This window comes from Artibeus jamaicensis, unplaced genomic scaffold (genome assembly GCF_021234435.1).
Source record: "Artibeus jamaicensis isolate MK-2021 breed Jamaican fruit bat unplaced genomic scaffold, CSHL_Jam_final contig_466, whole genome shotgun sequence".
Taxonomy (NCBI): domain Eukaryota; kingdom Metazoa; phylum Chordata; class Mammalia; order Chiroptera; family Phyllostomidae; genus Artibeus; species Artibeus jamaicensis.
Window position 1 is genome coordinate 17,548,195 of NW_026521844.1, and position 272,556 is coordinate 17,820,750.

At 37.4% G+C, this 272,556-nt stretch overlaps 1 long non-coding RNA gene and 1 pseudogene across 1 annotated transcript; one reads left to right on the top strand and one right to left on the bottom strand.

The window, feature by feature from the left end:
• Positions 1-9,883: 9,883 nt before the first annotated feature.
• LOC119047000 (glyceraldehyde-3-phosphate dehydrogenase-like) lies at positions 9,884-10,877 on the top strand (annotated as a pseudogene).
• Positions 10,878-67,399: 56,522 nt separating this feature from the next.
• LOC128627754 (uncharacterized) lies at positions 67,400-243,494 on the bottom strand. Its single transcript, XR_008392051.1, has 3 exons — positions 243,404-243,494; positions 207,407-207,543; positions 67,400-67,523 (listed from the first exon to the last, which is right to left on the bottom strand). It is a non-coding gene; the product is annotated as an uncharacterized LOC128627754 (long non-coding RNA).
• Between the last annotated feature and the right edge of the window lie 29,062 nt (positions 243,495-272,556).

The window sequence follows — 272,556 nt, forward strand, 5'->3', positions numbered from 1 at the left end:
CTACCAAACCCAATAAGCAATGACAGCAATTGAATCTCTATGGGCACTTTATTCAGATGGCCAGCAATCTGAGAAGATGGAGGGTTCATACCCTAACAGATCATCTTCATCATCTTTCCAGGTCAGACTTTTTATATCACGGAATAAACAAGGTGCGGTGAGGGCTTTGAGGTTCAGGGAGAATTGGGTGAAAGAAGCTGAAACATTCCTTTCTTGGGCAGTTAGCTGTTCCCAGGGGCCGGTGATCAGCCCTCTGTCCCTGGAAGACAAAGGCTCTGATGCCTCTACTTGTCCCCAGGCAGTAATCTTTAGCAGTGCCCCAGGCAGTCAGCTATTTTCCCAGGAGCCAGGAAAGGCCTTATCTGTAGTTTCGGAAACAAAAGATTTAATATATACATTACTTGCTAGACTTACAACTTTTTACCTTAAACTAAAATTTTCCAACCCTTGAGTCTCCTATCAAACTGATGGCTTCAATTCTTTGCTATGTTACTGTGCAGTCAGAAATGACAATGACTGTAAAATTTACTCCACTGCCCAGTGGTACATAAACTTTTTTTTGGACATCAATTATATTTTCCAATTTGAGAAACATTAAAATTAAAAGTAAATTGAATATTTTGGAATTGAAAAAATATAGCCCATAACTTGTGGGTAATTTAATAAAACCACATTCCCCAACTGTTCTATGTGCTTAATCTATTGGACATATATGGCAGTTTTTCTGATGAACCCCGGTCATTGTTATATACTGACTGACAGAGTTGGACCTCTAATTTTCTGCTCTATTACAAGTATAGACCTCCCAATGAAATCACTAGACATCACTACAGCAGTTCCCCTCACCCGTCCATTCCCTGGCCAGTTCCAGTTACCCACAGTCAACAACTGCCTGAAAATACAAATACTAAAATGTAAATAATAAATATAAAATGTCAGGAATAAACAATTTTTCAGTTTTAAATTGCGCACCTTTATGAATAATGTGTTGAAATCTTGAGCTGTCTCACCATCCTGCTTGGTATGTAAATCGTCCCTTTGTCCACTGTACCCATACGATATGCACTTTCTGCCTGTTAAGCTCTTGGTGGCCTGTCTTGGTTATCAGACAAGTTATCAGAGAGAGAGAGAGAAACGTCATATTACATAAATATTATTATAGTATAGTATTGTAATTGTCTTATTTTAGTGTTAGTTATTATTATCAATCTCTTATGGTACCTAATTAATAAATTAAACTTTATCATAGTCTGTATGTATAGGGGAAAACAGTGTATATATATAGGATTCAATACAATCCTGGTTTCAAGCTTCCAGTGAGGGTCTGGAAGCATATCCCCTGTGGAAAAGGTGGAGCTGCTGTGTGGGGACCTCACGGAGCAACGGGAGACACAGAGTCGGGGCTGTTTCTTGTCCCTGTAAGTGCTTTCCATAAATCAGAAGTATGCAAAAACAGATAGAATATGTAAAATGTCCAATTAACTAAACTTCCTCTCACTGATATCAATTCTCCAACTTAACTCAAGGTCTAAGTATAAATACAAGGGATAAATAAAAGTGAATCCGAACATTTTGAGAATAGGTACACAGAGTCTGTGGGTGCCACCAGCGTTAAAATAAATCAAAAAGTAAATATTAAGAGAAATCCAGTTTAGAGAAAGATGGTAAATCCAAATTCAGATATGCTGTTTTGAGGTCACATAATTTTATCAAAAAATGTTTACATAGGTTATTTAGAGACAGGATAGATTCCGTGGTTAAAATAGACTATTGGTAATTATTGTCACTATTTGGAAAGGAATAGAGTCAGGAATTGAAGCTACAAGTTATTAAAAATAGTACTAAAAATTAAACTGTGTTCAAACTTAGCACATTTTACAAATGTAGTCATAAATTTCTCTGTTGAACACAAGTTCCTTGTATCTGTGTAATGTGTTTAGGACCAACCAGCTGTGTGCTGGCAGTTTAGACTACACTATAGTGAGCTTCTAATACCTCAGCACTGTCCTCACCTACCAGTTTTAATCCACCTGGAATCCTGCAATCTAATCTGCTTCTCATCTCGGCAGCTTCTGACTACATGACTTCTCTTCCTATTTATGACCTTGCTTCTGCCCAGACTGTAGCTTTTAGATTCCCTCTTATAGCCTTGTTTTCCACAGAATCTGTAATGAGTTACTTTTTTTCTGTGCGATAGAGCCTTCAGCAGCCCTGAGTAAAGACTGATACATCAGAACCAATTCTTGGGACCTATCTCATCACAGCTCTCTATGAGTATTGCTGCTTCTATTGTAGGATGGATCACTCCCGTGACCCACATCTACTCAATAAGAGACCATTATTTCCTAGACAGAATAGAATAATATTGGGGGTTAAAAGAAAATTTTAAATAAATTAGAGAAACCTCTAAGCTAAAAATAACTTGTTCTTAAAATTTTGAATATTTTCCTAACAGTTTCTAGAGTATATATCCCATAAGTAAAAAAATGTCCCCAAATTTTTAAGGATTATAGAATATATATATATATAATTTGCTACCATGTTATCATAAAATCAACAAAATGCATGAATATATATATCTTGATATATATATATATATCAAGATGGCTAAGATTATTTAGATATATTGATTCAGTAAAATAACTATATATTAACAGTTATAAAAAGTATGTGCAGAGAAAATTCAATACAAATCTAAATAATATTAATTGCTTAGATTTCAAATTATTAGAACAAAACAAGTTTGCTTTTTATGAAAGAATTAACTTTATTTTGAAATGTATACTATAAGTGATGAACAACCCCAAAGATTTCAAACAATACCCTTGATTACAATAGTTTGAATCCTTGGCTTTCTAACTAAAAATCGCAAAATAAAATCTTTAGTAAAGAAAATTCCTTTTATTTTTGAAACATATTGCATAAATTGCTTATACAATATAAATTTAATAGCCATAAATTTTCATTTTATTTGCAGTGACATTTATAGGAAATGCAAAGGTATGTTGAGAAAAGTTTGGCTCAAAGTTAGGATGAGTAGAAGAAAAAATAAGGTTGAAAATTTTGCTCTGATGTCAAAATCCAGAGGTTAGCACAGGCTCAGATAAACTGATTTCTGTAACTAGTATCACCCAGCACTAGTGTCCAAGTGTCCAGATGAATCCTAAAGTTACACATGCTCATTCTGAGCTGTTAGAGCCCCCCTCACAGACCATGGAAAATTCAGAGATAATAGGCCTTTTGCTGGGAACTTTAGACACATACCTGCCATTACAAAGAAACCTGCCACATACCTGCCAAACAGAAACACATATTTCCTAATATTTTCTCATAGTTATTTAGCATGAGGTCTGGAATCACTTGATTACTTCTTAATTGAGTCAACCTTGAAGTGCTCTTATTGGATGACCACAGTGCAAAATAGGAAAACGTCTACCTTCCTTCTCTTCTGATTTGTTTCTCCCCGGCCCAAAATAGAATACAAAATTTTGCTGCATTTTTAAATAATAAATTATTAGCTGATTACTGTAGTTTGGAAAAAAGGGGGAATACATACATGTGAAGTCATTCCTTCCTTCCTTCCTTCCTTCCTTCCTTCCTTCCTTCCTTCCTTCCTTTCTTTCCTTTTTCTTTCTTTCTCTTTCTTTCTCTTTCTTTCTTTCTTTTTCTTCCTTCCTTCCTTCCTTCCTTCCTTCCTTCCTTCCTTCCTTCCTTCCTTCCTTCCTTCCTTCCTTCCTTCCTTCCTTCTTTCTTTCTTTCTTTCTTTCTTTCTTTCTTTCTTTCTTTCTTTCTTTCTTTCTTTCTTTCTTTCTTTCTTTCTTTTTGTCCTGAGGAATAGCCTCAAGGCCTTACATTCTCTTTCTGACCCAGCCCATCTATCAGCACCCTGGGATGCGGAACTGGCTCTGTCATTTATTCCACTTCATCAGGAAATATTCTCTCTTTTGAGCCCATGAGGGGTATTCACATCAAGGCCAGAACCTGATCCAGGAGGGTGGAGTATTGTTTTTTTTTTTCTTTTAGACTTTATCTGAAATTCTTCTTAATCTAAAATGTAACTGGGAACCACCTTTAGTAGTAATTTGGCTCAGTCAACATATTTATCCACTGTAGACAGTAAATGATAAAACATATCCAAACAAACATTAAGTGAGGGCATGGGAATGGCATCGATGTGACATTAGCAATCACTCAGATGACTGGTTTAGGTTGCACAGCTCCTTTGTCGGTCTGATATTAGGTAGCCCATCCACAAAAAAAAATTTGGAAGAATGAGGGCTGGAGCATGTTCTTCCAAACCAGCCAAGTCATGAGGCACATGGAAACAATACTGGGTTTCAGGTCTCTCTAGTGTCTATGGGTTAAGCCATAAATGATGGTTTGACACAACAGTGACATATATATGATATTTGACATTATTACACATGTATAAAATCAATCACTTGAATGGTCTTCAACTTTTATCTTGGGGGAAGGGCCTATAGCCCTGAACAAAGAAAAGAAAATTTCAATTTATATGAAAAGTTTGTAAAAGAATTGTATCAGAAATAGACCTATGGGAGTAGATATAATTATAGCAGGCCAATGAGAGTGAGACAGAATGCTTATCAGAGAGAACAACAGAGGCAAAGAGGCTTATACTTAGGAAATAACCATCTAGCCCTCCACAATGTTTAAGAATGGCTTGCCAAGTACAGCCAATATTCCAGAAGTATATCTAATAACTGCCTAATTTCCTCAATAAGATTATGGGGATAATAACATTAACATTACCACCACGTCACAAATGAAGAATTAGAACACAAGCATTTGCCTCAAGGAGCACAACTAATAAACACAGGAGTTGTCATTAGAACTGAGACAGAGTGATTGTCAAGCCCATTTTCTTAACCACTATGTATACTATCTACTGAGCAAATAGGACTTAAACCAGCTAAGTAGATTAAGGCTTCCTCTGCTGAAGAATTTATACAGGTACTTCTCCTGTGTGAGTTTCTCTGAACTGAATTGGAAAGAAGGTGATTGAATAATTAAGGAGCAGGACTGGCATGACTCCACCAGCTTTTCCTCGTAACGTTACTGCAACTGGGAAGAAGCACCTTACACGGTGGAAACACGCTACGGAGTTGACAGTGTAGGAGCTCACACCTGCTCGATGTGCAGCGGTGGATGCTCAGCTGGCATTCTTTCTTCCCTTTCCCACCAGAGGTTGTCACACACTAGCACTCGCTTTGGTTGTACAATGCATTGATTCTTGTCTGATCTTACATGCTCTCCAGGATTTTCCCAGGGATGACATGGTTTATTTTGTCAGTTTTGATTAACCAGTTTGTTAGGTTTGGTTTTCACAAAATATTACTATGGTCATTTTGAAGATTTTTTTCAGTTCCTGAAGGAAATAGGAACAGTTTGGCTACTGCTGGTCTGGTATTATTTACTCCCTACTTCATGTATCTCAGTCCCATTCACGCCCAGTTGAACAATTGCCTTTATAACACAATTTTTGAAAATGTGAATTTTCTTATTGATATCGCTGTTGTACAATAGCAAACTTAAAACTCAGTATACAATGTGGAAGCCTTAATGGTTTCTAAGCAGGTGTTACAGTACAAATCATGAGTTAGAATGATGAGATGCTTTGCCAGGGGGAAGAAGAAATGGAGAAAAATGAGTCAAATATGCCTGCATTTGGAACTCATGTGTCTTATGAGACAAATAACTAAACCAAATGACTAAAATAACCAAATGACTAAAATGTAAGGACAAATGGAATAAAAGTAATATTTTAATTGACCGTGTGTGTATTTTAAGAAATACACATAATTCTCCTCTCATGAAATTTAGTTGTCTGTAACAAATTCAAATGTCACACTGTTTTCCAAAAAGCTCACAGTCTAACTCAAGAAATGATTTATAAGAAACAATTAAAATCAGCCTTTTAATAAATTAGCTTTTCCCATATGTACCTTTGTTTCTCTGTGTTCTTGAAAAGGCAGCACCTACTGCTATGAATAAAAAATTACGTGCAGTGCCTACTATAAAATGCTTCATGGTTACACTAACATACGGCTGTGTTGCCATGGAATTTCACTCTTAGCAATAAAACAAAGTGTACTAAAATTGTACTTAAGGCCCATCCACTTATTAGAAATCTATTTTCTACTGATATTTATTTTCACTAATATATCTCAATAATCAAAATTGTAATTAATTCAACAGTTGGAGATCAAATACCAATTCTAAGGTATTTTCTCTTAGGCATAGAGCTTTGAAAATTGAAATTAATTACCTAGTTATATCAGCAACAAATCAAAGACAAAATTTTACATTATCAGAAGGGAACCTTCACTGTTAAGATCTAATTATTAATCTATTTTCTAATGTAAAAAGCAAACCTATTTATGTAGAAATGTCCTTTTGATAGCTTTTCAATGGCACTGATAAATTATGGATTAGCCTGAACTCACCTTCCTTAGATCAACAAATGTCTAGAAATCTTCCAAATGCAATAATCAATTGGAATATGTGTGAACAGCTTGACATTATCTTTTGACAAATGCTTTTGTTCTCTCCTGTGTCACTGTGAAGTATGAAACTTCAGTTTGTCTATGGCAGACATTTCCTGTGAGGTAAGAACAGACTGCAGCATTAATGCATTATCCAAGTTTATGTTGAATTCTGTCCCTTAATTCTTAACCAAATGAGTACATTTGGTAAAGTTGATTTTATTTTCCAAGGCAGAAATAGTTAAGTTGCTCTGACAAATCTCAGCTAAAAGTATGGAGTAAAAGTTTAATAAACAATGTGAATAGATAAATGTGTGGGTAGTTTTTCTATATGAAGAAAAATTTTATTTACCAATTGACAATTCAATCACACTCATGCTCATTGAGGTCTTTTAATGTTTGTGGTTCTTTTCACTATATCCAAAATTTTATTTATATTGAGAAAGCCTATTGAGTTGCTTTACCACCTTTTTTCATTTTTCCCACTGCCTTTAATATTATTTCATTCCATAGTTTTATTTAGGTTCATGAAAGAGGCTTATAGTATTATAACAATATTACATACCTCACATTCAATGTAGGTGACTACGTTGCCCAAAATGAAAAAGCTGGTATGTGTGTTGGGTTACAGCAGTACGCTTGGAAATACCACACCAAAAGATAGTCCAGGGATGACCCTTAGTTAGAAAATATGGCTCTGCCATTTAAAAAAAAGTGGAATAGCCCCAGGGATCCACCCACTGTGGAAAAACAGAGCTAATCTGACAAAGGGTTGTTTCCAGAAAATCGACTTTGAAGCATTTGTTCCATGTGCGACAGTGCAGACTTGTCTGGGTCTCTTGGCTGCCAGTGAAATGTTTTTAAAACAACTGATAAATAACCAGTCACCTGCCTGTTATACCCCTTTATTTTAAACAGAACTTAACTCTCTACAACAATAGACTCCCACTTTTAATGCATATTAAATACATAGGGAACTTTATAAATATATCTTGGTCTAGAAGTCATCAAAAACCAATTAAATCAAAATCTCAGGAGTTGGAGCAGAATTTGGTGTTTTGTTAAGAGCTGTCTATGGCTGAGAATCGTTGCCTAAGACGTGTGGTCACATGCATCCTCTTCTCCTGGTCTTAGTCGCTTCACCAAATTGCTGCACTGCTCCAGTGGGACGCCCATGGCCAGCCTGCATCGACTGTTGCTTGAAGCCCACAGCTCCACCACCACCCCATCGTGACCAGCTGCTCGGAAATGATGCAACCATACACACTTGTTAAATTCAAGGATGGAGAATTTAGTGGAAAAATAAAAACATACTCACAGCATAGGAGGACTAAAAATAAATCATTTTGAAATGAAAAAAGCAAACAAATTCTGACGAGTCCATGCATAGTGTTGTAAAGAAGAGCAGAAATCAGCCTTATTAAGGCAGCATTCACTGCAGAGAAGAGAAGCCAAAGTCTTTACCCAATTGTGAGAAAGGCTGCCTCTGATCCACACACCCATATAAAATAATTCCTGGAGAGGAAGAAGCTATTTAACACAAGTCTTTATGAAGACAGATAGTGATTGACAGTGACTGATTGTGTTCACTGAGATGAAGGTAATATAGGGTCTGCTCTAAGTAAGCACACACAACCAACACATGGGATACAGTTTTGCTATTAACTGTTAGTTTCTCTTCCCTAATTGGTGAATGCCTGAACCTCATGAAAGCAAAGTATTTGCTTCTCATGGGCCAAGACTTAGTTTAGAGGTGACTAGAAATAGCAATCCCAGAGTTTTGGGCTGAGAAGCATTGTTGAAGCGAACTGGAGCCCAGCAGGAATGAAATGCCCTGTTCTATCTCACTGCTTGCTCTGGTGTAGGAGACTGCATGCTGGCACACTCACAATGTGCTTCCTAACCCTGCCTCAGCCATGTGTGGATAAGTAACACCTGTGCCCCTGACTTTGTCCTTCTGGATTGCCCTACCTTAACCACTTTATCGGGTTCCACATAATTTATTGGTGCTTTTTCTGCATTCAAGAGTTGTGATATTGTACACCAGGGATCCCCAAACCCCAGGCCATAGACCTACACAGAAGCTTCACCTAAATTTACAACCGCTCCCCATCACTTGCATTACCTCCTGAGCTCCACCTCTTGTCAGATCAGCAGTGGAATTAGATTCTCATAGAAATGAGAACCCTACTGTGAACTGCACACAATAAATGTAATGCACCTGGAACCATCCTGAAACCGTGCCACCCCCACGTAGTCCATGGAAGAATTTCCTTCCTTGAAAGCTCTCCCTAGTGCCAAAATTTGGGGGACCACTGCTATACACCATTGACTAGGAGCAGTCATTTCCTCGTGTCTTAATCTTTCATGATAATTGCAGAATCTCTTAGTTTCTCCTTACTACTAAGATTTTGAACTTTAGGTATAGTCCTTAATGGACAGGTTTTTATTTTGCAGGAAAAGGTATGGACTATAGTGGGGGTTAAGTTCGAAGGATTTCTGATTTTAATTTTAAAGACTGAAAGAGTTTTTCTTTTTCAAATATATTCAGGAAAATGCCTGCCATCATATGTTCTATTTCCCAAAAATATTTTTTTTGTTTTTTCTTTTTCAAGGTGCTATCTCTCTCTTTCTCTCTCTATTCAGTGCTGACCTGCTATGGTAGGAAGGAAATTCTATTCTTCTCTGGGTCTGAGTGAGGAAAAAACAACCTCCAGTTCAAGACCAAGGGACGAACATGCCTCCAGCAGAAGCCGTGGGCCCTGGGCAACTTAGTGTCTGAAACAAAGAAGAGCTTCACTGTTCATGCTTTCACACCCACTTTTACTCAGAGTGCACTAAAATTATTGTGGAAATCATGACCTAAATTCCTCCAACATGTTTATTCAGCTATTTCATAAGTAGTAGTTTCATACAATAAAATTTTCTGCCAGGATTAGCATATTGTTCAGCACCATACATCAAATCTATGAGACAGAAAAACTGATTAAAAACATACTAAAATGGTTGAGTTTCATAAAACTCTTGTAAATTCAGTATAGAAACCTAAAATGAGACACCAGAGCATACTTATTTGGAATTTAAATATTCTGTATACCTTTTCCTATAAAAATTTTTGTCTAATGTTCTTAGACTCATGCAAATATACTGCCCAAGTACAGAATTTCAAGTGTCCCATATTTTGCCTAAAATTCAAAGAGTTTTAAATAAATTTATGATGTGGAATGAAGTCTATCTGGATTAAGATGTTATAATTACATAAATATTTTAAAGATGTGAATTTATTTTAAAAATGGACAAAAACGGGGCTCTCTGCTCCTCCTGTTTGACAGACAGTGTGTCTTCCTGCTCAGTGCTGGCTGCAACCCTGACACATGATGGTGAAGGTTGGAGGGAACAGATTTGGCCATATCAGGTGCCTGTCACCAGGGCTACTTTTAAGTCTGGCAAAGTGGATATTGTCACTTTGAATGATCCCATTTGCTGACTTAAAGTACATGATCCACAATGTTCTAGTATGGTGCTACTCATGGCAAGTTCAAAGGCACAGTCAAGGCTGAGAACAGAAAACTTGTTGTCCGTCGAAGATCCAGCTCCATCTTTCAGGTGCAAGATCCCACCAACATAAAATGGGGTGAGGCTGGCACTAAACATGTTGTGGAGTCCACTGGTGTCTTCACTATCAAGGAGAAGACTGGGGCTTACCTGAAGTCTGGAGTCAAATAGGTCATCATCTCCGCCCCCTCTGTTAATGCCCCCATGTTTGTGATGGGTGTGAACCTTGACAAGTATGGCAACTCCCTGAAGATTGTCAGCAATGCCTCCTGCACCACCAAGTCCTTTTCCTCGCTGACCAAAGTCATACACGACAACTTTGACATGGTAGAGGGACTCATGACCACAGTCCATGCCATCAGTGTCACCCAGAAGACCGTGGTTGGCTCCTCTAGGAAGCTGTGGTGTGATAGCCAAGGGGCTATCATTCCTGCTTCTACTGGCACTGCCAGGGCTGTGGGCAAGGTCATCCTTGAATTGAACAGGAAGCTCCCTGGCATGGCCTTCCCTATCCCCACCCCCAATGTGTCAGTTGTGGATCTAACCTGCCACTTGGAAAAATCTGCCAAATACAATGACATCAAGAAAGTAGTGAAGCAGGCACCAGAAAGACCCCTCAAGGGCATCCTGGGCTATACTGAGGACAAGGTTGTCTCCTGCTACATTAACAGTAACACCTACTCTTTCACCTTTGATGCTGAGGCTGGGATTGCCTTGAATAATCACTTTGCCAAGCTCATTTCTTGGTGGGACAATGAATTTGACTATAGCAACAGGGTGGTGGATCTTATGATTCAAACAGCCTCAAAGGAATAAGAGCACTGTGAACCACCCATCCCAGCTACAGGAAGATATCTCTTCCTGAGCTACTGGGGAGTCCTTGCCCCAGATCAATTCCCCAACACACTGAGAATCTTCTGACCACCACAGTTTTCATCCCAGATCCCCTGAAGAAGGGGAGGGACATAGAAAGCCTTGTATAAAGTTTACTGTACAGAGCAAATAAATAAATACATACATACATAAAAATAGAAAAAATGTGACTATTTTTCAAGGAAAAAGAATACAATTAAATAATTTTAGAAATGAGAAAAGAGTCCATAACTATAGATTAAATGGAGTTTTAAAAAAGATATAATAAAATATTAAAAGCAAACTTGTGCCAATAAACTTGAAAAATTAGATTAAAAGATGAATTCCTGTTAAATTATAACTTACCAAAATAGATTCAAGAAGGAAGAGAAAACTTGATTTAACTGAGGATCATTTGTTAAAAAATGTATTTTTCATGAATTTCCATTTAATGAAAGACAGCATTAAGAGAAAAAAGACTATGTCTAACCACCTTATTGTATATCTGAAACTAATATAATATTGTATATCAACTGTAATTGAGAAAAAGAGAGAAAAAGACAAGCCATTGAAAAGGCAAAAGAATGAAAAGGCAAGCCACAGAATAGATGGTACTTGTACAAATATAACCATGTGGACCTCAAACTCTAAACATACATGTGTATACACATATGTGTACGTGTATGTATGTGTGCATAGTTATATATTCCTACAATTTTTGAGGGCTAAAAAAGTTCCTGATAGAAATAGGAAAATATTTGAATAAGTATTTCACAAAAATGATACCCAAATGGTCAATAAACATATCTGTAAATGCTTCATGAATACATTTTAAGTGTTCATTTTTGCTAGCCAAGAAGGAAATGCCAGTTAAAACTTCAGTGAGATAGCACTACACTCACTGAGATAGCTGAAATTAAAAGACTGCCAATACCAAGTCTTGCCTGGGTTGTGAAGCAAATGAAATCCATATACCACTGACGGGACTGAAAATTGATTCAACTGCTACAGAATGCCGGCAGGATCCACTAAAGGCACCCTACATATCCTTTGTGACTCAGCAATTCTACCCCTGGACATATGTCCACTGGAGCTTGTGTGTGTGGTGTGTGTTCATGTAATGAGCATGAAAATACAAAAGTTCATCACGGAGTGTTTGTAATAACCAAGTACTAGAACAACTCAAATATTCATCAAAAATAAAAGGGATGCATAAATTATAATACATTTATATGACAGAATGCTATATAATAATGAGAATGAACTGTCATTCATGCTGTAACATGGATGAGTCTCATAAATGCAACATTGAAAATAAAACTAACACAAGGAGTACATTCGGCAGGGATTCATTTTTGTTAAGTTCAAAATTCGTCTACAGTGTTTAAGGAAAAATCTTCAACTCTGAGCATGCACACATAAGTGTGTAGGAAAAACAATTCCTGTGTTCTGGAGTTTTACACAACCTATTCTGGACTTGTTGAAATCAAGCTACCAGTTACCACCACACTTGATAGTGGCCACCCACAGAGAGTATATAGTATGTCTTTGTAAGGCACCACACACCTGAATTCAAAAGTTGCCTAACTTTGTATGCTTTCTCCTTTCAAACCTATATCAAACTCTTTCCATTTACACACAAGGACAAACTGAATTTGTACTTCAATTGTACTGTTCTTCTATACCAGGCAAGCAAAAAATTCAGGGTTATTTTTAGATTGTTATTTAGTATCCTTATTTCTTATCACTCAGTGGTAGAAGTCAGGGTCCTGGGAACATTTACAAGGAAGATACAAGGTATGCTCTGAGGTGCTGGTAATATATTTCTCTATCTGTGGTGGTTACATAGCTGGCTTAATTCTGTTCAAGTTCTTTGAGCTCAGTTTTTGTGATCTTAATATGTGTTATCATTTAGCAAAATTTATTTTAACAAATTCAAAATTGTGTAACAGTTACAAATCTTTAAAAAAAAACTACCCTTCAAAACCACACTAAATTTTAGGGAACAGATACTCCTAACCTTGTTCTACAGAACAGCAATATAAAGACTATGACCCTATTCATTTTTTTAGACTAGTATAACCTCTCAGCAAAAACTAGACTGTGGAAGAAAAGAAAGTCATAGGCAGATCTCACATATGACTATGACACCAAAAACCTTTTTGAAAATCCAAATTTAGCCAAGAAATGAACAAACAAGAAACACAGAGGTATCAGAGAATCAAACACACTAACAGTAAATAAAATTCATATAGCCAAAATTAGAATTCAGGTTCAGAACATTTCATAGGTAGATCCTGTGTTGCCTCATATAATTTAGATTTTCATGCTGATAATTTTAGAATCTTGGAAATATCTAAAGGTACATGTATATGTTGCATAATACCTCTTTAGGAAAAGAACTGACTCCTCCATTACCCAATTAACCACTTTCCTAAAAAGAAATAATAATAAAAAGCATGGAGGGAGCAGTGCAAGTTTGGGTTGTGCTCTGTTTTATCTACAGCATTCACGTACTTCTCAAGAACTGTTTCTGCAAGGCTGGAGGCTCCAAAACAGAGGAAATACATGCTTATGCCTAGACAAGCAGTTCTCAGAATGTGACCCCCCGACCAGAAGCATCTGGACCATCTGGAAACTTATTAGAAATGAATATTTTCGGGCCCCAAGTAAGACGTACTATATCAAGACCTCTGGCAGTGAGGCCCAACCAGTCCTCCACATGATTTTATTGTATTTTAGTGTTTAAGAACTGCTGTCTTAGGGTAATAATCTCTGTTACAGTCATGCTGTCTATCAGCTGCCACATCCTCTCTCTGATTAGTCCAGGAGAAAAAACTACCATGAAGGAAGAAAGTATTGAAAGGAAGATACCAAAGCAAGATAATTTCTAAACAGAAATGGTGAGAACTATATCAGTTTACATTCCCGACAGCAGTGAATGAGTGTTTCTTTTTCTCCACAACCTCTTCAACACTTACTACAATCAAACCACAGCTCTCAAATGTCTCCTATCTCAAACAATTCAGTTCTCAAACAAGTTGTTCATGGAAAAAATGTTTTAGTTTCCAGACAAATCTTCCATTCTCGACCCGACAATACTTTCAAACTGATACCTGTATAATAAGTCACATGTCTTTCAGGCAACAAACAAAGATTTGGTCTGAAAAGTTGCTTGTTGTGCAATCTTTTGGAATGAATTAAGTTAAAGAACTGATGTTCTACAGTACTTGTTCTGTTGATAATAGCCATCCTAACAGGTGTGAAGTAGTAACTTCTTATAGTTTTGATTTGCCTTTTCCTAATATCTAGTGAACTTGGGAATCTTTTAAATATATCTGTTGGCCATTATTTGTATGTCTCCTTCGAAGAAGTTTCTGTTCAGGCCCTCTGCCCATGTTTACACTGGATTGTTTGTTTAGTGTTGAGTTGTATGAGTTCTTTAGGTATTTTGGATATTAATCCCTTGTCAGAGCTGTTGGTTGCAAATACCCTCTCCTATTCAACTGGTTGCCTTTCATTTTGTTGGCAGTTTCTTCCACTGTGCAGAAGGTTTTTAGTCTTATATAATTCCATTCATTTATTTTGCCTTTACTTCTCTTTCCATTGGGGTCAAATTTATAAAATCTCCTCTAATGCCAAGATCCATAAGTTCAGTATCTATACATTCTTCTACACAATTTGTTGTTTCCGGTATTATATTAGGTTTTTGTTCCATTTTTGAATGACTTTTGTACATGGAGACAAACTGTAGTCTAGTTTAATTTTTTTCCATGTGGCTTTTCTATATTCCCAGAACCTTTTATCAAAAAGAATTTCTTTCTTGATTGTGTGTTTTTGGCTCTTATGTAAAAAATTATTTGCATATACACGTGTGGTTTTACTTCTGGGCCCTCAATTCTGTTCCATTAGTCTTCATGTTTTTCTACCAATACCGTGTTGTTTTAATTATTGTTGCTCTATAGTATAATTTGAAGTCAGGTAGTGGGATACTTCTGGCTTTATTTTTTTCTTCTGAGGATTGTTTGGCTATTCAGGGTATTTTGTGGCTCCATACAAATCTGATTTTTTTGTTCTATTTCTTTAAAAAGTGTCATTTGGATTTTGATGAGAATTGTCTTAAATATGTATATTAGTTTGGGTACTATGGACATTTTAACTATGTTGATTCTTTCAATTCATGAACACAGAATACCTTTCCATTTTATTGTACCTTTTCAATCTCCTTTAATAATGATTTAGTAAAGATTCTTTGCATCCTTTGTTAAGTTTATTCCTAGGTATTTTATTCTTTCCATTGTAATTGTAAATGAAATTTTAAAAATTTTCTCTTTTGAAATTTATAGAAATATAAATAGAAATTTATAGAAATATATAGAAATGCAGTGGTTCTTTGTGCATTGATTTGGTGTCCTGCAACTTTACTATATTTGTTTATTGTTTCTAATATTTTTGGTGGTCATTAGGGTTTTCTACATAAAGAATCATGTCATATGAAAAAAGTGACACTGTTACTTCTTTGCTGCCAGTTTGGATGCTTTTAATTTATTTCTCTTGCATGATTGCTCTTGCTAGGATTTCCAGCACTATGTTGAATAAGAAAATGAACTTCTTTGTCGTGCTCATGACTTTAGAGAAAAATATTTCATTTTCACCATTAAGTATGATACAAACTAAGGGTTTGTCATGCATAGACTTTGTTATGTTGAGGTACTTTCCTTTTATACAGATTTTATTGAGTGGGGTTTTTTGTTTTTTTTATTTTATTTTATTTATTTATCTTTAGAGGGGAAGGGAAGGAGAGAGGGAGAGAAACATCAATGTATGGTTGCCTTTTGTGCGTCCCCTGCTGGGAACTGGCCTGCAGGGAACCGGCCTGCAACCCCGGTCTGTGCTCTGACTGGGATTCAAACCGCGATTGTCTGGTTCACAGGCCCGCGCTCAATCCACTGAGCTACACCAGCCAGGGCCTTGAGTGTTTTCATTATAAATGGATTTTGTATATTATCAAATGTTTTTTTCTGAATATCTTGATAAGATCACATGATTTTTACCCTTGTTTTGTTAATCTGGTTTATAACATTGATCAATTTGTATGTGTAGGACTATACTTATGCCCCTTGAATGAACCTCACTTGATTGTAATGTAATTTTTAAATATTTGTTGTATGCGACTTGTTGGCATTTTACTTAGAATTTTTGCATCTGTGTTTGTCAGAGATATTGGACTGTAGCTTTATTTTTTGTGTTATCCTTGTCTGGTTTTAGTGTCAGGGTTAAATTGTCCTCTTAAAATGTGTTAAGATGGTCTCTTTTTCAATTTTTTGGAAGAGTAAAAAGAATGTGTTTCAGATGTTCTTTGAAGGTTTGGTAGAATTCATTGATGAAGCCTTCTGGTCCTAGACTTCCTTTTTGGGGGAAGATTTTTACGGTTGTTTCAATTTCTTCACTGTTGAAGGTCTATTTAGATTTTTCTAATTCTTCATGATTCAGTCTAGGAAGGTTATATGGTTCTAGGATATTATCTATTTCATCAAGATCATTGAATTCAATGGCATATAGTTTTTCATATTATTCTAGTATTATTCTTAGTATTTCTGTAATGTCTGTGGTAACTTCTTTTTCATTTGGGGTTTTTATTTTCTCTTTTTTCCTCAATAAGTCCAGTGAAGGGGTTATTATTTTTTTAAGTTTTTTTTAAAGAACCAACTCTATGTTGCATTAATTTTTTGTATAGTATTTTTCTCTTTTTTATTCTATTCTGCTATAACTTTTATTATTATTATTTTCCTTCTGCTGACCTTGGGCTGTTTTTTTTTTAGTCTTTGAGATAGGCCTGTAATGACATAAACGTCCCTCTTATTACTGCTGTCACTGCATCTCAGAGACTTTCATGTGTTGTACTCACATTCTCATTTGTCTCTATAGCTCTTTTGATCTCATTTTTTGTTTCTTCCTTGACATAGTCATTTTTCAGTAGTATTTTGTTTAATAGCTACATATTTGTGGGTTGCTTTTACTTCCTTTTTTCAGTTTATTTCTATTTTCAAAGCATTGTGGTCAGAGGATAGACTTAGTATGATTTTGATCTTCTTAAATTTGCTGAGGTTAGTGTTATGACCCAACATATGGTCTATACTTGAAATGCTCCACATTTGCAAAAGAAGTGTGAATGATGTGATGTTTGGGGATGAAAGGTTCTATAAATGTCAATTGTATCCTTTTGTTCTAATGTGTCATTCAAGGTTACTTTTCTTTCTTAATTTTCTGTTTGAACAATCTATCTGAAGTTGTCAGTGGAGTATTTATGTCCCCTGCTATGTTTGTGTATTCGTTACTTTCTCCCTTTAGTTCTGTTACTAGCTGTTTTAATATGTTTGTGCTCCCTGATTAGGTGAATATATAGTGAAAAGAATTGTGTCTTCTTTTATATTTTTTTATTTATTGTTATAGATAGAAAAATGGAGAGAGAAAAGAGAGGTAGAGAAAAATCAATGTGAAAGAGAAATATCAATTGCTTGCCTCTCATAGCTCCCTGACCAGGGACTGAATCCACAAACCCAGTCATGTGCCCTGCTTGTGAATTGAACTAAAAGTTTTCACTTTGCAGGATGACACCCAACCAACTGAGCCACACTGGTCAGGGCAGACAAGTGTTATGCTTTTTTATGTAGTGTCCTTTTTATCATTAAAAAGTGTCCATCTTTGGTCATGGCTCAGTTGGTTGGACCATGATCCCATACACCAAAAGTTTCTGAGTTCTATATCCCTCGTTAGGGCATACACCTAGGTTTCGGGTTTACCCTTGGTTGGGGGTGTACGCAAAAGACGACCAGTTGATGTTACTCTCTCATCCCCTCTCTCTCTCACTCTCCCCCCTCCCATCTATATCTATCTATCGATCTATCTATCATTCTATCTCCCTTCCTTCTTCTCTATAATCAATAAAATCATACCCTCTAGTGAGTATTTAAAAAATGTCCATCTTTGTCTATTGTAACCTTTGTTATACTGAAATCTATTTAGTCAGCTGTAAGTATGGCTACATCTGCTTTTCTGTAGATCCTATTTGCTTGGAGAATCATTTTTTATCCTTTTACTTTGAATCTTCTTTGTCTTTGCATCTTAGATATGGCTTCCGAAGGCAGCAAATAGTTGAGTTCTGTTTTTTGATCCAATCTGCGACTCCATGCTTTTTATTGGTGAATTCAGTCAATTTACATTTAGGGCAATTACTGCTGTCTGAGGATTTTCCATGGTCATTTTATCTTTGTTTTTTGGTAGTACTGTGCCTACATTGGTTCTTTTTCTCTGTGTTTCTGTCTGTTGCTTTTGTACGGTGGTGATCCATAATTTTATCCTTTTTTTAAAGTTATACATCTCAGTTTTAAGGTTTTTTGTGTATGGTTACTATTAGGTTTATGAAAAAGAGTTTTATATTTACAGTAGTCTTCTTGCTTTTGAATGCATCTGATCGTCATCCTCCTTTGCAAATTCAGAACTGTATGCCCTCCCCTTTTATGTCTTTGTTGTCACAAATTACTTCTATTTCTGCTGTAAGTTTGTTGGTAATCTTACTCATAGTTTTGTGACTTTTTGTTCTTTGTTTCTAGAATAACCCCCTTGAGTATTTCTTACAATGGATATCTTCTTTCCTCAGCTTCTATATGTCTGGAAAAATTTTTACTTCTCCTCCATATCTAAAGAATAGCTTTATGAGCATATTGTTTTTGGCCAGTAATATCTTTCTTTCAGTAGTTTGAATACTTGGTTCCACTTTCTTCTGGCTTGCGTTGTTTCTGCTGAGAAGTCCAATAATAACATTCTTCTTTTTCTTGGCTGCCTCGAGTTCTTTCTTTGTCCTTAATTTTTAATATATAATCTTTATTATATTTTTCCATTACCATTTAGTTCCTTTATACACCCTGCCCCCAAAAGTCACCACCCTGTCATTAACTTTGACAGTTTTAATGCATCGTGCCTTAAAGTAGGCATTTTTGGGTTAAGGCAACTACATGTTCTGTTTTCTTCTTGGATTTAAGGATCTAGGTCTTTCCAAAGGTTTGGGAAGTTCTCATCATCTATTTGTTTGTATAGCCTTCCCATACCCTTCTCCCTCTCTTCTTTTGGTATTTCTATTATTTTTATATTGTTTTTTTTCTGATGAGTCAGATAATTTTTGGAGGTTTTTTTTTCATTTTTTATGCTCAAGTATCTCTCTTCTTTTCTCTGTGTCATTTTTAGATTTTTATTTTTGACATTACTAATTCTTTTCACCATCTGGTCAGCTCTATTTTTTATGCTCTCTAGATCATTCTTGATCACTTTTATTGAATTTATCAACTACAAAATTTCTGTTTGCTTTTTAAATTTATTTATTTATTTATTTATAGAGATGGGGAAAGGAAGGAGAAAGAGTGGGAGAGAAACATCAATGTGTAGTTGCTTCTCATGTGCCCCCCCCTGGGGACGTGGCCTGCAACCCAGGCATGTGCCCTGACTGGGAATCGAACCACGACCCTTTGATTCACAGGACCATGCTCAATCCACCGAGCTACACCAGCCAGGGCTGTTTGCTTTTTTTTTAAGTTTCAATATTTTTGGTACAGTACTCATTTTCTTCATTGCTTTAGTTGCTGAGTTCATTAACCTGACTACCTATGATTTCTTGTATCTTGTTGAGGTGTTTTTTTTTTAAATGGCAGTCTTGAATTTTCTGTCATTTAAATTGCACATTTTCGTGTTTTTCAGTTAGATACTGAAGATTTTTTTTATTTTCTTTTTTAGCTGACTCATTACCTTGGTTGTGCAAGATATTTCATGGATTCTTTCTTTGCCTAGGCATGTATGCATTCCTAGAGGTTGAGGTTCTATGCCTGGTCCAGTCACATATGGGAAGCAGCTGATCAATGTTTTTATTTTACATCAATGTTTCTACATCTCTTTCCCACTCTTAAAAAAGAAAAAGAAAATTGTCCTCAGGGTGCAAATTAAAAAAAATACTCTATAGTTCATCCTTAAACAATGTTGGGGTTTGGGATACCAATGCCCTGCTCAGTCATCCCTAGAACTTAAACTACTTATAGCCTAAAATTGACTAGAAGCCTTTCTGATTACATATGAGTAGGGAACCCCCCAAATGGAATTTATTTATAAAAAACTGTGTACTTATCCTTACATATTTAAACTTCAGTCACCTTCAAAGCACTCTCCATTTGATGCAATACATCAATTAAAATTTTTTCCACTACTCAAAACAGTTTTTGAACTCATTGATTTTGATGTCTTTTTATGTTTCTGCCATTTTCTGTTTTCACCTCTTCCACATCAGCAAAATGTTTCCCTTTGAGCCACCTTCTCTTTTTTATTCAGGAAAACAAAAGAAAGTGGGGCAAGATCAGGTGAATAGGGAGAGTGGGGCATGGGTATCATGCCATTTCTGGTCAAAAACTATTGAACATTCTGCATGGTATGGGCAGGTGCATTCATAAGTCACCCAGCATAGAGTGGACAAAGGTGTTGAAATAGTTTTCACTGAAGCTAAACACAACTTCTCACAACAATGCCAGCAGCCGTGTTGACACAGATGAGTTCCTAGAACACTCTCCTAGCAGGGGAAGCCTGGGCTGTAAGGGACACACCCTCCAGAAGATAATTCTGATTTTGGGGGGTTATTTGCATCATATACTGTACTGTCACAAAAAAGTAACCTATAAAAATATCATTAAGAAAATCAGAAGAAAAAACTACCTTTATAATACTGTATGTATTTATTGAAAAAAAGTGTGTATAAGTGCACTTTGAACAATTCAAACCATATTGTTCAAGAGTCTACTGTATTCTGTTTGCTTCACCCACATCATCAATGGAACAGAAGATCCACAGTACTCAAGACTCTTCCCAAACATATTCTTTCTCCTCACTTTATTTAAAGTGAGTATTGAGCTAAGGTTACCAATTAATTTCCAGCCTTTACTTTAGAAGTCTCACATCTTCCCTTAGAGAATCGTGACCTATTTTTTCAAAATCCAGCAGAAATGAAAACAGAAGAAATTAGTTTACTATTGTATTTTGAGAACATACAAACATTTGCTCTTTTATACTTGAGAAATTTATCTTTGGAATTTTTATTTAAAAAAAACTTCCTAATAAGAATATCTAACCACTTATGTCATAATAATCAACATTTTTCAAATTTAATGTTATCTATTTTTTCTATCTGGGTTATAAAATTCATGTAGTTTAGTTAAAAACAGAAAAAACATATATTTAGTTACTAAATAAAACAAATTATAGGAGACTTTATAAAATAAAATAGATGGCTAGTGTCACATGTTGCTTTGCTTGAAGATAAATAACCATCCTATTAAACCACCATGTCTTGGACTTTAACTCTTCACTCCAAGTTCCCAGGACCCTACATGCATCTCAGAAGGCTTTTGCACTTCCTCTACTGCTGTAAGTACAGAAAGCTTCAGTGCTAAGTGCTGGTTTTTAACTAAAGTATTCTCATATGTGCCTAATTCTTAGCCTTTAATTACAATGGTTGGTCCATACACTGGCACAATATTCATTAGAAATATTATACTAGGTAAAGCAAAAATACAAAAATGCAAAAAAATGTTATTTGTACACTTTCTATTGGTCAATTGAGTAATAATATTTCTATTTCCCTGGTAGTTATGTAAACAATGTCTCTCTCACATAATAATGTTCTTACTCAGAAAAGACTCAGCTGACCCACATGCCTAAGAGACATGAAGACACCTAATTAGCCCTCCTAATGCTGCAGTTCAAGGCGTCTCTGTGTTCTTTTCTGTAGAGAAGTCATATTATTTCAAATTAGTCTTTCACTCTCCAGTAAAGTCCAACTTGAAATTTTACTGTAAAGATCTTTTGAAGGGGAATTTGAATTGAATCTTCTGTCCTTGGCTTATTAGCATTTAAAATATACAATGAAGTAACAGAATGAACTGTTAAATAATACTTTTTTATCCATTTGGTATTCTCACATCCTAATCAGTTCAATCCTCTGATGGTAGAAAACTTTAAAATACTATTATTTTTAGAAAATACCACTTGCTAAATTGCAGTAGTGCATGGATTGGGAATAATTCATTCATCATAACTTTATTCATATTTCCTATTTCGAACAATCACATACTTTGGGTCAGAAAAAAACCGAAAAGATAAATATTTTCAAAAATTAAAATTACGTCTGTAACACAAATGCAAAGGCACCCACACCCACACTTTGTGGCTCGCCTACCTCTTTGGCTGAAGCATACCTAACATTCTCTCTTTGAATTTTAAACATCAGCTTCTGCAGCCCAATTCGAGACACATTAAGGTCTCTGTTTGACTTCATCCACGCCGTGGCTTCAGTTAGTCTCTTTCATCTATATCTACAGTCCAGATGCTTCATCTGGGTTTCATGCAAACGTATGCAATAACAAATGTGCTTTCACTGAAGCTTTCCAGCAACCTCAAGTGCATCATTCCCAAAGCTAAACTGCTGCTGTAGCCACACTAAGCCAGTCTTCCTCAAAGATTCTCCATCTCGAAAGACACTTTGCCCTCAGTTAGGGTTGCTATAACAAATGCTATAGACAAGGTGTCTTAAATAACAAACATTTATTTCTCAGAATTACAGAGACTTGGAAGTCCAAGGTCAAGATGCTGGAAGATTAAAGACCCTCTTCCTGGCTGGTTGATGGCTGCTTTCTTGCTATATACTTACCTGACAAACAGAAATATTTGTATTGTATCTCTTATAAGGGAATTAATTCTGTTCATGAGGCCTCTACCCTGTGATCTAATTACCTCCCAAAGGCCCCATCTCCTGATACAATAACATTGGCAATTAGGCTTTAACATATGAATTTGTGGGGTTGGGGGGACACAAGTTCAGTCCATAGCTAATTTGGAGTAATCATTTATACCTCCCCCCTGTCTGGGTAGTTTCTCTGCGTGACAAGTTAATTCTTTCAGGTTGATTGTCCCCACTGAAACTGGGACCACCAACAGCCCCTATACTCATATCCTGTGTTTTAAGAGTAGAGATAAAAGGGTTTCTCTTTGCTAGTTCTAGTTTTACAGATTTAGGAAAAGTCCTCCGATTACCCAACTTGATGTGTATACGCACTGCAATGATGAAATTGAGTTACTATGAATAAATTCAAATTACTGTGGCCAAGGAGGCAGGTCATCCAAAAACTACTAAGAGCATAGGCCAGAGCAGAGAATGGGGGAAAAAAGAAGCAGATTTTCCTGGGACAGGGAAGTTTTTCAGTGGGAAGAGAGAACTGAGTAGCGTAAATATGTCCACTGGAAAAATTATTATGAGCCTGGCAACTACCTCAATGTGCATCAACTGTGCCTACAGATATAGTTGTATCTGTGCTTACAAGTAATAAGTACTACCCCTTTAGGACTTAACTGTAAATAAGATATTCTATACACTAATTAGACAAAGGTCTCCAACCAGGTGCAAATCCTTCTGCCATGCACTGCTATATTCCCAGTGACTTAAGAATGTAGCATTTTAAAAAAGATTTTATTTACTTTTAGAGAGAGGGGAAGGGAGGGAGAAAAAGAGGGAGAGAAACATCAATGTATGGTCATTTCCCATGTGGCCCCCACTAGGAACATGGCCCACAACCCAGGCATATGCCCTGACTGGGAATTGAATTAACAACTCTGTGTTTCACAGCCCATGCTGAATCCACCGAGCTACACCAACAAGGGCAAAATTATTAAGTATCAAATAAACATATGACTCAACTCAATGAATAAATCTAAGACATGGTATTACAGTAACAAAGAGGTAGTATGAATTTATAAGAAAGTATTTTAACTCTTCACCCAACCTACTTTATATTTTGATTTTATATTCAGATATAATATGTAACAAAAACAAACTTTAATTCAATTAATTCAATCTCTTACTAGTTATATGGATTTAAATGTTACTTAACTTCTCTATGATCCAAGTTCTTCATCTTTACACAAAAATTAATATTAGAATTCATGTTATAGATCCTTGTAACAAGTAAACTTGATATTAAGTGACATGTAGTTTTCAACCAGTAAATGTTTACTTTCATTATAGTCACCAGATCCGAGTGTCTACTAGGTGTTTTTACAATCTTAAATACAATAATGGCATTAATATGTCTCCACCCACATGTATTTGTTTTTTTAATCTTATTGAACTTATTCGGGTAATATTAGTTAATAAAATTATATAGGTTTTTGGAGTACAATACTATAATGTCACCTCTGCATTGTATTGTGTGTTAACCACCCCAAGTGAAGTCTCCATCCATCACCATGTATCCACTCTTTATCGTCTTCTACTTGCCTCTACCCCACTTTCCCTCTGGTTATCACCATACTGTTGTCTGTATCTATTAGTTTTTTTTCTTCTTTCCTTAATTCCTTCACCTTTTTCACCCAGATTCCCAACCCCCTTCTCATTTCACATCTGTTAATGTGCTCTCTGTATCTATGGGTCTGTCTCTATTTTATTAGTCTATATTGTTCATTAGATTCCACATATCAGTGAAATCATATGGTGCTGGTCTTTCTCTGATTGGCTTATTTCACTCAGCATAATAATCTCCAGGTCCATCCATGCTGTTGGAAAAGATAAGATTGTCTCCTTTTTTATATCTGAGTAGTATTCTATTTTGTAAATGTACTGCATTTTTAATCTACCCATCTACTGATGGGTACTTGGGCAGCTCCAAAACTTGGCTATTGTAAATCTGCAATGAACCTAGGAGTGCATATATTCTTCCAAATTAGTGTTTTAGTTTCTTTAGATATAGTCCTGGAAGTAGAACCACTAGGTCAAGAAGTAGTTCCATTTTTAACTTTTTGAGGAAACTTCATTCTGTTTTCCATAATGGCTGCGCCAGTCTGCATTCCTACCAACAATACATTAAAATTCCTTTTTTCTTCACATTGTTGTTAACACTTGTTGATTTATTGATGATAGCCCTTTTGATAGGTGTGAGGTGATACATACCTCTTTGTGGAAATGAGAAATTTTCATTTCTCTGATGATTAGTGATGTTGAGCATCTTTTCTTATGTCTATTGGCCATCTGTATGTCCTGTTTGGAGATATAATGACTCAATACATGTTGTTGGGAAAAATTGGACAATACATGCAAAAAAGAAAGAAAGAAAAAGAAGAAAGAAAGAAAGAAAGAAAGAAAGAAAGAAAGAAAGAAAGAAAGAAAGAAAGAAAGAAAGAAAGAAAGAAAGAAAGGAAGGAAGGAAGGAAGGAAGGAAGGAAGGAAGGAAGGAAGGAAGAAAGAAAGAAAGAAAGAAAGAAAGAAAGAAAGAAAGAAAGAAAGAAAGAAAGAAAGAAAGAAAGAAAGAAACTACACCACCTTTTTACACCATACAAAAGAATAAACTCAAAGTGCTTAAAGACCTCAGTGTTAGACTGGAAACCATAAAAATCTTAGGTAAAAGCATAGGCAATAATATCTCGGACATTTCTCATCACCTGCATTTATTCTACATTGCCAGTGTTTTTGTTATGTTCTAAGATATCAACAATCTTTTGAAAGAATCTTAGTCTCATCTTTTTTAAAAAGTTCTCCATAAATAAAGACAAGCAAAACATTTTTTCCTCTATTCAAAGTGGAAATTGAAAGTGGGAAGCCATCAAAACGTTTCTTAAATAAAGCACAGATTACTTTGTCTTACTAGTGTCATTTCCTTCCTTATGACTTTAGATGGATCATTCATTATTAACTGGAGCTCTCTTTGGAAGGTGGAAGAAAACTATTGGTAATGGAGAGAAGAAAATAGGCATAGACTTCCATTTATAACAGTGAGATGTAACAAAACTTCAGCATGGATTTCCAAAATTGTTCCAATACAACCAAGTGTACAAATACAATTAGCCTATGTATAATCATCACTTACTACTTTGTATAATAATCATAACACAACTCTCGCCAAATTAATATGTCCTCATTCCTGGACATGTAATTTATCATAAACGATAAGGTTAATTAGTAGTCTCCCATTTGGACATGTGATTTTATGAACCAATCAGTGACATTTTTCAAGCCTAAAAAAATAACCCTGAGAAATGTATTTTTCCCCTTATTGCTTTCAGGGAAGAAAACAAAACAAAATAAACTACCCAGAACTTTTTTTCTTTGAAAAAAGAAATAGGTTGGTAAACATAGGTATAATTGTAAAAGAAAGAAACATATATAAAATGTGTAATTAATTTGTGATTTTGTAATTAGTGTTTTTGTAACATTTTCCAACTAAAGAACATATAAAAATGGAGACTTACAGGGTTAGAAATTTATTCAAGTTAACTGTTTTTTGAACTATCATTTTCAGAATCTAAAAGTGGCTTTAGGGATCAACTTACAATGCTACCATCTGGTCTTGTTATGATTTGCCTCTACCAAAGACTATATTGTTTTATATGAAAGTATAATCTTGTCAGAAAATGAGTTACAAAATGTTAATTTCTGATTTACCTCCCATCTTATTATGTGATGTTATCTCTAAGCCAAGTTTATAACTAAGAAATGACTTCATGAAATGAAATCTTGCCTTGTTGAATTACTACTTTATAAGCATTAAAAGGAAAGCAGATTGTGTTTTTTTTGAAATTTTTAAGAATAATAATTCTATATATTTCTTTGGAAACATGAAAAGCATTCTTATCTACCCTATCTAAATATGTACTTACTTCTTATTGCAACATCCCCAAGTTCATAATCTTAACATAATGTTTATTCTTGTTTTTTAGAGACTGTAGTTCTGCCCTCTGACAAAGTCATTCGTGAATCCATCTGTTCTTCCATTTAGTCAGCAATACAATTTTTGGAATCAGGACTACTATGTACCAGGTATAAATATGGTCATTGATGAAGAAACACACCTTGGGCCCAGTCCCCACAGGTATTTATTTGTGCACTTAGCCTGTCTTCACCATTTAGTTCTTAACTCAAATGTCATTTTTTTCCGAGATACTCAATTGGTTACTATATCAAAGGTAACATATTTTTAGTCTGTCATATTAACCCTGCCTTACTGATTTTACTAAGCAAATCACCATCAGAATGTACAATGTTCATTTGTTTGTATATATAAACATTGTTCATATACCTGAATTACAGCATAAGTTCCATGAGAGCAAGTTGCCTTCCTATGTTATTTATTGCTGGGTCTTTCATATCTTAAAAATAATAGCATATAGTGGGGACAATAAATATCTGGTGAATAAGTTCCAGTTTGGGAGATAGGCACTTATCAAATAATAATATATATAATAATGCAAGTTCAAACATAAGTGGTTGAAAGATTTGAACATATTTTTGCATGTGCTGTAGGAGGACTTGACTTTGTCTAGCCTTAAGAAAGGCTATGCTAGTTAAGTCATGACTGAGCTCAGGGCTTCAGATAAGTTAAATTCCACTAGGTAAAAAGAGAAACATATATGTCTCTGAGCTTGGACAATGCACAAAGACATTTCTAATTCTTGTAAGGACCAGTGAGGCTGGAATGAATAGTAATAAATGGGAGGTAGGAGTAAATTCTCTCAGTGAGTTTTTCCCCACTTTTTGTTACCATGACCAAGAATAAGAAACCCATTTTAAGTAAGGTATCAGTACACATACACACATAAGGTCTGTCCAAAAGGTATCCAGACATGAAACGCGAAAAATAGAAATATTTATTGAGGGAGATACGAAATACAAGAAACATTGTATATAGGATGATAACACCTCAGTCCCCTGCCCATAGCTGCGGCCTTCTGAACCATCTGAACAGTTTTCAGGGAGGAATGTCCAAGTTTAACACAAAATTTGATGCAGATCTGCTCTACTTATTCAGTCATTTTAAATGTGATGGCCACACAGTACACATGCTCACTTTAGGGTGACTACTGCCTCCACTGACTAGTACAGTGAAATTGTCACTGTTCACACATGTGTATTCCAGTTCATTCTCCTTGGCTTCCAGGTTACATTGATATTGTGCAATATATATGTTTAACATATATATACATAATCCAATATATATATATATGTTATATATTATATAATATATATTATTATTTACTAAATAATTTTATGACCCATGAATTTCTCACTTGCTTAGTTTGCCATCAAAGGATACTTGCACTTATCCTCTGAGGCCAAGGCAACTTGTTGAGATACGCATTTTTAAAGATCACTTTGTTACAGTGTATAAACTAAGTTAGAATATATATTTCTGGAGACTGGTAAACACTTGACAAAAAAGATAATGGCAACAGTGATCAGAGGTTAGTAAAGCAATAGCACAAGAGGAGAACAAATTTGATAAATGTTAAGGAGATAAAATTATCTAGATAGAGTCACCTTTTGTATATGAGGAAGGGAAGGTATCAAGGACAGCTCATGAATTTCCATCCTGCACACTTGAATGATGCGCCATTCAGCAATGCTAAAAACTGTGGAAGAAGACCGAGAATAGTAGGTAAAAATAATGTTCTATTTTTCTCTGTTGAAATTGAGGTATATTTAAGATATCCAAGGGTTGATTTTGTATAAACAGTTGGATATATAGGTGTACAGTTCAAAGGCAAAGCCTGGACTGAGAATCTAGACTATTGAGTTATCTAAAATTAAAATTGCAGATGTGGATGATGTTACATAGAGAAGTTAATCAAGAGAGGAGAGAGTCAAGGACAGAGACATACGAAATCTCAACATTTGAAATGTAAATGCTAAGTGGAGAAAGAGGTGCTTTTAAAACAGAATGAAGAGTGACTACAGAATAAGAAGAAACACACACACACACACACACACACAAGAATTAGTGTCATGGAAGCCAAGGAAAGAACTTATTTCAAGAAAAGAATGTTCAGTTCTATATTTACTGAGAATTTATAGCCTGGTTGATTAATTTGTATTATCTCTAATGTTGCTGTTATCGTTTGGTGGTGTTAAGGGGACAAGGTTAGTATTTATGAATGTTGACTTCATACTTTATTCTTTCCACATCCTTCTTGATTCACTTCATTTCTTATGCACTTTGATAACATTCTCCATTATTATAACCATTTTCTTACCAATTTCTTTAACTTTCCTGACGTTACACATTCCTAAAGAATCTTCAGTGTTGGACAAATTCATATTATATTTCTTTGCTCCCAGGTAATACTGGGGAAAATCAACAACCATTCAAATTATTGCCTTTATAAATTCATGGATAATATCTGTTGACCTTAAAATGCTAAACAGCAACTCTTTCTTTTGCTCCACTCAAGCATGTATCCAATTTTCTATAGAAACTGTGTTAAAACTTTAACATTTTATACTAATACCATCACTTGCCCTTCTCAATCTCAGAAATTGACTCTTCTTCTTGAACTAAAGGGAAAACACCAGTAAATCATGAAATCATTGAACAGAAAATTGTTCAATATCCTATCAAGAATGTTATAAACAACTCCTAGAGACAGTAGATAATAAGATTTAAAGGTACAGTCTTTGGATCCAGACAGCTGGTGACTTTTGGCAAATTACTCAGACTTTCTATGCTTCAGCTTTTGATTGTAAAATGGGCACAATCCTAAAATCTCACCTAAAAGGAGATTATATTACCGAGTGATCTAGTGCAGTGGTTCTCAAACTTGAGCAAGTGTGAGAATCACCCAGAAGCCTTGTAATAATAAAACTGGAGCCCAATTTCCAGAATTTGCTAATTTTGCTAATCGATGCTAATTTTGCAGCACAGCATTAGGAAGGACATTAGGAGATTAAGGAAGAAAAGTAAGAAAGATTATACTTTAGAAGCTGCTGACCATGTAAGAAACACTTAGAAACATGATAAAAAGCACTTAAAAACTCATGTCATTTACATGTGCCATTTTCTTCCTTTAACAGTGGGAAAATTCTCCTGTGTGTAGCTGATCTGTTAGCTTATTCTCTAGGACCCATGACTTTCTGCTTTCTCAGGCAATTTGATCAATTCCTTGTAACTTCTTTATCCTTTTATTCTCCTTCTCAACATTGCTAAGAAAAATGTCCAAACCTGAAGATAATTTTTTTATGAAATCTTATTTGAGCCAAAGAGAGGGTAGCCCTGGAAGCAAGATCTCAACAAACTGAGATAAAATACTGCTGAGAATAACAGTTTGCAGTTTCTTTTATGTGCTTGAGATTAAGGAAGAAAAGTAAGAAAGATTACATGAAGGCGCAAGAAAACAAGGCAGGGATTAAATTACTGGATAGTTCAACACTTGGAGGTGGCCACTCAGGGATACTATTACAGATGCTCTTTAGAGGATGGTATTAGGAAGGGGTATGAAACTGGACATTTCAAAAGTGTGTTAACCTAGATGCACAGGAATAAAGGAGGTTTGCTTAGGGCAAGAATAAACCTTTCACTAAAAGATTATATGTCTGGGGTGTGACTGTCCACTGTGAACTGTCCACTTAGATTTTTACTGTCAGATCACCCTGTGAGATTACTGTCCATAGAGCAGATTTTTGTCCACAACACATTTCTTTCATTTGAATTAATAAACTATAATTTAAGCATGTTTGTTCTACACTAAAAAAATTACTATCAATATCATTGTTTCCTTCAACAACCACCCTAGTCTTCTTCCCCCTACTGAGCCAAACATCTCAAAAGCATTCTAGTCACTCATTTTTCTAGTTTTTCAACTCTTACTGGTGTAACTGAACATAGGAATGGCTGCCTGACTCAAATAAAGCCAAACTCACGAGACAGGTGCTGGTGAAAAGCAAAGTGGTTTATTCAAATGCCAGCAATCTGAGAAGATGGGGGACTCGTCTCAAAATATCTCTCAACATCTTAGTGCAGGCAAAGGTTTTTTATAAGTAGTGAGAGATAAACAGAATGAAGAGCCCAGGAGAGGGGGTTAAAAATCTCCCCATGTGCAGAACAGCACAGTACATTCCAATAAAGAATACAAAACTGGTCAAGCAACGGTCTGGTGTGCATCATCCTGGTTTTATATTATCCTGTCTTTACTGTTGAAGGTCAGCAAGCCTCCCAGAGTGGGGATGACTGAATGTCAGAGTCTGTATTTTTTTAAGTTAGTTCCCAGGATTATTATGCAAAAATATGTTTATTTATAAGCTACATACTAGTCAGAGTCAGCACTTACAGAAACAATGTCAAAATAATGGTGGTGTTACAATTTCCCATTGTTACAATAGTTCCACAGCCAACTGCATTCTCATTTATTTTCACTCTGCTCCCCTGAGTGAAAAAATATCAGCACTCCCATCACTGTAGCTAAAGACAATAGATGTTTATCTCCTCTGGAAGCAGTTGGCATTGCTGACCATGCCTTCCTCCCTGGAACATCATCTCTCTTCTCATCTAAAATCCACACTATTCCAGACTTTCTCCTAGAGTTCAGCCACTACTTTTCCATATATTTAACATTTCTTCTTTATGTACTTCTCTTGTAAATCCTGGTTTGTTTAGTTCCATTTATTTGTTTGCTCCTTTGATTTAAATCTCACTCAGGGATTTTTTATGTTCTGATGCTTCACTTACTCTGAGAAAATGCCATTGAGGAATTATTATTGATTTGAAAGTATAATCTATTATATTAAATAAGAAAAATAGATCAAAATTAGTAGGTAGAAATAAAATACCTGAAGTCAGTGCCTTCAAAGAAATAAATGTCATTAAATTCTTGTGGAGAAACAAGTGAAGATATATAGAACATTTATGTTATTTTGGATATTGTTCACAGAAGAACTTACAAATCCATAGAGAATTTTTATGAGTTTATTTGAGGCAATCTGATGACATGCAGGAAGCAAGATCTCAAATGCTCTGAGAATAAAATGACAGTTTTGCAGTTTCTCTTTATGCAGTTGGAATTAAGATGGGAACCTAAGCAAGATTACAGGAGGGTGAGAGAAAGCAATGTAGTGACTGGATTATAGGATAGTGAACGAGATAATGTGCTCCCTTGAGGGCTGTTATACCTCTCAGGGGTCTGGAAAAATGGATTGCTTCTGACATTTCAAAGTTGTGTTAATGTAGATTTACAAGAACAATGTACAAGGCTAATTTAAGGGGAAAATAAAGATTTTATAGTCCTGGGGTGTGACTACCCACCAGGACCTGCGCAGTTAGAAATGTCTGAGCAGACCACTCTGTGAAGTTATTTTTGGGCACTGATTTATTACAGAACCTTTGTTGTTCACACCATAGAGAAGAGATGAGATGAGCCGTAGAAATCTGCAAGGGGGTCTCCGCTCAATACTCACCACACCCTGGACTGTGAAGTAGAAACTATCCTTTATGCTAATAATGTATAATGGACCAAAAAAACGCCCCACATCACCAAAGTAATAACTATCAGATGTGAAGAAACTCAAGGTCTAGTTACCTTTGCCTTGAAAGGACACAGGAGAAGTAGGGTTTAGGTCGTGTAAAAATGAGTTAAATGGAACAGAAACACTTAGGAGTTTCCAGAGACTGTATATTTATTGCCTCTGACAAACATTGTTTTTAACCAGTGACAACAAATCATATAGTTGCACATTAGCCTTGTTTCTTTCATTCTCCCAGTAAACATTGCTACCTGGGAGAACCTGGGACTGCAAAATAGCACAAATTCATTGATTGCTAGGTGATTGCCTCCATTGAGGGTTATCTGTTGCTTTATTTCTTTGCGGAGGTCCCGTTAGGGAGGTTAGGGCCCGCTGCTCATTCATAGCACCATCCCGCATGGTTGCATACTGGCATAGCTAACTGACTGCTAGATAACTCTGCTTGACTATTTCAGCTACTTCAGAATCAACATTTATAAAGCTGAACTCACCATCTTTCCCTACATATTTTTTAACATTTTTCCTATCTTAGTGACTAGAAACTCTCCCAACCCAGTTGTCTGTGACAGAAAATCAGTTACAATTTTTCTTTCTTTTATTTCCCTCAGTCTCCTCATTATTGATCATTATCATACTCTATTGGGTCTAACGCCTATACATTTTTTTCATCCAGCTACTATTTCCAATTTACTTGTTCAGGCCATCTTCATCCTTCCTATAAAAATAAGTATTAGGTTATACTATCCTTTGTGGACTAACCTAAGCTAAAGTGGTTCTGATTAATGTTTAGGTTCTTTTTGGTAGACAATAGATGTTAAAATCTTTTAGATACCAAGGATTAATGCCCCCTTATCATTTTCTATTAACTTTTAATAAGAATAAATGTCAAGTAGAATTCTGACAAATCTACAGACATTTATTAGACAGATCATCTTTGGTAAAATTTCATTATTGCCTCTAGTTGATATCAGGAAGTCAGGAAATCCTCCTACAGCAATGCCTGCATGAAAGACTAATTAGAGTTCGAACTTCAGGTACCACCCTTAAGATATAGGATTCAGACATCGAAAAATTTTTATAACTTATTCAGACAATGTTAGACAATGTCTAAACTTTTCTAACTGTTCTACATACCTTGCATATCTTTAATTTAACCAGCGATAATTTCTTTCTGCTATTCATTATGCTAATTAACATGCCTCCAGTTACAATAATAAACACTATTTTTGACATGTAGTATGTATGCATTTAGCAAAGAATTGGTTGTTAGTAGAGACAGAGTTAGAGAATTGCTTTTGATACCTTCCCTGGAGTGTCCTCCTTCCTGATGGGACTATTCAGCCCCCAGTGTTCTAACTGCTATCATGAGAACCTGTTGGCTGTTGAACACTCATTCTCCTTCGGTTCCACAGGTGAATTGGCTCAGCTACTGCCCAAGCTGTGTGACCATCTGACACCAATGACATGCACCATAAAGAAAGTATTCTCAAGCTTCACTTCCCTCTGTCACCCCAGACACAATGCTTCGGGTCGCACGGAAATGTTGTGAAATAATTGTTTTTATAATGCTTCTTTAACACCCTCAACCTCCCAGAGAGCTCGGACCAGCTTTTTGTATGTGCCCTGTTTTTCCTTTGAGTGGCTGTTTATCCCATGGTCATTCAGGCTGCTTATGTTGCCAAATAAAGACACTCTTCCCCAGCTGCGGAAAGAGCACGTTGTCACATTTACCTGTGAAATAAGAAGTAATGTGACTTAAGAATTATGTGTAAACATCCATGGCCAGGTGTCTCAGTTGGTTGGAGTGTTGTCATGCACACAAACATGTTGTGCATTTGACTCCCAGTCAGGGCACATACTTAGATTGCAGGTTGGATACTCAGTTGGGGCACACACAGGAGGCAACTTACTGATGTTTCTCTGTCACACTAATGGTTCTTTCTCTTTCCCTTTCACTCTCTCTCTCTCTCTCTCTCTTCCCCTCTTTGCCTCTCTCCATAATTAATGTGCATGTTCTCGGGTGAGGATTAAAAAAACAAGAAGAATGTGTAAACAAATATTCAGATCTACCATTAAAAAAAGAAAACTAGGTTTTGGAATACCGTATCATTGCCAAAGAGCTGAAAATATATTTTTTCATTGCTTATGAAAAAGTTGGAGCCAGGAGGGAAAAATGTCTATCAAGTAGGGCCCGCATTCTGAGTGGCAGCCCAGAACATCAGAGGAGGCACATTTGGAAACATAGCACAGGAACACAGAAGAAATAGCATCGGCTTGAGCAGGGGCAGATTCATGGTGAAAATTATGATGCTTAAACTTTGGTGTTCTTCCGTATCTGGGAATGCAGGATGGTACTGGTTGTTGTGAAGGTTTCCAGGTAGAGAGAGACACCTGGGAGACAATTAGGAAGCAATTCTGGTAAATGACCTTGAGAGATCTCAGATGAAATGGATCTGAATCTCCAAAGCTCCAGCAATTGTTCACTTTAAATATTTACTCTGGAAACTGATAGTAAACTTGTACTTGATTTTTTTTCTAAGAGAACCATCATCTCAAATTATATTATGTTTATGCCTCGCAGAACTTGGATATGCCTTGAGCATGAATAATGACCCCATTTCTCTTCCATAGACAAAACACTGAAGAAGATTTTTTTTCATGCTTTGGGTTCTGATTACTAATATTTCCACTTCCAGCATGGAGCTCATGGTCCAGGTGTAAAAGCACCACAATTAGCTAGTATTTCTCCAAAATACTTAGGTAGTATTTGATAGTTTTGTCCAACAAATTGGTATTTGTTGACAAAAGTTAATACTAAGATAAAACTAATTTGTCAACTTACTTGAGCTAGTGGATGTTTTCTTCTTGCAATAAGCCCTAACAATGTCACTAAAAAAACAATTATTTAAAAATTGTATTTATATAAGTGATGAAATGTAAAATGAGCTCCATGGATGATAAATACCCAGTGGCTACTAAGCTTTACATTGTATAAACAAAAATTGAACTGTTGCTTTGCAAAATTAAAAGTAAAGTTTTAGTGTAGATGCTGAATGTAAATACACTTAAGTCTCCTCAATGAAAGAAGGTCATTAGTCCTAGAATGAGATAGAAACACACTTATGCGTTTATGTACCTGTGAGCAAAAGAGGGAATGAGTTTATTTCCATGCACAATTAGACCTATATGCTAGATATTTATTTAAGTGTTAAGATTATTGTCTTTTGGGAAAAACAAATAGAGGTACTATAAACATAAAAAAAAAAGTTTTAATTATAAGAAGTTTTATGAAATGCTTTATGGAATACATAAACACAGATACCACTGGATTTTCCATGTCATGAAAAATACAAAATAGAGACAGATGAACATTATAAGATACAAAGGCAAGGATCAGTTGTGACTTTGCACACTTTAAAATGAAATTAAAGAAATGTGTTTGTTTGAAAGTAGTTCTAAACAAGAAAGTCCCTGATTTTAAAAAGTAATAATAATGATTATAATTCTACAGTGTTTTATTGGAGCATAATTAACATCAGTAGGTGTCACGAGCACATGTTCCTGACATTTGGCATAGTCAGCTGGATCTGGTGTAATCAGCATTTAAATTGGATTTAAACTAAATTTTAAGCTATGGGTTTGTATTTAGGGTGCTCTCTATATTTGGCGTAGCCCTCTAGCTGTTGGTGGCTTGCTCTAATCTTCTTATCTGAAGGCTCCCACAGTTTGTAGCTTTTTAACCCTGTAAGGTCTGACAGCCAGCTGAGTCAATTGCTCTAATTCAAATGCACAATCAATTCAAGTTCATATTCAAATTTGAACTCTAAACTTTCTTTAGCTCTGAAACTTTGCTCATGTTATACTCATGACATTTGGCAAAGTTGGCACCAATGGATATGACAGTGGCTAGCACAGCAGATCTATAATAAGGCTGAAAGGAAAGAAGCTGAACTGTTAAAAAACTTGTCCAAGTATAGCTGTTTAAGGTGGCAAATTAAATTAGCATACACTGCAAAATTATATAAGACAGCTACCAAACTTTTGTGAAAATGTTAGCCCTGCAAAAGAAACTTAAAAAAGGCCTGACTCTTAAGAGGAGATGGAAAACTGTCATGCCAGTGAAAGATCCTTGGCATGAGACTAAGGTATAAGTTCATAAGAAAGTGCCCAAATACACCATTGAGGATGTATGGATAGACCTCACCGTTCTAAGAAATTTGGAACCACTCACTAATAGAGAAAAAAAAAGAAGTGCCAGAACTGCTTCTGAAGACCTTGTCCCAGGTAGATGCTGCTGGTATAAAGGCAAGAATTAAGCACACAGAATTATACAGAGAAGCAAGTCAGCTGACAATGTTGTTACTTTTGATGATGACCTTAAACCTAAAAATCCTTATCCAGAGGATCTAGGAGAATATGACAACCCATGGGATGACTTATATGCTGCCAGACCAGTAGTTCTAAGAAAGCAAATAATAGGTTATAATCATAGACAAGGAAAAGCACAATACACAGAGGAAGGTGGAGAATATACCAGGCAGGAACTGCAGAATATGACCATAGATTTTCAGCAAAAGGACAGAACAGAGGTAGATTGGCTAGGTATGACTTGGGACAAAGGAGCCAATACTATTTTAATCACAGGAACAGAAATGAGACACATTTGAGACATTTTGGAACAACATGTAGTTAACACAGCATTCCTGGAGCTAACACGCAGCGGGCCAGATCCAACGTTCATACTCTGGGACGGGATAGCGCGGGCACTTAGAGCAGCGCGCCCCGCAGCTGCACCACAGCGTATGGAGATCACATGAAATGGACAGACCTGAAGTGGGCAGTAACATCACTAGAAAATCGGCAATCTTGTCTCTGGTCTATGACAGGACAAGAATAAATATGTCTTTGCAGGTGCAAGCAGCACTGGGCATGAAAAAGGCAATTCTTAGAGGAGCACTGCCTACCTTAAAATTGCCGTATGTGCAGGCTATGGCTCAGGCCAGAACGGCTGAAGACACACTGAACACGTTCAGGGTGTCATTAGAGTTCAGTGACCAACCCAGAAACTCTTTTAATGCCAAGGTACAATAAAGAGGTAAATGTACAGCACAAAGATTCAATCCTCCCCGGAGAAACTACAGGCAAGGAGTGGGTAGGACAGATCTTGTTAACATGTAGAGAAATTGTCTACATGTAGAGAAATGTTAGCATGTAGAGAAATTGTCCGGCTTCTTTTTGAAGTACTCACAGCAGCCCGGCCTCTCGCTGTTAACACTCCAGTAACCTTTTTGTCTCATAGCAGTGTTGGGCTGGACAAAAATTTGTCCCCAAGAAGAGGCAGGAGTAACACTGAGCCAGAAGGTCCTGACATGGAAGTAGTGTATCCAGAGTAAGGTGTGACTGTCAATGGACAACCGGGCTTCCTCACAGAGGAAAGTCGCCAAGCAGGACAGGCTTGCCAGAAATAACTCCCAGGGAGGAATAAATCTATGTCCCCCTGGGGAGATGAGGCCCCTCCTGGTCTGATTCTCTGTCTAATTTCTGGTGTATGGGTGGCTCTTTGATCACAAAGTGAACAGCAATAGTTTTCAGGGCCGCAGATCACGAGATCCTGAGACTGACTACTGAGTCCAAATCAGCACAGCATGCTGAACTCATAGCAGTTTGTCGGCAGTGAGACACTCATTGAATACATGGAGGGGTGGTAATTATTTGTAGTTGAAATTATGTGTAATTACTATTGCATTAAGCTATTCTTCCCCACGAAATACAGAAAAATAGGAAAATAATATTAGTGTTTTAACTGAAATTTTTGAATGTAACTCCATTAATATAAAAGTACTTGATAAAAATGTAACCTATGTAAGCTATATAAGTTATGGAAGCTATGTAACCTAAAATTTCTTGATGATACATTTGTAAATGCACAAGGCTCCATGGTGTACCAAGGCAAAATTATTATAGGTTAGGCAAGATTTGAGAGTACAGAAAATAATCTGTGTTACAAAAGTTGCCTAATATATTAATAATGCCTCTACAAACACCTTGAGATGCCTTCTGAACAATTCAATTTTCTTATAATTCCTCTATTAGTCTTAATCCTATACAAGTGGACCTTTAGCCATATTATATACAAAAGTGTAAACATATTATTATGTGTTGATATTTGTTGTTAAAACTTGTAAGAATATTTTTTCAGTCTCTGGGTTGCATAGTTCAGTGGATTGACCGTGGGCTGCAAACCAAAGGGTTGCTGGTTTGATTCCCAGTCAGGGCACATGCATGTGTTGTGGGCCAGGTCCCCAGTGGGGGCCACATGAGAGGCAACCACACACTGATGTTTCTCTTCTACTCTTTCTCCTTCCCTTCCCTACTCTGAAAATAAATAAATGAAATCTTTTTAAAATAAAGATTATTTTTTCAGTGAGAGGAAATCTTTATCATAGTAGGAATCAAGGAGCAGAATGCGAGCAGGAAAAATAAAATGGCATTGGTTTGGTCAAGATAGCATAAAGTGTATAAAACAAAGTGGAGTCAGTCATGGCAACCAAGATGGCTAGTAGTCAGACAGATGCTTTGGTTCAAGAGGAAAACTACCTATGTCAGAGCAGACACATTTGGCAAGAAGTCACACTTGAGATACCTACACATGTGATTAGAACAGCTGTATCTGCAGAGAGGACCACCCATAGGTAGGCTCCTGGCCAAATTCTCCACTTGCCATCAGTGGAACCCAGACACTTACCAAGAGACCCAGAAGGGTGGAATACATCACTCTCAAGGGTATAACTGAGGCAGGTTCCAGACCACTGCTGAGACAGCCGAGCTCCACACACCAGGCTGCTGCTCCATGCCACACGGTTCTCCTTCGGCATCCACTGCTGGGGGCTCTGCCCTGCTGGACTGAGGGCTTCCTTTGCCCTGCTCCCCACCTGGCTCTGTAAATCCTTCCATGCAAGATGCTGACAGCTCCCTTGCCCGCTGAGCTGTCTCCCAGACCTGCAGACTGAGACTCTGGCACTCCGGTTCATTATTTCCTGCGGATTGCTATATGTGTTATATTTCTTTTAAAACTATTAGAGTGTGACTAGAATATTAATATATGTTGATGTTCTACTTTGAGTGAACCTGCATTCAATCAAAGCTGAGTGAATAGTATAGTTACTCTTTCTGACTTGTCTATTCCTTGGTGCCAGGCTTCTCAGCAGACAGGGAGCTGAGCAGTTACCTGGGTGACTTATAGGAAAGACTATATCATGAATGTATGCTCATGATAGTAGAAAAATAAACTAAACTTTAACCTTGCAAAGAAAGCAACAAGGGACTATAGAACAGTCCAAACAAATAAGAAAATACCAGATTTATTTTGTGTAGCCAAGAATGACATGTATTAGTAATTATCTTTCTTGATTTAAATGATCACATGTCCAGGATATCAAAGCAAAATGCAAATATCATTTCCAGTGTTTTAACTGTGATAGGTGTCTTCGCTGAAAGCAGTACAGAGCACAGCTATTTCTCAGTAGGACTGCCATAATGTGCCAGCCCCTGTCCATCACTGGGATGAAGTCTGTCTTAAAAAGAAACTTTAAAATACATTAATTGGAATGTATAACATAGTAACATCTTCATGTTGCCTGAGAGATTTCACTTCTGTTCTCTCCAGTCTAACTTTATAAGAAAACTTATGCAAGACAGAGATACTGGTTGTTGATAAATCATAAGATGTAAGCTCTTATCTTCATTCACTTTTCCAATTAATAACTGAATTATACTTTCTCTGGACCAAATGCTCACATTCACATCCATCTGGATTGCACACAGCCTGGTGCACTCTCTCTAGAGCATTGGATTTAAAATATATACGAGGAAATGATTATATAGCAGTATCTAACACTTACTTTTAAAGTGCCATATTGCCAAGAATCTTTTTCCTAATACCTGCATACACTGTATGAAAATCCATCACATTCCTGAGGAATCCATATCATCAACCTGATGCCATCAAAGGCAGGAGGAAAAAAGCTTACCTGCCCCAATATCACTTAAGTTTTGTTAAGTTCTGTTCTGCCTTTGTTTAGTACTTTTTCTCCAGTTAGACACAGTGGGGTGAAAAATTCAGCTCCATCCTGATTTCAAAATAGGAGCATTTACTTATTTTGCTGAAGAGAGTAACAAAGTTATTTCTTTCCCACACATCCACTGGAAATAGAGCTCGTGTTTATTTGGCTTGTATATTGAAATATAATTCACATCTGCCAGTACGTGTTCACCTGTTAAACCACATGCTCATCATCTGCACAGGAAACTGGCCAGGAGATATTAGAGGAGAGTCAAAGTTTTTCCTTTATATAATTTATCTTAACATGGTCCAGTTCTATCAGCTATCCTACCTTATTATTCTTTAATAAACTTATTTTAGAGCAGTTTTAGATTTACAGAAAAATTTCTGAGTGTGAAGAGATAGTAGATCCATTTCCCCTCCCTTACATTATATCAGATTAATACATTATAATTGATGAGCCTTTGTCAATGCTTTATCATTAATAAAGTACCTAGTTTACTCAGATTTTTGTAGGGTTGTGTTTGTTTTTACCGAATGTCGTTTTTCTTTTTGGAACCCTATGCAGGATACCAAATTATATGTAATCATCAAGCCTTTTTAGGCTCCTTTCGGCTGTGACAGCTTCTCCAACTTCCCTTATTTTGATGACATTTGCAAGCTTAAAGTACCAGTCCATTATTTGATAGAATGTTCCTTAACCAGGAATTGTCTGATTTTCTAAAAATAATCAGACAGGGGTTATGTGTGTGGGGGGAGGAAGGTCGCACAAGGAAAGTTCCATCGCCATCACGTCCTATCAGGGCTCAGTACTATCAATATGTCACAGTCACAGTGGATAGTCAACTGTGGCTATCGACTGTATCAGAACACGTCACAGCCGACCCTGGTTGTCTGGCTAAGGCCCTACATTAATTTCTTTTTTACAACATTCCCATTCTTGGTTGTATCAGTTATTATTGTTAGTAATAGCAAAGCTTAATCTGCTCAGTTAGTTTTGCTCTATTCTTTGAGGTCTTAAATTTAATCAGTTGTTTTTCAAATATTTGAAGTAATATTCAAAAGATAATTTCTTTTGAGCATTTAAAAAAAATAACCTGGACACTTGGACACTTTAGGATTGTCAGGATCATCCTCACTGGTTTCTCCCTGTGTGTACATACATGTTTTCTTCTTTATGAAAAAAAAATAACTTAAGTAGATGTATACAACAAACTCTCCACTTGTGTTAAAGTAGTGATTGTAAAATTAATTAAATAAAAGGTACAAAAAAAGCCAAATAAGATTTTTAAGAAATAATAATAATCATGAAGTAGGAAAAAACTTTAAAAAGACCTATGTTTGAGTCAACCAAAATAAAGTAATTATAACTTTATTTAAATGTTAAAAACTTCTGAAAACCGAAAAAATGCTACAAGCAAAATTATAAATCAAATGACAAACTGAGAGAAAATATTTATAATATGTATGTAAATATTAATAACTGTAACATTTAAAAATATTTCTATACATAAAAAGAAAAAATACAATCTCAAAAAAATAAAAGATAATATATTCAAAGACAATTATCAGATGGTAAAATATAAATGCCCAACACAGATATGTTAAAATGTTTATTTGTTATATGAAAAATATAAATTAGACTCATAATGAGATATCATTTGAACCATCAGGTTGGCAAATGTAAATATCAAGTGGAGAAATTGTTATTCTAAAACACCTTTTGTAAAAATATAAATAAATAACAGCTGTATATTTTGATCTCAAGTTTTTTTCTTTTATATTACTTTTTACATTGCTTATTATTTCTATTTTATTTTCTTTGTGACTAAATGTTACTTATGAGTTTTTTTTTGTGTGAGGAGAATTAACGTAAGCTTTTATTTTATTTTTTTTAATATTAAATTTTATTTAGTTACTTTTCAAGTACATTTTTTTAATCTATTTCTCCCATCCCACCCCACCCCCCCGCCTGGTCTCCCCCCTCCCTCCCATTCCCCCCACCCCAGTCCTCATCTCTGTGTCTTTCATACTTGTTCCTCAAAATCCCTCCCCCTTTTTCCCCTTAAGTTCCTTTCCCTCTCCCCTCTGGTCGCTGCCCACTTGTTCTCTATTTCAGTGTCTTTGTTTTTATTCTGTTTGCTTGTTTGTTTTATTGTTTAGCTTCCTGTCGAAGGTGAGATCATATGGTACTTGTCCTTCAATGCCTGGCCTATCTCACTCAGCATAATGCTTTCCAGTTCCATCCATGTTGTTGCAAAGGGTAGTAGCTCCTTCTTTCTCTCTGCTGCATAGAATTCCATTGTGTATATGTACCACAATTTTTTGATCCATTCATTTACTGATGGGCACCTAGGTTGCTTCCAACTCTTGGCTATTGTAAATTGTGCTGCTATGAACATTGTGGTGCATAGGTTCTTTGAAATTGGTGTTTTAGGATTCTTGGGGTATAATCCTAGCAGTGGAATTGCTGGGTCAAAAGGCAGGTCAATTTTTTATTTTTCTGAGAAAATTCCATACTGTTTTCCATAATGGTTGTACCAGTCTGCAATCCCACCAACAGTGAACTAAGGTCCCCTTTTCCCCACACCCTCTCCAACATTTGTTGTTTGTTGCTTTGTCTATTATAGCCATCCTGACTGGTGTAGTGGTATCTCATTGTGGTTTTAATTTGCATCTCTCTGATAGCTAACGATATTGAGCATCTCTTCATGTGTCTCTGGATATTCTGTATGTCCTCTTTAGAGAAGTGTCTGTTCAAGTCCTTAGAACAAACACTTCAAAAATTTATATGGAATCATAAATGAGCCTGAATAGCAGCTGCTCTTTTGAGAAAGAAGAACAAAGTAGGAGGGATCACAATACCTGATATCAAACTGTATTACAAGGCCACTATAATCAAAACAGCCTGGTACTGGCATAAAAACAGGCACATAGACCAATGGAACAGAACAGAGAGCCCAGAAATTAACCCAACCCTCTACAGTCAATTAATATTCGACAAAGGGGGCAGTAACATCAAATGGAGTAAAGATAGCCTCTTCAGCAAATGGTGTTGGGAGAACTGGACAGCTACGTGCAAAAAAATGAAACTTGAGCACCAACTTACACCATACACCAAAATAAATTCAAGGTGGATAAAAGACTTAAATATACGCCATGACACCATTAAAGTCCTAGAGGAGAACATTGGCAAGAAAATCTCAGATATTCCACGCAGCAACATTTTTACAGATATGTCCCCTAGAGCAAGGAATATAAAGGAAAGAATAAACAAATGGGATCTCATCAAAATAAAAAGCTTCTGCATGGCTAAAGAAAACAGTATTAAATTAGCAAGACAACCAACTGTATGGGAAAACATATTTGCCAATGATACCTCAGACAAAGGTTTAATCTCCAAAATATACAAAGAACTTACACGACTCCACTCTAGGAAGACATCAAATCCAATTAAAAAATGGGAAAAGTACTTATGAGTTTTTGTTCATTTTAAATTAGGTAAGGTTTCTAATGCTTCATTTTAGAAGGGTCAGCTTTTAATAATTTATTTTTTATTTTTTATTGTGAGTATATATATATTAGATTACATGTTAGATACACATAATATCCTTTCTCATGGTGTATAAACATTTTTGTATATCTTTCTATTTATATTGATCTTAAATATGTATACATTTATAATCGTTTATTGAACATGTCATTGAGGTGTTCTATGTTTTTATCACAAAGTCAACAAAACAGAAAAAACCCCAAAAACAACTGAGAAAGAGGAAAAAAGAAAAGGGGGGGGAGGAAAGGGGGAATGAGGGAGGTGGAGCAAGGGGGAGGCTGGGATGGGAAAAATAGACAAAAAACTGTACTTGAAAAATAACTAAATAAAATTAAAAAAAAATAAAAATAAAAATAAATACATTTTGCTTAAGAAATATATTTAAATCCCATTTATTTTTAACTCTTCTTGCATTATTAATTGTTTTTTGCTTTGAGTATAATGAGCTGCTATTTAGCTTGGTGAACAGAGTTTTTGATTTAAATATTTTCTCTTTTAATTGAGACTTTTCTGTTAAGTTTTGCTTCTCAGTATTTTTATCACCACTAACTTAATTCTCCATCCTCTTTTGTATTAATATTTCCACTTTTGTTCTGCTTCCTTTGCCTGGTCTTTTTCTGACTTTCACATTTATGGGAATTTTGTTATTTAGAATTAGCTGTACATATTGCAAGGTTCGTTGCTCACCAGAGTTTTCTTTCTACTTTACCAGAGTCCCCTGCTCTAATTCATTTGTCTTACAGTCTTTTCTCTAATATTTTACTCAAAGGTAGTTCTTGCTGATATATCCTCAGAATCCTTGTATAGCCTCAATTATCTTCCTTCTAGCCCAATGACTCCAAAACTAGTAATCATACTTTTGTGAATTATACCATAGAAATAAAGACAAAAAAGCGTGAAGATAAATGTTTAAGGATGTTTACTATGGAATTGTTTATGAAGAGGGGGAAGTAAGTGGGGCATAAATTATATAAAATGGTAGAAAATTTGGTGAATAATACATTATATTTATACTATAAAATATTACTCTGAATTTAAAAAATAAGCTAAAGCTCTACTGATTAAATTGAAAACATTCCAAATATACATGGATTAAATTTCAAAAGCCAGAGAAAGAGAAATAGCACAACTTTATATTAGTATGAAATAAAAATATTTTTGTATATCTGTGTATTTGGTGATTCAATGATTAGAAAAATAGAGACAAATATAGAAAGAACATAAACTAAACTATTTACATTGTTTAGGTGGAGTGAAAAGAATTTGGGTGGAAGAAGAAATGATTAAGTAAATTAATAAAGAAATAAAAGTTGTTATGATAAAAGCATTTGTGATATGATCACTAATGTGTACATGTTCATGTTTGTGTGTATGTGTCATTATGTAGGTCTCTGCAAGTTTGTACACGAACAAAAGGAAAGCCACCAAAATGTTCATGATGGCTTCCGCAGGGTGCTCAGATTTTGGGAGACCTGCACTCTCTTCCTCATAATGGGGTATTTTGTCTGATGTGTAAAATGAACATAATGTATGTTCATTTAACTAGCACAGTAAAGCTGATTTTATTTTTATTAAAAATAAAAGAAAAATACTTGTATCTATTATATATATATTAATAGTTGTATCTCCTATACATATTGTACATATATATACATTATTGTTTTTAAATTATGTGAAAACCCCTGAGAAGTATAAAATAAATGACAATAATGGCCCATCCATAAGGATGTAGTTCCAGTTAAAAACTGGGAGGCTGGAGTAGTTTGTACAGTATCACATTCACAAAGTTAGATATCCATTCCATGTGCATGTATTTGCCTTTCATATTTTATGAATTTATTCGTTTACTCAAGCATTGCTAATAATAGTTATATTTATTCCTAATGTTTTTATAAGCATAATTATTCTGCTTTAAAATATTCCCTTTTAAATATTCTAAAATTACCTCTTTCAATATCCTAGCTACACTCTTCATAAAGTAGTTTAGAATTCTGTTATTATAAATTCATACAGGCTGTTAATATGCACAATTTTGCATATCTTTGTTCTCATTTTCCAGAATTATGGCTATTTGATTCTGTATCTATAAATCCAGCTCTATTATGCTTCTCTCTGGGTGGCAAAATCCTAGAATACTTGGAAAAATTGATAAATTTCGAATAAAAAGCCACTTGGTGTCATTAGATTGGCATGACCAAGGGAAAAGTAATAGACATGAAGCAGAGATGTAACAGGAAATCAAATTACAAGTGATTTTTTTAGGTAGTTTTTAGGCCTTTGGTGTTTGCTTGATTAGAATGAGGAGTTGTCAGTGTTTTATGTGCAACTGTGATGTGATCTGACATAGATTTTAAAGGATTACTTGTGTGTGCAATAGAAATGTTTTGGGCAAAGACGGAAGCAGGGAGCCTATGAGGTCATGGGGACAATCAAGTGAGAGGAAATGGTGACTCCCAGGCATAACAACAAAGGAAAGAACTAGAAGTGCTCTGGATAGAACCTGGATTCCTGACAGACTGAATCTGTAAAATGAGAAAGGAAAGAAAGCTTTTGGCTTATGCCACTGAGACAGGAAAACTGCAGGCAAAACAATTTTTGGTGGACAGTAGCAAATCAGAATTTTAGTTTGCAATAGATTGCATTTGAAAATTTTGAATTTTGTGCACAAGTGTTTTTCATAACTGCAAGAATTCCTAGACACTCTGAGCTTTTTAATGGTAGTTTGGAATCTGGTTTAATACATCAGAAATCAGCTGGAGGAATTATTAGGCCCGTTTCGGAGTGGCCACGCACAGTTGCTTTTCATTGTTCTGTGGTGGCCACGAAAAATTACCACACATACCTTATCATCTCATGATAAAGCTATAAAAAATTTCACTTTTTCAACATTTTTCTAATTTTTCACAGTTGTCTGCAACAAAAATCTCACTCTTATTATAATAAGAATATATTTTATAATATTTTTAAATCACACCAGATTTGTAGTGTCACTTACATAACTTCTGTCTCATCTTACTTTTCACTGATGTCTCCTCTCATACGTATGAAAAGAATGGCCACCATGACCTGCTCTTTTGGAAAAACATTCCCATAAACATAATTTCTAATTTTTAAATGTTTTTAGGTTGTTTCAAGGTAAAAGCAACCAGACCCTTCTGGAGATGATCAGTATTTTCTAAACATTGCCAGAAAAAAAATGCAGTCCTGGAAACAAGATGAAAGATTGTCCTCATCCAGAATCAACACTGCTGTCGTCAGAGACACAACTTCAGAAATCTACAGGCAGTGAAACATTAGCCTTCTTGGAGGCTCTGATTCATCAGGGTCAGTCTGATGCTGTGCTCAATAGAGAGCTGATGGAGTGAGTCCCTTTGTCATGGCCCATACATTTCAAGGGGATTCACTTCCCATTAACCTAAACTCATTGGCATCTGAATGACTGACAAGAACAGTAACAATTCTTCAAACCAGAGATTATCCTTTGAATAATAAAAATTTTTAGTATTATTTTCTAATTTATCATGGCTCAAGACATCTTTACTGCTGCAGAGTGTTGTTAATTCTTAGCAACAAAAGGGATACCAATAGTGCAGTACTTACTGATAATTACTTTTTATTGCACACACATTAATTGACAGAAACTATGGTAAATACTTTTTTTATTTTACTTAACCTTAAAACTTCTTTATAGGTCAGAATTTTTATTCCAACATTTTGGAAATAAATAAAATAAGGCATGGAGAAGAAAGTAATGATAGACCGGGAACCAAACCAAATCTATCTGTTTCTAAACCAAATATTCTTAAATACCACAGAATGCTATCCACTGTTTATTGTGCTGAACTTGATGCTATTTAATCATATATATATATATATATATATATATATATATATATATCCATATTCATTTTACAAATTTAAAATCTTGGCCTTGAGGAGATTAAAATTATGAGATGGTTAGTTGCAAGACCAGTATTTAAACACAGAATGGCCTGACCCCAGTGTCTATGTTCTTTTTACTTTGTTATGTAGTTTGGTATCAGCAGGACTCTCCAAGATTTTAAGAGATGATCTTATAAAATAAATTCTTAAGAAATGTGATAAAAATCAAAGCTAAATCCCCCCCTAGGAAATGGAGAGACTCCTGGTTTACAAGCTGGCCATCAATATCACCATCAAAATGTTAGTGATGTTAACACATTAAAACCAAATGAGTAGCTCTTGTGGCAGCCAAGTCCTGATGATGTTAGCACATGGTTTTGGTTATTATCAGTTGGCACTATGAGCTGTTTAATCATTCAACAAGTTCTTCATGCTCTGACTCACTGCTCACCATGCAACATTCTGGTTTTAATTGGGTTAGCCATATGGCTTTCCTATGGAAACACTACCTTCTCTAGTCTCTCTGACAATTATACTTCTAGTTATTTTTAAAGATTTTATTTATTCTTAGAGAAAGGAAGGGAGAGATAAATAAAGGGAGAGAAACATCAATGTATATTTGCTTCTTGTGCACCCCTTACTAGGGACCTGTTCTGCAACCCAAGCATGTGCCCCGATCTGAGAATTGAACCAGTAACCATTTGGTTCATAGGCACTCAATCCACTGAGCCACACCAGCCAGGGCTATACTTCTTATTTTAATTTTCTAGGCAACCTGCTAAAAAGAGAACTTTCCTTGTGAATTTGGAAACTTAAGTCTCCTAGAGTCAGTAATTGAGTAGTCAACTTTTGGAGATGTACTCTAGTGATCTGACTCAATAATACAGAGATGTTACTAAGATAATGTCACCTGTGAATCACTTTAAGGAAGCCACCCCTCAGGCATACTGTTTGTGACCCTATTATCTCATGGTGATCCTAAAACTATAGCAAAGACAAATTACTGACCCATGATTGATCACTGTAGATATTCATACACGAGAGAACATATTTCCCATTTAATTTCTCTAACCAAAACCCATTTCAGTTCAAAATTGGTATAATACTCACAAAGCAATAAATGTAATGAATCAAATAAACAAAATTAGAGATAAAAGTCACATGATCATATCAATAGATGCTGAAAAAGTATTCAATAAAATCTACCACACATTTATAATAAAACTCTCTAAAGTGTTAATAGGATTATACTTCAACATAATGAAGGCCATATATGAAAAACCTACAGCCAACAACATACTCACTGGGGAAACACTAAAAGCACTTCCCTTATGATCAGGAACAATATAGGAATGTCTTCTTTTATTGCTCTTATTAAACATTACTGGAAGTCTTAGGCACAATGATCAGACAAGGAGGAGAAAGTAAAGGCATCCAAGTTGAAAACAAGGAAATAAAATTGCCATTATTTGCAGATAGTATGGTATTGTACATAGAAAATTCTAAAGACTCCACAAAAGGCTACTAGATTTAATAAATAAATCTGACAAAGTAGCAGAATAGAAAATTAATATTCAAAAATGGATGGCATTTTTATACACCAATAATGGAGTATCAGAAAAAGAAACAGAAAACAATCCCATTTGCTATTGCAAGAGCAACAAAAATAAGGTACCTAGGAATTAATTTAACCAAAGATGTAAAAGACCTTACTTGGAAAATTATAGGACACTGAAAAAAGAAATTTAGGAAGATACAAATTAGTGGAAGCATATACCATGTTCATGGACTGGAAGAATTAACATTATTAAAATGTTCATACTACCCAAAGCAAACAATACGTTCAATGCAATTCCTATTAAAATACCAATGGCATATTTCACAGATCTAGAACAAGTATTTCAAAACTTTAATTGGAAACAAAAAGCCCCCGAATAGCCTCAGCAATCTTGAGAAAGAAGAACAAAGTTGGAGATAACCATAATACCTGATCTCAAACTATACTACAAAACCACTGTAATTAAAACATCCTGATACTGGCATGAGAACAGGTATATAGATCAATGAGAGAGAACAAAGAGACCAACAATAAACCCACACTTCTATGGTCAATTAATATTTGACAAAGGAGGCGAGAGCATACAATTCAGTAAAGACAGTTTCCTCAATAAATGGTGTTGGAAAAGTTAGACAGGTGCAAGCAAAAAAAGAAAAGAAAAGGAAGGAAGGAACTAGACCAGTAAGTTATATCATACACAAAAATAAACTCAAAATGTAAGACTCAAATGTAAGTTGCAAAACCATAAAAATTCTAGAAGAAAAGATAGGCAGTAAAATTGCAGATACCTTGTATAGAAATATTTTTGCTAATATATCTCCTAAGGCAAGAAAAATAGAAAGGGAAGTAAATGAACGGAACTACATCAAATTAAAAAGATTCTGCACAGCAAAAGAAACCATCAACAAAACGGAAAGGGAACCAACTGACTCATGCACCGGCTCACGGGCATCATGGATGAGATATGAGACAAATTCACATGGACTACCTAGTCCTGTGGAGGAAAAGGGACAGCCTGGCCACTGTCTCAAGAAGAGAGTCCCCTGACCCTTGCCTAGACAGGCTTTTATTGTGTTTAATTTGGGCAGGAATACAGGTATAGCTTATTAATCATTGTCAGGCAGTAAGGATCAAACCGTAGATAGCATACAAAGAACTATTAGGGCTTCTTCTGAGTCAGGGTCTACCAGCTAAAAGGCTACAAAACTTTGGAAAACAAACTCATTTCCTGCTTGGACCTTTATCAATTAACTAAGAGCATTCTTACCAAAGCAGGCTTTACAGGATTTTACATATCCTTTCTCAGGCCTGATCACCCAGGGAGCCCGCCCTTTTCAGCACAGGCTACACGACCCTCTGTCATTGTTTCAGGCTTAACTTAAGTCAGAGAGAGGAGGCAGATAACCAAGAAATTAGGAGAAATAAGGACTCAGGCTTCTTCAAAGCCAAAGGGCAAGGGTCCATCACCCCCTTTCTCCATAGCCTCCCAAGTCCTTCCCTGGGGCCTCCACATGATTGTGACTGTCTTAGGTCATTCCTCCCTTGGGGAATCTTACCCGTCATTCGCTAACTGATCAAGCATTGGGGGCCAGCTATGAAAAAGGAGCAGAAGTGGTGCTCCTGCCAGGGAGATAAGCTTTGTCTCCTTAGTGGCTTATGGTCTGAAGGTCACTCACTCAGCCTTAGCCATGGTGGGGTTACAGCTACTGAAACCAGGCAGGGCAGTTCCCAACAATCAAGTATATGGGAGAACATATTTACCAGTGATACATCTAATAAGGAGTTAATTTCCAAAATATGTAAAGAACTCATGCAACTCAACACCAAGAAGACAAACAATCCAATTTAAAAAATGGAAAAAAAGACCTGAATGGATACTTCTCCAAAGAGGACATACAGATGGCCAATAGACACATGAAAAAATTCTCAACTTCACTAATCATCAGAGAAATGCAAATTAAAAACACAATGAGATATCACCTTATACCTGCCAAAATAGTTAGCATCAGTAAATCAATAAACAAGTGCTGGTGAGGATGCAGAGAAAAAGGAACCCTAGTGCATTGCTGGTGGGAATGCAGACTGATGCAGCCACTGTGAAAAACAGCAGGGAGTTTTCTCAAAAAAATTTAAACCAGAAATGCCTTCTGATCCAGCAATTTCACTTCTGGAAATATATCCTAAGAATCCCGAAACAGCAATTTGAAAGAATATATGAACTCCTATGTTCATTGCAATGTTATATACAATCGCCAAGATCTGAAAACAGCACAAGTGCCCATCAATAGATGGATGGATAAAAACGCTGTGGTACATTTACACAGTAGCATACTACGTAGTCATAAAAAAAAAGAAGAAAATCTTACCTTTGTGACAGCGCGGATGGACCTGGAGATTATTATGCTAAGTGAAATAAGCTAGTCAGTGAAAGATAAATGCCATATGATCTCATTTATATGTTGAATCTCATTGAACAAGGTGAACTGATGAACAAATTAGAAACAGATACATGGAACAGACTGGGGGAAGGGACAGATACATGTCAGAGGGGAAGGGACAAGGAGTCACTGAATAAATGAAGGAGAAGGGATTAGCCAGAGAACATATAGACATGGGTATGTTGATGTCCTTAGGAAAGTGGGGGGCAAAGGCTGGGTGGAGGTGGACAAAGGTGGGGGGAATAGAGATATCTGTAATAGTGTGAACAATAAAAATAATGTTAAAAAGATTGTTTCAGTGTTATAATGCCACTAAACAAATGCTACATTTAGATCCTCAAAAATAAGTTTCATTCTAGTTATTCACATCTGAATATTTATGATAAATGTACATGGTCTGCTATAATTCATAAGCCATTACTCTTCTTTATATTAATTACTGAGTTAAATATATTTCTCTACATCATGATATGTGTTGTCTATTTGGTACCAGCTATGGGAGATATTACTATTTTTTCCTCTTTTGTTCTGAAAACTGAAAAAAATAAGCATTTTTTGGCCACTGTAGCCATTTTTACAATAAAACACAACTGTATGTATTTTTCCGTAGATCAGGTTCAAGCGCAAGGCATTCTATTTCTCAGAACTGGGTTTAAAAGGAATGCAAAACTCCATGCCCACTTTTTCAAAACTGTCAAATAAGAAAGACTTAAACTTCAATCAAAAGAAGTATCATTCACTATCATTCTTCAGTGAAATAATTTTACTCTATACTTACTGGAGTTTCCTTTATAAACCAGGCAAATGTTAATTTGAAGCTCCACTAAGTGTTTTGAATAGGAATTTGACAACCTCATATTTCTGAAGCACATTTATTAATACATTGAATATTTTCCCACTAACTAAACTTATACTTACAGAAAGGTAACATTCAAACTGGAATAATCTGGAAAAAGAAATTCACTGGAATATCTAAGAGTACTATCTACTTTCTTGAGCTTCCTTTTTAAAAATTTTCACTAGAATGAGGTCTTACATATTAATGGGAATATACCAAATTCAGCATCAAGTCTTATATGCAATTGTCCAATGCAGCCATTGTAACTTCAGAAATACTGAAGAAGAACTCCTACAGAAGAACTGAAGAAGGCCAAACCTATGCTTTTTAAGGATAATTGTAACTATGTTAAGCTCACTTTCTATCAAGTCACCACATGTCATTATAACAGGTGAAATTTTTACTAGGTAAAAAATAAGGAGAAAAAGAGATGTGGTATAGGTATAGGAAATCTTGAAGAAAAGATAAAGCACAATTGCCTAAAAATTATAAACCACTCCTCTCCCCCTGCAAACTTTAAAATAGGCATATGTCATGGAAAACAATGGACATGAGAAATAATAAAATTACAAGACCTATAATGCAGAGTGAATCATAGAGCAGAACTAATTTGGTCAATGCAGGCACTCCTGCCCTGAACACTCAGGTCTGAGCCGTTCTGTGGGCACAGGCATTCATGCTGTTCTTCTGTATTTAATAGAGTTCTTTGTCATTAAATTCAAACACTTTTTCATTTTGTAAAGGTTAGTATTTTTGAAAAAAAGCCTCCACACTTGGTCTTTCCTCACCTCAGGCGCTGAGAAAGTTTGTCATGGCCATGTCAAAATGTTGCTTAAGGAAAATGAATGGTGGATGAGGTTCCTCACCCCCTCCCAAGTGTAAGAGAAGTCCCAGTACTGAGCAGTGCATGAAGTGGTACATTCAGTCTAAAAGGAAACAACTCACTCCTCAGACAAAGCATGGTTTTGAAAGAGTGCAGACACTGTTTCTGCCCATTTCTTAGGGCTTTCACATATGGACTCTAATTAGCTCACTCAGGAAAGGCTTCCTGTTGCCTTTACATTTGAGACCCTTCAGCATCCCCTGAAAACTCGGCAGTTTGCCAACGCCTCCCCTGCAGTCGGACCTGCTGTCTGACCTGGCTCCAAGGACCTCATCAGCCCAGTGGATGGTGACTGGTGTGCTCTATTAGCACACTCCAAAACACACCCGCTTTGACAGCCACATCATATTTCTGACTCCTGGTGACCTTATCCTCAGGTGAAACTTCCAGATTCTTATTAGTGGGAATCACCGCTAAACCAGTGAAAGCCATTTTTATCTACTTTGTGGGAAAACAAAACAAAACAAAACAAAACTGTGAACAGCTCATTGTCCATCAGTGTCATTAGCGCTTTAAAACTCAAACCACCCTGAATGATGAAAGTGGAGGAGGTGCTATTTACAGCAAGCAGCACCATGAATTCCCAGGACAGTTCTTAGGTACAAATGAAGCTACAGTTTCACTGGGTTTTGCCTGGGTGCCAATAATAACATGAACCATTACGGCTAGAGTAAGCTGCTCCCTGAGGTGAGAGACCTGCCCAAAGGAAGTTTCCGCTGTTATTATACAGTTGACTACCATTTAGCACATAAGCACACAGAACAAAATGCGGAACACACAAAGCCAGAATCTTTTATTCTTTTAGCTTTTGTTCAAAAAGTTTTTAAAGCAAAAGCAGAAAAGATAGACCTGGCATGTTTCAGTGAGACAGAAATTTAAAAAATGTTTGTGTATTAAGACATTAAAATTGAAATTATCATTTTCTGGCATTATGTCACTTTCATGCCATCAAGGTGTTTGGATTATTTGTGTAAATGGAAAAGGGAAAAGATAGAAATTCACTGGGTAGTGATTGGTAATTTGTATTCAATATTCACACGTTCATTTCACCCTTGGTTTGGCCCAGATCCTTCTCTGCTTTGTTCATAAATTGGGCAGTCTAAAACAATGATTATATGCTTATGAAAAAGTTTAAAGGATAAAACTTATTTGAGGTACAGCAAATCAGATATACAAGGTCTGTTGGGAAAAAGTCGAGCCATTGTTAACATAACAAGAACAGTCCATGCAGCACCAATGTAACCTGGCAGCTGAGGAGAGTGGACTGGAATGTGCATATGTGAACAATGATGACTTCATTGTACTAGTTAGTGAGGGTGGTAGATGTCATTGAGTGAGCATGTGTACTGTGTGGCTGTCACATTCAAAATGACTGAGCAAGTAGAGCAACAGATCTGCATCAAATTTTGTGTGAAGCTTGAATATTCCTCCGTAGAAACTATTTAGATGATTCAGAATGCTGCAGCTATAGGCAACTGGTGATTGGCAGCTGCATCATGACAGGGTGCTCACTCATGCATACTGTCTCTTGTGAAGTGTTTTGGCAAAACATCCGGTCACCCAGGTCACTCAGCAGTCCCCTACATCCCAGATTTGGTGCCCTCTGACTTCTGGCTTTTCCCAAAACTAAAATCACCTTTGAAAGGGAAGAGATTTCAGGCTATTGATGAGCTTCAGAAAACTACAGAGGGACAGCTGATGGCAATTCCAACAAAAGATTCTGCAGTGTTTTGAACAGTGGGAGAAACAGTGGGAGAACTGGGTGAGGTCCCAATGTGCCCACTTTGTACAGGACTGAGGCATCATTGTCCTGTAAATAATGTTTCTTGTATCTTGTATCTTCTTCAATAAATATCTCTATTTTTCCATACTTTATAGCCAGACCTATATATCTTTTATTATTAATTGAAGAACCTTTTGTAATCTAAAGCTCTATAAATCTGAAGAAAAAAGAGCTATGTGCTTTGTTATTGCTGAAATTCTAGAGTTCCAGAAATTATTTTCTAAATGCGAAAAAAATTAATTAAAATTAAATCGACACAAAATTACAGTGTCAGGAAAGTATGAAGCAACCCAAGGATTCTCTATCTATGAAATTTGCCAGAGCAATAATCATTTGGTCTATCATTTCCATCTCATGTTTCCCACGCAGCACCTGACGCAAACCCCTTCTTATGAGGTGCACCAACAACCCTTCATTATAAACACAGGATGATCCAAAAGTATATTTATCCCTTAGAAACAGTGTTACAAGTGGTCAGGTTTCTTGGCAATCACACAAAAAATTTTTACACAGGTAGCCAAATACTATTATGTTTTCCAAATTTAACATAAATTCACATAAAATTCCAGGAGTAAGACTAAATGAAGCCAAAATACTGATATTCAATAGTAATTTTAACAATGCAGGTTTAATCCTTCTGCTGGCCAAGAAGTTTGATGAGAAGAGTAGATAAAATGGCACACCTCTGGATAATCATGCCATCCTGCAGCTTTCAGTGGTGTTAAAATTAGCGGCACTGCTGTTATTATATATAATATCACTTCACATATTAGCATATTGCAGCCCATCTTCCAGACTATTATTGTATTCTAAATATCATTAAGTGCATTTTGGTTTTGGTATCTTTCTTTTCTTGCAGGGGGAGAGGAAAAGGGAGAAGTTTACTAGGTTTCAGCCAATGAATCGTGTGATATAAAGAAAAAGAAACCTAAAAAGAAATTGTAAAATACCAAGACAATTTTTTGGACATTCCTGGGGAAAATAAGAGAGAAAAAGAAGAGAACAAGATAAATAACTGCAGACAAACAACTAGTCCTTGTGAGCCCACCTGCCACAAGCTGACCCCATTTTTTCTCCTGTTGATGTCCCCTCATGAACTCAGGTTCAGTTTCTGAAAAGCTATTCCATACCAAACCAACATACCAAAAAATGATTACAAACTTAATGGAGCAAAAATAAAAACAAATATATATATTCACAGACATGCAATATAATCACCTTGAAACACAATACAAACGATACTATGATTTTTAAATATGGATTAAACTAGCTTAGCTTAGTCTTCTTCAAATAAATTAGCAAGGACTGACTGATTGATGACCTGCTAGATGTTGGGCATTGTTTTAGGCATTTGGGATACATTAGTGGACAAAAATGATACCTCTCTTATTTAGTTATTTAGTTACTTATTTTAATTGCATTTGTTTTCAATTATAGACTATATTTCATATTATTTTGTATTAGTTTTAGGTGTACAACTTAGTGGTTAGACAATCATGTACTTTAAAAAGTGTGCCCTTCAATATTTCTAGTACCCCATAAACAATAAATAATTATTACAATTTTATTGACTACGTCCCCTGTGCTGCACTTGACATCCCTATGACTATTTTGTAACTACCAATTTATGCTTCTTAATCTCTTCTCCTTTTCACCTAGTCCCCCAGCTCCACCTCCCCTCTGATAACTATTATCTGATGTCTTTACCTATGAGTCTATTTCTATTTAGATTGTTTATTTTGCTCCTTTGATTCTACATGTAAGTGAAATTATATGGTATTTGTCTGTCTTCAACTGACTTATTTCACTTAGCCTAATACCCTTTATACTCATTCATGCTGTCACAAATGGTAAGATTTCATTATTTTCTTTGGCTGAGTAAAATCCCATTGCATGTATGTCCACTACTTTTTTATCCACTCATCTATTGATGGAGTCTTAAGGTGCTTTCAAACCTTGGCTATTGCAAATAACACTGAAATAAACATAGGGTTGTATATATTCTTTCAATTTAGTGTTTTGGGTTTCTTTGACTATACATCCAGAAGTGAGATCACTGGGTCACAGTGCAGTTCTATTTTTAATTTTTTGAGGAGTCCTCATACTGTTTTCCATAGTGGCTGCACCAATCTGCTTTCCCACCAATAGCACACCTGGGTCCCCTTTTCTGTACATCTTCACCAACACTTGTTTGTTGATTTATTGATGATAGCCATTCTGACAGGCACAAGGTGATATCTCATGGTGATTTTAATTTGCATTTCTCTGATTACTAGTGATGTTCAACATCTTTTATATATCTGTTTGCCATCTGTATGTCCTCTCTGGAGAAGAGGCTATTCAGATTCTCTTCTGATTTTTTAATTGGATTGTTATTGTTGTTATTTTGGTGTTGATTTGTATGAATTCTTTATAAATTCTGAATATTAATTTATCAGATGTATTATCAACAAATATCTTCTTTAATTCAGTATATAGTCTTTTCGTTTTGTTTTGTTGATGGTTTCCTTTGCTGTACAAAATATTTTTAGTTTTAGATAATTTAGTTTTAGTTGTTTCAGAATTGTTTAATTTTGTTTTTCCCCTTACCCAAGAAGAAACAGCAGAAAAAAGAAATACTTCTAAAAGAAATGTTTGAGATTTTACTGTCTATGATTTCTGCTAGGATTTCTATGGTCTGAGTCTTACATGTAAGTCTTTAATCCATTTTGAATTTATTCTTCCATTTTATATAAGAATGCACTCTAGTTTTATTTTATTGCATTTACCTGTCCAATTTTCCAACACCATTTATTGAAGAGACTACCTTCACCACATTGTATGTTGTTGCTTCTTTTGTTAAATATTAATTGTCCATGATGGGTTTATTTATGGCTTCTCTGTTCTCTTTTATTGATCTGTGTGTCTTTTTATGCCAGTGCCATGCTCTTTTGAATACTAAAGCATTGCAGTATAGTTTTACATCAGGTAGTATGATACTTCTAATTTTGTTCTTCTTTCTCATGGTTGCTGTGGATCTTTGGGGTCTTTTGTAGTTCCACAAAAACTTCTGTATTTTTGGTTCTAATTCTGTGAAATATGCTAGTGGTATTTTGAATAGAATTGCACTGGATTTATAGATTGCTTTGGGTAATGTGGACATTTTAATAATGTTCAAAAATAACATCCCTTCAGGGAGACCTTTTTGGTGATCCCACATTTTCAACGAGGTGTTCACTGCTAAGCTCCTGTAAAGAAGGTCTACATGACTGCTTAGTACCAAGCAGTATTTTTTCCTTCTTTGAGAATATAGTTTTTACAGGGTACTGACTTCCCCATAAGCCCTGTTTCATCAGATTTAAATATTATATAAATCACAAATTTTGCCTTCTTTGTCAATGATCTAAATAAATTTTCTTAAAGTGTCTTTTTCTATAGTTGTATTTTAAGTTTCCCCCTAAATACTGATTCTGGGCCAACAATTTATCTTCTGGAAATAACCACATCATATTTTATTGATTCAAGCACTTATTCTAAATTCTGTTGCTTGATTTAGACTTTAAACTACAGAAGTACATGTATTTTCTGGACAGATTCTTATAAAGTTGCATGTTTCCACCTTATTTTTCAGCCAATGCATTTTTGTTAACTTTATATTTTCTTTATCCTTTAAATATTTTCCATAGTTTCAAAAAATTATACTCATACTCAAATGAGACAGCTTGGACTTGAAGTTAGTTTATTCACTTTTGTTCCAGCCTCTATTTCCGAAGTAAGATTTTTCTTCATTTTTGTATTGATTTGCCATCCTGTGCATCATATCTACTTTTATAAGACACAGAATGGAGGAGTTTTATTTCATAAAACTGAGGAAAATATAGAAGTTAAGGGTTATGTAAAAGACAAACACCTGTTCAAAATGCAATAACACACTCAGCTAACTGACTCACCAGTGCCATCAGCCAGCTTAACTGCATCTGCAGTGGGCGGCTAGTGAGCCCTTGGTGCTGCTGGCATTCGGCCTGAGCTAGGAGGGCAGGAGAAGAGAGATGGTTTTTTAGTGATCCCATCATTTGAGAATATTTGTATGTAAAATAAAACACTAACTACTGCAGTGGTATTAACTGCTATCAGAACTGAAAGGTGTGGTAAGCATAGATGCAAAATAAAGAGAGAGGTTGGGGGACATTTGGAAATATGATTTTATACCTAGAGCCTGACCAACTGACTGCATGTCATATACAGCCAGTATATACCTTTGTCATATACAATTCGTAATTACCACTTTTCGGCTGGAGGCACACAAACTCAGGACAGTTCATACAACCTGCCATATAAGTCAAAGAATGCTTACTACTGATTATTTCCACTATTTCTGAAATGCATTTGGAACTTCTGATTGTGGTGATTCAAATTTGCAAAAGGAATGTGTTCATTAAGAGCATGTTACTTGGGGAGACAGGGCGGGGGGACTGAGATGGGAGAAATAGACAAAAAAACTGTACTTGAAAAATAACTAAATAAAAATTTTTAAAAAGAGCATATTACTATATTTATTTTTATCAGTATCATGTGTGTGGTTTGCACTTAAAGGCAACATATTTTGCATGTTTATAAGGTACTTGCTGTAATGACAAAGGCTGCTTTCTTTTTATTTCCTATCTTTCTTCTTCTTCTCTCTCTCGCTTTGTTTTTCATTTCTTATAAATGCCTCAGTCTCTCAGGAGAAAGTCATTCAGCAATACCTACTACATAATTGGAATTGACCTGGATGTTTCACCTTAAAGGTGCTTTTGCTGTTGTGTGTTCTAAAATGCTAGCATTAGTTTGCAAAAGAGATGTCCAGAGCCTTTCAACATGATTGAAGTTCGAAATATTGTCATTATCTTATCCCACAGAAATCCATTTATCTTACCTGGAAGGTGTCAGGATATTAGAAACGTATAAATTCAAAAGGAAAAATGCTTACTTGAGCAAAACACACTTTTTTGATTTCAGTAAAAGATCAGGAAACTTATACAATATAGGGAATTCAGTTCAAATTTATTGTCCCAAATAAAAGAAACCTCTGCATTGTAATACAACTTTTTCTAAATATCAGTGAAAATTCTGGAATTATTTTAATTTGAAGATAATAGGATCAGTTTGAAATACCCAAAAATAAAAGTGGAAATAACCTAAGAAATAGTTTTCCAAAATCCAAAAAGATGAAAACGTTTACAATTAAGTATAACTTAGATATAGTTATATTACTAATACTTTGCCACCCATATTTTAGGAAGGCCAAGCTACTGCATCTCTACTTCAAACGTGAACTCGAAAGACAAGCTTTAAATAATGCATGGTACTCAAAGCAGGCTCTCCTCTGACTTGCTTCTTAGCTCGGTTTTGCCAATTCTGGTTTCCTTGACTCTGATCTGTCAGTTCTAAACCCTGTCATCACCTTAGTCCTAACTTCCCTCCCCTAACTCCCTTGCTCGGTTTGGTAGTTAGCACTCTAAATGATTCTCTTTTTAGGAATTATTGTTTTAAATAATCATTTATGATTTTAACAACTGATACAGCACAACCCCTGACCTACCAGAACAGACACTGCTCATAAACATTGGCCAGTTTCATGCTGGTACATACCTGCTCCAGAGTGCCCTCACTCCTTCATATTTGGGTCTAATCTCTCCAGTGGGGGTATTGTTTTCCTTCCTTCCTTGCCTTAGCATTTGCCTTTGCTATGCTGAGCCCCTGGTGCAGATCCCAAGCACACAACACTTAAGCCCCATCCATGGTCAGGTCATTTCTATCCAAATTAACTCTCCCTGTCCTTTTTAAACCCAGGGAAAGAAAGTTAGTTTTATGAGCTTACTTATTCAAATGCCTCCTAGATAATTGTCTTTCAACTTAAGACTGTCTTTCAGTCTCTCTTGAGCAGATGTGCAACAGCTGAAATGCCAAAAGCTGTTCTTGGGCATTACACATTCTTAGTGCATACCAGTATCAGATGCAAAACGCACACACAGGTAAGATGCTTATAAGAACAAGCATTTCTTATGCCAGAAAGTATAACCAAAGTACTTAATTACATATTATCTCATTAAATCCTTATACAAATTCTGCGGGTAGGCTCTGTTGTAGACAGAGGTGCTTGCAGTCTAGTCCCAAGAGGTGATTTTAGCCCCATATGTCGGCCATCATATAAATGACATCAGAACAATGGTGCCAGTCTGGGAGAAGAGAGGTCTTGACCAGCATCAAAATGCTGTTTTTGCAGTCTCTCAGAGTTCCTCTATTTCTTGGTCAAACAGCTCTCTTGTGCAGATTCCCAGAGCACAGATTGTGGTCAGATCTTTTAGGGGCTGGAGTAGATCACACTAAAATTGACAAGGAAGCCAAACACATACCTAATAGAGCTCTGGAAGCAGTTGTGAGCTGACCAATGCTTCTTTTGGCGCCAAAAGAAGAAACTGGCGGGGAAATCCGGAGGTGCACACTGAGAAGCCCATCCAGTCCAGCTGGAAGATCATCGGGCTGTGTCAACATCCTGAAGTGAAGGGGGAAATAGCCTTTGGACTTTTGACTATGGAGGAGGCCAAGGAACAGGTCTACAGGGGATGGGAGGGGACCAGAGGCTGCATGTCAAATTCACTATCCATTGATCCTCTGCAAACGCTCAACAAGTTTTGGCTCTCTAAGATAAAGGAGAGGAGTGTACCCTCTTACATGCAAACCCTAAGAAAATTCTGGGGCCTGAGGTCTCTATTGATGGTTATGGGGGACATGGTGTGAGGGTGAAGGCTGTACAGCTCTCTTTGGGTGTGGATGTTTGCCCCTTACGAGTACACTGTTTATGTAACCCCCATTCCTGGGTATATCCTGGATGTTGATGTGCTCTGGGAACTGTGACTACACATGACCACAGGAGAGTTTTGCCTGAAGGAATGAGAGGTAAAAGCCATTCTGCAGGAACAGGTTGACCACTCCCCTTTTTAACTGCCACTCCCATGATGGGAGAGTTGGGAAAGGTAGGGATAATTAGGGTCACCCATAGTCCTTTTAACTCTCTTGTGTGGCCAGTGAAAAAGCTGGATGGTACACGGAGAATGACTGTTGATTACTGGGAGCTCAGTAAGGTCATTCCTCCACTACACACATCAGTCCCTTCTGTGTTGGACTTGATGGACCAGTGAACTAATGAACTGGAAACTTACCACTTTGTAGCTGGTCTAGCAAATGCCTTTTTCTCCATCAGCATTGCTCCAGAGCATCAAGATGTTTGCCTTCACATGGGAAGGCGGACAGTGGACCATTACAGTGCTCCCTCAAGGGTACTTGCATAGTCTGACTACCTGTCATGGGCTTGTGGCAGAGGACTTGGCAAAGTGGCCACAGCCTCCAGAAGTATGCCTGCTCCATTATGACCTGATGACATTTTGCTAACCAGTGATTCTCCTACAGAGTTAGAAAAAGCAGTGCCACGAGTGCTGTTTCACCTGAAGTCATATGGCTGGGCACTCAGCAAAACCAAGGGCCTGGATTGTCTGTCAAATTCTTGGGGGTTGTCTGGTAAGAAAAATGTCATCCCTGATCAGTGGTAGGTAAAATTGAGGCATATCCAACCCCTACCGCTGTGAAACAGCGTCAGACATTTTTGGGTCACTGGAGAGAATTTGTGCCCTTTTTTGCACAGATCTTTCATCCCTCGTATTCTTTGGTGAAAAAGGGAGTGAACTGGGACTTGACCTTGACCTTGAAACAAGTGGTCCGAGGAGCGATGTGCATCATTAAGTGCTCCCAGGCCTTGCATGCTCCGGATCCTGCTAGACCCTGTGAGCTAGATGGGCATGTGGCACAAGAAGTGTTTGGATGGGGTTTGTGACAGCAGTCAGAACGGCCAAGTCAACCCTTGGGTTTCTGGTCTCAACTATGGAAGGAAGCAGAGGTACAGTTTGCTTGATTGGAAAGCAACTGGCTGCAGTATGTGCTGCCCTGTTGGCCACAGAGACTACAACAGCAACTGCCCTCACAACCGTAAGGACCACGTATTCCATTCCAGGGTGGGTCTGGGACTGGATGGTCAAACCTTGTAGTGGGACAGCTCAGATGCCCACTAAGCTGGCTAAGTGGGGGGCTTATCTGCAACAAATGAGTACTCTGTCCCTTACAGGCTGAGCTACAGGAAGTGCTAGGTCCTGTCACTTATGTAGATGGGAAATCTACTGCTTCTGTCCCTAGAGAAAAAAATGGAGGCTAGCCCCTTCCATGAAAGTCAGGTACCTATTCCCTCAGATGCATGGTTCACTGAAGGGTACAGCAGGGGCTAGCCTGCTGTGTGGCCTGTTGTAGCAATTCAATCAGAGAAAGACACAATCTGCTATGACACTGGCATAAGTCAGAGTAACTAGTGGACAGAACTGCATGCCATGTGGCTCATGGCTGTCAGTGAAGCACTGCCACTGACTATTTGCACAGATACTTGGGCGATATGCCAGGGGCAAACATTGTGGATCTCTACATGGCATGCAAATAAATGGATGATTATGCATAGGTCCTTACAGGGACAGGACTTATAGCAACACCTCTGAGAATTAAGCAACCAGAAGCAAATCACTGCATATCATGTGAACGAGCATTTACCCTTGCTTCTCTTGGAATGATGAGGCTGATATCCTATCCAAGGAGAACTGCCTAGAAATGGTACGTTCCTGTTCCTCAGGAAGGGGAGTAGCTCAGTGCTACACCCTTGCCTTGCCTTACATGCTAGGCAAAAGACCATGTGGTCCATCATCAAAACTTGGGGATTACCCATCATAGGTACAAGAAGCTTGTGAGACCTGTGTTGTACCTTCTCGTACCTTATCATAGGTACAAGAAGCTTGTGAGACCTGTGTTGTCTGCTTGCAAAACCATCCCCCAAAGCCTGTGGGAACTACTGGGCAGGTGGTATGGGGACAGGTACCACTGACCTGGTGGCAGGTGGACTACCTAGTCCAGAGGGATATAAGTATGCTGTCACAGGTGTGGACATGGCTACTAGACTTTTAGCTGCTTATCCCACACAGCACCCAGATTGGGAAATAGTAATTGCTGTGCTGGAGCAATTATGTGCTGCTTATGGGGGACCGATAATCATTGAAAGTGATCAGGGACACATCTTATTGGGGCCTTGGTACAACAATGGGCTCAAGATCTCAGATTGCCTGGAAATTTCATGTGGCCTATCAACCTCACGCTGCTGGAATTATTGAACAGCACGATGGTTTCTTAAAACAGGGCCTGAGAGCCATGGCTGCCACCCCTATACTGGGGGGTTGGATGAATCGCTTATGGACTGTCCTCTGGACTCTGAATGAGAGGAGTTGGAGGGGGCGCCCAGCTCCAGTGGAAGCACTGCTTCACCAGACTGCTGCTCCAATTTAGCTGCAGGTACAGACTAAGGATGCTTTGCTGAAACCAGGCATGGGAAAACAGGGGAATATTCTCTTGCCTGTTCTTGAGGGCCTAGAGCAAGGGAAAACAGCCACTTGGTTGTGGCCTTGAGAAATAAAAGCCACCCACATGCTTTGGGTGGCTCCTGTTGCCCCTTGGGGACAAGGGTTGGAGAGGAACTTGCAAATAGTGCCCTAGGGGATTGGGACATAACCCCCATCCTAAAGGTGATTATTCAGGGCCAGCAGACCACGACATACATCTTCATGACAACTTTTTGATTTTCCTGTGACCCATTATGAGTTCTCCACTGTTATTACAAGAAGATACTGAGCTCTGAGTTGAGGTGTGAAAGGTATGTTATCTGTATCCAGGAAGGCCCCCTCTGCCAGCCACTGTCTTACTGGCTGACCAGAATCTTGCTTGCATATTGCCTGAGGGTTGTGAGTTACCCTTATTGGCCCCTATAACTGCTGTGTTTTTCTGCATTTAGGGTATAGAATAACACCTTAGTGGACTGGGAACATACTTATGCCTCAGTGGCTAACCAGTCAGGGTGCTGGGTCTACACTGAAATCTCCCTGAGCACATCAGCTAGCCTCCCATGGTGCATCTCTTCTGCTTCTGTCTCAAATTGGACTTGGCTTCAAAACCAGTGGAATATCCCTTGTGGAATTCAACCTGGACTAACATTTATGTTGTGGTAAAGCAGCAATATGACCGGCCCAGCCATTAGGCAACTACTCTGTATAGAATGGCTCAGGGTGCTCACAGTCAAAGCCATGGAGCTAGCTGGACCAGCCTCCCTTAGCATTGAGAACCCTGAAGGACAAGCCTAGGTGGGCTGGACTCTGACAGATCTGTGTCAGAGTCAAATTTTAAAGCATTTCTGGAAGGTGTGGAATGATGAATGGGCTGTAGTTCCCACTGAAGCCCTCTGGGTATGGGCTCACATGGGTGGTCTTACTTGCTGGGAAATTGGACCAGCTGCTGTACCTAGGGGTAGCCTTATTGCCAGTGTTTAGGCTGTGTGCTGTTGCATCCTGTACTGCTGTTGTAGTTTATGTGTGTAGGGCTCTGCCCTCCTGGCTAAAGGAACCTTTGTGGAAGATATCCTGGCATAGACTGTGTGATGAGGAACCCAGAATGGGTGGATTGTAGGATAAATGGAGGCAGTCTGGGGTCCTTACCCAGACATCTGGGGAACTAATATAAGCTGTGTTCTCACAGCCTTGAGACTGGGTCTGATAAACAGCTCCCATAACATTGAGTTGGCCTGAGTGAGCAGAATCTCACTGTGTTATACAATGTTTTCTGGCTTTTTGCTGGCTTTGTCTGTAGTTAGTATATAAGGGAGTTAGGGGTGTCCTGCTGGGGGACAGGTGACATGTAAAGGGACTCGCCGATGGACACCCAGGAAAACACACAGCTTGCAGCATGAGTGGCTCACCCACTCTTGAATAAAGTAATGTCAAGCATCTCCAGGTCTCCATGACTTTTATTCCATCTGCCCAAATCCAGCGTGAACCTGCAAGGCCTTGACAGGCTGCAAGACATACTGACGAATGCATTTTTAAAGATTATAACAACATAGACTAGAAACAAATGTAGATTTTAAGGGACACAGTGAAACACTGGGTAAAAATTGAAATGAAAATGCATTTGTAAACATGCCATACATTGCTATTTTGGAAAGTCTCAACTTTTTTTTATTTGACATGTTAATTTACAGTTAAATATACATAAATACCAGAGATACTTAAAAACTGCTTTCTATTGTAAAAAAAAATCTGCTGAAAGTTCATGGATTTTACTTTTTATGACTACTTTTCTTGTTTCTAAGTGTAAATACTACTTTTTTTAAGAGAAACATTCTCTTTTGAATACATGGAATACAACAATGACAGTATAGTTCATTCAGAGCTAGGTCACAAAAAACAGGCCCATTTTACTGGGGATGTCATGTACCAGTTATTGAATTCCCACTTCTATTTCAACTGACATCTTTGAAAATCAAAAATAAAGGGACTGGAGCAAGGGAAAAAGGAGAAATTTTTAAGATAAAACAGAAATACCTGATAGTATTCAAGGCTGTCTAGCCACAGTGAATAATCTATTTCACAGCAAAGCATTACTGACAATCACTGTGAGGCAGTTGTGCCTTCTCTACTGAATCTGATTGATGATGTGAGACTCCCCACCTACGTTGGAGATGTCTTGAGAATTAATAGATAATAGACAGAATGAGCACCATATGTTAGCAACATAAAAATAAATTAAAGGGTGTGTTCTACAAAATGTAAACAATGACCAGTGAAGAGAAGAGGCAGCATATGGGGAAGATCAAGATTAGCACAAAGATATGGAGAGAGAGAGCAGTGTTGGGAAGGCAGAACAAGTAACAAGCTTGAATAGTTTCACTCATTCCTGCTTACCCATTTGAAAGAGCTGAGTCAGATTTTGGAGCAGGTGTTCTTAACCCAGGGAATCCTCGAGGGGAATTCATGAGAGATTCAAGGAACATTAAAACCACCAAATGTGAAGGTAAATACTGAATACATTTGTGCCTTTTTCTAGGGAGATGAACACAATTTTAATTAGGTATTTTTCAAAGATTAAGATTTATTGAATTTAAATTGCACAATCTATTATAGTGTGATATCAGGCTCAAGGGAAGCATAACGATTATGGCAATAGCATGTGAAGAGACCCAACACCCAGGGTCAGCTGCACTGCCGGAAGGGGTGAGGTTATACACCTCATCTTACCAGATGATATCTCAGCTGTCTTTCAAGGCCCAAACCAAACAGCACTATCTCTTCATAAACTCCCTGTACAAGTTCACAGTAACTGGAAGAAAAGCACATACATGCAAATAATAATAATAACATAACAACAAAAATAACATGCCAATATACAGGGAACCCCCAAAACATGTAGTTTATTTATTAAAATTGTGTATTTATTTCTACATGTTTAAACTTTTGTCACCTTCAAAGTTCTCTCCACTTAACGCAATACACCTATTGAGACGTTTTTTCCACTGCTCAAAACAAGTTTTGAACTCATCAATTTTGATGCCATGTAGCACTTCTGTCATTTTTGTTTCACTTCTTTCACATCAGAAAAGTGTTTCCCTTTGAGAATTTTTTTCATCCAGGAAAGCAAACAAAAAAAATTACTTGGGGTGAGATGGGTAAATAGGGAGGTGGGGCATGGCAATCATGTCGTTTAGTCGAAAAACTATTGAGCATTCCGCACAGTGTGGGCAGGTATGCTGATAAATTACCCATCATGAAATGGACAAATGCATTAAAAGAGTCTTCCAAAAAATTTGCCGAAGCTGAATCAAGCCTCTCACAACAATGCCAGCTGGTACACTGATACAGGTGGATTCCTAGAACACTCCTGTAGTGGAGAAAGTTTGTACCACAAGGGGCAAGCCCTCTGGAAGACAATTCTGGGGGTTTTTTAGCCCCCTTCATGTATATACAGGGTACAGCAGAAGCAAGGCCTGCCTGAGTGCAGTTAGTAGGGTAATCATATGGGTGTAATAAGTTACAGTTTTACTTTGAACATTTCACCTTAAATGTCATATGGTATGCTTGAGTATGATGTTGTCACATTATAGAATTAGGGTACATGCTTATGATTTTGTAATAAAAGATTTTGTAGTAAAAATGAAGTTTACCAAAAGAGTAGGTTACTGAAGAAATTGGAACACTTGTGTACTGTTAGTGGAAATGTAAAAAGGTGTTGCCATTATGGAAAAATATATATTGACTCCTCAAAAAAATAAAAAATAGTGTTGTAATAAGATCTAGCAATTCTACTTCTGGATATATGCCCAGAAGAATTAAAAGCAGAGTTTCTAAGAGAGTTTTGTACAACCATGTTCACTGAAACATTATTCACAATAGCCAAAATGTGGCTATTATCTATATGGTTGAATAATATTCAGCCTTAAAAAGGAAGGAAATGCTGGCATATGCTATAACATGGATGAACTTTGAGGATATTATACTAAGTAAAATAAACTAGTCACGAAGATGAATACTGTACGGTTCCACTTATACAAGGTACCCAGAGTAGTTAAACATAGGGTTAGAAGATGAACAGTAGAATGCTGGTTGCTACCAGCTGGGAGATGTGGTAATTCGGAGCTGTTCAATGGGTATAGAGTTTCGATTTTGTAAGATGAAAAGAGTTTTGGAAATTGGTTGCACAGTAATTCAAATACACTGAGTACTGTAAACTGTATACTTTTAAATGGTCAAGATGGCAATTTTTATGATATGTAAATATTACCACAATTAAATTTTTAAACGAATCAAGAATATCATTACTTCTATATCTATTGACCTGAAGGGATGTTCATAATATATTACTAAGTGATATAAGCAGGTAACAAAATAATGTGCCTCACAATTCTACTTTTTGAAAATAAACATAACAATATTTTTAAATGTGGTTGTACAAATTCATATAATAACAAAGGAAAGTATGTACACATCAAGTTATTAGATTATTCCAAGCAGGCAGTGATACTTGATTAACTTTCTCTTGTATGTCTGTTTTGTATGTCTGGTTTTGTTTTTTACTTCTACAATAAACAGTTACTTCAATAATTAGAAAAATAGTAAAAAAGTGACAAAGTGTGATAAGAACTCAGGAAACTGTGGACACCAAAGTCAGTGTGAGATGAAGAGAGGAGGAAGTCTCTGGGCCCAGGTGGCCTTTCTGAAAGGTCTCACAGCCAAGATCATATACGGCGAGGTCATGAATGCGCAGTGGCTGAAGGGTGACGGTCCAAACCCAGAATAAACTAAAGGACATGCTTAACAAAGACGACACCTGTTGTTGTTAAAATAACTCATATGTGTCAGTTGTTCCCTCTCAATCTCATGAAGTTTGTGAGTAATATTACATTGGTATGCAACTATAACTAACATATTAATAATGTAGAATAGGATTAATAATTTTAAGGATATAACCCCTTAACTGTGCCTTTACAGGTAACAATATATCATGAACACTCATTCAGGACAGCAGATAAAAATATAACTGGTATTTTTAAGAATTCATAAATGTTTTTAAATCTTATTTATATATAAAAGAAATAAAATTAAGTGAACCAAGCATTTAATTCAATAAGTTAAAAAGGAGCAAAATTAAGGAAAACAAAAGAGAAAACTTTATAACATTAAACATTTATGAAATTGATAAATAAATCTGAAATGTTGGGGATTTAACCAGCATAAAGAAGGACTTCACAAAATTCTATCTAAAAGCATTTAAAATTCAAGTGATAAAAGATTTTGTAGAATATCACAAATTTCTGAAATTGATTCCATAGGAGAGAGGAAACTAAAATAAATCAATTGCCATGCAAGAAACTGAGAAACATAACTAAGTGAAAAAGTAAGTGCCCAGAAACACAAAGATTATTAAAAATGAGAAGATTCATGTGGAGAGATGTGAGTAACCAAGGATCCCTATTTCTAGCATTTGACATTTGTTTAGTTGTGAGGTAGCCATTGACACAGAAAAAGGCATTTGTAAGCCTAAGGATGTGTTTAGATGGAATGGCAACAGAGGAAAGTTGTTCTCCCCCTTCCACTAACCATCTAAACCAATCCTACTAGGCTGGCTCAGTACAGTTCTTGAGTAGCTTCCTGTCCCACTCTGCGAGAAAAGTCCTAGGAAGCCCCCTACTGGTGGAGGTGTACTAAGTACCATGTGACCCTATTACAGATTGAACTCTGGATGAACATCTGACTGAAGGACAGCTAACATTATATAATCCAATTGATGGTCTACAAATGTTTACTGGTTAATCATTGACACTTTGGGAATTTTACCAGTAGCAAAAGAAAAAGCAGTTGTTTAACGAGTCACAGAAGCAGCAGCAGATCCATGCAACCCAGTCATGTTAACGGCTGAATAGTATTAATGGCACAGAAAGGTAGGGAGCCCCAAGTCCAGCTGCTGGGAGGCGAGATGAATATTACCTGAAGTGGCTCTGGATCTTTATATCTTTTCAGTAATTATTTCCCAAAACCTCAGATTCACTAGGATTCCTGTTTCTCTGATGAGGCCCAGTGGATTGGGTTTTCTTAGTTTCCTACCCACCTAATAGCTGGAATAGGTGGAATTTCCACATTTGTCATTTCCACCTCCATCCAGGGGTGTCCAACCTGCAGCTTGTGGGCCACATGCAGCCTGGAATGGCTATGAATTTACAATTTACATAAAATTGTAAGTGTACTTAAAACATTATGAGATTTTTTTGTGATTGAGCACCCAATGTGTTTAATGTGTGGCCCAGACACACCAAAAGTTTGGACACCCCTGACTGACAGTAAATCTCGCCCTGCTTCCTCCCACCATGCACACAGTTGATAAAGTTTCTGTTCTGGCCTCTAGTATAAGAAACAAACCATCCTCAGAAAACATTTTGAATCCTGTGCTGGTTGGTGGCTTGATTTACCACTTTGGAAAGATTAAAGGAATTGGTCTTTTTCTAATGCAGAAAAGGCTTTGGAGAAATTTATTAATTGAACTCAAGAGTATAATGGATTCTTACGCAGGTGGTACTGGCCAACTGTTCTCCATCTCGCCTAAGAGCAGAACAAAGGGAAATGGTGTTAAATTGCAAAATTAGGCATTTTGTCCATTAAATAAATCATCTAGTCGTCACTCTCTCATCTTCTACTCTCTGTCCAAATTGCTAACCTTTTCAGCTAAGTGTTCATTACTAGGCATTTCATTTTCAATTCCACTTATTCCTAAATAGTAGGATCTAGGCAGCCCTGTCCTTTGATTTATGGATATAAAGTGTTCTGCTCAAGTCCTCAAAACAACTTATATGAAGACTCATTGCTTGTCAGAAGCACTACGCTGAGCAGTAGAATGAGGGCAAATGCTGACACACTTTTCACTTCTGATCAGTGAGCCCCTGATGCCAAAGAACACTGAGGCACACAATTATCAGCATCATTTTGTCTCTGTCCCTCCCAGGAGCATCGTCACAGGACACTTGGCTATTGATTCTAGGGCAGCCCTGGCAGTTAGAAATTTTAGTATTACAGGAGGGTTTTAATTCTATGAAGGGAAGCTAATGAAAGTATGCATTTGAGGCTAGCCTTGAAGCTAAGAAACAAAGGGAGGAGACACCAAGGGAATCTGTCTGTGGATAGTAGGTTGTGCTTAGCAGGAGTGGGGCAAAAAAAACAATAGTCAAGACTTGTTAGTGACATCAAGTTGAGACGTGCTGAACATTTGAATATTTACTTCCCCAATATCTGTCCCTCTAGATACCAACAAAGCAGCTTTCTTTATGACATTGAGGAAATTGTCTGCCAATGTGCCCAGAGCAATCAAACAAGAAAGATCACGGTGTGTTCCACCAAGAAGCACCTAACAGCAAAATTAGTTTTAAAAGTGCACACTAGTATTTTAAAATGTGTTTATGTAGAAAGAAAAGTGCATAAAATATTTTGGAGAGCTGACCCAGTCTACAATGGCGTCCAAGGCCTCAAGTTAGGGTACAAGTGCCACCCTCCCACAATGCTCTGATTTTCCCCATCTGATTGTCCTCTAGGATAAAAACTGTGCTCGGTGAAGAGACATCAGCTGGCCAGGAGCCCTGATGCCAGATATTCGCCTACCCATGACTCAGAGCAGCAGAATATATTTGTGGCTTTTACAAGGCACACAATGTCAGCATCACAGTAACACCCAATTCATTTGGCTTTGATTTTGCCATCTTTCCAGACTGTGAAGAGCAAAACAGTCATATAGATTTATGGCTGTGCCATGGCTCTTGAGGGTAAATGAGTGCATTCCCTGAAAGAGGAATAACACACAAAGAAGATAACAGTGTTTATGTGAGGAGGCAGCTTTCCTCATAGGACTTAAATTTTATCATGACTACATGAATTGGGGCTTAGTAATTTGACACAAAGTTTTGAGGGTGAGAGCACCAGGTTGAAAAGAGGACCAGAAAAAGGACTTAAACTCATCTTTCTCACACTATTTATAATTATTTTACTGACAATTAAATAAGAAAGTAATTTAAAATTTGTTTTTATTATTTAAATTTTGATAACTATCCCTTCAAGACACATAACATACACACAATACATCTAATTTTATATGTGCATACATGTAATATATACATATCACATATGCATGCATATATGAAATCATTATTAGTATATTGCTTTAACTTTTTAAATCGATATTTTACCCTACTCTCTACAACAGATCTATATATATGAACAAGATCTATAGTACAAGGTAGCATAAAGTATTAACTTAGAAAGTCAAAATAAAGCAATAAATAAGATTGCACAAAACACAGGTAGATACCTATCTCATTTTTTGTATCATAACTCCCACTCATTGCCTGCTGTAGTAAATGCCAGTGGAAGCATCAGAAGATATGAAAGAGCATCTTGGACTCCCCAGTCTGAAATTCAGGTGGCAGAAAAACTGGACCCACATCCAACACTTGAAATATACTCAGGCCAGGAGCTGAATAGAGCAACATGCTGCATACCCTGTCTTACTCTGAAACTGCTTTGGAAACTTAGCAAACATTTCTTGTCCAACTTTCCTATAGTTTTAAATCACAGATAACTGTTTCAGGACTTATATAAGAAATGCCCATGTTTCTGTGACATTGGCTTTGAGAGCTCATAAATTATTCCTCAGAGCTTTTAAGGGCGACAGGTTGTAAATTTGCTTACTTTGTCCTACACTCCCCTCCAGCCTCATAGCAACTTTCTCAGTCTGGCAAATTGTCTTTCTCCAGCCATTAGAGTTGTCAGGCAGGCCAAGGGGGTTGAGGAGGACTGGAAGCCTAATTATCCCAGTGGCCGAACTTCTAAAATCCTGGAGTTCAATAAGAATGGATATAAATCAAGAAATTCTATTTGTTTATGTAGAAAATGCCATTGTACCATCCAGAAGTATGTTTAATGGGATAGTTAAATATCTTTGGAAAAAATGAGCTTGATTACTGCAATAGTGGACATGGCTAAGAGCTCGTCTTTTTGTGGTTTTAGATATGTAAAATGCACTTTCTGTACATAGGAACAGAAATCTGCTGACAGATAAACTCTTATGAAAGGAAGGTTCTATCAAATAGTTAAGTCTCTTTGAGGATACTGAGTGATCCATATGATAACTATTACAATTATAAACATTTGTCAAGATGGTTGAAAACTCTTATCATAAAAAGCTTGATTGTAGCAGTGGGCTCTGCCACAGAGATTGTGTATAAGGGCCTACTTCATACATGCATGAAAAGGAAGAATGGATCTTGTGCTAAATGCAAAAGTCTAGAAAAACTTTATTTGTGATTTAAGCACTCTGAGGAAGGACCCGGCTTAGACTCAGGCTTTGAGGCCCAGGCAGACTCCTCATTATTAAAGGCTCACAGGATTAATAATACATCTATGGTGCTGGAAAAAAAATGGTAACAGAATCTGACATTGTTTCCAACTGCTGACACTATAGATTGGAGGGGTTTGAGAAAAGCTCAACATATCTGGATGTTATTACCATTATAATGTGACACATTAATTACTGCTATTAATTATATTGTAAACAGCTTCACATTTATTTTCACATTTAGTGATTCAGGAAACCAAATGAGTTTCTAAGCCCAGTTTTAAGTTAAATTGTTACAAACACTCATATAAGAAATGCCCAAGCAATTCCCTTATTTATTTGAATTCAACTCCAAATCACAATTTAAAACCCCTTGGAAGCTATGGAAATGGCCATATAGCAGTTGTGTTGGAAGTGGATTTTTAAAATGGCCAAATGATTTGACCTTCCAAATGCTTCCTTGAGCTTAAAAAAAAGAGTAGCAAAACAATAGAATCATACAGATTTAATGAAGTGCTTATATTTTTAAAAAAAACAATATCATTTGATAGTACACATTATCTGTGGAGAGAACTGATGATTTTAACAGGCAAACATACAGTTTCAGAAGCTATGAAAGGATGGTTCTTTTACTAAAAAACATTGGAGGTTTCTCAGAGATCTATAATTTTAACTTTCAGAGGCTGAAGGAAGTAGATAATTGAAAGAACATTGATGTCACTTCAGCACACATCCAAGTTCACTTAATGGGAGGTTATGGCAGCTCTCCATATCTGTTTCTTACTCAGAGACAAATCATTATCCTGCCATCCATTCCTGAGTTACTATATTTTCAAAATTTCTCAATGATGAAATATGATGGAAGATGCTTCATGTGATTTTGTCTTGAAAAAGTAAGTAGTTACTGAAGAAACAAATGGGAGATTTTTACAGTTGGCTCTAAAAAAAAATTCAGGCTTGAAGGCTCTGGAAGGATGGGTACAAGTTCTCCCCTCTTCCTGAAGAACACTTTCATTTAAAATATCATCCGAACCATCTCTCCAGCAATACCTTTTTATTGCCTTATATTCTCTTATTACCTTGGTACATTGCACTATATTCGTACTGTTGTTGTTAGTCTTAGTTTCCTTATTTATGTGACTAACTTATCTCCAAGTTCATTGAATCCTGAAATTTTCCACTTTGAAAATCATACAAGTGCACCCCACACTGGTGTAAGTGGAGGGGTTTGTTTGGGCTGCCCTGAGAACTGGGGATCTCCTGCTCCCCTTACTTGTGGACCACCCACGTAGCACAAGTGAAAGTTCTGTAGTAGAATGTGGGCTCATTGAAAGCAGGTGATCATCTCCACATCCACAACTCCTGACACAGTGTCTTCAATAAATATATGCACAGAAAACAAACAATTTCTTACTTTGGATTACAAAGCCTTTCACAGCCCTTATTCTAAACCAAGGTCTGCATTATCTCCAGCTACTTGTCCCACTTATATCTTACCTTGGAATTTTCATAAGTATCCAAATATAGGGGGTTTATGTCCTCATCTTACAGTTACTAACTTGGTACATGGTGAACATTCAACACAATTTCTGAGTAAGGTGTCTTCAACAGAGCAATGCCAGAATGCTGCTCTCACAGAAACAACTTCACAATCCTCCTACATGCACTATCAATGACCCAACAGTTAGCCCAGATTCCTCTCTCTCCTGCCCCACATCCAGTCAAGTGCTAAAGTGGATTTCCCCAATCCATCCATTTCTGTCCATTTCTGGGGTCACCAAACCACACCGGGCTCTCATCATCTCTCACTTAGACAACTTCCATACCCTCTTAATCCATCTCAAAGCATTCACCTGTTTCTCTTCACACATCAGCCTAAATGAGACTTCAAAAACAAATATGATAGCCTAACCTAAAATCTGCCAATCTCTGATCAGTGTTCTTAGAATTCAGAAATAAATTATTTTAGTATTTCTTTTTAGAAAAAAATTTATTGAATTTATTGTGGTAACATTGGTTAATAGACTTATAAAGTTTTCAAGTGTGCATTCTATAATACATGATCAGTGTGATGCATCATGTGTTCATTATCCAAAGTCAAGTTTTTGTCCATCATCACCGATCTCTACTTTACCCTCTCCTACCTCACCTACCTTCCTTTCCCCCTGGTAATCACCTTACTCTTATTAGTGTCTTTGAAGGTTTTTATTGCTGTTTTTGTTGCTGTTTTTGCTTAAGCTCTTCACCTTTTTCGCCCAGTCCCCAAACTCCCTCCCCTCTGACAGCTCTCATTCTATTCCTTGTATCTATGAATCTGTTTCTGTTTTGTTTGTTTGTTTGTTTGTTTGTTTTGCTCAATAGACTTCACATATAAGTGAAATCATATGGTATTTGTTGAGAAATAAATTCTTAACCTCTTCCACGTTGGTCCTGTGCGATCTGCTGCCATACTGTTTTCTATTACTTCCCTAAATGCAAGGAGTTCACCTTCACTTCGGGACATTGGCAAATGCTCTTTGTTTAAATACAGATAAAGGGTCAAAATCTCAACAGGAATTTAACAAACACTTACTGGGTTTCTGACTAATGTTTTGCTCTGCCCTGGGCTCTGGAAGTCCAAGGATAAACAAAACAGATATTGTGCCTGTTTTCATGTAGGCTATACTGCAAGATTTCATTTGGCTACAAGTAACTAAACACATTACTCTAGTTTAAATATGTAGCAAATATTTTCCTCAAGTACAAGGAGTACAGGGGAGGTGAGCTTTGGATTAATACAGAACATCAGCTAAACAACGTCATCAGTGACTAAGGCTCTTGCCGTGTTTTTACTGCTCCTTAATGCAGAAGCTTGGTGTCTTGATTCCTATCATTCTTGGCCACAAGGTAACTATCTTTAAGACTCTAAGGCAGGGTCAAGGGGAATAAAAAGGAGTCATATTTCTTACAAGGAAAGTAAAATCTCTGCAAGAAATATTCACTTTCCTTTTATAACTCATTTGCCCGATTACTGCCACATTACATTTCTGTGCTATAGCGGAGGCTGGGATATTGAATTTCATTAGCTGGGCAATTGGCACACTGAGTAAAATCAAGTTTCTGTTATTAAAAAAAGGGAAGGATAGATACAGAGTCTCCTACCTGAAATGCACAGGCTGGGGGAGGGAGGTAAACACTGTGGTGAGCAGAAGAGTTGTGCACTGAAGATGTCTACATCTTACTTGCCAGCACGTGTAAATATGTTACTTACATGACAAGAGGGAATTAAGGCAGAAGATAGAATTAATGTTGTGAACCAGCTGACTTTAATACAAGATTATGCTGGATTATCTGGGTGGACTGAATGTAATCACAAAGGTCTTTAAATGTGGAAAAGACAAGTAGAGAGACAGCAGTGAGAGAAGGACTTGGCCTGATATGGCTTTGAAAATGGAAGGGGAACAGCCCCAAGCCAAGGAAAGCAGGCAGCTCTAGAGTGGAAAAGTCTAGGAAATGGATTCTCCCCTAGAACTTGCAAAAAAGAAATGCATTGTGCTAACATCTTAATTTTAGCTCAGGAGATTCATGTCCGATGAACTTCTGATCTACAGAACTAATAGTTCTTGAATTGTCTTAAGCCACTATGTGATAATTTGTCAAAGCTGCAAGAGAAAACTACTACAGATACCAAACAAAATAATCACTTCAATGATGGCTTAACTACGACTCCCATGACTGCTATAAGCAGAGTGCTGTAAACTATGTTAACTGGAGTACACAATGTATACTGGGAATAAACGTCAAATTCCTACACTTAAAGCTTAAGAACCTTCAAAATGTGGACTTCCCATTCCTCTCCTTTCCAACCTCTCCTTGAATTCTCACTGTCTTCCATTGTATCCAACCACCATTTTCTAAGTTAAACCCTTAATATTCACAATACCACCCAACACAAGCTAAGATCTTAATGAATTAACTCATTAATTATCAGTAAGTGAACTTATTAATTAACTATTAATGACTTAGCTTAGTAATGGACATCTAAATAGTTAATACTTATATATGTGAGTCTGAAACATAAGATACAGATTAGTAACTTGTAAGTGTTCAGGCATTAGTTATTCTGATAGAATTAAGAAAGACTTGAGAGATTAGAGAAAACAGAAAAAGAGGAGGGTCAAAAACTGAATCTTGGGAAGTATCAACATTCAAAACTTCACACAGGTCAGAATGGCCATCATAAACAAAAAATAAACAAGTGCTGGCAAGGTTGTGGAGAAAACGGAACCCTAGTACACTGTTTGCAAGAATGCAGATTAGTGCAGATACTATGGAAAACAGTATGGAATTTCCTCAAAAAATTAAAAATGAAACTGCTTTTTGACCCAGAAATTTCACTGCTGGAATTATACCCTAAGAATCTTGAAACACCAATTCAAAAGAACCTATGCACCCCAATGTTCATAGCAGCACTATTTACAAAAGCCAAGTGTTGAAAACAGCCTAAATGCCCATCAGTAAATGAGTGGATCAAAAAACTGTAATACATTTTCACAATGGAATACTACACAGCAGAAAGAAAGAACTCCTACCCCTTGTGCCAGCATGGATGTATCTGGAGAGTATTATGCTAAATGAAATAAGCCAGGCAGTGAAAAACAAATATCATATGACCTCACCTATAAATAGAACCTAATCAGCAAAATGAACAAATGAGCAAAATAAACCAGAGACATGGAAACAAAGAACAAACTCACAATAACCAGACGGGAAAGAGGAAGGGGGTTATGGGGGAAAGAAAAGGAAGGATCAAGTCAAGGTACATGAATAAAAGACCCAATAACAAAGAAAATAGAGGAACCAGGAAGATTGAATGTGGGAGGTGGGAGTGGGCAGGACAGGGGAGAGTAATGGGGAGGGAAATGGGGACAATTGTAATTGAACAATAAAAAATAAATAAATATCACACACACACACACACACACACACACACACACTGTATTTTTTGGACCATAAGATGAACCTAGGTTTTAGAGAAGGAAAATAGGGAAAAAATTGGAAGGAAAAAAATATGGTAAAACATTTAATAACATAATATTTCACCAATGTAAATGTAAACAGAACTCAACAGCAGCATTAACAACCATTATTCATCCCAAATTTGTGGTGGGGAACATGCGTTTTATAGTCCAAAAAATATGGTAACATGAAAAAAACTAGGCAGAGGTGGTTCTACATGTAGTGTTATCATAAAAAGATGGGTATTTCATTAAAAATCAAGATTTAAGAAGTGTAGATGATGTTATTGGACTACTGGGGAACACAACACACACAAAGAGCCTGGGAAGAAATTGATCACAATATTAAGAGGCTGTGCTTGGATAATGTGTACATTAGTCACACTATATCGTGGCAAGAAAAAATATTATTTTGTTCTTTCTGTATTTCAATTTTATGGACTAAAATGTAGTCATATTTTTAAAGATAACAATAATGTTTCAGATTTACTTTTAAGTGATTTAAAGAGTTTCTTCTTGTAATGTCCAAAGAAAAGATCTCCCCTCTTTTTATCTTGAGAGAGAGCCCTTTTCACCTGACCCGTGACAATGGCTTCTCCCCTGCTCCTTGCCCACAGCAATCCTCTCTGTTTTACACTCGCACATTCAGGTACAAATCCCCTTTAGTACCTGGACTCAAGTCAGCACTCCTATTTCAGAAGGCATTGAAAACTGGCATTCACAAATCTAATGTTCTTCCTAATCCACTCAGTAAAAGTCAATTTAGGTCAGGCCTTGACAAGCCGCCCAAGGGCATTTACATTTAAAAACTGGGTTGAAGAACTGCATTTGCATATCGCCAGCCAGTCCCCTACTGCTGGAGAGGTTTGCCTGCTGTTTACATTGGCAGCACCAATGCTGGCCATCAACCCCTAGCCGTGAGGCACTCCAGGGACCAGCCAACCAATTTAAGGGTGAAAGAAAGAGAAAACAACCAAACCTATTCAGCTGTGAATTCAGAGGATCAGTATAAACTAAAATAAGTGTGGACACATTGTAAAGGCCATAGATTCATAGACAATAACCTTAACAAAATGGTCATATGAAAGTCCCATGCACAAGATGTCATGATGATTAAAATGAATGTGAAAGTCATTTTTAACTAAAGATTGTGCCTTGGATGCAGTAAATAAAAAATTATTTTTACCTTTCTCTACCATTTTCTGTCTTACTTTCATATGGTAAGGATTAATTGTAATTTCCTTGTTATGTTGTAGGCCTTCAGAATCTCTTACCCCATTATGACATCTATAACACACAACATTGTGTGACATGAGATGGATGTGTCCTGAATAAATTAAACTTGATTGAAGTGTTTATTCCATTTTATGTAGAAGTGTGCTTGAGTTTCATTTTAGAATGTGCTGTGTTTTTAACTAACTAGTATAAAGTTGTCTGAAATAATCTGGGAGAGAAAGCCAAGTCTGAAGTTTTTGTTATATATTCAAAGAGTTGAGATTAATTGAGGTTTGTGGAAACCATGAACTTAAAATATCTGAGGCTAGATATGTTTCTGGGATTAAACACTATGGTGTAAATAACTAACAATACTAATGCTCTATTAGGTGACAGTTATGCTATGGTTGGATAAGAAGAGTAGGACCTTCCTCTACCTATAACTTCGTTGTGTAAAACCTCTGATCTCTGTGGGGTCCCCTGACTCTCCAGTGTCGTGATGGTAAGATTCTGCCCTATTCTCCCCTCCCAGCACCACCCACACCGCTTTATTAGCTTGATACTTTGTTTTTCACTGACATATAAAGTCTTGCTGTTGTTCTCAGTCAAAGCAGTAACTTTCAAAAATGAATCACCAACTGTGTCGTGCTTCTTTGTCATTTGTTATGAGTCATAGTGTGTTCCCTCAAAATCTGTATATTGAAGCCATACACCCAGTATCTCAAATATGACTTTATTTGGAAATAGAGTCATTGCAGATGCAATTAAGATGGGTATTAAGGTGGACCTTAACCAATATGACTTATTCTTATAAAAAGAGGAAATTTGAACAGAGACAGACATGACTAGAGAGGAAAAGATGTAAAACTACATGTAAAGAATCTGACAGAAATCCTTTCCTCACACTGTTACAGAACAGACACACAGGGGCCTGGACTCCAAAGGATGGTATACTAACACCTTCCAGACCACCTACTGGGCTCACCTGTCCCCTGCCAATCAGAAAGACATCTCTTAATACCAGAGGTTTGTGAAAAGAAAAATAAATGTTTATTTAAGGCTATACAGACTTAAAGTAGTGACCTAACATCTTCATTAAAATATCGAAGTCCTTTAGGATACCCACAGATGCACACCGCACTCCCTTCTCTCCCTGCCCTAATTCAGGGTACCGTAACTCAGGAAAAGAGCAAAAGTCCAGGATCCAGCCTCCTGCCACTATCTGCTGTGTCGCTGTCCAGGAAGGATCTGTAATTAATTCAAAGCCACGTGGCACCTTCTCACAGTCTACTGGAAAGAGTTCTTTGTACCCATTTTTCCAGGCAAAGTCTCTCCTGCTTCCCAGGCCAAAGGGAGCATCCCAAATCTGTGCGGGTCTCTTCTACCAGAGGTGCAGGGGTCTGCACTCTGGCTAAGCCTCACGGTTATCCCTTCTTCCACCAGAGCTAAGAGGGGGTCCTCTCTCTGCCAAAAGCACGTGGCTCTCTCTCCTTCACATGGCTGCTGTGTATGGGTTTAAATCTCTGTGCCAATCTTTTTCTGTACCCCCATTTCCAATTCCTCCCACAATCAGTTACACCTGCCAGCATTCCTATATTATTTCAAGTTTACTGGGCTGCCATCATGAGTCTGAGTAGGTATGGTCTCATGTCCTGGAGCTAATCTTCTCCAAGCTCCCATGCAGGCACTGTAACTTGGGGGACCTTCCCCCCAGTTCCATCTTGGGGGGAGAAATGACTTCCATTCCCCTGGCTCCAAGCCTGGCTACAGCTATTTGACATATCCAAGTGACCCGCCAAAGGGTATAGGTATGTTAGATGACCAGGCCATGGATTAGCTGCAAGGTTGTGATTGCGCAAAACAGACCTGCATGTTCCTGCTCCATGTGTCCCTTCCCCCAACTTACAGCTGTGGGGGAAGGTGTGAGGACATCTTACATGTCTCTCCAATATTTCCTATACACCTGAGTTCTGGACCCATTCCAAATCCCTTTTTGGGGCCCCCCTCTTAGCTGTACCCTGTATCAACACCACCTTGGAAGGAGCCCACCCTGCTGAAACCTTGATCATGAATTTCTAGCCTCCATAACTGAGAGAGTAAAATTCTGTTAAGTTATCCAGTTTGTGTGCTTTGTTATGGCTTATAGGGCTTCTTGTGGCAGCCCTAACAAGCTAATGCACCATTTTTAAGCATAATTCAATTTCCTAATTACATTTAGAATTCTAGAACTTCACTCAAGCCACATTACACCAATATTCAAGGCATTTTACCAAATCAAAGGTTTTTAAAAAAATATGCTCCTATAGCAATATCTCTTCCTCTCCTCCATTCTTCTCCCTGATTCCTCAAGTCTTATCTGAAATGTGAACGTCTGAACATTTTTCACATCCTTTTTTTTGAGACAGCATCCATAACTGATCGCTTTAACATGAGTGTTAATCACTTACTGAGTCTCAGCTTCCTCATTTGCAAAATGCATTCAAAATGATCACACAGCAGTATTTTGAGGATTAGACAAAAATAACATATTTGGAAGTATGAAATTTGTAACTGATATTTCTGTGTCATTTGCAACAGCATTTTTGATGATTCACAGAATTGTAGTCATTGTTCTTGTCACCACAAACTCCAGGTGAAAGTCTCAGGAATACAAGATAAAAACTCTCAAATCTTTATCCTATGTCATCACTGATGCTCAAGGATCATCAGCAAATAAATACGGTTGGTATTATTTTGTTCTTATTTGAAAACTTGTACATAATCATGGTAAAGTTCACCTTTGTATCCTGACCTCATACAACCAGGAAAGGTTTCTGTGCAGTTTCTCCTTATCAACTTGACATTTAATTACCCAGAGAAACTTAATGTCATCTTGTGAACTTGAAAATTTTACTGTGCCCTTCATCTTCCTGATCACCTATAAAAGCCTTCAGTGAGGCTGGTCCTGGTAGTAAACCCCTGAAGTAGAACCTCCAAGCCTGAGAGCTGAGAATGGGCTGTAGATGTGCTGAGGACCAGGTGGCTCAGAGGCAACCTTGTCCACGTGCGTCAATGGACAGTGACAACATAATCATTTTCTATTGGTGTTGTGTAAGAAAAGTTAGGAAGTAACACCTTAAAGAGAGCTTTTGTTAAGATCATTTTATTGATAAAAGGACTTGTGTATTGCCTCACCTTTTTTCCCATCAATAAACTGGGTGTCTACTCACGAAACCATATTTTCCTGAACTTCTAGGCAATTTGTTGAGTGGGTATTTGTGTGTGTGTGTTTTCTATTGTCTGCTGTTAGTGGACTTCATCATAGACTATTTTCAGATGTGTTGCACTCATGAGAACTGAGAGTCACAGGAAAGATGAAATTCACTATGCTGTGCAGAATCAATCAAATGAATGAATGAATGAATGAATGAATGAATGAAAAGAAATGAAGGTTGAAGAGCTTATATGAGGTATCACTGTCAGAGCTCAAGATACAAAAACATTTATTTTCATCATGTGAAACTAGATAGCTATGGGACCTGTATACATTCAGAAGCCTGTAAATGTTACCTTTGTTGTACATTTGTAGAATATTTCTTATGCCATTACAAAAGGTCACCTTGATTAATGAGTATTTTCTTTCACCTTGGCCTGGCCAAGGCAAAGCTTTCTAAAAAGATAAAGAGTTCCTGAGTGGATGAGAACTCTTTCCTAAGAAGACCACGAAAGAAAAAAAAATGTTGGATGTGGGAAGAGTGATTTGCTGGGAGGATATAAATTCTGAGAATAAAACTGAAGGGGGAGCAAACACAGGCAAGGCTCGGGCAAATCCCATAGCCTAGACAGAAGAGTAGCTAGCTTATTCAATGGCTTGAAACCTACATTCCCATATGGAGGGGTCACTTACTACATGGTTCAGTAAACAAGGAGAAAAATAAAAGAGTAACAGTGACAGAAAAAGAAAAATATGAAAGAACAAAATGAAAGCAAGAGAGAAAGTAAGAGATGATAAAAGAAAACCCTAAGCAAGTCAATCTAATTTATGTGTTATAGTAACATCTGTTGCTAAGTGAACACAGCTTCTATATATGCCTGTGGCAAAACTCTGTTTGAAATTTTAAAAAAATTCTGTGTATGTGTATATACATACACACACATGTAGGTATGTGTGCACACACAGAGAACACCCTCGGTATTTGGGACAGATATCTATTCTGTGTATAGAGAAAACAAGAATTATTGGAAAGCCAATTATTTATATACATTGCACTGTTATTATGTTTTCCCATTGTGTCATAAGTGAACAATTCAAGCATAAGACCTGCCTGGGGTAAGGTCCAAGGGAAAGGAGACTGAAGAGAAAAGGAAGTGTTGAGTAACTTGTGAAATGATGTCCCTGTCCTATGAGACTGGCCAATGTCCCAAGATGAATTGTTCACTAATTGTCTTTGTGGGACTCTGTGATTTCTTCTCTGCCACCTCCTATTATTCTACTAGTAATGTGAGGGATACCTGAATAATTTTCACTGTTGAAACGAAGAGTCAGTCAGGACTTTGCTGGATTACATGACCTCAGAATTGTTTTGGGTGGTTCTCTTCCAAAGTGACTCGAAGCAGGCTCCCTCCAGTTGGGTGGACTAGGAGGTCCTGTAAGACTCCTTCCACTTGGCATAAGATGTGGAAAGAATTTGTTCTCCTCCCAGTCCACTAAAAGAGAGAACACACAGCTGTCCAGCACTGCTCCCTGTGAAGGAAGTCTCCCTCAGTCACTCCCTACCTGTATGCTTTCTCGACTGGAGGGGAGTGATCAATAATACGACAGAATCAATTTAACCATCTCTTAGCACATCCGGTTAAGTGGTCTAGCACCCTTCTTTGAAACATTTGGGATACTTGACACCTATTGCATTACTCCTGCCAAAATTCAATCAATAACAATTGCATTTATATGTTGCTCAACTTTAAATTGTCATATTTGAGGTTAAATATGGTCTCTATAGGTAATTTCCTGTTTTGATATAATAAATGTCATCGCATCAATTTTCCCCTTTATCTTACTATTTCCATCCAATTTTGTCAGAATGAAACTTGTTAGGCAGATCTTTTTCACCAACGAGAAACTGAGTAACCCAAGAGCCCTGGCTGGTGTGGCTCAGCAGATTGAGTGCCAGCCTGCAAACCAAAGGATCACTGGTTCAATTCCCAGTCAGGGCACAAGTCTGGAATATGCACCAGGTCCCCAGTGGGGTTTGTGTAAGAGGAAATCACACATTGATGTTTCTCTTTTTCCCTTTCTCCCTCCCTTCCTCTCTCTCTAAAAATAAATAAATATAATCTTTATTTTAAAAAGTAACCCAAGAAAAACATATATAATAAATATTTTCTGTTACCTGAAATGGTGGTTCTTCAAACAAATTGAAAAACACTTACCTCACTACATGTCCTCAAAATTACAAGCTTCCAAGGTATCTTTTACTATTAAACATGAGAACAAATTAATACTTATTGACCAACTTGTAAGGATAACTATATGCACTAGAGAGAAACACATTTTTCTATTACTTACAAACGAGATGTGACTTTTCTGAGTGACCGAACCCTGTTTAGAGAAGCCTCATGATAAGTCAGATGTAGGTGCTGTTATTATGATTCCACTTAATTATTACTGTCGCAGCTGATGTCTTGTGACTTTTACCTAAGTTGAATACCTTCAAAAATTGTCTTCACTCCTATGATTTTTCATAACTTTAATTTTACTATTTTTGCTAAAATTGCAGGTATAAACACGTTACCTGTTTTCTCTTCTTTGACTTCTTTTGCAAGTGAATTTTCATGTTTATTTCTGGTCCTCTAATTCCTGTAGAGTCTGTGCTCCATGTGTATGGAGACCTAAGACGCATTTCAGTACAGTTCTCTCTATCCCCCTTTGTGCCTGTCCAGCCTTTACATTATGGAAACACTCAATACATGCACATTAAATTAACTAAGGAAGGCTATGGCTTTTGAATGCTGAATTCCCAATGTTTGCATTATTCTGTTTAGCTGTAATATCACTTTTTGAGTTAATTCAAATCAGTGTATCAAAATAGCTGGAAAAAGCCACCTTTCACTTTCTGGAAGAGTGACATAGATTATGTTTAACTTTAGAAGCAGTTCTTTGATTTATGTTTCTGACTTTTTAATTCCTGGCAAAAATGAGATCCTTTAGATATATTCATCTTAGCCTAATACCAACAAGAGAATTTGCCTAATGCTTCAGCTCAAAGAAAATGGGAGTCTTATGTGGAGAACAGTATGTTCCTCTAATGAGTCCCTTTGTCACTGCAGCATATGCAAAAAGTTGAATTATCATAGCAGAATGCCAAGAAAAGTAAGATTGTATCACAGCTTCCACAAGATAAACTATTTCAAAATATGAAGAAATTTAAAAAGCAAATAATACATTGTTAAGTTCCAAAAGTTTATATCATACTTATAATAATTTGTATGTTCATTTAAAATCAAACTGCAGATTTTTCCAGAATGAATAACCACAACTTAGAAATAGAAAGATTTTTATTAAAAAGACTAATTAAAAATAAGATAATTTGGCCCTGGCTGGTGTAGCTCAGTGGATTGAGCACGGGCCTGCGAACCAGACAATCGTGGTTCGATTCCCAGTCAGGGCACATGCCCGGGTTGCAGGCCAGTTCCCTGCAGGCCAGTTCCCATCAGGGGATGCATGAAAGGCAACCATACATTGATGTTTCTCTCCCTCTCTCCTTCCCTTCCCCTCTAAAGATAAATAAATAAAATCTTTTAAAAAAATAAGATAATTTATTGATGGTAACTAGTTATTTATTTATTTAGTTCTCTTTTTTGCTCGATCCTTTCATTCCCCAACTACCTTCCCAGAGCTGCTATGTTTTTTTTCTTCTGGAACTCAGAGGAGAGTTAGTCAAATTATTTTATTTGTATGGCTTTTAATAGAATTTACTGAGTCGATGACTATATATTCAAGAATCAATGAGAGTGTTTGATGATGTAGACCTCAAACATCATTTTCTGTGCAAAAACTTCAGGAACTTTTGTCATTTCTTACAGAACATCTGTGTTAAATGAGAATGAGCTCCAAAAGGGAAAAAAAATTTAAAAACTTCAAACAAGTTCATAAATGGATGATTTTATAATTGGCAAATGCTTTGCAGGACTAGGAGAAATTTGTTACATTTACACAGAGACAGGGTATCAAAAAGATTAATGTATGAATGTTGTTGTCTTTATTATCTAAGCCACACCTGCTATTGTCAGTAAGTGGAGTTTTACTAAGACAAGGCAGGAGTGTTTGGAAATAAGGAATATAGATTATGCCGAGAAGTTTCAATATCAAATTTAGTTAGAGGAGATCAAGATGAGATAAACAATGTCACATAAAAGAAACAGAAATCCTTTCAGGCCTATAAACCCTATTATAACCAAAATGAAGTCATGAGCATATTCAAAAAAGATGCATGTCAGTCAAAATGGAGTTGGTATAGAAAATGAGAATTTGCAGGCAAGTATCCAACCAAAGAAAAAATGAAGTCTACTACCTTGGAGTACACAAGAAAGATCAACAAAAAATTCTGTCTCTATTCTAATTCTATGATCATAAAGAAATCCACATTACAATTTGACGCCCCTGAATGAGCTGGTTCTGCTATCATCAACATCACTGTCCATTAATAGTTACTTTGCTTATTACAAGCAAAGCAACTGGTATTCAGAAGTTATGCACCAATTTAAAGGACCCTAGTGAATTATTAGTACAATATCTATTTCTTATGAAGCCTCTTGCAAGCTGGACAGCAGCCTTCTCCTGGCTTTTAAAAACTTTTCAATGTATATTGGGGAAAAAATAGCCTTTTAGACATTTAAATGTCTATATCAGTATTCTAGTCTAGTCTATCAAATCCCACAAGTTATCTACCTAAAGTGAGAGTAATCATAATCAATTAATCATTCTAGTACTCCAAATCAAGTTTAAGTATTATTTTATAGCTCTTCTGAGAACTATCATACACCATTTTAGTTGAAGTATAATTAACATATAACATTATATCAATTTCAAATATAGAATACGATGGTTTGATATTGATATATATTGCAAAATGATCATCACAATAATCTAGCTAACATTTGTCATTATACAGTTACAATTTTTTTCTTGTGATAATGAAAATTTTGAAGATCTATTCTCTTAACACCTTTCAAATATGCAATGCAGTATTATTTGTGGCAGACTCTGGCCAGCAGAGTCCACCTGTTGTGACTGAAGACAAGAATAAATGCACAGGTGACAACAGTCCTGTGGAGAAAAAGGGAACGGCAGGGCCACTCTCTCAAGGGGAGAGTGCCTGTGGATGCCTCGGCCACTCCCTCAAGAGGGGAGCGCCCCGACTCTTACCTAGACAGGCTTTTATTGTTTTTCTGGGGTCTTACATCAGAGAAAGATTTATTATCTATTACACAGAATAATATTGTCAACATTTTAGGTGCAAACAAGGAAATGAAAATAACATGCAGAGGGGAGTGGCAATGAACCGATTATCTCTGTCCTTAGACAAATTCACACAAGCTTTGTATATTACCTTGAAGATAGACAATACACATTTGTTGTTTTAGACCAGGGTGATGGAGTTTTAGAAAGAACAAGCCATAACAATACGTATGCATTTTCTAGGCCTGATTTCCATGGGAAAACTCGGTTTGAAGGTCTGGCTCCTGCCCACCACCTCGCTTCTGTAGGTTTTTCATACAGAGCTGAGTCACATTTGCTGGATTAAAACAAACCAGTCCCCTACAATTATTCATTATAGTCATCATGTTACACATCAAGTCCCCATTTTTATTTTATAAATGAAAGCTTCAATTTTAAAACCCTTTCATTCATTTTTAGAATTATAAAATTGGTATCACATGAAAACAATAGAAACTTTATAATTTATCAGCTTATTTGTGAATGTTTTATATTGACAGACTAAAAAATTGCCAAAAGCAACTCAAATTCAGGCGTCCATTTGGTTGACTTTAGCAAGCAGAGTGTATGTGCAGACTCTGTGCGTGTTGTCAACAGCACATGTGTAAAATATGAGCATTGTTAGAGTTTACTGTGTCTCAGAATATAAGTTTGTAAAAGGTGAGGATAATGTCAAGTATGTCTTACACACACACACACACACACACACACACACACACAAGCTCAGAAAAGATGTTCATGAAGTAGAAAATTAATTACTGGCAGTAAAATTTTGTACTCAGATTTAAAAAACTTTGGAGAAACTTAATGTTCAATTTTATAACACTTGTCATAACAAAATATGAGACAACATAATTGAAGAGTAAAAGCTGTCCAATACTTGAACATTTTAAGCTTCTGTTCTGTTCATACAAATTGTATATATTAATAAAGAATATTGAAATTCTGGAATAGTTTTTAAAAATTAGATACTTAAAGTGACTCTGATTATGTATAAGTCAGGATAGACTGGGCTGTGGTAAAATAACAAACCAGCTCAAAGGCTCAGGCCAAATTCTGTTGCCATATATTCATTGCAAGCTGGTCAGACTTCTGCTCAACATAACTGCCTCCCTTGGTCAATGGCCCTGGCTGATGCAGCAGCATCTGCGGATGGCAAGGCAGAAAAAAGGAAAGAGTGAAACACCTATTGAGGGGGGAAGGAAACTCTACCCTGTACACAGACAGGAAGAAAAATAACATAATTTTTAACAGCTCTCATGACTATGAATGGCAATAATAACATGGACAATCCCATGTCACAATTTCAACAACACACACAGAAAAAACATGTTAAACTGAATAGGAAAAACCTAGAAAACCAGAAGGACCATTAGTGTTTAAGCAGAGATAAAATGTGAGCAATGTCTTTCTTGCTATAAAACAGCTTACAGAGTTAAAATATTTTACTAGGTAAAAATAGAAGAGTAAAGAACAAAACAAAACAAGGATTATATGTGTGACAAGGACAGCCAAGTTTAAGGCTATCTATAGTCTCTGTGCAGGATTACATGGTGATTCTTTAAATCAATAACATAGACCTTCTGGAATACCAAGACAGGGACTAGCTACACAGTTTTCCTCTTTCATCTTATTCCTTAACACATGAAATACCAACATTCTTCTCCAAGTAAAACCCTCTCCTAAGGTGGAACTCACATAGTGTGCAACCACCTAGGGCCTCAAGCATGTACCATATTTTCGGACAATAAGACACACCTAGGTTTTAGAGAAAAAATATTTTGAAGCAAAAATGTGGTAAAATATTTAATAACATAAGTAACATAATATTTCACCAATGTAAATGTAAATAGAACTCAATAGCAACATTAACAACCATTATTTCTCCCAAACTTGGGGGGAAAGGTGCATCTTGTAGTCTGAAAAATACAGTTATATCATAGGTCCCCAACAAAACCACTGCCAGTTTGATCCTTCCGGCTAAAAACATCAGGTGTTTTGACTCCTATTCTGATTCCTGCCAGAACAAAAACTATACATGGTTTATAGGTGGCATCTCAACACACTTTATTTCTGTCTTACCAATTTTCTAGGAGAAAAAAAAGCAAGTAATCAAACATAATTTCTAGACAAAGAGACATTCAGTAAAAAAAACTTCCAGGTGTTATATATTCTCCCTCATACTAACATGTAGCCCATCTTGGGGAAGTAGCACACGAACTTTGATGTACCTAGCTAGAATTATAGACAGTACTCAGCTTCCTAGAAGAAAAAAATGATATTTGTTACATGATAGAGTTAAGTTTCAAATTCCACCAATATTGTTCAAGGATCTCCTTTAATGTAATCCAGGTAAATACAATCAGTTATAAGAAAAAGGCCTTAGAAATATTCAGTATGATTAACAAAAGGTAATGTTGCTATTGTCCATAAACACCTGGAAGGTTCAGTAAATAGAACTTATCACTGAATTTTCAAAAAAGACACACAATAAAAGCATAAAATACATGCTCTGAGTTCTTGCTAACTTTGTAGGGCACATATTTCTAACAGAACTACTGGGTGAAAAGCATGCATACACACATTCTACCCAGTAGTGTTCCAGGGTAGTGGCAGCAACATATACTCCTTCTAGCAATGTATGACTTTCCATGACTCTACATCTTGGTATTTGTATATATACAATGGTCAAGAAGAATACTCAGCAATATGGTAGAACAAATTCTATGGTGGCCGTTTTGTCTCAGCCCTGGTTAGTGGTTCCATGGTTTTGTTATGTTGCGTGGTCAAAAGTATTTGGCAGATGTGATTAAGGCTACTATCAGTTGACCTAAAAAATAAGGAAATTATCTAGGCCATCCTGAACTAACTGCACAAGTCATTTAAAAGCAGATCATTTTCTCTAAGAGGTTGCACAAGGAGAATTCAGAGTCAAGGCATAAGAAGGATTCCACAAAAGAATACTGTTGCTGGCTCTGAAGATGGAAGGGACATTGGGAAAAGGAACTAAGAGTGGCCCCTGACAAGCCAGCATGGAAATGGGGACCTTGGTCCTACAAAGTCAAGGATCTGAACTCTGCCAACAATCAGAATGAGCTTGAAAGCAAATTCTTTCCTAGAACCTCCAGAGACCAGAGTGGCTAATACCTTGGTGGGGGCCTTGTGAGATGCTTAGCAAAGAAGTTCATCAGTATTGATGATCTATGGAATTGACCTAATAAATGAGTGTTGTTTTAAGCTGCTAAGTTTGTGGTAATTTGTTATTGGGCAATAGAAAATGAATACACAGTCTTTGACTGACCAGGTAGTACAAGACTGTACTGCAGCTGTTCAAGGCCAGGAAGGCTCACAAAGGATTTGGGCAGACAGAATAAAATTCATGGAGCCATCAGGATGTCTGACATGCCATTATGCTGAAGTGGGCAATCCACACATGCACCACAAGCTGCATGTTGCGCCCGATTCCTTTGTATACAAAGTGCACACAAGGCCGGCAGTACACCAATATCTGAACTTCTGGTTATATAACCAACCTTGATTCTGTGCATGAGGACCCTTACTCAAGGCCGCACGGATACTACCAAGCCACAGTCATCTGGGCACCCAGGTAAGGGAGGGAGCTTGTCTGACTCCATTTTCCCTACAAGGACCCACCTGAACTAGCCAGCTCTACTCAGTGCTAGTTGAGTGTTGTCACGGGAATGTGGGTTCACTCCATGTTTCATTTTTATGAGATGTTGGGAATGAATATTTTTACATTAAATTTTCTATTTTTAGTTAGTAAGTAATTAAAACAGAAAAGCAAAGGAGTTACTCTACAGGCTAAATAAATAGCATCTGAGAACATATAGTTTGAAACTCTGGCCTAGCTGATCACTAGTCACTTTCAATTTTAAAGTCATAAATCTACTAAATGAATGTTATAAAGTCTTTTCTTTTTTGATTCAAATAACAGATATTTTAAATATGATAATATTCTAAAAAGCTTCTAATTTTTTCAAATGAAAGATTTATGATTATTAATGCACTATTTTTTTACTTTTTTGAAAGATCTTTTTATGCAAAGAATTACAGGAATTGCTATTTATGTTGAAAATTTGTTACAGTAAACCACCAGGCAAATACTTAAAAAAAAATAAATATGTTGATATATGGCCTTTTTCTTTTAATAGAAATGTAAAAATAATGTGTACCAAGAAGCAATAGCTATATTTTTCTTCTCATCCACACAGATTGTAGCTAAGACTATGACCTCGAGCAAAGTGTATAAATTTGGGCAAGTTGTTTAACCTCTCTGTGTCTAAATTTCAAGATGAATAAAATGAACTTACAGTAATGTTAATGGGAGAAACCTGGTTCTTAGCATGTGAAGAGTTACAGATCAGCAAACCTATTAGCATGCAGCTGGGGTTTATTGGTAATCCATTCCCATGGAAGAGAATAGGCCTAACTAAAGTGGGGGGAGGGGTGGAGAAGGGCATAGGTTCTGGGTAAAGCAGGCCAGTGAAAATAAGGGATGGCAAGTCTCTTTGGTCCTTTGTTCTGAGGACTTATATTGTTGGCAGGTTGGGAGGAAAAAAAGTTACATGTTGATTAACGGGTAAATGTGGTGTCAGCTTTCCTTGGGGAATGTGACTACCCAATCTTAGGTGTGTATGGGCATCTCTTAACCTGAATCCTTATCTTGCCCCAGACTCCATTTGTTCATCTTGTTGTAAAACAGATATGTGACAGGAGGCAGCTAATTAAAGTTGGGGCAGTTACCAAAGTTATTTATGGGCTCTTTCTTTAAGTACTAGGAACTCTCTCCTAAAACAGATAATGACCAGAGGTAGGCAATTAACCAAAGCTGTTTTATGGGCTTCTTCCTTTGGTAACTGTGAATGTTCTCCTGCCTTCCAGGCTTTGTGTTGAAAGCAGAGTTTTCAAAACTCTTTCCTTTCTAGACAATGGAAACAGTACATAGGACTTCAAGGATTCCCCTTCTCTCATGCTAACACAGTGTTTCTTGTGATGTTGGAACACCCGGCGATAGTATAAGACTAGGCTCAGGACTGCTGAGTGAGTGGGAGAGACAGTCTCCCTCCTCCTCCCTGCCTTGGTTTGTTATTCATTCTACCTAAGTGCTAAAAGGCGTTTCCTGGCAACCAGGATGCTAGACACTGGCCAGTGAACAGCAATGCAGTCTCAGAGTTCTTCCTATGTTGTCTCCTGCCTTAGTAATAAGCAACTAATAGGGATTCTGTAGGGATTATGTGAGTCAATATTTTGAACCACTTAAATGTTGACCAGAATATATATGTTTAACCAATGATAATGATTTGCAAACAGAGGCAAGAGAGTTTTACAGTATGGAGAAGATCCTGCCTTAGCCAGAGGTATGTAGTACCTCCATGTTGCTTCTATATTCCTTTCCATACTCCTATACCTTTTCAGTCCTCTTGTCTTCTTTGGTTCAGTTTGATTTTTTAATCTAACTTATCCAACTGATCGACATTTCTTAACCCCATGACGCACCTTCCTTCTTATCTAATGCCACAATCTGGATACCAAGGGTCCTGTTTCCCTTTGTTTTTCCACCCTAAAAGTCACACTTATCAATAAAGCTCCCACAAAACATCCCAGATCCTGCAGAGACTTGACTGCTTGTTTCCACAGTAAATGTTTAAACTTCAGGCAAAATAGCTTGTGTTATAATCATTTACGTACTGGTCTGTCTCAGTTGTAGAAGATACATGCCTTACAAATATATTTCATTTGTGTTTTCACAGAGCTTAGTATGACTTCTATGTGTTGGAGATAAATAAATGTTCATTGAATTGAATAAAAAATGTTTAAAACAAACGGAGACTATTTAACAATGAGTACATATAAAATATTTAATACTTCTATATCATAAATTTAAGTAGGATTTGGCCTACTTGTTTTTAGAATTTTTGTGTTTGTTTTGTTGTGTGTATGTTTATTTAGCTATTTGGCATTTTAGGCTTAAAAGCAAAACAACTACCAGGATGAGAAGTCTATCAAGAATCATTCCAAACAACATTGTTATGCTCGTATCCTCTTAAATTTAGGAAAGTAACGAATGCTTAAGTGAGGTGGACTTCTATCACAACACAATAGCCTAGAGCTTCATTCATAACACTCACTTAGCTCTTTGACAATAGAAAGAGCCCAAAGGGAAAACTTTGCAACAATTAAAGAAGAGGAAGTATACTCATTTATTTAAGAGCATAGTAACCATTATAATGCAAAATACTAGCTTTATTGACAGCTGCTTAAACTAGGAAGGGTTTTCTTTTGCATGGGGTAGATCCACTCCCTGGGTAGAAACCCAAATGCTAGATTAAAAAAATAAATAAACTTCTAAGAAAAGGAAGAATTTAAGTAAGAACTTTTTTCCACCCCTGCCAAAGGCAAATCCATCAATCATCGTTTAACTTGGGGTTCTAACATACCATTTCATTCAGCCAACAGACTGCTACTAAACTTCTGCCTCTCTGCAAAGTAGTCACATGGCAGAATAGTCTTACATGGGTGAATTTTCTCAGTCTGAGTTTTCCTACAAATTCTCTTTGTTATCTACTCACTGTAGATGCTGAAAATACTAGACGTTTCCCATGCCTTACTTCCAGATAGGCTATGGATTTATAAAGCACTGCTGGTCAAAGGAGCATTGTTTCAAGTCTGCTGGGGTTTCTGGGGAAGTTTTTTTATCCCCAACAAGAAGGCATCTTTCTGACTATGGATGTGTTGTGTGAGGAAATGCCCATTGCCCAGAGGCTATTTTATAACCACAAGATGACACACCTAAAAACTAAAGACAAATCATTAAAAAGAGAAGACGAAGACAGAGGAACATAAAAACAATCTGGTTCTTAATAGCACTGAAGATTAGCAGACATTTGATCTTTTCCAAAATGTCCAGGAGACATTTGGTCCACAGCAAAATGTCCTGGAAATTTGGTCCTATCAAAATGTCCATGAGCAGCTCTGGCAGGTGTGGTTTGATTGGTCGGAGTGTTGTCCCTTGCACCAAAAGTTCAGAGGTTTGATTCCTGGTCAGGGCACATGCCTGGACTTCAGGTTCCTACTCGGGGCACATAGAGGAGGCATCAATCGATATTTCTCTCTCACATTGATGTCTCTCTCTTTTTTCTATCCTCTCTCTCTAAAACTGACACATTTATCCTTTGGAGAGGGTAAAAAAATTAATGCCTATGAGCATATTTGGTCTACACCAAATGGTTGCTAATATTTGGTCCTGTCCAAAACATCCCTGGGTTCAAACAATCCATAACATTTATTTATACTTTGGTTTATAGGATTAATACAGAACAAATACTATGTTTTATTGGTTTAGTTACTGTGTTGCAACTTTATTGAAATAATAACCCATCCTGCCTCAGTGGCCCACCTCAGTGACAACAGCACAGCGGTGAGGCAGATGGATTGGGGTCCAAATCTCGCAAAAGTGTGGGATTTATTTTGACTATATGGACCTAATGTCTCCAAGGACATGCTGAACAGAGCCAAATTTCCAAAATTTGTAGTGTGGACCAAGCGTCTCCACGGGTGTTTTGGACAAAACCAAATGCCCTACAAGGATGCTGCTATGTCAGAGATTAAAACCCAAGACCTGCCAACCATGAACTTCTCTTTATGTTAGATCATAAACCCCTATTGTTTAAGTCACCTTTAAGTTTAGTGTTACTTTACTTGCAGCTGAAAACATTCTAACAAACAGGTAACTGTTTCCATGTGGTCTAGATTTTGTAATAAGAATACCAAGGAAGTCCAAAGTGTTTCCTGAATAATATAGTATTCAACATAATCAAAACAGACTTAGGCTTGCATTTCTCAATTGGTGCGCATGTGTGCGTGTTTCCATAAAGTTCCAGTGAACACTAAGTTTTAGCTATAACAAAATAATGATTTAAAGGACACTTTAAACTAAAATTATGTGACCATCTTTATAAACTAGTGGTAATTGTTCAGTTAAACGTGCATCCCTTGCTAATCCCAGACCTCCCCAGTAATTTATATTGCTAATACTGTCTGCGTGAGAAGGACTGTATCAGCTTCCAAACAAAATAGAAAGACGTTTAAGCTTGAAATCTTTCAACTGTTTTAAGACAAAGAAATTAAAGAAGTTTCTGTTTGATAACTTAATTAATGTGTACTGCTCAGGTAAGGTCTATATGCCCTAAGGAGTTATCCGGCCAACCTGGAATTATATAAGGACCTTTTATATAAAGAGTTGTGTATTTGCACTCCTTTTTTTTTACTTCAGATGAGTTAGCAAGATTTCTAATCCAAACACTCATATCTGAGGCAGATACCATTTACCTGTACCATTTACCATAAACACAAGTACACAGACCAGGGAAAACATTACATAAATAAAAGAGAAATTCTTTTTTTTTTAGATTTTATTTATTTATCTTTAGAGGGAAAGGGAAGGAGAAAAGGAGAGAAATATCAGTGTATGGTTGCCTCTTGTGTGTCCCCTGCTGAGAACTGGCCTGCAACCCAGGCATGTGCCCTGACTGGGAATCAAACCGCAATTGTTTGGTTCACAGGCCCGCGCTCAATCCACTGAGTTACACCAGCCAGGGCCCTAGAAATTCTTTAAGATAAAAAATAAGTATTATTAAAAATTGCTGTTTGAATAATTTATCTATTAATAGACCTTATTTTAGTCTTTTTATTATGAAAATTATATAGCTGGTTATGGTAGAATGGGGCAACCTGTGGTGAGTTGCGTATCACAGAGTGAGTGAAATGTGTGGAGTCTACTCTTTTTGCAGAAGGGATGGGCAGTGAAAGCTTTCATCTTCCTTATTTGATAAAAGTTTTTCAGTTAAAACACCTGTGATTATACATGAGAGAAACCTCAATGCAGTTAACCTGAGCTTTAAAAAGATTCTTTTCTCAGGTACTTAAGAGGCTGGAGCAAGCTCTTGTTCAGTTTGATTCAAGAACATAATCAATATTGTCTGGGCTTAGCTTCTCTGTTCAGTCTGGTCTCGGGCTCCTTATGTGTAGCATTCCTTGCTCTAGACTTGTCCCCATTACTAAAAAGATCAGGAGATTTACTGATTATAGGCATTCTGACAAGTGTGAGATGATATCTCATGGAGGTTTTAATTTGCATTTCTCTGATGATTAGTGACGTTGAGCATCTTTTTATATGTCTATTGGCCATCTGTATGTCCTCTTTAGAGAAGTGTCTATTCAGGTCCTTTGCCCATTTTTAATTGGGTTGTTATTTTTGTTGTTGTTGTTGTTGTGCATATGTTGAGTTTTCAAGTACTTTATAAATTTGGATATTAACCCTTTATCAGATGTATCAGTGAATATGTTCTTTCATTCTGTGGGGTGTCTTTTTATTTTGTTTATATTTTCCTTTGCTGTGCAAAATCCTTTTAGTTTGATGTAGTCCCACTTGTTTACTTTTTTCTTTTGTTTCTCTTGCCTTGGAAGATATATCTAATAAAAACTTCTATGAGTAATATCTGAGATTTTGTTGCCTGTATTTTCTTCTAGAATTCTTATGGTTTTGGTTCTAACATTTCAGTCTTTGATCCATTTTGAATTTATTCTTGTGTGTGGTATAAGAAGGTAGTCTAGTTTCATTTTCCCGTACATATCTGCCCAATTTTCCCAATGCCATTTATTGAATAAACTATCTTTAGCCCATTGTATATGCTTGCTACAAGTGCTGGCAAGGATGTGGAGAAAGGGGAACTCTTTTGCACTGTTGGTAGGAATGCAGACTGGTTCAGCCATTGTAGAAAGCAGTGTGGCAATACTTCAGAAAAATTAAAGATAGTTCTGCCTTTTGACCCAGCAACCCTACTTCTGGGAATGTATCCAAAGGAACCCAAAACACTAACCAGAAAAAACATAAGCACCCTGTGTTCATTGCAGCATTATTTACAATAGCCAAGATATGGGAGCAGTCCAAGCGTCCATCAATAAATGAGAGGTTAAAATAACTATGGGACATTTACATAATGGAATTCTACTCAGTCATAAAAAAGAAGAAAATTTTACCCTTTGCAACAGTATGGACAGACCTGGAGAACATTATGCTAAATGTAATAAGCCAGTCAGAGAAAGACAAATACCATATGATTTTACTCATATATGGAATCAAATGAAAATACTTAACTAACAAGCAAAACAGAGACAGACTCATAGGTGGAGAGCAGATGACAGCTAGTAGGGGAGGGAAGGTAGGGGGTAGAAGGACTGAGCAAAAAAGGAAAAGGACTCATGGACAACAGTGGGGTGATTGATGGGTGAGGGGATCATAGGGGGACTAAAAGGTAATGGGAAAGAATACAATAAAGATTAAAGTAAAAAAATAAAAAAAAAAAAGAGCAGGAAAGAAGACTTGCCTTTTGGTGCCCAGAAAAAGTCTCCTTGCATTTAATTTCCTTGGACTGAGTCGCTGTCCATCCCCGAATCACGGTGACCAGAGTAACACTGTTCCAATGAGCCAGGAGCTAGAAGTAGAAATTTCTGCACCAAACTATATAGACTGAGAATAAAAGAGGGCATTGATCACCAGAAAAAAATTGCGATTTCATTACCAAACAGAGAGAATATGGTTGTGGATAGCAAAGACAAAGATGTCCACTCTCATCTCCTCTTTTTTAACTAGAGTCAAAATAAAGCCAAACTAACATACATTCTTTAGATGTATTTAATTGTGAAGTAACAAAAATCACTTTGTTTAAGGTAGATTAAAATTGCTCGATTCTTAATTGTTTTGCTATAAAATGCAAAATATAGCTTGTACGTAGTAGTTAATATATTTATTTTCTTTTAGTCAAACAACAAATTGATGTGGTGACGACAACGAATTAATGCCCTCAGCACTGCAAAGGTATATTTCATAGAAACAGAGAAAAAGGATATGATTACGGATACCAAATTAACATAACTGGGCTGGGGAACACTTAAATTACATAAAGTGGCGCTGACCAGTGGAATAGGTGACTTAACAATGTAAAATTATGTGATCTTGCTATGGAAGAAGTCGGCGATAAAGAAAACTCGAAAGAAGATGGAGGCTTGAATTAGAATCCTTATAGAATTTTAGGATTTAATTATATGAGGTCAGAAGATAATCTGGGTGAAAGGGACAATAGTCACCCCCTCCAAAATAAACAACAACAACAGCAATAAAAAATCCAAAAAGTGAATACAATGTTTTCAGTGAGACAACAAGATGTCTATTTTATAAGAACAGAAGGAAGAACAAGTTAGACATGAAGCTGTATGTCAGGAATGCGGTCCTTAAAACCAGATAAAAAAGGATTGGCAAAATAAGGAAACAATGTAGGTGATAGAATTACACAAACTGGAGGTCAAATCCCAGCTCTGCCATTTACTAGGTATGTGACCTATGGCCAGCTACTGAACCTCTCTGTGACTCAGTTGCTTTATCTGTTAAGGGACGTTAAGAAAACCCATTTGAAACTATTGTGAGGATTAAAGGAGTCAATGCACTTGCATTTAGCCCAGTCTCTGGAAAGAATGAAAAAGGGGAAGACAAGGTGACCTGAAATATCTAAACAACACTTACACAATTTGGTAAGTGACCAGTTAAGTGGTAAAAGGTCTTTCAGCAGAGTAGTGAAAAGCATATACTTGGTGCTTTGAAAGTATGAACAACATTGCTTAATGTTAGCATCTGCCATTTATTAACTGTGTGACCATGAGAGCTGTGTATCCACTCCAAACCTCCATTTTTTCACCTGTAAGAGGGTCATTCACAACAGAGGCTGCACAGTGTTGATGTGTGAAGTGGAAGAGATCCTGCTTGAGAAATGCTGAGCACAGTGTCATTTGGTAAGTGTTCGGCTCACGCTGCATGTTCTCATTAACTCTATAGGGAGAGGAGTCTGAGGACTCTCAGAGATTTAGATTGAATGCATGAAAAAGTCAGAGGCCTCAGGAGGAAAATTGATCTTAATGCTGCAGAGATTGGGCTCTGCTTTGAATGTGTTGGGTGGTTTGTGGTACAAAAGAATCTCCACCCAGAAAAGCCATGAGGGCACTGAATAAATGGAAGTTCATTAACTTAGGGGGGGCCAAGAGGCAAACAAGAGAATAGCTCTGGGGAAGCAAAGATGATGCTGCTGAAATAATATAATAGGCTCCCTAGAGAAGAAAGCAAGGAGATTAGAGAGAAGAGGCCTGCACCTTTCCCCTGCTAGAGGTTGAAGAGGAGACATGCCAAGAAAAAAGAACAGAGAAGGTTCTGCAAGAGGGTTCCAAGATTTATTTATAGGAACACATAATTTGAATACATTAAGCTATGTTTAAAATTGTGTTTGTTGTTGGTCTTTTATCTCACTGAAAGAATATAATACCATGTAATTAGCTGGAAAGTTTAATAAAATGATTTTAATTTATATAAAGTATTCTGTGATCACTTTTCTTCCAAATAAATTATGCAGGAGACATGTTCCTTAAGCAGTACATTGGATTTAGAAAATTATAGAGAATAATATGATACATATGTTGTGTCATTTAATACCATAACAAAAATGGAATTCATTCTCCTTGGAATCTAGCAATTATTCTGTACTATTTGCTAAAGAGCACTTCTGTCCACATAGTTTCTCAAGCCATGAACTTAGTAGAATCTGCATTCTTTTTTCTCAGCAATGCAACCCAAGACACACATGCTCACAATCAATCACCAAGACTCATTGCTACTACAGCTGAATTATCTATCAGAACCATTCACATTTCTGCATTCCCACCACCTCTGACTGAATCCAAGCCCAGCTGCCATGTCCCTTGTCAGGACCACAGCATGGCATACAAATCAGCATTGCTACTTCCATTCTTGTTCTCCAATCCTTCTCCATGCTGCTAGCTAGAGACATCGTGCAAAAATACAAATATAATCATAAACATTCAGTACTGAACACCCAGCAGTTGCTTCCCCTAGGGCTTAGGTGAAATAAAATCTTTTTGGCACAGTGTTTGTGGTGCTTCAGATCTGGCTCCATCTACTTCTAAACCTCCAACTTCTACCTCTCCCTGATTGGCACTGTGCCCCAGTCACACTGGACTTTTTCCAGTTTGTGACACATCCTTAATCATCGCCATCACCTCCAGGCCTTAGAAACACCTAAGACAACTGTAACTATTCCACTTGGGTGTGCTTCAAGTACAAGCTTAAATTTTCCTTTCTCCAGAAAACCCTAACCCCCAAATCAGAATAGGTCTCCAACACTATCGATTGTTTTACATTTTTACTTCAAGGTACCAGTTGCACTCATAGTTACTTGCTATTTTCTGTCTTTCTCATTAAGCTGCATGTTCCTTGAATGCTGAGACCATGTCATCTTTGTTTGTAGCCAACACTACAATAATAAACATCAGAATCTATTAAATGAAAGAAACACGATATTTATGGGGCAAATGGAATTTTGGGAAGAATGTTATTAAACTAAATGGTAGTAAACATTTATATTATTGCTGAGTACTTCTATTTATTATTTCAGCTATTTCTTCATAGTGCCCGTTTACATGAAATAATATGATATATACAAGGTCCAGCAGAAGAAAGGCTTGCTTGAGTGTTATTGGTAGGGTAATAATACGAGTATAATAATTTATAGTTTTAATTGGAACATTTCACCTAAAATGTCATATGGTATGCTTGAGTGTGATATTGTTGTTACAGAATGATGTGCTTATTATTTTGCAATAAAAATTTGTAATAAAAAAGTGGTGTTATTTGTGCCAGACCCTACATATTACAAAATGTAAACTAAAAGCCTTTTAAATATATTCACTTTAAATCAGATAATAAATGTATTGTTTAGATAGGAGATATGTGATTTTAAGATTGTGATTTCATATGCATATTGGCTTAATAACTATTTAAATGATTTTAGAAATATGCAAAACTTTCCACAAATACATCCTCTCTGTTCTAATTTCCTGGCAAAAAGAAACCTGGTAGATTTTACTCTGGATTCTTTCCCAAAATTTTCTCTAAAGTCCAAATACTCTCTTTACACTAAATTAATATGACTTTTTCCCTATAGAACTGACTACTTAAGAGGAGATATAAACTATATTTCCACTTATGTTAGAAAAACAGAAATGGCAGGGAAATGTCACAAATGAAAATGATACTTTATTATCAGATAAGAGCAAAATTGTATGATATGGCAAGTTTGAAGCTCAGAAATATAGGGATTTCCAAGGAAATACTTACCCCAGATATTCAAAGGTCATTTTAAGTCAATCTTAAAATAATGGAGTCTAAATTATTAAATAGAATCTGTCTGAGACACTCAGAATTAGACCATAAGCCACTTAAATGTTTAATGCCATTGGGCTCTGCGAACTAATTCTCCCAAACTCCAGGGACAAGTTCCATTCTAACCCAGTTCTAAAAATAAGATGCCAGAGACAGACTTAGAATATTTTATTTCATTTTAGATTATTAATTGACTTGATTCTTGTCCTTGTGTGCAGTGAGGGCAGTGGGATACAGGTTATCATGGTACTTTAAAAAGGTACTTTAAAGTTAAAATTATGACTTTTAAGGCAATCAAGGGAAAGTGTTTCTTTCTTTGGAACATTTACTTTAAAAACCATGGCTCAGTAAACTTTTGTGGCAGAGTTAAAAGAGAAAGGGGGGTTCACCACTGCACTTCATCTACTGACCATTGCCTCCATGGGCCAGGCCCAAACTTCCTGGCCACCTGGGTCTTCCAGTCATGGAAGTCTTTCCAGTTGAGACTAGAGTAAAAATTCAAATGTAAATCTAAACACTCATAACAGTGTTAGAAGTCACTCAAATTCAGACAATAGGAAACCTGTACAATCTTCATCCCATGGCTCTGAACTCAGGGAAGAGATCAAAGTCCTACCTTTGCTCATTGGGAACAAGACAGATAAATGGAAGAGTGATTATTCATGTTTATACTTTCAAACAGCCTTCTCAGATGGATGCAGATGTCACTGTTTCTTCTTATCAGCCTGAGGCCCTAGCACCAAAGCCTCCACATTTCCTGGATGTGATGCAAAGATTACAGTGTTTTAGTTTTGCCTTAACTCTGCCTGCTGAGGATGCAGACCTCATCATTTCTTCATCCCACTTTTCCACTTACCTCCACCCACTTTCTTCTATCTAGGAGAAACTATACCTCTCTTCTCAAGAAAAAGAAGTCCTCTAGCCTTACTTGGTTCAGCTGGCAATTTTGCATGAATGCTAAATACTGGTTTCATAATTGCTGCAGTAATTTTAGAAATATATAAAACTGGCACCTACTTCCAAAATGGGGAGTGTGCTGTCCTTACTAGATCAGAGATTTAAGAAAACTATCTTCTTGCATGGGAGAAACTTTTCTGACCAAAACCACCAACCACTCCCTTATTCTGGGCTTTCAGCTTGTTTACAATTTGACACTGATGACCAATACCTTCCTCTTGGAATTTTTCCCCCTTTTTTCTCCATCACCACACATTCTCCTAGTTCTCCTTTGATCTCAAATACTAGTGAACTACTTATTTTTAGTCACATGTGAAGGTGCTTTGCTTTTTGTCTAGCCCTTAAATGACCCTGAAGCATCACACTGGCTTGTTCTCTCTTTTTATTCACCACACTGTCCCTCTCCATATGCTGTCAATTACCTAGAATAGCTCAAGATTTCCCCAACTCTATTTCTAGCTCAGGCTTTCTTCTGGGGCTCCATGCTTATATACCTAACTGTCTGTTTAATATTTCTGCTACAACTGCACTGCATGGAATTCAATCTCAACATAATTGAAAACAAAAATGTCCCCTTTTCTGCATTCCCCATCTTATAAATAGTACCACTTTCCACCATCAAGTATTGTAGCTAACAGGGTCTTTTCTCTTTTTTTAATCAATCACATTGATTCTTTTTTGTTTTAATAATTTTTAAAAGAATTTATTTATTTATTTTTAGACAGAGGGAAAGGGAGAGTGAGAGAAACATCAATGTGTTGTTGCCTCTCCCATTCCCTCTACTTGGGACCTGGCCCATAATCCAAGCATGTGCCCTGACTGGGAATTGAACCCGCAACCCTTTGGTTGTCAGACTGGCGTTCTATCTACTAAGCCACACCAACCAAGGGGCCCAATGATTCTTTAATGTCCTTTGTAATTTTTCCTCCTCTGTTTTTTTCCTTGTATTTCATAAGAGTATGACTTCATGGTCTCATGACAACATACTCTTAAATGGCCTCTCTGCTCATTTCTTCTGCCTCTAACCAAATCATTAAAATAATATTTTAAAACATAAATTTAAATATATTACCACCAGTTTAAGGCCATTTGGGGATTCCTCTTAGTCCAGTGATTCTCAAACTTTAGCATGCGCCAACTACCTGGAAGACCCGTTGAATCACAGATTGTTGGGCCTCACCCTCAGAATTTCTGAATCAGTAAGTTTGGGGTGGGCTTCAGAATGGGCATTGCTAATAAGTTCCCAGGTGGTGCTGTTGATGCCAGAGAGAAGCCACACTTTGAGAACCACTGGCTATATTTTGCTAAGTGAAATAAGCCTGTTGGTGAAAGACGAATACCATAAGATCTCACCTAAGATCTCACCCATAAGAAGAATATAATGAACAAAACAAACTAACAAGCAAAATAGAACCAGAATCATGGAAACATGGAATAGATTAACAGTGGCCAGAGGAGAGGGGGCAGGGAATAATGTGGAAAAAAGGGGAAGGGACTAGTCAAAGAGCATATATGAATGACCCATGGACATGGACAATAATGTGGGGACTGACTATAGGAACAGTAGGTGGATTGGGTGGAGGAGGGCAAAGGGGGAAAAATTGGGACAACTGTAATAGAATAACAATAAAATAAATTAATAAAAATGTAAGTATTTCAAATTATTCAAAACAAAAGAGAACCACTGGTTCACTCTCAGTATACATTTCAAACTCCATAGCATGGTGTACGGGGATTTGGCAACCCATCTCTACAGTTATATCTCCTTATCACCATTATCTAAATCTGAATGATAAATGGGTGTTAAGAAGCATGAAAGTGTTCCACTGTTTATGCTTTTTAAAAATAAAAATATTTTATTGATTATGCTACTACAGTTGTCCTATATTTTTCTCTTTTATTCCCCTCCATCTTGTATCATCTCTCCCACCAGCATTCCCCCACCTTAGTACATGTCCGTGGGTCATACATATAAGTTCTTTGACTTCTTCATTTCCCATACTATTCTTACCCTCTCCCTATTTTGTACCTATCATTTATGCTTCTTATTCCCTGTACCTTTTCCCCTACTCTCTCCTTTCCCCCTCCCTGCTAATAACTTTCCATGTGATCTCCATTTCTGTGAATCTGTTCCTGTTCTAGTTGCTTGCTTAATTCATTTTTGTTTTTTTTTTAGGTTCAGTTGTTGATAGTTGTGAGTTTGTTGTCATTTTACTGTTCATAGTTTTGATCTTCTTTTTCTTAGATAAGTCCCCTCAACATTTAATACAATAAAGGCTTGGTGATGATGAACTCCTTTAACTTGACCTTATCAGGGAAGCACTTGATCTGCCCTTCCATTCTAAATGAAAGCTTTGCTGCATAAAGTAATCTTGGATGTAGGTCCTTGCCTTTCATGACTTGGAATACCTCTTTCCAGCCCCTTCTTGCCTATAAGATTTCCTTTGAGAAATCAGCTTATAGTCCTATGTGAACTCTTTTGCAGGTAACTATCTTCTTTTCTCTTGCTGCTTTTAAGATTCTGTCCTTATTTTTAATCTTGAGCAATCTAATTATGATGTGCCTTGGTGTCTTCCTCCTTGGGTCCAACCTCTCTGGGACTCTCTGAGACTTCCTGGAAGTCTATTTCCTTTGCCAGGTTGGGGAAGTTCTCCTTCATTATTTTTTCAAATAAGTTTTCCATTTCTTGCTCTTCATCTTCTTCTTTTTCCACTCCTATGATTTGGATGTTGGAATATTTAAAGTTGTCCTGGAGGTTCCTAAGTCTCTCTTCATTTTTTTTTTTGTATTCTTGTTTCTCCCTTCTGTCCTGGGTGAACTTTCATTTCTTCCTGCTGCTCCAAAGCCTTGATTTGAGTTCTAGTTTCCTTCTCATCACTCTTGGTTTCCTGTACATTTTCCTTTATTTCACTTTGCATAACATTTACTTCTTCCTCTATTTTGCAACCATTCTCAACCATTTCTGTGAGCATCCTACCAGTGTTTTAAACTCTGCATCTGATATGTTGACTATCTCTTCATCACTTAGTTATATTTTTCTGGAGCTTTGACCTGTTCTTTCATTTGGGCCATATTTTTGTCTTGGCATGCCTGTTAGGTAGTAAGGGACAGAGCCTTAGGTATTCACCAGGGCAGGGCAACCTATGTTGCTGTGGTGTGGTGCTGTATGTGGGGGAGGGGTCTTAGAAAAATGATGCCAGTCACTCAGCTCTCTGTCAGCTTTCAGTCACTTCCCCTGCCACCCACAAGCAAATTGGGCCCTTCTGATGCTAGTTCCAGGGTGGGTGGTTTTGTGTATGTTCTAGTTTCCTGTGGATCTCTCCAACAAACTCCTGTGAGGCTAGGAGTTTCTCCTGCCTCTGCAGTCCCCAAAGGTTTTTTGGTCAGAGGTTATGAGGCTTTATTTCCCCACAGTGGAATTGTGGGTTGCGCAGTCTGTCTCCCTCCCCAGTTGTCCCTCTGGGTTTATCTGTACACAAAGCTGGGATCACCCTGTCTGCCAGCCACTGCTTCACACGTTCCCCCAGACACCACCTTGCTGCAAGTCCTCTCCTCCAAGGCTTCCTATCTCCACCCTTCCTACAAGTCTGGATAAATGTTTCTTCTTTAACTCCTTGGTTGTCAGACTTTCATGCAGTTCAATTTTCTGGCAGTTCTGGTTATTTTTTGTTTTTAAATTTGTTGTTATCCTTCTCTTGGTCGTGTGAGGAGGCAAAGTGTATCTACCTACACCTCCATCTTGACTGGAGTCCCCTGCTTTTTGCCTCTCTGCCTTTGTTTAGACATTTCTGCTTTCTCTTATTCCTTTCCTTTCACTTGCTATTATTAATATCCACTTATCATTCAAGGTCCAGCTCAAGAATCACCATCTCACTGAAGCATTTTCCAAAACTGTCTCCTTTTCCCCACCACACACAGGGAAAATGGCTACTGCTACTTCCTTCCATGGACCTTATTTATGAGCTGAACCTATTCTTATCACAGAACATGTATTACTTTATCATACTATGCCTGTATTCCCCCTTCCCCCTTAAACTCTAAGGTGTTAACGGAAGATTATATATATATAGTCTTCAGTATATATGTATGTAATTTTCAGTATGAGGCAGAATATCTATAATATGCTAGAAATTCCACATTTGATTGCTGAATAAAAATAGATGAATATATGAGTTAAACAATTTTAAAAGCCTACTGTACCATGCCACATATATTACTCTATACCTTTGTGTAAGGAAAACTTATAATTTGGAAAAAAAAAGTTCTAAGGGTGTTGTACATTTTTAGTATAAGATAAAATGTGGAGAAGAGAAACAGAGCAAATTAAACATTTTTCTTTCTTTTACTTAATGAATATAGACACTGCAGATAATTTGGCTAATGGAATATTAGGCCATACATCTAACTACATAATAACTACACAAGGATAAAGAGACACCAGTAATTGTACAGTATTTTTGGCTACATTGAATAAGTACAGCATCAGTTTATGATGCATGCACTATGCTTTAAAATTAAAGAATCTAGGCCACCTTTACAATGAAGGGAAAGCATTCACTTTAAATATGACATACAGTGGGTGGAATAATTGGTCCTAACTATAAATTATTGAATGACCAAACAAAACAAAAAACTTTTATACTTCTACTTGATCAGAGATATAAATCCCTGCATGTTTTGTGACACATGACCCAATGTTTTGAATAGTTTATTTATATATTCCTTATTTTTTAAATATAACACAAAATATAATAGCCAATAATTATAGCATAAAATATTGTGTTAATATGTTAGATGATTCAAAGGAGAAGTCGACATCTTTCCCAGCCTATGTGTGAACACAGCACTATTGATATTTTGGGTAAGATAGTTTATCGTGTAGGATAGTCCAATGCATCCCAATATACGTAGGATTCCTGTTACTCTTCTGCTAAAATACAAGTAGCATGCCCTAGTTAATGCAACCAAATGCTTGCAGACATTCTCAAGCACTTCCTAAAGGTAATATCAGCTGCAGTTGAGATGGACTGTACTAAAGATACCCTAACAAAGAGGACTTTTGTGATGACTTGTGACACTCTCACTCTCTGACTGCCCCACTCCAGTCTGAAGGAAAGAAGTGAAGAAGAAATACTTCCATTTTTATTTGCTATGGTTGACATAAGTTATTTATACAACTCACTGATTTACAAGCTTATATATGAGTGGTAATGGTACTATGTAGTAATTAGTCACCAGAGAAATAAAATGTTTTTTGTACTGTCAGCTATTATAAATTCAACAATAATTGTTATGTGATCTGGACTCTATCAGTAGAAAACAAACACAACAAAATGTTTAATTCTATGGACATGTATCGATATTCATACACCATGATTTATAAGGAACTAGATTACATTTATTTATTATAATCAAAGTAGACAAGGTAAATAGATTTAGGCCATGCTTCCTGGGTTTGGTTTTTCATTGTATAATAGAACATTTATTTCTGTCAGTTTACTCACATGTGATTAGAACGTGACTTGTTTACTTCTCCAAATAAAATATGTTAATAAATCAGAATGCCAATTTTTTTAGTTATAGTGGGACCTAGAATTTTTAAATTCTAACAATTCTTTTGTTATTTTTTAGAAAACCAAACATTTGTGTCATTTTGGGGGGCAGTTTAGTAAGCCCAAGTCATAATTAAAAGTCTGTGTGTCCATCTTCACTGTTTCTATCCTTCACATTGTCTAGGCTGCTACAAGTGTGCCTTGATCTGGCTCCTTGCATCCTGTTAGCCCATCTCCACCTATACTTAACTAGTTAGCCTCATCATGGGTATCTTAAAAAAATCACCCCCTGCTTAAATCACTCCAATGACATCCCATTGCTCTGAGGATGAAAGATCATAAGGATATATTTTCAAAAAATAAAAGCTCACAGACTTAGTAACAAGCAGATCAGGACTAAAAACTTCTAAGAGAAATTCTTCAAACTGAACAAAAATAATAACAAATAAAATCTAAAGCAGTGCAAAGACATAAATAACACACTGATGGTAGGCAAAGCACATCTATGTTTCTCTATTTAAAAAGAACTGAATTTTTAAAGCAAAAATAACATTACATTTTGGACTTTATACATTTGTAGAAGAAAACTATAGGATAAAGGGGGGAAAGGAATTATATATTTTAAAGATTCTTTTAATATGTATAATGTGGTACATATTAACTCCAATTATATTGTATTTTATTTCCTATAGAAACCAATGAAAACAAAGTATAGGGATATATAACTAAAAAAAAACTGATATAAAAATTAAACTAAAATAATAAAACAATGTTGGAATAATGAAAAAGGAAGCAGAAAATAAAAAATATATATCAAAAAAACAAATGAAAAATAAAAACCGAATAGCAAGATTATATTTAAATGAAATTATACCAATAGTTACACTAAGTATAAATGGACTAAAAAATTTTAAGGCAAAACTTGTCAGATTGAATAAAAAGAGTAAAGTATATTATCACCTACCACATACAAAAACACAGATTAAAAATAAAATTAAAACTATATGAACTACCCAAACAATAACTATAAGAGAAATACAATGGCTATAGAAATATGAAACAAGATAGATCTCAAGAACGATGTATTATGAACCAAGATCAAATATATTTTTAAAAAATAGGACAATTCATCAGAAATAGTTAAATTCACTTTAACTATTCTAAAAATGATTTGATTATTAACAAGACTTCGAAATACATAAGACAAAATAGAAGCAAACTAAAGGGAGAAATACACAAATCAAAATAAACAATAATAGATATACAAAAACTCCTCTCATTAACTTATAGAAAAAAATCAATAGAGCTTTAAAAGAGTTGGACAATACTATCAACTACATAGACATAATTGACATTTATAAAAAATCAGTGGTAGCATTTATGGTAAAATAAGCTTTCTTTAAACAAATATGAACAGTTTGTTGGATAAATTATGTTGTGCAATAAAACACCACAATAAATTTCAAAAGGTAAAAATATTGGATAGAATGCACTTTTACCAAAATGAAATTAAATAAGCAATCAATAACAATAAATATCTGACTGATCAAATATTGAAAAATTAAATAGCACACTTATGAAAAGTGGACCATGGAAGAAACAAAAACAAATAGAAAATATTTTAACTGAATAATAATAAAAATCAGCAAGAATCATGTGATGCAGCTAAAGCAGAGGCAAATGTACTTTAAATTCTTGTAGTAAAAGACTGACTAAAAATTGATGATCTAAGTTTTCATCTTAAAAAGCTAGTAAAAATAATTATGAAGTAATAATAAAAATTTGAACGCAAAATAAATGAAATATAAAACTAATCATTAAGTATAATAAGAAAATGGCCCCCCACAGATGTCTATGCCCTGATTCCTGCAACTTGTGCTGATGTTACCTTATAAAGCAAAAGGCACTTTGCAGGTGTGATTAAAGTTACAGATATTAAAATAAGAAGATTATTCTGGTTTATCCAGGTGAGCCCAACTAATCACATGAATATTTAAAAGCAGAGAGTATTCTTTGACTGGAATTAGAGATGTGACAAAGAGGAAGTTAAAGAATTCCACATGTCATTACTGATTTAAAATAAAGAAAGGATTTGCAAGGAATTCAGATGCCCTTAGAAGCCAAGGGAGGTTCCGGCAACAAGCAGCAAGGAAACACAGGACCGCAGCTGTATAGCAACAAAGACCTACTGATGCTAATAACCTGAATGAGCTTGAGAGTGGGTTCTTGCCCAGGACCACCAGAAAGGAGCATGGTCCTAGTTTTGTCCTTGTGAGACCAAGCTAAGAACCTGCTGAGCCATGCTGTGCTCAAATTCTGACACAAGGAAACTGTGGGAAAATGAACAGGTGTGGTTTAAGATCATCTGTTTGCCATCATTTGTTATGGCAACAATAGAAAACTAATACAATTAACAAACACAAAAGTTGATTTTTCAATAGATGAATACAATCAACCACACCTAATAATGCATTTGTCAATTTATTTATAAAATCCCTATAAATAAATAATACATATGACATTTAATATGTAAATATGTAATAAATTTTATATATGCATATCGTATATCCTTACACTCATGAAAGAAATTCAATTTGTACTTTAAAATATTCCAATAAGGAAACTCTAAGCTGAGATCATTTTACTGGTTAAGTATAGTGAACATTTGAGAAAGAAATAATACTCTTATTTGAACTGTTTCAGAAAATGAAGAATGAAATACGATTTTTTAACTCATTTCAGGAGACAAGCATCAACATAAAACCAGAGGCTGACAGAAGTAAATCCAAGAAAATGAATTATTTTGTATACAGTTTTAAAAATTCATGGCCCTGGCTGGTGTAGCTCAGTGGATTGAGCACAGGCCTATGAACCAGAAGATCGAGGTTCAACTCCCAGTCAGGGCACATGCCTTGGTTGCTGGCCAGTTCCCAGTGGGGGACACACGAGAGGCAACCATACATTGAAATTTCTCTTCCTCTCTCCCTCCCTTCCCCTCTAAAGATAAATAAATTTTAAAAATCTTTTTAAAAATCTTAAGAAAATGTTCGCAAACAATATTCACAAATATGAAAAAAAAAGGTACGCAATGACCAGGTGAGATTTCTTAAAGAAAGGGAAGACAGTTTAACATTAAAAATTCAATAAGTAATTTACCATATTACAAGAGTTTTAAGAAAAGTCATCTTCATAGGTGCAGGAAAAACGTTTGGAAAAATGTCATCATCCATTTATGATGATTTATTTACTCACAGGCAATTTTGAATAAAGGAGAACTTCCTAAAATTGATGAAGAGCATCAGTGAATAACCTACATGTAACATCATACTTATTTAGTTAATAATTGAATATTCTACCCTAAGACAGAGAAAAACACCAGGATATCTACTCTCACCACTTCTATTTAATCTTGTACTAGAGCTTCAGCCTGTTTTCATTCAGAAACAGCATTATAAAAACTTTCAAATAATCAAAGAAAAATCTCATCACTAATAAATTGATTTAATAAGGTTATATAATATGAAAAGTCAATATACAAAAATTATATTTCTATATGCTAACATCAGTTAAAATTAAATTAAGCAAACATTATCATTCACAACAGAATTAGAAACAAACTGCTAGAAGTAAATTTAACAAAAACCAATTAGATATCTGCACCAAGAACTAAAAAACATTGCTGAAATAAATTTAAAGATAAAGAATCCTAACATATTATAGATCAGAGGAACAATACTAAGATGTCATTTCTACAGACATCACAGATATACAAAGGATCATACTAGAAGATTATATGCCACTAAATTCAGTAACTTGGAAGAAATGCATAAGTTCTTAGAAATATATAACCTTCCAAGACTGAATCATGAAATTAGAAAATCTATAGACTAATCATCAGTGAGGAAATTGGAACAACTATCAGAAACTTCCCCCAAAATAAATGTCCCAGACTAGATGGCTTCACTAATGACTTCTACCAAATATTCAAAGATTTGATACCTACTCTTCTCAAACTTTACCCAAAAACTGAAGAGGAAGCAACACTTCTCAAGATATGGCATAAAGCCAACATAGCCCTGACTGACACCAAAGTTGGCAAAGATAACACACATACACAAAAAAACTGAAGACCAATATCTTTGATGAATACAGATGCAAAAATCCTAAACAAAATGCTACAAATTGAATACAACAATACATTAACAAAATAATAAATCATGATTAAGCAAGGTTCTTTCAGCACAAGGATGGTTCAACACAGGCAAATTGATCAATGTAATATACCACATTAACAGAACCAAGGATAAAAATCATGTGATCTTTTCAAAAAATGCAGAAAAAGCATTTAATAACATACAACTTCCATTTGTAATTAAAGCACTCAGAAAAATCGGTATAGAAAGAAAGTTATCTCAAGATAATGAAGGCCATATATGACAAACCCTCAGCTACTATCATACTCTCGTGAAAAATTTAAAGCTTTTCCTCTAAAATCAGGAACAAAATATGATGTCCATTTCACCACTCTTATTCAACACAGCACTGGAAATCCTAGCCAGAGAGATCAGGGAAGAGAAAGAAATAAAATCCAAATTGGGAATGAAAAAGTAAAAGTGTTACTTTTTGAAGATGACATGATTGTTTATATAGAAAACCCTAAAGACTCTACCAAAAAAACTATTAGACATAATAAATACAATACAATACAGTTGCAGGATATACAAATTAATGTACAAAAGTGCAACTTCATTCCTATGAACTAGCAATGAAATTACAGAAATAAAAAGGCAAAAATAATTTATTTTGCAATTGCAACAAAAAGAATAAAATACCTAGGAATAAACCTAACGAAGGATGTGAAGGACTTTTAACAAAGCATTATTAAAAGAAATGAAAAAGACACAATGAAATGGAAGATATTTCATGTTCATAAACTAAAAGAATCAAGATAGCTAAAATGTTCATATTACCTAAAGCGATCTATAGATTTAATGCAATCCCCATCAAAATTCCAATGTCATTTTTTAAAGAAGTAAAATGAAAAATCATTAGATTTGTATAAAACCACAAAAAGACCACAAATAGCCAAAGCAATCTTCAAGAGGAAAAAAATAAATAAAGACAAAGCTGGAAGTATCACAATTCCTGACTTCAAATTTTACTACCGAGCAATGGAAATCAAAGCAGCATGGTACTGGCAGAAAAACAGACATGTAGACCAATGGAACAGAATTGAGAGCTCAGAAATAAAACCACATGTATATGGGAAATAATTTTTGACAAAGGAGCCAAAAACACACACTGGAGAAAAGAAAGCCTCTTCAATAAATGGTGCTGGGAAAATAGGGAAGCCAAATGTAAAAGTATGAAGCTAGACTACAATTTGTTTCCATGTACAAAAATAAACTTATGATTAAATGAAAAATGAAATGCAATTAATAAATGGGTAAAAATGTAAACAGATACTTCACAATTTAAAGTATATAAATGTTCAATAAGCACATGAAAAAACAGTGAACATCTTAAATCATTGGAAAAATATAAACTATATTAACACCAAATTTACAGTGGTTACTTTACACACTATGAATATCAAATATTGGCAAAGATGTGAAACAAGTAGAATTCTACAACATTCAAGTGGGAATGTAATATGATTCAACCAATATGAAAAATTATAATTTCTTATCATTTTAAACACATACATAACATGTAACTCAGCAATTCCAATTCTAAAAAACACTTGTAAAAGAATGCTCATAGCAGCTTTATTCATAATAGTAAAAAACTAAAGACAGTCCAAAAATCAATCAATAGGAGACTGGAGAAACAAACTGTGGTATATATATTCGACAGAATGTTACTCAGCAATAAGAAAGAATAAATTAATGGCACAGGCAATAATAGCATACATGAATCTTGAAAACAGATACTATACAAAAGAAGTCAGACCAAAAAATTTTTATATTTTATGATTTATACCTATAAGATATAGCCATGGATGCCTATGAGAGCAAGGATTGACTAGAAGTCAGGAAAGAATTTTCTGGAGTATTGGAAATGTTTTATGTGTTGGTTGGAATGGTGATTACATGGACATAGGTATCTGTCAGAACTCATTAAATTATATACTTAAGATCTGTACATAATAAGAAATCTACCTCCACCAAAAAAGGTAGGATTGAGGACTTATTCAGTAAAATGCAGTAGAACTGAGAGACAAGATTTAAAGTCTGTTTGAAAATAAAGATAATAAAGATCATAAACTTTTAGCTGTACCCTAAAAGTAATGAATCAAGGAATACAGGTGTAAGTTTCACTGTGCTTAATTAGTATATTAACATTTGAGTTGAATCTTCAAATAAAATATAGTAACCTGTTAGAATGTTTACATTCTTGTAAACATTATAACTGGCATCCCATGGTTTATGAATTAATGTATCAGTCAACAAATAATGCAGAGTATTTCCTTGAATCAGTTTACTAGTCTATAAGAGTTTGGGATAAGATACGACAATAACCCTCAAAACTAAAATGTCAAAGTCTATCAGTGTTTTGTGAATTTTCTCCCCTAATGAATATATTTATAAAGCTTAAATAAATCTGCTGATCCTAGTTTTGATGCATCCACATAAGTCTGGGCAAATGACAGTGTCACACTCTAATCTATAAAATATAATTCATGTTTTAAGGTGCTATTGCACAGCTTATCTTGCAAATAGTCTTGCTGAGATGCTTTATGACATTCCGCTAATGAAACATAGGTCATGAAAAGTGAGCTGCATAGCCTTACATACTTCAGTGTGGAAGTACTCAAGGTCTGCTATTTCTTAATATTGCAGGTTAGAAAACCTAAGAGAAATGTATAAGGTACTACGACTAGCCTTTTGATCTGTAAAAGGAAATTTTTAGTTGTTTCTTTGGAATACATGAAAGAGGGAAAAATAGCTGCACCTGAAGTAATTATGCAAACAGATTATTTTAATACATAAATGGCTGGCATCCTGGGTAAAAAGCCCAAAATCGAGCACTAATGATAAGAGTCAAAGCTAAATGAACTTTCGCTGTGGCTGGGAGGAGCTGAAGCATCCGCAGTTGCAATAATTGATTATAATCAAAGTCTTTGTTTTTCTCTTTAAAATTTTTTCTCTTAATTTATAACCTCGTCTTTTAGCCTGAGACAGCACTGGAGAACATTACCAATTCTTGGCAAATATATGAGAGTGAACAAACACCTGAAATAAATGGGAGAGTGGGTAGGGAAGACTGAAGGAAGGTACCCTGGTGTGACTGGGAGAATGGCGAGAATAATGAGAATGGCGGAGCCACAAAAAGAAACCACCACCATTGGCAGGAGGGACACCGGGGATGGTAACAAATTCTAGAGGAAGGTCTTTGCACAGAATCAAGCAGAAAATCCTGACATTAGAGACATAACCCCAGTCCTCAGAGACATTACATCAACAAGTGTCTTTTCTTTGTGTTGTCAGGCTGAGAATATTGGGGGAAATTTTCATAGGTGTCACCAGATGTTCTAGCTTCACAATGAGAAAATCACCTTAGCTGACAGATCTTCCTCAAAACTCGGTCTGTATCAGCAAAATGAAGTGGTGGTGGATAATCACCTAACAATGTGGAGAACAGGTGGGCGGGCCTGAGTTCTATCCTGAGGATGTCTTTCTCACCTGCACCATTATCACTGAAGCATCTTCTAGATTAATTATTCATCTGTGAGGATGCCATTCGGACCCCAGGACTGATATGAAGGCAACATTGTTCCAGAAATAAAAATGTCATTTCCCAAAAGTTCTGCTATATAAAATTTCTACTTATTAAAAAATTAAAATACTTTCAAATGAACTAACTGCATCACCATCACTAACCTCCATATTACTGTTCTAGTTTGTAAAAGAAAGAATTCTTCCATTCTGAATTGTCAAAGACCTCTGGAGTCTGCATGGTATTTCATGATTATTTTTCTTCACAAGAAAACTTAAAAAAGATAACAGCAGAATACAAAATAAATGATATGTTCAACCCGCTGAATAAAACAAACCTCATCTCTTTCCCTAGGTATTTGCAAATGCAATACTAGGAAAACAAGGAAAGCAGTTGTGCTGGTGAACAAAGGTGTTCCAAACTGGCATTTCCCAGGCAGAGCTGTGGGGACCTGTAAGTACTACCAACCCTCAAAGTATTCATCAAAACCATGATGGCGCTCACTACACATTCCTTCACATGTCTGCTAAATATATAAAGTTAATCTCATTTTTATTGCATGGTATTACAGGGTGGCAGAACTTTGGGGAAGGTATAAAAATTGTTCCCAGACTCTGCTAGAGACAAGGTTTTTCTTTCCTACCCCAGAAACTCATGTATGGCCAAATTTCAGTTTGGATATTTGCAAACCGTCAAAAGTAGTAATTTCATCCTTTGAACTCTAGGCTCACACTCTCCTTTAAATCATGAAGATACTAATTTTCTTTTGGATAAGAGCGAGAAAATTAAATAGTGTTATGGTCCCTCAAAAGTGATAACTACTCTTCAGGAGAGATGCCAGCTTCTGTCTTCTTTGAGCAAACAGGTTACATATTTGGGGATTAATTTTTCTAATTTGAAAAGCAGTATCATTGGAAATAAGTGGATTTTTTCCAGGTAGGTCTGGAGATGCTAGTCCTGTTTGGTGTGGAAAATACAAGTGCTCTGTCAGAATTTTGAAAAGCGGTTGCCACTTATAAGACCTGTGTTACAGGGGACAAAGGGGAGCACTTTTCACCCAAAAGCTGGAGACTACACACTCCCATATCTTACCACATCGTAACCAGGATTTCTTCTGCAAGTTAGTACAATCTCTATCCAGTGGTCAGCAGGGAGGAAGCTGCTCAACACTCAGCAGCAGAGGGGAAGGTGGACTTTGTAAATCTTACATGGGCAAATTACAAAAGGCTATTTAGAAAGAATGCAGATGAAAGAAGCCACGGTATTTACAAAGTGAAATATTAATCAGTAAAGTTTTGTTATCGGTAAAAGGGTCATGCTATGTTTCTAGGCAATATTCATCTCTTTGTTAGTTGAGATTTCAATGTTTACAATACATGACATAAAATTTAGCTGATTTTGGAAGACACTTACCTCTTTAGTGATTCTTTAAGTATATTGGGTCCAAGTTCAAAGAATTGTAAACAATGCCTCTTAACCTTGAAGAGTGTGTTAGCAAGCTAAAGGCTGTCTATAAACCGTGCTTAATTCTGGACTTCCCACACATGTTTGACCATGCAAACCATAACATGTACTTGCTTTCCATGTAAATATCTTCTTAGGACAGTATTTGGGAAACATTGACCTCAAATGATTTCCATAATCTGATATATTCTGAAAAGATGTTAAATTTGAGGAAATTTGGACTTGTAGTCTTCCAAATTAGTGCAAAAGTTACTGAACAATATTTCAATGATTCCTTATAGTTTACATATTTCTTCTCTCAAAGATGTTTTAATTGTCTTTGCAACTTCATGCAATTGGTTTTATTTTACAATTTAGTTTACCGTTCCAACTTGACAGCAGGAAACTATAACACTCCAGACTTCTGCAAATTATTTCAGTGGAAAATCATCTGACATCAAAACAATAGTCATAGCTGTTCAGTTTGCAATATCTTCTTTGACTAGAGCCACATTACCCTTCTATGTCCCCAAGATGTTAATTCCTTGAAAATTGCCATCCCAAATTCCCTTGCTTCCACATAGACTTGTTCAGTAATTACCCATATGTTCCAAATTGCACTTGCTTCTCTTACTCTCTCAAGATCGTAAAACTGTTGTATTATGAAAAGAACGCTGCTTAGACACTCCTATGTTCCAGTCCTTACTCTGTGAGCTATGAACTTGAGGATCTTGCACATTACTTTTGGTAATTTCATTTACTCCTCTTGAAACAGGAATGATGACATCTATACCTCCACTCCCAGGGACACCAATGTCTTAATATAGCATAGAGACATCATTCAATAAAATTTATTTTCCTTCACCTTTTTCTCACTCTCCATCTTACATGATTATCAGAAATAAAAACAACTAAAAATAAAGATTACATTGATATTTACTTTTATGAAACTGTTATCTTGAGAAAACAGTGGTGAAGATCCTAAGAAGAAGGAAGAGCCATCACCTCAGCAGCCCTTACGGTAGAATGTAATCTTTGTTACAGGACAAAAGCCATGTTCTCCAGAGCTCTGCAGGGTTTGTGTGTGTACAATGAGTACAGAGCTCACAATGATTCCCATTTCTCAGAGAGGCCTTGGGACTATACTTAGAAAGGAGTTGGTAAATAGAGAACCAAAAATTCACACCACTTCTTCAGGAGTCGGAAAAAATTGTGGTTTGTCCATCTTCATCTCTCAATTGCTGCCAGTTCAGGGTATTGCCTTTCTGTGCCCCAAGGAGCAGTGGGGTGGCCACCACTGAAGTGAGTGGTGGCTCCTGGTGGTGCTGTAATAGGGTAAAAGCATGTGGACTGGAATGGATGTACGACAAACTCCCTTCTTCCTAAATAACCAATAGGTTAATTACTCTTCCCAGGAGAGGGTCTTAATAACCAAAATAGACTTTTAAAGAATGATCCAAGGAGACTAATTTTTTATGAGAGATACCATAGGACAGGTATAATTTTTTTACTATTATTGTATACATATTGCATTTTTAAGAATAAACTATTTATTTTAAAAATTTATGTGGCATAGCACTGAATATTAGATGTCAGCGAAGTGAAACTATATGTATTATTTATCTCAGACTTATTTGTCACCAAAGCCAATTTTGAAGTAAAAGATTCATAGTTGTTTCTTTTCATGTTGCGTAGAAAGAAACTTTCCCAAAGTGATGGGTGGCTTAGTGTGGAGGCAGGGCAGCCATGACTGTTTTTGTTAATGTATGGTTTGTCTGGCAAAGACTTTTAAACATTTAAAAGGAATGTTCATGAATTTTCAAATGCTATGTTTGCTGTAGCAAACACTCAGAGTAATCATTACCTACGGTTGTGATTCCACCATCCCCCCTGCTATTCCTGTGTGCTTCTATTATGTTTGACAGCTGTTCTGCATTTTAAGCCTCCCTGACAGTAATTATGTACCCGTGAGCAGCAACCGTTAAGCCTGGGTGCATTTAGTTCCTATCTGGTCCCACTTACACGATCATGAAGCACCTCAGGAGGTAACATAAAGTCAAGCATTGTGACAATATAAAACAAAAAATTTAAATGAAACAAGGTAAAGGTTATTTTCAATGAAAGAAAATGAAACATCTTTTTATGAAGGTTATTTTTAATATAATTAGTTGCTTTAGAACAAATTATTTGAAAATAATTTATGAAATTTCCATTAGAATAGATATACATATACATATATATATATATATATACATGCTAAGCAAAACTTTTGTAAGATTTTCTAAATCTTCTGAATCTTTTTCCTTAAATATTTAAACATTTTAACAATATTGTGTCAAAACAAAGCTACTACTTAATAATTTCACATAGTTTTTTGTTTTGCCTCGTTTTTGTTTTCTGTAGGGTCTCAGAGTGCCTATTATCCCATTTAAAATTCCATCTAAAATGTCCTTTATAAGAGTATGTTTAGGAATATACCATGATTAATGTCAAATTGCACCTAAATTATATACATTCTGATTGAAATGTGCAAATAAAGCCAGAAGCTTAATATGTTTAAACTATTTTGCAATGTATTCAGCAGGCATATTATGTGTGTGTATATTTCAGCTTACATTTTTAAGAGCTGGACAAAGCTGATAAAGCTAGAAAACATAACTGATGCTTGTAATGATCATCCTAACTTTTTACTATATATTTTAATGCAATAGTTTTATTAAAATTCTTAAGAAAACCACAAAGTATTTATTAATCCATCAAATTTCAAATTAACTTAGGGAGTTAAGAGGATACATATGATAAATTTACATAAAACAAATACCACATGATCTCACCTTTAACAAGAACCTAAACAACAACACAATCAAAGAAGCAAAATATAACCAAAGACACTGAAATAGAGAACAGGCGGACAGTGTCCAGAGGGGAGAGGGGAGGGGATTTCAGGGGCAAAAGGGAAGGGTTTACAGGAACAAGTATAGAGGACATATGGACAAAAACTAGTGGGGGTGGAAATGGGAAGGTGGGAGGGCTGGGTGGGTGGGTGGGGATGGAAGTAAAAGACAGAAAACTGTACTTGAACGACAATTAAAATTTAAAAAATAAATTTAAAAATTCTTCTTCTAAAAGTATTAGACCTAAAAGTCAAGCGTCAAATAAGATGGCAGATATAAATTATTTATCACAGCTTAAGTTAACAATTCAAAATTTAATGGATAAAAAATATTGCCTGCTTTTTTAAAATAAAAATTTCCATTAAAACAGTTCTGCCAAATAAAAATGCAGTGAAAAGTATGGAAATAATCATGACTAAGATCAGCTATGTCTAGCTTCCAAAAATGTAAGCTCAAAAATGTCTGACTCTATAATAAACTCTATATTACATATAATTCAGATTTCAATGAGAGAGTCAAAATATGCATACATAGTATTTTTTAGATATTAGGATTATAAAGATGCAGCTTTGGAAAAAGAAAGATGGAAAATAAAAATTTGGTATTTGGCCATTCAAAATTGTGGAGAAATGTGTATGTGTTGGGGTGTGTGTGTGTGTGTGTGTGTGTGTGTGTGTGTGTGTGTGTATGGCAGCCTGTCAAGGCCAGGCAGGTTCACTCAGGATTCAGGCAGATGGAAGAAAATGCATGACACCATTGGAATGTCTGACCAGCCTTTATTCAAGGGTGGGTGAGCCATGATTGCCACAAGCCATGTGTTAAGCAGCAGGGAGGCCCCAAGTCCCTTATATACTAAATGTGTACAAAGCTACCAGGGCGCCACAACGTTGTATAACACAGTGTGCTTTTGTGCATGAGGACCCACGCAAGTTTATTGGAATACAGTTTACTGAAACCAGTGTAAAGGCGATGGGAACACTGCTTATCTTAGCTGCCCAGACATCTGGGTGAGGGAGCCTGACTGCCTCTGTTTACTGTACAATATGTATATAGTATGTCCTGAAAAAGTCCAGCCATTGTTAACATAATAAGAACTGTTTGCATGACATTGATGTAACATGACAGCCATGGAGAGTAGACTGCAATATGCATACATGAACAATAACTACTTCACTATACAAGTCAGTGGGGGTTGTAGACACTGTTGAGTGAGCATGTGTACTGTGTGGCCGTCTAATTCAAAATGACTGAGTGACGAGAGCAATGAATCTACATCAAATTTTGCATTTCCTCCATGAAAACTACTCAGAGGATTCAGAAGACCACAGCTACAGGCAACTGTTGATTGGCAGCTTTATCATGACAATGTGCTCAGCCATGCATCACCACGTGCAGAGTTTTTTTGTGAAACATCAAACCACCCAGGTGACTCAGCCATTCTACAGCCCAGATTTTGTGCCCTGAGACATGTGGCTTTCCCAAAACTAAAAATCACCTTTGAAAGGAAAGAGATTTCAGACCATCAGTGAGATTCAAGAAATGTGACAGGGCAGCAGATGGCAACTGGGAGAACTGTATGAGGTCCCAAGGTGCCTACTTTGAAGGGGACTGAGGTGTCATTGTCCTGTGTACAATGTTTCTTGTATCTTGTATTTTCTTTAATAAACGTCTCTATTATATTACATGGCTAGATACCTTCTGGACAGTCTCTCTCTCTCCCCCTCTCTAATATATATATTACAGTAATATATATTACAGTAATATTGTAATATATATCTATTACAATTAGTGGTCAGGTAACTAAATGAAGACAAACTGCTTCCTTTGCCAGTTCCATTGTACAGGAATCACCTGAACTTGGCAAAGACTCTTTTTTCGATTCAGTAAAATAAGAAAATATATTATCCAGTCAGGATATTGCAACATATATATAAATCTTAGCTTTCCATACAAAAATTCTCATTATTTACCTGGCACCTTTGTAACCATAACAGTGGAATTTTTTTTTCTGCAAGACTTCTCAGTGGCTTAGGGAATAGGCTGAATGGAAACTAATGAGAGAACTAAAGTGGAATCAGATCATAGCAATCATTTTTAAATTATTTTCTAATGGGAGCCAACACTTTACCTACAAAAAACTTATTTTTCACCTATGTTGATGATCTTCTGTATCAACAATCCCTACCACCCTTCACTATAGGTACATATATTTATAACTCTTCTAAAATTACATTATGGTTGGCCTGTGCTTCCTTTTAGACATGACCACTACTATTTCCTTAGTCCCATTGTCTTGTCATTGTGATTTCAATTTCATGAGTAATCTTTTATAGCTGACAGTCATAATTGAAACCACTGTAAGTTATGAGTTATAATGCTACGAGTTGGAGGATTCACTCTTGGAAACCTACTTTACACCAAAAAATACTGAAACTGACTACCAACATGAACAGAGGAAAAAATAGTTTAGAAAAATAAAATTTATAAATATTTTTAAAGTATGTAAAACAATTGCAGCACAATGAAATCCAGGCTCAGGATAATTTCTCTTTCCTTTCCTTTTCTTTTTTTTTAAAGATTTTATTTATTTATCTTTAGAGGGGAAGGAAAGAAGAGAAGCAGAGAAACATCAACGTATGGTTGCCTCTCCTGTGTCCCCTGCTGGGAACTGACCCTGCAACCCAGGCATGTGCCCTGACTGGGAATCGAACCGCAATATTCTGGTTCGCAGGCCTGAGTGCAATTCACTGAGCTATACCAGCCAGGGCTGCTTCCTTTCCTTTCCTTTCCTTTCCTTTCCTTTCCTTTCCTTTCCTTTCCTTTCCTTTCCTTTCCTTTCCTTTCCTTTCCTTTCCTTTCCTTTCCTTTCCTTTCCTTTCCTTTCCTTTCCTTTCCTTTCCTTTCCTTTCCTTTCCTTTCCTTTCCTTTCCTTTCCTTTCCTTTCCTTTCCTTTCCTTTCCTTTCCTTTCCTTTCCTTTCCTTTCCTTTCCTTTCCTTTCCTTTCCTTTCCTTTCCTTTCCTTTCCTTTCCTTTCCTTTCCTTTCCTTTCCTTTCCTTTCCTTTCCTTTCCTTTCCTTTCCTTTCCTTTCCTTTCCTTTCTTTTTAAAATCTCCCTGCAGAAATTATCACACTTTTTCTTACTCCAATATCTATTCAAATATAGGACCACTTTTTAAAAATCTATTTTAAAATTTCTATTGCCGACTTCTGTTGAGGATATTCATTAAAACAGCAGAAAATTTCTGAAAGCACTACTACAGAATTAGTGTTACCAGTGTCCTTTGTATTATAAGAGTAAATTTTCCAGCAGGAGTCACTGAGGGGATGGCTATGGCCATTACTTGGGAGAGGGAGACAGTTGCACTGAACAGCCCTCAAAATTAATATTCACAAGTCAGATAACCTCAAATCTGAAAATGTGGTTTCAAAATGGTAGAAAGAAAAGGAAAGGACCAGTTGAAGAACAGATATGAATGACCCATGGACATGGACAACATGGACAACATGTGGGGATTGACTGAGGGAGCAGGGGGTGGGATAGGTGAAGGAAGGCAAAGGAGGAAAAATGAGGACAAATGTAATAACAACGATGATTAAAAATAAAATAAAATATACTTCATGATCCACTGGATTCCATATCAGATCTCCTCCAATGATACTATGGCCAGGACTTCCAAACTGGTTAAAGTGTTAACTTTCTCTAAAATGTTTCACCAAATCCAAGGAGAGTTCCACTCAGTAAGGGTGAATTAGGAGTCTCTATGTTTCTCACTGTGGCCCCGAGGATTGCCTCACTCAGCTATTCCAAAAGCACATCTCTGGGGAGGAAACAGCACCAGCCAGGTTGCAGGACAGCCTGGTCCCTTCAGACTCACTAACAGGCATGGAAGGGGAGCAGGAGGCAGGATGAGGGCCACATACCCTGCTCTGGCCTGGTGGCAATCTGCTCAGGCTCTCATGTGTGCAGAGCAGAGCTCTCTCACCCCTCATTTTTCAGATGGGCACTGTAGGATTCCTTGTGGGGGAGGAAGAAGTTCCATTTGAAGGCAAGCATTTAATCCTAGTCTGGGATTAAAACCACACCCAGCCCCTCCTCGGAAAATATGTGTGGGAGTCACAGAGAGACATGTGCTCAATAACAAGCTCAGTTCCACTCACCTAGTATCTACTCTAGCAAAAAAGTGAAATTGCCGTTTTTTGAGAGTTGCAAAGATTTTGTCACTTATGCATTGTAATTTGTTTGTAGCATTTTATTAGAGGTTTTAATTTGTCCTTTTTCCAACAACAACGATACAATCAGCTATGTTTTTTAAACATAAATGTTCATAAAATATCTTTATTTAAAGCTCTATATTTAGTAATCCAATAGAAAGAAAGGATACTAAAAATACGTTTTGTTTTCTTTAATTTCAGAATGGAAGCTCTTACTTTCCATAAAGTACCACAAACCATGTAGCAATATCTTGTACCTTAAATCTTGTACTTTTAGTCTCTTAACCAGGCTTTTAGAGAAGTAATGGATCAGAATGTCGAGTCTTAAATCAGTAAAACACATTTCATGGTAAATTCAGAAAGAAAGCACTGAGTGGAACAGATGTACGCTCTTGAAGGACCATTTATTACACCAGTCCTATTAATAAGAAGAACGTAGCTTCTCTTTCTTCATAATGTTTTGATCATTTTTTTTGCTACACATAATACCACAAGTTAGTAGTTTACAAGAAAATTTGTTCCAGGACAGTCGTCTTGGGATTCCTGTAATGCAGTGAACTCTATTCTCTGGAAGAGAAAGAAATTGCCATAAGAGGGAACAATACCTAATTTCTATTATGGGTTGTTGTTTTCTTTTGCATTCAGTGGAGGAAAAGAAGGAATAAAGGGGTCACCTTTCAAAAATTTATTGGGATACTAAAGACTAAAAATAACAAAATCTCCCAAAATGGGAGATCAAACCCAGTCCAAGATGGTGAAAGTAGGTATAATTTTATTAAATTGAATAAATAAATTCTAAACATGAAACATAGTGAAAGATGATATCATGGTCTTAAAAGACCTTTCAAACGAAGGCAGACAAATAATAAAAAGTAAGGATATATATTTATATATAAATATGGTGTAGTATTTATTAAATTTTTTACAAAAATTCTCAATCTTACTTTTACATATACATTCATAGGCACAGATGAAAGAGGAATCAGGTTAATGGAAGAAAGGCTTTCACAAACAATATTAAGTGTGATTATGTATTTTCCCATTATGTCTCCCATCCCAACTCTTTTAAAAGGGCAAAACAGAGAGACAAACCATTTCTAGAAAACAGGGCCCTGGGGGAAAATCTCACTCTGCATGCTTCCTTTCCCCTTTGTCTCAATCATTCAATCAGTAAATACTTATTGATTATACACTGTGAACCAGGCAAGCCTCAAGACTGACGATATAGTAATGAGCATAATATAGTTCCTTCCTTCAAGGAAACTATTATCTGGGGGGAAGAGAAATCCATAGACCATTTCAATACAGCACACTAAATCCCCCCTCTTTGTACTGTACTCTGTGATAGCAAGTCAAAATGCTGGCATGGACCAGAACTAGAACAGACACGAAGGTCTTCATGAGAAGGGAAAATAGGTTTAGCCCAAATGTTGTAATTTCATACATCTTTTCAGATCAGGAATTGGAATAAGATATTTAAAAACTTTGTGCCTTCTCTCTATGCCTACATTCTTCAAGTTCATCCCCATATTCCTCCAAATATATGCCCAAGGGCAGTTGCCCTAATTTTTTGTTTTTCAGAAAACTCTCCAAAAATAAACAGATAAAAATCATTCTGGGGGAAAAAAATCCATGTGTGCAGAGCGCCTGCCAGACCGTGTCTTCCGGGTGCTCCTGCCTCCTGACACCAATATTATGAGCTATTCAAATGGATGTTTACTGACAAATTAAGATAAGTAGATATCTTAATAAGATATCAGATACCAAGGCAAGATACAAGACCAATAAATGAATTTTTAAGGGAAATTGGCAAGTAAAACGTAACACCATGTTTTACTTACCTCCAAATTGAGAACAGGAAAGAATCAAGTGAGAATATTTTGGGGGGTTGGATTTATAAGAAAGATTTGTATGGCCAGAGGAATTCTACAGAAACCATTTTGGAATTCCAAAGGGCAGGAGAGAGGACTTTTATCGAACTCAAGTCAAAAGGACAGAGGTTCAAAGGGACCACAACATTAAGTAAAGGCAACCCAGTAAACTTGTGTCTGCCTTCCATATAGGACTTAGGAAGCAGGAGAGATGGGCCAGAGAGCTGCCTTGATGGTGCAGAGAATAAGGCTTGCTTCTGTATTGGAACTGGTGTGGCCTCTAAGGATTTTATGGGCAAAGAGCACACACTTGTGTCTAGTTGATCAAATGTGGGGCCTATGAAAGAAAAAAACTAACCAAAATTGCTGCAGAGGACTGCCCTCAGAGAAAACCACCTGGGAAGTCAAGGACTCCAAAAGATAGAATCTGGGTAGAGAAGACCTCTGAAACTCTGGAACTTCAAAGGGCCAACTGAAAAAGCTGTCACATCAGGAGAAGCAGCATCAGGTCTACCTACCCAGGGGGGGGCCTCTGGGAACACACCTCCATTAATTAGACACTTTGAACATCCTACAAAAAATTAAGACACTTCTTTCAGTAAAAGTAGAAATGCGTAAAAATCTCATGTTACACATGGCTTACAGTTCACATAGGAGTGACTATAGATTCAAAATCTACAGGGTCAAGTTCTAAATGCACTTCTAACCACTGTAGAATTTAGGAGAGATTGCTTGGGTTATTTTAGCCCCTATTTTCTCATGGTGCCTACTACAAAGTGTTTTGAGTACTACATGTAAGAAAGCACTGTATGTGAAGTACTCCACACTTCTTTTTAAAGATTTCATTTATTTATTTTTAGAGATAGCAGAAGGGAGGGAGAAAGAGAGGGAGAGATACCTCAATGCATGGTTGCCTCTCGAATGCCCCCTACTGGGGACCTGGCCCACAACCCAGGCATGTGCTCTGACTGGAAAACCAACCAGCGACCCTTTGGTTTTCAGGCCAGCACTCAATCCACTGAGCCACGCCAGCCAGGGCTCTGTATACTTTTAAATCCCGTGTTTACATTAATTATTATTAAAGTTTCTGGTTTACACATATTTTCACTTTTGGGGGAAGGACTACCTTTATATTATAGAGTATTTTCATTAAGACTTACAGCTTATACAAGGATAACCTAATGTACCATCTTTGAAATCTTCATCACAATTAACTGAGATTTTGAACTTAAGAAATGAGGAAGAAAAGGCAGCACTGTAAATGTAAGCCTCTCTGCTGCTGCTTCTCCTCAACACAGCTTCTGCTCCTCTCCGGCCAGTGCAGTGAGAAAACAAAGGACGCACATCACCAGAAAGAGCCAGTGCAGCAGGTTTACCCACTGTGGGCACTGGCTCCTCAAGAGCAGACCTCCAACTAGACTCCCGGGTTCAAAGCAGACAAGCATTCAGTTTCGAACTGCAAAAAAAAAGCCCTCTCCCTCTCTTTTCTACTGCCCTGAAGCTACTGAAGACCAGAATCTGCAGAAATTTAGGAGGTAAAGACCCACCATTCCACCAAGCTGGCATCACTGAGGGGGACAGAGTAGTCTTTGCCAATGTGTAGCTCTACGGGGGTTGATGGGGAGCAACTAGCTATCATCCTACATTTTAAAACTGCAGTGTCTCTAAGCAGAGCATAGGATAAAGGGAGAAAAAAGTTAAAAATAATTTTTAAAAGCCAAAGGAATGAATACAAGTCTCCTCATATTTCAAGAAAATATCTTGATGTTTGAGATACAGTTTGGGGAAAAATAAAATGATTTAGATTCAAATTATTCTGTTGCATAAGAAAATATTCTGTAGCTTCTGGAGTTAAAAAAATTTTTTTAAAGAACAAAAGCTAAAGACATGAGGTTGCTTATACACAGCAAATGCTAACTTGGGACCATTAAGTAAAATTGTATTAAACTAGTTTCTCCCGCACTTTATTGTACAGTACTCAGAAATATAATATCCCGAAAGGTAAATACCAAGTAATATATCAGATTGTAAGCACAATGCAGATTTATGACTATCACTGATAAGTTTGGAAAACAGGGAATGTTACCACTTAGTGTATTATTGTATTCAAGGAACCACCTCCATACACAACTGGTTTCTCAGCTTTGGAGGATGAGTACACAATTTTTTTAAAGAGCAACTAATCAACAATTTAAGAAAAAGGTACACATAATATCTAGCAGTTTCTGTCTTTTGTATCAAAGAAGGTTACATGAAAGTGATAAATCCAGTCTGCAGCTGCTATGCTAATAAAGTACATGCACATGCATTTCTGTTACAATTACATTTACCCAGATGAGATCAATTATCTCAAGAGCTAAAGGGCATTTCTTCATATCCCTAAAAAAATTACCCAGAGTAAATTACGCTTTCAGCAAATTCCCAAATGTATTCAGTATGCGCCAGGACGGCATTCAGATTGCAGTCCTTCAGAAGGGCAGCGTCTGGACCCTGACGTGACCGTGCCTCCCTGACAGAGAAGGAGCCACGGCTCTTACTGTGCGGGAGTCAGTGTGGGATTCTCTCTCGTGACTTCGGTGATCAGTATTGAAAGGGAAAGATATGTTTGACCCAACATATTTTTCACAGCCATACCCAGAAGCCTGAGAAAAACACCATAGTTTTTTTCTTTAATTTTTTAAAATAATAATACTGTGTAATCATAATGATGTCTTCGTGTGTGTGTGTGTGTGTGTGTGTGTGTGTGTGTAGATCACAATCCAGGATGAAAAATATACAACCTAGCAAATTCTTGATTATCTTGTTTTACTGTAGGAAAATCCGAATAACAACCATCATAAAAGTAGTCCCAGAATGTAGAAATTGAGATTCCACTTGGCAGGCATCTGTGATTAAAGCAGCTATAAAAGATGAAGTAGCAAGAGCAATGAACTGGGTCAGAGCACCAGCCTGGTCACCCAGGAGGCCCTGACCCACTTGTGCAGTTTTGTGCTTGGAGCCGCTGCTGGCTGACCTGGAATCCGCGGAGGCCAGGGGAGGTCATTTCAAAAGTCTTCCTAGTTCTAAAATCGTATGTTTGGGTAGAGAAGATGTTAAGTTACATTATAACTCGCAAAAGTAGCAACGACTATATCCTCCAAAAATTACAACTTTTAAGATTAATGTTTTCACTCCACATAACTCACCTCCAAACACAAAAAATATGTACAGAAAAAAATCTTTCTCTATATATGAAGCTATATACATGAGTGCAGTTTTAAAATCACATTGATTCTGCGCAGTAATGTTATAGATATGCATATATAAGTTATTATGTCTATAACTATGTCTATTTTACACATAACTTTTCCATGCAGTTGGTGCATGCGTTCAGTCCTCCTAGAGGTGAACTTGGAGTTGGATGTTAAATTGAATACATGTTGATATAATCAATAATAGATGGCTTCTAGCCATATATTTCATGTTACAGTATATAGTGTCCAACATAGTGATCCATGACTATTTCAAAAGCATTCTCTATTCAGGACTGATAATACCTCCCAGGACCAACCATCTGATTATAAGTTATAAACATGGAATATTTAATGTCAAAGCTGCATGCATTTAAATGTAAAGCACAATCAGAATAACTAAAGGCATCAGCCCTCTTAATTTGCAGTACTGGTAGGAACTATAAATTCAGAGGAGAGTAATCAATTTACCAAGGAAATAATGTTGATCTCTTAGCCTTATATCATATTCTCCCTGGAATTATTATTATACTGCCATCCATCAGAGAGAGAAATACAGTGTATGAGGCAGCAGAAACCATCAACAATTCTTAAACAGAAGCAATCTTTGCATATAGTTTTCTAGAAATAATGTACTGAACAGGTTTCGAACAGTAAAAAAGGACCAAGTCACCATAATGTGTGTTTCCTAATCCAGGATGTGAATTGTTTCCTTTTGTACTGTACCTCTCACCTCCATGTATGACAGGGAAAAAGAAAGGTTAGCTGGGACACTCCATAAATTACTATAAAATATATCATTTCTTATCATCATGAAACTATCCTGTGGCCATATCACCCTCCCCTCCAATGCTAAGATCATCAATGATCTGAAGTGTCAAGTTCATCATTTTCTAATTCTGACAGATACTGTACTTTGTGCATGTGAGACATTTGCTCGGCTAGAGGAAGTCAGCAGCACTGGGAAATATCAGAAAAAAGCATTAGGGTTTCACAGTCTTCCCAGGAAAAGCAGGAGAGGAATCAGCCTTGTTTACCCCTCTTGAAGAACCTGTCCTGTGAGCACATCTCTGAGTGATGGCTTTCAAGGTGTTCTTCTATATGTTCCAATATGTATCATCTTTAGCAGGAATCTGGAGACTTTGTCTCTCAAAAGTACTTACGGCCTTTTAAAAACTTGTATTGATCTTTAAGAAAACCAAGGCAATACTCAAAAACAAATTTAATGGTCAGAAAATAGTCTACATCTTAGACTCTGCCACAAGTCTTGTTTATTGAAAAGACAAAAAGTCTAAGAACTTATAAAGTCACTTCTGAGCACATGACTTGAAGATGAAGTCAGAAAAAACATAACTTAATGTTTACACTTAGCTATGTTCCAGGAAGATATAAAAGTTGGTGGATAATTCTGTAGCCAGCAAAAAACATAGAGTCACTTTACCTTGAATTCATCAGGAATAGGCCAAATAACCTCATATAATGAAGGGTTGGAATGGAATAAGGATGCATCTGATTGGATTTTTACTAAGTCAGCTGATTGCCAGTTTTCAATATAGCAAATCCAGTTAAAGTGAGAGGAGAGGGAGAATTTTGTTTTGACAAGAATTTTTCCATTCAGTGGCTCAGTAAACCAGAACCTAGGATGATGTGCTAAATTAAATTTATGGTTTATAAAAGCTAGGGGAAGCCAGAATTCTACAAAACTCATGGCTACCTGAAGAAATATTATTCCTCAGTATATATTGTTTCTAAGTGTATATCTGAAAGGGAAGCACTAAATGTTATCTGTCATTATCCAAGCCATCACAAAAGGGCTCCCTAAAAGCAATTAAGGAATGAGAACATTCTCTTTGGGTTTAAAATTCAAGCTCTCTTTTTTATCTTCCTTGTTCCAGCTGTTTTTTGTCATTATTTATTAATGAAATTTGTAAAGGAATAGAGAGAGCTAGCAGTAAGGGTTTCAGTTCAGGTTTAAGGGATTGCTAAGGAACTTGCCTTTAGCTTATACTGATTCCAGTATCAAGTTTCTAGAGGATATTTCCATGTGTGTGTACTACTAATAAATAGTTCAGCATACTCACAACCTAACTCATTATCTTCCTGAGACACAGACCTTCTTTCCAACTTAACACAAGACTGTCAGCATCATGTGTCTTCTAACCCAGTAACATTGGGATTTCCTGTCTGCTTCTATTACTAATAATTCTCAATAAGTGTCACTAATAATTTGCCTTAAATGTCTCTTAGTCATATTCCTACCACAAACTCCTTGTCTTTAATGTCTTCCTTACCACATTCCCAGGTGAACCAAGTACAAAGTCACTGTCACAACATTTATTGCATCAGAAGCTTTTCTGTTCTTGTTCAATTTATGCTATGGATGACCAACAGGCTCTTGAACTTGCACTAGTTCTTTGCTGGTTTTGAATTAAGTTAAATCTCACTTGGTTTTGATGGTGCTTTATAGTATGCATTGACCCTGCCTATCAAAGAAAAAAGTGTCCTCTCATATCTTTGTGCTCTAAACAAAATCTTGATTCAAGGAGAAGACTCATCATGGTATAACCACATACCTATTGGCAGCTGTGCTTCCACTCTTTCCAATCCCCACCCTGGAAGGCTCAACTTTTTCTACTCTGCCAGGCTACCCCCAATTCACCTTCTGCTCTCGCCTGAGTCTCCTTACCTCCATCACGTCTTCTTAGACTCTTGTAACTTCCTAGAGTCTCTTTTTTTACTGGGACCCTGCTGCACGTACAATTTATACTTTCTCACTTCAAACTTTATAAGCTGTATCCTTACTCTAATCATTTGCTATATATAGTCATCAGTATGAACAAGCTGTTTAATAGATGCTTAAATGGTTAATCTCAGCACCAGAAGTGCTCCAGCATACAATAATATGGAAGCACAGGTATAAATAAAAATTTTGAAACAACTGAAACAAAGAACACTGTCATTTTTTTCCATTATATTTTGACTACCTAGTATGTGTTGGAAAAGCACTTGTTAGATGGTCATCTCTAAATAGTGTATCTTATTTAATACTAAAAACACTTTTGTAAGTATATAATTGATTATATTCATTTGACAGCAAAGAAACTGATTTGGGGAGGACTATCTGACTTATCCAAGGCCATCCATCTGGTAGACGGTAGAACCAAGATTCATCTCTGGGTTTTTCTAACGAACTCTAGTGTCATATCCTTGTCCAGTAAACTAGAGTTAAAGTCATTAGAACTTCAGAATAGAGAAAATGTATAAAATTAGACCTTGAAACACTTGTATCTATTAGGCTTTTTGTGTGTGAAAGGAGGCTAGCCATGATCTTTCCTAGGTACACATTTCACCTTGTTTGCCACTCAAAGACATTTGCCTATATAAGAAAGCATGGTTCTCCAGCATCCCACTGATGAATACCCCTCTAGGAGAACAGCAGCACCTGCTTGGAGAACTACGTATGTATTAAAGTAGCCTTTTGATATTTATAAACCAGTGCCCTTTCAAAGATACACATGAGATATGTAGACCTGAAAGGATACTATAGTGAAAGGGTGGCCCACGAAGTGCATTCCTCAGTCCTGCAAAAGTTTCTCACAGAACTCAATGGCTACTTATCCTGAGGGCACAGATGAGGCACTGAAGGACTCTATAATGAAGCAACTTCAACATTTTCCTTTAAAAAAATAAAAGAACAGAGACTTCCAGTCAGGACAGAGGTGTAGGTAAGCATGCTTTGCCTCCTCACGCAACTACAAAAAATACAGCCACACCTCAAAACAAATAACACACAGAACCATCAGAAAATCAAGCGATATAGAAGTCAACAGGTTGGAGGGGCAGAGACACAGAGGTGGGTGGAGAGCCTCAGAGACCCAGTGTGGCATGGAGAGGGATGGGATGGGCAGGCCCCACATTCATGTGTGCGGGATAAAAAAGATCCCCTAGGTCCCAGTCCCAGGCAAGACCACACAGCCAAGGGTTGCAGTGACAGGAAGATAAATACACAAGATTTCTGACTATAAAATGCTGTGGAGGTTGGGGTAGTGGAAGAAACTGCCAGATTTTCAGGAAACTCCACTTAAAGGACCAACAAAGACTTAGAACTTTCACAAACCCACCGTCTCTGGGATTCAGCACCAGGACAACAGCTGGAAGGGCACCAGTCACACATGGGGTTTAAGTGAAATACCTGTTGGGAAAAACTCCAGAAGCCAGGAAGCAACACTGTCCCCTTTCCAAGCCCTCCCCTCACCCAAAGCCACAAAGAGGTAAACTGAGTGGCTCTGCCCTAACCATTACCTAAGGCCCTGCCCCATGCAATTTACAGGTGCCTTTTCTGTAATAGGCCACACTACTAAGACAGGGAGTCAAAGAAGCTCTACCTAAAATACAGAGCAAACACAAGGATGCTGCCAAATTGAGGAGACAAAGAAATATGGCCCAAATGAAAGAACAGAATAAGACACCAGAGAAAGAACTGAACAAAATGGAGGTAAAAAAAAAAAAACAATCTAGTTTTAATTTGCAGAGTTCAAAACACTCATTATCATGATGCTCAAAGAACTCTTTGGGTACAACAACATAAAAAAGATCCAGGGAGGAACAAAAGTTACAATAAGTGAAATAAAGAAAAATCTAAAGGGAACTAGCAATGGAGGGAATGACTCAATATTCTAATAAACAATTTGAAGCATAAGTAAGAAATAGGCATTCTACCAGAACAACAAAAGTAAATAAAGTTTTTTTTAAAAGAAGGATAGTATAAAGAGCCTCTGGGACATCTCCAAATGTACCAACATCCAAATCTTAGGGATGCCTGAAGAAGAAGAGAAATAACAAGAAATCGAAAACATATTTAAAGAAATAATGAAAGAAAAATTTCCTAATTTAGTGAAGAAAATAAACACAAGTCCAGGAAGCATGGAGAGTCTCAAACAAGTTGGACCCAAAGAAGACCACACAAAGACATATAATTAAAATGCAAAAGGTTTAAGATAGAAAGAGAATCTCAAAAGTGGCAAGAGAAAAGTAGAGAGTTACCTACAAAAGAGTTCCCAGAAGACTGTCTGCTGATTTCTCAAAAAAAAAACTTTTTAGGCAAAAAGGGACTGGCAAGAAGTATTCAAAGTGATTAAAGCAAAGAACTACAATCTAGATTACTCTATCATTTAGAATGGAAGGACGGATAAAGCACTTCCCAGACAAGATAAAGCTAATGAAGCTCAATATCACCAAGCCATTATTACATGAAATGTTAAAGGACTTTTTTAAGAAAAAGAAGATCAAAACCATGAATGTTAAAATGGCAACAAATTCACAACTATCAACAACTGAACCTAAAAAAACACTAAGAAAACAATCAGAATGGGAATAGGATCATAGATATGGAGATAATTTGGAGGGCTATCAGCCAGGAGAGGGAAGGGTGATAATGGAGGAAAAGATGCAGAGATTAAGAAGCATAATTGGTATGTACAAATAGAGATGGAAATGGGAAATGGAGAAGCCAAAGAACTTATATGCACAACCCATGGACATGAACTAAGAGGAGGGATTGCTGGAGGGTATGGGAGTACTAGGCAGAGGAGGGCAAAGGGAAAACAGTTGGGACAACTGTAATAGCATAATCCATAAAAAATATATTTTAAAAAAGTAGTACATGGGGAAAACAGTTTTCTTTCCAATTGAAGATTCCTGATACCTTTTGATAGGAGTATAAGGAATCTCTACTTACCATAGTATAAACAATACAGATTTCCTCAAGCTTTGTATTGTCTATCCTGAACTCACAGAGGTTATGAGGATGGGGAAGGTAGTGCAAAGAGATGCTGGAGGGCTAGGTAAATGAAAAACTTGGAAGGGTAGAGACAAGGGAATCTGTGGCCCTTTGCTCCCTGGCTGAGCAGTCTGGAATTTCTTTGACAGGCAACCAGGAGGCCCTAAATTTGTTGTGCAGGAGGATGACATTATCCTAAGGGGATGCCACAAAATCTTCCAGAGTCATGAGTAAAAATAAATAATTTGTCTTAACAGTTGAATAGCAAATTTGACTGAAAACTTTAATTTCAAAAGCATCAGATTTAACACTATCTATTTGGCCTTAAGCAACACACTTTAATAAAATGCTAGTATTCAGATTTTCCCTCCTAAACACACACACAAGAAATGATAAAGCCTGTCTCTCATTCTGTACGGGTATTGTGAAAAAGTGAAATAAGATATGTGAGCAAATAACAAATTTTGTAAGTAAGACTCTATAAAAAGGCAAGTATTTTGAACTACATTTTTTATTGTGTGTGAATGAAAAAACACACAGTCAAATCAGTGCAACAAAATCTCAAACTTTTAGAAAGATTGTGATTCCCTATCCTTGACATCAAAAGACAATCAGAGAAGGTACATGGCTTCTCACAGTTAGGAAGATCTTCTTTATATTCGGTCAGATCATTCAATTCTACATTTGTTAATCATTTTTTACTATTGTTCAAATACAGTTGTCTCTATTTCCCCACCACCACTCTCCCCAACCCCACCCACTGCTACCTCCCACACTCCTGCTTTGGCTTTGTCCCTGGCTCCTTTTTACATGTTATTTGATGACACATTCCCTTCTTTCCCCTATTATTTTCCTCCCCCCTCACTTCTGGTTACTGTCAGTTTCTTCTTCAACGTCTCTGGTTATATTTTGGTTTCTTGTTTGTTTTGCTGATTAGGTTCCACTTATAGGTGAGATCCCTCATATGGTATTTCCCTTTCACTGCCTGACTTACTTCACTTAGTGTAATACTGCCCAGTTCCATCTATGCTGCCCCAAAGGGTAGGAGCTCCTTCTTCCTTTCCTCTGCTTAGTGATCCATTGTGTAAATGTACCAGAGTTTTTTGATCCACTCATTTACTGATGGACACCTAGGCTGCTTCCTGCACTTGGCTATTGTAACCTGTGCTGCTATGAATATTGGTGTGCATAGGTTCTTTCGAATTAGTGTTTCAGAATTCTTAGGGTATAATCCCAGCAGTGGAGTTGCTGGGTCAAAAGGCAGTTCCACTTTTAGTCTTTTGAGGAAATTCCATACTGTTTTCCCAGCTGCTGCAGCGGTCTGCATTCCCACCAGCAATGCACTATAGTTCCCTTTTCTCCACAACCTCATCAGCACTTATTATTTGTTGATTTGTTTATGATGGCCATTCTGACTGGTGTGAAGTGCTTTCTCATTGTGATTTAAATTTGCATCTCTCTGATGGCTAATGAGGCTGAACATCCTTTCGTATGTCTCTGAGCCATCTGAATGTCTTTGGAGAAGTGTCTGCTCAATTTCTTTGCCCAGTTTTTAATTTGATTGTTTGTCTTTCTGGAGTGGAGTCATGTGAGTTCTTTATATATTTTGGAAATCAAACCCTTGTCCAAGATATCATTGGCAATTATATTTTCCCATATAGTTGGTTCCCCTTCCAGTTTGTAATGTTTTCCTTAGCCATGCAGAAGCTTCTTATTTTGACGAAGTCCCATTTGTTTATACTTCCCTTTATGTTCCTTGTTCTAGGGTGACACATCTGTGAAAATATTGGTATGTGGAATATCAGAGATTTTTCTGCCTATGTTCTCTTCTAGGAATTTTACAGTATCATAGCTTATATTTAAGTCTTTTATCCATCTTGAGTTTATTTTTGTATATGGTGTAAGTTGGTGGTTGAGTTTCACTTTTTTGCATGTAGCTGTCCAGATGTTCCAATATCATCTGCTAAAGAAGCTATTTTTTTACTCTATTTTATGCTTCTGCCCACTTTGTTGAATATTAATTGACCATAGAGACTTGGTTTATTTCTGGGTTCTCTATTCTGTTCCATTGATCTAGGTGTCTGTTCTTATGCCAGTACCAGACTGTTTGATTACCGTGGCCTTGAAATATAGTTGGATGTCAGGTATGGTGATCTCTCCTACTTTCTCTTCTTTCTCAAAATTGTTGCAGCTCTTCTGGGTCATTTATGGTTCCATATAAATTTTTGAAATGTTTATTCTGTATCTATAAAACATGTCATTGGTATTTTAATGGAAATTGCATTGAATCTATAAATTGCTTTGGGTAGTGTGGTCATTTTGATTATGTTAATTCTTTCAATCCATGAACATGGTATATGCTTCCATTTATTTGTGTCTTCTTTAAGAATTTTATATTTCTTATGCATTTTCCACTTTCTCACTTTTGTCAAGTTGCAAACACCTATGATCAAAATAAAAGCTCTCCTATTATTGAACATTTTTTTAATGTCTTCGTACTCTATACTCTACATTATTCTGGTCTCATACAACATTTTACTGACTTTAAAATTTGATAACTACAAAGTTAGGAAATTTTTTCTAGTTCCCTGATCATTATTTAAAAAGAGAAAATTGGTTATATCTCTAAAACATGTATATTTTGATTAAATTAAGATAAAATATGTTGTTTATTCTAATTAATAATAATGAACACAATTGATGTATTCCCTAGTAATTTTTCTGCAACCTCTAAATATGTTAGTATTCCCTGTGGATTCTTCAGAGTTCAGTGATGAAAGAAGGGGGACAACATTGAAGGGCAAGAGACTCTCAGCTGAATCCAGTGGTGTGTCCTGTAGAGGTCTCGTGCCTGCCAGAGCAAATCCTTAGTCAGGATGCAGCACAGAATCTGTAGAAAGCTTCGCCTGATTTTCAACCAAACTTCTAATTTTCTTGTGCCTAAGGAATAATGTGTCTGAGTCTTTTTCAGGTTTTGATATCTCAGGAAAAATTATTGTGTCCTTCTGTCTTTAGCTTTAAATTTTGAATTTCTTGTCCAACAGTGTGTCTGTTATTTTGTTCTAAACTTCTGTCTTCTGTGCTTCACAGCACACTTCATGTTGCTCTCCATTTTTAATATCAATAACTGCTTTGATGTTAAAATAAGAGCATCATCAATCCCTGTTCAGAATCAGGGAGTCTGAGCTCCATCAATCACTCTTCCCAAGCACAGGGTGGAATAAGGTCCCATTACTGCTCTAAATAAGGGGCCAGGTCTTCCCTACATTTTCCTAGAATGTATCAGTGCCCTGGAATCTGCTGAGAATTGGTGCCCAAGGAGGTACAGGGCCAAGTCTTACAGTGTAGAATGTTCATGAAAATAGGCCCAATTGTCTTGCTTCCTCACCTTAACCTAGCTCTTGATTTTGCAGTTTTCCCACCAGCCATCGTTTGTTTGCCCACCCACTGTGTCTAAGCTGGCCTTCTGAGTCACTTTGGGCAATATAGAACAGAACGTGGTAGAACTGACTGTGTCAGATATGAGTCTGAACCTCAGGAAACCGTGTGCACTTTCAGTCTTTCTGATTCCTGCCACTATCAGATTTAACACCATCTATTTGATGTCGGGCAAGATACTCAAACCATGAGAGATGTTCACTTTGGTGAGGGACAGAAAATCCAAGGGTTAGTATTTCAGTCCCACTAAACTACAGGGAGCTTGAATGATGCCTCTGAAGACTTTTCTTCCCAGACCTTGTTCAGCTACAATTGACTGTTAAACAAGGGTGCCAACCTCTCCTTGGAGTAGGAAAACTCTGTGTAACTTTTGACTTCCCCAGAAGTTAATTGCTAACAGCCAAGTGCAGATCAGAAGCCTTACCAATAACATAAACAGTTTATCAACATGTATCTTATATGTTATATGTACTATATTTTACAAAAAGTAAGCTAAAAATGAATATGTTAAGAAAATCATAAAGGAGAAAATATATATTTACAGTATTTATTTTTAAAAAAATCATGTATCAGTAGACCTACCAGTTCAAAGCCATGTTGTTCAAGGATCACCTGTAGTTTTTGGACTTCTTTTCTGTCTTAGACACTATCTCAAAAAGAGCTCTCAGGATCGATCCCAAGGCTCTCTTAGTTAATCCCTCCTTCTTATGAACTCTTTTTAGATTACTCTTTTTTTTCCCCTTGACAAAGCTGTTGTTTCTTTTACCTTCTCAGGTCTATCCTTTTTTAGGTCTTTCATAGGAGGAATCAATGGCCCAGTAACCTCTGCTCCCAAATCACTAAAAACCAAAAGGGCAGATATTGGAGTTCTAGCTAGTACAACAACAATAGAAAAAAACAAAGAATAAAGATTTTATATTGAAAGACATAATGTTCACATTCTACCATTTGGTATTAAAAGTTATCCCCCTGAGAATATGTCAGATAACTCTAATAAGACATCACCAAAGTCAGCCTTCTTTATTTTGCTTGGTAGACACTTGTCTTGAATATTGCTCACCACATTTCTTCAGCATAAAGCTGCACCACACAGAGCACATTAAATTTTTACTGTGATCCTGTGATACTTGGATTATACTTCTGCATTCTTACCTTTTATACCATAATTATAAATTTAAGTTTATTTATTCCTTTATGGTATATAAACACATGAATTTTCATTCATTTAGACATCCTTGCTGTTAACATAGTACCTAGACTACATAGGAACACATTACATTTTTGTTGAATGGATATGTGTGTAAAGAAGTATTTAGCTTCTGGTGATGACCTTTGTCAAATTTTTCATGTTCTAATTAACCCATTTATTTTATGTTTTTTTGATTGTCCCTCCATTTTTGCCTTCCATAATATTGTACTTTATTTTCTCCATAATTTCTCACAATTTGATTTTTTGTTTTTTTTCCTATGTACTTTCAGTTAGACTTAGTTTACTATTCCTTTCTTTTTAATCATCCCTATTAGGTCATGAACAAAAGAATAACAATATCAATAAATGTTTTATAAAAACACTACTTTGATATTTATGCCATAAGACTTTGTGGATCCTTTATAGTTAGATTCACATTGTGAATCTTGAAAAAGATAACATAGTATGTACAATTTCCCAAGTATATTAATAAGATAACTTCTATTATAGAATATCTCATAAAACATTCTGAGTTACACAGCTCTGGACTATACATCTTAACAGTTGTCCTAAAGTTAGGTTCGGGACCCACACAGCAGTGACTTCCATAACATAAACGCATGTCCAGCATGTTTCTGTGCACCCCTGGCATCTTGGTGGGGAACAGTGAACTCTCCAGTTTCAGAGACTGGGGAATGAGTAGAGTTGAAAAACATAACTCAGATAGTTGAAAAATGTAATTTATAAGCAAATTTAATTCTTATTAAAGGCTTTTTATTTTCTTTAAAATTTCACACACACACAGATAGACACACAAAATCAGGGACCATATAAGAAGTTTGATCATTGAACTACTAGAAAATTCCCAGATGTTTTGCAGAAATGGAGGTACTTTGCATCCTTTCTTCCCTAATTTATAATAATTAGTTCTTGGCAAATTTTGACTTTTCATCCTTCCTTGAAAAATGTTGTGTTCAGGGGTTTTGTGTTTGTTTTGTTTAGTTGGTTGAATGAATGAATTAATGAATGATAGCAATTTTATACTAACATCAGAGATAAAGCAGAGACCTATAACTCACTTCTATATTTGCTGACATAGATATACAAAATGAAAACTCAGTCTCTAAGATAGTTTATATCTGTGAAAGCAAGTGTCATAGACTAAATTGCATTCCCCCTGCAAATTCACACCTCAGAATGTGACTGTATTTGAAGATAAGACCCTTAGAGAAATAATTCAGGTTAAATGATGTCGTAAGGTGGATCCTAATCAATATGACTGTTGACTTTATAAGAAAAAGAACAGACACCAGGGACAGGCGCACACACACACACACACACACACACACACGGCCACGTGAGCATATAGAAAGAAGGCAGCCATCTGCAAGCTTGGGATAAAGTCCTCAAGAGAAATCAAAACTGTTAATACCTCAATCTTGGCCTTTCAATCTCCAGAACTGAGAAAATGAATGGCAGTTCTTTAAGCCACCTGGCCTGTGGTGTTTCGCTGTGGCAGGCTAATACAACGACTAACCAACCAATTGTCCAAACATCCAGGTAACCATTTATACTTTTTGCCTTTTACTTAGACATTGGTAAGAATACAGAAGCTAGAATGAGACTGCAGGTTTTAAGACCAGACTATTACTAAATATATGACCTTGAGTAAGCTGTTTAAAATCTTCAAGTGCCATCAGTAAGAGGGACTGATCGGAAACACTACTTCTTAGTGCTGTTATGAAGAATAAATAAGATAATGAATGTAAATGTTTACTAAGCACAGGTCCCCAGAGCATACAACAAGGACTTAATACATATTACCTATTATTACTATAGTTATTAGTATGACTTAATAAAACCAGAAAATTCAATTCCCCTGTAGATTCCTATCTTTATAAGGCTTTTGAAATACAAAGAGACAGAGAGTCCAGACATTAGACAGCTTATTCCTTCTGTTGTGAGGCTTGGAGGACATTATTAGAATAAATTTATAAAAGTTTGGAACTCTTCTGATTAATAGTAGTGACTGGGCAGCAGGTGACTTTTTCTAAGCCTTTTATTAAAGTTAGCTTATTATCTTTGCAGTCATAAACTAACAAATAGAGGTAAAAATTATTTGTAAGCTTCTATAACAAAATAGCTTGGTAACATTTTGCAAACAGGCTCAGTACATTCTGCTCAACTCTATGACACCCTTCAAAAAAGAGCTCTGTGGTAGCTTACCCATACATTTCCCATTCTGTTACCTGATTGCCACTCTCAGTGAAGACAAAAGGGTCAATATCTGGACAATGGCTGGAATCTGAAATACCAGGATTCTGGGAACAACTGTGAGACTACAGGAATACAAAATGAGGAACAGAGAGAGAATCTGTTTGTAACAAAGCTTTCCCAGGCACCCTGGACTTCAGAGCAGGGCAAGTCTAGTGCTAGGTAATTTGAGTTTCAAATCAATGTCCTAATTTACATAAAAGAAACAAAACAGAAAAAACAAGAGAATGTAAATTTAAAGGGTAAAATTGTACAGCAGCTCATTTATTTAAGTAAGACCACTTACTGGATTTATTTTGGAGACAATCGATTTGCTCAATTTTCACCAATTGCTTAAGAAACTCCATTTGCAATTACATCGACCACCATCCTGGGCCTGCCCCTGCTGTATCATGAATCCCTAATTTTAGAGTTTTGAATTTGAATTTAAACAGTATGGTCCAAATTACCAAACACCATTTATGAGCTGTGTGGCATTGGACAAGTCATTTAATTCCTCCAACACTCAATGTACTCACCTATAAAATAGACATGAATATTGTACCGTCATAATAATAGTAACCTAAGATTGTCTCAGTCATGTTATGTTTTGAGTACACTGATTATATAAAACATATTTAATAAACATTAGGGATTACTATTGTCAATGTAAGAAACATTCAAACTTGTAGAGAATTTTTATGAGTTTATTTGAGCCAACCTAATGACAATTGCTGGGAAGTAAAACCTCAACAAGCTGAGAAAATGCCCCAGAAAATAATAGTTTTGCACCTTATTATATACATCACAATCAAAGCAGAAAATTTAAGGGGGTTCCACGCAGTCCACTGGTGATAGATTAGAGAGACAGAAGAAAGCAAAGTGAGGGAACCCCTGGGATTGTGTAGGAGGTACAATGATAGGCATGTTGACACTGGTGGGTGCAGGAGAGTTAAGTAATAGTTAACTACAGGATAGTTAAGTAATTAAGTAATTGTTGACTTGAGCAACAGTCAACAATTAACAGGATAATTATGACAATGAGGAGAATTGTGGTCTCTGCTCTGGGGCAGTGACTGGTGACTGATTTGAGGGGTCCAGAGAAAAGGAAATTATTTTGCTATTATAAAGGCATGTTTATCAGGTATGTTATTTTGGATGCAAAAAGACAACAGACAGGCTTGCTTAAGGTGAGGACTGACCTTTGTTAGAAAAAAAATACTGCCTTAAGACATGAGCACCTCCACCAACTGCTTTTACTTAAAAAGTTTTCATTTCTACCACCAGTGGGTTTCATGTAAATTCCTTAAGCTTGCTCCTTTGATTGGAATGTATAAAATGATGTGCAAAACTGCCATTTTCTGGAGCATTTTCTCAGAATGTTGAGTTTTTGCTTCCCTGAAACTGTTATCAGTTTGCATCAAATAAACTCACAAAAATTCTCTACATGTTTGATGTTTCTTATGTTGACAAAAGAAAGTTATCTCTGATAATCTTTCACAAGCAAAATCTTCAATTCATATTCAAGGTAGTTAAGGTGGGGGGCAGAAGTTTCTTTCTAGTCTGTGGTTATAATTGCCTTTAGCTCAAAACAATCTGTATACCACAGAGATACATCTTGGGGGGAGTGGTTCTAGACCCCCACACAACCAAGGGGATTTAGATTTTTAATAAATTATTTATCGTATCATTCTTCATTATGTCTCTTTCTCTGAATTAAATGCCTCATTTCCATTGGCCCATGCTAATATAGAGTTAAAATACCTGCTATCATTTTTCCTGCTGACATATATTAATCCTCCTGCTAATGAATGTGCTATATGGTCCTGCCTTAATTGTCAGAATCTATGGGAACTGACAGCAACTATTTCTGAGGACTCTCATTAATTTTCAAGAACTGTACCACAACAGTAGCATTTTGCCAATAATTTACTCCTATGGGACAGAAATGACCTTTACACCCAAGGGTCCCAGTGTCACCCAAATCCTCCAATGCTGTTCTGGAACAGCTGTGGGGTTCAATTACCCACCACCAAGAAGCATGACTCCCAGTGTAAGAGTTTGGTGAAAAAAGAAAAGGGGTTGTTTATTTAAAGGTTATACAGATTTAGAATAAACGGTAAATTTTGCCATTAAGTCCCACTCCCATTAATAGCACCCCAAAACACAAAGTCCTGCCCTCCTTTGCCAAACCAGGTGAGTTTCAAAGTATGCCAGGCAGAAGTACCATCTTTCAGAAAAGCAGAAGTCTGCAGACCAGCACTACTGGTCACGGTTTGGCTCCAAGCATCTCCCTGGAATCTGGGTGGCCAGACAGATCTTGCACAGATCTGTCTTCTCCAGGCTGACTCAGATTTGAGCATTTGGACAGGTACCCCCACTGCTATACCATCAGCTCCAGTGATTCACCGGACTCCTGACTTTCAGACCTTCTCTCTCTTACTCCAGACCGTGGCTCTTTTTCCTCTATCAAGACAGACTACATTTCTTATACTCTAGACCTCCAGGCAGACCCCCTTCTCTTTCAGCCTGCCCTCCTTTCAATGTTCCACCTGGAACTTCTGTGTGATCTCATATCCAGTCCTTCCTATGGTATGTGAGTGTCCACCTTTTACCTTCTTTTCGCTGCCACCTGTAGTCAGGGCAAAGGTCCCCAGTGACACACAGACATCTGGAGTAGGCATCTGCCCCCTAGTTCTCACACAGGCATTATATCCTGGCTATGTCACAAGTCTCTGAGTGTTCCCACAGGAACACATTTGCCCTAAGCAGCTGCCCTCTTACCTTCAGGAAGGCACAGCTATTAACTCGCCATTGTTATGCAATGCATCTCAAATGCCATATCATGCATTTCTCCCTTTTCTCTTTCCCCTCCCCTCAATCAAGGGGATATACTTTGCACCCCATCACACCAGTTCTTCAAATAGCCTTGTCCCCATTCTTAAGAGCTGGACATCTTCTCAAATTAACCAAGAATTTACTTATTCTATGTTTGAACTGAAACAAATGTTTTATCTTGATAGCTTTCTTTCTTTTTTTTTTTCATTTGGAAGATGATTTTTATTTCCTTGCTTCCTTAGAAAAGAACTGACACTTTAAGTTCCTCTGCATTTGCCAACCATTACTGTTACATAGCATTTATGTTACTGGTGAAAGAGCCCATACTCTTAGCCCACCCCCTCTCAGTGAGCTGAGGTGCCTGATTGCTTGGCAGACTGTGCCAAGCTGCAGGGATGTGAGGGTGCCCCTCTATGGATGGAACATGGAGCCCACTGTTTCAGAGACTGAGGCTCAGTTGATCACTGCAGAGGACTGTCCAGCTGTCACAGGTGGGCACAGGTAACCAGGTTCTTAATGATTGAGGACAAAGAATTGAACTGAACATATGGAGTTTATAGCATAAAGAAAGAGAGAAGATTTTTTTAGCAATAGTACACTCCACAGAACATGGGAGCAGATGAACTCTGAGCAGAGGTTGATCCTGTGGGCTGGAGGGATTCTATTCTTATAGGGCAGAAGCTTCCTAGCTAGTTTTTGGCGGGCTTCTATTGCACATGTACAAGTAGTTGCATTTCAAAGCTACTGTGCATGCAGTCTCCCATAATTTTTCTTGATTGGCCACTGGAGAAGGAGGTCCCACAATGTTAATTTATTATAATGCTATTACAATGAAGCAGGGGTCATATAGCATCTTCTGCACAGGTGCATTCCTGAGTCACCATGATTCAGCACTTTTCCGGGAAGCAGAAACAACCAACCAGTCTTAGATGGTCTTTGTCTTGTATGGATGTCCTTTATCTTAGCCCTGGGGGGCCTCTGGAGTTTCCTCCTGACTGTCTCCTGCCTCACAGCTGCCCAGCCTCTCAGCCACACAACGACCCAGCCCAGATGTGGCAGGAATGTTGGTGGAAACCAGGAGCTGAAAGAAGGAAAGAACTGCCCCCACTGGGAGTGGGGGTTGGGCCCAGCTGCAATGGAGCATTTGCCTGGGGTTGGCAGAGCTGCCACAACATGCACTGAGGTCCCAAGGGCAGGGAAAGCAGACAGCCTCAGGCACAGTGGTCATAAGAGTTCTGCTCCCCCACACCGGCCAGGGTAGTGTGAAGCAGAAGTTCTTACACTGAACATGCAAAAAGCCCTTCCCTCAGGCACAGACTGGGGTTAGGACCAGGGAAAGGCAGGCACCTGTTCCATAGAAGTAAATATGGCAGCAAGGGGAGGCGCTGGACAAAGATGGACCGTCTAGACTGGGGAAAGAAGTTTCAGAAGTTGATCCACCTGAAACATGAGAAAGTACCTGATCCCTCCCACATCTAAGCTAATACAGTCCCAGGGGAACAATGCAATGCTCTTTTGCCCACCTGATAAATGTACTGGCTGGTGCATTCACTCAAACTTTTAGACCTAGCAGCCACGTGGCCCATGTCTGCACAGGTCTCACATGCAGTTTCCAGGAGCGAGGCTGAAACGAACAGCAGCCAGGAACAAGCTAAGCTACAGGTATGACCACTTAGCAGCTGCCTGAGGACTCCAAAGATCTGTATCGGACATTAGAACTCTGGACACAACCTTTTGTTTTGGTCTTGGTGAAAGAAAAATGGCCTTTGGGACAAAAGTCCAACATTCTTCCTGATTGCACAACATCTGAATAAAACCCCCTTCCTTTTGCACCAGCAACTGCTTCGCAAGTTTGCTTTTTGTGGTGCAAGGCAGACAAACCCCCTCTTTGTTCTGTAACCCTTATACTTCTAAACACTAGGTAACAAATTCACCACAGTCTAATTATTTAAAAACTCATAACTGGTTATTTCAGGTTGTATAATTTCATAATACATTTCAATATTTCAAATAGCATGACTGATGCTGGTGGATTCAATATATGAAAACTTTCATGCAATTAAAATTGATCCTGCTATCACAGTGTTGGCTTTGTGCTTGCTATTAACTGTCTACATTTTCTGATGACTTAGTGGGTTTTGAATCTTGACATCATTTTTTATTACAGAAAATTATCTCCCTCTTGCTATAATATCCTTATTTTATTTTTTCTTTAATTCATGCCTTAGCTGATGTTCTAATCAACTTTACACTTCTTAAAAGTTATTTCCCACTGTCAACAGCTTCAGGATCAAGTACCATTCTTCAAACCATTAGAGTCTAAGGTAGGCAGTAGATCAGGTAACAACAGAACCCAAGCAGCAACCTCGCAGACACACAGGTGGCCAGGAGAGACTGTGTCAGGGATACTTAGAAAAGGCAGCAGCCTTTGCTCCCAGTGCAAGTGGGTAGGCAGAATACCCTGATTCCCAGTCTCCTGGCCCTGGAAATTCTCTTGTACATGCTTCAAAGCCTTGAGAGTCTGCGCTAAATTTTAATTAAGTAAAAATTTCATCAATCCAGCAAGCCTCTAGGCCAATGGGATGAGTCTTTCTGAACAGCCTGGAAAGAAATGCCTGTTGGTATCTCAGTAACAGAAACAAAAGCATTTTTCTTTTGGGTGGGAAGGGTTCCTATGGGGGGTGACTTTACACACATTCCGTGTGCCACGGATGAAAGTATGCGTGACAGGACAGAGACATGATGTGATCTGCTTGGGGAAGAGAGGTGGCCAGTTTCCCAGAAAAAAAAGGCCTTGAGCAGTGGTCAGTTTCTCAGGGGAAAAAAGTTTTGAGCCCCTTCCTCCAAAGGCTTTGATTGGGTTGTAATACACAGGAATACAGGGTGGCAAGGATCAAACAATAGATAATATTTCAAAGGAATCTGAGGGCTTAGTCTGAGTCAGAGTCTGTCAGGAACAGAGTTTTAGGGTTTCCTGCTCAAACCCTTAACATATGAATGAAAGTACTCTTAGCAGAGTAGATTTCACAGGTTTGTCAGTAAGTCTTTGTGATGCCAGATTTTTCCCCAGGACACCGCTCTAACAAGGCAAGGAGCTGTACCTCTCCCGGACAGGTATTCAGGCTTAAAGGGACTAGAGCCAGGAAGCACTTCTCCGAGAGGACATGGGGACTCAGGCCTTATCAAAGCTGGGGGGTGAGAGTCCATCGCTCTTTGTTGCAGCCCCCTGAGTTCTTCCATGATGGCCTCTCAAATAATCATGTCTGGCCTAGGTTGCCCCTCCTCTGAGGGGTCGTACCTGTCAGTGACTTCCAACCGTTCTTTGGGGGCAGGGAGGAAATTGAGGCAGAGTTTGCTACCAGAGACAAGCTTTGTCTCCTGCTGCTCGCATTCCAGAGGTCACTGACTCATCTTTAACCACAGGGGGGTGGGAGTTACAATTCCTGAAACCAGACAGAGCGGTCCATAACAGGTTCCTATGTTATTAAGTAGATTTTCACCAGAACAGTTGACAAACTAAAACTATTCCAATGAAATTCAACAAAAAAACTTACTGATTTGGAATCTGAGGCTTTTTGTTTCAGTTTCTGAGAAGGTGTTGCCTAAGATACAGGATATGCTTTGCAAAAGAAAATAAGACTGCCTTCCGTAAACTAACTGAGAACAGAAAAAAGACACAATATTTTACTGTGACAATCCTTATAATGTTAAGTGAAACTGGAATGAAAACTGGCAGGAGAATGTCAGACTGTGTTGAAAACACCTGACTTTGAGGTTTCCTCCTGATGGGAGGCTGTTGCCTCAAGCTACCTCTTCTAAATGAGAGGCTCGGAACAATCTCTAGAACAGCATGAGTGGAGAAAAAACCAAGAATGTTAAAATGGAATCTGTGCTAAAGAAACAAAGAAAACAGGATCGATGCTCTTTAAGAGGCCAGTAGAGCAGGCCGAATAGGGTCAAGGAGACCTGAGCCCTAACCCACCCCAAGAGTATTCAGTGCATATAAATTACTGATATTAAGAACAGCCTCTCAGCACACCCACTGGCTTCTCTGCGTATTTATTGACTAAAACACAGGCAGACTTTTTAGATTAATAAACTAGCCCTTCTCTCTCTTTAGTCCTACAATGTCGTTACTTATAGAATCATGGTAAAATGATCCTAGATTTATCATGAGAAACTAAGCAGTTTAGAGTTTAGAATGTAGGTCTAATTTGCCTTGTACTTCCTAGTGATGTGTTTTCCCTGATCCCTCAGCTGTCATTCTGATTAACTGACATAGAACTAGCCATTTCCCCTACACAGAATCACATGCTAACTTAACACCCAGTAACATACCCTTACACAGGATGACTGATTGGTGTGTTTTGTACTTCATGTGATACAGGCTGGGATTCGGAGATGCTTATGTGGTCCAAAGGCCTTATTCACATAGCTGACCATCACCTGGGAGTTTAGTTGGGGCTGACAGTTAGGGAAGCCCTAATTTTCTTCCACGTGGACCTGGCCACCTGGTCACTCAGGGTTCACCATGGCATGGTGCTGTGTTACCAAAAGAAAGGACTCGAAAGCCCAGTTCTATAGCAGCCCTGGCCCCAGAAAATGTGTAACACCACCTATGCCACATCCTGTTGACCAGAGCACTAAGAGGGCCACCCCAGGGTTATAAGGAGAACTAAACTTGACCTTCAGATGGAGGGCTGTACCGAGACAGAAGGACTGCTGGAATCCATCTTTGAGGACTACCACACAGACTTAATTTCTGAACAGACTAAGAACAAGTAAAAAGAAAAAAAAAAGCTTTTGAGAATTGTCCTTCACTGTGAATACAAATTCTGCAAATTCCAAATTAATACAACAAACCTAGTCTTCAGTGGAACATTTCTATTTTGTGTTGAATAGTTTTTTTTTATTTAGTTCTTAGAACTAAAAGCATTGTCCATTTTATTTAATTATATTATTTTGAGGTAAATAAAACATTTAAAGCATTACTAAGTAAAATGTAAAATTATTATTCTTTGTTATTGCTACTTTTTCACCAATAATTATTTGACAGAAATGATTTTTTGGAATTTATGATGAAAATAAACTTAAAATAAATCTTTAAAGGCAACAGAATTTGCCTAAATAGCTGACTTTAAGAGAGAAACATACATTACTGTAGCTACTAAATGGTTACCAAAAATAACAGCTAAATATTTAGCATTTTAGTCACACTTTGAGACTGAAAAAAAACCTCTGAGCTAACATAATACAGTTTAAATTTTTTTTGAAAAAGATAATGATGAAGAAGAAATACCAAGTCAAATTGAGCTGATAAAAAAGAAGCCAAAATTGGTAAGACATAGCATTTCAGAGAAAATCTTGCTGTCAAATAAAATTTAAATAATTATTTAATTATCCATTAGATGATCACTGATTTATTTACCCAAACTGAAATGTGGATATAACATATGTCAAATCCCAAGTCTGTTTAATTAAAGATGCCCAGAAATCTACCTAAGAATTAAAAGAATTCAGAACCATTTGTTTTGTTCATTAGTATTACAGTCTGACACTGCACATCTCCAACTGGAAGGAAGCTAAAAACCCATGAACCAAGGCACCAGACAGAAACACATGGCTCTTTGCAACAACCAAAGACTGTAGGTGGCGAAAATCCATTTGAGGGCCTCCTTACAGCTAGATGAGAAAAAGCATCATGTGTTTACTTTTAGGCATTTCAGTAAAAAGTTTTAGATTTACTTATATCACAGAGGAAAAGGTATTGCCTTTATTCATGATGTGTGGGCATGTTATAAAGACTAGAAGAAATTCTCTTAGTCCATTTCTTTAGAAAGGGTTGGTGGCTCAGAGGAAAAAATCTTTTAGGAGTTTTTAAATATTTAGTATCTCACGGCCAGTTTGCAGTGTGAGAAAAACTTATGGTCCTTTATTGGCAAATATTTCAGAGCTTGTCTTAACTTGTATGGAATTTTTAAAAAATGTTTAATATTTCTAAATTACAGAGCTAGATTAAACAGAAGCTTGGGGCAATAAGGTAATTCTTTTTCAGCAAAATTAAAAAACTAATATTAAAATTTCAAAATTGGATTTTTCACAGCTAGATAAAAATATGTTTTTATTGGGGTTTTAATTCATTATCTTTTAGTTAATATTTATTGGCTGTCCATTGGACATGAATTATTTTGATTAAAAAATTTGGGTGAATCAAATAATTATGGGGCTTCTGTTATTAACAGTGAGTAATTTGGTAGATAGACATAGATATTAGGCAAAAATAAAATTCTGCATCACATTATCTTGGGAGCATCTGTATTATATGAAGATGGAGATAGAAATTATTATACTAAGGTAATTATAGAAATATATTTTAGAAACCTCTGGAAGACTTACTTCAGATTTTGAACCACAATTATTATTAATCTCAAGAAGTTAGATCACTAATAAAATAATGTGTATTGCCTGGAAAGTAAAGCATATCATTTATTTATTTTTGATTCTCTATACATATATGAGCATATTACATTATTATTATGTAATCACCCCCTATCAGAAAGGATCATCCAAAAATCTGGTGATAAAAGGCACCCCCTATGAGAAAGGTCTAAGTTATAATGCATTTTTAGAAATGAGGTATTTGGTTCTGTAAATTCAGTAATGGCAGGAGTGGCTGCAGCAGGGGTCCTGTAGCCAGAGTGTCTGGGCTCAGATCCTTCTGCTGTGTAACAGCTGCATTCTGGCAGGCCTTTGGCAACTTAATTACATTAGCCATGGCTCAGACTTTTCATCTTAAAGTAGAGACATCCCATATTTTATCTAAGATGCTTTTGACTGTAAAACACACCATTACTTTAAGTTCTACTACAAAAGAAAAATCACCCAAAGCAGGGAGTTGAAACAAAAACTCTGAAAATAGTAAATGCACCAGAGGCTATGACCTCAATGTGAGAGAAATGAGAAGAGACCTGACACACAGCCAGGGGACCAGAAAACTTGCCTGCCACCCCTTGGCCCAGAGTAAAGAGGGTGAGAATGTGTGGACTGGAAGCCAGTGCCCTTTTTGCTCACCACTGAGTCCACACTATCAATACAGTCTGAAAAAAACTCAAAGAGAAACTCAACCGAACGTGGCCTTATGGCGGCCATGCTCCAGGTGACTAGCAGAAGTAAACCAATTATCTCTGGAGGACTTGATGAAAATCTAGGCTGAAGCCACTCTGGGTCAACATTAAGTATAATACTGATTTCAGAGATGTTACAGTGGAAAGAAGTGTGTGACAGGTTGACTGCAAATATGCTGGATTTCTTCCTTTCCCTGAATTTACGCTCTTTGCAACATGACTTTGCAACTCCTCCCATCAAGAAATCGACTTCCCTATACTTGAATCTCTGCTTGTCCTGTGATTCCTTTGGTTCAATATAATGTGACAGATATTATGATGTGCCCTTTTCAAACCTAGAATTAAGAAACCTTGCACACTCCCACTTGGTGCCTGATCTCTGCCACTTCCAGGAAAATAAACCCTTGCTAGCTGGCTGGGAAGCTGAGATGTCATGTGAAATAAAGCCCGTTCATCCTAATCAAGGTCTTTCTATGTCACTCAGACCCCGGCCTACCAACCAGCTGACTGTGCATGCAAGAACAAACTCATCTGAGATCCCATGAGCACAGCCAGACAACAAAACTACCCCATAGGCTCATAAACTAGTATAAATGTTTATTGGGTGGAGGGATTGATCAAAGAAGATACACAAAAAAAGAAAAACCTCACAGACACAGACAACAGTGTGGTGTGTGGTAACTGGCAGGCTAAGAGGGCAGTTGGGAGAGGTGGAGGAGGGGATACAGGGGATAAATGGTGATGGATGGAGACTTGGCTTGAGGTGGCGAACACACAACACAGTGTACCAGTGATGTGTTTTGGAATTGTCCACCTGAAATCTATAAAAATTTGTTAACCAGTGTCACCCCGATAAATTCAATGAAAAGAGAGAAAGGAATAGATATTTATTAGTTTAGGACATTATATTTTAGGCAGTTTTATTATACACCAATAGCTAACTGAATAAGATATATCTTGAAATCAGCGAAATACAGTAATGGTATCCACATTATGGAGCTATGGTAAGGAATTGATTTAATACTGTAAGCACTTAGAATAATGCTCCATACATGACAACGCTAGAGAAATCCTACCTAAATTATTTATGGAGGTGTCAATATTCAACAGACTCTTGTTTTCAACTTTATTTATATATAAAAATGGGAGTTCTAATTGAAGAATGATATGAAGATCAAATGCAAGTAGAAATATTTTATAATATACTAAATGCAATGTGATTGTAACTGTTAGGTAGCAGGTAGGAATGAGCAGCCAGAGGGGCAATAAAGGAGGGCCCTGGCCATTACAGTCTAACAAAGAACTTAATACAGGAAGCAAAAAGGAGACTCATCTCACCAATTGACTCAGCAGTCCTGAGCTTGGTTTTGTTAAAGTTGCCAGGTGCCCCAGGCATTACAAGAGAAATAGCACAGGAAGAGAGGAATCCTTGAACTCTGTGCTGAGAAAGGGAGCTTTTGTAACAATTTCACCAACTAAGATGAAGAGCCTTTACTAAATGGGAAAGAAAGCCTTTGTAGTTGTACATTGTTTCCAAAGAAAGAAGGAAGGGGAGCTGGAAGCAAGCTGAGGTATATAACCCCCCAAACTCCAATAGTCGGCATACTTAGATTAGCTAAGTACCCAATTGTAGCCTTGGCTCAAGTGTGTACAATGAACTTACTAACTTACTAACAAATTTCCTAACAGCTTTATTTTCTTTATATGTGCACCATTTAGACTAGCTAGGTGCCAGCTTGCATCTTTGTGTTCGTGTGTGTTTCATAAATAAACTGGCCATCTCATTTCCTCTATGCTTGTGGTCTCTTGCTTGAATTCATCTCTTAAGGTGAGACAAGAACCAATAAGGTGGAGAAGGGGGGCCTCTGACCTGGGCCTCTCTCTCCCCACTGTAACATAACTACAGTTACACATAAACAAATAGCTAAAATGCAATGACGGATGTGCCCAAAGAGGTATAAATATGTATTAAGTTAATACAAAAAATGATGAGTTTTGTTTGGGAGACCCAGGAATGGCTTTATAGAGTAAGAGGCATTTTAGTCAAGCACAGGAAAATAGTAAAGAATCAGTAAGGTAAGGGGTTATTTATTGTAAAGCAGAGAGTAGGAGGCATCCCAGGTTAAAGATGCTGCGTATGCAAAGATTCAAGATCTGAGAGTGTCTGTCATATGGCAGCCTTGCCTGTCTGACATGACTAGAGCCTACAGTCTGAGAAAAATAGACATGAAAACAGGAAGATAGGTTAAAAAGCTAATCATGTATCTGGTTAAGCTAAAATGGCTTTTCTATTTTAGCAATAGATGCCACCAGAGGTTTCAGAAAATGCGAGTAATATGACAAAATATGTATCTTAGAAATATCATTTTGGTAAGTAATACAGAGGGATGATTGGAGGGAGGAAAGTGAACACAATCGTCTACCTGAAAACTGATCGGGGCCTTATTGAAGATCTGATAAACTTAACTGGAGGTGTATTTAAAAGACACATTTGAAGATGGCTAAAGTTCCTGAGCTCACTGCACTCACATAAACAACTGCATGTAATTCCTCTAAATGTCTTTTGAAGCTCAAGTAGCTCACTGTCCATGATAACACAGCCAAGGATGAAAATTTAAGTCTGCTGGGCCCCACAGTCTACAACATTTTACCTTGTGCCTTGCTTACCAATTTACAGAACAAGGAAAATAAAAACCAAATATACCAAAACCCTGATGTAATTTTTTATAATTATTCGTTCAGTCTACCCATTGATACCAAATAAAAGCCCTAATGAAACATAAACAGTTTAACTTGAATTAATTTATTAAATTATCATAGAAATGAGCCATTTAGAATGGATCATAGTCGAGTGAGACTTTACTGAGTGAGGTTAAAAATATCACTAGTCAGGTGTGATGCCACATTAGGGATTGCCAAATAGTCCAAAAATTTTTGAGTAGACTAAGGTCAGAGAAGGGAAACTTCTGAAAGGAAAAAGTGGGCCAAAAGTGATGAGGTATCTAGATGACAGACTGCAGAATAATCCTTGAGGAATGCTTGGCCCAGAAAAGGAAAAGAGAGTGCACACAATCCTCAAAGTGTATGAAGAGATGCCATCAGTTTAGTGGGGTAGTGTCATAGGAAGATGCTGCAGAATTTGGAACTAAGAATAAAGGTTAAAAGTAAGATGAAGCACAGCTTTGAACTTACTCAAGTAAGTATTTTCTATTATCTAGAGCTATTCATCTAGGAAATGAGCTTAATCATGGGATATTATCGCTAACAAAAATATTTAAGTATTATTCATTCAAAATATTAATTGAGCAACCAAAATTTGCCAAGCTCCACTATAAGCATTCAAAAACAAGTATGAACAAAATTGTGTATCAGAAATGACTATAGGAAGGAATTCTGCATTATTTTATTTAATAGACTCTTATATAATACTGACCATGTGCTAGACATAGACAGCTATTTGAAAATCTTAGCAAATAATAACTTAATACTCAAAACAACCTTACAAATGGAGAAACTGAGGCAAAAGACAGTAATCTGCCCAAAAGCAAGCTCACAGGTAGTAAGAGTCAGCACTGGGGTTCAAATTCAGGTGGCTTAGCTCCAGGTCTGTGCTCTTGGCCATGGTGACTGCTGCTTTCACCCGCCCCACTGGGTGGAGCTGGGAGCCCAGACTGATAAGATGTGTCCACTGTCTCACTCGGAGGCAGCTCTGAGCACACCCATAAAAGTGGTAGAAGATACTGAAGCCATTTTTGGTCAGTTTCAACATGTTCCCAGTGACCAAACTTGATCAGGTTTTATCGTTTACATTTTCTTTAAATATAAAAACACACAGCCAAAAAACACTAATGTATAACCCAAATCTGGAGTGTTTTTCCCATTTAACTAACTCCTTTGCTGTAAGGAACTCTGGGCATCTATGGGAGAGAAAGTTTGGAATTGATTTTGTTATGCAAAATTTATTTTTTTAATCTGTTCAAATTTAGGAATTATTTCTTCTGAGTATGAGAAGGGGAGAATGCGAATAGGGTCGGAAAGGTGGATTTTACATTTTAGAAATTTGTGCTATTTGTTTTTTATAAGCATCCTTATTTTCTTAATTAGAAATTTACAGCAGCAGTCCCCAACCTTTTTGGCACCAAGGCCCTGTTTTGTGGAAAACCATTTTCACGGACGGGGTTGGGGGATAGTTTTGGGATGATGCAAGCACATTTATTGTGCACTTTATTTCTATTATTATTACATTGCAATATATAGTGAAATAATTATACAACTCATCATAATGCAGAATCATTGGGAACCCTGAGACTGTTTTCCTTCAACTAGACAGTCCCAGCTGGGGGTGATGGCAGACAGTGACACCCAAAGTGTGTTGCTTGTGTCCACTCTATTCCATGACCTCATTTTGGTTGCTATCACTAAAGAAAACCCTGCTTCACAAAGATGGGGTGTTGCAGATGGAAGCAGGTTTCTCAGTGTTTTTATCTCAGGATTTTCCACCTTGACTTTAATCCAGATTGTATGAAGATTTGAAGTTGTCCCAAACATATTTTTAAGGCCACCATCATTTGCGATATCAAGCAGTTGATCCTCTTCCAGAACTGACCATGTCAATTTACCTGTCTTATTTACAGATGGGTCATGTAACCATTCCTTCCAAGTCAGGGGGTCTTTTGTGGTTGGGAAGTAATGCTCAAACTCTTCTGAAAGCTGAGATAGGTGATCATGTACCAGCTTGGAGAAAGAAGGTCTTGCCTCAGTCTCTTTCAAAATCTCTGCTAATGTTTGAAATATGTCAAAAATCCCAATGTTCACTTATCATTCCCATAAATCCAGTTCGGCTTTGAATGCAGCCACTTTATCTGCTGAGTCAAGCACAGTTGTCATTCTCCCCCGAAGTGACAGGTTGAGTTAATTGAGCAGTTTGAATGGGTCACACAAGTAAGCAAGTCTTGTGACCCATTCTGTGTCACTGAAATGTGCTGCCAGTGGTGACTGTTTTTCTCAAAGAAATAGCTGGAGCAGCACTTGTAACTCAAAAACTCTGGCCAGCGGTCCACCTTTAGAAAGCCCTCTCACTTTGTAGAAGAGAAGACGTGACTGCTGTGCATCCCTCTCCTCAAAGAGCTGCATGAATAGATGAGAGTTAAGGGCATGTACTTTAATATGGTTGATCATTTTAACTACATCCTGCAAAATGTTGGTAGGTTCAAGTGACATTTTATGGTTAACCAGCATTTCTCTATGGATGACGCAGTAAGTAGACTCACATTCAGAAGTGACCCCTTCGACCCCTTTCTGGTTTCTAGTGAAACCAGAAAGTGGTGATGGCAGCTGCTCCATCCGTGCAGATACCGACACAAAATGATCAGTTCAGTTTTCCTGGTATGTAATCATTCAGAGACTTGAATAATTCTGCAGCTGTGGTTTGGGTTGACAACAAAAGTGCACATAACATATTCTCATGCACATCCTCTTGAAAAATATGTTGCACAAAAACAATAATTGTTTCCTTATTGTCAGTGTCAGTAGACTCTCAACCTGGACAGCACACCACAGTGACTCATTAGTCCTTTCTAACAATTGTGACTCATTATCCTCTGCTATTTCATCAATTTGTCTATGGTGCGAGCCAAAAAGGGAAGACATGCCACCTTTTGAACTATAGCCTCTCCTAAAAATTCACAACAAATGTCCCTAGCAGCAGGCAGGATCAACTATTAACCAATAGTAAAGTGCTCCTTAGCAGTGTGGTCAGCCACTAAGAATGATGATCTCAGTGCAGACACATTTGATGAAGTAGTGGCCTTCAATAATTGCTTCTCTTCTTTGTGTTTATGTTTTTTTCTTGAAAAACTCCAAAGGTTTGTGGTCTAATGCAGGGTGCTTGTTCTCCATGTGGTGAAGCAGTTTTGAAGGCTTTGTTGGACAGTTGAACATCACATGTTATACAAAGCAGGCTTGGGGAATGTGAATTACCCATTGCAATGAACCTATCATTTAAGTAGAACTCCTGGTATTTTCTTTTGAATGCAGTTTCCCTCTTGTTGGCAGTGTGAGAGTCTTCTGCTGTCTTGTCACCGGGTCTTCCTCTCTTTTCAAAGAAGCTCTCCAGCAACATTTGTTTTGTACTCACTTTGCCTAGGGTTAGCTTGTGGGCTCACCAAGACTCTGACTGAGACAAGAGTGCAGTGGGGGAACGAGGTGCAGATGGAAGTGGTAAATAAAATAATGGGTGGGCCATGTGCAGACTAAAATAAGTTGGATTCTGACCTACTGCCTCCAGATGTAGCTGTACAGCTGAAGTGCATCAACTCATTTGCCACTATGAAGCCTGCCGCCAGATGCAGCTCCAGTGTCACTTGCCACTCACTGATAGGGCCTTGCTATGAGTCTTTGAGCAATTGACTTATTATAGTCTCTGTGCAGTCACACCTCTCTGCTAACGATGATCTGTATTTGCAGCTGCTCCCCAGCATAGCATCACTGCCTCAGCTCCACCTCAGATCATTAGGCATTAGCTTCTCATAAGGAACGTGCAACATACACCCCCTAGCGCGAGCAGTTCACAGTAGGGTTGGTGCTCCTTTGAGAATCCAGTGCCTCTGCTGATCTGACAGGAGATGGAGCTCAGGCTGTAATGTGAGGGATGGGGAGCAGCTGTAAATACAGATAAAGCTTCGTTAACTCGCCAGCTGCTTACCTCATGCTGTGTGCCCTGGTTCCAAACAGGCCACGGATTGGTACCGGTCTGTGGCCTGGGGGGTTAGGGACCCCTGATTTATAGGAAACGTGTGTGTGAAATATATTATAAAATAATAAGAAGAATGTCTCTCATTTTCTGCTCATCTAAAAATGAAAGCAAAAATTTGGAATTATGAATGAAATTTATAAGATTGCCTCTATTTCAAATAATCAGAGAATGTTGGAGCTAGTAGCATAAAAATCACCTATCATATAACTACCTTAATTTATAGATGAGGAAATTGAAGGCAAGGACATTTGTGAAACTTGGATAGTGTCAGAAAGCAACATGGAACCCTGGGAAAATTCATTTAACCTTTCTTAGTCCTATTTTCCACATGTGTAAAATAGTGGTAACAATCATATGAACATAAAGCCTGTCCAGTCAGCTGAGAGCTGGCTGAAGGCAAGGAACAGGAGTGGCCTGCAGGAAAGATTGCAAACCACCTGGGGCCGTGATGAGGCAGTGCTGGTCCCCTGGGTGGGGCTGTCTTGCCCTGGTAAATGAACACAGGATCTCCTGCCTCTGGGGCAAGTTAGTGGCAGGAGGAAGTTCTTATACTAGGCATTGCAAATCTAGAAAGAAAACTGGATATGAGGGAAAAGCCATCCTCACCTGTTCTGTTACCAGACTGGGGGTGCGCCCACAGTAAGACAGGCACATGCACAATAGAAGTTAAACCGCAGCAGGGGAAGGTGCCAGGCAAAGGTGTCAGTCTAGCCAGGGCTAGTAGGGATTGGCTGGGAGGTGGGCCCACCCAAAGCCTGCAAAAATTTAAGAAGTTAATTGGTCATTCTGAGAAAGCACCTGGTTCATCCCAAACCCAAAACTAATATAAACCTAAGGGGAACTATTTTAGAGGAAAGTTCTCATTGTCCTTCTCACCTTTACTCCAATTTACAATGCCTTCTTATACTCCTATCAGAACCAGAAAAGGAGAAAGGTGCAAATGTTAGAAGCAGTTCTATGTAAATAATTTGCAAATACTAGATTATATACTAATTTATAATTATATCCTAATTGATAGTAAAAATAAAAGTTAACAATTTTTCATCATGGCCAAACATATTCATGCCATACGTGACTTTCACATGCAATATACATATAATCAGGCCAGTGGAATGAAGAGTCAGATAAGACCAATAGAAAGAGAAAAGTCTTTGTTAAATGGAGAGGAAATGGCACGTGATGGGTTGCACAATGAACTGGGAATGAGGTGTCCTTACAAAAACTTCATTTCTTGCCCACATCACTCAAGGACATTATGTACTGAAACCCAGCTGATCCTATGCAAACACTATGATGCTGTATGAAGACTGCTTAAGTTTTTCCACAGACCTGATTATAGCAAAAGACCGCATTAGAAGAAAAATTTGGTAGCAGAAGTAATAATTTAAAAAAGCAAATAAAAGACTGCGAATTTATCTTGGAAGAAAAGACACCCACTACTGGAAGAGTGTCGGTGAGAATTTTCTGCTCACTTTGTCTCACTCGTGTCCTACCTGGCACACCCTGCACCATGCCTTATAGTAGTAGGAAGCTCGTCTTTACTCACCTTAACCAACAGCACGCTCCTTCAGATGTTCTGGTGCTAAGATCTACTTTAATCTTAGCAGTTGAAAATAGGCACCTTTAACTTACTTCATACATCAGTGAGTCTCCCATTTCATATAGCTACTAAAACCCTTGATAAAGTACTAATAAGAGATGCCAGTGTGAACACCAAAAATTTCAAACCAGGCTACATTTGCCGTGTGTTCCATAAAGCCCCATGGATTCATCAGAACCAAGGAAATCTGAAAATATGAAGTCACACTCTTGCATTCTGACATTATAAGATATATTGCCTCTCATTCACTTCTGTGGTACTTTAAAAATTTAGTCTATAAAAATTTCATGGCATCTTCAAAGCATTAAAGTGTAGGTAATGGAATGAAATGACTTGAAATGAAAAAAACTTATGGAGATTATGATGGTGGCCCAACCAAAACGTACAGCAAAGAACTAAGAACCAAAGGAAAACATTTGGGAAAACACTGTTGAAAAGTTGCTTTAAGCAGCTCTTTAAAAACTGTATTACGGCAATGATTGGACAATCTATTACACACTGGGCAGGTCTGGTAGGCAAGGCCACGCACGGCAAAGAAAGGGTACAGGATTCTTTGCAGGGTGGAAATAAGGATTTGCAGGACCTCATTGTTTATAAGGAGCATGTTAACTTCTTAATCAAGGCGGGGATCACCTGGTACAGGAGTTCCCAGTAGGGCCATCTGGAGCAAAGCGTGGACAGGCAGAAAGCTTGTAGCTAAGGGAGCTAAGTGTTCAGTGCTAGAGCTGGGCAGATTTGGTGCTGAGTGGAAGAGGAATAAGAAGGCTGTGAGGGAATTGTCGACAGGGGAAAAAGAGAACTGAGTGAAGCCATCTGGCTACCGACCAGGCTAGAACAGAAAAGAGTTCAGTTGCTTTGCTTGTAAACTCTCTTGACCCCTATCTGAACAGTAACCACAGGAACCACAGCATCAAATGAAAGTGGTTTATTTGATAGGAAGTAGAATCCCAAACCCCAGTGTCCCTAAGGTTTATGTGGCTCCCAGATCCTATCAAAGCCTGTGTTTGTTTCATGTGTGTTGACTGTAGGGCGGCCAGTACTCATTTTGAAAGAGGCAGGTGAAAGGTCATGGTACATTACTATTGAAACTTCTAGACACTTTCATTTTTTTCTCAGACACAGTTTCTTTTGATGACACTCTAATATCAGTTTCTCAGAGAAAAACCTTTGCTTGCTCAGAAAAATCCCACTGCCTTTGTTTTAAAGCGTCACTTAAAAACAAGGACAGAATGCATATAACTTTGAATTTTCAATCTGTCATCTATTTTAAATGTACTTTGCTAAATGAATTAACCTCTTTGGCTCTGGAGACAGAGAATGAAAGTAATACAAGTTGGTGTAGAAGTCTGTTCTTTCCATTGAAATCTGTTCTTTCATTCTAATGAATATCTCAAAAACAAAGTAATTTCAAGCCAATATAAACAGAGCAAGCAAACAAAAAAAATCTTCATTCTTTTCAAATTATCTAACACTTTGTTGCAAATCATCAAGAAGAACAGAAGAGTTACTCTTTTTTATTTTTAAACCCACTTATAAAGTGGTGGGCAAAAGTAGGTTTACAGTTCTGAGTATGCTGAACAGTTTGTTCTTTTATTATTGATTAATTATTGTATTATTTTCTATACGAACACCTGGAAACCTACCTTTGCCCACCCCTGCTGGTTATTGATAATATTTCTCCCTGACTTACGACTGCATACCAGAACATGGAAAAGTTTTAAAACACTAAAAGTACTTTGTTTTGCAGAGGTGGTGAAATGTCATCTTTCTCACTTCATTCTGCATCCATCTGGCAACACAGTGACCCCAAAAAGTATGTGACAATTCTGCTGTGCAACAATTGTTATGAACTCACTAAAACTATCTGACTCTGAGTAAAAGGTTCAGCTCTTACACCTAAAGCACAAGAAAACTTCTGAGACCTGTACTCTAGAACAAGGGCAAAGGACAACAGGAGCCTGATTTGGCTTAATTCTCTGAAAAGTGCCTAATCTCATTTCAACAAGGAGTAAGTGGGTGCTCTACAGGTGAGTATTTGAAATACTGCTACCAGGTTTCTAAAAGAGAATCATAAAATTTCGGAGCTAGGAAATACATTAGAAAAGCAACCTCCTGGTTTGGTAGAAGAACATGGTAAAAGCTCAGAAAGCTGCATTGACCTGTGCTCAGCCGAGAGTGGGACTGGGCACTATGAAACTGGTACTCAGCTGAGAGGGGGCAGATCTCATCCTAAATCTCTGGTTTCCTGATGGTCATACAGTGCACCAGACACTTGCTTATTTCACAGGGAGCACATACTGAGAGGTCAGCTCCTGGTAGAAATCAGGACAGGTGCTGAGCTACCTGAGCTTCCCAAGAGTGAGCCACCCTGGGAAGATTCCAAGCTCACCAAACAAAAGGTAAAGAAGATGATGGTTCCCTGCCCCCCCGCCCCGCCCAGGGAATCATGTCTCTAATGAGAGCCTGTGCCCAGTACAAGGAGCACAAATACCTCATTCACCAGTCCAAACAGTAGAATGATCATGAAATCAATGCTCTTGAGGTTGTGTCATTGAAGAAATAATGCTGCTTATCCCCCGTAGGTGCTTAGGTCTTGCTATGTCAGCAACAGTTCTCTAGGCCACAGATTACTGGCATAGAGTTACCCACTCACGTGGACATTGTCTGACTTATTCAGCAAGTGTCTGTTGAGCCAAATGTCACAAAAGATGCTGGAACAAACCCATCTGCCCTCAAGGGACTGTCACTGTGCAAACCATTTGATGATTTTTCTGTGCTGCTCTCCAAGATCTACTCAAGGGTTAAAAAACACACTGATACAACAAAAACTAGCTATGTACATGAAAAGACTGGGAACACCAGCAAGTTGTTTTTTTATGGAAAGTTGCTTAATTATAGCAAAACATGTGAAAGTAAAATCTTAATAAATCAAACATTACGACTTTGAAAAAATCAGTTAAAAGAGCACAAGTGCTTTCAGGACACAGCACGCAGTATATTTAGCACACAATGATGAGAAATGGAAGTAAAATACCAATTTCTGAAGTTTTTCTTCTGATCTAAATTAGAGCTCTGGCTTGCAGATGACCCAGCTATGGTGTTGTACATGTCTTGTTTCTTGCCCATTTTATGTTTTAGATTAATTAAGTAGACAATCTATTTTTCTGAGCTTTATTTCTTAACATCTAATTTCTTAAACCTCTGAAATCTGGCTACCTTTCCATCGATCCACTGATTCAGTAAAGTGGCCCAGTTCCAATGTCCCCGTTCAGTTCTTAATTGCTTCAAAGTTTTTGCTAAATGGAATACATCTGAGTGTGCCATTATTTCTAAAATTACTTTCTCTCTCTCATCATTTTCTCTTCTTAGCTTGTCATCAATTCAGACTACCCATTCCAAATACCTTTCTTTTCTTACATTCACTTTTTAATTTAGCTCTGTACTCCATATTCTTTTAAAAGCATTTAAACTGTCTTACAAAGTAAACATAATATCGAATGGAGCAACAAGGAATGAAATATAGTTTTAACTATACTTATGCTTGAACCAAAGACAAGTAGGTGTATCATGCTTTACCGGAAGAGTGTGGTAGTTTAAGTTGGGCACTGGATAGAGCTGCACAGTTTCTGCCAGTTGAAACACAATGGGGAACAGGTTGAACTGCATTCTCATCATCATATGACAAACAAAAGTACACACATTTGTCTCTGCAGTTTGTGCTACTTATGGGAACAAAACCGATGCAGAGGTTTATGCCATAATACCTTGTAGAAAGTACACCAGGTAAACATCACTTCAATTATAGGATTATAAAATTATATGATTACAAAAACCCCATTCAGACCACCTTTTGTAAAAGCAGCAAGCATAAAGCTGAAGTAAAATTTAATGAAAGCATTTGGGAGGGAAGGTAAGACAAGGTAGTCCAGAGCTTCACATTCTCAAGATCGAAATTAAGCTGGGAGATTATTTGAAATAGTGAATGAGTGAACATAACTATTAGAGTCTCTCAAATACCAGATTTTTTAGGTAATTCTGGCTGCAGCTAGGTTTTGTCAGATTATGACTAAACCCACAAAGCTGCAGTGCAAACATTCTGGCTTGTCAGAATGAAATCTCCTTAGTCAAGACTCATCACTTTTGTCAACCACCAAGAAAGTTGTGCCCTGAGGTAGAGATATGAGCCTAAGAGCAACTGTTTCCTTATAAATGGCCTTGGAGATGTCTGGGCAAAGACGGTCTGCATTTTCTACCTGGAGGAAAGGACTTTCCCTGTGAAAGTTTCTTTTTAAAGCCTGAATGATTAGTTTCTTTTCTTTTCTTTTGTGATAGCTTATGCTCATCCATGGAAGAACCTCAGTGTAAGGTCTCTTAAAGATTAAATATTAAGAATGCCACTATCCCAAAGATCCCATTATTGTGAGCTGAAAAATTCACTCAAACTATTCTTTGCTATTTGAATAGTGGCGAGAGTCCAACAGATTATTTCAATTTATATTTAATTGATGCCAACTTGTTCCTTAATGTAGTAACTAGCTAATAGTCTATATCTTAAGATCCTTCCAGATTACCCAGTAAAATGACAGTAAAATGATCATTCAAAAACTGTGAGAAGATTTTTGTCTTGTGTGTACTATGCCAAAGCATAGTAGGGTCTCACCTGTTAGTGAAAAATATGAGTTCTAATATCTGTATTCACGTTTATCTCAGCAGTTACATTTTAACTTTTACTGGGATCTAGCAGGACTTGAAATTCTTCAGGTGATGTGCTATGGTAAAAGATTTTGAACTTAGACTTTGAACAATTAGGTTTAAATTGGAAAATCTATTAGAAACAATAGATCTTTTAAAAATAAAGCAACTAATCAGTTCGACAGGTACAGAAACATTTTTAAAATCATTCACTAAGCCTTCTGTTTTCACAAATAAGACATCAAGAACTCGGGAAAAAGGAAATAGTAAATAACTATGAAGCACGATAAAGAATATCTGAAACCTCTAGTAAGCAGCATACTAAATAATGGGGTTATTATTCTCAATGTCACTGAAGACTCCCAGTTTCTCCATTAAAATCAGTAACAAGATACAAATGTTCCAATTACCTGTGTTACTTATTATTCTAGGATCAATAAAATGTCTAACAATAGGGGGTTGTTTAAAAATAGATATGTGTGTATATGTAAAATAATCATTGAAATGATGTTGCAGATAATTTAAAAGAAAGTACCTGCATGACTTTTTGATGGCTCACTGTATTCAACTTAAACGAGTACCATCATTTGTGTTATTGACAATTGGAAGACATTTCTAGAACTTAGAAAGTTAATGATAATGAAATATCATTAACTGAAATGAAATGATAATGAAATAAAACACAGCAACTTTAACAAGGATTTTTTGAGTAGTATGGTACTTTTACCTTACTCAGTTTTCTAAGATAAGCATGAATTACTTCTATTTTTATGATATGATTATATTTTATTTAAGAAAAGATGGATAAAAAACAACACCTACATATGTGTGCATGTTTGTATAAACAAAGAATATATAGAAGAGTGCTGTAAACTGCTCTGCCTGGTTCTAGGAATTATATCTCCTGGTTAAGGGCGAGGGATGACCTTTGGAATGCGAGCCACAGGAGACAAAGCTGGTCTCTGGTAGCAAACTCTGCCTCAGTTTCCTCCCTGCCCCCAAAGCTTGGTCGGAAGTCAATGATGGGTAAGACCCCTCACAGTAGGGGACAACCTAAGCCAGACTTGATCACTTGGGAGGCCATCATGGAAGGACTTGGGGGGCTGCAACAAAGAGCAATGAACTCTCGCCCCCCGGCTTTGAGGCCCCATGTTCTCTGGGAGAAGTGCTTCCTGGTTCTAATCCCCTTAAGCCTGAATACTTGATGGGGAGAGGTGCAGCTCCTTGCCTTGCTAGAGCATGTCCTGGGGAAAAATCTGGCACCACAAAGACTTCCTGATAAACCTGTAAAATTTGCTCTGCTAAGAGTGCTCTCATTCATATGTTAAGGGTTTGAGCAGAAAACCCTAAAACTCTGTTCCTGACAGACTCACTCATACTAAGCTCTCAGATTTCTTTGAAATGTTATCTACTGTTTGATCCTTGCCACCCTGTATTCCTGTTTACTACAACCCAATAAAAGTCCCTAGAGGAGGGGGCTCAAGGCCTTTTTCCCCTGAGAAACTGCTCATGGCCTTTTTCCTTTGGGAAAATAGCCACTTCTCCTCCCCAAGCAGATCACATCATGTCTCAGTCATATTTACTCTCATCTGTGGTGGCTGGGGGGACTTGCGAGGAAAGTCGCCCCCACAGAAGAGTATGTATTAAGCTGTTAATATGGATTATGTTCTGGGTTGGTGGCATGTGAGTATGTAGGCCAGGGGCTGAAATCTTTATATTATTTGACTAGTTATAAGCACATATGTTGCTTTTGTAATTAAAAAACTCAATAAATAAATTAATTTAAAGAACTAGTATAAATAAATAGAAGAAAAATAATGACACACATATTTGCCAAATAATATATTGGTTATCTAAAAGTATTAATAGTACAAATAATGATAAAATTACAAACATACCACCAGGAAATAGCAAAATTCTATTGGAAAGAATGCAAAAGTTATAAGCAAATCAAGTAATTAAATATATATATATATCACTAAAGCATATAAAAACAGTTTACTGTACTTATTTCAAAAATATAAATCAAAAGTAGTCAACATTTTGTCAGGTTAGCAAAAGTTCACAGAAACACAAGTTGTTATATAATTATGAACAATTGTAGTTGTTATATAATTATGAACAATTGTCTTATATGCTACTACTATGAAAACATAAACTATGATATAAAAATAATATTCTGGCAATACGCACATAAAATTATGTTTCTTACTATTCAAAAGAGTAAGTAGTCCCACTCACAGAAATCTGCTGTAAAGGAATTTGAAGAGATCAAAAGAAAATGTAAGTTAAAAATAATTGCCCTAGCCGGGTGCCTCAGTTGGTTAGAGCATTATCCTGTACACCCAAATACTGTGGCTTGATTCCTGGTAAGGGCACAGACCTAGGTTGTGGGTTCGATCCTGGTCAGGGTACCTATGTGAGACAACCGTTAATGTTCCTCTCTCCCTCTCTCCCTTTTCTCTCTAAAATCAATAAACACATCCTTAGGTGAGGATTAAAAAAATTTAAACAAAAATTAAAAATAATAAATATAATACATGGTAGCATTATTTATAATGGAAATAATTTAAAGTCCAACAATAGAAGACTGGAATACTAAGTATAATGTATTTAAATTATAAAATATTACTCTACATGTGGCAGAGTTCTCTTCATAAAAAGAAATCAAGAAGTAATTGTGTTGATGATGCCTAAATTGCCCCATGCCTAAATTGTATTATCTAAACATTTTCGAGTTTTACAGTCCAGGCAAGCATCTGGCAACTGGACCAACATTTCATTTATCATGACTCATTGATTTAATACTAAATTACCAGACAGAAGCTACTCAAGTTTTGCAGTTCTTACGCACATGTAAGACTGTGCAGCACTGACTACTACAATGAGCCCAGCAAGGACACTCTGACTGCACAAGAAACCAGTAACCCTACGACTCGGCGACTAGCTCATGCAGCCTGGGCAGATTTTCACAAAATGTGTAACATCACATGAAGAACTTCATTCTCTGGCATTTGAAAATATTCCTGTTGACTATTATTTTCTCAATGTGCAAAATCCACTTTTGTTCAGCAAACATTTATCATTTATCATTATCAATGCATTAACACTAAATAATAACATTGTCCTCATTCCTGAGTTGCTTACCATTTTGTAGAAAATAACTGCTTACATATTTTTGATGTTTATATAAATACTTAATACTAAAATATCTTAGAGAGACATAAGGAGGTAACAAGAAATGCTTTGGTTCGACCAACTCAACTTTCTCCTTTGCTCTTTATTTAAATCTATTAGGTTAACATGTATACAGTGTCTGAAGTCCATGCAGCACTAAAGACTTTTTATCTTCGCATAAAGGCTAATAAAATGCCAAATCTAGTTTAACAAAAAGTGGACCATAAAGGATTTATTCATCTTCATTTTTATTTTCTAAAACAAAGCATGCAGACTGAGTTAACTAGCCTCATTTTGTTTTGGCCTGCAGTCATCTTTGCAGACCCCTCTCTTACTTTGTTTTAATGTCTTCCTTTCCCTTTTGACCCCATCTCTAACCCCATCATCTTCATTAGTCACCCACTATAATATATTTAATTTATGTCCTTAAATGCATCCCCTGAAATATATAGTATTCTTATGTGACATTTAATTTACATGAGTTAAATTGTACTGCAAGTTCTTATACTTCTTTTTTAACACTCAGTACTAAATTTTAGAGTATATCCATGCATTGTATCTAATTTGTGATGATTTTGTTCCAGACACTCACATCAAAGTCCATGTACCTACACTACATTTGTCTTATCTATACCCCTGATGAGTGTGTGTAAGTTGCCCTCGACCTTTGTTCCTTTGAGAAAGGCTACAGTGAACATTTTTCTATATGTCCCTTCATGGACTAGCAAAAGGTTTTCCTGACAGATATTCCTTTGGAGAGCATTGAGAACATATGGTTAAGCATATTAGTTTGTCCAATTACTGATAGACTGCTCTTTAGAATGATGACAACAATTTGCCATCTTACCACTGGAGCAGGAAATGTCTCACTCCTTCCCATTTTCTCAAACATGTGATATTATCCAACTTCTAATTTTGCAGATATAGTGGGATAAAGAGAAATTCATTGTTATGATTTAATTTTTCTGAATGTTGAGGTTACTGTGAAGTTGAACATTTCTTTACATAGTTAGGCATTTGGGTTAGTCATTTGAGATCCTGAGTGAGTCTCACACACTGAGAACACGCCTGCCAAGACCTGCCTCCTATCTTCCACCTCCGAGACCAAGAGCTCTTGTTCAGAAGACCAACGTATTCAGAATTGCATAGACCTTCCTTTAGTCTTTGGTGTCTTTATTCCAAAGCCAATCTCTCAACATGTCCCTCACATTTTAGCTGTATTTGAATCCTGGGTCCTTTCAGAACACATTTACATCCCCTGCAGTTCCCATCAGTAAAGACTTATTTCTCCCCAATCCTTGAATCCTATGCAGTGTTGAAGCAGGTGTAGGGCAGGGGCGTCAAACTTGTTTTTACCAGGAGCCACATCAGCCTTGCAGTGGCCTTCGAAGGGCTGAATGTAATTTTAGGACTGTAACTACTTAAATGTAACTACTCCTTAATAGTTAAGTGAAAGGTTGGCACTCTGGCTGGGTAGAAAGAAGGTGCCAGGCTGGATAAAACAAGGTGGAGGGCCAGATTCGGCTTGCGGGCCTTGTGTTTGCCACCCATGGTGGAGGGGTTTTCTCTGGCACTGGTTGCTGGCTCCAGTATATTCTCTTCCATTTCTCTGAAATCCAACCTTTCTGAATCCCTGGCTATCATAGTTCATCAGACACCACTGCTCATGATGGTTGTCTCTGTCCATGCCTGTCTCACTCCCAGAGATGATGGGTTAACACTTTCTCTCCAACCTCTTCTCCATTTTCTCTCAAATGGGCCCTGCATTTTACTTTGCTGAGAAAACAAAACTAGAACTTCCTCACCTTTTCCATATCTACCCAGCACCTATGAGCACACATTTGGCTTTACAAGCCATGAAGCAGATGAGCTCTCCAAGCTGGTGTCAAAGGTCAGGTGTTCCAACATGCGCTAGATGCCACCTCTTCCTCAATCTGCAAGATAATTGCTCTAGCAAGTCTCTCTTTCTATAACCTGCATTAATTAATTATCTTCCCCTCTTTAGGGATAATTCCTCAATATACACGCATGCCATTATTTATTCAAAGCTAACTGTTTTAAAAAACTTACCTACATCACTTCTGTCTCCAGTCACTGACCTATTTCTCTATTTCCACTTAGAAAAATTCATTGAAAAAGTTGTCTATACTTGCCATCTCTGATTATTCTTCCTTCATTCCCCCTCTGCCCATTCCAAGTAGACGTGTTCTACTGTTACCATTTCTAGTTAACTAGTCACTGATAAAAAGGAGGAGCAAAGGGAATTAGACATTGAGCCTAATAAGTGGGGGAGCATGTGCCTGTTTGCTTCACCAGGAAGCTACAGCTTCACACCCCAGGTGGTCACAGCATTGCTCTGCCAAGAAGATCAACACTCCTCAATCCTCCCTTCCCCGCTCCAGTGCCAGATCGTTGGGGCATGCAGCGGGAGGTGCCTGACCAAAGAGGTCTGTCCGTCTAGCCTGGAGAAAGAAGGGATTGGGTGGGAGGTGAACCCATCAAATGCTGCAAAAGCTTCGGAAGTTGATTGCATACTTTGAAAAAGCACCTGGTTTGTCCCAAACCCAAGCTACTATAAATGAAGGGAAACAAGGAAGCTTACTCTTTCTCAATCTCTCTCTCTCTCCTCTCTCTCTGTCATGCGTTTGCCATGTACATTTGTGAGTTCTCTCTCACCTGGGAGCACACAGCCACGTGGGTCTAGCAGCTACTGGGGCTCAGGAAAGACTGTGGGCTCCAAAAGACTAAGCTTTTAATATGAAGCGGAATCTCTGGACACTGGTTTTAGTTTTGGCCTTGTGAAAGACATGGCTAGACTTTTTCCACAGCGAGACAGACAAAGAGGAGACCCAGGGGCAACCTTCCACACTAATAAGCCATCTTGCCATATCACGGTTTCCCATGTGTGAGTCCTTGGAATGCTCTCCTCACCACCAGCAACACTGCCACCACCCAGAGGGCTTCTCTTGTCAAGGCCACATTGGCCCTAAGTTGCCAAACGTAATGGCCAATTTTTAGTCCTTATCTTATTTGAACTATTAGCAACATTGTGCACAGTTGAGCATTTCTTCTTAAAATGACTTGCTTCAATTTGATTCCAGGACACAGTTCTGTTGGGTTTTCTTATTTTGATACACCTTCAAATACACCTTTGATACAGTTTTGTAGCTGGGAGTGTTTTGTTTTGATTTTTTCACTACTTGTCACTTGATATTTATAAATTTTATTTTTCAATTAGAGTTGAAATCAATATTACTTTGTATTAGTTTTACATGTACAACATAGTGATTAGATAATTAAAAGATTTCAGCCCTCGCTGGTGTAGCTCAGTGGATTGAGCATGGACTGCGAACCAAAGGGTTGCCAGTTCGATTCCCGGTCAGGGCATATGCCTGGGTTGCAGGCCAGGTCCCCAGTGGGGGCCATGTAGGAGACAACCACACACTGATGTTTCTCTAACTCTCTCCCTCCCTTTCCCTGTCTAAAAATAAATGAAATCTTAAAAATAAATCCAGTACCCACCTGGCACCAAGCACAGTTATTACAATATTGTTGACTGTATTTCCTAAGCTGTACTTTATATCCTAATGACTACCAATTTTGTAACTACCAATTTGTACTTCTTAACCTTTCACTTTTTAAATTCAGCCCTTTAATACCCATCTTATCTGATAACCATCCATTTATTCTTTGATGTGATGAGTGTGTTTTGTTTGTTTATTTCTTTTGTTCTTGACATTTCATATATAAGTGAATTTACATGGTGTTTGTCTTTATCTGACATATTTCACTTAGAATGATCCCCTTTTGTTCCATTCATGTTGCCCCAAATGGTAAGTTTTCATTCTTTGGTGTCTGAGAAATATTTCAATGTATATATGTACCACCTCTTCTGTATCTGTTGATAGGCACTTGAGTCACTTTCATATAACTTGTAAATAACAATACAATGAACATAGGGGTGAATATGTCTTCTCTGATTAGTGTTTTTGGTTTCTTTGGATATATATCCAGAAATGGAATTATGGGTCATAGATGGATCTATTTTTAATTTTTTGAAGAACTGCTATACTGTTTTCTGTAGTGGTTGAACCAATTTTTATTCCCTCCAAGAGTGCACAGGGGTTCAGATGGTAGTTTTTAAGTAACATCTCTGAAACACTGCAGTTACCTAATTTTGTTGAGCCTCAGTTTGTCATTTACCTTGCATAGTTATTATAAGGATTCAATAAAATTATATATAAATATAGTTATATAGATCTAGATCTATATATAGAGACATATCAAACATTAAGCTTGGAACACAGACATTTAATTAATGGGAGATATTACCATTAGTAGCAGCAAACATGATATCATAAAACAATTAGAATTCACAGTTAAGAAATAATGAAGATATGTATAGTAATTCCCAGTCATCTTTTCCTAGGACTGAATAAAAATAAAAGGTCACAAGTTTATTCTTTTAAAAATATGCCAATAAAATAAAGACTAATTTTATTTCTTATATAAAAATTTCTTGGTTTAGAACTTAAATGTAGTCAGGAAATTCAAATGTTATATGTTACAAATGTTACCTTAAATAGAAAAGTGTAAGAACACATTTTAAAAACACCACCATATTCTCGTACCAAAATATAAGCCAAAAATATGCAGGAAAGTGACATATGTTTTTAAACTTATAATATCCATTATAAACTCTGAGAGTTTGGACTAGGCAAAGATTGTGTTATTAGGAAAATATCATTAGTCACAATGGTGTAGTGTATGGTGCAGTTATAAGCAACCCTAAAACTCCAATGGCTTACAGCATAGGTTTATGAGCTTTTTTCCTAACCCATGTCACTTCTTGTCACACATGTGGCTCTGCCAAAAGTGTTCTGTGTAGGACCTAGGCTGATGGAGCAGTCACTGTCTGGAGTAGCGCCCCTCCCTCCAATGGGGGAAGATGTAGCAAGGCACACAGTGGCTCTTAAAACTGTCCCCTGGAAAGACACACACAACTTCCTTCGCATATCAAAGGCCAAAACAAAGCACTTAACTACACATAACTGCAATTGGGGGTAGCCATGCAACACTTCCACATGCTTGAAAGGGGAGAGAGAGCTAGAATATTTGTGAACGGCCCTGAGAGCTACCTCCCTTGAATTCAACATTCAGAATTCAGTACCAAGGTCCTTTGACTACTTGGTTGTAAAGAATCCCTTAACCTCAATAGCCCTTATGAAACAGGCAGGTAAAACTTCCTCTGGAATTTCAAGATGTCTCATGCTTTATGTAGCAAATCCGAACTTAGATCTGCAAAAGGAAAAGGTTCCTTTAAAGCATGAAGACTTGTTGATACAAGTACTGAACCAGGACTTGGTATTCCTTTCTAGTCTTTACTGCTGCTGCCTTCTGTGGCCTAAGGCAAGTTGTTTAATGACACCAACCTTCAAGAAAATAAGGAAAGGTAATGACTGACTGACAGTAGCACAGTTCCAAGTAGAGTAAGAAAGTGGTTGAGATTAATAATGAAATCTTCCTATCACATGGAAGTCTGAACTACTTGTGGTTTACACTAAAGAAGGAAAATACTGACATGTAAAACGCTTCAAATCCTATGTGATGGACGGACTGTATTGCAAAGAGTTGTGACACATGAGCATGTCACATTCCCCTCTGTTTCACACTGGTGGGAACGGAAAACCCACAGGTTTAAATCTGACTCCGAATTTTCCCTGTAGTAATATAGGCATTATCAGGAACTAGCTACATAATATTAAAATGTTCATGTATCCCAATATGAACCTTTGCATTGCCTAGTGAAGAGATTCATGAGAAGAGTGTAGAAGTCATTTCTCTAGATACAAGCTATGACATCCTGGAAGCAGACACTTGGAATAACTTGTGATGCTTTAAGTGATTGCAGCTCAAACGCTACCAGATCAAAATATTGGAACAATTATAAATTTTTTAAACAAAACATTTCAAAACACAGGCATTATGCAGCACACTATAAATTATGTAATTTGTGTTCCTTGTTTTCTGTTCCCTTTATTCAAATTAAATAATTAGTAAATATTTTTCAATATAACATACAGACATAGAAACATACAGGACAAATTTAAACAATTTTCCACTTTCAAATTGTTTAAAATTTATTTTCTTTTATTTTTAGAGAGAGAGGAAGGGAGGGAGAAAATCATTGATGTAAGAAAGAAACATCAATATACTCTCCCTGACCTGGGACCAAACCCACAACCCAGGCATGTGCCCTGACCAGGAATTGAACCAGAGACCTTTAGCTTTGCAGGATGGTGTGCAACCAAGCCACACCAGGCAGGGCCAATTCCAAATTTGTGTTTTTAAAGTTACGGTGATATCTTTTAAAATATTTTAGCAGTAGACTGTCTGGTCAATGGTATGCTGATGTAAACACCTGACAGACACTGTGAAGTGCCTTCTCTGCAGGTGCCCATGTCACGCCCCCACCAGAGTGAGAGGGCCTGCCGCCCTTCCGCGCAGCAGCGTGTGCCCGTCTGACACGTTCACATCACCTCGTTTGTCAATGCATTTTTCTTGGTTAGCAGTGTAAGTTGACACATTTTCACTGCATTGGACTTCAGAGAACTAGCATTCATCTTTGCAGACATGTTTTTCAACTGTGTAATTTGTATTTTTGTTATTAACTTGTACAAATAGTTTTAATATTCTGGATAACAACTTTTGTCTGAGCAATATGTTTTAAATATTCTTCCAGTGTAATGTAAGGTTTCGACTTTATATTTAGTGCATTTTCTCATGCAGAAGTTTAAATATTCATGTATCCAATCTGCAGCCTTTGTGTCTTGCTTAGAGTTACCCCTCCCTTAAGTAATCCAGTTACTATCCTATTCTTTCTTCAAATTCTGTCTTTTAAAGTGAGGTTTATTTAGGTATTTACAGAAAATAAAATTTATTTAATTTTTAGTGCACAATTTTGGCAAATGCAGAAAGTTTTGTTACCACTAGTACAGTCAGGACACAGAACAATTTTGTTTCTCAAAACATTCTCTCAGGTCCCTTTTGTCAACCCAGAACCTGGCAACTACTAATCCTTTTTCTGTTCCTACAGATTTTCCCCTTGAATAAAGTTTAGAAAGTATTTAGGTTGTCTCCAGTTTGGGTGATAAAAAAAAACATTACAAATATTCAATGTAAGATTTTTGATAAACACAAATTTTTATTTATATTAGGGAAATAGTGAAAAGCAGCAAATATGTGTTTAACTTTAAAAGAGAAATTGCTAAACTTTTCCGAAGGGACTGTGCCAATCTGCATTCTCACCAGCATCCAGTGAAATTTCCAGTACCTCTGCAGCCTCCTCAGCAGCTGAGAAGGCTGGTTTGGGGGTTTTCAATCATACTGTGTCTTTAGCCATTTTAAGTGTTTAGGATGTAACACCCAGTGTTTTAACTTGCATTTCCCCTATGACTAATTGTTGGAGCCCAAGAGGCCTGTGAGGGGTCAAGGATAGGGTCTAGCACTGCGGGTGTGGTGACTGGGCCTGGTTTCCAGCCTCGGGGCTATCTTGGGTTGTAACAGTTCTCTGACCCCTTGAGAAACTAGCCGCTTCTCCCATCAACTCATATCTTTGGCCTGTGCATCATGTACCCAGAAAGTATGTTAGCTTGAGAACGTCCGGACTCTAAGGGAAGAGATAAACTTTGTAGATCAAAGAAGTGAGCTACGTGCCAGAAGGCTTCTCCTTTGTTCTCCTTTGTATCCAAGATTGTATATAAGCCAGAAGACTGCGCAATAAACTTGCCTTATGCCAGCAGAGCATTTGGTCCTCTCCTTTATTTCAGTCCCTCGCTCAGCCTCACGACCACCCTTGCCGCAGCGGGCTGCGGCAACTAATGATGTTAAGTATCTTTTCATCTGTTTGCCATTTATATATCTTCTCAGATAAAGCATATGTTCAAACTTGTGCCCATTTTTAATTGGGCTCTATTGGTATCATTGTGTTTTCAGTTATATAGTCTTAAGTACAAGTTCTTTATCAATTGTTTTCTCCCAGTCTGTGGCTTATTTTTGCACTCTCGAAACACTAGCTTTCAAAGAGTGGAAATTCTCAATTTTCATGAGATCCAGATAATCAGTTTGTTCTTTTATAAATTATACTTTTTAATGTCTTATTTAAGAAATCTTTGCCTAACCCTTAGTCATAAAAATTTTCTCATATTTTGTTTTGTAAATTTTATAGTGTAGGTTTTATATTTATCTATGGTCTATTGTTAGTTATAAGGTGTATTAATTTGCTCATGCTGCCATAACAGAGTCCCACAGACCATATGGTTTAAAGAACAGAAATGTATGTCCTCGTAATTCTAAAGTCTAGAAGCTGAAGATCAAAACATCGGCAGGTTTGGTTCCTCTGGAATCTTTCTCCTTGGCTCACAGATGGCTGCCTTCTCACTGTGCCCTGACACGGCCCTTTCTCTGCGGTCATGTAGCCCTAATTTCTCTCTGCTTGTCCTCATCTCCTCCTCTTGTAAAGACACCAGTCAGATTAGAGTAGGCCCCATAATAAAGCCTCATTTTAATTAATTATCACTTTGCAGGGCCCATCTTCAAATGCAGTCACATCCTGAGCTGCTAGAGATTAGTGCTTCAACGTGGATTTGGGGGACACAATTCAGTTCATAAAATGAATCAAAATTTATTTTTTACACATGAATATCTAATTATTCCAGCACCATTTGTTGAAAACACTATTTTTTCTATTTTTCTTTTTAATGTGAATCTGTTTTATTTCTGTCCTATAAGTGAAATAGTGCCAGATTCCTGACACTCTTTGAAGAGTCTTTTTTTACTTACATTTCTGGCTAGTTGGTTGCCCTGATACCTCAACTGGGTCTCATTCTTAAACTTTGTTATGGCAAGTAACATAATAATTTTGTGTATTGTCTGGTCTTGTTAGGATGGGGGAGACTCTCTGTCTATCTTTATATACTTTTAAGTTTTATAATGTTGTTTTAATTTTTCTAGGTATAGTTTACTTATTAATTAATATTTTCTTTATCTTTCAGTAAAATGTCATATTTTAATAAAGTATTTAAAATTTATAAGATGTATTTCTAGGAATTTTAGAATTTTAATCTCTGTTATTATGTTCCTTTTAACAATATCATTTACTTTATTATGGATTTAAATTATTGCTAGTGTATAGAAAAATAAATGATTTTCACAATTGATCTGAAAAACTTACAAATTTTTAAGATTTGGCTCTTTTAAATTTTCTACTCATCTATTCTTTGTTTATAGCTCCAGAGTAATTTCATTGTCATAGCAATAACTCCTTATGTGGTTTTGGCTATAGTTTTATTCTAGTATTTTTTAATCATTTTTTTATGTTTCAATTACAGTTAACATACAATATTATGTTAGTTTCTGGTGTGCATCCCAGCAATTAGACATTATATAACTTATTAAGTGATCATCCTGGTAAATTTCATATCCCTTTGAAACTATACATAGTTATTAGAATATTATTGACATATTCCTTATGTTATACCTTATATCCCTATGACTATTTTATTACTACCAATTTATCCTTAATCTCTTCATGTTTTCAACCTAACCTATCCTCCTCCCCGCTGGCAACCATCAGAATGTTCCCTGTATCTTGGAGTCTATTTCTCTGCTTGTTTATTTATTTTGTTTTTTAGATTCAACTGTTGATATTTATTTATTGCCATTTTATTGTTCACATTTTTAACTTTTTTTCTTCTTCTTCTTAAAGAGACCCTTTAACGCGTAATAGCAGTTCAGTGGTGATGAACTTTCAGCTTTTATTTGTCTTGGAAACTGTTCTTTATCAGTTCTAGCTAATAACATTGCTGGGAAGAATAACCTTGGTTGTAGGTCCTTGCTTTTCACCACTTAAAATATTTCTTACCCATCCCTCCTGGCCTTCAAAATTTCTTTTGAAAAATCAGTTTTATGGGAGCTCCCTTGAGGGAACTAAATGGTTTCCTCTTGCTGCCTTTAAGATTCCTTTTTGTCTTTAAACTTTTGCATTTTAATTATGATGTTTCTTGGTATGGGTTTCTTTGGTCCACCTTGTTTGAGACTTTGCACATTCTGGACTTGTATGTTTATTTCCTTAAACAGGTTTTCACTTTCTTGATCTTTCTCTTATTCTTCCAGCACTCCCCTAGAGCAAATGTTGGTATACTTGAAGGTGCCCCAGAGGCTCCTTACATTATCCTCATTTTTTCGGATTCTTTTTTCTTTTAGCTGCTCTGATTTTTTATATTACAAATAATTGATTTGACCCTCTGCTTCATCTACTCTGCTGTTGATTCCATGTAAGTTGTTCTTCCTTTGTATAGCTGTATTCTTCATTTCTGATTGGTTCTTTTTCATAGTTTTTATGTCGTTTTTATGCTGTTGAAGTTCTGAGTTCATCTGCTCTTCTGCTAAGTTCATTGAGCATCCTTGTAACAAGTGTTTTAAATTTTGCATCTAGTAGTTGCTTGTTTCCATTTTGTTTAGTTCTTTTTCTGAAGTTTTGTTCTATTCTTTAATTTGAGACATGTTTCTTTGTCTTCTCATTTTGGCAACCTTGCTGTGTTTATTTCTATGTACTAGATTGAGCTGCTACATCTCCCAGGCTTGGTAGAGTGGCCTTGTGTAGTAGGTGTCCTGAAGAGTTCAGTTGCACAGACTCTTTGTTCACTGAAGGTGGGCACCACTCTCCCCAACACTGGGTGGACTATGTACACCCTCCACACAGAGCAGGACTTACTCAGGTGGGGCTCTGGTGCCCACTGAGTCTGACCCTTGAGTGTTCACTTGTGGAGGTGGTTGGTGGTACTTTGACGTGGTCTGATGCTGTCCCTGGGTGTGCTAATTCTGGAGCCACCCACGAGTGGCTGACCTTGGTTCTTCCTGGGGCCACCCAACATGAGCCACAAAGCAATCTGCAGATGACTGACATATTTTCTGGGCTTGGAAATGCCAAGGAAAGCCAAATTGTGAACCAAGGCTGGCTGTCACTAGTGCCAGATCTGGGGCTATGTAGTGAGAGGTAAGGAATATGCCAAGGCCAAATGATACTTGTTTGGGAGATTTTTGGTAAGTCTGAAGTATGAGCCAAACAGGTCATTTGTATGGATAAGTCACTGGAAACTGCTCAGGTGGGCCCAAAATTTGGTGTCATAGTGTCTCAGGGAATCACCAGGGTGGGTTAAGAGTGTGAGCCAAATTGATGGAGTCTTAGACATAGCACTAGCCTGCCGGCTCTGTAGGAGAAGGGCTCATCAAAGGAACAATGGTCTCTGCCAGCACTTTGGTCTGGGAAGAAAACTGCCCTTCCCCTCTCATCTTGATGCCAGACACTTCAGTTTCTTCTCATCTGTCCCTGGTGCCTTTCAAGCTGCTGCCTCAATACTAGAGCTCAGAGGGAGTGAATCTAGGTAAGTCAGTGTGTGGGTCCTTTAAGAGGAACTTCCTGGGATTCCAGATGTCATTTCTCTTAGTCAGCTACCACAATCCCCACTGGTTTTTACAACCAGAAGTTATGGGAACATCTCTTTCTACCACTGGAATCTTGGGCTGGGAAGCCTGTTGTGGAGCTCTGACCCTCTCACTCCTCTTGAAATATCTCTCCTGATTTTTTATCTGCCAGATGTGGGTGTGGGGCCAGGCCATTCTTCATCTCCACCCCTCCTACCAGTCTTAATGTGGCTTCTTTATATCCTACATTGTACAGCTTTTGTTCAGCTATATCATAGGTTGTTCCAAGTGATGGTTGTTCTGCAGTTTCATTGTATTTTTGTGCTATAGTTGGAGGATGAGTGTACAGTACTTACCTATCCTGCTATCTTGACTGGAAGCTCTACTTATTTCATCTTATTTTTGTCCATTGATCTGATCTTGTTTTCTCTCTTTCAGAAATTTCTAGCTTGCTTATGGTACTCTTGTTTTCCTGTTTTTAATATAGATTTTTTCCAAAATCTTTTAAATATATTTTATTGATTATGCCATTACAGTTGTCCCATTTCCCCTCTTTATTCCCCTCTACCCTGCAGACCTCCTCCCCCACCATTCCCCCCTTTTGTTTATGTCCACATGTCACAAGTTCTTTAGATTCTATATTTCCCATAATATTCTTGCCTTCTCCCCTGTCTATTTTCTACCTACCATCTATGCTACTATTCTCTGTACCTTCTCCCCCCTTCTCCTCCTCCCATTACCCTGTTGCTAACCCTCCATGTGATCTTCATTTCTATGGTTCCACTCCTGATCTAGCTGTCTGCTTAGTTTGCTTTTGTTTTAGGTATGGTTGTTAATAACTGTGAGTTTGCTGTCCTTTCACTGTTATATTTTTCATCTTCTTTTTCTTAGATAAGTCCCTTATTATGCCCGGCTATGGTGAACACCTAAGGCTCCACACCTCATACATAACAGGCACAAATAGACCAAAACATTATGGCTCAAGAAGAACAGCTCAAAGCCCCAGAGCCAACACTTCTAAGTGACCAAGAGATAGCCAACCTATCAGATGCACAGTTCAAAACACTGGCGATCAGGATGCTCACAGAACTGGTTGATTTTAGTCACAAATTAGATGAACAAATGAAGGCTAAATTAAATGAAATGAAGGGAAATGCACAGGGAACCAATAGTGATGGGTAGGAAACTGGGACTCAAATCGATGCAGTGGACCAGAAGGAAAAAAATGACCAAACAGAAAAGAATGAAGAAACAAGAATTCAAAAAAATGAGGAGAGGCTTAGAAACCTCCAGGACATCTTTAAACGTTCCAATATCCAAATTATAGGGGTACCAGAAGGGGAAGAGGAACAGCAACAAGTGGAAAACTTATTTGAACAAATAATAAAGAAGAACTTTCCCAATCTGGCAAAGGTAATAGACTTCCAGGAAATCCAGGAAGCTCAGAGAGTCCCAAAGAAGTTGGACTCAAGAAGAAACACACCAGGGCACATCGTAATTACATTATCTAGGATTAAAATGAAGGAGAGAATCCTAGAAGCAGCAAGAGATAAGGGCACAGTCACCTACAAAGGAGTTCCTATCAGACTGTCAGCTGATTTCTCAAAAGATACCTTACAGTCAAGAAGGGGCTGGAAAGAAGTATTCCAAGTCATGAAATCCAAAGGCCTACATCCAAGATCGCTCTATCTGGCAAAGCTTTCATTTAGAATAGAAGGGCAGATAAAGTGCTTCTCAGATAAGGTCAAGTTCAAGGAGTTCATCATCACTAAGCCCTTATTATATCAAATGTTAAAGGGACTTATCCAAAATATTTTTAGTAATTTTGTAAGTACATTTGCTCACTGTGGTAACTTGAATGCAGTTTCTGCTTACTTGCAAATACCCCTTCTTCTCACTTGATATTTTTCATGAGTTAAACTATTTTGTAAATCAGATATATTTTCAAAAAGTATGTAGGTAGCATTTTTCAAAAATACATCATATTTCAAATATACTATATAAACTTAGCTTTTGCAAAACCGGAAAATTATTTGACGAGTGCAAACTCAAAATAACCAAATAAATAACTACTTATGGCATTTTTTCTATATTATTTTCATTAAGTTTTACTATCAGGATAACTCTCAGCTCATTCATTGAGTTTGAACGTTTCATCTTTTTATTTATGAAAAAATTATCTAATATGAAATTCTTCTAGTCTTTATAGATTTTTATATTTTTCCATGAAACTCAATCTGCACTAACACCAAAACAAATTTCAACCACCATTCTAAGCTTTTCAATAACGTTGGTCTATCCTGTGTTTGGCTCTTCTTGGGTTAATGTTAACTAAAAAAAAATTTATTTGATGTAGGTTTTCAAACTGCTTACATTAAGCTTTTCATTGAATTCTTTTATAATTTGTAATTGCTTCAGTTTCTGCAGTTACATTTTCATTGCCCATGTCTCTAATTTTTCTATTAAACTTGTCAAAAAGATGTCTTTTAATAACTATTTTTTAGACACCAAGTTCTGGGTTTTAGTATCTTTTTCTTTTGAAAGTTTTCTATCTTCTTAATTTCAACTTTTATATTTAGCAATTTATTTCTACTTTCCTTAACTTTATTTTGCTGTTATAACTTCCTGAGTTGAGCATATGTCATTCATCTTCATAACACATGTATCTAAGGTTCTAAACTCTCTGTTGTTTCTCTTTGACGACTTCTCATGGGTGTAATGCTTCCTTCGTCATATATTTTTAAGTTATCAGAGAGCTGCTTTAGTGAGACAAGGGCTTGCTAGTACTGACAGAAGGTGGTATGGCTGTGTCTGTGCACTTCTTTGCCAATGTTTTTTAGTTTAATTTCATAAGATAGTTTACATGGCTTTTGCTTTTTGTTTTCAATTATTGATATTTTTTGGAATCTATCGAAACATTTGTGACAATATCCCATTTATTTAAAAATAAAGTCACTAGATTCAAATAATGGGTAGAAGATAAAAACGAAACTTGAAATGCAAGCTGTGTCCAAAGAACTAAGATGATCTCATGGGAAATCAAAGAGCCTAACTACTAAGAAATCAGAGAAAAGGTCTTAAATGCATTTTAAGTATGTTGGTATCATTAGTTTAGTCTTCATCCTTTTCAAATAAACATAAGTACAATTTTAGTTTTTAATGTTTTTGTTATCTCATCTTTGTATGTGAAACCCACATAATCTTATTTCTCGTTATAACTTCTAAGCCTGGAGGCACAGGACCCATTAGAAAAGAGGACATTTTGACATAAGAGACAGACAGACACAAGTTCAGGAAGTCATATGTAATTTGTCTAGATCAACTGATATTTCTTTGGAAAACCATTTGCAAATTGGATAACACATAGTAAGTTACAGCCAAATCCTTCTCCAAAAAAGGGATAGAAAATGGCTGTAACTGGATTTGTGACTTTTTAACCCACCAATATAGCATTGATATCAATAACAAGTATTAGCTGAATAAAGGACAAATTTGAGTATAGATAAGTTATCCCCATTTCTTTAGGCTACACCAGCCCAGAGGCAGAAATGAAGTATCAGGATTCGTAATTAACAGGCCATTATTCTGGCTTCCCGAGGCATGTGAGTGTATCACATATCTCATGCCCTTGTAGTCACCTCACACCTGTTACCAAGTCTCCAAGGACCAGTACAGGTGGGCAGCCACTGAGTCCATAGGCTTCAGCTATTCCCAACATTACATGAAGAAGCTTCATCTGCTCTACAGAAAGAATGTAGGCAATAAGGTCATGCTGAAGACTGTGACTCACCACTCCTTCAAGCCTCAGATCTCTTCTCAGTACTGATATAACATGGCTGAGGACCTCTTCCACCACTGTGGCCTTGGAAGTCTCACTGTTCTTCACCTGGTTATCTCGAGCTTCCTTTCACCCATGCCAGGTGCCCCTCACAGAAGTGGAGTTTGCTTCCCACCACCTTTACAGCTATGTCTATTAGCCTGACCTCAAAGAAAAGCTATCTTTGATCCTAACATGTACAGAGATTTTGTGTATAAAGATAGTTGTTTTGTTTTCCTAGAACTCAAGTGCAGATAAATCGAACTAGTGTTACTCACACTATAATGCATGAGAGTTGCTTCATCCATCTAAGTGCAAAGGATGCCACATATTAGACCAAGACCCTGTATCCAAGTCTCTCCTGTACAGAATGAGGTTTTCTTATAGGCATCTCAATTCCTGATGCAAAGAGTCTCCTGGTATCCACCCCATATTCTACCAGTGGTACACAATTCTTTCTAAATCCAACTAAATATGCAGCTCAGATAAACTGAGGCCCTTGCTATAAAATATGATCTTTAATCTCCTGGGAAATTAGGAAGGAAAATATTCAATAAGTAATAATCTCATTGGATAAGCATTCAATGGAAATTTACATAGAGAAGGACCTGATGGTACACAATGCAGTGATTCATTGTGAGGCTGGCTGATGTCATAAACCAGGAGAGGCCAGGGGGAGAAATTTACAGGCAGTAGCAGTTCCCTACAAGTAAATTATGGCTGTGTATTCATTCTGGGACATTTACTACTTTCTCCCATAAATACAATTAATGAGCTGAATTTATTTTCAAAGGGAAAAGCAGAGTTATAACTTAAAGCTTTTCAGTGAAGAAGCATATAAAACAAATTCAAAGGAAAGTCTTTGGGACTGGCTTATTGAAGAACTTAACTGACATCTTCATATTCCTTTGGAGACTATGGCACACATAAGCAGAATTTCCTTTCAGGATGTGGCACGTTTTCAAAATCAATAGACAGGAACTAGATACTCAATTACTGTTTTCCCTTAACTTTATCATTCCCCCAAGATCTAAATATGACTCAGTCATAGTGCTTTTATTTTTTTGAAGAAAGTTTGTCATCATGAATAAAACATGCTCACAAGTAACCATAAGCCATGGAAAGTTACTTAAATTAGTTTCCAATTATTTAAAAAACACACAGTTAAAAGGAAACATTCACAGAAGTTTACCTGAAGTCTACATGAATTTTTCAAGTTCTGTTACAACTTTAGCTATCTATCAAGGTGCCAAATTTGTATTAATTTTATATTTCATTGTCTTAAAAGAAAAAGCAGTGATTTGTTTTCAGTGATTTAAAAGCTAAACACTGTGAAAAAATTTCTTGCTGATTTCAGTCTCTCTTTTCCAACACACATTCTTTTTCCTTTGTCTTTCACACAATCTCAATATTCATTCCGCAGTGTGCCATCCAGAAGGGGATGAATAGTGCAGATGGGGAGTGGGTCCATCAGGCGGGCAATGGAGCACGCCGGCAGGCCACAGACAAAGACCCAGGCATCCAGACAAAACCACACTGATGTAAATTACTGTCAGTACATTCCGAAATTTTCCTGGGTTGAGCAGGATGGTCCATGCAATCATAATTACAAAGCAAGCTGCAGTAATCATTAAACAAACATTGAAGCTTCTGCAGTTTTAAGCAAAATGCTTGTTTTTCTCCTGATGCTCATGTGCAATATAGAATTACCAGGGGGAGCCCAGAGCTCATTCAGTGCTTGGGAGCAGAGCTCTCTGTAAGCACTGTTCTTGCCAGCAGTGACATTGTGTATGTTCCAATTTCACCAGTGTTGAGACAACCAAGTAATCAGGGTAGCTTTGAGGAGCATTTATTAAAACCACTCAAGAAATCCACACATTAGAGTTACTGTAGGATAAGCTTTTTCACATGACACGCTACTTTACAGGGAACGTTTCTGAATTTTCATGGAAGAAAGTAAAATTTGGAGATTGGCAATCATGGGTGCTTATATAGCAGAATGAAAAGATTTCTTCCTCTATTAGCTCCTTTTAATATTAACAACAACCCTATGTACTGAACAGCTTAATTGCCTCCATTTTATAGAGCAGGAAATTAAGGTTCATTGTCATGCAACTTTTTACCAGGCTTTATCCCTGGTTCATGTTAGAACCCTGATTCAGTAGCAGGTCTGGCTGTTTTGCAAGCCGTGCTACTTCCACTGCCAGGGGCTGGTGACAGACAACCTGGGAGAGTTTTTCCCATGTCAAAGAATGTCAATCAACATTTTCCCCAAGATTTAACTTTAAAGATGAAGCAGTTTACACAGATCACAGACAAAATCCAACACATCCACCCAGGAAGAACATAGTCAAAAGCAAAACTTAATTCTGATCACAATATGTATTTGCACTTCAGCGTTGAGCTTGGATTCTCAGAACCCTGTTAGATGTTGGTGAGACAAAGGTGGATGCGACATGACTCCTGCAGTCTGAGCTCAGTGGATAGACGGGAACATAATTAAAGTACGAAATAGCGATGATAATCGCTGTTGTAGTTCTCAGCTTCTGAAGGAACAGGAATCCCTCCTCATCTTTGTCCCCATTCCCAGCTCCCAAGATGTGAACAAGCCACAGTGTGGCCTTGTGAAAATGCCATGCTGTGCCAGTGGTCACCCCTGGCTCCCAGGTTCTGAGTGGATCTAAAGCACATGAAAGGGAAGGAGGGAGAAGGCGAGCTAGTGTGCAGTGTGCTGTTATGAACGCCTCTGTGGACACCAGCCTTCAACAGCACAGCAATGTGCCTCAAAGCCCAGCCTCGTGCACCCCATCGCAGACAAGCCCAGGCAACAATTCCAGGTTCTTATAGTTGAGAAACCCAGGAAGCTATGTGCTGCAAATTCCAGTTGGATAAATAATTTTTATTTTCCTGACTGTAAATGTAGTGGCTTTCAACCCCTGCAAAAGCTTTTACTCTGTGCTAATGTGGCTCCTGGATGCTCAGCCAGCCTCCCTTCCTAGTGCTGTATGCCCCAGCCCCTACAGTGCTGGGCCCTCCCACAGCTCTCAGACAACCTCTCTGTGCTGCTCTCGGTCTACCTATACACCCTCCCAGACTCTTTCCTTCCTGTCTCTGTGTTCCAAAACTCAGCTCAGGCTTTCTCCAGCTTCTCAGTAAGACAAGAGTACCTGTGTCATTTCATTCATGATTTTATTCAAAACACATTTATAAGCACTGAGGATTTAGCAATGCACATGACAGACAGCTTCTGCCCTCACAGACTTTGTATTACACATAGAATCATTTCAGATACTGTTACTATGAGAAAAATAACACACAAAAGCATAACCAAGGATTGATAACACGAGAGGAGAAAAGACAAGGAGAGGCATAATGGTGACTTGCTTCACCTAGAACTCTGCTCAGAAAAGGACAGCTGAGCTGAGCTGTGACCTGTAGGAAGGCGCTCTCTGAAAAATAGGCAGTGGCGCAGTGAGTGTCCAGACAAGAGTAAAAACAAGCTTGAATGCCCTATTGTGGCATTTCTCGGAAGGCACTTTAATTATCTCTTTTATGACATCTGACATCTGGACTTTCTGAAGGAAAGGACCATGTCTTGTTTATCTCTACATCACGAACATACACACACACACATACATACACACACACACACACACACACACACACACACACATATATATATATATATATATATATATAAACACACAGAGGGTCGGGCATAAATAATGCCCTCTTTTTATTACAAAATCTTTTATTAAAAATTATAAGCATGTAATTCTTTAACATAACAGTATCACACTCAAGCACACCATATGACATTTTCAGTGAAATGTTCAAATTAAACCTACAAATTATGACACCCATATTATTATCCTACCAACCACACTCAAGCAGACGTTATTTCTGCCAGATTCTGTATTTGTACCTTAGAACCTTGCAAATGAGTATTTGGTAAACACTAGTCTTAAGGAAAAATTCCCATGAGCATTTTTATACATGGGAAATCAAACGGTATAATGGACAGATGATATCCTAATTCTACAAATGTGATACTGTGGCCTCTTCCCACCCATCCTACATTTATCCAGTTACACCTACTTATGTGCTCTGAGGGTTAGAAAACTTTTGAAAAGGAAAAAAAAAGCCTTCCACTAACAGCAGTGATGTACAGACATACTAGCCGGTCTAATAGGCCAGAGGGCCTTGAACCCAAGCCCGGATGTGGACAAGGCCCATGAAAGCCTTGAAAGAGAACTTTCTGTAAAGGAGAAAGAAATCTGGCTCCTAGTCCCCAGCCAAGGCATGTCCGTCCAAGGGAAATGGGGATTTCTTGCCACAAAAACCTGTCTGATGCCAAAAACTCTAGGGCCTTCAAGAGGAACACTGTACAAAGGAGCTGAAAGGACTCTCTCACTGAACCCCATGCCTATGGCCAAAACCTCCTGTGTGGCAAACCTCAGCAGCATAACATAGAGGGAGGAAGCTTTCCCTCCACACTTATGAAAGTTGCCCGAACTGCTAGAGTATTATATAGCTTCAGAAGAGTAATGGGCCACGTGACACTCAGGAGAACCAAGAGTAGCTTAGTTAGTGAGAACTAAGCTTCAACACAGCCGTGGTGGCAGCCCTGTCACCAAGATGGTGGCAGGGACGGGAACCTGGCTGTCTGTGTGCTCCAGTAAGCAACAAGGTCATTGAATTATAAAGGCACATTTGCATCTCCTAAAGAACCCTGGAAAATCTTAGAGAGGAAATTTGTGCAAAGTATATTTCTATCTCCAACTACATTGAGATTTGTAAATATTGAAAGTAATACTAAATTGTGGTTCTATAAAGGAAATCTATGAGGCAGGATTAATTTAACTTAATCTAGTTATTTCTAGACCAAAACATAGACTAGATATTTCTTGTGGTTGATCTTACGGTAGATTTGAAATTTGGATCCTCATTTAAATGATTAGTATTTCATAAGCTAACATTTGTCAGTAAAAGATGAGTATATCAAAATACATCCAAGTCACCTAGGGAGTCAACCCCAGTTTCAGTTGTGATACTGAGGTGGCCATCAAGCTGATAAATTAGTCTAGCTCTGCTCTATATAATTTAGTCTAGTGTATAAAAGCTAAAGATTGATGCTGGGGATTGGAGCCAAAGCCACCATTCCTTGCCTGGCGCCCAGACCTGGGCATGTTTCTCACTCAGGAATCACTTGTGGAAGGAGCCTGGTGGCAGTCAAGGCAATAAAATGTTTGCAGTCCTGGGCCCCAGGCCTTTCGGAGTCTCTCCAGCTCAACACTACCTATGCTGCCATGTATGCTGGAGATAAAAGAAGAAAAGAGGAGAAATAAACCTTTATGTTAAATAGTGGTAGTGTTCACTCACTTAGCAAATGGGGAGGCAGGATTCATGCCCTGAATTCAGTACTTAATCTGTGCCCTTGGACAATGTGCTTCAAATGTCTAAGCTCTAGTTTCCTCAGCTATAGCATAAGGAAAGTACCAGTAGCTTTTACCAGTCTAATGAGAGGTATTTCAGATCAGTTTTCAGATGGATCATGCATGTGGATCACCTGGATGGATTGTTGAATTACAATTTTCTGGATTACAATTTTCAAGATTTTGATGTGAAAAATTTGTGATGAAGCCTAAGGGTTTAGATCCTTAAAAAATTACCAATTGATGCTAATGCTGCCAGCCTAGAAACAAGACTTTGGGAACCTCTAAATAAAATAACAGTGTGAAAGATGGTGAAGGGATTAACCAAAGAGCATGTATGCACAGCACATGGACATGGACAATAATATGGGGACTGGCTTGGGGATGAGCAAAGGTGGGGAAAGGGAGAAAAAACAAAAACAATTGTAGCAGCATAATTTTTTTAATGTGACAACTGTGTTTGCCCCTATGTAGGAAAAACAGGTGGCTATAGGCCTATATATCAGGGGAAATTTAATTTTCACTTTACTCTTTTGGTAACTTTTGAATTTTGAGCATTTACTCTTACTAGAAATGAATAGTAGAGTAAAAAAATAAAATAATGCAAAAAAGTATTCAGCACAATTCTTGTGAAATAGTACACAAGCAATAAATATGTTTTAGCTATTACTTTTAAGCCACACTTTTTACTTACTGCAGAAACACATAAGTTTTAAAGTTTTTCAAATGAAGCATCTCTCATGTCTAACACTGGCAGAGTTTGTCCTGACATTAGCAAGTCACAACCCTTAATGCCATACAGTTCCACAGCAAGGTACCTAAGAGGTTTCTAGTGACAGAGCATTCTCCTATGACATGCTTATTTGCTACTATGAGTGCGAGTCTAAATCTATGCCTAGAAATTTTTTTGACTATCCTTTTACTTTGAGTATTTTTATGTTACAAAACCTGAACTCTATTGTGAGACAACATGTGCAGTTCTTAAGCAGCCAGGTTCTTGAGTACTTACCTCACAAGGTGACCAGCTCTTGTCACATTGTGAAGCGATAGTTCTGCACAAACCGGGATAGAGAGAATACTCACCTTCAGCCCTTCAGTCATAAGTCATCCCTCTCTTTAACGGGACTAAGTGAGTTACTCTTCTAGATGAAGAGCTTCCAAATGCCTGGGCACGGCTTCTGAGCACCTTCACATTTATGATTTTATTTGACCCATGGAGGTTATTCCCTCATCACTGTGACCACAGATGAAAAAGTAAAGACCTGACTGCTTGTGGTAGTATAGTCTTGTTTGCTAGCTTTCCAGAAGCCCAAATCCTTACACAATGCGCACTCACAGAGAAGGTTTTCAGAATTTTTAACAGCTAACTGTAAGAGTTGGGCCCTAGCAGAATTTCATTTTTTACCTGACAGTTCAGTTAAAACTAAAAAGTAGTTCGCGTCTACTATTGGAAATAGAATATACAGAAAAAGAAAACAACAACATTAAAGCCACACCCTATTTAACCCGAAGAGGACCATTACAGCATATCGGTACCTGGTCCCCTGACCTCCCCTTTCTGCCACACCGTGTGCAAGGCTAACCCTGAAGCTTTTGAAGATTCTGCTTTCATTCACCTCTATATTATGATCATCATTCTTATTAATAAATACTTTTTTATAGTATAGTAGTCTATTGTTTCAAAGAACTATAATTTGCTTAACTGAGTGGTAGGTGGTGCCCAACTTTTACTCTTTCAAAGACTGCTCCAATTCACTCTTGGTGCTCACTCTTTCCCACATTCCCAGGTTATATCCTCAAGAATAATTCCTCAAAGTGACATTTCTATGTCAAAAAACAGGCGAATGTTAAGTCTTTTGATGTGTATTGCCAAATTGGCCTCAGGAAAGGTTGTACTAAATAACTTGCCAGTTCTCAAGTCATGAGCACATCACTATCCCTTTTTATTGTTATTGTACATTATTTATTTATTTGGCTGCTGGTAGATTTTTCCTGGCCACAGAAGCATCTTGCTTTCCGTGCTGCTACAAAAGAAGCCTTAAAGACCATAATAATAGCACCTAAAAATATTTTCTCGTTAATAAGATTTGAGCATTGTGCAAACACAATCAGCACAGCCCTTTCATTTCACCCCACTGTCTCAAAGCTACACCAATGCCTTCTACCTTCCCATTCCCACCTACAACAACTAACCTGTTTAGAATGGGCCAAACATCATTCGAAATCCTTTAAGTGTGCTAAATCACTTAATACCACAATACCCCTCTAAGACAAGATGCCGTTACTATTCCCTTTGTACAAATTAGAAAATAGAGGTACATCTTTGCCCAAGATCACACAAGAAGTAGTAGAATATCAATTTGAACCCAGGGAGAAAAGAAGGAAGGAGGGAAGAAAGGAAGGGAAGGAGGGAGGGATGGAGGAAGTAAAAGGGAGACAGAGAAATAAAGACAAAGAGAAAGAAAGTTTTTTGAATGCATAATGGGAAACCCTGAGAGTGTGAAATTGGACAAGAAAATATAAATATGTTTTGTATTTGTTAATATTCCTATTAAAATGTAAAGGAAATTAAATTAACGGGATCCAGAACTAGAAGCACTGAGCAAGCAGTTTCTGAAACACTATTCATGAGCCTCCTAAAGAAGAAAATCAGACCTCCTGAAGCTCAAGACCTCAGAATGAGCCATTTCAAACACCATGCCCCCTAAACGGAGTGATTCCATCTCTCTGCCTCCACCAATTTATGGCTGAGCATGGGCAAATCATTAAAATCTCTAATGGACAAGACCTATTTTCTGGACCAGTCATAAGTTCTCAGGTATGAAAACAGAACAAAATAAGGCATAATAATTTAAAAAACAAAAAACATTAGACAAGCTGTTTACATCTGCATCCAAATTTCTGGAAGAAAGTGCACAAAATGACCTATTAATTCTGGGGCGGGAAGGATACAGATTGTGCTAAGTAAGCTAAATGTCACTAAGCTTTGGGAACTTGAATGCATTTCTGAATAAAAGTGCTTCTTGAAAGAAAATAAATAAGTATCTCCATATTGACATTTTATTGAATTGTATACTGCTTAAGATTTGGGATACACTAATAAGATCAATGATTCATTAAAGCAGTTTGGAACATTATCAGTTTTTGCAAACATAGATTTAAGTCCAGACACAACAGGTACTGCATGTCTTCCCTTGGTCATGGTGTGATTCTTCTAGCCCTCAGTGTCAGCAGACTTTTTTCCCTAAAGTGCTACTTGCCACGGTCTCATTTTGGATTTTGCTTGTTCATTTGTTTGTTTGTTTGTTTTTCAGAGCTATGCTTTCTAAATTGAAAATTACTTAGTACCACTTCCTGAAATCAAAACACCACAACATTGTTAACTGGATTTATGACAGTTTAGTTAAAGTGGAAAGTAATTACAAATCTAAATAAGAATGTAAGTATTGCATTTTTTGTTCTTTTTTTTTTTGCCCAGTTTGAACATTCCTCAGGATTTTCCAGATTCTCCTCTTTTCTCCTTAGTCAAGGAAAGAAGGCAGCAAAGAGGTAACATACCTGAATGGGAGAGCATAAACAGAACTGAAGGTACCTGTCCTAAGGGTTTTATTCCAATACAAGAGAGAAGCGAACGTGCAGGCCCCAGCTCCCAAAGAACACACTCACAGAGGCACATGGGCCTTTGCCGCGGGGATCCAGGTCTCCTTATCTCCTCTAAAGGACATGGGTCATTCTGCTTACTGTTCCTGCTGCAACTTCATTCTTACTCCTCAGTCTAATTCTCAAACAGCTTATTTTTTTCAATTTATGCTTTACTTTTCCTATCATGTTTTTCAGAGCCAGTTAAATTCTGAAGCAGACAGAAAAGTGTAAACCAGATGTCTGTTTAGGGACACAGGCAATAACATACAGTAGACTCAAATTTTTGCTGCTCTCACTCTCTCTTTCTCTCCCCCTCTCTATCTGGCTCTCTCCTCCCCACGCCCCTCTCTTTTGAAGTAGCTACAGGTAGCAAGGGAAATGATGGAATTGTATATTCAAACACAACATCCTTCATTTCTTCCTCTTAGTTGAATATTTATTCCAACTGCTTTTACCACAAAAGTTTGCCCCAAAGGAGCAAATAAATAAAAGCTAAAACCTCAGGTAAATTCTAGAATAGCTAGAAAATGCCTTAGAATAAAAAATAACCAAATATTGGAAACATTCTACAGTAATGCTTTCCAAAGTAATTGTACTCTGTTCAGTAAAAGCCCATCATTTCCCAGGATTATTTTGTCTGTTTGTTGTTCTCACCAGGGCCCCTAAATAAAGATGAAATATACTATTACTGCTATCCCTTTATGAAAATGTTTTCTTTCAAGAGTAATCCTTCTTAGATGACTGCAGTTGATAAACCAGGATCCACTCGAGTTTCACTGGGCTCAGGTTATAGCTGTAAAATTCAGTAAGAATTCACTAATACAGATTATTTGTGAGGAAGGCTAAGCTTAAATAATAAAGTTTTCATTAAAATTTAGTTTTGTTATCATGAGACCATATGCATGAATAGTTACCAATGTACCACCAGAATTCACATGGCTTAACTTTAATTATGGAACTATTTATTAGGTACTGTAATATCCTTCTTCAGATATTCTTTTCTTTTTAAAGGCTGAAATCTATGCTTTAGTCTTAGTAACACAGTCATCATTTACAGATAGAAGATTAAAAAATAAAAATGTACAATGGTATGGCTTCTAGTCAAAGAGGCTAATTTATTCCTATCTTCTGATGGCCCTGGTATATTTTCAGTTGTACCCTTTTGAGTTTTGGTTATGTAAATAAATTCTGGAGATCACTGTCTCTAAGATGATTCCCTCCTTGCTGATGTGAGATCACTGCAGGTTATGCAGGCAAGGGCTTCATAACACTAATCTCATTACTACGCTAATGGATTGTGAAGAGGACTTCCAAAGGATTGTGAACAGCCTTGAGAATAGTCAAAGGCTGAAAGTAAACTTTCATAGGCAGGATTGCTATGTCTCAGGGATACTCACTAACCAACTTTGCATCCATAATATAATTTCTTTTTCACCATGTTGAAGTGTTACCATACACTCACATGGAGCTTTGCTGCTGCAGCCCATAAATTCCAGAGGCAGAGATTTGCTGCAAAAGGACAGGAGTCTTTTATTTAAAAGCTACACAATTTTTGGAAGAATAATGGGCTTCTGCCTCAAAGCCCATTCCCTTTAAAATACCCAAAGGAAAATAATCCCTTCACCTTTTACCCGCTCAGTTTAAGGCTGTGCCTGAAATTGTTCTTTGCCACTTAAAAATTACCATCCTTTGGGATACACAAGTGGCTATAGCATGATTATTCAGGCAGTGTAGCTGGTTCTTGGTCACAGTCTGGCTCCAGGCATCTCTCTCAACTCTGTGTGTGCTGGCATCCTCTTCAAAGCACACTGCCCTTTCCGTCAGCCACTGCCTGCTGTCCCAACACGCCATCCCTCCTGCAGACGGTTCACAGGGTGCATCCGTGTGCCTGGCCAGGCAGACCGCCCTGGGCAGCACCAATAGCCAGTGCTGCTCTTGCCTTTTGTGCAGGGAGGAGCATGGGCCCATGGCCTGGCCACATGATCTCCAGCGCCTGCTGGCACAGAGATGCTTGGTCCCTGTGCACTGATCAAGCTAGCAAAGTGGAGGAAAAAGCAAGTTCCTGTGAGCCCTCCATTTAAATATCCCGCCCCCAAATCCAGCATGTTGTGGGAGTATACAGGTCACCAGCCAATTTAACCTAAAGTCCATCACACAGCGTCAGCCTGCACAGCATCTGTGCCCGCTCCTCCTGCTGCCATAGTTGATCACTGGGAAACGAGGAGGAGGGTCTTCTAACTGTGTGCAAGGGGCACAGCAACTCTGGGCAGGGCAGGGCGCCTTCACCAGGTTCGCCTCCACCATACAGGGGTGTTGTACTTTTTCAGCCCATGCATACTCTGTGCAAGCTTCCTCCCCCTGTCATGCCCTGGAGGAGACTTCTATTTGCCTCCTTAGAGTTTCCTGCAACCCCTACCTCAGTTTGGGGAGTTCAACCTTTCACACCAATTTGGGGATCCCTCCACTCTCCTCAGCAATCTGGCTATGCCCCATTAAAAAGTATAATACGTGCACTGCACACACAGGCAAAAATGGTGACACAATTTTCACATCTATTTTTTAAAAAGATTTTACTTACTTACTTACTTATTTATTTATTTATTTAGAGAAGAGGAGGGAGAAAGAGAGGGAGAGAAACATCAACGTGTGGTTGCCTCTCTCATGTCATCTACCGAGGCTCTGGCCCCCAACCCAGGTATGTGCCCTCACTGGGAATGGAACCAGTGACTCTGGTTCACAGGCTGGTGCTCAGTCCACTGAGCCACACCAGCAACACATCTATATTTTAAGAGGCCACTTATCCACAAAGTTCTTTCAAAATGAATAAAAAGTAAGCATAGTCCAGTTTCTTCAAATCAATTTGTATAGCATGTGATCATGGAGAACAAGTTGTAATTGAGAAAGGTATGTGATTATTTACAACTTAAAAGAGACATCCACATCACTAGTTCAGGCTGCACCTCCTTTCCACTGTCATACTGTGGGGATGTTTTGTCACTGCATGTAGTGTTCAGTTGAAAGAGTTTCAAGTTGTCCATCCTAATCTGACTTTCTCCGGTTGAAGAACCTTTCAAGGTGCTTCCCATACAAAGGCATTTAATTAGGCAAGAGCAGGTTTAGGACCTCAGGAAATCATAGCGCAGCCACGGCACTCATCCCTACACACACAGCAAAGTTCCATTTTTCACTTACGAAAAGAAATTTGAAAAAAAATTACTACTCTTTTAAGAAGAAAAGAGCTTGATCATTTTTAAAGTGTGTTCTTAAACTAAAACACAAACAACTAAAAGCAATACTAATAAATATGCTTGTAGCAGGAATAACAGGAAACATTCCAATGTCTCAAGAGAAATACTGTTGTTTCAAAAAGGACTGAACCCAGTATAACAGAATCATACTCGCCTGGCATGAACAGATTTGTGTTCTGAAATGGCCAGAAACTAATTCTATTCTGGAACAATTTTATAGCTAAATGAATCTTTTTCAAGCCTGACTGACATTATCTTTGCTTTATTACTTTAACTTTATTTTTCCCTTGTCACTAGCCAAAGTTTAATCATTTATTGCCTTGAGAAGAATTTGGAACATGACACTGAGGTCCATATTTGGAAGAGAAATTGCATGGGTAAGGGAGTCAAGAGAAAAGGCAAAGAGAATATTTTCCCTGTTCTGGCGTGGAACCTCATGGCTTGTAACTTAGAAACCACAAATCTACACATAAAGGCACAAGCGGCTCCACTCGAAAACACTGTTTACCTTACCAAGCATGTGACCCAGAGAGATTACTGCCAAAGTTTTTAGCTCCAGAAAGTGGGAAATTGTTGAAAAGGGAGTGAATTTAAAATAAAATATATATAGCTTCTCTCCCAGAGAAACACTTAGCAAGCAGTACATATCATAGCAAATTCGTGTTTACACGGGATTAACAGGTAATCTGTCATGTTTCCCATAACCGAAGTTGTTTTTTTAATATAGTCATTTAAAATAATCTAAAACCTTTCCTGCCCTTTAACACACTGAATTTATTTTGTTTTGTTTTGTTTTTCTCAAGATCCTTGGCATTAATTGTCCTAAAGTGATATACTTGGAGGTTATTTAAGAGTGTTATATATTCACAGATGTAAAGCTGTTGTTTTAAGAACTGTTGACTATTTCTAATAGCTTTTCATCACATTCTGCTCAAGTTATCATCTCTCCTTTGCTACTCGAGCAAGCATCTCACAGATTCTGTAGGGGTCTAAGAAGATTTTCTTTCTAATCGGTTACTCTGATCTGCTGAATTCTCAAAAACCAGATAAACAAGCTTGTGGAGAGATTAAACAAGAAGGAAAAAGCCCTCATGTTCATGGGTGGTGACGGGGGTGGGGCAGAAGGGAGGTGTAAGGGGACTGTACCGTAATAGAAAAAATACAGTATTTTTTAAACTTATACTAGGAAAATGTAGTGCTAGGTGAGGGATCTTTTGTTTGCAAAAACCATAATATTTTGGCTTCTCAGAAGCCTTTCCAATCTTTACTTTTAGCTTCTTGACCATTTTCGGAGAGGTAGAATGTGTCACTTGAACAACTTCATACAAGGGAGGTGTAACATACTACGTACGCCTCTTTTTGAGTTGTGTTGTTATTCAGAACAAGTATAATTATCCCAATAATTTTTAGACCTAAAACAAATTTAGCAGCAAATCTTTCCAATCATGCTGTACATGTATTTCAGAATTCAATGACCTTCTATCACCAAACTAAGTTAACTTAAGAGAGAACCTGTGTAATAGTGATGAAGGGAATGTTCTCACCCATTTAGGATAAGCCAGGGTCAATGTTTGGCATCAAGTCATATTCTCAATCACTATAAGAGTAAACCCTGTGTAAGTTGAGTGCAAAAATGCCCTCACACTACATGCACACACTCATATCTACACTGACCTCAGAGTCCTGTGTGCTTTCTTATTCTGGCAGCTAAATCCAGTTCCCTCTTTTAACCTGTGGGCACTCAAGACTGAGTCTCTTCACTCTCCACATTCTACTTACAGTACATTATAGAGATTTTGCTTTATTTTTATAATTATGGGAAGCAAAAGATTCCTGGAACTAAGCAAATGATGATGGTCCCAAAACAAAGTAAAAAAAGCAAAACAAAGCAGTGTTTTAGAAACAGCAATATCTGTCGTTCCCTTAAGGAAAATCAAAATCTCATTTTAACCATCTATTCATTTTTACTCCACTACTAGAAATGGCCCGTTTTTTTTTTTACATTTCTGACCCTCCCTCCTATATTATTATTTTACTTTTTAACCATGAGAACACCCTGCTTCTCTCTAGCTAATACTGAAATAATTTTAGCAATGAGATGATTAGAAGCTGCATCATTACTCTAGAGAAAAATGAAAAGCATTACGCTGGCCATCATCATCATGCCAAAGAAGGAAGAAAGCACTTAAATAACTGCTGAGTTAAGCCATAATCTTTATTGCCTAGATGGTTGATGTCCAAGCAGAGATCTGCTCATCTACTTATCTTCAAGTACATATATTAAAAGCTTCCTTTCATTGTTATTTCTGAGGATTGTACCTAATCAGTAACCATCTTGGAGCACAGGGTAAAGACATAATGCCTCTTACATGCTGATCATCAGGCTGGGGTAATGTTCATCTCTTCCAAACTACTGCTACTCACCTCTGAGATGAGAAGATATTATCTCTTCTGGTAAAAGGGGGAATTGATATTGAATCTCCAAAAAACTTACTCTGAGTCACTTCACATTTTTCTGTTACTGTAGATTTCAACCATCCACATACCCTGAGAGATTTGATACCTTCATGTAGACACTGAAATGTTATTGGGACTTTTTACTCTTGCCCACTCTCCCATTTCTATCCCTTCACTCACTGGTCAATTTGACTAAGGATTAGAAATGAAATTTCAGGTCTTAAATTTCAAACATGAAGGTAGAGAATATCAGTTTTCCTAATGTCCCATCTATTATATGTGTGTGTATATGTAATAGGTATAAATTATTATAAGATACACATGCACACCTAATTTCCCAATCCAGAACACCCCAGTTCCTAGACCCTCCCTTCAAATTCAGCCAAAGGACATGTAGAGCAAAAATCAAATAAATAAATAATTTAGTAAATAAATAAATAAAATATTGTATATTCTTTTTCTACTCTTTTTGGTTTCAAGAAAATAAAAGACAGAAGTAATAATTTTATAACTGATCTTACTTTGTAAGTAGAATTTTACAGCTTAAAGGGACCAGTTCCCATCTCTTCAGGGTTACATAGCCCCTTTGGTTTTCATATATGAGTGATCCTCATTCATCATAGTCTTCAAGTCTCTGAATTCAACTTCTTTTACTATGACAGCATATTTCCTTTTACTATGTTGCAAAGACCTATCTTTTTCTATTAGGGAAAACTGGCCATACTACACACCATGCTGAGAGCTTCTCTTCTGATTCCACTCCCTGTGGCCAGAATCCCATCAGTATTCCCCAGTGAAGGCACTTGTGCTGACTTGGACTTCTAATGACTGAGTGGTCCCTTCAGCATCCAAGACCTATTTTTCTCCTGCCTAACTTCCCTTCTCCTGAAGTTGTTTTGATCGAGAAAGAAGCTGTTAATACAACTAATCATCTTAATGTTACTCTTGGAACTGAAGAACACAGCATGCCCCAGCACCTCAGAAGTAGATAATGTAGTTAATAATCACTACAGCTTCAATGAAGAAATCTACTCAGAGGCATTCTTTAAGCTTCATCATCTTTTCTTTTGCATTAGTAAATTATTTCTGGCAAGAAACCCAAAGATTTTTAAGCCGATACATTTCCCTACTTTATTTCTAAGCATTTCCACCTGAACTGGATTTGTGAAGATTCATTAAAAAAATCCAAAAACATCTTATCTCTTAATAAAATATTTGGGCTCTGGAAGAAACTGAATATCTGAACACAACATTAGAGAAACTGACAGCATATTTGGCTCAGTGTTTTTAGGGGTGTGTCCTTTTAATCTCTTATGAAGGTAGCCACTAGAATCTTCTTAGCAGCCAGTCTGCCAGCCTTTCCTAGCAACAGTACAACTTAAAACTGGTTTCACTGAATCTCATGTCACTCTGTTTCATCAGGATAAGATAAAAAGGCACAGCTGTCTCATCACTCAACTCCTAAAAAAGAAACCCAGTTATCACAGACAGTCTTGGCTTATCTAAGAAGTTACTGCAGGCTGTCGTATTTTTTCCCATAGGTAGTAATTCTGGGCACATTGATTTCTAACGAAGAAAATATTCCATTTCTTAAATCTTATACTTGTGTCACGTTATAAGATGTTCCTTGAGGGTTTTAATTATTTTTTTAATTCTAAAATTAGAAATCACCCTGTTTTTAATGAAGAACAGCTTTGTTTTGTTCAACAGTAATTATTTGTATTGAAATACATTTTCATTAGTATAGTAATAAAAACTTTAATATGAGTATTAATCAAAATAGATCCTAATGCATAAAATAAAAAACCTAAGTCCATGACTGGTGTGGCTCAGTGAGTTGGGCACTGTTCACGGTCAGGGCACATGCCTGGGTTGTGAGTCAGGTCTCCAGCTGAGGATGCGCAAGAGGCAACTGATTGTTTCTCTCTCACATAGACATTTCTCTCCCTCTCTCTCTCTCTTTTTCTTCCCCTTTCTCTAAAAATAAATAAATAAAATCTTTAAAAAAAAGGAAATCATAAGCAGAAGAGATGCTATTTATAACCACAATCTTCTATTTCTTTGAACAATAGAGATATATTACAGGGGAAAAAAACTAGATTAATATGGCTACCTGAATCCATTCAAATTTGTCAGCCAATATAGTTAACTAGATATTTAAATAAAATTATGTTAAAATTGTCAACATAAGAGACATACAAATCTGTGAAGAACTTTGAGTTTATTTAAGCCAAACTGACAATGATTGCTGAGAAGCAAAATCTCAACAGATTGAGAAAATGCTCCAGAGAATGGCAGTTTAGCATCTTATTTTATACATTACAATCAAAGGAGGAGACAGAAGGGGAGTTACATGAAATCATTGGTGGTAGATAAGGGAGTTGGGAGAAAGCAAAAGGGGGAATCCCTGGGATTGGATAAAGAGTGAAATGAGGAGAGAGATACTTCTTTTACATTAGCGGATATAAGACAGTTAACATTTACAGCGCATAGAGATGATTTGTGGGCAACAAGACAACAAGGAGTGGTTCTGTGGTCTCTACTCTGGTACAAGGAAGACTGTGCCCTGAGGGGTCTGGAAAAGAAGATTACTCTGACATCCAAAGGCATATTATCTTAGGTGCAAAAACAAAATAGACAGGCTCAGTTAAGGTAAAGATTGACCCTTGTCAAGGAAAATACTGGCCTAGGACCTACCCACTATGACTAGTTTTTAGGTAGTTTTTATTTCAGACCATCCTATGTGGTTTCTCTTAGTCTCTGAGTTTGTAAGATGTCAGGTTTATCATCATTTTCATCCATGAAATATATTCAAGACATCATTGCTCAATAAGAAATATTGTCAATAGTGAACCAAAAATTTGGATGAATCTGTAAAAAATGGGAATCAAAATTAGGTTGTGTTACCATAGCTAGCCAGATATTAAAAAAGGAAATAGAGCAAAGGGAATCAGACACTGAGCCTGTTTGTTTAATCAGGAAGCTACAGCCTCACACTCCCTCCAGGGAACCCAGGGAACTACCCATTTAATTCCCCATAGATCACTGGGGGAAAAATAAGACAAAGGAGGAAGAGGTAAGGACATGCAAAATAGGAGTCAAATGGTGCAGTGGGGAGGCGCGTGACCCTAGAGGCTGTCAGTCTAACCTGGGAAAGGGATCATTGGTGGGAAGTGAACCAATCAGAAGCCTGAAAAAACTTGGAAGTTTATTGGTTATTCTAAAAAAGACTCTTGGTCTTTCACAAGCTGAGAGGATATTACCCCAGGAAAACAATGAGGAGTTGTCCTTCATTCCATGACCCACACTCACCCGCTTTGTTCATGTGCTCTCTCTTGCTTGGAAACACATGGCCATGTAGGTCTACAGCCATGTGGGGCTGCAGCAAACCAGGTGGGCTGCAAAGCTCTAAGCCTTTACCTGAAACAGAAACTCTGGGCATTGGCCTTTGTTTTGGCCTTGCTGAAGACACATTTGGACTTTTTCCATGGTAGGATGGATGGAGGTGGGACACTGGAAACCCAGAGGCAGATTTCTCCCTGAATAAATCTCGCCACACCACAGCCTCCCATGCATGGATCTGTGAAATGCTTTCTTGTGATCCCATGGAATAACGATTTCTACCAGCAACAGTCAGAGAGGCCACAACAGGTCAAATAATGCTGGCAGGGACTGATACAGAGCTGAGGGTGGTTTCAGGGCATCTGGACTGTGAGGTGCTATTTTTGGAGATTCATGAGAGGTTTTGGGACAATTAATAGAAATGAGTTTTGTGTTAGTTCTGTGTCTGGATTGAATACCTGGAAGCAGAAGCATGAGTCAGTCCATAAAGGACAGCAGTTAGGAGGGGAGAGCCCCTCCTTGTTCTAAACTACCTACCAGAAGGTACGCTGTGGGAAAACCCATACACTGCAACTATCTTACACACACCCCTCCATGCCCTGCAGACAACCTCTGCTGATCAGAATAGCCTCCAGCAGCAGCACAGTAGAAATTATCTATTAAAGTGCAAGGATGGACAAATGATTGAGAATCACCATGTGGTTCAGAAAAAAATAGCACCATGGAGAATAAGCACAAATAACAACAAAACAAGTTTAAAAAATAGAGGTACCATAACAAAGAAGAAACTTTAAAGTAAGGACAACTCTATTCATGGAGTGATGAAAAGATAATGCATTTAAGAAAAAAAGCTACTAGAGATTACAAATGTTTAAAATATGATTATCAAAAATAAAATTAGTAAAAACTTTAAATAGCATAATGGAACAAATTCATGACATTAGAGAATAGAGAAAATACAAAAGAAAGGTTAAAAGACATGAAGGATAAAATAAGGTATCAGAAAGGGTAAATATAAGAAATAATCAAGAAATTTAAAAAATTATCCCGAAACCCTAGAGTAGTATGTCTTTAGTTTAGAGTGGCCCATCAAATAACAAGCAGGCTAATAAATGTCATATATCACCAAAATATTATCCTACAATTTCAAAGTACAATAAAAACTTGGCCCTGGCTGGTGTAGCTCAGTGGATTGAGTGCGGGCCTGCGAACCAAAGGATCGCAGTTCGATAACCAGTCAGGGTACATGCCTGGGTTGCAGGCCAGTTCCCAGCAGGGGACACATGAGAGGCAACCATACATTTATATTTCTCCCTCTCTCCTTCCCTTCCCCTCTAAAGATAAATAAATAAAATCTTTCAATAAATAAATAAATGGTAAAATCTCTTTATTAAAAAAAACCTTACAAGTCAACATTAAGGAAAGACTTTACCTTCCTTAGAAATCCATACTTCTTTAGAAATCAAGAAATCATGTAGATAAACAAAAATAGTAAGATTTTGATTAACAAGCAAACAAGCTCCATTTAGTAAAGACACACAGAACTCTCTTTTAGATACCCTTAAAAGAAAATATATTCTAGTGTTAGAAAGAAATTGACAAAATTTCATTTACTTCTTGAAGTTTTCAATCATTGTTAATGATTCAGCGCTGTGCCCCTCAAAACCAGAAACCTCACTTTAAAATACTGAAGAAAATAAAACATAAAATCTTAAAATATACCTAGCATAGTTTTAGAAGACATGGAAGTAAAATAAATTATTCTCAAAACCCAGTATTTGAATGACTTTTCTAGGTAGAACACACATGTACAAATACACACACCCACACGCTATCTTTCCCAACACCTTTCTCACAGAACACACCGTTTTCTTTGCCATGTTTTTTCTTTACCAAAAGAGAGTATTGCCACAAACCAAAATCCTGCATAGCAACAACATATTTATATTAAAACAAGCCACTTAGAGAGAAACCAGGTTCTCTGGCAAAAGCAGAAATGGAATAAAAACAGACGCTACCACTGTTAAGACAGGTACAATTTACAGCCACAGACTCTCCCAGCACAACTGCTGTGCACTCCTTTCCCCTACAGCAGCGTTTGAAGTGGTTAGATCTTATCGAAATCCAGTTGTGCAAGTTTTCACTGATGCCAGTGGGTAGTACAGGACCAAGGCACGGAGGCAACCTGGCAATCAGCAACCGGGGATCCAGCTTTTTATATCAAGTCTCTTGACTGGGCCCCTGTCTCCAGGCCTCCCTGGAGGAAATGGTTTTCTTTATAGAAACCTGGAAATGTATGCTCTCCCAGAATGATCTAGCAGTAGCTTTAATGATTTTAATTCAGCAGGAAGAAGAAGAGATGGATGAGGTTCACAACTAAGACATGAGGAAGGGTGTCTATCCTTCAGCAGTTCATGTTACTTGGTTCCTGTGGTTTCATCAAAAAGAATCACAGAAGGATCACAGGTGTATCATTTCTCTGGAAACCTCTGTTTGCAAGACAATAACAAAACCTATGGAGACTGGTCAGAGAGGTGTGAGTGGTGTGTGTGGGAAAGCTAAACTTTGTGTGTGGTGTGTCTTGTCTTGCAGATGCATAGGTTAGCTGCAGACACGTGAGATCTTAAATTCTCAATAAATCAAAACAAAGATTACTGAAAACGTTTTTAAAATTCTGAACTGCTTCTAATATAGTAAATTGGAGATATATATAAATTAATAATATAATATATATTTAAAATTGTACTATAAGAATGGCAAACAAGGCCAATCTTGTTCACAAAGGTAACTGATTAAAAGCAATACCAAAAGTTGGGGCTACTCACTGGAGTCTCCTGAAGTAAGCAGATAATTTTGGCCACAATACAATGGGTTCAGAGAAGTCATATTATTTTTGCAATTGAAAAACTTGAGAATCCTTACCAATTATAAATATGTCTCAGTTTCTACACCTATAAAATATTATATAGCATACTCTCAGGAACAATCTGAAGGAAGCCATAGTTTAAAAATGAGAAAATGTCAATAAATACTAATAACAAAGTATTATCAATTAAGACCCTTAAGAAAAATTGCTTTGAGACAGCTACAAAGCACTCTCAGGACCATTCGTTTACCAGATAAGGATGAAATTCATTCCCGTAGTTCATATGTGGTGGGGACTGTGTTGGTTTCAATTACAACAGGAAATGTTACTGTTTGTAAGTTAAGGAAAGCATTAAAAAGAATACATATAATCAAATTTAGGAACTAATAAAAAAGGCAGATTGAATAACACGCAGAAGTAGGAGAAAGTACACAGCAAAAGTCCTGGTGTAAGTTACTGAAATTTCACAAAATCCACATTATATTCAAGTATTTCAACAAAAATTAAATCAATGAAAAAAACAAGAAATACAAAAAGACACAAAAAGAATATAACTAGAAATAACTCACAAAATAGTCATATACAAAATGGAAAAAACAAAAGAAGCCTATACTTTGGTGTGTGAAAACTCAGCTAAGTGGAAGTCTAGAAAGTTGGGATAAAGGGAGCGATGTAGCCCTGTCTGTCACCTGTGCACAGTGGGATGCTGCCTGAATAAGTTGAGTCTCAAAGTGGGATTCTAACAGGCCCTGTTTCCATCTTCCCGGAACCGTTTAGTTCCACTTTAAAATTTCAGTGGTGCAGCATAAGCGTAAACATGGGAGACTGTTTTCCAGGAAGAAAAATCAGCACTTGCTCAGCCCTGCACTTGGACTCATTTCTCAGGCCACAATTGGAATAGAACAAATGATGGGTGAGCAGCAGGATCTCTTCTCCTTGTGGCATTTGCTTGCTATCCTCCTTCAATAAGAAATGAATTGTGTGCATGGAAGGTCACCTGTGACCTTATCTTAAGCAGTTACGTAATCGTGTTTATCACATGTAACCCTGCAACTCTGGCCACAGGTGACTGGAACAGAATAAGCACCTGGTTCAGTTTGAGCCAATCAAATTTTCTCCTCCCCAAGATTTGGTGTAGAAGTGATGTCAACTGTGGAGAAGTGGACTGGTCACCCTCCTCTTGCCCTGTGCACAGAGAAGTACCTCAGCCAGATTTTAGGAAGGAAGAGTGAAAAAGGCCCCGAGACTAGAGAAAACTTACAGAGCAGAGAGAAATAGAGAATACTACTTGGGTTCCTGGAATATTTCCATCTTCCTGCAGATAACCTTACCTCCTTCCCACGCAGGTGCTGCTGTGGAGCTGACTCCCCTTTAAACTTCCTGTGCGCAATTCTCCACCTTGAAGTGTGTTTCTGAAGATAACAAAGCACAGCCTTAGTCTTCCAAGTATTACTTCACCCATTATTTACTACAAAACAAGAATAAATCAATGTCAAGAAGCTCTTTAAATTTGATGTCATTGTTGCACAGCCTACGCATTTCAAATTAAGAATACATGTTTCAAATACACAATAATCTTGATATACTAGGACATCATGAATCATTTTATATGGTTCAAAACTCAAAGAAAGTGTACACTGAATTTAAGTTTTAAAAATTAATGAGAAACTTTACATCTGACCTTAATTCCCTTTATTAGCTTATCCATATAGTACCATAAAACACAACACCTGGTAAATCTCTACAAAAACTGATTCTCCATCTTTGAAAACATTCTGTCAGAGAATATGGACTTCCTGGCTTTATCAGAAGGACAGAACATGAATTAAGCAGCCTTGAGGTTTTCAGAATATAGAAAATCTCATAATGTCTTTGTTCTTTTCTCTTGACAATCATATCTTTCCTGGTATCTGAGAGACTGAAGAATTAACATATTTTAAATTCAAACCTGGAAAACATCCATTTATGTCTCAGTGATAGAAATATATTGTGGTAAAAAATTCTTCATTATCAAATGCATTGTGTACAACCAAAAAAACAGGCTACCAAGTGTATCATATATCATGCTCTTAACCAAAGTATTTTATTACTTAGCAAGTATACTTTAATAAGACTTTAAATGAACTATGTTTATCAAAAGTACTATTTTTTGTAACTTCTTTTTTCTTGAGGGCTTGAAGAATTTTAACCAAAATTAAAATATTTACAAAACTTTCATTTATTTACTTTTGCGTTTTTTAATTGTTGTTCAAGTACAGTTGTCTCCACTTTCCAGCCACACTTTCCCCCTCCCCACCCAGCCCCACTTCCCACCCTCAATCCATCTCCCCTTTGGCTTTGTCCATGGGTCTTTATACATGTTCCTTGATGACCTTTCTCCTTTTTCCCCCATTATCACCCTTCCCCCACTTCTCTGGTTCCGGTCAATTTTTTCTTTATTTCGATGTCTGGTTACATTTTGCTTGCTTGTTTGTTTTGTTGATTAGGTTCCACTTATCAGTGAGATCATATGGTATTTGTCCTTCACCACCTGCTTCATTTCACTTAGCACAATGCTCTCCAGTTTCATCCCTGATGTCCCAAAGGATAGGAGCTCCTTCTCCCTTTCTGCTGTGTAATATTCCATTGTGTAAATGTCCCACAGTTTTTTGATCCACTCATTTACTGATGGGTACTCAGGTTGCTTCCAATACTTAGCTATTGTAAATTGTGCTGCTATGAACACTGGGGTGTATAGGTTCTTCTGAATTTGGTGTTTAAGGATTCTTAAGCTATAATGCCAGCAGTAGAATTACCAGGTCAAAAGGCAGTTCCATTTTTAGTCTTTTGAGGAAGTTCCATATTGTTTTCTACAGTGGCTGCAGCAGTCTGAATTTTCACCAACAAAGGACTAGGGTTCCCTTTTCTCCACGAAACTTTTAAAACAGCCTTTTTTTCTCCTTTAGGTACAAACACCATTTTAATATGCACTTCTTTGATGCCACTGATTTCTTTCGTAAATGACATCATAATAGAATTTAAGAATACCATTTAACATTATTTTCCCTCTGGCAACTCATGGTATATAAGACTCTAATTGATATTTAATCATTTTGAATGTGAACATAATTCTACAGGAACGAAAGTATTGTCTACTCTGAATGAATCTGCCCCTTATTACTAGAGATCAATGGCAAACACATTTGTTTTCTATAACAAGTGTGCAAATCAATAGAATGGCCTACGTCATGATAATAAGAAAAATTTAATGGAGGTCATTACTTCAATTTCCTATATCCGAAGTTGGTTGAAGCTAGGTATTATAAGAAAGAAAGTTGTAGATTGTGTTGGCTTCTTGAAAAGCCATTTTATTTGGAAAGCATATTAACCAATTTAGCCCAATAATTGAAATGTTGATGCACTTTGAGCCTCCTGGCTAACACGGAGCAATTATTGGTAGTGAAAGCTTATCACAGCTTTGCAGTTTCCTGCCTTCAAGTCTGGATCTATATTGGCTTCTGAATGAGGTGTCTTTTTAATAGCTATGGGCCCATTTAAACATTATTAGATCAATCCTAATCATTGCCTGCTAAGCTGCCCTCTTCTCTCTCCTTTCCAACCTTTACAGTTCTTTTGACTGTTGCTCTGGATCTTTCCTGTGTTAGAAAAAACACTGCTCTTGGGGAGACCTGGATTGTTCTAGCCCCATTCTCATAGTGATGTCCCTTCGCTATTTGAATTGCTTATCCTAGGGATGAATTTCTGCAATAATCTTATTTTATCCTGGATTATAATACTACTCTGACCTATACTTGATGATAGATCAGCAGTTAATTAGCATGATCACTACTGAAAATATAGAGCCTATACTTGTCACTACACTGACTAAACATTAGTCATTGCAGCAGGAATTCAACCCTTTGTATGATGGGACTTTCAACAAATGAAGGATTGGTATACTGTACATACAATTACCTAGTTTGTGCTATGGTGAGTAGGATGTCTCAAGGGCTACAAAATCTGAACCTTTTCCATAACGATCCAATGAACTCTGGAGACTTCAATTCAGAGGCTATCACCATAGGGATTACCCCAGTCACTGTAATGGGACATTGAAAGTCTGACACTATTTTCTCAGTTGAAGTCACCTCATAGTCCAGATTTTGAGTTGATCATTTTCATATTTGGTAACACATATTCATTTAGATGATATCTGGAGTTCTATAACAATATAATAACTGGGTCTCAATATAAAATAACATGTCATTTTTTATTTTCATAGGATTATAAAGTAGCAGATATTCATCTTGCTTTGCCTCTCCAAGACAACCCCCTAAACACATACACACATCTGCACACACATCCATACCCTCAAACACATACATGATGCACATGCACACAAACACATACAGTATATAAAAGCCAAGTAAAAAGAGAATTTTATTTCTGCATATAAATAGCTTTAATATATGTTAATTATTAAAAATTTAACTCCTCCACTACTATCATTTTAAAATAAATCCCTTGAAGTTTAGACCCTTGGTTCCTTTCTTAGAGTCAAAACTTTTAAAATTCAACTTAATAAGGAAATTTTCTTCTTATTAGAAGAAATAAAGTTCTTCTCTTTACGTCTTTTGGTAAAGAGAAGAATAGAATTTGCTCAGTTTTCAGATGTCTCACTGAATGCGCTCATAGCCCTCTTGTTAATGTTCCAACACTGGCTGGGTTATGTGGTTTGGACCCTCTTGTGTGAAATAAGAAGGAAAGTTCTCCCCACTGACAAAGTGACCTTCTCTTTCCTGTCCATCAAGAAAACAGTATGTTCAGCCTGCTGTCCCCTCTGCTTCCCTATAATATCACACCTCACTGTCTATCTCCGCTTTTTTTACAGTAACAAATGTTCGATTTCCTTGGTGCCACCTTTGCCCATTACCTTTCTTTCCTGCCTGCTTTCGACCTCGGAGGGCCAGGTCAGCCTAGTGAGAGGAAGGAAGGTTGGGCGCTGGACAGGGAAACAGAGAAGTTGACTAAGTGGCCACTCTTAGGGCTTGCAGCCACAGGTAACCCAAACTGGAAAAATAGAACGAAGTTTGGAATTTGAAATTTTTGCTGGACTGAACATGCTAATTACCTAAATGAAGTTAATCTAATGCACAGTAATGACTGGAGGATATTCTATTATCAGAAAGCGGTAAGGAGAGTAGTGCCCCAAGCAGATTAAAAGAGGCAGATGGAGGAAAATACGGTTGCCTTACAGTGGCATCCTGTGAAGTCCACATCTTCCCACAGGGATGCTGATTTAGATGCAGCAAAGAAATCAAAGTTCTCCTCAGCTTGAACGTCAACATGCAGACTGCCAGTTTCAAATGGGCTTGGGAACCCCTGGTAAACTGGGAGAACAGGGTTTGCGAAGGACAGGTTTCCCTGACATCTCTTTGCTAGGACACTCTAAGAAAGATAAAATATCTTAAAGGAAGGGGAAAAATAGGCTTGATTCAACAACAAAGCTCTATGCTTCAGGGTGAAGAGGCCATTCTAATAGGGTATTTGTCAAAGAGATTTTCCTGCTGGCTTCTCTGGCCTCAGGTAGTATGTAAGTAGAGAATGAGGGGGAAGGCTGGGTAAAAAATGAAAGATTTGTCTCCAGTGATTCCTGTCCTTTCTGTCCTTGCCGTGGCTCACTATTAATGTATACATTTTATGGACATGTGACTTTCTTGGGCTTATAGGATGTAGACAGAAGTTATGTTGTTTTCTGAGGTCTTAAGAGGTGTCATTTGTTTCCACTCAGTTTTTTTAAGCTTCTGCCATTCCCATGAGAAGAACATTCCCCAAGGAACTGCTGGACCCAAAGGAGAAAATACCCGGCGTGATCTGGACGCAGCCACAGCCCACAAGCTCAGTGGATTCTCTGAGCCAGCAGAACCATTGCCAATCCATGAACCCACAAGAAAAAACAAAATCTGATCTTTGAAAGCCACACACACTTTGATGGTGTTTTTTGGACAGCACTGTCAAGTAAAAAACAAAAATTGTTAAAGTTTCTGTAAAACCACAGGCATACTAGGGAATATAAAACACTGGAATTAGAAGGAGGTATTCACCTCCTATTTTCTTATTGAACACTCTGAGCTGTGGGATCTTGAGTGATCCAGGTCAGTAGCAAAGGCAGGAAGTTCTGGGAGATAACACAGTGTCTGGGAAACGTTAAGTCCTCCATCACAGCAATTTCCAGCTCGTGGTGCCTGGAAACAGGGAGAAGTGGTCATGCTCTCAGGAGTGCTAAGTGACAGTAGCAGTGGGAATCCAGGTATGCAAATATTCATTAGATCCATAGGAAGTAGATAGAGAGAAGACAACTCAACTCCACAGATGACACATTCTTGTGCATAACCAGATACGATACATATCCAATAATCTCCCCATGATCCAGACAGAGCCAGAAGCAAAGAAATACAAGTTACAAGTTGTGATTACAATGGATGTTTACAGAAATAATCAAAGCCATGAACAAAGTTGAAAGATAAATTTAATACATTTATAAGTAACCCAAACAGTGGTAGAAAAGCTTATGTCTTTGATAATGAAATAGAGATTTGAGACTTCAGGCCCTGGCTGGTGTAGCTCAGTGGATTGAGCGCTGGCCTGTGAAGCAAAGGACTGAAGTTCGATTCCCAGTCAGGGCATACGCCTGGGTTGCAGGCCAGTTCCCAGCAGGGAACACATGAGAGGCAACCATACATTGATATTTCTCTCCTTCTCTCCTTTTCTTCCCCTTTAAAGATAAATAAATAAAACATTTTTAAAAAATAGCACAGAAGTAAAAAAAAGGATTTCAGAAAGGTGAAAATTTGTACTGAAATCAACAAAATAAAATTATGAAGATAAATGCAAAATTCTGCTTTTATACTCAGGAAATCAAGTGACCAAATTCGGTTGAAGATATTAGGTTATGAGAAAAAGGTCAGGAGATGTTATATTATTTTAAGCCCATGTGATTTATAATAAAACTAATGCAATCCTATATTGTACTAATGAAAATGTAATGCCCACATGAAAGATGGGGTTAGTTTCTCTGGACTCGGCACTGGATAGAGTGTGGTGCTCAGTTAAATTAAATTCTGTCAGTATTTAAGTGTCTACTTTGTGTAACTGAGTGTGAATAGTGAAAAAAGGAAATGACTGAAACACTGCACTCAGCAAGGTCAGGGTTGGAAGCTGCAACATGAAAGGGGTAGTTCAAGGAAGAAAGAGGTTTTCAGTCTGAGAAGGGATGACTTGATGAGGAGGTCCAAGAGAATTATTTTCAAATATTTGAAATTCTAGTGCTTTGAAAGAATAAGGAAACTTTGTGGGACTCCAGAGAATAAACTCAAGGCCAATGCATAGATAGTAATATTATAATTGATGGTAATGTTATCAATTAAGATTCAAATTCTGATACAATGTAAAAGAAACATTTACAATTAAGTCTACTGAAAAAATTAAATGGCTATTTGTCCTTCTCTGACTGACTGATTTCACTAAGCATAATACCCTCTAGATATGTTCATTTGGTCACAAATGGTAAGATTTTATTCTTTATTTATAGCTGAGTAATATTCCCTTGTGTAAATGTACCACTACTCTTTTATCCGCTCATCCACTGAAGCGCACTTGGGCAGTTTCCAGATCTTGGCGATTATCAATAATGCTGCAGTGAACATAGCGGTGCTTATGTTCTTTTAAAAGTGGTGTTTGGGTTTTCTTCAAATATGTGGCCAAAAGTGGAATCACTGGGTCATAAGGCAGTTCCATTTCTAATTTTCTGAGGAACATCCATACTGTTTCCCACAGTGCTGCCCCAGCCTGCATTCCCACCAACAGTGCACTAGGATTTCCCTTTCTCCACATCCTCACCAACACTTGTTTGTTGATTCATTGATGACTATCATTCTGACTGGTGTGAGGTGATGTTTCGCTGTGGTTTTAATTTACATCTGTCTGGTGGGTAATGCCATTGAGTATCTTTGCAAATGTCTATTAGCCACATGTATGTCCTATAGAAAAATATCTATTCATTCAGGTACCCTGCCCATTTTTTAACTGGATTGTTTGTGTTTTTGGTGTTGAGTTGTATAAGTTCTTTATAAATCTTGAATATTAACCCCTTATTAGATATATCATTGCTGAATATCTTCTTCTTTTCAGTGGATTGCCTTTCTGTTTCATTGATGGTTTATTTTTTGTGCAAAATTTTTTTAGTTTGATGTAGTCTTATTTGCTTATTACTTACATGTGGAATCTAAAGAACAAAATAAACAAATAACCAAAATAGACACAGAGCCATAGATACAGAAAACAGACTGTTTGCAGAGGGTAGGGGGTTGAGGGAATGGGTAGAAAAGGTGAAGCACAAACTGGTAGTTACGAAAGTCATGACGTGTAAAGTAAGCACAAAGAATATAATCAATATGATTGTAATAACTATGTATGATGCCAGATGGGAACACTGTGTAAAGTACATGATTGTCTAACCAATGTAATGTACACCTAATACAAAAATATTGAATGAAAAACTATAATTGAAAAATAAGATTAAAAAATAAACTATACTTGAAGAACAATTAAAAAACTGTTGAAATTAAATAAATAACTTGGCCCTCCCACAAGACAATGAGGCTTACATTCCTGGAGGGAGGTTAGCAGAGGTAAAGTGGCCGTGTTGTCAGGGGATTTCTGTTTGGTGTTCTCTCTCCCCCCCCCCCAAATTCTATCAATCTGTGAAAACTTTTAATAATTTCCACTTCCCATCAGTAAAATAACCCTCAGAGAATCCCTCTACTTTATGATTAAGAGGGACGTATGTGGGAAGCAATTTTTATGAGAAATGTACCACATTCACAAGAGCACTTATCTTGCCCACTTGATATTTGATTATGTGCCTGTTGGTAAAGTGAGTTCAGCAATAGCCAAGGTAGTGTTTGAGTGTATGTATGTGAGCTTGCCCTTCCTCACACATCGTAATACTGCATAGATGGATGAGTGGGTTGATAATTAGAGACAGAAGGAGGGGTTGGGGAGAGAGAGGGGAGAGGAGCAGAAGGGAGGAAGGAGGGGAGGGGAGGGGAAGGTGGAATGGGGGAGAAGAGAGAGCATATGTAGCCAAGAGGGTGAAAAGTGCCATTGAAATCTGCACATGACCAGAGCCCTCATCTCCTATGGGTAATCACCCCCCTTTGGGGCCCTGTGTGGTTAGAAATGCTCCTTTCTAAATATAACAAGTGAAGCACTTGGGCATGGTCCATCGCCAGATAAGTCACACAAGAAAAATGGGATGATTTAACAAAGGATATAAGGAAAAATTTAAGCTTCAAAGGCAGGGAGATGATGAGCATGTAGAGGGAAAAAAGAAAAGAAAATACCCAACAAGATGACTGGATTCCATGGCTCACTGTCAGCAAAGCCAGTGGGGTGAACAGAGGACAGGGATGTGCAAGAGGCAATTGGGACAATGATGAAACAATTATTCTTGAATTACTCCCAAAAGCTCAGCAAGAACCTGTTACTCATGCAGTCATGTGAGGACAGGCCTTGGGAAGGTAGAACAGTCTAGGGGGTCCCCAGTGTGGGACAATACTCGGCATGAAGGTGACAGAATGCCTCAGAGTTGAAAGCTTGACAGACACGGGAAAGTACAGCAAGAGGAGGCAATGATGAATTTTAATCCTACAGTGATACATGGAATATTGAGATGGAAACAGTTTCTCACAGGGTTTTACAGTCTAGTGATGGGGGATAGACCAGTTTTATTTATATCCTAGTATTCAAGGTCATCTCTGTAGACCCGAGGCTTTGAAACCAGCCACTGTGTTTAACTGTGAAAAAAAGCAAAAGGCACCACTATCTGCAGGTGGGCTGAGGAGTCTGTCAAGCTTCCCTGAACTGAACCAGCAAACCAAATGAGAAAGAAACACAACAATCAGCATCTACTCTGAAACAATTTGCAGGCCTAACTTTATTATTAGTTCACGGTGATAAGAACGGCAAGTAAGTGAAAGAAACCCAATAAATGCCATCATATATTTGAGGATTTTGCTTTGCTGGTTAAGAGAATTACAAAAAATATCAAAAATTGATGCAGCCACTAGGAAAAGGAGGTTCCTCAAACAATTAAAAAGAGAACTATCTTCTAACCTGGCAATTCTACTTCTGGAGGAAATGAAAACACTAACTCCAAGAGATATCTGCACTCTCACGTTAACTGCAGCATTACTTGCAACAACCAAGACATAGAAAAATGTGAGTGTTCATCTCTGGATGAATGCATAAAGAAAATGTATATATATGAATGTATACACAGCACACATATATACAACGGAATATTATTCAACCATAAAAAGGAGGTATTGACATTTGTGACAACATACATGAACTTTGAGGGCATTATGCTAAGTGATGTAAGTCAGACAGAGAAAGAAAAATATTGTATAATTTACTTATATGTGGAATCTAAAACAAACATATCAAACTCATAGGTGTAGAAAATAGATTGCCAGAGGCAGGGGTCAAAATTGGTAAAGTGAGTCAAAAGAAACAAACTCTCAGTTATAAAATAAGTAAGTCATGGGGATATGAGGTACAGCATAGCACCCATAATTAGGAATACTCTATTATATATTCAAAAGTTGTTTAGAGAGATCTTAGAAAGTTCTCATCATGTCCTGACTGGTGTGACTCAGTGGGCTGGGCATTGTCCCGCAAACTGAAGCATTGCTCATTTGATTCCCAGTCAGGTCACATGCCTGGGTTGCAGGCCAGGTCCCCAGCTGGGGACATATGAGAGGCAACCAATAGATGTCTCTGTCTCACATTGATGTTTCTGTCCCTCTCTTTCTCCCTCCCTTCCTCTTTCTCCAAAATTAAATAAATAAAATGAAATAAATAAACAGTTCTCACAAGAAAAATATTGTAACTATATGAGGTGATTAATTTCAAACAGTTTGTTGTGGTGAATCTGCAATACATAGAAATATCAAATGATTATATTGCACAACTGAAACTAATATAAATGTTATGTGTCAAATATTTCTCAAAAAATAAAAAAATTAACTAACTAAAAAACAATTGAATTGTCTTATGGATGACTCCATATTCTTTTCAACTACTGATAGTATGGGCAAATATTCAAAATTATTTTTCTTGCTCTTATTTTCTGACTAATGGATAGTAATATTATGTGAGAAAATTTTGTATGTCTTAGGTCAGGATCCTGTACTAATTTTTGCAAAACAAACAATAGTTTACAAAAGAAGCACTTTTTTTTGTAGACTACAATTTTGCTTTCCAAAGATCTTTAACATCTATTGTTTTGCAAATTATTCTTCTCAGTTTATTTCATTAATGGTTGTAGTGACAACCCTACATAACTCACTTTAAGTTAGAAACAATATATAAAATGTATGTAGACATGGTATTTGGCTTATTTTTTTTTTATTTCAGTATCCTTTTTATCAAAAGTAGTGATGGCTAAAGTGATATTGTATCTAGGATTTTCTTTAGAAAATTCCAAAAATGAGGAAAAACATAAAAGTAGGAAGATATACCATCTGGTTTATCTTTGTTTCAATGTCCTTTTTGTACACAACTATTTATGGCTAAAGTCATATTATGTCTGGGGAAGTGAAGAAGAGCTGGACGTTACCAAGGAGGACCCGCAGCGGAGCACGGGAAAGTGTGAGTTCCTTCACGCATGTCCCACGGCTCATAGCCAGGGAGGAATAACTAATCGAAGAGGGGAAGTGAGTGTAGTGGTAAATAAAACTGAAAAAAATGTATCAGTTGGAAGAACATCACCTAGCATCATGATGAAATCCTGGCACATAAACAATCCTAAGGTGATTAATGCCCACAATGATGGAACCAATGTATGGACAGAAGACGCAGCAGCTGCCTCTGTGTACCTGCACCTCCTTTAACTGCTTGCTAACACTTCTTAGCCCAGACCTGTGAATCACTGGAATGGCCGCAGAAATTGTCAAAATAATCTCTGAGGAGCAGATGGTTACGAAGCCTTCTGTCCAGATGCCAGAATCCCATGTGCTTGCCAACATGTGTTTCCAGCATGCACCATTATACTTAAAATATTATTTTTTCTTTTTCTGCCACACTTACTCTACCATAATTAACAAGTTTCCAGTACTTTTCCAGAACAAAAGAAACATTGCAGCTTGTTTGCCTGCCTTTAATAAATAGAAAGAAGAAAACCAAGTGTCGGACATCCACAAACCTTCAACCTTAGCTGAAGCTCTATTGTTTGGGGTTCATGTTAATGGTCTTCATGAAGTCCCTTTACATTTTTTAGGTTCTACTGTGTTATTTTCTCCCCTGGGTTCCCAGTCACCTTACTACTGAGAGGACTGATCTTTGATTCCTTGCCAAGTCCACTAGCAAACAAACAAAAAAACAGTTTCGTGAAAGAAACTAGTCACATATTTCTTATTCCCCGGAACCAGGAGAAGATGGTAAGGAAGCAGATTCTCTACTTCACAACAATAGTGGGGGTTCTCAAGCCAGCCATGCTAAGTAAGATTCCCCAGGCACCAGACATCATGACTACAAAACCTTTGGCACCATCTCAGAAGCTGAATTTCCAGATATCGACAACAAAGCACTTTGATCAGCACCCAAGGCTGAGTTACAGGAAGAAACGAAATATTTGCCAAACCCAAGTGGACCCTTTTAGGAGGTCTGAGATGCCATGGTCCAGAGTTCAGTCTTTTCGGTGATCAGTTTTTCTATTGACCTGTTTACTTGCTCCTGCATCAGACTGTCCATGGCCTCCAGGGTCTGGCACCACTGGATATGGAAAATGTCCAAAATGCCACGAGTTTTCTATTTCTGCAACAGTCAATTTGGCATATTTACATGGTGTCCAAACATAGGGTTTTGAAGCTACCAATCAGTAACAGCATTCTCTTACATTCCCTCAACCTATTTTCCCAGTAATCTGCATACCACACTTGTGACACTAGAAAAAGCCTTAACCTTTCAACAAAAATCTTAAATTCCTTTCGGTGAATATTTTAGAGTTGTAGAACAATATGTTGATTTTATTAGTAAATAAACTAATTGTTGGATTTTTTGTTTGGTCTAGTGAAGCATGATGTTGTAGAAACACAGCTTACATTGTGATATGCGATGTTTAATCAGTAATTAAAAAAATAAGCAGTATTACACTTTATTTTAATGATTAAATTTTTGAAATGATGCTGATTTAAGTCAGAATGACTTCCGAAGGGTTTTTTCTTGCCTGCAACAATCTAGATACCTAACAGAAGAGAAACAGAGAAAGAGTAAAAAGTGGTTTTCTAACCAAGAATAAAAAGTGGGTTTTGGTTTTAGAAAGTTTTGTTTATTTGTTTGAATTAGGGTTGAGAATTTCGTGGGCAGCATCTGGACGTACTTCAGCATGCAGGGCAGTATGTTTGCTTTGCAAAAGTCAAGATTAAGGACAAAAGAGTAATGATAAAGAGAGCACCATCATTTCTGTCCATATGAATGCCCTAGCTCCCACTGTCACGTGACCTAGGTTTTGGTCCTGCCCCTACCACTAAACAAAAAGATTTTAAACATTGAGAAGTTTCCTCATCAGAAAATTGAAATTGAAATTCAGGAAGAATACATGCAAATACTGTAACACCAGAACTTTCTTTTCTAGCATTTTTTCCCTAAGGAAAAAAGATGAAAACTACAGAAATATACTTTGAAAACCTGACAATAATGAGTTAAAGGTGAACTCCTCTTACAACACTACATTGAAACATGTTGGCCCTCAAAGAAAAATAACACATGCTAAAATAAGTCCAAGTACAATAACCTAAAGCAAATCAGAGCATATAAGTATTACACTTCTGTTGGAGAGTGGTGTTTTATTTATGGTACTAATTTTCTTCATTGATTTTGTTACAGATTAAAACATTACAAAGATGCATGAAATCTTTTTGCCCTAAACTTAAAGTTCTAACCCTCTAAAAAGTTTGCATTTCACAAAACACACTGCCCATAGCCCTGGGTCTTTTCACATGTTGTTTGTTCTGTGGAAAATTTGCACTCTTTACAGTGCCTGCCAGACAGAAGATTGGCCAGCAATGAAGTTTCTTGTTCAGATGAAATGGGAGAGAATCCAGATACTGACCTAAGTATAAGATAATTTTCTTATAATACAAAGATAGTAATGTGTATTACTACCAGCACTTAGTAATTTAAATTAATTTAAATTTAAACACTGGGTTAATGTTTTACTTTATTACTAGTATTGGAAACACTTGTTAATTATTTGTTAAATAAATAAACTTAGACCCCTGCCTTATGCTTTATGCAAAAGTAGATTTCAAAGGTTTACTGGTATGAATATGAAAAAATCTAGTGTGCAAATATTAAAGTATTAATAGAAAAATAATTTTATAATAATTATGTGCAATCAGTAAATTTATAAAAAACAAATACTATAAACTCTTCACCCTTATCCCCGCATTATTCCCTCCCCTCTCCCCTCTGGTCACTGTCAGCCTGTTCTCAATTTCAGTGTCTTTGGTTATATTTTGCTTGCTTGTTCATTTTGTAGATTAGGTTCCAGTTAAAGGTGAGATCATGGGGTATTTGTCTTTCTCCACCTGGCTTATTTCACTTAGCATAATGCTTTCCAGTTCCATCGTGCTGTTGCAAAGGGTAGGAGCTCTTTCTTTCTTTCTGCTGCCTAATTCCATTGTGTAAATGTACCACAGTTTTTTTATCCATTTATTTACTGATGGGCACTAGGTTGCTTCCAAGTCTTGGCTATTGTAAATTGTGCTGCAATGAACATTGGAGTGCATAGGTTCTTTTGAATTGGTGTTTCAGGGTTCTTATGATATAATCTCAGCAGTGGAATTGCTGGATCAAAAGACAGGTCTATTTTTAGTTTTCTGAGGAAATTCTATACTGTTCTCCACAGTGGCAGCACCAGTCTGCATTCCCACCAACAGTGTACTAGGGTTCCCTTTTCTCTGCATCTTCTCCAACACTTGCTTGTTGATTTGTTTATGATGGCCATTCTCAACAGTGTGAAGTGGTATCTCACTGTGGTTGTAATTTGCATCTCTCTGATGGCTACTGATGCTGAGCATCTTTTCATATGTTTCTGGACCCTCTCTATGTCCTCCTCGGAGAAGTATCTGTTCAAGTCCTTTGCCCATTTTTTAATTGGGTTGCTTGTCTTCTTAGAGTGAAGTCATGTAAGTTCTTTGCATATTTTGGAGATCAAGCCCTTGTCTGAGGTATCATTGGCAAATGTTTTCCCATACAGTTGGTTCTCTTTTATTTTAATACTGTCTTCTTTAGCTGTGCAGAAGCTTTTTATTTTGATGAGATCTCATTTGTTTATTCTTTCCCTTATGTCCCTTGCTCTAGGGGACACATCAGAGAACACATTGCTCCATGGAATATCTAACATTTTCTTGCCTATGTTCTCCTCTAGGACTTTTATGGTGTCACAACTGATATTTATAGGAACAATTATAAAGGACACATGGACAATAACAAGGGTGATGGAAACAGGGGAAGGAAGTAGGGAAGGGCGGGGGAAAAGGCAGAAAACTGTACTTAAACAACAGTTAAAAAAGGAAAAATAAAATGCATTAAATAAAAAATACTAAACATATAAGAAGATGACAATTTCAATAATCATTATATGTGTCAACCAAAATATCTAATTTATATTACTTATCAATCATCATATTGTCTTATCAGTAAGAAAGGGAGTGAAAAAAGTTACTATCAAATATTGTGGATGAAATTCTAAATTGTTATAAGAATTTTAGAGGACAATTAAACAGTAACTCAAAATTCCAAATATGCATAAATGTTAATCCAGAAATTTTAGTTTTGATGAATCTGCCTTATAGAAATACTCCTACATGTATACAAAGACACACATACTGTCATTGCGATATCATTTGCTATAGCAACAAAATGAAAACAGCAAAAGTCACCAATGAAGGTTGGTTAAGTCAATTTAATTCAACCAAACAACAAAAAAATTGGACCACTATTAAAATGAATGAGGTACATCTACATTTACCACATTGGAGAAAAGCCCACCATATACTTTTAGGTAAAAAAAAAAGAATGTTTCAGAACAATATGCACTATATGTTTATATGAAAATACAAAACTATTTTGTTTGGATGTTTAACAAGTTAATGCATAGCTGTTAAGATTACGCATGTGTGCTTCAACCTGCTCGTGCATCACCTTTGTTTTTGAAACATTCCTAGTTTCCCTACGAATATGATCTTCACCTCTTGAGTTCGTTCCACACCTTTATATACACCTACGATTCCATTACCAACACACCATTGTCATTTCTAATCAAATAAAGAATTAAAATGCTTTGCAGGGGATATAGAGTGCTGAGCTTTCAGAAGTACATGCAAGTTTGCCACATCCCAAATACCAAAACTATGTTGGGGAAAAAAATCAGAGGCTATCTTCCAACAAATACTTGGAGTCTGAACTGTTTGCATAGCCCGTCTCCAGATGTAGAGCAAATACACCAAGGCATGCCCGCAGTCGTGGCATTATCCACCCACGGAGGGCAGACCATCTCCTGGCAGGACCAGGGGAGTATCCTTTGCTAGAAAACGTAGCCCTTTTCATGGTCCTTGATTTTTAAATCTCTAATCAAGCATGGGCAAATGGGAGCCAGAAAAGGAGAAAAAGTGTGAACCCTGTGTACACCCCAGCAGCCCACAGCAGGGAGTGGCAGGCACATCAAACAGATGTTCCACAGCCATTCACACAACATCTACTCCCACCAACCCAGTCACCAGGCAGGGTTTTATAGACACTACAGTTGTGCTAGTGACTATAAATGTGAAGTGCTGCTTGGATTAGGGAGGACTGACCTAAAAAGTGCATAGTTTAGGGAAAAGGAAACCAAATGTGTAGATGAGTCAATCCAAAGTAACCATACATAACCTGCTCTATATGTTTAAAATACCATCAGTCTCAGATAGTAGACCATCATAATGCAGAAATACTTTCATAAAAAGGCAAAGTTATTCAAGAAATCTGGTGCTTTTACAATATCCTATAGTTTTCTTACCAATTCCTTATAAAAGTTTCTGATAGGTCACTAAGACCAACCTGAGAAACTGTGTTATTAAAGCCTCAGAAATTTTCCTCCAAATTCTAAAACTTTTCTAATTACTATCTCCAACTTCACATTCAGAATCACTAAATATTTAGAAGTTTCACAGAACTTAAACCAATCCAGCATAGCATTTTGTCACATAATAGAGCTAGACAATAGATATTTTACATTCATAAAAGCATAATGTAGTTTATATGTGTGACACGTGTTTGTTGGTATGTGGAACCTAGCGTGAAAATAAATGCTGACAGCATCTTATAGCGCTGTTACAAATGTTAAGGTCAGTTTTTTTTTTTTCTGATGAGGTACAGATTTCAAAAAGTCTAGCCCAAGTACAAACTGGAATAAGACCAAAAATAATATTTTCTTAAAATTGCAGAGGCATCTTCTGAATGCAGTGCTTCTCAAAATGTGGTTCCCAAATAGTGGCATCAACCTCACCTTGGAACTCAGAAACTGGGAGCTGGCGACCCACATCAGAGAATGAATGAGCCTTCCACGTGGTTCTGACGCCCACTCCAGTTTGAGAACCACTGTTCTACAGGTCATGGTTTTGTAGGCTCCAATAAGCTCAGCTTGGCTATTTGTGTTATCCAAGGTCTTCTTTCATAGGGCTTTTACATTTTTCAGCCTTGGCCTATTGAGTTTACCCAATAACTGAGAGGAATCTCTTGGTCATTATAGACACATACACATTTTAAAATGGGAAGTTATTTGCCATTATGATGACAGTGAACTATATAGGCTAACTTTTTAAAAATTATAAATGTTTAAATTTGAAGTATTATAAAAGTATGATAATCAAATTCATTCCTTTTTAGTTAAAAATTACCTTTATTAAAAAACTCTGCAGTAATTGGGCCTATTTCCAAATATTTCAAAAGCTGTAGTTGAATGAAAAACTGGACAGTAACTCTCCTCCTTATAAAAGAAAGTGATTTGTAATATGTTTCTTTCTTGACTTCAACTCTATTTCTTCCACTTCTTCTCTCTGTCATAGTAGGCAGATGACCATCTTTCTTGACACCCTTAACTTACTGGCAGCCATTTATGGGGTGAGCATTTAACTGTGATACAGGTTCAAACCGAGCACCTTCCTCACGGCAAGCGTGCTGGGGAACAGTCTTCTTCCTCCTTCCGCAGCATAGTGTGAGGTGTCAAAGTCTCAACTTTCTAAACTGTGGATGAATTTTACATAAAGCCATATTATAAAGTCAAAGTTCATATTTCTTCATCAAATAGCTCAAAGGTTAATCAATTAGATAAAAGGTATAACAATGTAAATTATACGTATTTGCCATTGAGACTAACTAAACTTGAAATCAGAACCCCAAAAAGGTTTGCCCCAGGCAGTATAGTAGTCTTAATTTTGAAGGAAGTAACTTCTATTAGCTCCAAATACTTGAATAGAAACACTGATTATATTGTAACTTAATTGCAATGGGCCAGAAGTTTAGATGATTGTATAAAGAAGCAAATAAAAACAATAACGTTCAAATTCAAAATTAAATAATTGAGCTGTTACAATTACTAATCTGTTTCAGCTAATATCTCAATTTAAAATGTATTAACAGTAATATTTATCTTTAGGGAAAGATAAATAAAATGTTTTGCGTGATTGGGATTGCTTAGATACTTGAATTCCTCAAAGCCAGAAGGAACAAGAGATCTGCCACCATATAAATGTACATAGTAACGTAGAGGGCAGTAACTAACTTTAAAATATGATTTCATGTCCTCCTTAGCTTTGCGTGCCTCTGCCTCAGATTCACTGGGCAGCGCCAGTGCCGGGGGTTGGTGGCAGTAAGAGAAAAAAGCTGCCTTTGCAGTTTGTTACTCCTCTCGGCTCCTGCTTGTTCCTGAGCCAGACAGAGTTGCAGCTGTCACCAGCAGCTCAGGTAGCAGGCAAAGCCCCGCCTGCTCTGAGACCTTGCCAAGAGCAGCAATTGTTCGGCCCCAGTGGGCTCAGGAGCACACCTGGCACTGCCATCAGAGCATTCTAAGTCAAAGACAAACCTCTGCTAATGGTGCATACTAATGATCTTTACAATTTAATTAGAAATGCTCCAGTTAAGATCACTCACTGAAAACTTAATGAGCAAAAGAAGGCCTGCCTCCTGTTCCTCTGCTTTTTGCCTACAAGAAAAGACAATCGGCTGACCTGAATCAGGTCAAAGCAAATATCCAGAACACTCATTAGAAATCTGTGCCTTAGTCCAAGCTGGAAATAACCAGATATTTCCACTTCAAAGCCAAGAAAGCACAGTGTTAGGAAAGGGAATGGTGTATAGAGTTCTCCTCCTTCATTCCACTCACACACAAACAGGTTTTATTTGACTTTATCATACCCAACCCCTTCAATATGCAGAAACCAAAAGCCACACACGGTATTATCAATGTCTAAAGACTCCACCGAGTTTGAGTATGTTTTTAAGCAATTTGAAGGCTTTTATTTGCTTTCCTTGTGTAACAGCACAAAGTATTAAATGTACTCAAAAAGATTTATTTCTTGATTATTGTAATAACAAAAAAGTAGATTTAATATTTCTGGAAATCATTTTTGCCAACTTGCTCTAAACCAAAGTTTAATGTGTTCCTTCGGAAAATAGGCACAAGGTGTAGGTAGTTTTTAAAGAGTATCCTATTGAAAAAAAGTTCTATGAGATTCAGCTCTCCCACCCCTAATAACTTCTAATAGCACCATCATAGATGTTTTCAAACTTTGACACTTAATAAACACCCTTCAGATATGGAAAAGAAAGTATCACGTTTTATCTCCTCCAATACATGCATGAAAACCAGGGAAAGGTCAGTAGCCTCTCTCGACCACTCCGCTTCTGTGTGATTTTAAGTCACGCGTTGCCTCGGCTTCTCTCCCTCACGCGAGGGGAGTAGGTTGCATGAAGTGAAGTTTCCAGACATCTGTTGGTCCTCAGTGGTCAGTCACATGGTCCTCACATAACATGGGAGTTTCAGAAGAACAAGCAGTGGAACAATTGCATTAACAAGCATTTCAGAAATATAAGAAGTAAAATGATTTCATTTCCACAGAAATCTTATTTGTATGATAACTGTCACTTTCTAAAACGTTGTAGGCAAAACACTATGTGTGTTGATCAATTCTTCTTTTCTATTCTTCAGTGGACAGAATGTAGTTTTGCCTCTGCTAATGAATTTTTCTACCATTTATGATAGATTTTTATAATGGACATTTAGTATTTTCTATTCTAAGTATCATGCTAAGTCAATGCCCCTGTTTGAACATTTGCATCAATGGCCCAGAAAGCGCTCACTGATGCCCTGGCCAGGTGGGCCAGCTGGTCAGAGCACCAAAATGTTGGGGGTTAGATTCCCAGTTAGAGCACATACCTAGGTTGCAGGTTCAATCTCTGGTCGGGCACATAAGGAAGGCAACCAAACAATGTTTCTCTCTTACATCCCTGTTTCTCTCTCTTTCTCTTTTCCTTCCTCTCTCTCTAAAATCAGTAAACATTTAATTTTTTAATTAAGCTAATCCTAAATCTAAATCTTAATCTCAAATATAACACTAAATTAATGAAAACATAAAAAGTGTTTTTATAATAGGTTTTATTTTAGATCTGCAGTCATAAATATTTATTACATAATTAGTAATGATTTTATTCAGGTAATATATCATCTGCTGAAATGAGTTTCAAAAAAAAACCCCTTTTGGTACAAATGAATTTTAAGTGTGCTCAAACACTTCACTATAGGTTTTACACAATAAAGAGCCAATTGAATACTAAAAGTAGACTATTCAAGAAGCAATTTTTATGTAGAGTTTAGAAACTTATAGGTTACAGGTTATGAAATACACTATACATGCCTTCCTTAGTTGGAATATATTTTACTATTTTTTAAATTATATTTTATTGATTATGCTATTAGAGTTGTCCCAATTTTTCCCCCATTGTCCCCCTCCACCCAGCACCCCCGACTCTCTCAGGTAACCCTCACACTATTGTCTATGTCCATGGGTCATGTATAGATTCATTGGCTACTCCATTTCCTATACTGTACTTTACATCCCCATGGCTATTCTGTAACTACCTATTTGTAGTTCTTAATCCCCTCACCTCCTCTCCCATTCCCCTATACTGTCCTCACAACTGGCATCCATCAAAAAATAAATATATATCTATCAACAATTGAATCTAAAAAACAAACTAGGCAAACAAGAACGGAGACAATCATAGTTATGGAAAATGTTTTGTTTTGCTGTTTGTTAAGAATACTTTGCTGAACCAAGTGTGGAATGCTGATAGCTTCCTTAAGATATCATTATATAATAATGCCATTTACTGGGAAGCCAGTAAGCAAACAAAGCTTGCAAGTAGCTCTTTTAAAAACTGTTCATTACACACATGCACTTATTAAATATGACAGTGTGGAAGTTTATTTGCAAATAACTACCTAAGAACCTTTATTCTAAGATTATCCTAACTTCACACAAAACACTAATTTTGAGTGTCTCCAGTAACTCTACTGAAAATTAAACTTTAATACAAAATTCAAACCAAAACTGAGACTAAAACATAATCACACGTAAATGGTACATTTTTAAACTAACCAAAATATTTATCTAAATCTTAACCTCAACACAAGCCAAATCATAAAGCTAAGTATAACATCAAGTCTAATGTTCCCTCAAATAATAAACAAATTTTAACACATAGGTAATTGTATGTCTTGCCCTCGGCTTAAAATTAATACCAACAGTATCTCTTTAATGTCAAACTATAAACTAGCTCAAGTCTAGAACTAACTCAAATTGTAACTTCAACCCAAACTTACTCTCTAAAGTTAAGCTAACCCTCACCCTGGCCAGAGTGGCTCAGTCAGTTGGAGTGTTGTCCCGTACACTAAAACATTGGGAGTTCGATTCCCAGTCAGAGCACATACTTAAGTTGCAAGTTCAATCCCTGATCAGGGTGCATATGGGAGGCAACTGATCAGTATTTCTCTCTCACATCAGTGTTTCTCTTTCTAAAATCAAATACATACTCAGGTGAGGAATTAAAAAATAGGGTTCAATGATGACATTAACAACTTCTATAATATGAAAAGTCATTCAGATAAAAAAGAATGGAACTCCACTGCAAATATAGTCAATAAATGTGTATATATTAGAACACGTGAATCTGCTGGTGTGATGATTTTCCATACACAGATGAAAAGGAGAGTGAATATTTGGAAATGAATGGTTAGGGGCAACAGCAAAACAGTTGAAATCCAGCCAAATTCTATTTTCTATTTTGAAACTTTTTGCAAATAATGACATAAATCCATAAAGGCTTCATTTCTAAAAATAACAAAGTGACTTCTTATGAAAACAAGTTGAATTAACACAGTACAAATATTTAATATAAGTACTTTTAATATAAAATTAATTTGTTACCAGGCCAAAAAAGGGACTAAAACTAGAGTAGCATCAATCATAGTGGCCCATCTCACAAAACTGGCTCCTTTCACTCCAATAGCTCATTTATGTTTCACTGGTCTTAAATGCTTGCCTATTAAATTTGTGGTTTTCTGTTTAGATCCTAGTGTCATCTACAGATAATTACAGTTGTCTCTTCCTGTCTAATAGTTCTATCTTTTTAAAATATGTTTTATTGATTATGCCATTACAGTTGTCCCATTTCCCCCCTTCATTCCCCTCTACCCTGCACATCCACTCCCCCCATTCCCTCCCTTAGTTCATGTCCATGTGTCAGAAGTCCTTTAGATTCTATATTTCCCATACTATTCTTGCCCTCCCCCTATCTATTTTCTACCTACTGTCTATGCTACTTATTTTCTGTACCTTCTCCCCCACTTCCTCCTCCCACTCCCCTGTTGCTAACCCTCTATGTGATCTTCATTTCTATGGTTCTGCTCCTGATCTAGCTGTCTGCTTAGCTTGCTTTTGTTTTAGGTATGGTTGTTAATAACCGTGAGTTTGCTGTCCTTTCACTGTTCATATTTTCTACCTTCTTTTTCTTAGATAAGTCCTTTTAACATTTCATATAATAAGGGCTTGGGGATGATGAACTCCTTGAACTTGATCTTATCTAAGAAGCCCTTTATCTCCTCTTCCATTCTAAATAAAAGCTTTGCTGGATAGAGCAATCTTGGATGTAGGTCTTTGGATTTCATGACTTGGAGTACTTCTTTCCAGCCCCTTTTTGCTTGTAAGATCTCTTTTGAGAAATCAGCTGACAGTCTGATGGGAACTCCTTTGTAGGTGACTGTCCCCTTATCTCTTGCTTATCAAATTTATTGTTTGGGTGGAGTTCTCTATCACAGTGTTGAAAAGTTGCACTAAAATTTAGTATCTTTGTCCTGGTCTAGGCTTTAAGAACACTTCAAAAGTGGTACCATTTTCTGTGATGCCTTCTGTAGTTAGCTGATAGACACCCATTAACACTTTAAGGAACTTCCTTTCTAATTTCCAAGTGAAGAACTTTTAGTATTAATTGGCATTAGATTTTATTAATTGTTTCTGAAGAGCATCAGTTGAGATAACTACATGGTATTTACCCTTTTATTCTGTTTCTGTAGATAATTGCACTAGATGTCCTGATGAAAAATTTGAATTCCTGAGATAATCCCTATTTACTGATACCTTCTGTTCTTTGCAGCATCTATGTTTATAATTAGAACACTACTAATAGTTTGCCTGTTTGTATTAAAATTGTGCTGTTTTGATATCACTCTAAAGCTAGCCTTAGACATTAATTAGATAGCTTTCTACTTTTCTTAATCATCTGGAAGAAGTTCTAAAACATGAAAATTAGCAAGCCCTGGCTGGTGTAGCTCAGTGGATTGAGCGCAGGCCTGTGAACCAGACAATCGCAGTTCGATTCCCAGTCAGGGCACATGCCTGGGTTGCAGGCTGGTTCCCTGCAGGCAAGTTCCCAGCAGGGGATGCACAAAAGGCAACCATACACTGATGTTTCTCTCCCTCTCTCCTTCCCTTCCCCTCTAAAGATAAATAAATAAAATCTTTAATAAATATAAAAATAAATAAAACATGAAAATTAGCTCTTCCTTTAATTATATGAAACTTCATGGTAAACTATCTGGCACTAGTTCTTTCTTTGGGAGAGATTTGTGACTACATTTTAATGTCTTCTATGGCTATTGATGATATTAAGTCTTCTACTTATTTTTGAGTGATTGCTATTTATTTAGCTTTTTTTAGATAAATATTTTTCCCAGAATTGTAAATTTATTGTTCTAAATCTATAAATAGCATTTCTTCAAAATTTTTTCTAATTTTTCTAATTAAAGTCCCTTTTCTTCTTTTTTATTACTACTTTATTATTTATATTATTTTCCCCTTGATCAAACTTAGCAAATGTTTAAAAACATTGTATTTTTGTTTTTTATGCTCAATAAGACATATATATTTCAATATTTATCTGTATTAGTTCTTCCTATATTTTCATCATTCATCTGATATATATGAGGACTGCAATATAATTTCACTTTGATACATTGATCATGATATTCACTTTGATCAGCATAGGATTTAGAGATCCTGTTTCTTATCAAGATTTTAGTTTATGTATTTATTTAACTTAATCATCATGGGCTCATGGTTTTCTAGTCTACCAGTGGGTGATATTCTATTAAAATTATTAATTATTTTGATATTCAAGTTGAACTTGGTTGGCCTGGCAGAACCCGTCCAACAAGGTATTGAATTCTTTTTTTCCTACTACAGGATGATTTAGGCTTTTTCATGTCCTCTGTCCCCAGTCCGAAAGCAGCATTTTTCAAAGGAGCCCTGGATCTAATGGAGAATAATAGTTGCTCCAAATTCCTCCCAGTGGACATGGCTAGAAAATATATGTGTGTACACTGAACATGTTTACAGACACCCACTTATCAATGTTCAATGTGTTATAAAAACATAACTATATTTTTATTGTTATCTTTGTTGATTTTTATTAAAGCCCAAAAGTTCATATTAATACTGTCAAATCCAAGGTTCATTTAAGTTCCCTTGCCTTTTCCAACCCTGAGAAACTAACTCCCATTATCTTTAGTATATGTATTTATTTGACCAATTTCTCTGAATATAGCAAATACCCCATCTTTTCCACCACCCATTCCCCATCCAGAGACTTAAAAGCCAACATGTATGTCTTTTTCACCCCACTTGAGCTCTTACTCTCCACAGCAGTTACTTCCCCCAATGTACACATGACACCCTCCTCAACTTGTTCTTATTCTGACACCCTACACAGAGCCCCTCATCCACACAGATTTCTCTCTCACCCTGCTCAGGTTCTCCATGCTGGGCCACCCTCATTGGTAAATGGCCTTCTCTCCCTGCTAGAGCTCTGAATGCCAGCCCACAAGGGGCTACTCTGGCCCCCAATTCCTAATACCTAGACAACTTTTTATACCACATTTGAATTATTGAGGAAGGAAAGAAATGTAGGGAATGGAAAACTATTTTCTATATTACATTGAGCTTCCATAAGTATTATTGAAAACCCAAGAAAACTTTATAAGAATAAGTATTTATTAGTTCATATCAATTCATCAACAACCATTTATTGAACCCCTGCTAGGTGCTCAGCTGAGGTAATAATGAAAGAAGTATGAAAAGGTTCCTGTCATGTAGCTAATTAAAATTAGATTGGAAACTGAACAAGAAACAGGATAATGAAAGTACATTATAGTTTTCATAACAACAGGAATACAAAACGGAAAGTACATAACTATTAGATTCTCCAATTTCCATAACAAATAGCTAGCTTTGAAGTGAGATTTCCATGCCTGATGTCTGTGTTTTCCCTCCTTCCTCCGAAGTCCACTTAGCACCCAGCTTTTCATTAATGCTTCAAATTGGGTAGAGGAAAAAAACTTTTCCTCTATTAATTACTGGAGCAGATACTATTGTTATTTTGGTAGCACTGTCATCAGAACTAAAGCATAATAAGGTCATAGTATAATATAAAGAAATAATCACTTAAAAAGAAGAAAAAGTAAAAATGCATTGCAGAGTAATTCTTAAAATGTGCTTGCTGTAGGTTGGTCTGACTCAGAAATGCAATCTATACTCTAATCATTTCCGTAAAGTCTACATTTCATTTTACAAGTATAAAGCATAGCTCCATGTCGTGACTGAGAGTAAGGAGGCTATGACTGCAGAGCCACACAGTGCTCTTCGGAAGTATTAAAAACCAGAACAAGTGCCACAGGGAGAGGAAAAGCAAGGAGCCCAGGGTAACAAAGGATGGCATGAGGCCTGCTGGGAGGCCCTTTGGGAGTAGAGGGAAAAAGGAAGTCTTGCTGACAACTGCTACTGTCACCACAACTATCGTCATTTTTGATGGTACAGATGGAACTGAAAATCGTTTGCATCATATTCTACATGAATTTTTTTCAAACGTAATTGCAGTGCCTGAGAGTGCCTGTCATAGCTTAAGGCCAAATACTGACTAATGTTCACAGCAAGAAGTGACAACTATTATTAAAATAATTAATTTTTTTCTCAGATATTGTTTTTGACAAGATAAATGTGTAGAAATGATTATGGAAGCAATTATCCATGCCTCTCAATTTTACAAGTATGTTTGAACTTCCCCCTCTTGCTTTCTACAGGAGTGACTGGGACTCATTACTTCTATATACTATTGCTTGTGTTCAAGGCACAACCTTCACTAAGGTACAAAATACTTCTCTTCCCTCTATAACCAAAGAGAAAAAGAGAGCTAATTCCTGAATGTCTGGTCATTTTTCCCTGAAATGGTTAAACATCCCACATAGTCTTCACTTACCAAGCCTCTGGTTGATCCCACATTTATTAAGATCTTTATGAATATCTAGCAGGCTCTGCCCTTTTCTCTAAAACCCTTCTCTAGCAGTCAACTTCCGGGACCTTGCACAATTTGCTTAAATCATTCAGTTAGGGTAAATTCTGACCCAAGGTGGATTTACAAAAATTTCCCTCCTGGGAGGTGAGCTTTAAGGCTCCTGAATTCTAGTCACTCATCTAAGGACACTGAGTTTTTAAGGACATTGAAATATGGGTACTGGGGAAACATGCCTCACATTGGTATTCACAGTCCTTACATGAAGCAGAGAAAAGTAATCTGCAAAGTGTCTAAAACGTAAAACAGACAGGTTGAGAGAAACAGAGAGAGTCAAGGAAGAGGTGGAAGGAACCCTTCAGTTCTGAATCCACCAGCTTTCCTTTAATTTGGTGAAATTCCACTAGTTTTTTATGCACTATCAGATTGAACGGAGTTGAGGAATGCGAGACCACAGTCAACCCGCCGCCCTGCACCCTGGCTGGGTCCGCCGGTCGCTCACTGGGTCGCTCACTGGTTCACTCACTGGTCCACCCATTGCAACCCCACGCCTGGGCTCCATGCACCTGAATTTTCCTGTGCAACCCCACTCTGTCAGCTGCTGGCTCCACTCCTCTTACCAGTCAGGCTGAAGAATTTGTTGTTATCAGACTTCCAAAAAGTTCAATTTTCTGTGTTCTGGATGTTTTCTATTGCTAACATTTTGTTGTCTCTAAACTTGGTTGTGTGAGAAAGCACGGCGTCTCCACCTATGCCTCCATCTTGGCAGAAGTCTGTTGTCTATGAATGATGTCTCTGTAAGAGGTTCATAAATTTTACCTCTTACCATACTTAAATGTATGGACATGGAAATACTAGATGTTTTTATATACCTTTAGGTAGTCACCTACAGATTATCCGAGCACCCAGGGATCACAGACTCATTGTTTACGGACTCTTTTCCACCCAAATTCAATGCTTTCAGTCCTAGGGCAGATGATCCAATTAGCAGGGGCCCTAGATTGGTAGTTTCTATCAATAGCTCAGAATATGAGTAAACACTTGAGATATTTACATAAAGGTCTCAACATTTGTTTCCTAGATTTTGAAAAGTCCAATTGATTTTACTAATGCTATAGAATATGCTAATTTATCTGGTCTCTCAAAAAATTGCCTTAACAACCAGTGTTTGAATTATGTCAAACACAGTTTACACAAAGACTTTTTTAATGTTCCCTTACAGTGAATGTGGAGATCACTGTAATCAAGCTAAGCTTCTTAGTTGTCTTTTACTGTGACTACTGTTACTATTTGTTCTTCCTGCTTCATTTTAATTTTCATGTTTCTGTGTTGTTGTTTAGTTGAATTCTTATTATTTGTTTTATTATTCCTTGTTTTTGTTGTTCTGTTTAGTATTATTGTAGCTATACCTTTTATGGTGAATATACTTCAATTAATCTTGAATGAAATAATAAAAGTATTATAGTAAAGTCAAAATGAGAAGAGAAGTTACTTTCAGGTTCATCCTCATCACTGACGTATCATTCAGACACCTGGAGGCACCAGGAGACGGAATGCCATTCAGACAACAAGCCACTGGACTCTTTCCTACCAGGCTAACAATATCACATGCCTGCAGATGCTTGCGCCTCTTTCAAGTCCCTTACTTAACATTTATAATTACTCTCTATACAGGAAAGAGACAGAAGTAAAGAAAAATTCCTTGCACTTGAAGACTTTACAATCAATAGGAAAGATAGACATGAAGAGCAAAATAAACTCTAAAGCACAATCATATTTGATTGATAAGATTGAGGGCAGAACTAGCCATGAAAGAAGAATGGGTTGAGAAAAACCAAAAGGGTATCAGAACATCCCAGACCCAAAGAACACTCCGAGCCTTGGGGGAAGGGTCTAAAGATTCATCTCTTTATTTTGAGAAACAGTGAAAACCTTATCAAGAAAATCTCGACTTGTTGAGATTTGTCAGAAGCTTAATCTGTTTGGAAAGCCACGTTAGGGAGTTCAGACTTGAAAAACTGTGTAGCAAATAATACACACTTCACTCATAAGGCCAAGCTTTTGTCATTTTGAGTGCTGCTTAAGTAAAAAATAAATCAAAAAAAAAATCTAAAGAGAAGGAATAAAATGAGGACATGCAAGTTGTGATCAATGGGCATAGAGGTGGAGAAAATATACAATACACCAAGGACATGAAACCTGTTGTTGTAGTCGTTGCTGTTTTCGGGGAGCCCAACGTGGATTCAGCCATGCACTGAATAGTTTCATGTTCTACCAACTGAAACCTGTTTTTAAAACACCATCTACTGTATCCTTTATAAATTTGTGCTTGAGATCAGATGTCTCCAAAGTAAATGACCTTCTCCTTCTTCGTGTCAGATGATCGATGTGTTTATTGCAAGTCTATACTGGCACCACACCATGGTTCTGAGCCCGTCTGGCATTATGGGTTATCCAAGAGTATAAACAAACATAAATACGCAGAGTAGTTAGTAATTTCCTTTGGGAAAGCAGAGCATATGTAAATTTTTACTGACATGAGTGAGGTTGGTGTTAACATAGTCTATTTTCACTAATATTTTATGAAAAATGTGTGCATAATTAAAGGATTGACACTTAATGTTATAAAATCACCCATTAGTTTTCTGTTTAAAACCCTTTGTTTCTTTTTTTCTCCACCGCCCAAAGGCAAGTCACCTTCCATCAAAATACATTTGGCCCCTTAACCCTTTACTACTGCCCACCCCCTTCCCTCTGGTGACCACCATACTATTGTCTGTGTCCATGAGTTTGTTTTATAGTACCCCTTGTTTCTTATAAAACATTTTATTTATAACACATAGAAATGGGTCTCAATCCAACAAGAAATAAATTAACTAAAAAAAAAATTTACAGTTTTTGTCCAAAGAGTGACTTCTGTCTTATTCCTATAGGAGTTATATTTAGGAAGCTGCATTTCTTCTTGTCAGGATATGTATACCAACACATAACTTGAACTGTCAAAACTAAGCTACAATAGTACCTTTGCATGCCAGGGTGGACGGTGCACTGTGGTAACAGAGGCAACTAGTCAGAAGGCCATCATGGGCAGCTGTTCTCAACCCACCAGAGACGATTCTTATAGAGCAAGAAAAACACATCATTATGAAAGGGGGATTATGTCATGGTCTTACGCTGCAATTCTTCATGTATATTCACTTAAAGGTTACCTTAGAATACTGTGTAATTTAGGATGTAGTGGAGCATTGAGAGATGAGAAGAGCAAAATTGCACTGTCAACCAACTGAAGAGACTAGGTGATAAATTCAGTGCAAAGGCATTTGCTCTGCAATCCTCACACAAGGCCCTCACAGGCCACTTTCCCTTGCAGCCTTGATGAGTAGACACATCTGCCAGAAAAACCTGTTTTCCATGCAAGCTGCAGGAGTGGCCTCTGTAGCTCTTATCATTTATTTTGTTTTGGAAACCACAGTGAAACAACAAACATACCATATCTACTGGAAATCACTTCTACTTTCCCCCTTTTTAGCACCTTCATTTTGTGCAGTGTCTTTTGATCATTTGTGAATGAATATATATATATATATATATATGTATGTATATGTGTGTGTATAAATATACATATACATATATTCCTCAGCAGGAAACTCCAGGGAAATTGATCACTAAAGTGTTTGAAGGCAGACATGAAGAATTTCCAGTTCTTTTTCTTTTTTTATCCCCACCTGAGGATACTTCATGGATTTTTTTTGGAGGGGTGCCTTTTTAGTAGTTTGTTTTTTATTGTATTTTTTCCATTACCATTTATTCTCCTTACACCCTCTTTCACCTCCCTGGACCCAATCACCACACCATTGTTCCTGCCTACGAGTTCTTTTTCTTCTTTGCTCATTGCTTTTAGAGACAGAAGAGAGGCACAGAAACAACAGTGTGAGAAAGAAACATGGATCTACTGCCCTGTGCCCATACCCTAACCAGAAATGTGTGCAGCCAACTGGCAGTGGAAACCACAACCTTTCTGGAAGACCTTTCGGGATTACACGCCAACCAACTGAGCCACATCAGCCAGGGCAAGAATTTCCAGTACTTACAGAGAATCTGTGTGGTGACACATTTATGAGATTAATCAGAATGAAAACAGAATCTCATAACACAGCCCTGGAAGGCCCACTGTTATCCTGCCAGCTGGCTGCTCCCTTCTCCTGCTGTGGGTGATGACGCTGGGGCACAGGGGTGCTTCTAGACTCCTGACCAGAATGGCCCAGGGAGGAACGCACTCTGCCCTTTGACCAGCATGCTGTCCATATCACTAGGCTATAGGGTGATCTCCTGGCCATCACTCTTCCCTCAGAGACTTTCCAGGCATAAATTTAAAAAAAGAAAAACAGGCTCTGGTGGGGTAGCTCAGTTGGTTAGAGCATCCCCATAGGCCAAGGTTGCAGGTTCCTGGTAAGAAGACATACAAAAATCAACCAGTGAATGAATAAATAAATAGAACAACAAATCAATGTTTCTGTCTTTCTCTGTTTCTCTTCCTCTCCCTTCTCTAATATCAAATTTTTTTAAATTAAAAAGAAACAGTTCTACCCACAATCTATTATTTACAGGCCTGGGCTTTTCCAAGTTTATTACTGGGGGCACCAGATGCCCACATAACCCCCTTATCTCTGAGTTCTTCCCTAGACAAACAGCAATTACTGGACATTCAGACGTCTAGCCACTCAGTGACTGGAAACAGCCTTACACCTGTATTAAACAACAATGACGAGGAAAGGCTTATTCCTTTCCTATATGAAATAGGCAGCAGAGCTATAATAAACATCCCTTTGCTCAGAAACTATTGTTTTAATATTGTACATAAAATTAAGATTATTGATTTAATAAGTTAGATTTTATCACTCTACCCGAACAAACAAAGGTGCCCATATTGGAAATGCTAAAGGTTGACAGAAGCAAAACCAATTGCCTTGGGAAGAAATGATGTTTGAGAACAAGAGAGGTGAGGGGATAAACGAATAAACTTAATTCCTAAGAGTGTAGGGTCCAGAACCAGATTTTCTGGGTTCAAATCTATATTTACTATTCATTCCTGTATGAATTGATCAAGGTACTTAATTTTTCTGTGCCTCAATTTGCTCAGCTATAAAGTGGGGAGAATAGTGGCACATGCCTGATTGAGTTGTTTTGAATGAGTTTAAATGAGCTAATTCTTATAAGGTGCACAGAACTATATTTGGCCCAGAGGAAGTCCTTGGGGGTGGTAAGTTGTTACAAAGGTCATATTAGGAAAACCCAGTGTTCGAGAGCATTTAAGTGAGAGTGAAGGGTCTTACACATCAGAAAGAGCCAGAGGGAACTGCCTCATTACAGTCTATGACAAACAGTGCTTGGTATTTATAATAGAAGTCCTGAGTACTTCTGTTCTTTTTAAAAAAAAAAAAAAAAACATGGGTTATCAAAGTGTACATCATGCCTAGTAATCTTTTGTAATCTTTTTTTCTCTTAAAAGTTGATTAAAGTTTTCTAGTAAAAACTTTTTATTTGCCAATTTCTTATTATCCTGCATTTAAGTTCTTTTCAACTTTTTGATAATAATAGATGTAGTAAGAATTTTAAAATATCAATATTTAAAACAAAAAAATGCTAGTAGCCACAGATAGCTATTTCCATATAGTGGTGGAGATACTTCTTCGTTTAAGAAAATATCTGGGGGGGAAACTATTGAGCATGAAAAATAATCTCTTCATGACAGAAGAAGAAGAAGAAGAAGAAGAAGAAGAAGAAGAAGAAGAAGAAGAAGAGAAGGAGAGAGAGAAGGGGGGGAGGAGAGAAGAAGAAGAAGAAGAAGAAGAAGAAGAAGAAGAAGAAGAAGAAGAAGAAGAAGAAGAAGAAGAAGAAGAAGAAGAAGGAGAAGAAGAAGAAGGAGAAGAAGAAGAAGAAGAAGAAGGAGAAGAAATTACAAAGAGGAAGGTGAGCTGCAGTGCACAGTGAAAGGGAAGAAACTGAGGTTTCCTGGGGCAAGGAGGTGAGGTTGGATTGGAGAGGCTGCACAGGGGGAGGCAGCTGTGTGGAGGGAACACACGCCATGTGCTGGGCTCTGAGGAGGACACACCAGCAAGAAAGTCCCCAAGGGTTAGGACCATTTAACTAAAGTTATGGGGAAATTTGGCATTGATGTTAAAGCCATTTCTGGTACCAGGCTCTACTTTCCATTGGTTATCTCTAGGCTTGATTACCTCTAAACAATGCATTAATACCAGTGATAACAAAGGGGGTTAAAGAAACATGGATGTCTAGTGTGGAGAACAGCAAGTTACATAAAAGTACATCATTTCTAGTAGTGAGATCTTAGGAGTGTACATCAATTTTCATCTTAAAATGGAGAGAGTGTCACCTATTTGATACAGTTGTAACATAAAATTAAAATGTTTGGAAGATGGGGCTTCTAGCCAAGATGGAGGCATAGGTAGATATACTTTGCTTCCTCAAACAATCAGAAGAATGACAACAACCAATTTAAAAATGAAAAGCAACTAGAACTGCCAGAAAATCAAACTTTATGAAGGTCTGAGAACCAAGGAGTTAAAGAAGAAACATTCATCCAGACTGGTAGAAGGGGCAGAGATGGGCAGCTGGGGCAGAGATGATACGTGGCAAGGGACCTGGAGGGCAAGGCCACAGCTGGTGGACCAAGCCATCCACATTCACATTCAGATAAGCTGAGAGGAACAATTCGGGAGCGAGACAGACCACATAACTCAGGGTTCCAGCACAGGAAACTAAAGCCTCAAAACCTCTGACTATAACATCTATGGGGGTTGCAGTGGTGGGAGAAACTCCCAGTCTCATAGAAGAGTTTGTTGGAGAGACCCACAGGGTCCACAATGTACACAAATCCACCCACCCGGGAGTCAGCACAGGGCCCACTTTGCTTGTGAGTAGCTGGGGAAGTGACTGAATGCTGGGTGAGAGCTGATCAAATGGCCTTGTTCCCTCTCTGACCTCACCCCCACATACAGTGCTAGAATGCAGTGAAGTGGGCTTCTCCACCCTGCCAAATACCTAAGGCTCTGCCCCATACAATGTAACAGATGCACCAAGACAAAGAAATATGGTCCAAATGAAAGAACAGAACAAAACTCCAGAAAAAGAATTAAGTGACGAGGAAATAGCCAACCTATCAGATACAAATTTCAAAACACTGGTAGTCAGGGTGCTCACAGAAATGACTGAGTATGGCTGCAAAATAAAGGAAGAAGTGAAGTCTATACAAAGTGAAATAAAGAAAAATATACAGGAAATTAATAGTGAAGGGAAGGAAACCAGGACTCAAATCAATGATTTGGAACAGAAGGAAGAAATAAACATTCAATAAGAATAAAATGAAAAAACAAGAATTCAAAAAATAAGGAGAGGCTTGCAATCCTCTGGGACAACTCTAAACACTCCAACATCTAAATATTAGGGGTGCCAGAAAGAGAACAAGAAAAGCAACAAATCAAAAACTTATTTGAAAAAATAATGAAGGGCAGCTTCCCCAATTTGGCAAAGAAAATAGACTTCTAGGAAGTCCAGGAAGTTCAGAGAGTCGCAAAGAAATTGGACCCAAGGAAGAACTCACCTACATAAATCATCATTAAATTACACAAGGTTAAAGATAAGGAGAGAATCAAAAGCAGCAAGAGAAGAGTAGACAGTTACCTACAAAGGAGTTCTCATAAGACTATCAGTTGATTTCTCAAAAGAAACCTTACACACAAGAATGAACTGGAAAGAAGTATTCAAAGTCATGAAAGGCAAAGACCTACACCCAAGATTGCTCTATCCAGCAAACCTTTCAATTAGAATGGAAGAGCAGATAAAGCTCTTCTCAAATAAGGTCAAATTAAAGGAGTTCATCATCACCAACCTCTTATTATATGAAACATTAAGGGGATTTATCTAAGAAAAAGAAGATCAAAACTATGAATACTAAAATGACAACAAACTCATGTCTATCAACAACTTAACCCCCCCCCAAAAAAAAAACAAGAACAAGAACAAACTAAGCAAATAACTAGAACAGGAACAGAATCACAAAAATGGAGATCACATGGTGGGTTGTCAGTGGAGAAGGGGAGACAGAAGGATGGTGAAAAGGGCACAGGGAGTAAGAAGCATAATTGGCAGGTACAAAATAGACAGGGGGAGGTTAAGAATAGTATGGAAAATGGGGAAGCCAAAGAACTTATATGTACGACTCATGGACATGAGATAAGGGGGTGGGGAATGCTGGTGGAAGGGGGTACTGGGTGGAGGAGGATAAAAGAGGGAGAAATGGGACAACTGTAATAGCATAATCAATAAAATATACTTAAAAATAACAACAATGTTTGGAAGATGGCTGGCAATGGTATGTGTTCAATATCTACTTTTATCTGATTTTAAAGTGCAGTTGGTACTAATAAATGTTAATGACAATGTTAAATTATATACTATATATCAGATTTAATAAGGCAGAGAAGTAGAGTACCCTTTTTAAAAAGTTTATTCAAGAAGTAAATATAGTCTTTGAAAAATGAGTTTTATTTTTTCAGAAAGTTTGGTTATCTAAAAATTGTGCTCTGAAAGTGACAGAGAACTTAAGTTCAGGTTCACTACTTTTTGGAGATATGACATTTCACTCTGTTAAATGATACCATTACTTGTGAAGTTTTTTTAGCCACTTATTCTTTCACTGTCTGTAAGTATTCATTTGTCCATTCACCATGGGGTCAACAAACATTTACTGTGTAACTGGTATGCACCAGAAACTGGGTACTGTGTAGAGATATGCTCCAAGTTCAGTGTTTTGTTTAACTGAACACGAAGTTGCATGCATGTGCTACAGTCCTTTTGTGATGCCGTCTGTGTCCCTTCTGTTTGCCCATGGTCATGAAGATTTCCACATACTACAGTAAAGACTAAAGTACCTAGGGCCAGGTACAAGTTAAGCTTAAGGTTACATGCAGAGAAAGGGCACAGGCCCCATCCTTTCTTCCCCTAGCAGATGTGTGTGGTTTGACACACTGTGGGTGAAGGTGCCCAGGAAGAGCTCTTGTCGCTGTGCTCATCTCCCTTCTTACAGGGCAGGCATATAAACAACCTCGCCAATGTGTGTGTGTGTGTGTGTGTGTGTGTGTGTGTGTGTGTGTGTGTTAGAAAGAGAGAGAGAAAATTTGGCCAAAGAGAGACTGTAGTGGCAATAGGAATACTAGGACCAGTGGACCTTAAATTCTAGAAGTTTTTGCAGTAATCTGGGAAAGCCTGGAGTGCATGGGAAATGTGGGTTAAGCATGGGGCCTCCTGCCAGAGGAGGGCGCCCTATTGCTGTGGACAGTGGTGCACGGGTGTCAGCAAGCGCATCACCTCTCCCATTGGCCTGTTTCCCAAGTAAACAGGAAGCCCCAGGGTCGTCTTCACACAAATTGAGTTTCCTCTGGGTGCCAGATATTATGCTAGGTATAAAGATATCAAAGTAAATAAATTGGATAAAAGCCCCTGCTGTCATGTAACTTGCCAACTACTGGGAGATACAAAATAGTGCAATTTAAGGCTACCCTTTAAGTACCATATGAACATGATATCAGTATTTTCTGAAATGTGCAAGAGATGAGTTTTCATTTATTTTAATGTATAATAGCAAAAGACATAACTAGTGTATCAGATTTTTGTAAGTGGGGAGACCTACTTATTAAATATTAAAACAGATAAAATCCAGATATAACATAAATTGTATGGAATGTGAATAACTAAAGTTAGGGAAACATCATTTCCTGCAATTGAATCATCACAAAAAAATCCCGTGGAGTAGACATTAATATAAATCACTGTCAAAAATGGGGCTCAAAGAAATGTACAACACCCTTCGGTACCCAGAACCCATGTTCTCTCCACAGTCCGACACTAATACCAGGAATGCCAATGATCATCAATAAATCGAATTCAAGCCCTGGCTGGTATAGCTCAGTGGATTGAGCGGGGGCCTGTGAACCAGACGATCGTGGTTGATTCCCAGTCGGGGCACATACCGGGGTTTCAGGCCGGTTCCCTGCAGGCCAGTTCCCAGCCGGGGACGCAGGAAAAGCAACCATACATTGATGTTTCTCTCCCTCTCTCCTTCCCTTCCCTTCTAAAGATAAATAAATAAAATCTTTCAAAATAATCTAATTCATGTAGACTCCTTCTAAAAGTTAACCCTGCACAATCAACCTTCTGTCCCACAGAACCACCTTCAGTCATCACGCTGTGGATTATGAAAGGAGCCACAACTTGCTTTGGCCCTCCGGGAATCAATAGCACAGTGTTAGTAGCATTTACTCTACCTGTGCCTTGGCAGCCCAGAAACCTGAAGGAGTCACCTCAACAACTCAGGAAAACGTGGACTTACAATAGGTGGACCATAGAGAGGTTTTCCAGAAGAAGGAAAATCCAGCAGAAGAGGAACTAAATACATGAGCTGAGAGAAAACTGCTGAGCTGGCTTCCATCATCAAATCATTAACCAACTTGGATTAGTCAGCCCTTTCAAGACCGCATCTGCACTATTAAAGCTTCAAGGGCTGTATGCCAAAGTGAAAATTAAATAAAGCAACAAAAAGACTGTGTCCAAAAAATTTGCTTTTATTTTTACTGTACAGAGTGAGGCTCTGCACTCTAAAGCAACCACAGAGAGCCTTTGCCAAGTCGTGGCGGTTTCCCAGAATGCATTAAAAACACAGGAAGTCGCCACCATCTCTACAAATGAGGTTGGCTACTGGGTCATGAAATGCCTTCTATTCTGACTTTTAGGAGAAAGCCCATTAACTGAAAATTCCATCAAGCAATGTGAAATTGGCACATCAACTTCAGCATTGTCTGTTAGGCATGGTTTTAAATTCTGCAACAATAAAGATTTCAAAATCCCTCACTGTAATCAAAAAACCTTATTTCTGTCTTAATTGCCTCTTTTTCTTCCAATATTACTGAGTATTTCATTCCACACAAAAAAAGCCTTGGCTCTAAATTTAGTAATGGACAAAGGCTTCATGATTAGATGATACATTCAAATGCTGTTATGATTGCGAAGACTTTGCTATGCTGCTTCATTGCTAGTAGAAAACAGCATCAGAAAATTGTACCCTAAGTGATTTTTATTATTACAAAGTTACTTCAAGTGTTGACATTTAAATTGTTTTACAATTATTTTCTTATTATAAACATAACTTTGTATGTATGCCATTCCCAATTTTGGAGGATGACAATCTGAAAAATAGAATATTTGTTTTGCTTCTTGCATAATTTTTTTCTTTCAAGTATATGTAGTCACTCAAGCCAGACCAACAAAACTATTTCTAACGCCCTCTTTCAATGAATCAGTAATAAAATGTTTTCTAATTATGACAATAAGTACTTATTCTCAAGAGCCAAAAATAGTTTGTTCACCAGATTTAAAAGACTTTTTAAAGCAAATTATCCTTTCTTATCATTGTTTCATATTAGTAGAAAACCAAATTGGTAAACTAGCACATAAAAAACTTTCAATATAAGCATTTAGAAAAGCTGGATAAAATACAACAAGCTTATTTTTCAATATATAGCATAACTTGGCAAAATAGTAAGGAAGGAATTTCAGGTTCTAAACCTCAAGAGAGATCTGAAAACCGGTGTTGTACATGTGAAATAACACTGAAGGTTCCCAGGGAGAGAGCATCAGTACCGTTAATATGGGGACTGGGGGGTTGTAATGTTGATATAGGGACTGAAAATAGTATCAGAACCATATATTACTTGAGACCTCACTAAAAAACCATACTGCTTGAATGGTTGCTCACTCCATGAACCTGTGGCTTTGGAGTATACGGGAAATCACCAAGTGCCTGTGGAAAGACCTGCTCACAACTCAAACCACACAAGACTAATGGATACAGCAGATCTTGCTAAAACTTAGTTTGCAACCAAAGTTAACGTAATACATTGAAAAATGAGGCTGGAGACATAACTAATAAGATTTGATCCTGTAGAATTATATGCACTAGAACAATAACTCAGTTTCTAGACAAGCTAGCGTCTTTTGTGGCAGAACACTATTCCTTATGAGGACAATAGGAAAAGCTGGACAATAACAAGAATGATGTGTTTGTAGGTATAACTGGAGTGCTACAGATCAGTGAAATTCAGGGGAGACCTGGATTGTAGAGATGGGAGAACCATGGAGAAAAGAGATGACTATTTGCCACAAGTTTTTCCCAGGCCCAGTTGCTGATTTGGGGAACCAGACAAAGGCTAAGAATTTAGATTTCACCTGAGCAGAAAATTCCACCTACAAATAGAAAAACAATCAGCAGTTTTAGTGGCCTAAAAAAAATGGAAAGAGAAAAATGTAGATGGTTTTCTTCTCTAGACATTTGCCAAATTACAAAACGGTGTAAGGGAAGAGGCTGGAGGGCTGCCAAGGAGGAAGCTCAGAAAGGCAGAGCAGGATTTTTGGCAATCCATCGTGCCAAAGAAGCCAGGTTTGGAGTCCAGGAATAACCAAGAACAGGAGTTCCAGTACACATAACAGCCTCCCAGCTGAATTCTCTAACGGGCTATGACCCAGGGCAGAAATGAATGAGAGGAAGCCTGAGCCTACCAAAACCGTAACCCAACTTGAGTCAGCTTACTTTCTGATTGCATTAATGTGCTCAGCCCCACCTCTGACTTGCAGAAGAAAAAGTAAATCATCCTGAGGGAGGACTATAATGTCACCTGGACCTCTACAGTTTAATGTATACAGTTTCCAGCATTCAATAAAAAAAATAACTTGCCTTTTTCAGTTTTTAGAGGCTACCCACATTCCTTGGTTTGTGGTCCCACAATATCTTCCAGGCTAGTAACCACGTGGTTCTAACATCTGCTTCCATCTTCACATCTCCTCTTACTCTACTGCCCCTCTTTCCATCTTTCAAAGGCCTTTATGATTTAAGTGCTCCCACCTAGATAATTTGGGATAAACTTCCTACTGCAGAATCTTTCATTTAATCACACCTACAAAGTCCCCTCTGTAATGGAAGGCAGTATATTTATACAATCCTGGAATTAGGACATGGACAAGGTTGAGGGACCATAATCCGCTTACCTTTTGTTGTCTATTCCAGAGAAAATATCCCATGTGCACGAAGAGACAAATTCAAAATTATTTACTGCAGCTCTGTTAGTAATAGTGACAAAGGGAGATAATGGCTGATAGTGAGAGAAAGGAAGTAACCAGGGTTTATTTGTACCACGGAGCCCTATACATGGATATAATCAATGACATATAAATATATTAGTATGATATCTTATAAATCATTAAATAATATTCATAGAAACATATAAAAATACATGAACACACAATAATATTGGGTAAATTCGTGGAACATCATGGTAGAACTAGCACCCAGCACTAGAGAACCTCCAGCTCTCTCTCTCTCTCTCTTGTCCTCTCATGGCCTTGCTCCTGAAAGTTTATTTGTAAAATTTTGTTCTATCTGCATATGGCAGAAGATGTAAAGAAAAATGAATTAACAAACTTATCCTAGAAGGTCAATGCCAAGTGAATTTCCTGTCACAATCAAATCGGGTCTCACAATACTGGCCTGGCTCACACATCAGATTGTTACACCCTTTGAACTTGACTCAACTGCCAGACCATCCCCATTCTGAGACATGCCTCTAGTTGCTTAATTTCCCTCCAAGCCAATGTCTAGAATTGTGTGCTACCTTCTTCTCTTTCACTGCAAATTTTGTAGTAATTTAAGCATAAATAAAAATAATAAATGACATAACATTCCCAATTGTAATACATATTTCCTCCAAAACCCAAGTTATAGCAGCTTTTCCTTTACCTTTGCAAGAATTATCCTGCAAGCCCCAGGCTGCAGGGCCTTGGAAATTTCAGTAAGAAAACAAGCCCCTCTGTTTTCATGAAGTTGATGTCCAGTCTCCTGGCATGCATTTTACCAATGTGTCTTGGTAGGAAATTTGCACTTGGTTTTCAATGTCACTGAAAAGAGAAGCATGAGGAGCTGCTACACGCCTCAATGTTATCATAATATCTGTCACTCACCGATTTAGAAAGTCATTGTGGAAATATTATCATTTGCTAAGTATATTATAACAATAATATACACAGAACATAGAGAATAGCCAAACAATGGTTTTGACACACCAGTGAGCTACCAGTGAAGTTGAAAGGGGTCAAAATTCCTTTTACTGATCCATATAAGCCTCCGTTCTAATAGACAAAAGTGATGGTGTAGGACCCAAGGGATTAGGTCCGTTGGAGTCCAGTTCCAGCAGTGCCTAAAATATCTGATCATTGCACTCTTCCCAGTTCACAGATACTCGGGCCAATGGCCACGTGACATTTTAGAAGAGACTTAAGAGGTTTTCTGTGCATACTTGTGAGATTTGTATCTGCTCCTTCCTCAAGAAATTCTTCCTTCATTTTAGGAGCCCTAGGCCTATAAACAGACTATGGTTTGAGATTTAGATGAAATGCTATGACTCTAAGTTACGTTTCATTCACAGGAATTTTTTTGTGTGTATGTGATAAGAATCCAGTAGGTTCTTGGTGGACTTCTCATTTTCTTCAGGACTAGGTATCATTAACTGATTACCTGCCACTATAGATCAGTGTGAGTCAAACCACTCTACTAAACACAACTATCCCTTTACCAGTCCCTGCCTCTGGCATCAAGGGCTGCTATAAACAATCTACCCCTCCAGGACCCTGCCTTTGCATTTGAAATGAAGCATCGCATTTCAATAGCAGTTCTCCTACCAGCATCCCAACTCAACAGAGAACATTTCCCAGAGCACTTTTCAAAAACGATGGGGCTGCTGTCACCAACAGTTTTTGAAGGGAGTGTTTTTTAGAGTCCTTTTGGCAACACAGGGGGTGGGGGTGTGAATGTACATGTTATATGTGAGCAATCCATTTCAAGTTAATATCTCCCTAAGTCTTTAAATTCCTTTTCAAAGCTTCAACTTTCACAGAAGGTACCTGACAAGGCTGTGAAGTTAACTGCAAAATAGTGGCAATTGCAGGATCAAAAGCTGAATCTGGTTTCTATGTATCTCAGCCCTATGACACAACTGATAAAATATTTTGAAGTAGAGAAGTGGCTTTCTTTCTCTCTGTTGAACCACGGACTTTAGATTTTGAGTTTGTAATTCTTTTTAAGTTGTCAGATGTCATGCACTCCCTCTGTATTCCTTGAAATCCTACGTCCCTGCATATGGTTCTCTGACTATGTTTTTGGTTCCCTTGAAGACTCTCTTTCTGTGACAACTGCATTGCAGGTGACCACTCATGAGAATTAAAGGACTTTTTCACTCTTCTTGCCAGAACCTTTCACATTAGCTGGATTTCAGAGCCTTCAGTCTGAATCAGGCCAGATAATCAGTCCAGATACCTATTTGCCTGAGGTTCTGGTTTCTAATATGACTTCTAGAGTCAGTGTCTATGAGTTATTGGTTGTAAGCCAAGGAAGCTAATTTTGATAGGTGGGGCAGAAAATGAGTTTCTTATAAATAAGGGAATAGTTACTGCCACCAATACTGAGCATTTGATGCTAAAGTTTCCATGACTGCCAGTGATAGAGTTTATAGCATCTGAGACTGATGACTCTTCTGTGCCAGGAATTCATTCCTGGAGGCAATTCACCACTGAAAGCCACATGCTTAAGTACTGTACTGACTAGTGTGGCTAGTAGGATGGATTCTTCCTGGAGCCTCCATTTTTATATGACTCACTTCTGAGCCAGTCTGGCAGTCTGGTATGAATAAATTTAAGCAAATTTACCTAGATCTCATACTTGTGCCTTAAGTCCAAGAGAGGCCAACAAGAAATAGAAGATAACCATAACATATACAAGTTGTAGCTATTACTATTGTGTACTCTTTTTTTTAAGTCTTCTTCTGTGAATAACTTTTGCCTTAAGAATGTTGACTATAAATTGTATGATGTCTTCTGTTTTGGTCTTATTTTGTCTTTGTTTTGTTTTTTGGTGTTTGTGTTTTCTTTTACTTTTTGCTTTATTTCTCTTTTCTGATATTGCTGTATTATTCAAGTTCTCTTAATTTTTTTGGCAAGTGTCTTAAAGTTGCTGTTTTCAGTGTTTACTATTAAATTAACTTTTAGACGATTTTATTTCTTTTGAGACAGAGGGGGAGGGAGAATAAAAGAGAGGGTAACATCAGTGTTTGAGAGAAACATCAGTCGGTTGCCTCTCACAAATCCCCAGCTGGGGACCTGGCCCACAACCCTGGCATGAGCCCTCACTGGAATCAAACAGGGGACCTTTCAGTTCGCAGGATGGTGCTCAATGTGTGAACTTTGAACTCAAAGTGTGAACTCAGTGTGAACACACTGAGCCACACCAGACAGGGCCCATTAAATTAACTTCAAAAAACTGTGCTATTATCTCCCTATTCCAATCAAAGGAAAAATCACCCATCAGCAAGATAGGAATTTTAACCTGTATTTCTGTTTTTCATTCCAATCTACTCATAGTTTTTATTAAAATAATCTGGAAATTTTATGTCCGAATTATTTTACTTTTATTGTACACTTTCTTTAAAAATAACATCTTGAGCCTTGGCTGGTGTGGGTCAGTTGGTTGGATCATCATCCCATCCGCCAAATTGTTGCAAAGTTAGTCCCTGGTCAGAGCACATACGTAGAGTGCAGGTCTGATTCTAGTCGGGGCTCTTATGCCTGTCTAAATTTTCTTTACAAAGCATTCATTTAAGAAATACAAACTTACAGGCTTTAGAATGCTTTGGTGATAATTATTGTTTTAAAACTTTGAAGAAACTATTCCAATGTTCCTTGCATTTAATGTTACACAGAGTGTAATGGCACCGTGTGTGTGTGTGTGGTGGGGGGGGTCTCTTAACTCCTCGTTGAGAAACTTATTTTATTTTGGTAAAGCTGGGAAGAGCTGTTCAGCACCTGCAAAAAATGTGTGCAGAGTTCCTTTTGGTTTTTAAATTTTTAAGTTTAACAATATATGTTTTAGATATGTATTTTTGTTCATTTTGCCTGTTATTAAAATCTGAAAGTTTAACAACATTTTCTCTCAATGAGCCTATGAAGAAGTAGGTTCTCTCATATATTGCTCATATGAATTAATAATACATATACCCTGGGAAAAGTATGAAGTCATTTGCATAAAGGTACTCATTTTAAAAACCCACATGTCCTTCAATAAGACTAATTGAATTATGTTTACAGCCACAAGGTAGAATACTGTGCAACTCTGAAATGGAGTCAGAAGGATGTCTAGATACTAATAAAGAGTGATCCCCAAGAAATAGTTAATTTAAGAAAAGAAAAACAAGATGAAAAAATTGCATATGAAATGCTATCATTTAGCTCAGAATGGAAGAATATGATCCCAAATATGTATTCTCTTATGTTAAAAAGTAAACAATAGAAAAATCAACCATCAAATAAAAGGAGCAGTTCCTTTAAAATGAGACAGAATAGAAAGAATCTACATTTCTTTCAATATATCTTTTTTGTTTAGATTATACATAATTATAAATGAAATCGTTTTTAGATTAATCCCTGAAAAAAAGTATGGGAGTAAACTTAATGTGCATTTAGTTAATAGCACAGAGGTTCTTCCACTGGATTTAGAGGACAGTAGTTTGGGTATAATCTAGCAGAATATAACCCAAGAACTAAAAGAAATTAAAAACACATTTTAATATCTCCTAACCCTGAATGTTAAAAAAGGCAAGGGAAAACAACCAACCCATTTATAACAAATGCCCTTAACACCTAGATTATGGTCACCACATGCTATTTCTCATTAAAAGGAACCAGGAGAAAGTGTCGATTCCAGATCTAGAACAGCAGTTGGACACGGCGAACCCAGTGTAATGCGTCATACCACATAGGAAAGTGACCAGAGTCGCATAAAAATGACACAGAGTCAATCTAATGAGGTTCACACTGGCCGAAGATGTCCATTTTCAGCATTAGTAAGGTAATAAGTGGAGTGGTTTGAAATACTCATTATAAATACTTAAATCTGAAAGTCTCTATGATATAAAAAATTAAGCATGTAAGATATTAGTTAACCAACTCATAGTTTTGAAAACTAATAAAAAGAAAAAGAATTATACACTTATTCTGCCTTTCTTATACAGTTATACCACAGAATAGCCAGGTAGTAATGAAGGGAAATTTCTTTGAGAAGTATTCTAGCTAATAACTAAGAAATGATTGATAGAATCAGAATATCACTATTTCTCCCACTATAATGAGCCTAGGCATTGATCATCAACTGCTTTAAAAAAGACAAAAACCAAGATATTGTGGGCATCCTGATAGAAAAACAAAATGCTACTTACAAAACAGCCTCATTCACACACACATACACACATACACACACATACATACACACACACAATTAACTTTCTGTGGTCAAATCTCTAGCCTCTGGCTCCATTTATGAATATTTAGGAAGTACATAGCATAGGAAATATTTTTATTCAACACACCAGAGAGACAATTTGCAAAATTCAGACTAGAAAATTCCAGAATTAAAAAGTATTTTTTAAATATCAAATTACTGTGAAAATAAACCAAAAAATGAGATGGAGGGAAAAAGACATAAGAAACATATCAGCCAGTTCCTAAGTGAGGACTTTATCTGAACCTAATTCAAACAAATGGTTTTATATATATAATGACATTTATGGGGCAATTATAAATCCAAACAAACTCAATATTTGATGATATTAAGGAGCTCTTATCACTTTGACTTTTAAAATTATAATACCTATGGTTTTTTTAAGTTTTATTTTTTTCTAAATAAGAAATGAAATATTTACAGAGGAAATGATGTGGTATCTGGGATTTACCTCCAAATAATTTGAACGAAATTAATTTGTGTATAGATGAAATACAATAAGCTAAAAGAGATGTGTACATAGGGGCTCACTAACCTATTCTGTCTACCTTTGTATAGGTTTGTGATTTTCCATAAGAAGTTTGAAAGATGTCTCTTACCTCATAAGTCCTTTAATTATGAAGATGCAAGTCTCTTTTTGAGCTCAACTAATTTACTATGGGTTTTTTCTTTCTGTTCTGTCTCCTTAGTCAACTTATACATTTTAGATCTACTAAGTCTGTGTATGTACCTATTTTTGTTTTCTCTTATGTTCTTCTGTTTATGCTTTCTATCTATTGCCTTCATTTAAACTATTAGAAAATTAAATTTGACTTTTCTTTAATATCCAACTTTTATTCATTATTTTTATTGCATATTAAAATTTCTACTACATTTCTCATCCCTAAAACAATCAACTTTCAATTTCATTGAGGATATTTTTATTAAATAATTTAATAGAAATAAATAATAGTTGTATTAAGTGATGTTTCAGGAACTATTAAATAATTTCATCAAATGCTTTCTATGTTTTATATGATTTTCATGAACTATACCTTTAGATTTTTCATGTTTATTAAATTAGAAACATAGAGTTTATAAAGCCATAGTCACATCACAGAGCTCCATACTGGACTTGGTTGGGCTTGCTCAAGGGTCTGGGTCTTGGATATAAGTGAGCCGATCTATGTAGACCTATCTAAGGCGGTTCAACTTTGTTCCATGTATCTCTCCACCTTTTTTCAGTGACCAATGAGCCAGCCTATGTGGTCATTTCATGATGATGACAATGATGCAAAGGGGCAAGTGGGAACATGCAAGGTCTCTTAAGGCCTATGCTGGAAATGAGCACATTATTGATCCTTCAAGTCACGTGGCTGAACTTAAAGTCAAGAAGCAAAGAAATACATTCTACTCCTTTAATGGGAGGAATTTCAAAGTTAAGAAGCAAAGGGAATGAATTTGGGGAAGCTAATAAACAATCATTCATGCAAGTTGTCTGCATATTAAATGACAGAGCCAGAACCCAGGACAAAAGTTTGTGCTCTTAAACACTATTCAACAATAAATTTTTTAAAGTTTTGTCCTGATTTTTGCAGTATCTTTCTTCATAGGAAGACATATTGATTGATGCCAATGATTGATTACTTGATGGAATCTACTGAATCTTTTTATGTCCCTGTGGTTTTTTCTCTTTTCTCAAATAGAAGGATGAGGGACATATGTTTATGTACAGTATTGGGAACTCAAGTGGTCTATTAGATTTGGGGCATGTCCCTGTCATTTTTTATATCAGCTAATTAGAGACACTGCACTGTATCTCAAAGTATTATAAAAATTAAGTGCAACATCTGGAAGTACCTGGCACATAGTAGTAATTTAATATTTAGTCACCTATACCTCCCAAGTCCCTTACCTTCCTGCATGTAAACAGGCATGACACTTTTTTCAGTGCTCCTCAAATATTCATCAGTACTACTATTCATTCATATTCCCTACTTTCTCACATCTCAGTTATTTCTCAGTCTGATTTGTCCCAGCCTCCATCTCTTAGCCACCTTGAGATACTGAGCTCTCAAGTAACACTGGTAATTCAGTTTTCAATTCTCATTCACTCCTCAGACAGCTAACATTCCATACAATTGATTTTCTCTAAGTCAACAATACCATCCAAATTGCCAAGCCCAATGATAACATTTCTTTTTTCATACAACTAACACTCTTAACGCAGATAGTCACTCACTCCTTCTAGAAACACTCTTTTCCTGCCCCATGACATCATACCCTTGGAGTTTTTTTTTCTAACCTCCCTGGCCATTCAGTCTTACTCACTTTTGCTATTTCATCTCCTCTACCCAATACCTGCATGAGTTCCCCAAGGCTTACACTGGGAATCATTCTCAACTTCAATAATGTATTTTCTCATTAGATGATTTCATGCTGTCCAACGGCTTTAGAAGTCTTCTAGATGCTAAAAATCTCCAACTTTGTATCCAAGCATAAACCTCGCCTTTTATCATCGTGTTCTTACCTGACATACCTACTTAAACATATTCATGATTTCCACTGCTGGTTCCCTTGTTTAACAATCATTACTTGAAGATTTAATCTAAACAAACTCTCCCAATAACCTCATTTCACATCACTTTGTTTTACTGTATTGTGAACCTAAATGAATCTGAAATAATATTTTCTATTTTTTGCTTCTTATATATTTTCAGTCTCTCTGACCATCAGCACAAGCTTCATGAGAGCAGAACCCTTGTCTGTTTTGCTTAGTGCTTCCTATTTGGTACCTAGAATACCACCAGACACATAATAATAACTAAATAAATATTTTTGCATGAAAAAAATGAATTTTTGTTACTTTGTTGGTTTTCTGAAAAACAAGATTCAATATAATAAGAAGTCTTAGTTATTAATAACAATTGCTCACTTGTGCTGCCTTATGTTTTATAAATCTTTTCATTTAAAATGTCTCATTTAATGATCATAGCAACTCTGGGAGAAGGGATTATTATTATTCTCATCATAAAACTGAAGAGTATTATGACTAAGAAGATTCACACAGCTGTGAACCTGAGTTTTGATTCCATGTTTTCTGATATCAAGTTTACTGCTATTTCTATTATAAGGATTCAATAAGCAAAGGCAATTAAAATGCATTCTGTAAAAGAAAAAAGTTATAAAAACATATATTCATACTCAATACTAATCGTATGCACAGAAGCTAACAAGTCAATAGAGTATTTCCTAATGATACATATTTTTAACTTCCCAATAATAAATTATGTGTTTAGACTACTATCCTCAGTGACTTAACAGCATCATTTTTCACCTGGAAATTTTTAAGTATTCAAAGAGAAAAATCATCAATTATATGACTGGGTTTAAATAACAACAACAACCATGGTCTTTGCATGGTGCTTCATATAATGTCAGTGTACTTACTGATACCTGCCCTCTTGTTCCACACTGACTGTAAGTAAGATCATTAACATCCTTTAAAAAACATTTTAAGCATTTTAAAACATATTTTAATATGACTATGTAAATAGCCTAGTAAAATACTCTTAAAATGAACTCCTTCTTAATTTTTATTACATACTAAGTAGAAATTATCTGTAAACATCCACAAAATTTTCTATCCATCAACTTACCCACTAATACTTGTCCCTCTCATGACAACATAACTCCCTTATTGTCTTCTTTAGTGCAATGTGCACCTTCTAACAACAGATACAATTGTCAACATGAGAGAACTTGTTGTCAGGAGCCCCCTCTATACATTCCGCTATTTGCATTCCATTAGTTTCCCACAACATTTACAAATTCAGCCGATTTAGCATCTTGCATGCTTCTCTGCACTCTCTCCAACTTTTTTCCTCTGTACTAATAAGTAATTGTAAGGAACAGACATACTCTGACTAACTTTAGCAAAAGAGAAGTTATTAGAGAGTTACTGGAATCTCACAACATAATTTGAAAATAGAAGAAAGTATAGAAATTGTGTAGGGAAGAAACCAGGCCATGACATGAAAAATCTACCAACACACAACCCCAAGGATGATAGCTACCTCCAAACACAGCCAGCTGCATTGTTTCATTGGTCAAGATTTGAAACAGTAAGCAGCTCACCTCTCTCAGGGTCATGGGCTGCCCCTTGACTAAGAGAGGACATGAACAATTAAAACAGATCTACAAGATTATATTCAAAAGAGAAGTAATTACTCAAGAAGGAACAGGAATGCTGGTATTTTTTAAAGAAGGAAGTTATGCTCTATTGACAATAAAAAACCAACGCTGCTACAGTTCACTTCTTTGACTATGCAATATTTGCACACCCAGCTGTCACCTACACACTTCCGTCAATATTCTCATATAACAAAAATTTACCTATTCACCCAAAGAAAGAACCAAAATATATTCAAATTCATATCCATTTTCTGGCATTGTAATAGTCTTACATTAACTGTTTCTTCTTGCCATAGTGGGACAAGTTGGTACCCCAAATAGTCTCTTTGGTTCCTACCATCATGTTCCTCTCCCCTCCGTATGGAAGAAACCCTACTTCTTCTTTGATGATCAGGGCCAATAACCCTTATTTATGCCATAATTTTGTTTTTCACAATTTTCCAGTTCCATGGCAAAGGCCAAATTACTAGATGGTAGTCCAAACTTTGAATGCAATGAACTCATTGCTATGTTCACTGGAGGGAACATTCCCCAAATGAAAATAAAATTAAAATCTGAATGACAAGAGCCATGGTGTCAGAAAGCAAACATCAGCTCCCTCCACTTATTTTCCTTACTCACGGAATCCATATTTTCTGGCATTATGGAAACACCAAATTTCATAAGATGATTTGTGCCAAATGGAATCATAACTGAACTCTATTGAATCCCATGGGCATTAGCCTCTTTCTGTATGTCTTTGCCTTAAATCAAATGATTTGGTCAGAAGCAACACAATAAGGAATAGCAGGACAGGATGCAGAGGATTTTATAAATGTACAGCCATGATGTGATAAGGAAGCAATTGTAAATTTAGAAAAGATAAAGTGCAAGCAGTTCCAAGTGTAATGGATCCACTCTCAGAGGACTGGATGCTCACAGAGGTGTAAAACTGGAGGGGTGGCAGAAGCAGTGCCTGCTTGAATGTGGTCGGTGAGGTAATACTATGGGCGTAATAATTTATAGTTTCGATTTGAACATTTCACTTAAAATGTCATATGGTGTGCTTGAGTGTGATATTGTTATGTTACAGAATTATATACTTATGATTTTGTAGTAAAAAGGGGGCATTATTTGTGCTGGACCATAAAGCCTCAGGTTAGTCCCTGCTTTCTTGCAATTTGAACACTCAGTGGGAATAGCCAGGCCAGCCCTGGTGAGAAGTGCATGTTCCTGAGTGCTAATATGGACTCCACATTCACTCTACCAATGTCACCACTTTCTTTATAAGTTCATTGAGCAAGTGTTGGGATGGCAGTGGTAAACGGCTAACTGTAAATCAGAGTGGGCATCCTATCCAACTGGTATTTAAGAACTTCCTTTATGACAGATGTTGAGATGAGCACTGAGGACTTAGTTTATAAGTTTCATCTGCATTTCTCTTTCAGAATTTCATGTCACAACTTCTCCCATTATATCCCTTCCAATTTTCCAAACACGTGACCAGTTAGCTATTACCCATTAATTTATGTAAATCTCTACCTCATGCCATAATTCCTCTCAGGCAAAGTGAAGCAGGTTGACACTGGTTTCATACAGAATCATCACACAATGTTAGGCTGGTTACTGTTGGGGAAAGAGGGTTGTCAGGCAACCAGGCACATGAGCAGAGGGGTTGTGCTGGGCATTTGCTAAGCATTTTTTTGTATTTCAGTATCCAAATCTCCTTTCTAATATCACCCCAAAAATTTCCTAGAGAAACTATTTCCAATTGAATTACCTTGAATAACTTTTTAAAATAAATTTTAAAATGAAAAAGCAAGAAAAATGTGCTAGTAGCTTTGCAATTCCGTCTTCCCATCTAGCTTGCTGTATAGTAGCAGCATAGGTGAGAATTGCGTGCAGAAGCCTCAGACTGACAGTGGAGATTACCTTGTGCCAAACATCTTGTGTATACTGAGAAACTCTGGTATAGTGATTAGCAGCTGGATCACGTGGACTTTACAAAAAGTTACTTTAAATTAGAGAAAATCAGCGGAATGGAACTCAAACGTGAGGAATTCCAACAACCAAATTCCAAAATAACTACCTTTCCAAAGGTATAATGTTGATTTTTAACTATTTTTGTTCACTACTTTATAAATGTATTTTACCAATATATTTTACCCTTCATCATTTTCACTGGTTTCCCCAAGACTTGGGGATAGAAAGTATTGGAAATTGCATAGTTCTCATTATTTTTTACATTTTCATATATTATATATATACATATATACACAAACACACATACACACACATTTTATTCTTCTTTGACTTTCAAATAAATTATATTTTATCTGTTTTTTTCATTTTTTTATTTTTAATTTTAGATTGAGGGTAAAGGAAGGATAAAGAAAGGGAGAGAAATATCATTGTGTCTCATCTGTGAGAGAGAAACATCGATTGGCTGCCTTCCTCAAATGCCCCAACTGGGGACTGAACCAGAAACCCAGGCATGTGCCCTGACCAGCAACTGAACTGGTGACCTTCAGTTTATGGGACATTGCCCAGCCAGCTGAGCCATACCAGCTGGGCCGTATTTTTAATTGTTTTAAGAGCACAACGATGCTACCACGAATTGGAGTGAGCACATTTGTGAGTGACCTTTAGGTTGTAGTTGCAAGAGTACATGTGAGACAAAAATTTCTTTAGGGAAGCATATGTTAAACCTCTACAAACTATGAACTGCACTATAAATCATGAGTGCCGGCGGAAGTGCATTCCGGTGCCGCATAAAAGATGCCACGCTTCGTACCGCTGCTGTGCGTGCAGGTCCTCATCCAGGAAGGGGGCTGACATTCCCGAGATTCAAGGAGGTTCATCTCTTAGTCTGATCAGCAGATTTTTGTAACCATCATTTTTATATTTATTCTCATCTCCTGTAATTATGAATTATTAATTTTCTTAGGCATTAATCCATCTGCCTTAAGGTTAGTTCTACATTTTAACAGTTTTTCAGTGGCTGTCTTTGCTACAGATTGCTAAAACTGCCAGAAAGAAATTACATTTTTACCACTTTTCCTTTGAATGTTTGACCTGTTTCCAGGAAGCTGGACAATTTTCACATTCTCAGTGATTTGTATCTTTTCCTTAATCCTGACATAGCTATGTGCAGTCAAAACGGGGGAAATTTGTATCTACAGAATGGTGACATTTCACCCTGGAAATATTTCAGCATCCACGAACATCTGATCTCGTACATGAAAGCTGGTAATTAAAGAATTTCAGGAGGCTCAAATGATTAAATGGTTAGACTTCGGTTTTTTTAACTAAGATTTAACTCGCATGTTTATGAAACTAAAAAGCTCACAATTAAAAAAAGAACAAAAACTATACTAAACACAATAAAAACTGCTATTCTCTGTCCCCACTACAGATTATCCTTGTGAACAACTAATTCTCAGTCGTAAGAAGCAACCACTTTAATCTCTTTTAGCTTTTTCGTAGGGCATTTACGCCCATATTTCAAAATAACAAATACACTGCTATTAATAACTTTACTTTTACACAGAAGAGGAAGATTAGCTCCCTGGTGTGCCACACTCCTTGCACAGGCACACGTGCACTCACACCCACACACACACTCACACACACATTTCTACATCCTTCAGATACGGTGAAGCCACCTTCCTGAATTAAATCGGTGCTCAGTGTTTACATTGTTATGACCATGTAAATATTGTTCATAGTTGAGCTGCTAAGTATGCTGGTAATAACATCTTCTTTCTTGCACAAACATTTGCTTCTCTACAGGTATACATGTCTTATATTTTGTATGCTCTAAAATGTATTCAAATGTATACCAAAGGCAAACTTATCACAAGTGCTCCAATTTCCTCTAAGCATATTTGTTCAGTATTCTAGCAATGTTATTTTTATTAAAGCATCCCTCTCAAATCCTCCATCTACCTATTTCCAACTATGTCATGTGATCTACAGACTTTTTCTTAAAATTTGCCTAAGTTATTTTTTAAACACCTGTCATCTTTTTCAGTAGCTTTCTGAGAAAGAGTGTTTGGAAGGTAAAATGTGCAAGGTTTTACATGTCTAAAAATGTCACTATTCTACATTATTGATTGATTTTTTTAGTGTGGCTGGGTAACATTATCAGTTCTAAATCATATTTTCTCATGATTTTGAAGGCATTACTTCGTTGTTTTCTAGTACAGGTGTTGGCAGAAATGTTTTTTATAAAGAACCAGATATTACATTTGGATGGTTTGCAGCCTCTATGATCTTTGTTGAAACCACTTAACTCTACTGTTTGTAACTCAAAAACAGACACAGAGAATCTGTAAATAAATGGGCACCGCTGTGCTCCAGTAAAATTATTTATGAAAAGGCCATAGTTTGCCATTCCCCACTCTAGACATCAGTTACTTAACGCCATTATGATTTCTAATTCATTTGTATATGGCACTTTCTTTTAGAATCTTTGAGTTGTGTTCTTCATTTTGGTCCTGACATTGAAAATGTCCATCTGGACATTAAGAATGTCCAGATGACACACTTAGTTGGGCACCTCAGATTTGTTGCTGAAAACTTGATGGGCTTTTCAAACTGGGGAATCTGGGAAAGGTTTTATGTATTTATAATTTTCTTCCACCTCTTTTCTTCTCCCTCTCCTCCTGGAACTCATTTTAGCTCAATATCAGATCTACTGGATTTGTCTTTTTTTATTGCTTTTACAATGTTTATTGTACTTTTTGAAGGATATTTTAAAATTTACCTCTCGACTTTTCTATTTTTTAATTTATATATATATTTTTTGCTTTCTAAGAGCTCTTTCTTATTATCTGACTTGTCTTTATTTTATGGTCCATTATTATTCTGTCATGTGTAGAGTAACCATGAGAATTTTAATTAAGATGTGTGTGAATGTGACTGTAAGTATGTATGTGTGTCTTAGTCTGTTTGGGTGGCTATACGAAAACACTAAATGTCCATCTTATAAACAACAGACATTTATTTCTCATAGTTCTGGAGCCTGGAAAGTCCAAGATCAAGGTGACAGCATATTTGGTGTCTGGTGAGACCATCTTCTGGTTCATAGATGGTTATCTTCTCACTGTGCCCTCATATGGTGGGAGAGCCCTCTGCAGTCTTTTATATGGGCATTTATCCCATTCACGAGGGCTTTACCCTCATGACCTAGTCACCCCAAAGTCTCCACATCCAAATATCATCACACCTGGGGGTTAGGCTTTGGGGAGGGCTGAAGTTTGCAACCCCAAAGTTGCCTTTTAAGATACTGATTGTTTTAAGCTGGTTACTTTCAAGAAACAAAAGACTTAGAAAGAACCTTTCCCTCTCCGCCGCTATCTGTCTGAAGAAATTCATATATAAAAACCAGCTTCGGGAAGGGGACCTCAGTATACCCACCTCAGCAGGTACGAATTCAGTTGGCAGACCAGGGAAATCCAACAAAGCCCGTTTTGCGCATCCCACTCTGCTTCACGTTCTTTCTGGCTGGCCCAGAAAGAATCTGTTTATCACAAGTTTGCTCTTTCTTGTCTTCCCAGAAACTGCCTATTTTCTCCTTGAAATCTTAGACCCATGTCTCCCTATCCTTAGACCAGATTGGCATTTAGACCTCATCTGCCGAATGTGCCTGGGGCTCTCATATTCTTATGGAACCCCTGTATATATGTATATAATAGATTCAGTCATTTTCTCCTGTTAGTCAGTCTCATGTTAATTTGATCAGTAGCCCAGAGAGAAGAATTCAGAAAAGTGGGAGAAACACATATATTCAGTCAATAGCAGTGGTTGTGTATGTGTGTGTTTGTCTTCTGTCTGTATTGTCTGTTTCTTCTGACTTTATTCTCCTTCCTCCACCTACTCCTCCTCTCTTCTTTCCCTTCATCTCTCATAAAAGAGGTTTCTGTGAAAGTCAGGTGATTTGGGCTGTCTCTTCACCTTTAATAACAAGGCACTAAAATGATGACTGAAAGCCTAAATATATCATTAATCTTCACAAATGTTGGGCTTTATTGTAGCATGATCAAATTAAAACCCTGAAATTGTATTGAGGTCCCTAACTCAGCATAAAGGACTTTTCACTTATGCCAATGAGTTTCTTTAGAAAGCAATTTTCTAACCTCTCGCCTGGGGAAATCACCCAGCTGAGAACATTCTGGAAATCAAGCAGGGAAAGGATGGAGTAAGGATCTCGTAATTCATTACGTAGCCTTTCACTCAATTCCTGTGGTTTATCACAGCTGCCCAGGTGTGTTCAGTATTTCCCAAATCAGAATTTATCTGACTCAACATGTATAATAGTTTTCCTCCAGTCTTCTTCAAGCGTTGGAGACAGGAAATCCTGTGTGAGATCAGGAAAGTGACTTGGTGGTCTAATACTTTCAAGATTTTCAACTGATCTTCCTTCTTTACAGCCCAGTCCTACATCCTGTATCCTGAGGTCCCTGATACAACCAACTCTTTTGCCTTCCTGGCCTCCATAGCACAGGCTGTTTGGTTCTTCTCGACTCTCCCACCAGCAGGCTTAGATTTGAGATTTCTGTAATTTATAAGTCAATCACCACTCACATATATTAGCTTTCCAACATTCTAAAAAATGGTTTATGTTTTTAGTCTAGTATAGTCTTCTTTTTATTATTTATTTTTCTTATGGGTTTTTAAAATCATTTTAATCTCTTTAATCCATTTTAGTAGAATTTCATAAAGAATCAAATATAAAGTGTTTAACCCAACATGGTTCATCTAGTTGTATCGCCAATTTTAGGAAACTCATACCTACACCAGCTACTTAAAAATACTCTAGAGAGCTCTCTGGAGCTGAGATGGACCTGCAGAGTTGTCCTGAGTTACGATGAGAAGGCTGGGTTATCGTACACAGTCTTCCAGTCCCTGGGTCCATGGAAGAGACACATCCTTGAGTGAGGCAGCACAGGGCAAGTGCAGGAGAGGGTCTAGAACAGAAACTCGTCAACGTGGATAGTGGGGGCCTGGGCCGTACAGCATCGTGTCTGATGCATGTGGCTTTTAGCAACTTGCATTTGAACATTTGGACCAATAAATAAACCTTAAAAATTAGAAAAAAATTTCCAAGTGATTTACTGTGCAAGAACTGTCATTTCTTCTGAGACCTGTGGGGCTATCAACTGCTCAATTATACAGACTATGTATAATTTATTTCTTTGTCTGCAGGATGTAGCCCCTCCCCCTGTGACTTGGTTCACAGTTACAGTAATACACACTTAATATTTGTTTCAAAATTAAGTAAAATTAGTAAATTTTAAGAATTAGTTTCTATTCAAAACTTACTGCTAATATTGACATTATCTTTTTCAGAAGCTAAAAATAAAACATTTTTTCTGAATAAAAACCTTCAGAATGTAGCAGTCTATGCAAAAAAGACTCTAAAAACTAGAAAAGTGTGAACCACGTGATACACACTAATCTGGACAGGTCACTTAATAGCATCATCATCGTGGGTAACCAGCAGGGCACGATGCTGTCCCTACGCTGTCCACCGCTACTCTGTCTCCGACTCCTACAACCATGTCAGTGTCTTCCTTGACAAAAGTCGTTAAGTTGGTATATTTAGGGGAGTAATCTAATGACCAAAAATGTTATAGGGACAATTTCAATTAAATAAGCAGATTATCTTTTGATCTTCAATAAAAGCTAGGAATGGAAAGAGTTGAGATTAAAGATCCTGAAAGAAAAAAGTAGTGTTTAGAATTCAAGAATAAACAAACAATGCACAAAAGATGCCTGCCTTTAACTACCATTTATCTATTGGCCAGTTTGCCTCCTCTGGATGGTGAAGCACCACGGATGCCTCCAGGCACATCCCGCTCATTTACCTACCCCGTTTGCCTCAGACTCAATGGTTTGATGTTAAACTAGCAAATACCTAGAAGAAAATGAATCCCTTTCAACACCTATTGTTCAGAGCCATATTTTTTCTCATGTTGATAGGTTGGAGAGAGTGCTGCTTCCCAATTTTGCACGTGATGCTTAATGTTATGCTGCATCAGTCAAATAACATTATATCGAGTTACAGAGCAGGCCAGCACAAGTGGCCGAGTTCAAAGAAGTCTCTGACTTCCTGCCAAGCCATTTGGCACCATTCAAGTTGTCATCAATTTGAATTACTTGTAGAGCATTTCAGGAGATATTAAGATAATCACTGGCTGCTCCCGTAAAGGTAGGAAGCCAGCAAACCACTCGCTGAACCTCTGAATCCATTTATAAATAGAGGAACAGACATTTTATACCTTAACACTATGTAATTCATGTTACATTAATATATACACCATTTTAGTTTATATTCTATTATCCGACCCTTAAATGATATATTTGGTTCATTTACCCAGTTGATATTAGAATGCATGCACCCATGCTGTATCTGAAATTATTTCTCTCAGTCCATTGCTAAATTGTTTCACTACAGAGGGATTAGAAGATATATGGCACCTGTTCTGTTACTGTCAAGAAACAATTGAAAATTAAGCATCAAAACTTACCTTTTTAAAAGAAATATGTAAACAACAATTGATATTACAGAAATACTCCCCATTTACAGTGAATTGTACTTGAAAATTTCATTTGAAGGCTTATTGTTGAAAATCACATTTCACATAGAAAGAGACAATATAGAGGGGATAAGTGGTGATGGAAGGAGACTTGGCTTGGGGTGGCGAGCACACAATACAATATACAGATGATATATTATAGAATTGTATGCCTGAAACCTATAATTTTATAAAACAATGCCACCTCAATAAAAGGCATGGAATTGTGGACCCCACATACTCGTTATAGTTCAATTCTGTATTAATAATAAGGTGTTGTGTAAATCTTGATACTGTAAATAAAACCATTCCATCCTTGAGGAATCCCTGAGACATCTCCTGGAATAATGTTCTAGCAGAACCTTCCTCATTGACTTTTCAAGGTGTCCGCAGTAGGAGAGAGAGTAAAGAATCTCAGTTATCCCCAGAAAATCAAGCTAAAGTGAAACAGAATGAATAGTAGCTCCAGGTAAAAGGATTCATATCCCTCCCATGAGTAAATTTCTCATGAGTAATGGAACCGGTACATAACTGGTTAATTCCTCTCTCAGTTTCAACACTTATTTCACAGCCTCCCACTCTACCTCTTTCAACTTTATTTTCCCATATCTTTTCTCCCAACATGTATTCCAGTTTATCAAGGAGAGGCTGTATGGTAGTTAAAAGCACAGCCTAAAGTCAGACCAGTTGGGCTCCAATTATGACATCACGTCGGAAGGCGTTTCTCCATGGGTCTCTCACATTTCTGCACATCTTTCTAGCTCAGACACTGAGTCTTTATTCTGGGATTTTTTTCCAAGTTGTTTGTACCATGAACACCCTTGGACAGCAAAGCTACAGTCCAAATGTCTCTGGAACAGAGAGCATATTTATTTGTGTTTCAGTAGAAAAAAGATAATTTATCCGTCCCGGGCAAATGCTGGACAAGTTAGCATGTGGGCCATTAAAAAGATTGGATTTTCTAAACTTGGAGTTCCTCAGCTGTGTAGCAAACCCAGCAAATCAATCTTCCCACCCACATTACCATCCAGGAGCTCGAGGTGCAGGGGTAACCAACAGCAACACACAATGCATGCTGCCACCTGTGTCCTCTGTCTTAGGTCCAGGAGTCACAAGTCCTTTACCAACACACATGAAACTGTGAGAGGCTAGCATGTTAGTTATAAGTAGGGTAAAATCTCAGGCAGGGCACTGCCACTCAATAGGCATGTGACCTTGAAAATGAACCTTCAGTTTTCACATCTAAAAAAACAAGGTTAACAGTGGTCTTTACCTGACAGGATTGTTGGATGTTTCAACAAGATAATACACAAGAAATATTTAGCATAGTCCCTGGCACTATAAATGCTAAAAAGTAAGTTAATTATTATCGATTATTATTTTTTGTTTTTTCTAACATTTTTGGCTTTTGAAAAAATTTTACATGCACAATTCATGTTTTGGAAGTACACATTGAATTTTTCTTGTTTTTTTTTCTTAACCGTGAGAGTATTTGTATGAAAGAGGAAGGCAAAAGTATTCAACACAATACAACAGAACCTGGGAATTAGATATCTAAGCACCATCCTGAGACGGGCAGAGGCAAGCAAAGGAGCTTACCGTTTTTTGTTCTCACAGCTCAAATCTGTGGGTTTAGCTCTAGATCTTCATTACAGAGAAGTTGCTAATAGCAAAAAAGTCACAAACAGATCAAATCAGAGCAGCTTACCCTGGGGCCCCAGGCACTGATAGTTTGTATTCTCCCTAGTAACCCTACTATTCAGCCAGGTTGAAAAGGCCTGTTGGTGAAATCTTGACTGGAAGCATCTGGAGAGCTTTAACAAATGCGTATGGATGCCTGTGCCCACCTCAAAAGTTCTGATGTAATTTGTTTAAGCATAGAGATATTAAAAAGCCCCCAGTTGATTTCAATCTACAAACAAGATTCTAAGGAAAAAAAAAGAGCAGCAAGAAGCTAAAGACTTCTTTAAACATTGCAAGAAGAAAGGGTAAGTGATCTGATAAAATCATAAAAAAAAAGAACGGATGAACCCACCATTTCTCATACTTCAGTTTTTAAGGTCCAAACTGAAAGTGAAGACTCTCAAAATTGTAAGTCCATATCGACCTGCTTTGCTTTCAGTGTGCTTTAGGTGGTCCAGCACTTCTTTCCCAACACAAACACTAAAATGTGGCACATTATAAACATTGCCTATTTCTATGCTGATGACTCAAACAATCACTGTAGCCAAATAAGCTACAGACATCAGTCAGACGGGTTGTACAGACAAGTCTGTAGTTGATCGTCAGGATCTTAGAAGGTTGTGTTTGTGCTAAATGCAGGTGTCTTTGTTTTTTACATCAGCATGTTTCACTCCCATGTTTGTAAAATGTGATACTATCCAGGGTAGGAAAGTCCAAACAAGATTGGGACTGAATTAACAAAATAAACAATGTCATCTACAACACTCCGGTTTAGACCACCCATAGACAAGGATTTTTACGGGGATCCTTCCATTTAAACATGATTGTTTAAATCATGAAAATATGGTTTAAAAGTAAATGCTGTTTGAAAACAAGGAGACTGTGAGAACAGTTTAGGAAAAAAAAACATTGTCTAAAAGTTTTACTGGTGAACAACTTCACAATTCTCTCCCTTAAAATTCAAATTTAATGATCGAGACAATTGCTATTTTATTTTTATCAGTGTCATTGAAAGAAATAGGGCATTAACATTTAAACATTTTTTCCCTCTATGGCAGGCACTTTACCCAAGTCTCCTCATTTTCTGGAACATGGCAGCTCTATTAGATGTCGTCAACACTGACTCTCGGAGGTTAGGGTGCCTGCAGTAGTCTAACCGCTTCATGCTGAAGGTGGGGGTGGATCTCCTCCTCCTCACTCTTTCCCATGACATCATCTGGCACTAACAGTGGACTCAGAACACAATGGTCTCTGATGGTGTTATCAACTGTACAGTGTCCCTTGAGGAGGCGATTATGGTTAAATGAGGTCATAGCAGTGGAACCCTCATCTGACAGGGCTGATGTCCACATAAGAAGGAAGGCCGAGATTTTTTCTCCCTGTGTATGTGCACGGAGGGAAGGCCACAGGAGGAGAGCAAAAGGAGAACATCTGCACACCGGAAAGAGGCCCTCGCCAGTGACCAACCCTGTCGCCACCTTTGTCTTGGACTCCAGCCTCCAGAACTCAGGAGAAATGTCTATTACTTAAGCCACTCAGCCTGTGATATTTTGTTGTGGCAGCAAGAGCGGCCTAATGCAGAGGAAATGGCCCTCTAATTAATATATTATTCAGCTATATGTGTTGAATAGTGAGGAAATCCCTAGGCCAGAGTTGAAATATCTCCTCCATCTCCTCAGTACACTAGCCAGTGAACTTGCCCATGTCAAAAATTATTTGAGCCCTGGTTCTCTTTGTAAAGAGGAGAGTCTCCTCTCTGCTCACACTGTCCCTCCCAGTTATTATGATGATGAAATGACTAATGCTTCATAAATTGTATAGAAGTAAGCAAGCATAAGGAGATATCATCAGTAAAACTTTAAGTAGATGAAACAAGTACCCAGAAAATTCAAGTTTCCTTCAAATAGGCATGGAAAATACTTAACATATGAAGGCATTGAGTAGAATGACACCCAGAAAAGATTTCAAATGGCCTGTCCTAGCAAACGAAATTTAAATTTGTCTGCATAGATAGAATCCAGGAGACCTCTGAGCACTCCTTGACTAAGTCGCTATAGGTGTGCAGAGTTACAGCCCTCCATTATACATCAATGGCTCTTACATCCCTTTATCAGTTTGCCTTTCAAGGGATTTTTCTTCTGCCCAGAACATATTTTAGGGTTTTTTTCTGAGTACCTGGAAATCAAAAGATCTGCTTGCTGTCCCAAGTCAGAGAACACCTACATGGAGACCAGCAGGCCTTTAGGCAGGAAACCCCAGAGGCTCACCCCTTCTGCCGTCTGAGGACACACCAAGAAGAGGCCAAGTGAACAGAAACCAGGCTGTCACCAGACACCAAGTCTTCCGGCACCCTGACCTTGGACTTCCCAGCCTCCAGAAATACGACAAACAAGTATTTGTTTTTTGAAGCCACACGGCTTATGGTATTTTGGTTATATTAGCCCAAAATGCTCATCAAGCCCTTATTTAGAATGGGTCACTATTTTAAAAACACATTAGAGTATTTTAGTAATCCCACCATTCTACTTTACAGATGAGAAAACTGAGACCAAGAAACATTAAATAACTGCTCAATATTTCCCATGAGAATAGGCAAAGTTTGAATTTGTACCCAGTTCCTGAAGCTTCAGAACACATAATATTACACACATAAAATTGTCCCATAATTTGGTGACATAGTAAGATATATTGACCATTGGTAAAGACATTATTGTTTGCATGATTTGGTTTAGTTTGGGTTTGGTTGGATTTCATTTGGATTTAAGCCAACTATCCCAAAAGAAAATCTTCAAAATCAACATTCTGGCTTTAACAGCTTTATACGTTTTATCTCAAAGCAAAGATATTTTAGCAAATTTAACTTGTCATCAGAAACTCTGTAGATACTATTTCACATAATAATAAAATAAAAATACTGACAAACAATGATTAGCAGTTGTGAAGTACTTCTCATCTAAAGAGCTTACCAGTATTCATTCAGTCTATTAATTTCCTCAGACCTGTGCAGTTTTCCTCACATGTGGTTGATGAGTCAACTTCAGAGTGGAGGAGAAGATGGGCGTGGGAGAGCCAGGCCTCATGGGGCAGCCAGCCCCAAAGGTGCAGTGCGTCTGTGCACCTGGGGCTTTGCAAAGGCTGTGCAGAGTGGAACAGCACCTTGGTCTTCCTTCCTGCACTGATCCAGCTGGACTGAGACTCAAGGGGATGGTGCAGCAGCTTAGAGCTGCACTTCCCCAATGGACGTGGGGAAGATCCAGCACTCAGTAGTCATTTCAACACGTATATAAGAACACGTACCACTGAAACAGACAGTGTTGCATCAAGGCAAGAATTAAAACATTGTAAGCAAACAGGGAAACAGTTTTTAAAATGTCTATAGAAGAAACTATTTTAATGTGAAAAGTTTGGTGGGAGACCAATCAGCATGTACCAGTTTTACTTGTATATAGACAATGTTTGGCTTTGCTAGATTATGCTGTAGCCATTATGGGGGTTGAGGGAGAGGTGCTGAAAGTGAGCAACAAATCAAAGGAAATAATTTAGAGTTGAGCAAATATTATTAAGTATACCTTGGTAGCAACCCTATGAGCATGTTGATAAAAATCTAAGCCAAGTCATGAATGAATCTGGGAGACTATTTTCCTAGTGTTAGCACAGATAACAATACCTGCACGTCAAGAATAAAAAGGGTAGGATATTTTCACACCACCATCTGTGTGGGTCTAAGTCAGATATCTGGGTCTTTAAATTGGGGAGGAGGAATAAAATAAGTAGCAAGCAAAAGTCAAAGATTGCAAATTGGACTTATTCAAGGGTCATCAACAAGCTCTCATCCAACACCCAGGTTTGGAGCCGTGGATGTTAACAGGTTGGGTGGGAGTGCATATCCAACATGAAAGCTCACACGTTGTGGATGTCCCAGTTCTTACAGATGCACTGTGTTCATACTTAAAATCACCTAAAGAAACTGTCCATCGTCATCCGGGCTCCTAAGCTTAAGAACAGCCACCCGGAGTGACGAGGCTAGGTTCCAGAAAACATCTGCTGCCACTGGTATTTTGTTATTTCTGGGGCTTCTGAGGGAATCGAGAATAATTCCTTCTCGTTAGAAATGAAATCAGGCCAGCATATTATACAGCAAGTGCACTATGTTTGGATATTTTAAGCAAATGGGCCATCTACAATCTCTTTCAAAAGTATTTCAAATCAGAGTCTAGTCTATTAATCAGTACAAAATTGGCTCAGATAAGAATGATTGTGGGGAGAGTTCACTGAATAAGTAATGGTAGGTAATATTCTATGGCAACTTGCTGCTGGCATTTGTATATGGCAAGTAAGTAGAGTTTTAGAAATTCAGGGTTGAGGATAAGTGAATTTCTTCATTTGAGGGGCAGAAATCACACAAACCAAGTTGCCTGGAAACAGCCTCCAGCCACTGCAGACACCCCAATCTTATCAGACAGAAAATTTTGTTGGCCTCAGTCCCACCTAGACTCCAAGACTGAAGCCAGTGAACAAAAGCAAACTAACTGCAGAATGGAAACCCCTATAGTCTGATTAATTCATTTTGAAAATGACTGGTTTTGAAAAGGAAACTAAATTTACCATTTGTTCAGTTCATAACAGGAGTGGAACTTCTTCTAAAATGTGTCAACTGCTGCATTTTTAAAGGTTATATGAATGTTGTTTTGCTTTGTTTTAAAACACTAGTTTCACTACATGTGTGGCATAAACGCTGCTTACTCAGAAATGGCTTACAGGGTGCAGAAGTGTTGACATTAATACTGTGTTTAGTTAAATAACACTAACCTGCTGGGAGAGAATGTGGTCCTGGAAGAAGCCACAGCATCAGCAGTGGACAAGGAGAGCTGCGTCACCAAGCATAGGGGGAGGCGGGCCCGGGGAAGAGGACAGGGGCAGAGGACAGATTTTCAGTGGATCGGAGAGGCCTGTATCCAATATTATCCTATGTTCAAAATATAGAAGTTCCTTAAAACTTGGGAGTTATCTATACAAAAATCTCTGATTTAGATTGCAATCACACAACCAGTCCCTGTTATCAATGATTTTTAAAAATAGAATATTTAGCTGCCTAGGCAAAATAGAAATGAATCAGAGAAACTGGTAGGACTGATTGACAGGTTGTGTGAAGACAAAATCTAGTAAGTCAGTAATTATTAAAGACTCGCTGAAATGGACAGAGCTAGTTGTGGTAAAGCTTATAAAATCCCATGAGTCTGGCTGTCCAGGCAACCCAATGCAATGAGCCTGTTCACTACTACTTGGTGTCAAGTACTTCATACTTTATCTCATTCAATCTATAAAATCAACTTGTAGGGTAATATAATGTTCATCACCATCATATATAAAGAAGCTAAATCTCAATTTTTAAAGAGAGGACTATGTACCTAGTAGATAACAGAACTGAGTTTGCTCAAGCAGACTTCTGGTTGCAGGCCCAGCTTTCTTTCCTGCATGCCTCACTAAATAGCCAAGAAAAATACCAGGCAGTTAGAGAAGCCTAGAATTACCAGCTCCTAAGGAGTCACAGCAACAGTAATCCAGATCACTCCATCTTTTGGCCGTTTTCTGATCAGGTTGAAGTTCATCCACCTGAAAACAAGCTAAACGATTTCTAGAAGAGATGCTCTGGAAAATGTCTGCTTCTCCCTGGACATCAACTGTGAGTATTTCCTCCTGCCAGGCATTGGCTGGGCACCGTCAGGTCAGAAGGACACCACCGCTTCTCATCAGGCATTCACTGGACACGTTCGTCTCTGGCCATGGCTGGGCCAGTCCTTAATTACATAGACCTGTTTAATAGCACATCAGTAACAGGCTTCAGTACAGAACAAGGATACTGCCAGTGAGCAGAGGGCTCATTAAAATAGCATAACCTACAAATTCAATCATAGCACGTTCCCATTCACAATCCTTCAATCGTTTCCTGCAGCTCGCAGAATAAAACTTCAACTTCTCTGCATGGCATACTACTGTCTAAGGAGCCCTCGAGCTACTGTGGCTCCTTCTCACATCTGTCAACCATGCTCTCCTGCCTCTGGACCCCAGGTTCTCTCCATTCTATGCTCCCCCCAAATTTGAGTGCCTATTTATCTTTCAGGTTTCAACCCAAGTGTGTTGCCTCCCTGACTCAGTGCACACTTGCTCTACCAGGCAAAACAAGTCACAGGCACCCTCCAACACTGAGTCACAGCACTTTTTATCACTTTGTGTGTCCATTGTTGGCCTTCATAGGACTGCAAGCTTCTGGAGAACACAGTCCATGTTTAATCTTCTAACTTACTAGTTGAGTGACTTTGAGAAAATTACTAAACCACTTTGTAGTTCAGTTTCCCTGCAGGAAGGTGGCAACTTATGTTTTATATCTCTCGTTCTTTGAAAAACAAGACATAATGTCCAGCCTGGTGATTCTGAGTGTAAAGAGTCTGTACATGAAATTCACAGCAAAGGAAGATTGATAAGACAAGACTCAAAACTGAAGTGAATCAGTGGAATTCTGGTCAAGATGGCAGCATAGGCAGACATTTTTTGCCTCTTTGCCCAACCACATCAAAATTACAACTAAAATGTAGAACAACCATCACTCAGAGCCATGAGAAATTGAGTTGAA